This window comes from Athene noctua, chromosome 4, assembly GCF_965140245.1.
Source record: "Athene noctua chromosome 4, bAthNoc1.hap1.1, whole genome shotgun sequence".
Classification (NCBI taxonomy): Eukaryota; Metazoa; Chordata; class Aves; order Strigiformes; family Strigidae; genus Athene; species Athene noctua.
Window position 1 is genome coordinate 83,922,401 of NC_134040.1, and position 288,358 is coordinate 84,210,758.

General features: G+C 42.6%; 1 protein-coding gene across 4 annotated transcripts; it reads right to left on the reverse strand.

Moving 5' to 3' along the window:
* Positions 1-594: 594 nt before the first annotated feature.
* On the reverse strand, positions 595-220,775 carry NR3C2 (nuclear receptor subfamily 3 group C member 2). 4 transcript variants are annotated; one of them, XM_074905916.1, is made up of 9 exons: positions 220,664-220,775; positions 213,885-215,646; positions 99,408-99,547; positions 63,196-63,312; positions 41,774-42,112; positions 41,211-41,355; positions 20,087-20,217; positions 15,254-15,411; positions 595-4,399 (listed from the first exon to the last, which is right to left on the reverse strand). In XM_074905916.1, exons 2-9 carry the CDS (start codon positions 215,642-215,644, stop codon positions 4,244-4,246), a joined length of 2,946 nt encoding a protein of 981 aa, XP_074762017.1. In that variant the 5' UTR covers positions 215,645-215,646; positions 220,664-220,775; the 3' UTR covers positions 595-4,243. The 4 variants fall into 4 exon arrangements, with proteins under 4 accessions (XP_074762017.1, XP_074762016.1, XP_074762018.1 ...); XM_074905915.1 differs by lacking the exon at positions 220,664-220,775 and adding an exon at positions 218,980-219,029; XM_074905917.1 differs by lacking the exon at positions 220,664-220,775 and adding an exon at positions 218,021-218,026.
* Between the last annotated feature and the right edge of the window lie 67,583 nt (positions 220,776-288,358).

Sequence of the window (288,358 nt, forward strand, 5' to 3'; positions counted from 1 at the left end):
TGCACAGAACAAACCAGGATAACAAGAGTTTTATTTCCCCCTCTAACTATCTTACTAACTGGAAAAGACCTGACCCTGAGAAGGCGGTTTGGTTTAGTCACTGGGGGAAAACCTCATGTATGTAAAATAAAATAGTGACTCCCTCTTTCCCTGAGAGAAACTCTGACTTGGGTCAGTGGGTAGAGCGGCTCTAGGCTAACTGAAACGGGAAGCCAGGCTGGCTGGCTGTTGAAGGCTGCTGGGTTTGTTTCTTTTGAGTGGGATGTAGCTTGTGCACGTAACGGTGTCAGCAGGTCACTTGGCGGGCACGGTTACTCAGGTTAAGTGAACCCAGTTCCTCACGGTGGGGCATTCCTTGTTCTACAACACGAGTAGCTGCTCTCTGGCTGGAGCCATCCGATGCGCTGCCTCACCCGGATTAACACAGCGTGATGGAGCCAGATTTCGAGATGTACGAGGAGAGATGTTACATTACACCGTTAGTCGTTGTATGTTACTTAATGCCATTTCTAGGTGAGCAGAAGCTTGTCTCTAAAGGTAACACTGCACCAGCACCTATCTGAGATTAAAATGCAAGAAATACTTGCAATCAGACGAGTTTAATTCATGTATATTTGTACAATTTGTATAAAAAAAAAAAAAAAAGAAAAATAGGTACTTGCAGACATTAACATAAAGACCAAACAATATTTTCTATTTATTTAAAAAGCTTTAAACATACAGAAGCAAACCCCTAATTATAAATGCATCATTATGCATAGATTTTACTGTTTACACCATACTGCTGGCTGCTTTTATTTTTCATCCAGGAATCTATTTAAACTCCAAGAATTCTGAAACATTCCTCTGAGCTTCCTGGCCTCAGAACTGCTGTCTATCTTATCAAGTCATTGACCTCCAGCTGAAAACATTGCTCTAAAAAAAGAAAAAGTCAAATCTTTAATAAACAATTAAAAGTGCATTAACTGTAGAATTGTTTAATTTCATAAATGTTTAAACAAGTCAGTGAAAAACACGACCCTGTGAATTAGCTTTTTGCATTATTGATTGTAAAGTATCTTTTTAATAAGATTTTGATATTGCAAACTTTAGTCTTTTCTATTTTATTTTGCGCAACTGTTCAGTCGCACGACGTGTAGTATTCCTGAAATACCCACTGCAGTACATTAACACTATTTTACATTTTTTAACTGTGTATACAATGCTCTTGCTGTATATCCCCGTTCCTTCTTACAACAAAATAATTTAGCTCAATGAACAGAAGCCCACTTCTAAAAGGTGTTTTAGTTTGTCTTGTATTTTGCAGGAGACAAATGCCTATTTCATTCTAAACAAATTCAAAAGAACTTAACTTCCTGGTAGCTAAAAACTAGGGTTGTTTGTCTTTTTTTTTTTTTTTTTGTCTTTTTTTTTTTTTTCCTTTTTTTGCTGTACACAGGTTTAGATAAAAAAAGTGATGGCTATTCTGCTTAAGTGTCCTTGATAAGAGAATACTGCCTCTTACAACATCTATATCCAATTGTATCTATTACTTCAATGCTCTCTAGCAAAAAAATAATAATCAATGAATGGTTTCATAAACAACAGGTGATTAAAGTAAAGGATTTATTATAATCTGCTTACAGTTGTTTGCAAAGACAGACATACGTTTTTGCATAAAGATATAAATTGCTTTTTAAAACTAATTTAGTGTGTTTAATTATATGAAGTTTCTGTGAATTATGAATTGTACCAAACCAAGATTAAAAGTAATAAGGTACAAAAATAGGAGCAAACAGACAACAATTTGGACTGGGACAGGCATTTAACAGTGAAGTGTAGAATATGGCTTTGCTGTTTTAATCAAGCAAAGTTACTCTGAGACAGAAAAGGAGGCAGTAACTTTGTTAATATAAAAAGCTGCTGCAGACTGTATTCACCCAGAACCTGGCTTTGAAATTTTCTATTTTAGACTTTTTTAAAAAAAAAAAAAAAAAAAAAAGAAATGTAAATGAGAAGATGGATGTATGACTGTGTCTTTACTGTAAACAACCAGTCTGCATGCTGTGTATCTCACGTTGGAAGTTTGGCTTTCATATTGCTGTGCAGGTCAGTATTTAAAGATCTGCCTATGAATTAGACTTCCAAAATGCAAATAATATATGTATGTATATATTTATATATAAAAAAACCTCTCTGAATACAGTCTTTACAGATTTACCCATTGCATAAGGCAGGTGTCATTTAAAAAGACAAGTAGCACTGACTGTCTTCAGTGCACCAAACCGCACCTCAAAATTTGGACTCAGAAAGGGTGTAAGAATTCTAAATTCGACCACCATTTAAAAGAAATGCTACATTCTGACCGGCCAAGGGACAAACTAGAGCTCACAAATACCAGTGGCACCCAGAGAGAACACTATAGATTAGGACTCTGAAAAACTATTCTATCTGAACATGAGCATATGGTAGCAACAGTTGAGCCTCAGAAAAGTTCACCTGTCCTCTATTCTACTCCGAAATTTTGTATTTGCTTATAAATTGTGAAATAGTGAAAATCACCTCAAAAATTTTTCTTTGCAGTCTTATTCTAGAGAAAACATTTTTGAGACAAAATCAGACCAACTGAGTTGAACTTGTAGTGTGAACAGTTGTCTTCTCAGATGTATTCTGATTATTACAAAAATGTTTACAAAATGACACACGGTTTTAGTTTATCACTAGAAATTCTACTCAGCTAATCGGCCCTTATCAGTACCTTACCATCCCTCTCACCAGTACAAATCTGTTCAATATACTTACTGTAATGATCTGCATGTTCCCTTCATCATAACCAGAAATCGCTCTCCCCCATCTGAAATAATAACCTGACCTTTTAAGATGTTTTATGTATCCAGTATTCAAAGGAAAAACAAACAATCTGGGAAACCTTAATACAAAAAGAAAAATCATTCAACATCTTACTCACCCCTGTTCCCCTGAGAGAGAAAGGGAAGAGAGGGCAAGAACTCGCTCTATCGTTAAACTGGCAAAAGCTTTGGAGAGACCGTAATTTGTCTTGTTAAATGAAACCTTTGTAGAGTGGCAAACACAACAGAGTGTAGTTTCCTACAGAAAGATGAAGCGGGATCTCTAAGATGTGCTCGAGTCACATACGCTTGCAAGCGAGACAAAAAGGAGGAAAATATAGAGGAAAATAGAAAGGCTTAAATACAAATGAAAAGGTTAAGTGTGGTTATTTACAGTCGGTTCTGTAGTATGGTAAATTAGATATGATGCTAAAAAAGGCACAGCTTTCCCTTTCTTAAATACACTGTAAACGGTTCATTATGCATGCAGAACATTTCACTTTACAAAAAAATTACCTTGTTTGTTTAGACAAAGATAGTACTTAAATAGTCTCCAGCAAAATAGAGTTCTTTCAAAAATACTTTCCCATTCATCCTATTAACCATTAAAGATTTTTTTTTTGTCTCATTTACAAAAGTTCCTTACACCTTATTTCAGGTCCTTCACAATTTATACATACAGCAATGTACAGTACAGCAAAAGACTGCAAAAAATTATTTGTAAAGCCAGCACAATAGATACTATAAATTGATACCAGGGCATTTGTTTTCACGTCTTATCCTTTTTAATTAAATAGTAAATGGACACTTAACACAGTGTATATCCTCTATGATGGGATAACATGGGAGAACAAATGCCACAGGTGGGGATAACAGAGTATTCCACACCAAATGTTCTGTTATTACTTTACACGTTAGGGTTTGTGTGTGTGTGTATGTGTGTTTATATATATAGGTTTTGTTTGTTTTTTTTACAAGAAAAGAATATTAATGCCCCATATTGACTTTACGTTTTATGTGCAAACCAAGGGTAAGCTTTAAAAAGTTCTCATTAGTTCTCGAACCCTTTTAAAACAAGCAAACAATACCAGAAACTACATGGCATATTTAAAACTCCATCTGTTAAAATATCAAAATCAAAGAGTTATTGACTAGATATGGCTTTTCATCCAGAGGAACAGGAACATTTTCTAAGTGTTTTAGGGTTTATGGGGTAAATTTCCAAACATCTAGGTCTTGCCCAATCCGAGACAACTGCTTTCCATCCCCCAAACCCTTCATGTGATTTTAGACTATTCAGAGACTGCTGAACAAGTGTAAATAGCATGTTTAAAATATGGTTTCTTGGGTCCTTCATGGGTGTGGAATAACACAGGGAAACTTAAGGCAAAGTTCTTCCATTAAGACATTTTCTATCACTTCCTGTGAAAGTACAGGGGCTTGGCATTCCCAGATTCCACCTTTGGTAGCTGGTCACTGATGATTTCCACCAGCATGGCTGGAAACTCTACTTTCAGTGCCTGAGACTCTCGGAAGGTGTAGAAACAGAATTCCAATAAGTCACTAACAAGCTGGAAGAGAGAAAGAAACGCTTTTTAGGAAAAACACAGAGAATTTTGCAGGTAAAAACAACAACTTATTGATAATGGATTATTACCAAGAAATGGCATCTTACTCTGACTTGGCAGTCTAGTTGCAGGGGTTAAAAAGCAAACCGAAGACCTCAAATCCCAAAGTGCTACTTAACTCATTAAAAAATACACTAACTAAGAAAAACCGAGATACCCCAGGTCTGATTTTTTGAGCGTAACTGCACTTTGCTTTTCACTGACAGGCAACTGGCCACCACGAAACCTATAGGCACTCCACGTCTGTGAAAACAAAGCCTTCCGCCCAGAGGGAGAAGATCAGCCACAAATTCTTGTATCTCCAAACCTTGTCTGGATTCATGTTCGTTAAATCAGATTATTTGGTTAACTTCAGCGCAGTCTCCAGAGGCCACAACTCCCACTGCCAGAGCAGCTGATGGTTTTAGCTCAGCAACACGAACACTTGTAGCATTTCAGGTTTTACAGCGTCACAGTCCATACGAAACCGAACATTTCTATTTATCTATAAATGCATTTTCTTAATACACACATCCCAAGCTTTTTTTCCCGCTTACTACTAACTAAACTAGAGAGGCAATATTTACAGAGCTATTTCTTCTTGAAAAAAACCCCCAACCACCTGAAAGTTTTCTCTTTTTGTAGTGGTGGCTCACAGCACACTTTTGCTTTCTCTCAGTGGATTAAGCATTATCTAAACGAATCTCCTAAAGCCTTCCAGTATGTTGGACCCTTTGCAATCTTTAAAACACAACACAAGTCAGTCAAGAGGCAGAGGCACGTCAGCTTCTGAGGCATCTGTGAATGAAGTGGGTCTGGGTTTCAGTTAGCATATGGATTTCCATGGCAGTTCACCAAATCACTGTGTTGCAGGACTGAAGAAAAACTAGAGCCATTGCTGTTTGAGAATTCAGAAGTTATGCGCAGCTGATAATTCTGGTGCATTTTGACCTTGCATAGGACTGACTTACTTAAACTACACAAGCAAAAGTGGTTTATCAAACACAAGCGTGTTGTTTCAATTCTTAACATGTAGAGTTGCACTCCGCAGTAAAGCCCTTGTTAGAGTAAATAAAAGTGGACTTCTGGAAGGCAGAAAAGGAAATTAAAAAAAAAAAATAAATACAGGCAGCAACAGACTCCTGTCCTGTACAACCCTACCTTATTACTTATTTTCAGGGCTTTCACAGCTGTTCTTGCAAACATCTAAGCAATTTATGAATTGCTGAGGTCGCTCGGAACGCGTGACACTGCTGTTGAGCGCCACACGCATCTCTCTGCTGTTGCTTAGCTCATTCCCAACGGTCTGGCATGTCATGAAGCACTGCTAATTAAACAGATGCCTGCTAAATAAGTAGCATAGACATCATTTTGTTTTCAAGGGAAAAAAAATGCTGATGTTCAAAGGTTTAGCTTTACCCATTAGAAGGAGGTTCCTTCTGCATCTACCGTGCGCCAAAAATATTCCAAATGCAACACTGAACCAAACAAAGTGAAGAAAACTCTCTCTCTCTCAGTACAACTGCCACTACCTCCTCCCTGCCTGTGTCATCAAGTGGCAGCAAACGAAGCCCTGCTCTTCTTAAACTTCACCACAAGCAGTTTCACATCACTGACCGTAAGTGCAGGCATTGGGGTCATCTCTGCCACCCTGCCAGCCATCCCGGCAGTGCTGATGGCTCAGCTCCTGCCCAATGCCAGCCCATTCCCGCCTCATCGCCCTCCTGTGAAGCCTCTGAGTGCACCGAAACTATGAATTCTGCCTTTTTACCAAACTTTTAGTAGTATCAAGTACTTACGTGTGTCTGGCAAACGTGGACAAAAGGGGAGATGAAAAACAATGACAATTATTAACAGGGTCTATACATAATCTATACAAAAAATGAGTTGGCAGCGCAGTGGGGGAAAAGGGAGATGTGCTTGTGGATACTATTATAATGTAGCACATGAGGAGTCTCAGCACAGAGGAGAAAGGTCAAGTTCACACCGCAATTTAAAAGACAATCCCTAGAACCCACCATCACGTAATATCGGGTTTGGAGCCTTAAGGATAATATCTATTCTATGCCTATTTAATCTTTCTTAAGCAAAGTTACCAGCTTTAACATACTTGACAAAAATCAACCTCCTTAAGACAATGGGAGCGTTGGGAAGCACAATGCCTGCGTCACAAGGAGCAGGTCAGGAACCGCAACCTTAAAAACTTTGGGGCTTTGGGGGCCGGGGAAGTATTTCTACCTACTTTAAAAGAGGAACGAATGTGGGAGAACTGAAAGCCAACTCAGAGGTACTAAAAAGTAAACAATATGGTGAAGGTGAGCTAGAGAAGGCTGTGAGACCCAGACCCGAGCCACCAGCAGTGCTTTTCTCCTTTTTCCTGTTGTACCTTTTCAAAGGTGCCATCCGCCCCCCGCCAGCCCAGCAGCCTTGGTGTGCGGATGCACCGAAGGGATGAAAAATTCAGATTCCACCCGCAATTCTGACCTTGGAGTACCTGCCCCTGCATTCCAAGCAACGCCCGTCTGACACAGTTTGGATTTATAACAGGTAAATACTTTAGCGAGTCTTTTGTTTTGAAAGAGAAGTTCCCTCTTCGGTAAGGAAATGAAAAAGCTGCTTTTGCTTTCTTTTGTCACTGCAGTGGCAGTGCAGCTACACCACAGTTACAAGTGAGGTAACGTGAGCCATCCAGCGCCTCTACGTCTGGCTTATGAATTTTCCACATCAAAATACACTTCTGATTGTTCTTCAAAGGCTCGTAAACGCCCTGTGCTCTAAGAACTCCTGACTACGCTTTTACCCAACCGCTTCCACCCTCTGCTTTTGGGGGTTTATATCAGAAATGCTGACGCCTCCTCCAGCAGAGCCGCACGGAAGGCAGCTCTAAGCGGTGTGAACGAAAGCAAGGTTGTTTTCACAAGCAGCACAACAGTGACTAGAAATGTATTTACTTTTCCAATCTCCAATTATTCCGGCTCCTGAAGAGTCGCAGGTCAGCAGAGTGCTGTTAAGGCCACAACTAAAACAGTTCGTGTTTCCTCGGGATGCCACCAGGACACCGTTCTTGCCGCTTTAGTAGGCAGCTGTTGAACTCTTCGGAGCTGGGAGTGGCTCGGGACCTCCGACAGCACCACAAGCCTCTCCCTGCACGTGGGGGAACGGGGTCAGCGCCGGGGGACAGGAGCTCAGGTCCTGGGCACCTCCCAGAATGGGGACAAATACCACCACCGCAATTAATGTGAGCTGGGTTGTGGGGATGGTCGCGTCCCTGTCACCCAGATCGCTGTAAGACATGACAGCTCTTCTGCCGGCAAGTGGATCAGCTGTTAGGTACAACCCTTCACCACTCCAGTCATTAATGACAAAGCTTTCTCTCGTCGCGACCCTGCAGAGGGTGCGCTGCGTTTAAACCTTTTTCAAGGCTGCAGCAGTCTTAGTAATTCTGAGAATCAATCTTTGCATTTGTGCGTTATATGAAGCACCTCTGAGAAACCGGAGTATTAATCAAACATCCTTTTCTGTTATTACGGTGGGGTTTCCATAAAATGGACTTTTTCCACCCATACTGTTCTTCATAATTGAAAAAATGATTCCTTTAATGAAGTCCCTGAAGTTAATACGGTTACAGTGACCTTTGAGCACTTGCAGAATTTTTACAGCAAAAGAATTTATTGTCGTTTGGCAATCTCCTTGTATTTCCAGAAATGCTAAGAAGGGTCTGACGTGCAAGGGTGCACGTTTCTGTGCTCAGTTCGTTTTCCGACTTCAAAATCTCTCACCACCTCTGAGTGTGGTATGAAAGCCCACAGTCACTTCTCTATCAGGAGCATCTTTGTGATTAAGCCTACTGATACAGCAATTAAGACAGCAGTAGGGTAACAACACAGTGCTGAGTAATTTCTTCCTATTATTAGCTGCAGCTATTACTGTCAGAAACCTCAGTGTTCTCATGTAAAAATGACACTCCACAAACTCTGTCCCTTTCAGGAATGGCTCTCTGCCCATTTTCTAGCAGGTATGTGCTGGGAGGAGGCAACTTTGCAGCTCTACACAGTGCAACCGTGCAACCTACCCACACCACGCCAGGGTCCCTGAGAGGCCAGGCTGCTGCCCACCAGCTGAGCAGTGGTATTTTGCCTCTTGCTTTTAAAACCTACATGTTTCAAACCATGCAGGAGTCGGGAGCCTGCTGTCCTGCTCAGGTAAGAAGCAGCAGGCAAGGCCAGCCAGCTCCTTTCCCCGAGGCAGCGAAGAGTCCTGGGTGAATTCAAGACTATTGCAACCTCCAGCTTTTTCCCCTTCGTGAAGTGGATACAAAACTCCTGCTTCAAAACAGGTAAGGTTAGGTTAAACCACTGCCAGCCAGGTCTTGATTATTCCATCACGACAACATTCCCTTTTGCTCCTAGTCCTATGAAAGTCCCACGATGTGAATTAATTATTATTCCGAGGGCTCAGGAAGTAAATTATCCCCCCCGGGATGGCTCACGGGCTGATTCTCAGAGGTACGGATGTCCTTTGGTGCCAGGGTGGCTAATTCCTAGCTGCTTATGAAATCTTGAACTCTAACCCAAAGAGTAAAACCTCCCACAAGCACAGGGAAAACAGAGGAAGAGCAAGGGATGAAGCCTCTGATTACATGTATGTGCTGTATTTACCTCACGCTAGCAAGGAGTAAAAGGTGGGTAAAATGCTTATGGATTAGGCACTAACAGTATCTGACCAGAGCAAATGTGGCACCTGGTTCTGCCAGGCCAGGTGCATTTATCTGATTTAGGAACTGCACTCATTTCTTCGGGTTTTCTTCATAAACATCTACACAGCGAAAGCACAGCACCTGACACCTGGACATGACACAGAAGAACCTGAGTTGAACCCATTCCGTATGCTTGGAGGATGCACACAAACCTACACTATCACACACCAACGAAGCATCCTCAGCCCTCGGCCAGAGTAAATTTAGAACCAAGTCTCCCTTCTCTTCTGTCAAGAGCAGTGGGGTTCTGCTCTCCTCCAACAAACACCTATCAACGTGAAGCAGAAGAGACCCAGCTGTCACAGACGGAATCCCAGAACCATCTGGGTTGGGAAAGCCCTTGCAGCTCCTCCAGCCCCGCCGTGACCCTCCCCCTGACCGTTCCCAACTCCCCCAGATCCCTCAGCGCTGGCTCAGCCCGACTCTTCAACCCCCCCAGGGATCCCGGGGACTCCCCCCTGCCCTGGGCAGCCCATTCCAACGCCCAACAGCCCCTTCTGCACAGAAATCCTTCCTCAGAGCCAGCCTGACCCTGCCCTGGGCAGCTTGAGGCCATTCCCTCGGGGCCTGGCGCTGGGGCCTTGGCTCCAGAGACTCATCCCCCCTCTCTGCCCCCTCCTGGCAGGGAGTTGCAGAGGGCCAGGAGGTCTCCCCTCAGCCTCCTCTGCTCCAGACTGAACCCCCCCAGTTCCCTCAGCTGCTCCTCATAAGACAACCCTGTCTACAGACAGGCTGGGAATTAATTTCCCACTTGACAGACATGGATTAGCCGCTGCAGAACACACCCATGCACACACTCTTCCATCGCTGCTGCTTTTGCAGGGGTCACACCAGTAGCAGGGACTGGATCTAGCCTCTGAGTAAACAGAGAAAATGCCTACTCTGAGAATTCAGGCACTGGGACTAAAACAAGGCTCCAAACAGCTCATCAGCTGTGGGACACAACTCTGGCAGATTGGTAGCAGCAGTTAAGTGCACCCAAAGGTGTTGGCAACAGCTGAGGGGCTCATCTGTGGCTTCGTATTTGTGGGATCAAGCACCTGCAGAGGCACATTTGCATCCCCAGCAGCGTGCCCTGCCAACCCGCCCCTGGAGGAGCCGTGCCCTTCTTCCCACTGTCAGCTTTTTCAGCGAGTGTAATCCTGGCGCTCTCAGCCTATGGAAAGATCCACCTCAGCTATAAAGTATTCCCTTCAGGAACCATAAAAAATTAATTATTCAGCAGCATGAGCCTTAAAGAATTTATTTTTGTTTGGCAGAAAATATCAACAAGCAAATGACAGCGCAGTGCTCTGCCTTGCCAAGACAAGGGGAAGGTTCACATTAGGGTTTAATGTCATGGCATTGAAACAAAAGCCCTCTTAAAGTCTGTTTAGTATCAGCCAGATTGAAACCAAATTCAGCTTTTGTTCTGCAAACCGCCTAACCATACACTACACTCTCTGTATGAAACGAGGCTTGCCATGCAAGATACAACCCCCCCTGCCAAAGCCAACAGGAGACGTTGAGGAGGATCCAAATGAAGTTTCTGATACCATGTGTAGTACATCTGTTTCTAATGTTCCTGCATGCCGTTTGTCTGATCACATAACACAGTTCACCTACGTCCAAGCACTGCACATGCAGCTCTCCCCCTGAAACGCTTGTGGCCATTCACGGGCACAAAACTGAGACTTTTATGTCCTGGGTAGAGAGGTCAGTTGCCCTCGCTACACTCTGCTTCTCAACACTTAATACTACTTCGTGAAACGGTGCACGCAAGCCAGCCATGACAGCAGAAATAAAATCCCTACAAGAGGAGATATGTGGATTATCACAGAATCATCCGGGTTGGAAAAGACCTTGAGGATCCTCCAGCCCAACCATGACCCTCCCCCTGACCGTTCCCAACTCCCCCAGATCCCTCAGCGCTGGCTCAGCCCGACTCTTCAACCCCTCCAGGGATCCCGGGGACTCCCCCCTGCCCTGGGCAGCCCATTCCAACGCCCAACAGCCCCTTCTGCACAGAAATCCTTCCTCAGAGCCAGCCTGACCCTGCCCTGGGCAGCTTGAGGCCATTCCCTCGGGGCCTGGCGCTGGGGCCTTGGCTCCAGAGACTCATCCCCCCTCTCTGCCCCCTCCTGGCAGGGAGTTGCAGAGGGCCAGGAGGTCTCCCCTCAGCCTCCTCTGCTCCAGACTGAACCCCCCCAGTTCCCCCAGCCGCTCCCCAGCAGACCTGTGCTCCAGACCCTGCCCCAGCTCCGTTGCCCTTCTCTGGCCACGCTCGAGCCATTCAATGGCCTTTTATGTTGCTGCCCTCAGCACTCCCAGAAGATACCCACGCTGGGCTCCAGCCACACAAGCCGCAGCACAACAGCAAGTAAATGGCAAGACCCTACTCCCCGCTCCGTGGTCTGTGCCGTGGCAGAGAAGGGCCACGCTGCGTCCCCAGACCGACGCCGTGGGCCAGTGCTGCTCCATCAGCCGCCGGTGCTGCCGCGCAGCATCGCGCAGATAAGCGCCGTTTTGGTGCACGGCGGCAGCCACGGAAGGACAGGGCAGGCTGCAGGCAGGCTCCGAAGGCCTACGTGTGCCAAACCCTGTTTATCTTGTCTGCTCGGGATGGGTTTGGATCTCTTTATTTTTCGGTTGCGCTCTCGGTGCTTTGAGGGTTTATGGATCATTAAATAAAGTTGCTGATTTTTTCAAATACTTAAGTGCCTACCTGGCCTTCTTGAAAATTTATTTTTTCCTCGCCTCGGCACTTTTCTACCTGCACATATGTTCACTGTGTGGATGAATGATTTAGTATACTGAGCAATGTAAAACCACCTTGTTTGGGGTGTTTTTTTCTTCCTTCTATTATATAAGCCAAGCAGACTGCAATTGATATTCTCATGCGCTTTACTTCACATAGTCCTCAGAAAGACTACTTAAAAATGAGGTTGATGAAAGCAAGTGTAAAGGTGCAAAGGAGCAGTATTTTTTTACTGTTTCATCGCTACACTCAGGTAGAGCAAACTCCACGAATGGCAAGATGCTGCTCTGCTCTGATGGAAAAGCTGGAGGCAGCAGGAGGGCTGAGCACGCATCAATTCTGCACCAGCCCCTTCGGGCTTGCGGCTGCAAATGCTGTGGCAGGCAAACATGAGGCCTCAGCACCAGTTAGACCACCCAGCACCAAATACATTCTGATCCTCTAAAATTATAATGGAAGATGTTAAAAATACATAGGTGACAGGTGAAGAAGCGTTCCTTCCCTACTAAGGAATCAAGCAAAAAATTTGCATTTACATTGATAGAATGGAGAAATTCTGCACTAACAGGCAGTGTAGGGGGAGAAGAGTAATTCTCACTTCTCATTAACGTTATCACCTTCTGAATTTATTCTGGTAGACTCCAGAAACAACAAAAACAAAACAGTTTTAAAGAGAAAAATAAACAGTCTCCAATATTCTCTCTGAAAGGAAGCACCATTGTGCAGACAACCGGCCTTTTTAACGGAGAATGCTGACAATGGGATTTTCTTTAAAATGTCCTTTGCAAGAAAAGTGCTCTATTAAAACAAAAGTAATGTAAAAATAGCTTAATTAAAAATTAAATAAAATGCAAGAGCAGTCTGCTTCCTCTGGTTTGTTCAGCTCCCAGTGGTTAATGCTGTGTTTTGGAAAATGTCTGTAGGACACAGCAGCATTCTCAGTTAAGTGCGACTGTCATCCAGTCACCTTAACCACACACGCACCCGTTTAAATAACAAATGGTAGACGCTACCTGTTCTGAAGAGGATTAGAAAACTCCCCCAAAGCAGGGATTTGTTATGCTGCCCCGAGGTTCAGATGTGAGTATCTTGCAAATGATTTTATCACCCATCCCCTCTCTTTCCACTAAAACACTACAACTTCCTTTGCTGGCATCGAGCAAGTGAAACCCGATCTCTGAAGAATGAGCCATTACTGCAGTACTAATAATACTCTCCCCCTGCCTCCCACTAAGATTTGCAATGTTTTAATGAACAACAGAACAATATTTGAAAAATAATTCCATATGTACATTCTGTAAACAGACCTCGGGCTCTTATACAGATTTGACCTGAAGTGCATTGTACTGTACTGTCTACAAAAATGAAATTTAAGTCGAGTACAAAGCAGCACATTTATATGCAGGCTCTGAAAACAAGTGCTGTAGGTTCTTCATGCGGCAAAGTTACTTCCCTGCCCACCCAGGATGGAGTAGGACGGTTTTCTCCTTTGCTGCAGTTTACCAGCTTTTACTGAGAGGTGATCAGCCTGTGCTGCTGGGTTCCAGCCTCCGCTCACGGGACCCTTCCTCTTGCACCCAAACACGGTCACTTGCTGCGCCATGGCACAGTGGAAACGCCCTCAGCTTGAGGAGGCCGTTACAGCTGGGTAATGGCTTCCTCTGTGGGGACACCAGGCTCTTATAGAGAGCACACAGACATGCCCCCGCTGCTGCTCCAAGCGTCTGGAGAGGTAGATCTCCGCACTCCCCATTTTACTGGCTGGAACTGGGTTGCTCCCAACTCAGCAGCCCAACGTTACAGATACCCCCTTCTGAAATGGCAACTGGTTCCCCGTACGCTAGGCACCTACCACAACCCTTCAGAGTCACTCTGGGCTGAAGCACCAACAGCCTGGGTGTTCACAGAATCATCCGGGTTGGAAAAGCCCTTGCAGCTCCTCCAGCCCAAGCATGACCCTCCCCCTGACCGTTCCCAACTCCCCCAGATCCCTCAGCGCTGGCTCAGCCCGACTCTTCAACCCCCCCAGGGATCCCGGGGACTCCCCCCTGCCCTGGGCAGCCCATTCCAACGCCCAACAGCCCCTTCTGCACAGAAATCCTTCCTCAGAGCCAGCCTGACCCTGCCCTGGGCAGCTTGAGGCCATTCCCTCGGGGCCTGGCGCTGGGGCCTTGGCTCCAGAGACTCATCCCCCCTCTCTGCCCCCTCCTGGCAGGGAGTTGCAGAGGGCCAGGAGGTCTCCCCTCAGCCTCCTCTGCTCCAGACTGAACCCCCCCAGTTCCCCCAGCCGCTCCCCGTATGACCTGTGCTCCAGACCCTGCCCCAGCTCCGTTGCCCTTCTCTGGCCACGCTCGAGTCATTCAATGGCCTTTTTGGGGTGAGGGGCCCAAAACTGAACCCCCTCACCGAGGGGCGGCCTCCCCAGTGCCGAGCCCAGGGCTCAGATCCCTTCCCTGTCCCTGCTGGCCACGCCAGTGCTGACACAAGCCAGGATGCCATTGGCCTTCTTGGCCCCCTGGGCACACTGCTGGCTCCTGTTCAGCCGGCTGTCAATCACCCCCCAGGTCCCTCTCTGACCGGCAGCTCTCCAGCCACTCCTCCCCAGGCCTGTAGCCCTGCTGGGGGTTGTTGTGGCCCAAGGGCAGAACCTGAAGTGTTCTTGGACTGAACTTTTCGTTTTCCATGTCATTCATCACACCTCACACCTGATGCAAGTTAATAAAACACCTCACAGTGGAATGACATAGGGTGGTAGAAATAACATAACGATGCAGTGAATCTTATACTTGAAAACCTCAAGTAAAACTTCAAATACCCAAAGATGGCTCCACGGTCTTAATACATCTTTTGAAGTCATCATTATTACCATCCCAGCTGTAAAAGATCACCAAATGCATTCCACATTTATTAGCACGTCAGGCAGACGAGATGCGCGACACACTAACCCGGCGCCTTTCGCTGAGAAGCGACTCACAGGATACTCTGCGTGGTCACAGCTAACAGTGCCTAACTTTGGGTCACAACTAACATCACTTCCCTGCTGACGAGCCTCTGACCCCACTAAAAGGCCTTAAGAGAATCCCTGGAGGAACGCACTACCATTTAACATAGGAGAAGGCAGCAGGACCCAGCCCTTAAGGACTTGTATTTTCTTATTTTACTTGGTAGTTGTCCCTAAATTCATCTAACATCTTCTCTCAGATGTTCCTTCAAAAAGAATTTTTTTTTTTCCTCCCTGTAATTAATACAGTTCAAAACTACTGGTTTACCTTAATGGAGAGATTTTTGCTTAACTTGTCTGCACTCCCTGAGGAGTTATACTTACATCATGCATGGAGTCAAGAAGTTTAGTCAGTTGGTAGAATCTCTGCCAGCTTTGCCCAGAGTTACTTGGACATTTAGTTACCATCTTCTTTAGTTCTTTAATGTAATTTGCCCTCATTTCTTCAAATGCAGCTTGGCTTTTGAGACCATCCTTGGGAACTGTCATTGAAAAGACAGTCTTATATTAATATTAACTGTTATTGCTTATTCTTCTTATGTGCATACTTAAAAAGTTACACTAGTTAATGGATGAAATAATTAAACCTTTAAGCAAAGTCCCTAGTTTTACAGACATTGGTAAGGAATCAACAACATCATACAGATTTTCAAGTGATTCAAGCATTCTCTCTAGATCTGCGATTGCAGAAGCTGTGGCAGGGGATAAGATAACATCTCAGAAACATGACACATGCTAACCTCATGCTGAAACTGGTTTTAATACAACCCAACCACACACGCACACACACACAAAAAGCAGACGGATCGAGGATACTCTTTTAGAAGTTGAAAACGTGATTTATCATTCTTGCATGATTCCCCACACTTGGCAGAGGAGGGGAAGGTACAGAATTACAGCTGTTATGTGCAGAAATGCCAGACCAAGCGACACGTTTTTCTGCCATCAGGTAACATCTAAAATTTCTTTGAATGTTAGTAAGCATCTGCGTAACCCCTGGAACAAGCAGCCATTATTCTGCATGAAACGGAAGACTTTATTTTCCAAACGGGCATCCTGAGCCAGTGTTTGACCACGACGTACAGCTGCAGGCATTTCTCGTGTCCTATCAAAGTTCCCATCTGCCAGAGGGATCAAGTCACAAATGGGCTAAAAGTAGAGTTTTCTGATGCTTTTTACTGTGGCTGATATCAGCAAGGCTAATTACAAGAGCAAATAATCTGTTCTTTAGAGACTGCAAACACCCTTGCACTCCAGCAGGTTCTGCCCCAAACAGGAATGTCTTATAGGATCAGATCTCTAGGAAAACCCCAAAGACGTTATTAACAACATTACTCAAAATGTTCCGTTGTTTCAATACCTGGACTGGTTAAATACTGCTTAACCATCACATATTTTTCTACTTGGCATCTCTTAATGCTAGTCCACAGGAGGAAAATAAAATACTACACTCTACAGGAGTGGGTTTATTTTCTAAGCAAGCCAGAAAGCTCTGTCAGAGCAAGCTAAATAAGAAGTTACTTATTAAAAAAGGAATTTAAAAAAAAAATAGTGATCTTCCAATTTAGCTTACCCTGACTTAACATCATGAGAGAAATTGTCTTGTTCACCTGTTCCCTTTTCTTTGAACCCCTGTGAGTGAACTGCCTTCTATCCCGCTGCCACCACATCGTAAGCATGGAACAACTGCCCAAACAGCTCCAGAGTAGAAGCTTTCAGAAAAACCACCAGTATCTTCTATCATCAGTATCTACCAGAGCAATTTAGCAATGGAAAACAAGGAGGAGCTCTACCACCACATGAGCAGCAAGGACTTGCAAACCATCAAGTGCTGGAAGGGGGCACAGGAGGAATCTTTAGAAAAAGCCTAGGAGATAACACACCGACCTGCCTACCACCCGGTTAACATTAGGTATTTATGTTACATGAACATATAATGCCATTTTTAAATTCTAGATGCTGAATCTCTCAGTCAGTCAGCTGACAGAAGAAACTGTCTGGAACAGATGTGCAAATTCAGTTCAGGCTGAATGAATACAGAGACATCAATCAAGATGAGTAAAGCCCTCAGAGCATACTGTGGTCCTTACAGAAAATGCACGGGCTTTACAGTTCCGTTAACATTTACAGGCCTGTATTCCTACATGCTGCTTAAAGGCTGTTAGAGACGCTCTTTCTACTACTATATATTTTACTGTTCTGTCTGAAAATTATTATACCGTCACCCCAGTCGGATTATTAAGAAAGAAAGACCACAAATAAAGAGAACTCAAGCAAAACATGAAATTCTGGAGGTTTGCCCAGTGTTTCTTATTTTACTTATTAAATGCAGCAATGCTTTTGGCAAGCTCCCAAAATCTATGGTCTGTGGAAAGCAAGAAAACAATTGAGTTGTAATGTGTGGTTTCTTCCACATGTAAATGGAGTGAAACTTCCTTGATGTGGTCATCACGAAAGTTTCAGAATAACTTGTACTCCGCTTATCACACGATTCAATAAAAAAATTTAAATGAAAACAAACCTTTTCTGTCATAAGGTTGTATCAAGGTGCAATCATTCGAAACCAGGTTTGCTGCCCTTCACATGACACTTCCTGAGGTATATCACTGTCTTCATTTCCATTTTGCTCTCCTCTCTCTCTGACAGAAATATCCTGATTCTCCCAAAACAAACTATATTTAGTAGGTTTTCTAGCGACTCTGGCATGTGTTTCAAAGGGCTCCAGCTAGCCAAAGTTAATTGACCAGGCTGATCTCGCCTACTAGATTCTCACAATAACTCAAGTCATTAGTTAACACTCTCAAGAGGGCAGAATAATAAATACCTAGCTTAACGAATTTTTGCCACTTTTTAGAATGCCTTTAGGCTCTTTTTCTAAAGATTCTCCCCCTTTAGGGCTGATTAAAAAGTAGCAGAGCCAGATCTCCAATCCAGACACTTTTCAGAATCACAGAATCCTCTGGGTTGGAAAAGCCCTTGAAGCTCCTCCAGCCCAACCATGACCCTCCCCCTGACCGTTCCCAACCCCACCAGATCCCTCAGCGCTGGCTCAGCCCGACTCTTCAACCCCTCCAGGGATCCCGGGGACTCCCCCCTGCCCTGGGCAGCCCATTCCAACGCCCAACAGCCCCTTCTGCACAGAAATCCTTCCTCAGAGCCAGCCTGACCCTGCCCTGGGCAGCTTGAGGCCATTCCCTCGGGGCCTGGCGCTGGGGCCTTGGCTCCAGAGACTCATCCCCCCTCTCTGCCCCCTCCTGGCAGGGAGTTGCAGAGGGCCAGGAGGTCTCCTCACGAACATATTGGGAGCTAGACCCCCTCAAGCACATCTACTTTAAGCACCACTACTTGCTTCTAGAAAGATGGCAAGTGGCCAACTTCAAAAAAGCCCATTTACTCTCCAGAGCTATCCTGGAGTATATCAGCTCCCCACAGTCCCAGTTTCACCAGCAGACCTCAAACACTCAGTGGAGTGGGACCTGGGGGTCAGCCCCTGTGGACCAGGACACATGGTGCTCCCCAGCCAGCAGAATCCCAGAACCATCTGGGTTGGAAAAACCCTTGAGCTCCTCCAGTCCAACCATCAACCTCACTCTGACCGTTCCCAACTCCCCCAGATCCCTCAGCGCTGTGCATCATCTCTCCTGACCTCAGGCAGCTGGAACGGCTTCAATGGGAGGGAGGGAGGGAGACAGCCATACCCCAAAAACTTACAGCCCTAGGAGGTTTCTGTTAGTGGCTCCAAATCCCCTCCAGCCGGGATGGGAACTGCAGCTTGGCGTCCTTCAAAGACAAGCACTTTAACCACAGAGCTACCGGCTGGGTGGGATGGGCAAGGCCTCAACGAAAGGCACCGCAGACAGGGAGAAAGTGCCCGTCCCATCACCTCGCCTGAAGGAGCTGCCACTCAGCTTTGCTGGAAATCCCTCCGTAGGCACCTAACTCTGCCTGCAGCCAAGGCGCCCGTGACGTGGCTGGGGGCTCGGGAGGTCCCGGGGGCCTCAATCTGCCGCCGCGTCCGTTGCCCATTAGTTGTTTCGGCGATAAGCGCCTCTCCCAGTGTCGCGCAACTAACGGCTGTTGCTCGTTTCTTCTCCCATCACCCCATCTTCTGCCCCAGGAAGCTGAGAGAAGACAGCAAGATCTCCAAGGGCGCGCTGGGCTCCGCTCGCCACCCGACGGGGAGATGCTCCGTGCAGCACGAGCCCAGACAGCCCCCGGCCGCCTCAGGCGTGCGTCCTGCCGCCAACAGCTCGCGAGCCAGAGCCAAAATAAGCGCAGCCGCCCCTTTGATCTCCCGCTCCTCCTCTCCCCACGCAATGCCCCCAACATCCAGCCTCCTTCTGCTGGGGAAATTCTTGCCCGGTGAGCTCACTGAAGTGACATCACGAACGCCCACCAATCGAGCTGATGCGCTGTCTCACCGTGATGTCACTGAGTGGATCCCACAAAAAGGAGCACGATTATACAGAAGAAAAGTTTGTTTACAGCCAATTGGCTTTTTCAACAAGACTGATAGAAGAGTAATGAACATACTGCCTCTGCATTTATACAGTTGTGCTCGGATGGGAGGTTTTCAATCTTTTCAGTCAGATAAGATCAAGGGATCTGCTAATTACTACACAGTGCTGTAGCACACACCAAGATGTAATTTTGTATCTTAAGAAAAGTCAAAGCATGACACTCGAGAGAAAAATAAAGCATGCACTGTCATTTTTTAAAGTTTCAGAGCCCTGTAAAAAGGGCTTACAATTCTTAATTCACTTGGCATTGGAAAATCACTCATTTTGCAGCACAGGCAACGTACATCTTTTGATCTTGAAGCTGATGGCTTTGAGGGTTGAGTGGGGTTTTCTCCCCAATCCCCACAGCTGCTGCACTTCTCAGCACGCCTGGGTGATTCAAGCAGTTCCCAGACAGAGGGGGGGCAAAGCCCCTTGCCTGGCCACTCCTGTCCTTCCAACGCACACGACACATTCAAACTGCAAAGACACTTCCCATGCTAACAGAGAGCGAGATCTGCAGATAAACCTAAGACATAAAATCAGGTTTATTCCTGTGGCCCTGCTGGAAACAGTCTGGTTCTTTTGTTATGTCGATTAAAATTTGTGAATTGGAATGTTTTCAAGTATTCCCCATGTAACCATGAATCTAACTTACCTGTGCTTAACAGCAGCAAAACTTTCATTATAGTGTACTCCTCAAAGCTAAGCTGCAAGCGAACAAACTGCAGACTGATCTGGTGCATCCCCTGGCACAGTTCAAACATAGCGGACTGGCGCATCCGTTCCCTGCAAAGAGAAAAAAAAAAACAAAATCCAGAGGATAAATACGGGAGAGCACAAAACGTGCCTGGGGTAGCCCACGCCTGAGGAAAGAGAGGTGTGACCTGAAAACCAAGCACTGATCGTGCAGAGGTCAGTAAGACACACCGCAGCTGCAAAGTTCAGGTTAGGTGAGGGAGCTGGGGATGACTGAGACGAAGCTGGAGCCCTGCCAGCCCTGGAGGGCTGCCGGGTCCCCGTGCTCCCGGGCTGACAGAAAAACCCCCCTGCTTGTGAGCTTTTGGGAACCCGGGCATCACCCTGCTCAACTCCTGCCCCATCCACAACGGATGGCTGAGTTCACTTCATTACCCAGCAGACCACAGAGAGCATTAACATCCAACCCTCCCTAAAAAAAAAAAACACACAACAAAAAAACAGAAAGAAATGTAATCTGAATTTTATACACTGTGTTAATGAACTGGCAAAAGTGTTTTCAAATGTGTTTGAATTGTCAGCGTTAGCTCAGCTCTGCCCTGGCTGATGGAAATGAGCCTGCTGAAGGGGTCAGAACTGGTGCAAGAGGGGAACCTACCCCCACCGGATGCACGTTTTTAAATGGTACATCCCCCATCAGCTGATGTACAGGTGGAAACAGGTTTCAGAAATGTCCAGTGCAGAGATGAGCTGGGGGAAAGGATGGCCACGGACAACAGTAAAACCCATGGCCAAGGGCTCCGTCGGGTCCACGAGCTGACAGGGCTCTGGGATCAGGGATTCCCGCTGTGCCAGCTTGACCCTTCTCATCCCGAATGACACAATCCCATAAAAATACACCTGGCAGGTCTGGGAAACGGGGAAGTGTTTTAACAAAAATAAACCAAACCACGTGACTTCGCGTCACTGCCTTTACGCCTGCTGAGGAATTGGGATGACAACTGCCTCAGCCAGCAGCGCTTACACATCCTTCCCAAGTGACCTCCACTGCAAAATCTCTGATTACTGCTTTTCCAGAAAATGCAAGAGGTTGACCTCCAAGGATGAAAGTGTAGGAGCAAGAAGGAGAAAAGATTTCCCAGTCACTGAAGTTCTTGTTAATATCCTACACTGGACCTCTTATGGGGGCTTCTGCGGCAAACTGTTGCAGTGATCTCTTATTCAAACACTGAAATATTCAAAAATGTTTTTCCCCAAAATAATAATCTAAAATAGTCTGGAATAAGGGAGCATAATAAGACTATCTCATTCATTAATACAAATCTTTGCCTGTTAAATTGCAAAATAATAAGGATACATCCAGATTACTCCTTTTTTCTTTTTCTTTTTTTTTTTTTTCCTTTAAACTTACTCTGATACACATAGCTTCAGACCGTACCTCTCTTCTCCGAGGCAACCCCAGGCTAACCTATCCTGCACAAGTTTAGGGCAGAATTAGTTATGATTTTGCTATGCTTCTAAAGCTGCTATCCAAAACCACAACAGCTACAGCAAAGAGTCACTGAGAACTGCCTGTCTCATTTTGAAACTATGATATATATGTGGGTATTTAGACAAGGCGCTATAATTGTTTGGTGACCACTACTTTTTTTTTTTTTTTTCCTTCTCTAACTGCTCAACAACAATTGTCTATATTTCTTCAAACTTTTTTTCACATAATTGGGGAATTGGATGGAGTTCAGCTAATTATTTTAACCAAGCAACTGCCTTTTCGAATATACAAATTGGCTGGTGAAAGAGAAGAATCATACTGTGTGCAAACAAAGACTGATGTAATCTTCCTGGTGTTTTATTTCACTACTGCCAGAGCAGATTTTATTTTCCTCCTTAATACTAATAAAGCAGACTCCCCATTGTTATATGGGCTCTGCGCTTTTCCCCCGCTCCACCCTCTTCTGGAGACGAAGAACTTCCAGCTTCTTTTTTTTTTTTTTTTAAATTTAATAGTAGTAGTAATGCCACGTTTATTTATTTTTATGATGCATCATGGACTGCAGGGAAGAAAATGAATAGCAGAAAACAGTCTTTGAATGCTTTGGACAGTGACTGTAACACTGTTTGAGAAAAGCAGACTCTGCTGCTGGATGCACACGGGCACGATGCACAGATGCCACTTGCACACTCAATGCTGGCCACGTGCTACAAATGCACACAGAGTGACCCTGAGCAATGGGGACTGGGTGAAACAGAAGAGGATTTGCAGAATCAGAAGATGTCAGATGCACACAAACTGGCATTTCTGAAGCTGCTGTGCTGGGCGTCCCGCTCCAGGCCCAGGTCTGTCTGAGGCTGGTGGCTACTGCCCAAGGCTCGCGGCCAACCCAGCACGGCAGCACTCGGATCTCTCCGGTGTCTGGACATGCCCTTAGTCAGGAACGGGGGGGTCCTTCATGTTTGGCCATTGCAAGACTCAGCCTACCCCCCTTTGGACACATCACCCTAAACACCCAGCGGTGCTAAGGGCTGGAGAGCTGCCGGTCAGAGAGGGGCTGGGGGGGGTGAGAATGAGCCAGAGGGTGCCCAGGGGGCCAAGGAGGGCAACGGCATCCTGGCTTGTGTCAGCACTGGCGTGGCCAGCAGGGACAGGGAAGGGATCTGAGCCCTGGGCTCGGCACTGGTGAGGCCGCCCCTCGATTCCTGGGTTCAGTGTTGGGCCCCTCACCCCAAAAAGGCCATTGAATGACTCGAGCGTGGCCAGAGAAGGGCAACGGAGCTGGGGCAGGGTCTGGAGCACAGGTCGTACGGGGAGCGGCTGGGGGAACTGGGGGGGTTCAGTCTGGAGAAGAGGAGGCTGAGGGGAGACCTCCTGGCCCTCTGCAACTCCCTGCCAGGAGGGGGCAGAGAGGGGGGATGAGTCTCTGGAGCCAAGGCCCCAGCGCCAGGCCCCGAGGGAATGGCCTCAAGCTGCCCAGGGCAGGGTCAGGCTGGCTCTGAGGAAGGATTTCTGTGCAGAAGGGGCTGTTGGGCGTTGGAATGGGCTGCCCAGGGCAGGGGGGAGTCCCCGGGATCCCTGGGGGGGGTTGAAGAGTCGGGCTGAGCCAGCGCTGAGGGATCTGGGGGAGCTGGGAGCGGTCAGGGGGAGGGTCATGGTGGGGCTGGAGGAGCTGCAAGGGCTTTTCCAACCCAGATGATTCTGGGATTCTGAAACCAGCCCGAAGTTCTCTTGCCTGACATGTTGTTACCGTCCAGAGACCAAATGGCTGCAGCCACCCATGAGCTGACCCACAGACACTTAGAAAAAAGACCCCAGAGAGTGATCTCCCTCCCGCTGCTCCTGCTCCCCTACCTCTTCCCAAAATTATTAAATCTGTGTCTAGGACACGGTGGCTCCTAGCTGACCTCTCCCAGGAGACTCAGAGGGACACATACTGAATTTGAAAGGCAAATGATATATAATAATATTAAAAATAATAAGTAACATTTGTATTTTACAAAAATACATTTTAACATGTATCTCAGACTGCCAAAGACTGGAAGGATTCAAAATAAGAACAGGCGATTATATCCGTTATTCCTTTTGCAGGACACCACAGTTAGTTTCTGCAGCTGCCACCATCCCTGCCTGCATCTGACCTCCACAGGCACGAGAAATGCCAGACCTTTCATCCGATACCACAAGCCACACAGTAAACAAAACAAAACATTTTGAGGTTTTGTCTCAGGTTTCTTATGCTTTCACTAAACAGTGTGGCAAAACACTCTCTGTGATGGCTAACCTGAAGTATCCTGACTCAAAACCATTTTTTTTTTTTTTTAATACACTGCACTCCACTTTGTGACATTTTTTTCTACCTTACATTTTTCTTTGTATTTGTTTTGCTTTTATATCATTGCCTAAATAGAAGAATTTTTTTAAAAGTTGGGTGGGTTTTTTGTTGGGTTTTATTTTTTTTGTTTACCTTCAATCTTTTATCTAATAAATACTGACCTCTTGTTTACCCTCAACGAAAACCTGATGCTGTTGCTTGTAGTGTGATAAAATTATACACAGAACTTGTTACTAAGTGGTTTATTTAGCATACAGCAAACCTGTAATTTCAAATTAGCTTCCCTCCTCAAAAATCAATTCAGTTGATTTAATACTTATTTACAAACTATTGCTAACTACAAATTATGTTAATCCATAACTGTTTAATGTAAGATAAACATTTTGTGGAAGAATTTACAGTATTCAATTTTGCATTTGCTTTTTAACCCACACAGTGTAAAATAAGAGTCTACAGAGCTTTTGGAAAATTCAGATGCTGACATTGCAGATATCCCAATACCGTGAAAGTAACAACAGAATAAAAACAATAGAAATGGTTCATGTATTAAAGGAGATGGGACACACAGAAATTAGGGCATGTCAACATAACATGAACAAAGTTATTTCTTCCTTACCAAATGCCTCATCTAAGAATAAATACCATCAAGTCATCACAAATGCCATTAACACCATGGGGAAAATTAAAACAAACTTCTGTGTTGCCTCCCACTCCCACCCTTTTTTCTTTTTTTAAATGAAAAAAAAATAATTGAACTCCAACCAACCGAATCCAGTTCTACCTCTGACACAGCACCTAAACACACAAACTTCTCAACATGTAAAATGGAGGATGTGAAGATCTGGAATATAAGGGCATGTATCTTTATGGGGACATTTAAGAAGGTAAGTACATTTAACTAATAAAAGGCGTGGAGCCAAAGCTCTGAATCTGCTGCGCGGATACGCATTCAAAAGTGGTGTCATTAGCTCAAGTTTAGCTTAATCCTCCTTCATAATAATACGCTTTAAACTTTACACCTTAAGTTAATCCATCTTAAGTTCCCCGAGTGTCTCCTTACAGGCTTAATTTAATGCCCAGCTCACATTCTGCCTGACCTTTCCCGCAGCAGCGTGGGCAGGTGGAGCAGCCGCCACCAGCCCTTTCCCCCAGCTACTGCTCTTGCCCCACTTCTGTCTGCTCCTGCTGAGCCTCTCTGGCCACAGGCACCTCATGTGAACTGCTCACCGAGCTGCTCACCACATCCTCACTGGAACTGAGCTGCTGCTGCTTTTCCCTCCGTTCCCCCAAGGGGAAGAGAAGGTGGGCACCTCCACCAGCGAGGCCCTCCGAGGCACCTCAGCCGCCTCGATGGGGAGAGGGGTTTTATTCCTGCTCTTGGGTTTCTCTCAGCGAACCGCAGCGAACGTGTTCCTAGATGAGAAACTCTCCCTGCGTTCGTCTCCTCTTTCTGCTCACTTGATCTGGGATCTCCCCCAACCCCACTCAATCTCTATGGTCTTGCCTCGCTCATCTCTGCCACCCTTATTCCCAGACTGACTCGGGATCTTCCTTCCACGGGCAGGCTGCATGGAGACCAGCTCTGCGGTACCGGCCCAACACCTCAGCCTGCTTCACCCTCAGCACCTACCCACGGAGAGCTGAATACACGGGTGAGAAAGTGGCAAACCAGCCCAGCTCCTCCTGTTCCCCTGCTCCGTGGAAGCAGCTGTCCTTTCTTTTACACAGGGGCAAGCAACGAGGCAAACGGCTCGAGCATCCGACCAATGTCCCCAATCACCAGGGGATGAGCCACTCAGCTCCAACAGAACTGCAGGATTTGAGCAGTCACACTACAGGAGGAGGGACGGTTTAAGGAAGCTGTTTGAGACAAGGCACCCTAAATACCATACCAGCCATCTATCGCATCAATACCCTTACGTGACCTCCACAGAAACAACACAGCCACATCAAAAATTGTGAAACTACAGGCATGCTGGACAGAAACAACTTGTTATGAATAAGTAACTCATAATTTATGAAGTCGTCATAAAGTCTGGTATTGTAAAACCCCTTGTTGAGGATAGAAACTGCACCTCAGCTGACCGTAACCAAAAAGAGGAACCCACGCATCAAGGAATATGCACTCACAGGCGAAACTCAGCCCCAAACCAAACCCGATACCATGCTTTATTTACTTTCTCATGGATACTATTCAAAGCCACAGCACAAGGCATCTTCCTAAATTAGACAGGAAAGTGAAGAAAGGAAAATCTGTGGTGGGTGTTTTGAATTTTCATCAGTATTCAAGTGGCTTGATGATAATCCCAAGAAAAACTGGGCAAAGGCATCCCCTTTCACAGCACCTTAGAGGAACAAATGTTTAGGCTGGCTTAGTCCTTTGGCCTCTACAGCTCAGAAAAGACTTAGGAAAAGACCACGCAACACTTGGAGCAAAACTGTGATGTCGAAGATATTATTTGTATTTCCGGATCTTTTTCCCCTATAAGAGCTGCTTCCAATTTTATTTTCAAGAGCCTTTCCCTTGCTAGACTAAAACCTATATGCATTTGAAGACTATCGTTTAAAATTATTTCAGGGAAATTCCAAAAGCATATTACATTGTATCAAAACCAAAACAAATAAAGAAACAAACGCAACCCAACAAGAAAACCTGCCGAAGGCCTGAAGGTCAAAACCAGTTTGGAAGCCTCAGAAAGCAAGGTGTGCCTTCCACCATGCCAGAAAGGGTCAGTTTGAACTTGGCAGAGAGAGGAGTGAAACATGACCAGAGACCTTTAGTGCCAGGCAGGTAAGTTGTGGATCAAGGGGGCAAAAAGACCAGGGACATGGGATCAGAGAGTCCCTTGTTCAGCTGCTCAAACCATCTAATCAGAAAAGTCCTTGGCCTGAATTATCTTACCTGCCTTAGGAGGGGTTCACTTGTCTGGAAGAAATTTTGAGGTTCTTGAGGAAAGGAAAAAATAAACATATTATCATAACAACAATTTAACCTTTCTTGAGGGAGTATTCTACTTCAACAGCTCCATCAGGAAGAACAGTGAGAACAGAATGACACTACCTAGCACAAAACTGAACCTATTCTTCCATGTCACTGCCCTGCTCTGTGTGCGGCCGCACTGGGAGACACTGCGCCTCATTCTGCTCCACAGACTGTACCCAGACACCTGTCTCCCACCCTGAATCCATTATAAATGCAACCAAAGTCAGCAGTACTGGAGCAGCGTCATTAAGTTATTGCACTGATCAAAATCCAAGCCAAAATACATGCAGAATTCAGGCAAAATTCAATTACGACTTTTCATTCAGCACTTATTTCTTATTCAGCACTTTCTAATCTCTGCTCACTCTGCAAGCCACAGCAGAAAGACAAGAAACATACTCCCTTCAACATACTGCCTTCAACTCTTGAAGCTTTAGAGCCATCTCCTTCCAGGAAGGAAAAAATACCTGTTACCTTGCAGCAATGGCAAATGTGGGCACTCAATCCTGTCAAAATTAATGGCAGTTTTGTCATCAGTTTCTACTGGAGAGAAATTTGGATCATGCCCATTTTTCCTTGAACTTGTCAGTAAGCCAGCAGAAATAAATACCCCATCTTTGGCACCAGTAACGATCTCCTCCTCCTCCTCCTCCTGATAAGGGAGCAGATGCTCTCCCTGAGCAGTAAGGGATAGAGAATTCAACTATTACCCTGCAGTTGGTTAAACTGCCATGGATAAACATAGGCTGAGAATTAGGTGGTTTAGTGCTAGTCTAGAGGTAGCATAAAGGTGACAGCCACAGATGACCACCCTGCTGCCTACACAAGCGATGGTGGATCTCAGCCAGGTTACCCCATCACAGCCCCTGGCTGCCTGCTCTATCGTGCTGCTGGAAAACACTGTCTCCACACCAGGCCCAGGGAAAAAAGCAAACAAAACATAAAGTGCCGCTGCCTCGGCCCCGGTGACAGTCTGGGTTTTCAGCACAGCCCTACACTCCCAGGCCATTCAGGCCGACAGCGCAGAACTACCTGACATTGCCCACGTCCATGCTCCGTCACATGGAGGCAGGCAGGTACCAGCAGTCGTGTCTTAAAGCCAAGCTGCAAGACCTGCCACCAAATGTCACTCAGCTGCTCCTGCTGCCCTGTCCTACCTGACTTTGGCCACTACTGACAGTCAGCATGGCTTCTCTCTAACTAGAAGATGGGGAGAAAAAAAACCCCTGTGCTCTGTCGCAGCAGCAAGGCCTTGGCACTACCTTTTACTTTGAAATGAGGTTTTTATGGCAAGATCCTGGTGCAGGAGCAGGGAGTTGGCTTAAGAGTCCTAGAGATGCCTCCTGCTGCTGTCTTCCTGCAGGAATAGTATCAGCACTGGCGTGGCCAGCAGGGACAGGGAAGGGATCTGAGCCCTGGGCTCAGCACTGGGGAGGCCGCCCCTCGCTGGAGTGGGTTCAGTGTTGGGCCCCTCACCCCAAAAAGGCCATTGAATGACTCGAGCGTGGCCAGAGAAGGGCAACGGAGCTGGGGCAGGGTCTGGAGCACAGGTCTGCTGGGGAGCGGCTGGGGGAACTGGGGGGGTTCAGTCTGGAGCAGAGGAGGCTGAGGGGAGACCTCCTGGCCCTCTGCAACTCCCTGCCAGGAGGGGGCAGAGAGGGGGGATGAGTCTCTGGAGCCAAGGCCCCAGCGCCAGGCCCCGAGGGAATGGCCTCAAGCTGCCCAGGGCAGGGTCAGGCTGGCTCTGAGGAAGGATTTCTGTGCAGAAGGGGCTGTTGGGCGTTGGAATGGGCTGCCCAGGGCAGGGGGGAGTCCCCGGGATCCCTGGGGGGGTTGAAGAGTCGGGCTGAGCCAGCGCTGAGGGATCTGGGGGAGTTGGGAACGGTCAGGGGGAGGGTCATGGTGGGGCTGGAGGAGCTTCAAGGGCTGTTCCAACCCAGAAGATTCTGTGAAGTTCTGTGAATTTGACATGCAACAGGAGAAAGCTGCTCCCTGCAAGGAAGCACAAGTATGCAAAAAAGAGAAATTTCCTGCTATAAAAGTTGCTCAAAGAAGTCCTTCAGTAATGATCTCCCCCAAGCAACCCTGCCACAAGAAGTGTAAACCCACCATTACCAAAGTAGAACCTTTAGCCCCACCAGCTTCTCTCCAGATGACTGGGATGCTGCAGACTGAGGGGTGCATAGAGGGGAGCACATGACTTTGGCAGAAGCAGCTGCCGAACCCAGGCCAAAACAGGGATTAGACTGAGGACCTCCAATGCTGAACACTGGTAATCAGGCAAGGAAGGTCATTTCATATTAAAACAGATGTATAGACAGAGCTAGTATTTTGTGGCCTTTAGCGACCCAGGCATACTAACTTGGCAATTTTTATACTGAACTTAAGGGAGTCAGTTCTGAAAATTAGTTTTCTCCCAAGAAAGTCCTCCTGGTGATCCTAGAGAATAGAGTCTCAGGTAACTGATGCTAAGAAATTTAGAGCTGCTTTAAAGTTTCAGCAAAGAGTCCTCCTGTTATATGCCTATCAACAAAGGAACTGTCAACTGTTTGTGGATAATGATTGCTAAAGGAGAGTTTCAGGTCCCAATCAGTAACAGAGAACTTGTGCTGAAATCCAACTTAATAATCAGCCAGTTACGTAAACCTAAAATCCCAAGCACATCAACAGCAAAGAACCCCAAGTATCTGCTGGAATGAACAGTTAATTATGCAGTTAACAGAATGCTGATATCAAATACTCTCTTTTGGTTTGCATTTGCATTCCAAAAGAGACGAATCACAGTTTAAATGAGAAAATACATAATTATGCCTTTACCAAAATGCTTTTTCAATACCACATTCAATAATAAGCGATGATAATGTACACATGACAATAAATACTTTTTTAAAGTTCATCAGAGAAAGCTATCAGCCAGAAAAAGGCGCCCACTAGGTATCATTTTATACATCCATTACACCACAGCTCATTGTCATCTGGAGTGGTTCATCACCAAAACTGCTGCTATATTCTGCGTGCAGCAGCAGTTCTCCTCTTGTGTCAACAATGCCTCAGAAATCAAGACTTTGCTCATGCTGCCATGCAAAGCGTGGCATTTTCTGGAACTCAACTGAGGCGTGCCGCCTTCTCATACCAGTTTAGAGAAACTACTTCCTAATTTTTCTTCTAATCTGGAAGATTAATATTTAACTCTACAGGGGAAGCAGCGAAAGGCAGCACTGTGCATGGGAAAGGCATTTGCAGATGCCACCAAACAGCTCAGTGACGTGCAAGAAGATTAAAGCAGCACTATGTTCAGACATACACTTGAAAGGAACAGATCTCTCTCTACCCTAGCCCTTCCTGCCAAGGACCTCGAGAGAAGTGAACAGACACCCTCCCAAAAGGCCTGTGGATGTCTCAAAGTCATGCTGAGACAATACTAAGAGAGCACAATTATGCCAAGTTAAATGTAAAAATCACTGGGCAAGTCTTCATGCTAAAGTCATAAAAACTAACAGTCAAGCCCCTTCAAACACATCACAAGCTGGAAACCTGCCAGAACATCCAGTGGGCCAACAGATGATCAAGATGAAAAAGAAGTGTTTGAGAAAGATCAGGCCATAGCAGAGAAGTTAAATAAAATCTTTGCATCAGCGCTCTCTGTAAAGGAGTCCAGGAAGGCTCTGCACTGGAGTCTTCCTTTTCAGTAAGTGAGTGTGAGAACTAGTTTCAGATTAAAGTGCGAGTAGAAGAGGGTTTAGAAGGAAAAAAAAAAAAAACCCCACACAAAAGTAAAATGAATAGTAATAAATCACCAAGACCAGATGGCAGCCATCCATGAGCTGTAAAGCAACTTAAATACAGAATTGCTGAACTACTAACTGTGCTGTGCAGCTTATTGCTTAAATTGCCCTTATAAAAGGCATGGAAGGTGACAAACGTGACTGGTTTCTTAATATGGGTCTGGGACTGGGGAGGGAGCACTCGAGAGACCAGAGGCTAGCAAGTCTTGTTTCTGTATTGAGCAAAATGATTGAAAGAGGACCATTAATAGGTAAATAAATATCCCATAAAGGAAGAAAGTCAGTGCAGCTTTGGCAAAGAGAGGTCATGTCTCACGATGGAAGAGTGCTCTGACGATAGCACAAGGATGCTCTGGTCAATACAGGCAACGTCTGTATGATGGAAATGCTTTGCACATGCCAGGTCTAGCTGCATCCCACAGCCATATGGGGTGAGACCTAAGCAAACACCAACCCTCTCCTCCTCCTCTCCTCTGCCCTGGTTTCCACACAAAGGAAACTGGGGCATGCAGCTTGGGCATGGGCTGCAATACTGTCTGTCGGCGTGCCAGCATGGGTAATTACTGGTCTAGGACCTCCCGCACACTGTGCTTTGCATCAGGAGGTGTGTAAGGATGCAATCGCAGCAAAGCTGGATTTTAGAGCTATTAAAAAGATCTCCTGAAAGCTCTTACAGAGAGCTTGGGCTCTTCATGGATTATTAGCAGCTTAAAAATAGGAGACCAAGGGTAATAATAAATGGACATCTCTCACAAGTAATGGAGGTTACCAGGGAAGTCTCACAGAGCCCTGCACTGGTGCCTGGGCTGAAAACTGCTCTCGTACATCATCTGAAAAAAAAAAAATCAGTTCTGTGGAAGTGACAGGGCTTGCTGATGACTCCAGATGATGAAATCAAGAGCTGCCTGCAAAAAAAACTGCTGAGAAACCTTGCGAAACTGTGCGGCAGGCTGACAAAATGGAAGGTGAAAAAAATCACTAATTGCAAGACAGTGCAGACAGTATAAACATCTTCCACCACACATACAAATAACTATCTCTAAATTAACAAATATCGCCCAATAGAGACATAAGTGGAACAGGTTTTTGGGGCTTCTGTCTTTTGAAAACACTTGTTCAGTGCTTACTAACGGTCAAAAAAAGCAAAGGGTGAGAGAAGAAGGGTCGAGAGCAAGACAAAAATCGTAATTTTGAAACTGCATAAATCCACAGCACTCCGAACACAGCATGTCTGTCTGGTCTCCTCCCCAAATTAACACGATGGGCTAGCAAAAGCACCCAGGGAGGAGAGGAGGATGGCCAGGGTAGTGGATATACAAGGGGAGATTAAATTGACTGGCTGATTCGTCAGCTCACAGAAGAAACGATGGGACTTGATGGAGATCTCAAAGTGATAAATGGCATACACAGGACGAAGAGGAATATATCCACTATTACTACAAACAGAAGAATGAAGTGGCACTCCATTAAATTATCAGCTACCTGCTTTAGAAACATCTCCAACAAACAAATATGCATAATTAAACTGCAGAAGCAACTGCCACAGAACATTTTAGATGTCAAGTTTATAAATGTATTCAAAAAGGTATTAGGCAACTTCACAGAAGCTACAGAAGGGTTATTAAGCACAACTGTCCGAATGCAATCTCCCGTTCAGAAAGTACCTGAATCACTGACTGCTGCAACGGGCAAATGAAGCATCATTTCACCCTTGTCCCAGTATTACGCCTTCTTTGCAACTGGGCAATTTGAAGGATGAGAAACTGTGCTAGATGGATCTTTCTTCTGACAGTTTTTACATTCTTACAGATCTCCTTAGAACTACTTTATCTCCTGTTTTCCTTTACAGTTTTCACAGTCTTAACTAAAACGCCCTAGAAATTTTAATAAATGTTTAGAGATAAAGGCATTAAAAGGCTGCGCCTTTAGAAATTTATGCAAAGAAGATGAATCTATTACTTTGCCCAACCACTGACTTGTTTACAAAGAAAAAGCTCAGAAAATCTAGCTGAAGCATGTTCCATCTATTATGTACAGGTATGACAATCGTTCTTCAAAATTTCCGTCTGTGTCTGCGCTACTTTGGGGTGGGTATGTAACAAAATCCTTTCATATACTTCTCTGGATGGGAATTGAGCTGCACTTTATGAAAAAGTAAATAACAGCAACAACGTATATAAAAAATTCACTGATAAAGATATCCACTTCTCACTGCACTGACAGTTTGGACTGTATGAATGCAGTGCTCCTCTCCAAAATAATATATACAACAAAAATCATGCAGGGAGGAATATCACGGAGTGCTTGTTGATCTTTTAACAAGATCAATGATCACAGACACAACTTATTAGCAAAGAATTAACACTGACAACTCTTATCAACAACCGTTGCGGCAATAACTAATTAAAAATTAGGGATTTAGAGACTGTCAGATGGAAGAGATTATAAAAATGTACCTAAACTTAAACACTGCAGGATTAACAGATTGCAAATGAAGACAAAAGGGTTAACACCCATCATCCTGTAAAATGTAAACGGGGAAAAAGTAATCTTTTAAACAATAAAATAAGTTACTTACTGGCTTTATCACCAACTACAGATGATCTAAGCAATCATTCCCCTGCCCCCCACCCCGAGGTATATAAGGTTAAAAAAAAAAAATCTGCTGTTCTTAAATATTCAGCTTATTTTATTACGTTTATCTTCCTGCTGTTACCATAGAAATCAGAATATCAGGAAGACTTATAGGCTTCAGCACTGAAAGGGCACAGAGAGGCAGCTGCATCCTTGCACAGCCTTACGCAACGCCAAATCCTAATGGTCCCAGCTTCTACAAGTGTATTATGAGAGGATATTAGGAACATAATGAAAAGACAATGAACGTGCTATTTACTACTAAAACGCACATAATTAATAAACGCAGATTTTAAATAAAATCTTAGCTATTCAGCTGAGCTACATCTTAATTCTTAATTTAATTTTACGACTTTCCTCAGTGTTACAAAATCCTCTGCCCATTCACATCCCACGACGTGCACATTAGCACAGAAACTTCAGAGAAATCCCCATGTGCTGAAGCTGTTCTTCTGCCTCTCTCTACCTCATTTGCTGTACATCAGCTTTCTCATTTGAAAAATGTGTTCTCTATTTTTCATCTATTGCTAATGTCAACCTCTGCCTGCTTCTAAATTTTAAAATTTCACACTTTAGGCAATCACCAAAGACATAGCATGAAATATCCTTCCAATGCTACACTTTTATCTTACTGAAAGTTAAATCTTGCACTTTAAAGGGAAGGTTTATATTAATTTGTAGCAACCTCTGTTAGTTTGTTAAACTACATTATATACATAGTGTTATTGGGTTATTTAAAAATATCTGGAGTAGATGATTGAATTTTATAATGAAAAAGACATCCATATTGCTCTACAAACTAGAAAAGTAGCCAGTAGCATCACAGTTGCCCGAAATGGCAATAATGACAAGACAGCTACTTCTTAGTTCAAAATCCATAGCATGAAGCTTCACCTTATCACTCAAAAGCACCGACCAATACGTCACTCAGTATATTTTGCTCTTAATATTTTCTACATAATATTCAATAAACTGCAGCCTTTACTGAAACCTTTCTGCTGTAAGGACTGAGCTGCATATGATGTAATACAGTAACTACAGAGATGGAAAAAAAAGACATTGCTGATCCAAATGCCTGTGAAAACTGGCACCAGTTTTTAGACTCGTTTTTTCAAGTTCACTTCAATAATTTTGGGTACCACGTACAATGCCTAGAACTGTTTTTATCAGGCAAACCCTCAAGTCCTTGACTAGGGTAAAAATCTCTGTAAAAATCCAATGACAGTTAGAAGAAAGTACAAGGGCCAGGAAATTCAGAACCTGCACAGTTATGCACCTATGATTTATTCTTTATGCTGCAGATGACAAACCAAGAAAATAACCAAAGGAGCAAGAAAACACACAGCACATTAGTCATTCGGTGCATTTGCAAAATACTGTTCAAATACTGATGCTGTACTTTAATGTACTAAAGTGTCTCAACACGGTGTCTCAGCATTACTGAACTCTTTAAGTATCCCACATCACTGCTATTTTACAGCTAGGTAAGGCTGGAATGGTAAATAAGATAATTTGGGTAAGTTTTCTAAAAAGAGTAAATGACTTGGGAATTTAAGTCTCTTCTTCAAAAGCCCCTGAGGATTTGGAAGTCTACAAAGAGACGGTGTATAACCTAAAACCAAAAGAAAAATCGAGACCTACAAAGGAACTCCAGCGTGGGACTGGCCCTCTGGTTTTTTTGCATCAGCAGAAACCAACATGTGCCAAAGAGGTCTCATGGCTTGATTTTTAATATTTGTCAGCAGTGCCATCAGCTGGATTTTTGCCCTAGAGAGATATGAAAAGCCACCACCTCTCTTCCTTAGGGGAAAGGATGGATAAGCAGGGCAGCTTGCTCTGAGGGATGCAGTTTCTGGCCTCCAGCTGGGAGGGGGATATGTGCTGGGAATACAAAGCCATGGCCCTAAAGGCAGCTCATGTCCCACCACTCCCACTGGTTTCCCACGTCAGGGGAGTGAGGATCCTTGCTGCGCCACGTCTTGGCTCCTGCTGGGTTTCTGTTGGCAGTGCTGCACTCGTAAATGCTTTTTATCCCTTCCCGAGCCTCTGAAAGGTTGCCAGCTGATGCCCTGACAATGTATGGGTGGAAGCAGATACCTGGGAAGTTGCCACCACTAGCCGGAGGGACAGCCACTGCCCAAGCCACTCACAGAAACGTGAGCAAGAAGGAGCATCCCTTGCCACCTTCTGGGATTTAGGCATCTGACTTCTGCACTGCAAACACATAAACTCCTACTATTGGAATCACAGAATCATTCGGGTTGGGAAAGGCCCTTGGGATCATCGAGTCCAACCCTCAGCCCGATTCTACAAAGTTCTCCCCTACCCCACATCCCCCACAGCTCATCCCAACGGCCCTGAAACCCCCCCAGGGATGGGGACTCCCCCCTCCCTGGGCAGCCTGTTCCACTCTCTGACCACTCTTTCGGGGAAAAATATTTTCCTAATGTCCAGTCTGAACCTCCCCTGTTGCAGTTCAAAGTCGTTCCCTCTTGCAGTCACTTATATCAAGATATTCATATCATAATTTAGGTCAGAAGGGATTTTTACAGCTCTTTTGGTCCAGTTCCTGCTCAAAGCAAGGCTAACTTCAGAATTGCATGAGATTGTTCAGAAACTCGTAGAGGTGAGTTCTGATCATTTTAACCCTCCACCTACTAGGAATATAAGTTTTCCTTTAAACATGCACATGTATGTGTAGCCAACAGCTTAAAAGGGTATTACAGTTTCAAGTTATAAACAAATACTCACTTCACTGTGGCTTACAACCTTTTTAAACTCATCTAAGACACTGTCCCCATCAGAAGCAATGCCATCTTCCCTCTGTTCTTTTGCTGGCTACATGACACCTAAAGCCTCCTCCTCTAACAATCCATCAAGCCTTCGTTCTCTGGTTATCAGTTCACACGTGGACTAGCGAGCGCCACAAACAAACTTAGTTTTCAGTTGAATCTGCAAAACAACCCAAGCCACCCCTTCAGCTGCCCTGGTTTATACAAAAGGGATCGAAACACACAGCAGAGGAACCAGTCCTTCCTAGGTAATAGACTCGAGTTATTTTACCTGCTTATTAGTCATTGACTAGCCTTATAGATCTGTATTTTTCCAATTTCACTGGACTTTTTAGTTTCACAAACCCATCATCGCACCCATTTTTTCAAATGTAGTTACACAAAATTTACCATCTGAAGACTCTATAGCAGAACTCATCTAGTGTCCTCAAGAAACCTGCTATTGTCTGCACAACGGTTTCAGAGTACCAATTACTGCAGATCCAGGAGGAAGGCTTCCCAAAAGCAGGGAAAGACAAAGATGTGCACCACCAGATTTCTTCTGGGACCTAAACTGTCATGCCACCTCTTTTCAAAAACGCTGCGGCCTTTTCCTTCAAAAGGACACAGTCAGAGACAGAGTTGTTCCAGCTGTTAGTTCAATGATTAAATTCATCCAGCAAGGGAGAGACCAAGGGAATTTGAAACTAACTTCCCTACCTTCCAGGACCACGTCTTAAAAATCATGTTTTAGGCTGTTCCCTGTAGCAAACAATTCATTTTGCACAGCTTCAGACAGAATCCCTGAAAATAATCTAGCGTTAAAGAACATTGTATTTCGCTACATTCCTTGCTTTGTTCTCGCACCCATTCCAAGCAGCACCGCTCAGTTTCCTGCTTTCAATTGTGTATAATTCTATCAATTTAATGCCCTGGCCTTAAATTATCCATGCATACGCCTGCCTCAGGTTGAATTAGATTAGAAAATTTCAGCTAAAGTCTTTGGTTAAGTCTTAACAGAAAATTTCTCCTTCCCTCAAGTTAAATAAACAATAGATTTATTTTTTTTTCCCCCCCCTGTGGGATTTCTGTTACTTTGCAGTAGGAACCTGAAATACTTCAGAGCTTAGGTCTTGAATCAGGGTTAGTCTTTTGCCATGTCTTAAGAAAATCTACCCCATTAATGATCCCTCTGTTCTCCCAAATCCCTAGATCCATTCAAGGTAAGGCTTCCTCGCTGGCAACAAATGAAGCAAAAACCCAACAGTCTCTCACTACATAATCCTGTATCATCCCTACAAGTCATCCAACCTGATCAATACAAAAAGGAAGGAGTCACACGGGAAAAATATTTCGGGATAACATAACTTAAAGGTTTGGTTATGGATACAGTCTTCAAAGCACATACCCAAAGGGCTCAAACTGCAATTTCACAGACGACCTTAATTTTGGAATTTTCCGATGCCTCGGATTTGAGCTTTCAGCCTTAAGAACATTATTGTAACATCTTTTGAGTGTTATTACATATGCGACAGTCATAAGAGTTTATATGCAGCAGGAATTATGTGGTGTCACATATGTGATGGTCTTTTAAAGATTTACTGTGGATTATAACTAAAGCTACACATACATAATATTAGTTTTGGTTACAACTACTATGCTACAAAAGAAAACTGTCACTTACACCAACACAACATAAAATACACTGGTTTATTTTATGCCTCTCTTCAGTCTGTTCTCAGGCATTTCTGTAACCAGCTGAGTGGCCATGTTCTTATCCCTCGGTTCACATCTTCACGTTTACTTAAGCCCAATTAAAGCAAGGGAATATATGCATGATCCATAAAGACAAACACTACACTCAGATCTGTGACATGACTAAATGAAGGCAGGCAAATATTTCTTCCACAAGAAGAAATAACAGGAAATTAAACCCAGTATTAGTAGGGAGGCATTTTGCTCTGTATTTATACAATGGAAGGTACATTTAGCAGCTATTAACAACACAGATCCTCATTTGTTATTCGCCTTGTTTACAGGCCTTCAGAAGAAGGAAGAAAACAAGACCATATATCATGGCCTTCCAGAAACATTACAACTTCCTTTTATTCACAGCAGTTAAGAGTAAACGGAAAATTCATTTAATGTAAAACAAAGCAACATAATTCTGCTAATGCCAACCTCTACTTTCACTCTTTTTTAACTGTTCATTGAAGAAAATGCTGAATCCTCCGGGGCACTGAGTGCATGCTACTGGCCAGGGACCTTCCTTATTACTTCTTGCACAGAGATGGGAAACGACCTCTCCAGACACAATATGAAGAAATACCAAGAAAATCTTGGCCAGGTGGTAACAGGAGCGTAACTCTCTCAAGCCAGCAGAAGGAAAAGCCATTTTAAAGCATCTCTCGTTCATTCTGCATCAACTAACACATGTCCTAAAATGCCAAGGGCAGTAAACCACTCAAAAAGGTGCAAAAAGGAGTTTTGGGGGTTTTTTTTCTCCTCCTTAAGGAGGTCTGATAAGCCTTGTGGCACAGAAATGAAGACCCACATTTACAACTACACACCACATTTCCAAATTCAGGGTACTCAAAAAGTTAAAGGTAAGACCAATCTTCAGCAATTCCAGAGCAAAGCTCCAAAGCACTGTATTTTCACAAACAGGAGTATGCATTATGTTTTCCGCTGAGCTGAATGCTTTCTACGCTGCATTACTTTGACTTGTAGAACTGGGAAAAGCACTGCATCTCTTGAACTTGGAATCACAAAATAATTCAGCGTGGGAGGGACCTCTGGAGGTCTCAGGTCCAAGCCCTTGCTCACAGCAGGGCTAATGTCAAAGCTGGAGCAGGGTGCTCAGGGCTCTGCCCAGTCAAGGCTTGGACATCTTCAAAGACAGAGACTCCAGGGTCCCTTCAGGCACCTGCTCTGCTATTTCACCATCTCATTATGAAATTTCTTCTCCTGCTGCCCAGGAGGCAGCTCTCCCAGTCTTGCGATCGCAGCTTCTCATCCTTCCACTGGGCACCTCCACGAAGAGCCCGACTCCATCTTTTCTACAGCAACTCATCAAGAAGCTGATGTAATTAAATCCCCGCTGCACCTAGCACAATCTTCTCCTGGCTGCATGAGCCCAGCTCCCTTGCTGTTCCAGCCAGCCCCTGACCACCTTGGCCAACCTCCACGGGGTGCTCTGCAGTTTCTCAACAACCTTCCTGTGCCAGGGAGCCCAAAGCTCGGACTCCAAATGTAGCCTCACAACTACCACCTGTAGAGGCAATGTGATAAACCTGGAAAAAAATGCCTCCGGCAATTTCCACCGAGTATGAAACATGAGTGAAATGAGAAAAACCCTCTTGTTCCAGGCATGTGTCCATCGACCTTCTGGAGTAAGCACTGAACTCCTACCCTTTTACCTCTAAGGAGGTTTTGTGCCCTGATGAGCTACTTCAAAAGCCCCTACCCCACACCCCACAGGTCAACACAACTCCCTGCAATTTATGTTTCCTCTCTTTAGAAACACCTGCCTTTGGCAGCACCTTAATGGGCACATTGTTAAATACGTAGAAGACCAGACCACTATCTTACATATAAATCTGGGTTTGAATGTTTTTATTTTGCACCCCGTGACACTGCACTCCTTTTCCCAAGTGGATCCCAACCCCAACCTCAGTATAATTCTGCAGGCACCAACCTTCAAAAGGCTTGCAGCATAAAACCCACAACTGATCTCGACTTCTGGAAGCTGCTTCCAGAATTCAAGAATGCTAGCAATGTACATATACTTTTACTTGCAAGTGGGATTGATTTCCCTGTCCAATATTTTGACCCCCTGACTGACTTTCTTCAGATGAATGAGAGCTGCTTCTGTGTTCAAACTTTTAGTCTCCATTTCCCCAGGAGAACTAAACTCTTCGAAGCTGACATTTTCACTTAGCTTTAGCCACAGATACTTTTTCTGTGATGACTCTCTAATGCTCAAGTCACAGTGGAAATGCTTTCAACACTGAAAATGGCTGACACTACCTTTTCAACCACATGCAGTGAATCACCAGTTCCTCCTCTTAAAAGAACAAACAACCAACCAAACCAATCTTCTTTGATATTGCTCACTGCTTTGGGACCAATCTCATACGCATTAATTATTTAGGAATTCCTAAATCAAACAAAGACTATTAAGATGGACAGCAGCAAAGTATCTTCTCCAAGAAAAACATTTCAGAACATTTCAGGAGATTGAACAGTAAGTTATTTTTTCTTAATTCTTTTCCTGTTGTTGGTTTTTGGTTTTGTTTTTTTTTTCTTTTCTTCAAGAGCACACATATCCTATTGATTACGTATCATTTTTACATCCAGAAAAAAAATCCCAACCTTCTGGGATAAGCATATGACATGACCCCAGTTTGACTGCCTATGTATTCACTTAAATTTTGACTTTACTCTCTCGGAATAAACACTAGAAATTAAATTATACTCATCAAAAGCACAGCACTAAAACACAAACTTAAAATATGAAGGAATACACATGCTCAGAAGGAAGGGTTCCTTGGTTGATCCTTCTTTTTGTCTGAACGCATCATAAAAAGAAATTATGTCGCATTACTGAAAAAAACATTTTGGCTTTCTTCATGGTTGCAAAGAAGGGTAATTAAGACTGTCAAGAAAACACTGAACAGCTGTATATTGTTAACAAAAGCACCATTATATGACAGCTATGAAAAAAACCCGGCAATTCAAATATTCACATTTCCTAGAAGTTAGGTATTTTTCCAAGCTCCAGTAGATACCAAAAAATGTTTTTTTGCTATAAATCCTGGTCATATATCAGTCATATTTCAAGCCAGCAGGATGGTCCTAGTTTGAGAATGCATCCACACACATAAGGAGAAGTAGATGGCAGTATCAAAGCTTTGCCAACTGAAAACTCAGTCGCTGGCGGGGGGGGGGGGGGGGGGGGGAAGCTACTTTTTAAGCTGGAATTAGCTGAAATTTTATCAGACTAGAGATATGTCTGAAAACCAAATAAAGACAGAGTAATCCTCCCAGCCTGCACTGAAAAGGACCATTAAGGAATACTTACTCATCGAAGATCAGGTCTGGAGCAAAATAGAGGAACTGGCTGTTTGTATGTTTGTACGATCTCCAACTCAAGGCAAATGATGACAGACACATCCATGAATACTGAATTAAAGTAATTTGGTCCTCGAGAGGCAAGTTTCTAAATCCTAGAGATCAAACCAGAAAATATCCATCAACTACATTGTGCTCTACAAGGGTTGGCCAAACCAGCACTGGATACATGCTCATTATTTTTCTAGTATTAATGAACAAGAGCAACACTCCCACAAAGTGTACTTCTGAAAAAAAAACAAACCACTTAATTTTTCATTCCAGTGACAAAACATGCTTTATTCTTAAGAGGCTATTATTCAAAATGAAAGTTTTAAAAATATCAATCACAGACATATGAAACAAACATTACATAAATCAAGAAACCCAACAATCTTCACTCAGATGTTCATCTCACGCCCCCCTGTGAGGGTTTTCAACACAGCCCACAGATTAAAGATGCAATTTGTCACGCAAATAGTTCATTAAGCTAAAAGAAACAGAGAAATGTCACCAAATGTCTCGTGGTCCTACCTGGAAGTATCTTTGCCCACTTCACCACCTGAATCATCTGCTTGCCAGCCAGGCGGTTTAAGGTGGAAAGCAGGTACTCCGCTGTGTCTGGCTTCGAACTGTCGTATCCTGCGTACACGATCTCCGGTTCAATGCTTTCAAGGATCTTAACAGGAGAGGGAGTAAGTGCTGGTGAGATAGCAGACATGTGGGGGACAAGTGCCGTGTTTACAGAGGGCTCAGTCACAGGCGCGATGTACGTCGTCCCTTCCTCGGGGCTCTGGGGTGGTGGCTGCTGCCGCTGCTGTGGCTGCTCCTCGTGCATCCCTTTCAATTTCCCCAACTTTTTGGACTTCCGGGCTGTGAAGATGAGCAGCACAAGAACCAAGTCAGTACAGAAAGCCAGCATAACCTTGGTTTTATAGAAAACGGAAGGAGAAGTATCATCTCAAAGTCCTCAAGTGAATCAAGTGCAGGACCTTAAGAAATACCTCACTGCCTTGCAGCATCGTTACACTGGAAAAAAAAAAAGGACCAAAAGACACACATAAGCTCATTTTCATTGCTTTACCAGATGTTTTTAGAAGTGACAATGTCCAGTATCTCCACACAGACATTCATAAAACATTCTAGTTTACTCTGGTTGGTTTCAGAAGTTTTATTTGTTCTGTAGCTTACATGAATCACTTATCACCTGCAAGTCTGCAATTCATGTTCTCCACTGCATTTGGTTATTTAAAAGAATGTCCCTGGCAATGCCTAAAATTAGCAGAAATAGAGCCCTCCTAAGCTTCTGAATCCTAATGCCCACCCTGTCTGCACCTCAACTTGAAATGGAGTCAATCTATTTTGAACAGCCTAGGTTAGTCAAATCCCTTTGCTTTTGCTGCTTTGATACTTCCAGAAGAGCTTCATCACCTTCTCTTGAGCAGTTCTGAAATAATGCTAAAAATATTTACCCAGTTAAAGAAAAAGCATTGAGCCTCGCATAACCCCTTTCTCACTGCTATCAACATTTCTCTGATTCGCCTTCCCTTTTCTTTTTTTCTTTAATGCTACCCTCCCTACTATTCTTTACTAAGTATTCTTAGAAGACAGCAACGTCAGCGTGCTTCCAGTCTTTGCAGAGATGCGAGCCATTCTCTCGGGGTTGCCCCCCAACTTTGCCATGTGACAAGCCCTGCTTTCTGCCCCAACAAAATTATCTTGCAGCATGAGGAAAGAATGGAAGATAAAAAGCGAGACAATTAAGTTAAAAAAAAAAAAACAAAACACACATAATAAACCAAACGCCCATCACCCCGCTGCTCGCAATGGGAAAACGTAACTAAAATAGTCTTTAAAATCAATAAATAATGAACTAAATTTAAACGTTCACAGCTCTTTCGGAGTAACTACTCTCAAAAATAGTCTTTCTTACCTATCTTACACAGCTAAAACACTTGTCTGGACTTTAATCTTCCTGTCTCTTGATTATTGCAACATCCCCTTTACTGGCATCAGTAAATACAGGTCTATCTCACTCCTAGTTAGAAGACCAGTGCAAACACCCTTCTTGGACCATGCCCTGTCCCAAGTCTATCTCCTCGAGTGTCTTCCTGTCTTCAATTCCCTTCTCTGTCTCTCCTTAATTTCCTCATTATAGCACCTTTTCTGCAGTTTCAGGATCCTTTCTGGCCAACCTTCACCTCAGCCCTCCTCCACTATTGTAACGTTCACTTGCAGTCCAGCTCAGCGTGCCATGCTACTGCCTCCTGGGAAGTTTTCAAAGCTCGTTCTATGCACAAAACTCCCCATTACTCACAAACTACCTCATTACCCTTCTACAAACTCCCTAAAACCTACGTTTTAAGAAAATCCTCCTCAACAGTGGAGCTGCTGTTGCCCTGAGACCACTGCTGGCGACAGCAGGCCATTAGTGTTTTACGGTTTCCTTCAAACTGGGGCTGCCTGCCCAGAGGCAGCAGCCGTGGCTGAGCTCACAGTGCCTGCGAGGCAGGATACAGACACCCAGGGTCCAGGACAGTGCACACCCAAGTGCAACAATAGCCTGTTGTTTTCAACACTTCCTTCCTGGGACAGTATCTTGAACTCTGAGAAGCTGGCTGGCTCATCCCAAGATCCAAAAGAAAAGCTGATTTGTTAGAGTAAACACAGGACACTGCTATGGAAAACAACGTTGTTACCACTCATACACAAGATCTCGAAGGTGCCCAGTCAGGCCGTCCCTCCTTCACTACCATCTTCAGAACCTGAACACAATTCATTACTACTGCAGCACGTACTGCACTGAGCAGGAAACGCAAAATCTGAACATCAGTTTGGTGGTGTTGCCACCACACAACGAAAGAAGGGTCTTCCTGGCTAATTTCAGCATCAACGTCGCTCAGGAATTCTACAGAGAACTTCAGAGTTCTTTTTTCATCCCTTTTCCTTCAGAGAGCTGGACACCATTTCATTAATTCACCTACAGCATGTATGTCTGCTTTCAACAATTTATTTCTCTGCACCCGCAAACATCCAGACTAAGTGAGGCAGGTTGAATTTTTTAATAAGAGGATTAGATGTGCAAATAAAAATGTACCAGTCCTAATAAAATTTAGTTTAAAATTCTGTTGCTCAACAGAACTGGGTTGCCTACCCAGTAAAAAGCCCTTCCTAATCACCTGAAGCATTAGCACAGAATTACACAGGGAAACACAGGAACTGCTTTCATTTGAGGTTATAAGGAAGAGCGAGACAAGTATTTGTCAGGAAGGGTTTTGCTGCAGCTGATTCTGCCTTAAGAGACTGGGCAGACGAGAAGACCCTTATAAAAGTCCCTGCCAATCCTATTTCCCACTTTTCTATTACAAAACTCTTAAAAAAGCTCATTCAAACAACGAAGCACAACTGAAGGGTTTTTCATCCTCCGGTGCATCAAGTTACATGGATGCTGACATCCATTCTTTGAGATGCAATTTCCGTTCCTACTACCCAAAAAGCCATTTTACAAAGCAGCAGCTGATCAGACATTTTGTTAAACAAGCTTTTTCCCCACTCTGCAAAATAAAACGGAGGGAGTTACAGGCAAAGCAGACAACTCTGATAAATTTATTTCTGAAAAGTAAGTGAAAATGCTGTTGTTCTCCATTTGGTGCAGTTGCACCTATGTGACGACGTCCTGGTGAAATCACTGTGAGCATTAAATACAGTTTGCCTTTATATTAGAAAAGCAAAGCTGAACTTACACATTTCTCAACAAACTAAACCGCAGAAGCAAAGCAGGGATGGCCAAGTTCAGCAGAATATCTGATGATGAGTTAACAAAGCTACTGGCCACTGAAAAGAGAGTTTAAAAATAAGCCCAAAGGAGTGGATGAAGATTAGTGTTTGCTGTTATTATTCATTAAGTTTTATCAGGCACTATTTTTTTTTTTCCTGTTATCAGAAGAGGACTAAAAATAAAGAACTTCACAATATCTTTCATGTTTGCAGAAGAAAAAAAAAAAAAAAAAAAAGCAGCATTCTCACCGTAAGTACACCAGAATAAGAAATTTATCAGTTTACCAACTCCATCAAGTATCTAGCAACACAGATAACTGATTACATATTTATTAAGACATAATTTTGCATGTTCTATTCTCTAAGAGTTTTTCATTAAAAGAAATAACACTCTTCCATGTATAATACTGGCATAAAAACGTGTTTTAGTTTCATTTTCTTCCATTATAATGCCTTTAAAATGAAGCTGAGAAAAACATTACTGCTTGACAGTCATGTTTACAGTGAAGAAAACTGTATTTTTCATTTGGCTTCATGCCAGTGCTGTAGCTCAACTGGTTTGGTAACTCCCACAGAAACCAACAACTACGGATTAAATACAAACTCTGAGCAGTACGTACTCCGAGTCGGTCTTTTGAAGCTGTTTTCCACATTTGCTCTCTAACTGCAATAGCAACTCTAAAACCGACAAAGCCACCTCTGAATTGGTGGGGAAGAGCCATGCTCATCAGGACTGCTGTGCGGAAACGTTCCAGAAGTCACAGGCTCTCCACGCAGACCAGGGGATGGGGCAGGCACAGGGCATTTCACACGGCAAAGCTGAAGTCTGAAGCCTATCTGGTGTTAGGACAAGACTTCATCCAAATGGCTGCACAGCCAGTGACTGCGTATTATCTCTGATCGCAGAACTTCTTGCTCCTCCTTTTCAGCAATATTATAATTCTTGTATTTTTAAATCATCTGAAATAAAGTGATAGCTAAAGAAAACCAAACAACAGTGAAAGACACACTGCAGATATACCTGGGGTTGACACCTCAAATACCTGACGTGACTTTTGTTACTTTTAAGTATTTTAGAAGGTTGCAATAAAAATAAAAATAATGCAAGATAAGGTAAAACACCTGAAAAGTCACATAAAGTTGGACTTTAAAAAGGCACGTCCAACAGACCTCCTCTAACAATAAATTACAGTATAACAGAGGAAAAAATAAGCTACAAGCCTGACCACCAACAGCAGTCCCTGTTCCTCTGGAAGCAACAAGCAAAGTTTTACCTGGATTTAATACAAGCAGGCCTGTGTCCAACGTGTCCAAAGAAAAGCCTACAAATTCTGCAAACCCACACCTTGTTCCATGTGCTTGGAAGACCTCAATGAGAGCGAGCAGCCCGCAGCTTGCTTGCTTATCACCCTCAATGCCAGTCCCACCTGCCCAGCAAGGGACGATGGTACTGCTGCCCAGGCACTGAGGAAGGCTGAGATGCCACATTAAAACCAGTTCAACACAGCCTTAAGCACTGCTCAGACTATAAGGCGTATTAGTATTTATCCCCCCTTACTACAGCCTCAGCCTTATGATCTAAAAGATGGGACTTAAAGCATTTGAAAACAGCTACTGGCAGGAGACGGGGGTGAATCCAGATTTGCACAACTGCTTCCTTTGTACTGATCCCTCATCTGCAAGACTTCTGTCACAAATTGGCTGCACCTCGGTGAGGGGGTTCAGTTTTGGGCCCCTCACCCCAAAAAGGCCATTGAATGACTCGAGCGTGGCCAGAGAAGGGCAACGGAGCTGGGGCAGGGTCTGGAGCACAGGTCTGCTGGGGAGCGGCTGGGGGAACTGGGGGGGTTCAGTCTGGAGCAGAGGAGGCTGAGGGGAGACCTCCTGGCCCTCTGCAACTCCCTGCCAGGAGGGGGCAGAGAGGGGGGATGAGTCTCTGGAGCCAAGGCCCCAGCGCCAGGCCCCGAGGGAATGGCCTCAAGCTGCCCAGGGCAGGGTCAGGCTGGCTCTGAGGAAGGATTTCTGTGCAGAAGGGGCTGTTGGGCGTTGGAATGGGCTGCCCAGGGCAGGGGGGAGTCCCCGGGATCCCTGGAGGGGTTGAAGAGTCGGGCTGAGCCAGCGCTGAGGGACCTGGGGGAGTTGGGAACGGTCCGGGGGAGGGTCATGGCTGGGCTGGAGGAACTTCAAGGGCTGTTCCAACCCAGAGGATTCTGTGAAAGCAGAAACAGGGAGGCCTGTGATTCCAGGATGGGGAGTTTTTGTGCCATCTGTAAACACTGAACAGGCTTCTGGTCATCTGCAACAGTGAATGCTACTCCAGGTCAAATAACTGGGCATTAACTGGATGTGACCCTACTGTAAATTGTTTTCTGTATACAAATTAATGTGAACATCAGCTATAAATCTATGGCATTCCTGGTTTTTAAAGTTTGTGGGTTTAGGGTAGTTACAATACAGGTAAGCCACTATATGCTTTTCTTAAAAATACCATCATAAACTTACACATGCTGTACAATTTGGATCTAGAGGGAGCTAATCTATACTCTCTTTGTCCCCAGTAAATATACACAAATTAAGTTATGGACTCCACACATCTGATAACTATTTCTCATAAGCTCAAAATTAATAACTTTCATCAGCATTATTATTTAAAAAATGGGATCCAAAAACGCCAAAGAAAAAGTGCTATCAATAGTATATGTAAGAATGCATAAATATTATGATTTAACTCAGCAGTTTTACAACAGAGTAATATCTTGTTTGCAGAATTTTATCAGTGTTCAAATTTAGCAAATGAACAATCTAAAATGCTCTGCAAATTCATGTTGGCATCCAGTGCTCTGAAGCGAAGTCTGAAGTTTAGAAAATTATTCATACTTCTACATAGAGTGAATTACAAGACTCGCAGTGATAATCTCCTGGAAGCAGATTTTTTTTTTTATTTTTTACAAAAAAGATGATAGTCAGAGTTTGCCTTGCTGCCTATCAAAAACCAAGTCTTGTTTGTATATCTAAAGACATGATATAGAAGCCTAAGTGTTTTATTTATCATGTATGTAAAGCTCTGCCAAACTGATCCTGACCCAACAGACCTTTATTCTATCCATGCTGCAGAACACGTTTGGATCGGTAAGAGATATCAAAAGCACATAAGAACATACACTACCTCTAATGTAAAGCAGAGAACATCAGCAGAAGGAAAGGGGAAACCAAAATGGACCCAGCATAGAACACAGAAAGCGATGGAGGTTTAAAAACAGGTAAAGGGCAAGAGGAGAAAGCAGCAATTTGAGTAAATACACGTAAAAGAGAATGGGAAAAATGATGATAAGCACTTCAAACAAGGTATACTTGGGATTATTTCATAGTGTGTACTCTACTACCAGCGACCTAGGTGGTCTGAGGGTAGACAACATGCTGCAAACCAAACACCCTCGGAGCACCTTGAACTGTGCTGGCTCTGTACGCCACGCCAGCGTACATCTGCATGGCAAATCCTGGAGCTTCTCCATCCAGGTCCCAACCTCGCTGCTCGAGCTCTGCACTGAGCTGTAACCACGGCCTCCTTCCCAGCCCCAACAGCTGTAAGCCCACTCCCTCCCGCCCCACGGCAAACGCTCCAGGGCTTCCCCGCACACCCCTCCAGTGCCGCTTGACTCTGCTCTCCAGAAGCAACCTACGGCACCTCGCCGCACCAGAGTCACCGACGGAGCAAGCTGTCCATTCTCCCCTTGCAGCAGTCCTAAGAGCCTTTGGGTGGGCTCTCCTCTGAGCCCTCAGCAAGCATACGCACTTTGTCACTTGCTTCCACCTTTGGAGAGAGAAATGCTCCGTCAAAACGCCACTTTTTCCTCCTCTGAATCTTTTCATCATGTTTGCCTGGTGCCTTTGCCTCACTTACTTCAGTGAGCTGACATCTGTTCTCATTAGCTATTTTACTGCTACCACAAATAGTGTTTCCCTTCCCCCAAATCTGTTGTATCTTGACATATATGAAAATTTTGAGCTATCTTGGTACAGACATTTTTTCACTTAAGTGTCTAGCACAATGGGTATGAGATTTTGCTGAGAAACTTCTAGATAATAATACAGACATTTTATATATATACACACATACACACACATATGCACGCAAATGCACGGAATAAAGTGAAAAGCAGCAATGCAAACAAGATCTTACAGCATCATCCCATTCGCTCTACAAAGTGTGTTCAGCTATGCACCCTTTATTCTTCTGTAAATAAAGAAGGGAACAACCAAGACAGGACCCTAAAGCTTCCATAAATCAACTACCGCTTCTGGAAGCAAACCACTGCTTTTCTGGCAGAGCTGCAGTAGATTAAGAACCTCTAGATGTGACCCTGAGGCGTTGTCCCATGTGTAAGAGGAAGGGCCAGGTACTAATCTGGGAGAAACACAGACAAGTGGATGCGTCACTGGTTAGACTGGACAGGCCAAGGGGAGGAAGCAAATGAAAAGCAAGTACTGAAGCTGGGGACAACATGTACAGGGACTTAAAATGAGAGTACAAGACCATTTTATCATGTAAGACAAACCACGGAACGGACTTTGCTCTTGCAAAGCAGTGGCCTTTCAAGCACGATTTCTGCAGTGGCATTTGGGTGTGCTGAAGAGACCAAACGGTTTGTCTAAATATACAAAGAAAGGAAGATCGCAGGCTGGTGAGGAAGAAAATAAAGGTCCCGCCTTCACGTAGTGAAATAAAATCTGTTTCTGACAGCTGTGACCCAGAGGAGATAGAAAGTGATAGAAAATGGTATCACACTTGCCGTGAGCGTTTAATTAACAAAGCAATGAAAATTTCCTAATTTCTTATCCTCCACCAGCAGAAGCAAGCTTTTACTGAAGAATAAGCTCAAAAGCCAATGATTGAATTCAGCAGAATGAAACAGTAGGCATAACCGAAATAATGACATAGTTTGGCATTGCCAACATCATTCACAACTGCTTACTAATTAATAAGTAACACTTTAATCTGACAGCATTGGACAGCTTAAAGACAAGGAATAACCGTGCATGAAGCTTGATCTATGGGTATGTCACATTTTATTTGCCTTTGGTCAGACCCTGCAAAGATCCAGGCACATCCATAAACGTAATTCCTGTTCTTGATTCACATCCAGTATACCAAAAAGAGAGGTACCGCACAGATGAAAGAAAGAGCTTCTAATGCACATTTTAACCTGCATAATTGTACGCTATTTTCATTGTGTTCATTTATACATACTTTGGTTCTTTATTCTAGTTGGATTTAAACTGCTAATAAAGCTGACTGTAACTAGGTAAATGTTTCCTGCTCATTACCTAGCTTGGTTACGTGACAATTCCAGAAGTGTTTGCATTTTGTTTTGTTTGGAACAGATTCTAATATACAACGCAGCGCAATGCTGCTCCAGTACAGCACTGTAAAGCACAGAAACAATATACGTGAAGCAGTTTATCCTCTTGCTTTGAGCAGGATCAACTATACTTTGCTCAACCCAATATGTTATTAATCTCCAATAAAGGGAATTCCGCAATATCCCCCATCTTACCGCTCACTTTTTCTCCCAACATCTCCAATGTCGCATCGTTTTTTCTGCGGTAAAGTTGATTTCATCATTCCCCCAGTGGCTATAAAGAACAACTTATCATTCCTGTCCCCTCTTTTACACCGCTTCTTGTATTGAAAGGCTGGTATCATGGCCTTCTTAATATGTTTCTTTCTTCTACACTAAAATAAATTGAGTTTCTTCAACTCTTCTTTACAGATTTATGTTTTTTCCTAAGCTTCTTATTATCCTTGTTTTTTCTTGGGCGGTCTCTAGTCTGTGTACACCTTTCTCCAGGCACACGATACGGAATCTGAAGAAGGAAGATTCGGTTTAGATGTTAACGAAACCTTTCTAAATGTAAAGGCTTGTAAACGGGAATAGGTTATCGAGGGGCACAGCAGAGACTTCCACAGTGGAGAGACGAGACACCTGTCCATCAGGAAGGACACAGGTACCGCTAAACCCACCAAGCGCCACAGAAACGGAGGCGACGAATTTCAGAAGCTTGTCCCATCCCCACCACCCCGCCCAGCAGCGCTGAAAACCGGACACAATCACCAGGCCCACACTTGCCAGCTTGGACAAGAACAGAATAATGCCTTCGTACCAAAGGACACCTGCCTATTTTTGCAACAATTTTACACCTCTGACTCTAAATTTAACATACAATCATACAACATGCAGCTGTGCTTCTTTCTTCACTGCAGTCTCTGAAGAGCTGCTCTCAGGTATTTCATTCTTGAACACCTGCACTTCTCAACATAACCCTCTGCGCTTTACTGAAAATGCCATTGTGTTGGTTTCAGACAGTAGAGCTGAAGATGCTTCTGAATTCTGACTCTGGCCACAGAGGAGACTTTCCAAATCTGTAGATTTACCTATTTACCCTCTACTTTGTTATGCAAATAATTGGTAAAATTATAGACCCAGAACTGACCCTCAACAAGACCCTTCTTCAGATGCCCTTCCAGTGTGACAGCAAACCACTCACAGCTGGTTTTGGAGAATGCTATTTTAAGTAATTAATGAGAATTCTGCGTTTCCTTCTGTTTATACTTACAGCTAATGATACCGAGCAGTGAAATACACCTGGAGGGAGATGGCACCTCACACCAGCGCTTGCACACATCTCACAGAACAGCACAGCCTCTCTGCAGCATGCAGGATTCAGGACCGTGGACCCACAGCCACAGAGACCTGCTTGCAGGGACGGCCTCTGTAGCACGGGTAAAAGAAGCAGCCTTGCAAGGACGGCACAGAAGCCAGCACAGTTGCCTCAGAAAAACTAAAGTGAAAGCCCAGATCAAATCTTGCGTATTTTGAGGTCTGACTCAATGATGAAGCTCAGGTTACTGATTTGTCTGACAAGTGGGACAGTGATGTCCACAGCAATGAAGAAGGGAAGGCACTGGGGAGGATCTGGGTAAGAAACAGAGGAAATGAATCCCTTTTTCAGCCACGCCGAGCTTCAGGCTACATATCCGTGAAGAGAGAGCGGACAAAAGTGACAAAAGAAAGTTCGAGTTCCAAAGTGCATTTTACAGGAATATTTAGGTTGTCAGGGAAAATGTCTAACACATTTGCTTGTTTCTCAGCAATCCTCAAAGTGATAATTAATTGAAAAATAACAGTTTCATAGGGGTACTCCTCCCCGTGTGGGAACAACTTTTACCAAATGCCAATTAGTGGTTTCCTGTTAAAATCAAATCAAGCTGTTTTTGATAAAGCTTTTTAATGAGAAATGGCTAAAGTATGAAAATTTCCCCCACATATATTTCATACAAAATCCCAAACTGACATAATACAGTCTCACAGCTAACATTTTTGGTGTCTAAAATTCCCTCTTGTACTTCTTCATTAATTTCAAACAAAATGTATTTAGTAAATATTTAAAGCATCCAATAAACAAAGCCTTAAAAAAGCTTACAAAAGAAAATTATAATGTTGATGAAAGCCAATCTTAATCAGGCCTTTTCAGATGCTCCCGAAACTCATATTTTACTGATTATTTATTCATTCTTCAAATGTATGGCAAGTTCAATGATTTTTGAGCTAAGTGTTGTCTACTAAACACATCAGTAGCTTTGACTATTTATCAAACAGATTTAAAGACTAGCAGTAGAATACCAACAACGAATGCAAAGAGCAGGCCACTTACAATTCCAGTATTTGTCACCTACAGCTCAAAGACAGCTGCAGCAATGGAACAGCAGCAGCTTGAACTTCTAGCACTGGTAATAATTTGGATAAAAACAAAGTTAGGGAAACTTCTGAGAACAGATTTGAAATCTTCCACTCTACCAGACTGAATGCTCTTGGCTATGATCACTGGTTCCTGCCTTGTGCCAAGTGACAACCTTCCTCCCAAGACACCCATTCCCGTCCAACCTTCTGCAGGCGTTCCTCGTCCAAGTCTTCTCTCTTGCTTTTATTTGGGTTGATACCCAATGCTAAGTCTGTTCCGTGATTCACGCGCCCTCCATCCTGACCGTAACACTAAGCCGTATCAACTGCCCTTGATACAGTCCTGTAGACATTTACTGCATGTGGAATTCCCTCTTCAATATTTGCATTGGAGACACAGGTAGTCAACAAATTTTACAGAGTTTTTCAAAAGCATCAATAAGCAAACTCTGCTGCAGCACCTCTCATCCCGTATCTTGAGTGTTCATGCTTCCACTCCATGTGAAAGAGTGTGCCATGCTTTAAATACTTCCATTTTTGATCTTGCACTACTATGCTAGAACTCAGCTTGGTAAGTGCTGCACTTCCCTCTGTGTTTTTTCTTGTTACATCATAACACACCACTTGTGTTTTTCCAAACTAACAAAAATTTGGAGAAGCTTTGTATCCTCAGCTGTACAATTTTCATATCGCCAGTTTTTATCAACTCCGATTTCCCTCAAACGACCTTATTTCTTATAGATTCAATGCTGCTGGTCTGTCTCTCAACTTCTAGAAATTATCTACCTCGCTTCCTAGAACAGTAATGCTATCTGTGAAATGCAAACCGGGTGTTTATCTTCTGCAGTCATCTCAGCCATGGTTTGCACCATCCCGTTCATGATTAGTCATTGAAAAAAAGAAGAAAAATCACATTCATCTCCTGCTTTAATAAATCACCCTGAACATTAGTGAAACACCCTACATGGGATATTAAGCACATTTCCAGGGAAAATACATGTGGTTAATATTGCAGAGTAGCATGGTCTGAATCATGAAACCAAGTATCTCTCTGTGACTGCCACGCTGTCACATTCCTAAATCCTCCTGAAGTTGAAGTACTTGTGTATGAAATGCCAGCGACGACTAGAACTGACACATGCCTCTCTAAGAGGATGCTTAAACGACGTGCCTGAATGTGCTTGGTCCACGTGCGGACAGACCCAGAAGCCACACTCAAGTTCCCTCCAGCTCTTTCTTTCCAGTACGACAATGGCACGGTTGTGACGGCAGGAGAGTTGCGCACATCAGTGAATTCTCTACTCCCTACTGACAAACACCCTTACTGACCATTCAGGGCAGACTGGTCTTGTGAGCTCAGGTTCTACAGTCTTCCTCCTCTTGCACCTTCTGCAGGGATATTACTCAGGGAAGATGAGTTCCATTACCAAACTGTTACAGCATTGCAGGAAAATAGGAAAACTGATGGCAGAGAACCACCGGAGCACACAAATCACCAGCACCTATTTTCAGGAAGATCTGAGGTACTGGGTGGCTCAGGAACGCTCCAACCAGTGCCTTCACCTTGTCTTTCTCTTTGTTAAACACCACCTTCTTGCCTGTTGTGTATTTCTAAGGCTTAAAGGTGCTCAACGCTTCCTTGATAACCTGCTGTGGATTGTTCTTTCTACTAACATCGACCTCCAAAGTCTGCTTTTTGAGCCAGATATCCTCGTCACTTCTCACACTTATTTTAGCAAAACACAGACACCAAAGATGGAAAGGCACGCACTTGGGAATTGGTAGGGGGAAAAAAGCAGGAAACAAGAATCAGAACAAAATACAAGTTACTAAGGTAATTCTGAAGCAAAGTACATATGAGAGGACAAGGGGAAAGAACAACAGATTCACGTGCTAAGGCACAATCTGTCATTGAATAAATTTTCCTTGTGACATTACTGGAGTAAACCACAGCTCTGGAGTCAATTTAAAACCTGTGAAGTGTCAAAGTAGCAGACAATCAAAAAAGCAACACAATGTCAGAAGAAAGAGCACGACTTGCATAGTCTTAGCATCATTGCCTCTTCAAAACACACTGTCACACAGAGGGCAGAGATACAGAATAGCTCATTCAATGAAGATCAGCGATGTCAAAATCTAAGATGTCTTTTTGTACATGGAAATAACATTTTCACATTTTTTTGATTTGCACACAAATTACCTAGGCTTAACTCCACTTACTGAATATTAATCATAGTCTGGAAGAGACCTGGGACAGTCGCAGGATCCATCCTCTTGTTCAAACCAGAGCCAACTGTACCCTCATCACTTCTGACAAACGGTTGTCTTACCTGATCTTTAAGACACCCAAAGACACACTCCACATCTTCCCCAGACCAGCTATTTGAGTACATCCCTGACCTTATGGTAACAGATACTTTTCCATTTCCTCACTTGCATCTTCCTTGCTGCTTGTTACTTCTTGTCCTGCTTTTCACAGACATGGATAGCAGATCATCTCCCTTTTTTCTCTTTAGTAATGCCTGTTGCTAAAGTAACACTTGTTGCCTCTCTCTTCAACTTTCCCTCCAGCCTTTTTTTGGGCTAAACAATACCGAGTAATTCAATCTGTCCCCAGCAGTCAAGTTTCAAAGCCTGCTGATCACTGTTCATTCCTCTACTCCAGGCTCTTCCAAATTGGTCCACAGCACACTTGCAGGCAACTAATGAGAATTTTAACAAAACCCACTATTTAGTATAGTAAGCCCACTGTACTTTGGCCAAGGTTGTGTCAGGCATGGTAAGTTAAATCTTCCCTCCCTCTCACTCAGGTGGAAGCTCTCCAAAGCAATGGCTGGACAGAAGCTAAAAGGACAAGTTCCTCCTGCTCCTACAGCTTCTTGCAGCAATGCAGGTGTGAGTCATGGAAATGCACCACCACAGGCCACAGCGGGAGGTTTCAGAAGGGCTCTCGTGATAACCAGCAGCTTTGGAAAGAGGAACGGGACGTCACAGCCATGCTTTCATAGCAGGATCTATGCTTTTACCGGGGGGAAAAGGATATTGACTTAGAGCACTGTGGAAGGAAGCATAATAATTTTGTCACTCAGGAAAAAATAAAACATCACCAAGAGCTGTGTGTAACGAATTTTGGAAACACTGAAGCACTCTGGTCTGTTCCAGCATGATGAGACAAAGCAACGAACAGAGGCTTGCTTGTTACGGGCTTGCTTGCTTTTATGCATCTGTATGAGCAACAAAGATAAACAGCAATTCATTTCAGGACCCTCAGGAAAACTGGCCGTTAAATTAAAATGCCCTACAAGACACAGAAGTGGTGTACCAGGGCACAGGGGAAAAGGGGGTCAGCACTGGTCTGGGGGAGTCAAGAGGCCACAAACATCATCTACCCTGGGAGCATCCTGGAGGTGAAAGCTGGAGCCCTGACAACAGACAGAAAAGCTAAAAAGCTCACGGGCAGTGCACAGGGGATGCAGGCAGGCCAGCCAGCGAGTGCCTGGCAGAAGGCATCCCAGCAAGAGCCACTGCCGTGCTTCCGTCGTATCACCCAACAGCAGCACAACGGCGGGAGATCGTTCTGCACCTTTGCTGGGAGCACCCAAACCTCCTCCGGGGAAGCTGCGATCGCTCCTCTCCCTTTTGTGTTTTGGACACGTATAGAACACGAACGGCCCAGGAAAGAGCAAGCCCTGAGCCTGCCCAGCAAGTGCTGTACGCTGCTGAAATCAGACAAAGCCCCACGGAGCCTGCACACACGGTGCTGCCACGTGACACGAGGCAGGCTGGGACACGTACTCCCAGCAGGAGCCCAGAAAAGTTGCAGCTCCTTTGCGAGGCTGGCAACCAAGGGTGTTATGCCGTGAATGGTACGAGGGAGAGTCCAGCAGATAAAACAGCAAAGTCTGGAGTTCAGCAGACCTGTGCCAAAAGCCTGAAAGGCTGTTCCTGGAGGGAAGACAAACGTTGCTGGCAGCTGGGCGCTCGTCAGAAGGCAGAGCTGAAAACCAGCAAAACTTCAAAAAAACAAAGGAGGGCTGAGAACATGAACCTGATTAGGAGTTTGATCAAGGATTGCTGGATGCGAGCTGTGTGCTCTCCAACTACTGCAGTATGTCTCCTTCAGCTGCCTTCACGGATGAAAATAAAACCCATCAGCAAAACGTGAAGTACGGGGACATGCTTCCAATACCATTTCTCAAGTGATGCCTGAGAGACCACTCTGACATTAGCATCCCTCCTCAGAATTCCGCATTTCTAATAATCACTCCCAAATAATTTCTTAATAGTCGTGACAAGTGACTGTTCTGATAGTTACCTACAATATTCTTGAGGATGGCTCACATCGAGAGCCGGGCAAGAGCAGTATCTGTAACATGGAGGAAGATGGATGCAAAAGCAGTAGAAGTTCATTGCTGAACAAATTGGTTCCTACAAGATCTGAAAGAGCTGGACTGACTTTTTTTTCTTTCCTTTCTTTTAAAAAAAAAAAAAATATATTCACAAGCTGTGGGGTGGTGGTGCAGCAACAGCATCGCCTTAAGAATGACTGACCCTTACTCAGGCAGGAGGGATGTTCTCTTCTGACTCCACACAGCGACACGAATTTCCCTGCTGATCCCTCTTACGAGTACACCCAGGAGACAATTTGGAAGACCTAACAAAACCACAGCGTAAGGTAGCACGGTTGCAAAGCTACATCTTAAGGTTACGTTACTCGCTTGGGCTCGATACAGCGCACATGGAAATAAAAGTAGGCAAATCCCTGCTTCACTTCTCTGCTAAGAGAAAGCACAGATTTTAATGCAATCTCAGAACCTGATGGATTTCTAACACAAATGTTTTCTGAAATCACTATACCTAGAAAAATATTAATGTTTTCTGAAAAAATCCTAATGATAACCTAGACATTGGTAGGTACCACAACTCAGCTGTCCAGCTAAAAATGTGAAAAAATTGACAACATGAGGTTTTGCTTCACAAAACCCACAAATAACTTCAAAACACTGCTGTATATTGGTAAAAGTCTCTTGGAAGAAACAACATAAACCCAGCTGAATGTTCAAGTTACCAAAAAATTGACTAGATTCCCTCACAAGACCGTGTTACATAATAAACACAAACAAAAATGCAGTTAAAGTTAATGGGCACTTCAAAATACTTTGCAGTTAAAGTTTAGATGAAAAAATAAAAGTTAACCATACGTGTACCCAAAATTGCTTTATTTTCTTACACACAGGGCTTGGGTGTTGGTTTTTTTTTTTCCCTTTCAAGTTTATGAAGCCTTGGTTAGCAGAAAGTTGGTAGAAATTTTTAAAGAAAACCAGGAGTATACATTTTTGCTGCGTTTAGTTTTTTCTTAGTTTTCAGCTTTCTAATACTCATGGTTTTTTTCTCTTTTTTCTCCCTACTGCTTTTTCTCAAAAAGATAGGAACAATGATAATTTAAACCACATTAAACTGCAGTAACTGAAAATAATACCTCAGTTTTAAATTCCTACTAGTATGAGTTATTAAACAGAAAATGGAAAGCTGGGCAAAAAGGTGAAGTACTGTATCTTCTTACTGATTCTCTCATTTAATCTATTTTTCAGATTATTGAAATATTTTAATGTATAAAAAATAAGGCTATGTGAAGACTACCAATCGCACACAGCATCTTGCGGATGAAGTGTCTTACATATGTAAATGTATGCAAACCCAAGGCTCAAATTTCACAGGCAGTCTCTGCAGACAGAGCAACAAACTAGGTAATTTGCAAGGTGAAATCTATTTTATTTCCCTTTGATATCCAAAGGGAAGCTGCTTCTCATTGTTGTCCGGGAGCAGTGCTGGTAAGTCTCCGCAGTGTTTTATCTGGGAGTCGAGGCAGGAAAGGGTTGCAGTCCTACATGGCATAGACCTCTCAACACCTTTTTTGTGCCCGTAGCATGTATGGCACATCCCCTGGCAGAAGAGGGGTCTTCTCTGATCACGCAGCCAAAGAGGGAGGGATGCCTGGTCCCTAGGTGACATCAGAGGGGCAAGGACTAACCTGCCAACAAAAGCAGGGTGCGGTGGGCGGGGGTCCCCTCAAGTCACATCATATAAAACATTTCCCTTCTCCAGGCTTCAGCACAGAACAGGAGCGAAACCAGGAGGCTCTGCACCACCCTGGTTGCAACGCAGCATCCCAGGCTGCATTTCTTACCAACACGGTAAGAAACCATGCTGAGCACCAGTGTGGGACTGGGGGGGGTCTCACCGCAACCTCCCCCCTTCCCCCCGGTGCTGCTGTGGGGACAGACACGACGAAGAAACAGCAGCACGAGGTGGGAGTCAAACCACATCTCATATGGAAAATGTCTCATGTGGAAGCGAGAGACTCGACAAATCTGATCACAGCGTATGCTGGAAGAAGCTTCACAATCCGTGAAGCCATTCTGGTCCATAATTAACTGAAAATTAATTACAGAATCTTGAGAAGAGCACAAACCAAAAATGGGCCAGCATACCTTCACAGTGCAGTTGCTCACTCTGAATCTCTTCCAATAATTAAGTCTAACATATGTCAGCGGAGTTAAAAAAGAAACAAAACAAAACAAAAAAAAACCAAAACAACAAACAAACTATAGTTCCCAAAAAAGTTTTGGAGTCCGACTTGCCGAAGAGGTGTATCTGCCTGCAGAGCACACACATACTTTCTAGAAATGAGGAGGATGAATTAACATGGTATTTGGCAACTTCAGCTTTGCAGAAATTACAGGTTGCAGACGCTTCTTATAAAATCAAAACAAAAACTGAGAAAAGAACACAATTAGGTAAATTATTTGCTGACTTGATGAATAATTTTCTAAAGATTATTAGAGGATTTAAGTGCTTGGAAAATGCTCTGACTCTTCAACAAACAAAAGGACGGAGGTAAACAATAAAACCGCCAAATTAATTTGGTTGAGCATTCATGAAAAGGTGTATTTTGTATCACTGATCACACGTATTTCTTAAAATGGGCTTAAAGCATGCCACGCTGCCACGTATCAAATACTGTTTTTATAAAGAAAAAAAATGTTAGCCTGCTGGAAAGCAGAAGATACACCATCAAAACAAACCTGTAACACTCTGACACAGTAAACAAAAGAAAGTACATCTTAAAATATTGAGAAAGAACATAACCAAAAGAAAAAAAAAAACACAACCCAAAGAAAAAAGATCAGTAGATTAATCAGAGATTGAACAAAAATGTTCTGTGGGAAACATGGAAACTCTCTTTCTGATTTCCAGTTTTCCACTACAGAGATTAATATCTTAACAGTAGGAAGACAAACACAGACTTTCCAATTTCAAGATTTGCTTTATAAACCAAGTTATACTGCAGTAACCGAGAGGAGCTGGGTGGCTGCTGGGGGGGGTCTTTCCTATCTGTAGGTGGGGAGAGCTGCAAGGGAGAGTCAAGTTCTTTCGAGCCCGTGGGAGACAGGACTTTGTTCCCCAAGGCAACATTTCTTCAAGATCAACTGGAGGGTTTTTTCTCAATTTATTTTAAATAAGGGGATAAAACATTATGATTATGTACAAGTGGAAAAGAAATGTTCATGGCTTCGGCAACTTGCACACATTTCAGACCTGAGCTATGCTTATGACCCTTTCAAATATCATCTTACTCTATTTCTCACAAATCAAACACACAGATATCTCTGATACAGTTTGGTTTTTGTGTTTACCTTTGCTTCCATTTGGATGGTGAGAGCTTAAATTAGATCTAATGCACAAAGAGCACTGGACTGTGCAGTGACTCAGCTACACAGAGTACTATGCTGCACACAGGACTTAAACTAAATTGCAATTACATATTCATTTTCCTCCAGCTCCTTACTGTTCACACTGCCTAACAAAATACTTGCACATTCTGACTCTAAATCCAAATTAGAAAGAGTTAAAGGTCCGCTTCTATTCAAGTAATGTATATTCTTCCAAAACTAGGCTGACCACATGAAACTATAAGCTATGATGTATCTTCATAGCTGTATGAATATACTCAGTCTATTCAAGCTAATTATGAAAAAGTGTTATTTAATACCAAACCTTGGAAATTTATATGAAGAGAAAATTACTGTGTTCAAAGACACATTAATCTCTCTTCTTGACATTTCCACCTCCTGTATCGTGATGAACTGTACCATATCAGAAACCCCCTGCAACAGCACGCAGAGTTCTCAGAATTAAGTCTCGGCTGTCGCTCCTCTGCAGATGCCCAATGCAAAGCTCACCCCGGGGAAGAAGGATGGGCTAAGCAGCAAAGGGCCTTAAACTACCAACATTTCCTGGCAGACCTGGGCTGGCTCAGAGGCTGAAGGGTCCATTCCCACAATTCGACAGCCCTTGGGGCCCTCTAGAGAGTAACACTGTGCTGCAGGCCCTTCACCTCTCTCTGGGAGTCCTCCCCTCTGCCTGCAAGGCGGCCTTTCTCTCCCAGACCATGCAGAAGGCATCGCATTGTTGACATCCAGAGCCACTCCCCCACTATTTCACTCACAGCAGTGATGGAAGGACCCTTTTATAATATTTTAGCTCCTTCACATGGCATAAAGGGATCAAGTCAGGAAAGGAATTTCACCTTAGCTTCTCTGTGTGAAGAAAATCACCAAAACAGCTACACTGCAAAGCTCAACGTGCCAGCTGCACACTGCAGAGGCAGACCTGGCCTTCTAGGTCATTAAAGACAGATCTCCAACTACAATTTCCAGCAGGCTACCAAGCCCCAATACAAGGGAAGATTTTTCAATGCATTCCTCGTTTACAGCATTCCAGCCAATATTAAAACAAACCCAACCCCCCTGAACAAAGTTCACCCCCTCCCTTGATTTTTGCAGACGACTGTATGAAAACGTCCCTTGAAACACAGGAAGAAAGCGCAGTGATGAACTCATGACATCGCAGACAAAGCGTCACGTGTTGCTGTTTCAAAAAGGTTATTGAGTCGGATGGCGGCCCAGTATTTTGCTAGAGAACTTAAGCTCACACGCCGGCCTAGGAAGGCAGGCTTACAGGAGCTCTGCTGGCGCTGCACAGGGCACGGCAATGAAGGATGCTCTGCGGCAGCTGCTAGCGGGCTGCAGCAAAATTTCCAGCACTCCAGGGAGCTGTGCTTCCTGCTCTGCACACATTTTCAACACCTTTTTTTGGGAAGAAGGAGCTATTAATGTGGAGTTCCCATCTCATCACAGAAAAGTGCCGTTCTGCTTCACTTGCTAGATTCAGTAGCGCAGATCACAACCAAGGGAAAGCTGTCAGCCCTCAGCATGCTGCAGTCCAGCCCCGTTTTCCTCTGGGAAGCAGAAACAAGGGGCCAGGGGACAACGCAGCACCTCAGAATTAGGGAAGGGGTTGAAAGAGGTCTTAACAGGGCTATTTTCCCAAAAAAAAGTAAGGAGCGGCTTGCTTGAGAATTTCTGCCTGGAGACAAGACAGAAAAAGAAATCTGGGAGATAGAAAAAGGTACCAGGCAGCAGGCAGGAACCAGGATTTTGCATATAACCTATGAAACACAAGCAGCTAAATCTATCTGTAGATTTAAACTAAGCTACCAGGAGAACAGGTCCAGGAGGATAAAAAGGAAATTGCAAGATAGGAAATAATTTGGAGGAATTAATGTGACCATGTTATAATTTTCTGGAAGAGTGAAAACACTCTAAGGAAAGGGTCACTCTGTGCATCAGGGAAAGGACCTGCAGCAAGATCCAACCCCCTGTTCACAGGCAAGATAATAAACCTAAGAGTGGTGGGAAAAAGTGATTTGCAATACAATTTGCTCAGGTGATGACTTGAAACAAGGTGCCCACTGAAGCACAGCCAGAGTTGTGTACGCATTGCAACTGAAGAACTAAAACAATGGAAAAAACTATTATAAGTTTTGCTATCATACTGTTCTCAAAATACTTTTGATAATTATTAAGAAAAGGGTTTGCTTTTTTGTTGTCAGTATATGAACAAGAGAGTAACATCATCAAAATTATTGTATATCCAAACAGTTTCAGCAATAAATCAATGTAAGTGTTGAATAAGCATCAACAAAAAAAAAAAAAAAAGTTGAGAGGTTTCGGTATGTCTGAATTTGCCTATACGATGGTGTCCAGGTTTTTCTGTATGCGAGAGAATGCTCATCACTAAAAAAAAAAAAAGCAGGCAATACTTGAAAGCTTAACACTTTTAGCTATATGAGATTCCACTGAAATTACTGTCATCATAAACCACCCACTTTTCTTTTTTTTTTGAGCCATAAAATACATATCTCCAAAACCTGATTTAGAATGACAATAGAGTTTATTAGCTATTAAGCACTTCTTCGGGATAATTCCACCTTAAACTTTTGAGATTATGCAGCTGCTAGAACTATAAAAAGGCTGCACATTTCCACTGGTTTTGCCTAATCAAATTAAGAGACCAAACTATTAATATTCTGCTTACCTCCTAAATTCATTCCAGCTTGCAGACATTTCTGTAATCGACAGGCTGGGCAGTTCTTCCTCCGAATCTTATCAATTATGCAGTCGTTCCTTCCTGCACACAGGTAGTTGTGCTGTCCTGAATGAACCAAAACCAAAAGGCATTATTAGAGGATATATTTACCTAATTCCACTTTGTTCTTTGTTGTTTTGCAGTCATTTTGAGCTTCTTATTAATGCAGACATTCTCAATCTCATTCTTTAGCCTTCCCAATAATCTTGGCGACTTGTCACAGGCCTTACTATGAGCACCTCTTCTGTTTAATTTGAGAAGGAGCTTTGCTGTGTCACTCACAAGAGAGATCTCTCTACTGTTTTCTAAGCAGGACTGGAATTTTCGCTTTGTGAAAAAAAAACCCCAACAGTTGGTTTGAGCTTTTTCAAATCACCTTACACGTGTTGTATCACAGAGCGGCCTGACAACTTTGAGTTTTGGTACAAAACTGGGGGCCATTCTTGCACTGAAGAAGTTCACAATCTAACGCTGAAATGCAAAGTAGAGGTTAACCTTCCCAATATACTTCACTCTCTTCGACCAGTTTATTGAGTGCTTGATTTCCGATTTAATCGGTTACCTTCTATACAGCAGCAGCTTTCTGAGGGGTTTAACCGAAACAAGCTGAAATCACCACCTTATTATTTCAGTTCTGTGAAGCCCCACAGAAGCACTCCTGAGGAGACAGCAGATATTTAACACACAACATTTAGCAGAAGGGAAATACATGGCAACCAGGGAAATAGGCTGGCATTTAACAACTTGGAGACTCAAAAGACGTTTTGCTTCGTGGGAGGAATGTAGGTAGAGCAAACGGATGCAGTGTATCAGATAGGGGGCACTACCACGTGGACTTTTCAAAGTAAGGTGCTTGAATTTGATGTGGAAGAATAAAGGAAACCACGAGGGGTTGGCACAGCGTGACAGGAGAAGCGAGAGGAGAAGATTATTTTAGCTGCCTCGATCCAGAGGTGGCACACAAGGATCTGGGGTGGCCGGAAAAAATGGGCTGCGGCAGATGGGACAAAGAGCAACACAAAGAGCTTCCAGAGGAAAGATGAGAGGAGAGGACACAGCACACACAAGTACAACAGACTGTAAGGCGAGCTGCAAGATCTGCCAGCATGCAAAGTTTAAGAAAACACTCCTGTATAAAATACTGGAGCGTTGCAGGCTTACGCAGCGGGGTGCTGTAAGAACTACCAAGTGTCAGGGACAGGTATTTTAGGCGCAAGGTAAGAAACTCATCACTCTGTAAACTAAACACAAGTTCATAACAAAGATGCCTGAAATGCCAGGTAAGAGGGGAAAAAAAAAAAATTAAATCAGATTGCAAATGCAGTAACACCAACCATCAACTAAGCAGACTCCTAAGCAGGTCATGAACGAAGCAGGCGAGGTGTGCAGAAACCCAGGAGTTGTACAAATAACGTTAAAGTTGACGCCAGTGAGCGAAGCGAGCCCCAGCTATGGGTGGGGAGGGGAAGCCCAGGCAGGGCTCAGAAGCAGGCTCGATAAGGGGACAGAGCTGCTCTAGGACAAGAGGTATAAAATATGTTTGCCAAGATACTTTCCACAATACACACATGCTTCCTAGGGGAAAGACAGTCATAGGACACCGGAGACCTGGTTTCTGCTTTGGGCTCTTTCATGAATTTGCCTTAAAACTTCAGATAAGTCCTTTTCTATCTCTGCATCCAACTTCCTTTCACCCTTACCCAATGTTATCTATTTAGACAGTGAACTAAAGTTTGAACCGTTTCTTCAATCGCTTCACTGAGCATGTGACACAAAGAGAACCGATCTTACTTGAGTAAGCAAAGCGTTACCGTAATATCACAAAGGTATCATCATTTAGATAACACTTTAGATGTTTAAACAACAATCATATGGGCAAATAAGGGGTTTTATTAAGGGACAGTACCTAGCACTACGACACAGATGAAAACCAATAAAACTTAGGCAAAATAATTAATGAATATGGAGCTCATGACGTTCCGCCAGGCATAAAATCAAATTGTACAACGTAGTGATGGCACCAGTATCAAACAGTTTGTCCTTAAGTAAAACTTAAAGACAAACTGATAGATAAAACAGCTAACCAATAAAAAGATAAAATTCTCAGCTCATCACAAAATGAAAACTTGCTTATCAGACAGTTTATTTTATGATGTGATCTATACAAAACACAGATACAAAAGGGAAAAGTCAACTTAATTCCTATGCACATTTTTGCTCCATACTGACTTGAGCACATCTCCTAAAGAGATATCACACGGACAGCATGAAAGTAAAATGAAAGTAAAAACCAAAAGTGTTTAAAATAGTGATATACAGTATAAAGATGGTTTTTACACCCTTACAGATACTGGTATAGTATCCTTCTGTGGGGAGAGGGGAAAAATGGTTATTTTCTGCTAAGAATGCAAGTACGATTGCTCAGTGCTCATACAATGTCCTTTACACATCATAGAGTACTGCAATACCATTTTTAGGCTTCCACGGGCGGGTGCAGGCTATTAATATGACAAGTCAGTTCTAATGCTGCAAAATGAACCCCATTGCAGAATTACCCTGAAGGCAGTTTGCTCTGCGAAACTGTACACCTGTTAAGTCAACATTTTTCACTACTGCTTTCAAAAGCTAATGGGTTTAATAAAAAGAGGTTAACGTTTATGTACTCCAGGATAATTACTTGGGTCACATTCTTAAATATTGTGGAAATGCTTGTTTGATTCAATCACTGTCACACTGTGACTTCATAAGAAATATTCCCGCAACAGCAGAATACTTCTGTAAGTCACCCTTTAAAGTGATTTAGGTAGCCTGCAATTAGTACTTCCTGGACCAGCTACTCTAGAGCAAATAATTTCAGAAAACTTAGTAAAGGTTCATTAATTTTTGATTCATGCATCTCTGAACACTAACGTATGGCGCAAAAATCTGTAAGTAGTTTTTCTAGTAAGCAAAGCAGCAGTCTTTCCAAAAAGCAGATGTCTTCTTGTCAATTTTTTAAATTTCTAAAATAAGTTAAATAACCACAGTAATCTTAAAGCTCACATTAATGGAAGTAACTTAAAACCCTTAAAAACCAGAACGGAGCAGCACTCGGGCAAACCCTCTACGTAGAGTACAGCTATGAAATAATAATGAACAGTTTTTCAGTTAAAAAGTTTATCATCTATGATGAAAAAAAAAAAGGGCTTCAGATTTCCACGCAATCAAATAAGGCACATTTCATATAAAACCAATTTGGTAAAATAAGTTAGTGAAGCAAAGACACTCCTAATGAATCAGTATCTTCGATTTATGTAGCATGAGTCTCACTCTTGCCCCTCAACTTCAGAATCAAACCAAAAACCTGCACATCTGAAATTGGTGCAGTTCCCTCAAGACAGTCCTGCAAGGAGGCTGATGTTTTTGTGGTGCTACATCTCCAAATCCTTCAAGACACATATCTGCTTCTGTAGTTTGTGCTTAGCTTAATCCAGTTGTTCTTTTTATCCAGTTTAATCACCCAGAAGTGGGCTGGAAGGTGACAGAGTAGATATCGAATTCTCACCTCCCATGTGCTAAATGCATTAAGATGAAATTACTTTTTACATATGTCACCGTTAAGAGCACTTATTCCTGTTCCATCTAAAATACAGAGTTACAAAAGATGCCGGGAGAATTTCCTGTTCAAAATAAATAATTAATGGGTACTACACAGTTACACAAAGAAGAAATAGAGATCTGTCCTATTCATAGTAGAGCTAGAGGAATATTTGAGTTTGCATTTTCCAGGTTATTGTGTCACTACATACCACAGAATGACACATCCAGATGTACGTACAAAAATACTTAAATGCTTCCAACTCTCTCACCTGCAAAGAATCTTTAATTACCTGCTTTTACAGGCTTACAAAAGAAAACAACATTCAAGTATTCATGAAATCCAGTCTTCCCTCTTTTCTACATTTTCTTGAACAAGCAAAATTCAGCAGTAAAAGAGGGAAGAAAAAGAAGTTGTTCTTATTTGGCCTACGAATTACTGCCAAAATATGGCTGCAGCAGAAGTTGTGCCTTTCCCCATTTTAACATTCCATCACACTGATTGAGCCACTGGTCCCAAAAACTGACTTAGTAAGATGAGTTCCTGTACATGTGCAGAGCGCTGCCGCACTCTTCCAGGGGCCATGAAACTCCCAGACATGTTAAGGCTGCAATAGGAATGGGGTATAGACATTTCTTGCCAGTAATATTTCTGTTACTGCCTAAGGCAAAATTAGAAAATTACAGAAATTTCTGAAATATTCCACATGTTTTATCTTCCTTTTAAAAATCTCCCCCCCACCCCAGTTTTTTGAAGTCTAAGTCAGGAACTACAAAATCATTAATGAGTCTTCTACATTTCTGCTCTCTTGTTAAAATAGCAACTACTATGATCAAATGTTAAATTTTGTAAGAAAAAAGAAAAAAAAAGCGTAGTGCTGGAAGTGGATCCAAAGACTGTTTAATTCAAGCCCACTCATGGAAGCATGATAAGACTAGCTTAACAGTTCAGGCAGGGTTGGTATTTTTTTCTTTTCTCTAAATTTTTGTTAAAACCTTCTGAGGAAAAGGTATTCTGCAACTTCCCTACAAGCCATGTGATTAGGCTAGTGATTAGCTAGCCTTGAAGCCGTGTTTTTTCCCTTTGCATTTAACCCAAACAGGAATATTCCGCAACTCAAAAGAGATGTCAGCACTCTCCTTAAGACAAACAGATCGCCACCTTCTTACAGCAATCTCATGCCTACCGAAAGATTTATATTCCCCATTTCTTTGCTAGACTAAACAAATCCAGTTCTCTCAATCGTTCCTCACGGGTCATGTTTCCTACATCTGTCGTCATTTCTCTTACTCTCTGCCAGCTTCTTTCTGCCCCAAACCAGGTGCGTTTTTCTTGCTGCGTTTCACCATCAGTAAGCCCAATCAAACGGTTACTTCCTGCATCTTGCACACAACAGCCCTGCTAACGCAATCCCGGAGCAGACCTGGCTTTTGGCAACGGCAATTAGGTTGTTGACTCGCACTCGCCTGCGTGCCGCTAATGCCCAGCTCCTCTCCTGAGGCACCGCTGCCTTCCACACCTTCTTCCCTCTGTCACCCAGACAGCCAACTCCCTATTTTCCTCCGCTACACACCCACTGCAACACCCCCTAGGAAAGGTAAAGGAACAGTCCAAAAGCCACACAGGGTACAACGTCTGAAACCAGAGCGTGCTTTGGGTCCCAAGACAAAGACATGATTGAGGAAGCCTCGTGGAAGGACAGGAAAGTGAGAAAACAAAGTAGAAGTCTGAAAAAACCCCAACTTTTAAAATAGCGTCTCTCTGAAGGACGTCCAAACGCATGTAAAATGCCCAAACTTTCCTTCTTCCTCCACAATGAGAATTAATACTTTGACTCATAAAATTGCAGGCAAAGTTGTCTCCTCTCTGCAGGCTGCCAGAACAGCCAAGCCTTCCTCCAGGCTCTGAGGAGAGAGGAGCTGAAACCACCTCCAGCCCTGCCTTGCAGATCTGCACACTGGAGCTAGGATCCCTTTTGCTAGGCTGGAATAAGGGCTTCAATTTCTCTGTATTTTCCAAGTGGGAAGATTATCTCCGTGATAACAATGACATCTGTAAAAGCCTCACAGCTTGGAACACCTATCGGCACCTGCTTGAGCAGGCACATATAGGTGTTAAACCTATATATTACCTGGGCATCCTTAGTGCAGAGAGCTCCTCTAAAGATCCTCCAGCTGCTCTTATCAGTATTTACCAGCATAACCACGCATTTTACTAAAGTTACTCCTGATAACACTAGTGAATGAGGGGGAGAAAAAAAATCTGGATTGAATGGCTGTAATTCTCCACTAAATTTCCATCAATTCCACAGATGTACCAGCCTGTCAGATTGCACGAGCTCAGCCCTTGCAACGCTTCTGATCTGGGCTACAGACCTTTCCTGCTCAAGGAAAAACAAAGAAAACATGCTGCAGAAAATCATCAGGGTTTTCTAAGCGACGCCTCTCACCTCAAGAGTTATCTGGTCAGCAAACAGAACTTAACACCAGGTTTTTCTGCTTTCTAGTATAGCCCTAATGAAGGGCTTTGCCTCCTACAGGAAGAAATCACATAATCTGCACATCCTAACCTCTTGTTTGTGCTCACTGACCTATGTGATGTGTTCCTTTCGTCCAGCTCTGAAACCTTCACAGATTTTGTGAAACCGGTATGTTATCTCTGAAATTCATAGAAACTCTTTTAATTAATAAAAATAAACTATTTCTACTTTATAATGGACAGTATATTAATAAAATTACTGCTGAGACTTGTCACAACAATTTTTCCCCGTACAGAAAAGAATTTTCTGTTTGACAGGAGTTGTATCACACTATCGAGAAACAAACTGCATATACCTGAGGTTTTTATTTCACCATCTGCAGTAGGTAGGTACTCTCAAATAAATCAGCGTGATAAGTACAGTGATGAATCTTTTTCCAAATCTCACTTTTCACAGAGCCTCTATTTCTTCCAATTAAAAAAAAAAAAAAAAAAGGGAAAATGCCTGCTATTCAATGGAAATCAGAACTGCATTTTCATTTAAAAGGTCCATTTGTTACACAGTGGAGGGCTTTTTTTTTTTTTTTTTTTTTCCTTTTTTTTTTTTTTTCTCCTCGCAGTTGACAACTGCCCAGCAACAGCAGCCTATGTTTGCAGTCACTATTTTCGGCTACATCACATGTCAATTACATAACCTTGTTTTACTGCTCTTGAACTGGTTCGAACAACCTGGGAAACAGATTAGGGCAGTGCCTCCCAGCCGGCCATCCGCATGCAACAGCAGGACCCGGCCCCCGCTCCAGCTCCAAAGGCTGCAGCCCCGGCCAGTCCCCTCTCTCCATAACTAGTTACTTATTGCTAGACCCACCTGAGACATTTGATAATTAACTTCCTCAGCTCTGTTTAAACCGGTCTAGTCTGACCACGGTAAACTAATAAACTTGATTCCTCACGCTGAGATTTATGTGTAATGCAGAATAAGCTTATAAATGCCACAGACAAGGTACGGAGCTTAGATATGAATATTGCCCCTTCGTTTTATATAAGGAACGCTCAGCATTTTTATTTAGATATAGAATATCAGGGTGTTCCAAAATTCAGTCTGACTTCAGGATCTATCTCCCTTCTTACTCCACAGCTTCACTCATCTGACCGTATCATTCCCAGACAATATGCTTTTCGGCTGCAGACAAAGGCCGTATGTGCCAATCGCTCAAGATGACAATATCAATCTATTAACATCAGCACAGAGTGTGCTTATAACACAGGTATAATCTAAATCCTACTGTGAGGCAACAATTTCGAGCTTTCCCTCCTTTATGATGAATTAGAGACTTAATTAAAATTTGTTTTGATTTTGGCAAAATATTCACCACATCTGGGATACTTCCTGCTTGCTTCTCAATCGCAATTACCTTCGGCTACTTTTAGATCCCAAGATATCTTTCAGTTTCTTTAGCCTTTTATATTACTAGATTAATTTATCGACAGTTTTTATGTTTTTGTAGGTCTCCTTACTTTCTACTCTCTTCTTTTTATTTCCTTCAATAAAACTTACTTTCTAACCACCTTCTTTACCTGCTTTCATCTTCAGCCTTTTATCCCTCTCCTGTTCCACAACTCTTTCCTCAGTCTTCTCATTTACCTTCTAAAAATGTATTATTTCCTCCATTCAGCCAATAACTGGTGATTTCATAGGGCACATTTACACTGCAATCAAAGGTATGAATACAGCTCACTTCAAACACCCAAGCAAAGTATATTAAAACTGCCTGGGAGATGGATAAAAACATCGTCTCAGCAGCACCATTTTCTGCAGGGTCTATAAAACCCAGCTAGCGTGCTTTTAAAAACACAGGTGCATCAGTTGGTGCTCAAATCGTGAGGGTAGTCTATGAACTTCTGCGACACAGTATTTTTCTAAATTTTCTGTGTACTTAAGACCTTGTGTTTAACTGCTCCTTAATTCTAACATCATAATTAAGCAGTGTTGATAAAAACATGCTCAAATCCAGCATGTTGGCCTGTGAGCACCCTGCATAATCTGAAACACTCAGCACCCCAGAGAAAAAGCTGCAGGTTGTCCTTAGGTGGCGATTACCTTGGGAACAATGACTTACTGTGCTACGCATTCACCACCATGTTTGTGTCCTCCAGAAAGCTGAAATCTGAAAGCACGGATGAACTACCAAGCTCTTCTTCCAGCGGTGACTACAGATAGTGAGCTGATTCCCCTTTTTTTCTGGAAGCAGAGCAGGGAGGGCTGTGTCCCCTGATGCTTTATATGTGAAACTTTTCAAACTGCCGCAGCATTATGCATTCCCTATGCACATCTAAGAGCACAGACTCCAATGCTCTGCAATTTCAACATGAAAGGAGACTGCCTCCTGTTCCTTCACCTTCTGGGGAAACCTGCTTTGACACTGGGCTGAGACCGGGTTAACAAAAACAATTGGTATGGTCTGGTGATCCTGGCAAAGGAGACGAGAAGTTATAAAAATGGTTCTCACTCACTATTTTAAGCAGACTGAAAGGGCACCGATGAGAGGGATCAAGGAGAGAGAGGAAATTTGGCAAGGGAGCATGGGATGTAGCCCAAAAGAGACTACTATTTTCTGCAGGAGAAACCATCCAGCAGGGATGAAGCCTGTTAACAACAGCGAGACAAGCGAGCAAGAAAATATACGCAGAGATCTCATATTTGAGGTATATGCATGCATTTTTTTCTGCCATGTTTAAAAATATCCTGCCAAATTTTGAAATCCTCTCCAAACCCTTCCCTGGTGCTCCAGCTGTCCCGTTATCCAGAGGGACTGAGCCACCAACACAAGATATGCCCCAAACCGTACTGAAACCATCCCCAAGGATCCCACTGTCGTCTCTGCAGAAGAGGCAGAGTTTGTACCAAGCAGCCACATCAACAGTCAGTCACAGAGGACAGCTGGGGCCTCCTGAAATCCAGAGGAGATAAGAAAGTTTTTGGTTCAAGCATGCTGGAAGTATAAACATGACCACATGACTGGCTATGCGGTAATTCCCTTTTCATGTGGTCAGAGAAATGCTGAACGACACTAGATAGCACAGAAGAGGAACGGGAAAAGTATCTGATCTTTGCAAAGAATTTCCGATTCAGTGAAATCACACAGCGCTGCAAATCTGTTTAGGAGGCAAACCAAGGAAAAATATCTACCGACACCTAAATAATCCTGTTACCAAGCTAAATAATTTTGCTTCTGTTTTGAAATTAGTTCTCAGTTCAGTTGATTTTGATTTTAGATTATAATGGATATAGTAATAAAAAGAGTGAGAATTAGCGCTTTAGAGGATGTTGTTTTGACAAAATCACACATCTAATATTTTAGAGCATTTTCTTTCACAGCAAGTTTCCAATATTTTTTTTTTTTGCTTAATTTTTAAGGTTAAGTTTTAACCAAAGACTAATTTTGAAGTCTCTAGATGCTTTTATCTGCATAGTAGTACATATGATAGATTTACAAGAGATCATGTTGCATGCATGATGCCTACATCTGCTTTCCCATGCTAAAAATCTGATAAGGCATTCCTGACATACTACAAATTTCAATGTGCTTTAGTGGAAAATTTCAATGTACAAGAAATGGTCTGGAAGGACTGGAAAGACTTTTTCAATAAGCATCATGCAAAAATGTTAAACTGCAACCGTAATGCCCTTCCATTTTTGCTGACAGAAGTGGTCAACCACTCTGCTACATTTACGTACGTGATGCAGTACCCGACTCCACAATTAGCTCCCTGTTGTAACTGGATTTCGGGAAGTACACAGTGTGAAATAAGGTTTGTGTGAAATACCAAGTTCATTTAAGGGAATGTTTAGGGGAGTGTGGGGTGTGTATTCTGGAATACGGAGCACTAATTGGTAACGTAAGGACTTTCAGCTGACTGTATGGCTCCCTCAGTGAATACTGAAAATATTCACCCCCATGAAAATATTCATATTTTTTAAGTGTATATGGGGCTGCAGCCTGTTACACTCTATTCACTGCTCCAAACTGCTCACTCTGCCTTACTATTCTATTGATACACTCAGGCAGGTATTAAACTGACTTCGTAGTAATCAAATGGAGCAGGCAAGTTAAGAGAGAACTTCTATTCTCACAGGACAGGCAGAAAAATCAAGGTATAAAGCGTTAATTCTGTGCTTTGCAACCCATTTTATAATTTGCAATTCTGGGCCGACTCCTTCAATGAGAGGCATGCTATTTATATAAGATATTACTAGAAAAATAAGCAGTTTGTTTCACAAAGTAAAACTTTCCCCAACTCTTGATCTCAGTGAAACTGTCAACTTTTTTTTTTTTTAGAAGTAGCTACCCCTTGGTTTTTGAAAACATTTTGAAGTTCAAGTCTGCTGTGTTCTTGCATTTAGCATGCTCAGCAGATCATAAATTTTATTCTGTGTGAATGACACATTATCTTCAAAGCATATTTTTCTCTTGCATTTTTCATGGACAGTTTACTACAGCTCAGACTGGAAATATGCTAAATTCATAATAATGCATATTATTATGAATAATAGCAACAACTTAAAATATAGTCAGCACATACGTTGACAAATCTTTTCCTCTGGAACCCTGGTCAGTAATAATTTTCCTTTAAGGGCTGTAAGCAGTACCATCACAACAGAGCTTTTTAGCAGAATCTCGTGAGATCCCAAACACAGGAATGGTGACCAACATGCTCACCAAAGCGAACTTAAAAAAAGTTTTCTGCATTTGTTTTCTGGCTTTTTAAAAAGGAGTCTCTTTTACCCTACGAAACACGTACATGTCTGCCTATTTATTTTCTTCATTTTTCTTTCCATTTATTTTATTTTTATCAGGAATCTCAGCTCTTATTCCAGGTCAGTCTGAAGAAACAGTTGGAAGAAAGATGGCGAAGGGATAACAGCAGATTTGGCTATTATAATGAAATTTCACAGGATGTTTACTGTTAAAATACTATACCATCATAAAACAAAAAGTGTAAAGTAGCAGAAAGGGTATTACACCAATTACGATCGCTATTTTCATCTTTAAAGGGATGAGCAGTTCTTTCCAATCATCCCCCTGAAGCGAGTGTGGAATTTCCAGGCTGCAGTCACAGGTCCACAGCCCTCTCCACAGCCCAAATTCAGGTCAGGCTTGCCAGGTAGCTCTGTCCTTGTTTGCAAACCCATGAATGGGACAGAGCAACCCTCCCATGCCCCTGGAAACTGCTACTTCACCCTCTGCCTACTCATCCAACCTCAGGAGGCTGGGCAAAGTATCACACAGCAGCAAAATCACTGATGAATCGAAGTTTTGTCTGATTATCCCCAATTTTATTTGAGACCATCTCACAGGTGACACCGCCACGGCCCCCTTCAGCCAGGCATCCTGGACCCGACACCTCTGGCCACAGCACTGGCACCAGGATGACCTCAAAGGTCACTCAAATCACCCTAGGTCTTGAACAACGAAAGCCACGGATGACTTGATCTGCATCCGGTATTTTCAACACCTACAAAGTTACCACTGGGAGATTAAAAAAAAAAAAAAAAAAAAAAAGACATCTTTTAAAGCATACCAAATTTTTCAGACATGTAATTCATATGCCAGAGGAAGATCTTGAAGGGACCAGGTCTTCCCTTCATTATAAGGGAACGAATATGCAAAACAAATATGTCAAAGTTTCAGCCCAAATGACAGTGACCACTGAAAACAAAACTGGAAAAAGACAGAAAACAAACAAACAAAAGTAACTGGACAACAGGAAAACGTAATCTCAACAGCATGCAACAACACCACGGCATAAATCAAATTATTCAATTCTGCTTTCAAAGATCATTCTGCCTAATTGATGTAATTGCCGTCTCAAAATTTGTTTTGCTCAGTGAAGACTAAAGACCAATTACTATATGATTTATATCCAGAATTTACCCCTGGATTAGGGTAGCTGCCATTGTATGTATCTTTGCCCCTTGCATTCAGTTTAAGAAAAACAAAATAAAAAACTCCTCAGTCTATTAACTTCACAAGGAGCATGTTTGAACACAGATTATTTTTTTTTACAGTTCTAATTCAATTTTCCTAATCAAAATTCCAGCAGTGCTAAGGAGACTAAATTAATTTTAGTTTCCTGCAAGTAGCTATTTAATACAAACTCACGTGAACTGAAATGTCATTGCTTACAAGAAGCGTATGCACAGCACGAAAATCCTTTGGGTTAACCTTCATAAAATACAACAATTTTCTCATTGAAGTGACAGAAGTTAGCTGTTGCCAAAGCCCAACCTCTTCAGCGACAGCTATCAGATCTCAAACTTGCAGGAGAGGTCAGTGAAGCAAATGGATGGTTGAGGGTGGTGGTCATTTTAGTGTAAAGCCATCGTATGACCTTAACCTCAGTTTCACGTGGCTGACAATGTATTTCTGCATTCTGTAAATGGTGGGTTTCACTACTGGCATCAAAAGCAGTTGTTTTATCTTTGAAAAATGATAGCGACTGAATACAAAATTTCACTCGTCTGAAACGTGTTTTCTAATTAAATGTGATAAAATTCGAATGAAGAAAATGTAAATTTAAAAAAGGTCGCTAGCATCAAAAACCTGATCTGCCTTCTACTTTTGCCAGACTTCAGCGTGATGAAGTGCGCACCCAATTTATAATTATTAGAGAATAATCCAGTCCTATGCTCTTCCTAATACATCCCAGATTTCCTAGCTCTGTTTTGCCATCTTCAGAAGTAACTTTGAAACTGCCAGGCACCAGCATTAAAAGCCTCCCTGAAAAGGCATACCCATGTCTGAAAACATACAAAGCAAAGATCAAAATGAAAATTAAAAGCAGATGCACTTTATGTACTAAAAGGTTTTTCCACTTTGATAAGTGGATTATAATGAAGTGTGGCACCATGTTTCATACAATTTATTAATCCAGCCCCACTTATTTACACTCTGAAGCAGCATAATGATTTCAAAGTTGGAGCACAGCCAAAACTCACATGCAGAAATAATTAAGAAGTTATGTGGAAAGATCGGTCGTTGTCGGGTTTCGGGGGTTTTCCAAAGAGACAGACTGACTTTTAGTTAACCAGAAGACCAAAGTTAAAGTAGTTGCAACACAAGATGAAGTGCTGAAGTCAACTAATTTTTGAAAGGGAATAGATGCTACAAAAAGGTAACTGGAGCCTGACACGCTCTGCTGTTACAGCCCCTCCAAGCCCAGGGAAGCTGGTACAGAAAACCTCTCTGTGCTAGTGCTGACACAACCAGGGAAATTCTGGGTTTTTTTCCTGATGGCACCTATGCCCTGGTCTTGAGTTTACCCATCAGCTAAATAACTCAGCAAAAAAAAGGTAAGAGAATAAAACTCAAAATATTGTAGAAGCACAGAAGGCACGAGTTTCAGGAGGACAAAGGAAAGCTGGAAGGCAGAGCACGTCGGTCACGGTCGGGGGAGCGTGTAACCAGATGACACCTCCACAAAGGTTCTCTGGCTAATGGAAGAGGCACACCATCGTCCCCACGGGCTTGCTTGGGCTGCTCCAAGGACCACGCTTTCTCCTGCAGTAGTGCTTTTGGCAAGGCAAAGCTGAAACTAGTCGAAGAGTACAAATCCACTTATACCTGTACAGAGCAAACAGAAGACACTGTGGGCTAAGAATGACAGTGCTTTACCTCTGTTTTACCCAAGTTTAGATGTCCACACCAAGTAAAATGGGAAAACTGGGCCGTAAGTGTAAAAAATCCACTATCTCTCTGCAGAAAAAAAAACAGTGCTGGTTACAGTTCCGTCCTGGGCACAGCATACTCTTTCTGCCTCTAGGAACGTCCTTACCCCTCCTATTTCCAAGGTAATGGTCCCTGAAGATGTTGAGCCACCCAGCAGATCAGGAATACTTAAAGGGTGAAGCACACAGATATGGAAATACTGTTGGAGATGCACTCATGCAGGAAATGTATTTTATTTATTCACTGATGCACAATGCCCAGTTCATTTTATCCACTACATTTCTCATCGACTAACCTCTCTCTCCTCCTGTTCCTCACCTGAAAAAACTGTTTATACAGTAAGCAAGAAATCTAGAATCCAGTCCATTGTTATTATTTGGCAAGATTTACTTGATGAGAAGACCTTAATAGCACAATTGGTGTAAGAATTTCTACAGCTAATTCCTACTGAGGATAAGCCACTGCCAAATGCAGACAGTTTTTCACACTGGAAAGATATCCTGTAGAGTATCAGAGAGACTAACTGCTTATTTTGATCTTTTCATTGGAAGTAGGAAGAAAGGAGGAGGAATTACCAGCATAAGTATGGATAGAAAGATAATACAAAAGGGTGTAGAGAAATCAGAAGCAAAGATGGAAAACAAGCAATAAAATTGCAGTTGGAATAATGCTACTGCATGTAGCAAGGGAGCAATCTAAAATAAAGAGCAAAATTTGGAAAGCATCAACATGAAAGACACCTAGGAAGAAGAGGATAATCTGGATGTAAGAGGCAATGCGGCAGAGGAGAACTAAGCGCCAGCAACACCTCTGGCTCTGTCTGCAGGAGCTTTACACCGCGGAGCAGGTTGGCATGGCAGTGCTCTCTGTGCGTTTCTTTTGCAGCCACACCTGGAATATTGTATGCAGTTCAGGCACTTCATTACTGGAAGATATAAACAAACTGGAGGAAGTCCAGAGAAGTGGAACGGAAATGATTAGAAGCCGGAGGGAGTGATTTACCAAGAAAATTTAAAGTAGCCCTTCACCCGCCTGTAACTTCTCCGATAATTAGAGACGGGAAATGATAGCAGCCTAGTGCAAGTCCCCAGTCACGTGCCTTAAGACCTTTTGCCTTGGGCACTTAAACATGTGCCTAATTTTAAGTATAAAGAATACACAAAGATTTTTGACCCAATGGAGAGAATAAGATTAATAAGGAAAAAAAAATTTAGGCTACATACCAGTGGAATCCTCCCAGGAATGAATTACGACTAACCAAGGTACGATAAAAGATGGATATTTTAATGCTTGAAATCTCACATTTTATTGCTGATAATGAAGGACTTACATCTAAAATTTATTTTCTGTGAGACAACAGGACTATTCAAAATAAACAGTGTCACCCACATACACAAGTCTTTGCAGTCTCTTCCACAAACATACAGAACTAAGTTATCCTGCCCAGGTAAAGAGACCTGACTAACCAAACATTTTTACCCTGGACTGTGTAAGCCAGGTGGAACAGTTCTGAAAAATTATATCCCAGCAGGAAAGTAACTGGATTCTCCTAGCTCCTCATGCAGTGACATTGCTGGGATGTGATTTTTAGGAAGGCAGCATTTTATATAACTGCTGAGCTGACAGCAGGGCTCTACTGAAAGACACTTTAAAAGTCATGTAGACACTGCCAGAGTTTGATCTAGAGAATGGGTGATTGCCATTCACATGGGTTTTACATGCAGTCTGGGAAAAAAAAAACAAACAAACAAACAACAAACCCAACCAAAAACCAGAACAACAAAAAAAACCAACATCAGATTAAAAAAAAAAAAAAAAAAGCAAAGGCCAGCTGCGGGCAGCCTGCAAACAAGCCTGCTGGGATGCAGCTTGCTATATAATCCCCAAACAACATTCCAGGCCAATAGCCATGTTTGGGCACGTAGGATTCCTGAGCCCCTCTACCGATAGGCGAGGCCGCCCAGAAATGTTATCTTAGAGGTAACCATGTGCCTCCACCCCCCAACTCAACCCTCTTCACTTAGCTTGCGCTTAAAAATCGCTTCTTGATGCTCCAAACAAGCAAAGGTCATAGTTCCACTCTGGAGAAATAGCCTGAACAGATTTTTAGTTCATAAATGGAAAAGAGAAAAAAACAAACCTTACAGAAGGGGGAGACCTGGAACAAGACAGAAGTCTGCAGCATTTACTGGAAAGTCAGCATTTATTACTAAAAAATGTGTTGGATATGCACACCTGAACAGCATGCTAGCCTAAGCTTTTGTTTATGCAAGTAATGCAGGCTTTATGTTACAATTTCTGCAGTATTTTTATAGTTCAACATTTACCTGCAACCTACATTTAGATTTATGAGAATGAGATAAGAACTGGCACAAAGTCAACAGGTCTCAGCTTCAGTGCATCAGTGCCTTGATTTTATATTATGATTTTTTTATGGACTTTCTGCAGTACAGTTTTAAAGGTCTGGCAGAAGGTAAAATGACTGCATGGCTGATCACTGCTTTCACTGCTTACAAGGTGGTATCTGTAAGCCTGAGAGTCCTACTCCAGGGACCTTTTTTTCCTTTCTTTGTATAGTCTATGTCAAAATGTATCTGCAAATTGGATGAAATCTGTCAAAAACCAGATTATCATCAGTGGATCTTGTAGGACTACATATAGTTAAGGTTGCCTGACACTTCTCATTTCAAGACCTCACTTTCTATTGCTTATAACTTTACCACACATTAACAGTTAGGGCTGAAATTTTCCATGCTGAATGTCTGCCTCAGGCTGAATTTTATTTTGCGAATGTAAGAATGTATCAGCTAGAAGTACTATGCTTAGTGCAAAGTAAGTTTGTGAATAAGGGTAGGGAGAAACATGTTGGTTTCCCCCAGTGTTACATTTTTCGCAGACATATTTGAGAAGCTCAAGAGCCTTCACACTTTGAGACAGACCCTTTGAAGCATCACTGCTCTGATACCACAGATGTGCCTTTTGCCATCTCATACATTATCACTTAAAATTATAACGGATCACAGTATAAAACACTGAAAAGTTGCAGTTTGTACGTGATATGATTTGCAAAGGTTTTGGTGGAGGTTGGCTGCCAACCTCCAAAGTTGCCTTCCGCAAAGAGCATGGACCAGGGCAGAGGGTCTGAGCTGAGCCTGTGCTCCAGTTTCCACATGCCAGGAGATGCTTGGGCACGGGGAATCCACGCAGAAAATCTCCATCACAGTCTCAGGATGTGGCAAGGGAAGAGTTCGGAGGGAAAAGGAACAAGGCACAGGTTGCAAGAGCAAAAGGAACCACCAGGAGCTTAATGAGGAGAAAGAACAGGAGTTTGGGGAGGTAGGAGACTTGGAAGGAGAAAAACTCCCAGAAAAGCAGTGGAGGAAGGAAGGAGATGTAGGCAGTCGGATACTGGAGAAGCTGGGGAAGACAAAAAGGGGAAACTGTCAGGAGAGTCTGACAGCGTGGAAGCTGATGACTGAAGGACAAAAGGTCCAGAGGTGAGTGCTGGCCAGAAGCAGAAGGGTCAGGGGATGCAGATGGGTGGTAACTGGATTAACAGAAGCAGCTGAGAAGAAAAGTATTCAGCAGGGGCAGAAGGTCAAGAGAATATCTATCTCTACACCATTAGGGCTGAATACAGGAAATCTACGGTTTTACACCACTAGGGCTGAATGCACAACCATCTCTACATTACAGATTGGAAACTGAAGCCAAAAGAGCGTAAGGCCAAAAATATTAAAAGTGTCTACTAATGCGCTGAGCACGACCTGTCACTCCCACAAGTTGAGTTTTCTGAGTGTTTAGCATTTTTGAGAGAGATTGCTTTCCAAGGAGGCTGACAATCCCTGGCTGGGGTACTGGTCTCCATTTAAGTGAGGCAGCTGGAGCCGGGTGACGGTGTTCCCAGCATTACTGCACACAACTCCAGCTCTACCCACAAGCTTTCACGGCCCCTCAGACCTCATTTACTCAGCCTATCTCAGAGGGTGAGCCCAAACCAGGCCTGGTGCCACCTCTGCTGCTCTCTGGAGGCATGGGGAAAACAGCTGGTGCCAGCCACAGAAACTTATGGACGCAAGAACAACCCCAAGAAACACTGTTTGGCCCCCAGAATACTTCTACCAGACAGCTACACAGCCCAACAGTGGTTTGTCAGGCACTGCTGTAGCAGATGAGTGCTGCACCAAGGGATGGATGGCCCACACGCATCCTGTTTCACCTCTCCCCCTTTGGCCTGCGTGCTCCTGAGAAGAAGAGCAGAAGACATTACAGCAGCTCCACAGCACCTGATATGCTGTGCTGGTACAGGAGACTGCAAAATCTCCCTCATAACCTGGCGATCAGCTTCAGAAGTTCAATTAAATATTTACCTTAGAAAATTACAACACTGATTTTAATTTATGTTCTCTGCTTTTCTACAAGTTTGTAGGTAGAGGAAACGGAGCTTTAAGGTCCCAGCTACTGAGCAGAGCAGCTCTGGAGGAGCAGGCTCTATGCTCCCACCAGAGGTAAGCACACACTATAGACCCTACAGCTGATGGGAGGCAGGCAAATGCCAGCCGTCCCCCTGCAGCACACACTACCTGCCCATCCTGCTCAGGCAGGGGAGTAGCTTCTGCCCACCTTGGCATGGGTGCCCACTGGTCAGCAAGGCTACCCACCACAGCAGCTAGCATGATGTCCCATATACATGAAGCCTGCACAAACCAAAACCATCAGTAAAACTACAAACTTGAGGGAAAAAAAAAAAAAAAAGATTTGGAAGCATCCTTCAACATGAATTTGTGAACCACCATCATCAAAACCTGCAAATAAGGCCAAATACAGCAGTTCCTGTATCCACAGGTAGAAATTAAACTACAATGCTTGAAGGGGACATGGATTGCTGAACCGTCATAAAAATATTTGGGCTGCAGTGCCACATCCACACGTTACATTATGGCTGTAACTACACACTCCTCAATCAGACTTTGCTAAATCGAACAATGTTTTCCTGCGCATACGATTACATCGACTTTAATTAGGTAACTGGCTCAGTGGTTTTGATTGTTTCGATTGGGTAAAACATGTGACATGGACTGAGCTATAATTAAGATGAACTTTAAAGATAAGTGTTCATGTTTAAGTGGTGGAGCGGACACATTTGTCGCTGCCTCAGGACGAAGGAGTAAGAGCAGAAGTCGGAAGAGATCCTCTCTTTGCTCAGTCAGTGGTTGCTGACCTCTGTTTTTCATTATTACTAGGAAGTGGTCAGTTAACCCTCATCATTAAGCAATAAAGCATGACAGAGAGTGCTGATTAATGCGCTGCTCACAAATACGGTCAGGCATGAGGAGAAACCCACGGCGGGCTTCTGGCAGTTTTAAATGGCCATTAGTTACAGTTGTGCAAAATGAAATTAAGCCAGCTAATCAAGCACTGAGAAGCCACGGTTCTGCTCGAGAGTCAAGAGTTCCCAGGAAACAAAAAGTACACTATGCTTACATACCATGAAAAAAGAAAAAAAACCACCACCCCTGACAGGCTGGTTAATGAAAAGACATATGATAAATTTGACCAAATAGTGAATAAACGTAATACCTGCACAGCACATATTAAACTAAGTCCACATCATAAAGAAAGAAAGGGAAGCAACAGATTGACTTCAGCCATCACCAAGTTCATGAGCAGTCTGTTAAAACACACTACGGAATAGCTGCCATGCTGCTGCAGATGACCCTGCCCCCAAAATCCTCCCTCTTCTGCAGGCAGGTTTGCTATTTTACCCCTTGACAGACTCAGCCACACAGCCCTCTACGTCCCTGCGGTTGAATTTTGGCAGCACCTGGATTATCACACGTATTCTGCACGTTCTCACATGGGTTTGTGGTTTGTAAACTCTTCTCCAATCAGACCCAGAGAGGTGAGGAAGCATGCAGAGCAAACAGTAAAGCCACAGGAGAAAGACACAGGCTAAACATGCACAGAGGCACATGTCAGCTCATTCTGTGACAAAGAGGACGAGCCTGAGCACCAGGAGGTTTTGCTAAACAAGTATCTCTCTCGCACTTTAAATTTAACCATCCTTTATCAGCCCTGGCAAGCTCCACTTTAAGAGGTTACCTCCATGTCTGTAACGGGAGAAATGTTTTTATCACGGTCTGCCCTGTGGCCCTTTCTGGGTGCTACAGGCCCTTCTCCCCTCTCTTTCTAAACCTTTGTTTCCGATTTCAGCTGAAGCCATAATTTACCCCACAGCTGGATGGAAATAGTTTAATTCTAAGGATTTCCCTCAATTCTTCAGCTGACAAACTTTATTTTAAGTGAAGCCTCCGAGCAATCGACATGCATATGGATTTGGGGTTACAGACCGCATAATCCACATGAATATGGATTTTGGAGTACCCCCACCTGCATTATATGGTAACATGCTAGCTCTGTCTTTGCCTGCTGAATTTAAGCGGGCACCTTTGCTTGTAGAAGCACACATAGCATTTCCCACTTTCCTTCTTGGTACCCTACTGTTCTTGCACCGTGAGCTTGTTATTGAAGGCGTCGAGGGCAGAAAGAATGGCGACAGTAACAAGGACTTTCTCCTGATTTTAGTGGAATAGTAATAGAAATTATAGAAAGTGTGAGAATGGTAATAGGAAGAGCTGAAATTGAAGAAGATGATACTGTGCTTCAGTTCTCTATTTCTGGAACGCTTTCTAACTCTATGGAGAAAGGGATGCTCAAGTAAGCAAATTTATCCAAATATTGTTGAAAAAACCTCTGCTGTTCAACCCTGTTCTGTCTTATTACAGACCTCTTTGAGCATGTACTAATACCTATGTTTTGCTTGTGCTTTTGTCCCTCATTTTTTCATGAGCTTTCCATGAATAATCTTTTATTATTAAACAGTTAGTGAAAACCTCATCCTTGTCATATATTTCCTCTTCCTACTCTTAAATGAATAATTAACACGAATAATTGGTAGGTATTCCTTCTAAGCTTCTTACATGGAAGCGGATTGCTTCACAAAATAGAACTGAAACAAGAAAAGATGCGGTTCGGTGTGACCGCTGTATTCAAGTGCTTGCACTATTTTCCAACACCCTAATTTATTATATAAAGCTGTATGCAGTGCTGCTCTATTAAAACATACACACATCTACCGTACTTGACAGACTGCCTGCTGCCCTACATTCAGCACAAAGTACCTGCATGATGACACTGCAGAAGTATGAGGATATGAAATATCACTTATAGTTCTCAGGGCTCTATAAAACACTCAAATATCTAGAATTCAACTGCCGGGCTGCGTGCACCTTGCATACAAAGTCATTAACAACTGCCCTCCCCTCAAACAAATGAATGTACAACCTGATAGCTTCGTTCACGAATATGGTGCTGTCACTGTAGGAATACTGTCTTCCTGTTATTACTAAAAAGACTGCAAGTAAAGAAATATTTTTAAACAGGTTAGTGTCTTTCAATTCCTTTTTTAATTTTATGAATAATTTAGTATGCCAGTGCACACAACCTAAGAAGTACTTATTATTATTTTTTCCCGATAGTCCATCATTATCATTCTGTTGTATCAGAGAAAATTAGCACCTACCACTTACATAATTTCAATCAGTATTGTTAAGAGTGGAATTTGCATGCATGATATGGTGTATAGGCTAACACAAGTCCATTTGCTGAGTCCACGTGGTAAAATGGATGAATAAATAATTGAATGCTTAGCTCCAAATATATAATTATTCTTAGAAAAAAAATTAGAGCACAAGTCTGTGAAAATACATATAATAATACTCATCTACAGCTAAATACCCTAGACAAAAAAATGCATATTCAGAAACGGAATAATATAGTTAAGATTCCTAAAATGTTTATAGAAAACTTGCATAAATGCCCAAGTTTTCAAAGTACAGGACTATTGGACTTCTTCCCCACAGGCCTTAGCTTTAAATTTAAAACGTTGTCCCAGCCTAACGAAGTGTTAGCAGAGTGCTTGTGCAGAGCCTGCGAAAGGTTTGTAAACCTTCAAACTGCAGTTCAAATTGTACCTGTCAGAAGTTATAGCGCGGTTGCTCTGATCTGTTCCCACACACAGCATCATACAGTCTCCCCCTAAGAAAGCAGCATTACCTTTTTTAATATCATCCATCACCCTGCTCTGACGCTGCGAGAACTGTCTGCAGTATGTCCACTTCCAATACGCCAGTCACGTCGGTTATTTGTTACATGTAAAGAAATGAGGGAGGGGGCTTTACAACAAAACATCAAGTCCAGTCCTCTTCTGTATTAGAGCGCAACACAAACCAGTTTCCAGGTGAAGTATAATAAATCGATGGGTACAAATGAGAAAACTCATAGCTCTTATGCCTGGTAGTAGCCCTAATAAATGCAAATATGCCATGAGCACGGAACGAGTGGAGAAAAATCCACTGTTCTGGATAGAGCTTTCAGCAAGACTCAAGAAGAATTCAAGGCAAATGAGATAAGATGTAGCAATCTGATACAACTGCATTAATGCTGACAGTAACGACACCTCTTCTAGAAGAGGCGTGAAACATTAAATTACAAGAATCTAAAATATTCTGTTTATCAGAATGGTCAGTAACTTACAAATGACAATGCCTTTTGTTTGCATCTTGCAGGAACAGTACCAAAAGTTCCAATGGCACCCAATTTTCTTCTAAACCTACGTTATACTGTTTTTCTGTTTTATGGACATCACATTGTGTTTTAAAATAATGCATCTGTCTCTCTATTGCTGAGGCTATTTCCATTTTGGTATTTTTCTCACTCTGTGACTTGAAAGTCAGCCTACGTTCTAAATCTCTAGAATAAATTTCTAAAACATAACTTTTCCACATTTATTTTGAGGCATTTATTTAGTCCTTTTGAATGTCTTCAGATACTCTTTTCCAGGCAAGACTCACTGAGTAGCTTCAATAAGCATAAAAACCTACTGCCTAAAATGTAATTCCATTACAGCTTTGTGCTCTTATTACTGGTCACCTGGTCTACTGTGGGAAAAAAAAAAAATATCTGTAGACCTTTTTAATAATTTTTATTTAATAAATCAGAAAAAATAATCTGTTCGGAAGCATGGGAGTCAATCTTGGGAGGCAGTATTATGATTCAGACTTGACAGAGCTTTTAAGTCTGTCTTTCCCATTTGCAACCACATATTAACTAGCAGCGTGAGTCAGCAGGAGATCTTTGTTAAGTCCAGGCAGAAGCCTGAGCTCCTCTAGCAGTTAACCAGGCTCTGAGAGGGTAACTCTCGGCTGTTTTTCTCCTGCACTCACTTCCCTTTAGTGTGAGCTATTTACTTTCCAACTAATAGACTGCAAAGGCCATCAATACAAAGCAAAGCAATTTGATAGAGCGAAAAACATCAGGGACATCTTCTAGATGAGAATCAACTAAATCCAAAGCAGACTCTTCTGCTTTGAAAAGCAACAGTGGAGGGAAAGTCTGGAGCGAGGGAGACTTCCCCTGGGAGGAGGAGGATCAGCCTAGGGAGCATATAACAAACGGGTCATCACGGGCTGCCCCCAGGAGTGCTGAGAGCGCCGACTCATGTCGCCGAGAGACCACTCCTGACTGCCTTTGAAAGGTCATGGCAATCGAGTGAGGCTCCCGGGGACAAGAAGGGTGCAGGTGTCACTTTTGTCTTCAAGAAAAGCAAGAATACTTTTTTTTTTTTTAATGGTGAGGATGGCCAGACATGTTGCCCTGAGGGCGGAGTCTCTGCCCTGAGTATCCTTGAGAGATACTCCAAAGCCACCTGGATGCAACGCTGAGCAACCCGCTCTGAAGCAGGAGGGTTAGACTAGATAATCTTCAGAGGTCTCTTCCAACCTCAGCAATTCTGTGGTTATATGATAATGCTCTCCCATCTGGACAAAGTTAATCCACACAAAATGGTGCTCTTCTCACAAACCTGGGCACATTAGCACAGCCTTTGATAGTGCTAAAGGCACAAAGTGATTAAGGCCTGTCTTCCTGTACTGGGTCTGGCTGAGCTGGGATTGGTTTCCCCTACAGCAGCCCCATGGTGCTGTGGTTTATACTGGGAGCTGCAGGGTGTTGGCAGCACCCTGGTGTTGTGGCTACTGCTGAGCGGTGCTTACACAGCACCAAGGTTTTTTTCTGACATTTCCCCCCCCAAGTGGGACGGGGTGGGCAAGATCTTGGGAGGGGACACAGCCAGGACAGCTGCCCCCAGCTGACCCAAGGGATATCCCAGACCATGTGACGTCTGCTCAGCATAAAGCTGGGAGAGAGGAGGACGGGGTGGGGGGGAAGCACCCTTGGTCCTCCGAGGCAACCACTGCGCGTATGGGAGCCCCGCTTCCTGAGAAGGCCCAACATCGCCTCTCCACGGGAAGGAGAGAATAAATCTGTTTTCTTTTGCTTCCACGCACGGACCTTTGCTTCGCTTTGCTTATATTAAAACTGTTTTTGTTTTACCTACAAGGGTTGGTTTATCTTATTTTCTTTCCCCTCTTTGCCCTGTTGAGAAAACAAGGGGAAAGGCGGGGGAAGTGGTAGAGCGACTTGGTGGGTACCTGGCATTTAGCCGAAGTCAAACCATCACACTTCCACACTGTAGCCAGCATTAGATGAAGTTCTACACAAGGAAGCTTGATACAAAACTACAGAAAGAAATGTATAGCTTTTGAAAAGAAAAACTGTACTGCCAGGCCTTTGCAGCATATGCAGAAAAGACAGTAAATTAATCACATCATAATCATGTGTTTTGGTAGCCTGTGCAGAAAACTTAGACAGTCTAAAGGTTCAAACAGAAACATTAAACATGTTGGGATGTAGTGTGTGAACAAAGGCAAGGAAGGATGAATTTGAGGAACCATTTGAGGAACCAAACTCCCTCTAATGCAAGTATCAGTATGTACTAGAGAAGCTGGATTACAGTTTTCCCCAATTCACTTCGGTTGATTGGTTTAGGCACAGCTCCTAAGACCCTGAGGCACCTTGTTGCTATTTAGCTGCAAGTAGCTTTCCGAGGAAGCACCACCACCATCAATGTTCCTTGCACACAATGACCACCTAGAAACCTTGCTCTGGTTGCTGTCGCAGAACAGGTGAGGAGTCTCAGACTTCTCAACACCTCAAAACCTGAATTCTGATCCTCACAACAGATTAACAGGAATGTCTAACTACATGATGCCTTATTTATACACCCTCAGTCCCACCTTGTCAGAACTCCAGCTTATCCTAAGGACAATGTGGATGGTGATTTAGAATGGATTAGGACCACAAAGTCAAAAAGGCTCTTGTCCTTGGAGTCCACATTTGCCTGCTCCTGAAAACAAAGTACATAAAGGATTATAGAGATTTAAAGAAGACAGAGAAGAAGAGAGAAAGTCAATGCCTGAGGCAGATGAATGGTGCCCTGGAGAACTGGACTGCATCTTCTTTACCATGGACTTACTTCATAATAACAAGCGAGGAAAATCACTAATTATCCTCCTTGTTTCCTGAATATCCAACCTGAGGTCCACAGTATGATTTTGCAGTAGCTCCAGCAATCACAGCTGCAAATAAAATCAATAGGAACTGGACATATTAAGCGCTACAAAATGCCAAGTACTTCTGCCCCCTGAGGTCCCAAATATCATAATTCACGAACCCCAAATCAGTGGGTATCTATCTATCTATTAGTCTGTGTCTTAACTCCTTGACTGTAAAACAGGGGTAATAAACACTCATCAAGTATTGCAAGGATAAATTAAACAATGTTTGCGAAGCACTTAGATATTATAGCGACGAGCACCACAGAAAAGCTCTGTGAGAAATGAGTAATTATGTATTCTGAGCAAGGGCTGAATAGTAATCAGCAGCAAAGGCACAGGACCATACTTTGAGCAATGTGAAGAATACAAGATATTGAATAGCTGCTCATTAATTGAACGTTATCCAATCTGTTCAATGAACAAGGCAAGAGGTCTAATGGAAAAAGTTGTATGTAATTGTGTAATTAAGGCTGAATTAGAAATCATTACATGCAGTGCAGATGAACAAAACCCACGCAGACCACTAGCATTCATTATTTTCATATTTAGTTATGATTTCACATACTTGATCCCCCCCCCCCCCCAATGTATTTTTAAAACAGTAAACTGAAAAAAAACACAAGCAGCTCAAAAACCTTGTACCCACCATTGCAGCTAAGATAAGAACCCACACAGAGGAGCAGAAAGGGATGGGAGAGGACACGATAACCTCAGGCAGCCTTGCCACTCCGAACTGTGAAATGGGAGACGAAAGGGTCTGCAACGCTGCCCGCAAACAGGAGCGGGACACCAGCAAGTTTTACTGCGCAGGAACCACAGCACACACAAATCCCAAGCACGTGCTCTCATTTGCTGCGTGCGGGGCCTAAACACGGACCTTAGGCTTCAACTACACCTACTGCCACAACCGCAGGTGACGTACAGACTACAGAGAAAGCTCACGTGTACTGGCCACTCCAAGAGCTGCCCGAGCTGCTGCAGCAGTCCTGCAGCAGGTATGGAGCTCCCCACTGCAGCATCAGCAGCTTCTGGCACCCCTTCACCTGACACCTGAGGAGACTGAACAGAAGCCTGCTTGTTTCCACTTGCTCTTAGCATGGATGAGGTGCACACAAAAGCCCCACATCATCACCACTCTTGATATCGGTGAAAATGGACTGACCGGCCCACGTTCCCTTTCTTAGGGCCCTGGATTTGGCAGCTCAGCTGTGAGAGATGGCACCAAACAATTTTATGGGTTAAAACCAGGTAATAATTCTGTCTTACAGAATTTCCTCTCCTCAAACAATAAAGATCTGTGAGTTCAAAGTTGACCACGAGCCATTATTGTTTCTAAAAAACCTCAAACTGCCTCAGCCTAAGTCTAGACTTCAAACCTAACATAGGCACTCCCAACCTTCAACAACCTAAAACTGTGCTGCAAAAAAAGGCTGAAATTTTGGCTTCTTTTAAGGCAATGGGAGATTTGCCATTACCTTTTCCCACTCTATTTATATCCGAGATGCTAGCAGATGCCTTGTTCCCTCTGTCTATAACAGACAGATCTGTATGTACATTTTATCTCACTTTTTTTCGGCTGGAGACTGTTTTCCCACCCTCTTATTTAAAATGGGATTAGGAGATACAAAAAAAAAATGTTTTGTTTCTGGCTTTATATATTTATATATTTATTCTGAGGTTTTATCTAGTTTGAATTTCTCTCAGACATGACACTGCAGAATTCCTTATCTCTAACATTGTTTCGCTGAAGGCACCTTGCAGGATTATCCCCTTTTGGTTCTCAACTACTTAACCTGACACTGGAAGAGCCTTTTCAGGCTCTAAAAATCTCCTGAACCTTGAAGGTTGTAGAAGAGAAGTGCTATTTTGCTACTAAAAGTGAAAATTATAACATTGCTTCAATAGGCTGCCAACGCAGGTAGATAAACAGCATTTTATAAAGTGGTATCTCTCAAGAAGCAGTACCATAAGCGTAAGGAGCTAAAGCATCTGACTAAGGATGTTTTATGATATTGGATATGCTTTATGCTGTTTGATAAAGAAGGTCTTGTACACATATTTATGTCCAATTGCAAACCCCAATTTGAATGTTCGTGCATGCTTTAGTTATCCATTTACTGCTGTACGGTACTAGGCATCACAAAAAAAACCAGCAGCACAGCGTCCAAGGAACCAGACCAATTATACTTCAATGACAGAGGATTTCTCCACAGCCAGACCCTCACTTGAGGGGATGACCACCAAATGTAACCAAGCATGAGGTCACCTGATGGGGTCTGGGGGTACCTGCAGAGGCTTAGTTGGATCAGACGGAGTTATTTCTAGAGGACTTTACTCTCCTGAGCTTTTTTCTGAACTCAAAACAAGAAAAGTCATTGCAGACGACAGGCAACAAAGTAATTCTGCCTTCTGCAAGACCTGAGTACTTTACATCATTTTTTTTGGCAATTGGAATCCTGTATTCCTGTGAAGATCTGGGCATCCACGGCTACAAGTGGAATATCCTAAAAATGTATTAGTTAGCTCATCTTCTCTTTTACTACTCCTACTTCCTTCATTTTTTTGTGTCAGATGAACTCTCCAACCCTGCCAGAACACAATATTAGTCAAGAGACCTCTTCGATTTGCCCTTTACTATCACAGATAACCAAATCATATTATACATCAGCTATTTCTCTTACAATCCATTTCGAAGTAGGTACTTAAATCCTTCTGACTCCTTTCGGGAGAGCGCCCCTAGAAGTCCCTCTTTTTGGTGCTTTACAGCCTTCTCAAAATATCAAACTACCTAATGTAATTTTTATCCATTTGCTCTTATTGCAGTACAGTTCTTAGTTCAAAATAAATTCTCCTCCCTCTCAGTTGTCTATTCCTCAACTGTGAAATATTTATAGACAGCAATCATGTCCCAACTTAGACTCTTTTTGGGTAAGCTAAAAAAAGCTAAAAGCATTTAGTCACCTGACATAAGATAAATTTTTATTCCCCAGATCATTTCAGAAGCTCTCCTAATGTGTTTACTTGACTCTGAATCAAACTGTCTTTAACATGCTGGTGACCAGAAGCATACACAATACTCCATATAAGCACTCCCAGCATCATTTGTACCACGATGCTGTGAACACTTCCCCGTTTGCTTGAAATACTTGGCGTATCTGAAAATGAGGATTTTTTATAACTACATTACACAAGTGGCTCAGCCATCCTGGAACTACAACCTAGAAGATTAATTTCCCAGAAAGCACCCTGTCTACCTTCCCTATACAGCACATGGAAAAATTAATTCCTTTTCAAAGAAAAGGCCGTTGAAGTATTGAAGAAAACACTAAACTAAAGGCTGTGACATTTGAGCTTCTGTTAGCCAAAATATTTGTGGCCACCTTAAATCAGCATTCATTCACAGGACCATCCCACCTCTATGAAGACTGACCTACCAGAATGGTTATCCTGTGATGTGCTGAAAAAGAAAACAACTTAAAAAAAAAAAAAGAGATTACTGCAACTCAGTTCCCTGTCACATCATGAGAATGCCAAAATTCCCCCTCTTTTACAAGGGTGAAGAAGTTAAGGCCCTGAAAGCCTGTGTGATGCTTGAATTTGTGGCAATGGAAAGGCTGTTACCTAAGATAAACCAACCTTACCACTGCCTGTATGCTCTGTTTACTGCATATTGTGCTTGTGCTGGCTGGCTATCACCTACTCAATACATTATTTTATAGATGAAGCAGTCTAGAAATTAGTATTCATAAAACAAAGAACAAAAGACAATCAAAAGAGTGCAGGAGGAGAACAGTTGCACGCAGACCTCCTAGCATCGCGTGAGCATTTTTCAAGGCTAGACAGCAGCCTGTATTTAAATTCTCATCCCTGTACTCATCTATCCCTCTCTACAGCAACACCTGGTTACATGGTAAATAACAGTTAGAATGAAAAAAAATGGAAAGTGTTGGGGGAGGGAAGAAATTATTAATGCTTTTTGGAAAGGAATAAATGTGGTTATTTAGCTTCCTTGATATAAAATATTTTTTCAAATAATTTCCTAGGCCATTAACCAACTTGTGGTTCTTTGTGGCCCTGCAGCAGCTAAACTCATCCATTCTTTGCTTGTTTTGAAACCAAGACACTGTACCACCTAGATGGTTCCCAACCCCACCCCTTCCTTTCTGAAATGCTACCCTAACACATTTGCCCTGTTAGCACTGCACTCCACACTTGACACGCATCCAGCATTTAATCTTGAGCATCGGAGCTTCTCACGCAGGCCTTGGATTTCAAGAGCCACAAGGAAAGCTTTTGCCTCCCATTCCACACCGCGTGAGCTGTAAAATATTGTTATAATACATGCCCCATCCTTTATTATTCTTTCTTTTTGTGTCACACTCCTTGCTGGCTTTTTTTTTTTTTCCCTTCCTTTTTGGGGTCCCAGTCCAAACCTTCCTAGCTCGTTCCTCCTACCGGCCTCCCAGACTCCAAGCTACTAGTAACTAAAGCCAACTAGGAGCAGGAACAGAGACTCTATTTCACTGAGCAATAACCAGGAAAAGTCCTTTTTATATCGATGAAAGCATGGAAGGCTGGTGGCAGCTTCAAACCTACGATGACTTAATTATTTAAATTTTATTTTACACCTATTAACCATAGCATATCAAGTAAGAGTAGCAGCTGCTACATGAATTTGACCAGCTCACTTGCCCTCAGCAGATCACCCATCTGCTTGCTCTTCACCTAATATTTCTGTTTGATAGGTTGTAAAACAGATTCTTGCAACAGGTCAGGAACAGAGTGAACTTCAAATCCCACATAGAAATTTCTACGAAAACATATGGACATCTATACTGAGTGATGTCGAATTTAGAGAGGCCACTGACCTTATGAAAGTGGATAAAAGGAAAATTGCAGCCTGTGATGGAAAAACACTGACTCCATTACAGTGAATGAACAGAAGAGGGGAGAGTGAAGAACTGTATGTATAATTAATTCAGTAATACAGACCTACAAAATTCATGGGTGCACAAAATGTAAAATAGTGTGGAAAATGTCTTGTTATAATGTATCACTATCAGCTTCTACAGCATAAAAAAAATACTGCTTCTTTAAATGATCAATAAGGTAAACTTTCCTGTTCACCAGTAGTATTTTATAAAAATTGAAGTTATGCTAATTAAGCGAACTACTCAAGAGCTATGTATTCTGGTATTTAAATTCTCATACCTTGATATTTTTTTCCCACCTCAATTCAAATGAAAAAATTTAAGAGGCACAGGGAGAGGCTTTAGTTTATCTTCTACTGGTAGGTTTAGAGCCTTAGAAAGTTCTTTCACTTACACTGCATGGGAAAATGATAGGAAGACTACCTGTTTCTGAAAAAACATGTTATGCATGACATATCACTCTCCCTCTTGTGTGGCCTTCTGGAAGCAGAGACTACAGAGAGTACTTCCAAAAAAAAAAAAAGTATCCCTGGGATATTATGCATCTGGCCCATTGCTAAACAGTTGCACAGTGCCTTTGCTTGCCAAAGAACTGAATTTATGTACCACTGAATTTTCAGGCTGGCAATAGCTTGCAATCCTTCATGTGAAGATGAGTCTCTAGAAGGCTGTTGGATCCCTTTGGTTATGGCAAAAAGACGGGCCTTGGTGCCTGGCAAGGCAGACTGGAGTTACCCCAGATGACTGGTGGGTTGGCCCTTGATCTTGCAGCCCAGGTTGTTTTATTTCTGTGTTTTCAGAGCAGCCTGGCACAAAGGGAGACGAAGAATGGGACTTTTTTTTCCCCGTAACCCTATCTTGGAGGCAACCTCGGTTCCCACAGCTGTGCCAAGTCCCTGCAGATTGCTCCATAAGGAACTTCATCCCTTCCACCACTGAAGCAAAGTCTTGGATAACCTGCTGTTCAAACACACAGTAGAGGTAGGATTTCTTTGTTACCAGGCTGCTTGCTGAGGTGCACAGCACATTTACTATATCCAGGAGGCCATTTAAACAAGACGGCATCAGATTAGACTTTGAAAAGTTTCCTTCAGCCAAATTTCCCCCTACTTTAAATAGGCAAATAACAAATGTTCACGTGAAAAAGAAAGGCAACCCTAGAAACTTCTGTTGCTGTGACTGTGTTTCAAGTTCTGAGGTGAAAAAGAGATCTCTGTTTCTGACTTAAAATAGCAGCACTAGCTTTAAGGCAAACCTCCTGGAGCAGAAATCAACAGCAAAATCTGAAATTTATTGAACATCACATCTTTGTACTTTTAAAAAAAAAAAAAAAGGACAAGCTTCCCTATAACTAACACGATACAATTTGTTAATTCTTCCATTTTAAGGAGCCAAAAATCTCCCAGCAAATATGCAAAATAACTGGAAGATGGTCACTTTTGCTGTAGTCTTTAGCACCATTTGGAGATGAAAAAAATGCCTTCCTTTCTTCTTACCTTCAAGCCAAAGAAAGAATCAAAAGATTAACTTTAGCAACCTAAGAAGCGATATAAATTTTGATTTAGGACACATTACCTCATACTTGTCTGGAACTTGAACAAATGAAGACTAAAAATGCAAAGCATACGCAAGAACAGCTGTGATTTCTGACTTCAAGCCTGTTATTCTGATTAGAGAAAGCTGGTTCCATGGAAAAAAAGAGAAGACAAGACTGGCCAGGTGCTTTAGGTTTGCTCACAGTATAGCGTAATGTCAGCACATGACTCTATCAATGATCATAAATCAAAGTTTAAATAATGCCATCACTGGCCATATCTGTAATTTAGAAAACCACACAATATAGTGATCCTAGGTAAAAATGTATTATAAATAAACATGTCTTAACTTTTGCAGTGACACCATTTATCAACACTTTTGCGGTTAAAGGATTTTACTGTTTGCAAGGCAGATCAAATTTATATTAATGACACAATCACATTTTTTCATACCAGACTTGACTGTTCATCAAGTCAGTCAGCAAAAAGTTCATGCTTACTTGATATCAAAATTTTGCACTTCGATAACTTACATCCCTGTAATGAATTCCATCTGAAAATACTTTTGAAATCTTACTACTAAACCCATTTTAATACTTTTTTGGTCTACAGCTCTCCTTCTCAATAAAATTCATTAGACATTTTCTGCAAGTCCCCAAAATAAGATTCACTGGGAATACAATTACCAGATCTATAATTGGAAATGCAAGCTTTAGTCTCTTTGTTGGTACTTCCTTGGTTTTAAATTTCAATACAGTTGTTCTTTTCTGTTATAATCCCTCTGTTTTACAGTATTTCAGAGGAGCACAAAGGAACCGGCACTCCAAAGCTGTTCAAGGCGGGCTGACAGTGTTAGCAATCTAGCTGAGACCTCAAGAGCTGGGTGGTATACTGTGATCCCGCTCCAAAACCCTATGCTCTCCGTTGCTATGCTTGCTGACACAATTTGTCTCTTCTCATAGAATCATAGGATGGTCTGGGTCGGAAGGGACCTTTGAAGGTCCTGCAACGAGCAGGGACATCTTCAGCTAGGATCACTTGCTCTTGTCCTTCCACTTAAACACTAGCTGCTCTCTCCCATCTGATTTCCATCCCACCGTATCTTTTGAAGGACTATCGGTACGTAACTTTTTTAATTAAATTAAATTAAGCTTTCATTTAATCAGTAGAAACTAATGACCAAAAGCCTCTTTCCCTTCAAGAAGAACAGAAGATCCATTCCAAGAGGGCACAAGCTGAAACACAAGAGGGTCTGTCTGAACACCAGGCAGCACTTTTTTTTACTGTGAGGATGACCAGTCACTGGTACAGCTTGCCCTCAGAGCTTCTGGAGATATTCAAAAGCCAACTGGACATGGTCCCGGGCTACTGGCTCTCAGTGACCTTGCCTGAGTAGGGGGGGGTTAGACCAGATGACCTACAGAAGTTCCATCCAACCTCAGACATTCTGTGGTTCCGTGAAAATGGCCCCCGCTGTAGCTACTGTATTTAATAGCAAGGGGAAGAGGGGGCCGTTTCTGAAATAATATAATTTCTTCTGCCACTTTCTACTGAAGAACGTTTAGTGGATCAAGTAAGAAATACGCATGTGTGTGTGCACGCGTGGGCACATGCATAGTGTGTAAAATATAACTGGAAAAAATATTCATAAATCTTTAAAAAGTCTATACACATGACTTCAGGGAAACGGTGAATGAAACTTGAGTGATCCCCTCTATTCTTTTACTACAATCTTTTAGACAGAGAATAATTAATTTTTACTCAAATAAATTAGCCACTGTATTTATAAGTTTCCTAGTAAGTTGTTTCCATGTGCTCAGAGGGAGTTTTACTGTTTTCTTTGTAGTAAAGACAAGAATGCAAGCCCTTAAGTAAAGAACACAGCATTAGCTCAGAGCTGAGACAGATATGCCCAGGTTCTACATTTAAGGTAGTAGTTCCACTTTGATTTATTTTTTTATTTATACCATGCACTGAACTACCACAGTTTTAAAAACATCCTCATGAACACACAACACAGAGTAATTGCTACAAATATTTCATTTAAAATAGTAAACCTCAGGATGTGGTGGTTTATTGGTCATGTACCCAGCTGAAAAATTTATGACGAATCTACAAAAAAGTTTTGTTGCTACAGAACTATCAACACAAATAGATAGTTTCAGAACATTTGGAGCCAAAAATGTTTATGTTTTTGCTATGTCCTTTGTTGGCTAATACTCTACAATGCACTTTTACGCATATATATATGCACACACACAAACATATATATATGTAGGTATAAAAGCAGGAAAGTGCAAGCCAAATTTTCAGTGTTTGCACAGTAACAATGCTACTGGCAGCATCAAAAGCTCACAGTCACGTGCACACCCAGCAGAAGTCTCAACAGTGTTCACATACCACTGGTAGGAACATATACATTAATACAATAATTCTAAAAAAATATATTTGAAGATAATTTAAAACTCCTATCTTCAATTTTTAGGGATGACAGGGTTGTTTTGTCTTAACTCATAAACTTTCAGTAATTATTGATAAGTTTTAACTACAGTTAAAAATGTATTTCTATGCCTGATTATAGAGTAATCCTTTCCCAATAATTTTGGGTTCTGAGGCTTGGAAATGTAGTCTTGCTACTTTGTTGACTCCTAAAGGGAATCCTTGGTAATTTTTCATAAATTCCTGTAAAGTTGGATAGGGATATCCATCAGACTATGTCAGAGAGGACATCAAAAGAGAGGGGTGTGGTAAATGTAGATACACAGTAGCTTGAAATTACAGTGATTCAAGCCTGGGAAGGACGTTTTCCTGGAAGGCAGGAAAGGAGGAAGGAAAATAACAAAAAATGCTGTCACTTCACTAGTATATGTGCAGGTGTCTGCAAAACCTCACCACCACCACAACAAAAGAATATCCTTATGACTCGGAAGGCAGCTTAGACATGGGGTTCTATGTCATCCATGATGTGGCACATGGAGGAAATCACTCAGTGAAAACCAGGAGGGTTTTCCAGTTCATGTGCTACATTAAGCAACTAAAAACCCTCAAGGAAGAAGCTAGGGAATGAAGGCAGCAAGGTCAGCTATTGCACAACAAACAGTAAGAGAAAACGCTTTCAGAAGGAGGAAACCTTTTCCATGTCCTTAGTACTTTGGGGATTTCATTTCGACTAGATTGATACTTTTGATGATAGATAGACTGATAGAGAGATATTACATGAGGTCTTGACTTCAATGACGCACAAGCCCTCCAGGTCTATTTAACAGAGAGCTAAATCCTTATTGCCATCAACAGCAGATTTAATGATCACAGAAGGAATTAAACATACCCCAATACTGCCTCACTCTTTCAGTGCACGAGCTGGACACTGGTATTAAGAGCCCATTTTCTTCCTTCTCTGTTTTTCTTCATGAAAATAAACCAGTAAGTAGATATTGCTTGCTTCATCAGTGGTTGTAAGAACATCTACTCAACAGCAATGGCTTCAAAAAACCTGTATTTATGTTTTTTGCATGCTGTGAACTTTTATTCTTTACTGGGTATTAAAAACTTGATTTTTATCACTTGAAGAAGTTGCTTGCAAAGTCTGTAAGTCAAACATTTTCTTTTACCCTAACAAGCCAAGTCACAGAGAGGCAACACCTACCAGCAGACCTGCAGCACTCTGAGTGATCCTAACTTCTTCCTATTGGGATGCCCAGGGATACCATAATTAACATAAAATAGGGAGATGTCAGCAAAACATTCCTGTGATGATAAGGCTATCAAAATACAGTCTTCATAAAAGTTCGAGTCCTTAATGAGGAAAACAATCTCTAAGAAAAGCACCAGGATCAATTCCTGCTTCCTTGCCAATCTCCCACAGTACTGTAAAGCCAATTCTCTTTTGCTGAAAGATGAAGCAGATGCACTACTGAGTCGAAAGCCCTGGGAGGTACCCACAGGGAAGTAACTCACCTGAGTGAATTGTACTGTCACCTAGGGCTGCCAAAGCAGGATGAGAGAACCCTACTTATCCTCCAGTACGGGAGAAGCAGGAGTATGTCTACATCAATTGTATCTGTGTCCATTAAAAATTACAAAAATACACTTGGATGGGTGGAGAAGCAGCCTGATTCAGCAATGGTGTGAAGTAAAACAACACATCCTTTAGAAGGCGTACACTGCAAGACACCCTGGCATATTCTACATAAATTACACCACGTGTAATTGGACTTCATTCAACTTTTTCTTTTTTTCAGATTAACAACACAGAATTTTATGAATAGCAAAAAACACACAAGAACACATATATGCATGTGTACATACACTTCTATTAAAAAAAAAAAACAACAAATCCGCAGGTATTTTGCCTTTTCTTTTTTTTTGATGCTTTTTGTTTTGTGCTGTCTTACCTTCTACTGCTCTCTTGAAGAAAACTTTACAGCTGCCACATGTAACCACCCCATAATGACATCCAGATGCTTCATCTCCACACACCAAACACACTTTGGAAGGTCTTGAAGATCCAGTTGATACACTTCTCAATGAAGAGCTGGAGTCAAAAAAACAAAACAAAACAAAACAGCTATGAATATTTCAAATCACACTGGCCATAATGCAAAGTTCAATTAAGAATTTATAACAGGTATATCGCTCAAGGCACCTAACAATTAGGAAACCACAACTCTTCCTGGCAGTGTCTGGTTGAATACATGAATTGCTTTAATTAGTAAGTGCAATATTTTTATTGTCTGTTTTAAACCACCCATAATATATCAATGTTAATGTGAGAAGTTACCACAAGGGCAGGGGAATTTATTGGTAGCAGATGATTAAAACTTAAAATAAACAACAAACAAACAAACCATTCTGGCAGCAACCTGATAGCTATAAATTTTCTTTCTGTTTGTTTGTTTGTTTGAAGCCTTTACAGCTAAGGAATACTTGTAATGAAACCGCTAAGACCATTTTATGAAATAGAACAGCAAAGTGGTATGCACTCTCCTGTCCGCGTCCCTGCTTACCACTGCGGTGGTCCTTGAGCTTCCATCTAATATTTCTGTAATTTAACAGCTTACTTCAAAGTAGTTTTGAAGCCTTTTCACATTCTGCTAGTGCAGAAGACCCTTCCGTATGACTGTATGTGCAAGAAAAGCAGCACTGGAGGTTCAGAAACCATCCCTGCAGTTTTGCAGACTGATTCATCTTTCAAACCTAGCTTCAACCATCCACTGCCCTCTAAAAAGACGGGGCATTTCTGTTGCCGGCTTTTTTTAAACCGTGACTCTCCGAAGGTATCTTTAGGAAGTATTTTCCACTGGCAACTCTAAAAGGCAGCAATCTTCAAAACCAAGCCACATTTCATGATGCAGTGAGAGTCTCCTCCCTCCCTTCTTCCCCCAGGAACTGGAAATGCCACCCTAATGGAATCGGCACGCTCAGAGAAACGTGCCAGATACTGAAGGAGATGAAAGCTTTGGCTCCCTCCCACGCCTCCAGAGGGCTGGGGAGAGTCTGTCTTCCCACACAGGCTCTCTTCTTCAGGTAAACGTGACCTCTTGCATTTCTTCACACGTTATCTCTCTGAATGCTGCCAAACAACTACAAAAACAATCCTAAGAGACTTTACACCGGTGGTGAAATAATCTTATGGTTCAAATTGCAGGTCACAGGCTATTTGTCAGTCAGTCACTGGGAAACGAAGTTCAGGGGCAGTCTTAATTCAAACAAAAGATTACCAGCTTGCTTAAGAAAATTCAAGTATGCACCCTTTGCCTTTTTTCAATTTTCCGTCTTCCTTTAAAGAGGTATAGAGAGGCCAAGTGATTTGTCCAGGGGCACAGCACAAATGTCACTCCAGATCAAGGACTGCAACTCTCCCAGCCTGTAGCTCTACTGTAACATCAAGTCTAAATGTCTTTTTAAATGACAGCATTCAGATGCTAATCAAAATATTCCAAATAGTATTCCTGCTCCTGTCTGCTCGGTAGTCTGTTAGATTCACTAGTTTTAGTCCTCGTGCTATTTATACTTTCATTACATAACATCACACTACTTGATAATTGCTAGGTGATGTCATTAGCTCCTCTGTTAGAGACAAAGGAAAGCCGCACCACATCTATGTTAAAATAAGTTCTGTGTGCTCAAGTCACAGTCACAGCTATGCACACCGCGTTAATCTACCCCTAAGGAAAGGTACCTTCTCCGGGATATGCCAAGACTGTGCTGGTATTCAGCTCTGCATTTGGATTTGTTTAGGCAACGAATGGGCATTTCTCCCTCTAGCACATTTTATACCGTGTGAAAAACGTTAAGCCTCTCATTAAACAAAATTCCTCAAAAGGTGTCTACTTTCTAGAGAAAAGGTCAATAACCTGGAGAATTAACTCCTTGAAAATTCTAGTTTTTTGCCTTTTCATTTCAAACGGTGGTATTTTGTCTGAGGAGGAAAACATTTGAATTCTGACATACCACCAAAATGTCTTGGGGCATTTGTAATTTTGATGCTGCATGTTCCCATTTCTTCGTAAAACTAGCAAAAATTTTCCTGGTCTTTCAACCCTGAAAAAGGTCAGTGTATTTTTAATATCTGAAAAAGGTAATACTCTTACAGAGCTCTTCCTGTGGAGAAATGGAGGTTTCCAGGGTATCACAGCAGCATGCATGTTTTTTTATTTATAAATACATAACACACGTACAGACACATACACTCTCTCTATATATAGTATGTATATAAGTATGTATTATTTTTAGTTAAAAATAAATTGTCATGTAGGATTTGAGGAAGGTGGGAGAGTGGTTTTTTTAGATACAAGATACCCTACAAAATTTCACTTACACAGAATTATTGGGTAAAAAAAGCCAGTAAAGACACGTTGCGACACCAGCCAATCCGCAATTACTGAAGGCCTACCTGAGACATAACCTATAGCATATTTTACACAGTGCTTCTCTAAACCAAGGCCTTGAATATAGCTGAAAGTTGAAGGTACAGCTTGAATACAAAGCATGTATTCAACTACTCAGCCACAGCATCACAGGTGGAAACTTAACATTCTGAAACAAAATTCAATTAACTCCCATGCATCTTTTAAAAAGTGGAATAGGTTAAAACACAAGTGAGGTATTTTCATTCCTAACAGGAGTATCCAACATGGAGCAATTCTCAAACACTCTATTGCAAAGACACATTGGTATCAGCTGTTGGTACTTAAACCTCCTCCAACCTCTGCCAGTTCTAGCTACAATTGTCTTCTAATGAGCAATACTTGGCTCGTTCTAAAAATCTCTTATATTCTTTTACCCATGTTACACCAAAGTATCTGTCAATTCAAAATGCTGTTATAATGCCTCACAAAAAGGTAAAGCGGTGTTTCTTCATACCTGTAAATAATAAAAGGCCGAATCCAAAAAATATGCTCAGATCATATTGCTAAACCTCAGATTAAGTCATTCTCTCCATAGGAGGTTTCCTTTCTCAACAAGGCACGCATGGATGGTTACACCTTTTTCTCCTGAATCTATCTTACATTCAAGCTGTCATTCCTTTCTCAGCGACATACCCATGGTGAACAAGATCTGCATCAAGATCTGACTGGTGAGCAAACTACCTCTCTGCCCTCGTTTCAAGGCCAGATACCCAGTGTTTACGACATAGAAAAACACTTTATTCATTGCTCTTATTAAACCAATTATCTATATCCTATAATACGTAGAGGGAGAAACACTACACTAAAAAAACCCAACCCACTCTCAAAGTGCTTTTTTTCATGCACACTCCAAGTTAAATATTTCCCTTTTCATTAATTTTCCATGGAAACATCCCATAAATTTCTATCAAGTAATCCTAATGTGAAGTGGTATGTGGGAAAAGTTACAGGCAGGAAACACTTAATAGGTAAAAACTTAGTGTTAAATTCAGTTGACTATAACAGATACATCCATTAATTTAATTTTAGTTTTTGTTTTGGAGCTCAGTTTGGTTTTTTGCTCCAGATAAGAAATTCAGTTACAATAATCTAGATTATTTAGGTAATACATCATTCTCTCTTTTAAAAATACAAGAGTTAGTCCTAGTAAGAACTGATACCATAAAAAAAAGATCAGGAACTTTACAACTGGCTCCCTGGACAGCCTACTGCCAAGTATCTATTTGAATGACACAACAAATCTAATGACACCTGTAGGTCACATCAGGATTGACTTCAGATCAACTGAAAACACTGTGTTTACATATTTGTCCAAATCCAAATTAGAGCCTAAAAACTACTTCTCTGATATTTAACAGGTTTTCTTAAAACCTTCACACAACGGACTATTGTTGACCCAGAAGATTTCTTGTGGGCAGCAACCTACTCTCAACATAAGCTTCTAACTGAAAACACAAGAAATGTGAAATTGTGCCACAGTGCTCACCACTGTTTGCAGAAGCCAGTGGTTTCCATAGGCTGATTAGGCGTTATTACTTTCGTGTTTTTCTCATTTCCAATACAAAATTAAAAAAGCAAACACACGCTCCTGATACACACACACACTCCGCAGGATTCAAATACAGGCGACCTAACGAAGCATACATATTTTATCACAATTCTTCCGCAGCCAAGGGCAGCACGGAGCAGTTTAACAATGCCAAATGTATCTTCTAAATTATTTGTAAAATGGTTGCTTAGATGGCTCCACTAACATTTGTCACGTTGTAGGGTATGGGACTAGGAACAAGCCTGATTTATTATCCTCAACAGTGCAAATGCTGGCAGTTAAATGCTGACCTTGACTAGCCATTGCCATCAAGTTCGTTTGTGTGTCTGCAAGTTGGCTTTAGTAATAGTTATATGGAGAATTAATTAGAAATAACAGATTTTGTAAAGAAGAGTCAATAAACCCACAGATAATCCAGCATTTCAAAAGCTGATTATATAGGTTATTATGCTTTTCAAACCAGATGTCATACAGGAGCACAGTTTAAACAAATGATGCCTCTCTGATGATAAAATGAAGCGCTCCAAAGAGGCATAAGCTGCAATATGAATCCCAAAGTCATTTGTTCCAAGTGCTTTTATTATTATGAGATCTAGATGAGTCCTTTTTAATTCCACATCATTGACTTTTCTTTTTCATACAGAAATTTTCTGGTAGTGCAACAAACAGGAATAACCTGGGTACACCTCAATAAAGTTATGCGAAAACAAAGGTAAAAAGAAGTTGAGATCAGCATCACATCTTCACCAAAAGAAAAAAAAAATCTTTAGGGGGAAGAATAATCAGGAGACTCGAGATGCAGAGACTTCCTTCTACCCTCCCATCTAATTTCTGAAGGGGTGTAACCTCCAGAGAGAGTTATCTTCTACTGGGGACTGGCACATGAAAACATGATCCTTAACTCTGCACACACAGATACTGAAACTAGGTTTAGTTTCCTGTGGCCCGAAACAAGAACTCTGTATTTCAATGGTATTTCACAACCGTGATGTGGACGGTCTGGCTGGGCGTGGAGACCGGAGCTTGGCCAACCTTTCACAGCCAAGGAAGCTCAGATGGTCGGGAGGCGGCCAAGAGTTGACCAAGAGCAGCCCAAGAGCCCCGGCGCCAGTCGTACCACCGCAGCAGCACACCCACACGCTTGGCCCTCACCATCCCCAACGCAGCAGGCCAGCCCATGCCCCCAAGGGAGAGAAGAAACTCCCACGCTGAATGACAACACAACTCCTCGCAACCTGGCACTAAGATCAAGAGACTGATTACCAAATTTATGCTACCCTGGAAATATACTCCTTTCTCCCTCCAACCAGTTCCCTGAATTCTGCCTGGTTTCCACAGCTCATCTCCCAGCCCCAAATGCTTCCTTTGACCGGCCACTTCTCTAGCAGAGCTCTCCCCTTATCTTCCTCTTTCTAACTCACCATTCACTTAGCCATCACAGCAGACAGCATAACCATTTCCTCTTCACATTACCTCCATTATTTTTGTGCCTGTTTACACACCAACAATAATTTAACTGCCCGAGATAACTCTACTAGTTACTTAGTGTCCTGGTTCAGCTAGGGTAGGGTTAAGTTTCCCTAGCAGAGAAGGGGAAGGATCTCCAGCCGGGTTATTCATACCATGCTGACGTCAGGTCCGGGCACAGCAGCGCGGGAACTTTTTCCTTTGTGGCTTTGGTGGCGGGGAGCACGGGGCTGTTTGTAACCATTGCAGTATTTCTCTGTATAATTTTTGTCTTGTTCACTGTTATTACGGTTTACTGTTGTTATCATTGCTACTGTTGTTGTTCAGATTGCTTATTACACTCTTGTATTAGATTTCTTCTTCTCTCAACCTGGGGTTTGTGCCCTACTTGTGTCAGAGGGTGACGGAGGGACAACGGCAACGTGGTCTCCGGTCCCAGCAGGGCTTAAACCAACACACTTAGAAAATGTTATACTGGTCTAAAGTTGTCTAATAGATTATTTGGCCACTACACAATTATGTTGGTCAGGACCTTCACCAGCAGCATCTCCCAGATTCTGCTGCTAGTTTTAACTGTCAGTTAAGGTTTGACCACTATCAGTTTTGCCATGCATAGCCCACATTTTTTAAAAAGTTTCACTGCAGGAAGGCACCCTGGCTCTCTCTCGTAACTACTTGCATAAAGCAGATTAGCAGACTGGAAAATGGTATTTCTTAAATGTCAGACTATATAAACCAGTCTTCTTGTCAGCAGACCAAGATAGCATAGAGAAGTGAAAAGGTGCAGAGACGAAATGATCAGATTTTTGGGGAGAAGGCAGTCACATGGGACCTCATGAACGCAGAGCTAAGGAAGGACCTAAGCTGAAACCAAAACGCCCCCGAGCCTCAGCAGCAACACCCCTGCATGCAGATGGAGCAACATTTACCCTCTGACGTTTGGCTTTACAAACTGCTAAATAACCTAGCTGCAAATTCTGCTGGCTGAGTTTCTTGGGGCATTATCCTTCTCCTACAGAGATGAAGACAGACAGTTTCAGAAACAATTACATTTCCTTAAATAAAACAACAGGACTCTCATAGCCACTACCAACTCTTGTATCTGAAGCCTTATAAAAAGGCTAAAACTGTTGGGGTTTTATTAAGAAAAAACCTTTAAAAAAAAACCCAACAAACAAAAAGTTTAAGACTCAAATCTTGAACAAGGACTGAATATTTTAGGAAAGCTAACTGTGTACTTTAGTGCATATTATGGATGACACCAAGCATAACATCTGAAGCAGTGCACGCTTACTCTGACATCCGGAGTATTCTATCAGGCCATAAGTAATTTAAGTGGTTAGGGAAAGAATTATTTTTTTCTTTAATGTCTTCTCTCTACTAGAATAACAAAAACATCCATTGAAAATACAATTTCAATGTGAAGTATTCAGGGAATTCAATTAAGGAAGAAAAAGGACTTAGAAAATAGTGCCTTCCTGTGCTATCAATCAATTATTTTTGAAATGTCCCAAACTTCAGGATCCTGAAGCTGTTACTTTGCCATTTATTCAGTTGTTTGCTTTGTTTCAGCTGATGAGGAAGAACTCATGCAATCCACCATTACTGTAATGTAAAAAAAATGGACCAGTATCTCCCCAAAATAAACTTCTTTTACCACCTGCAACTTTGAAGGTATATTTTTAAGAAATTAAAAAACAAAACAAAACCAACCACATAAAATTCAGTTGCTGTGATACTACATTTAATTCAATGGTCAGTCTCTATTTTTTTTTTAAAGCACAGAGGTATTCTGTTTGAAGATGGAAAACTTTCAATTGTTTGAATTTCAAACACTACAACCCTAATACAAATATATAGTTTACAAAATTAATCCAGTATTTATACTTCTTTTTTTCTCTTCAGAAATGCTTAGTATGATGAAATATATAGGTATCGGAAGGGAAAGCACATTTAGTTAAGAGAAAGCAAACTGTGAAATCAGATGGTTTCTTTCCACAGCAGCTTTCACATTGAGTTGCTTTATTTAGCAATGCCTAAGGGTCATATATCACACTTCCATACCTGGATCTTAATTATGATCACAAACAAACTCCGACATGCACTGATAACAGAAAAGGCTCCACCCTTTCTCCCAAGCCCTCCAAAATCTAAAAAAATTCCCTTATGATTTTAATAAAGCATTGTTAATTCTGCAAATGGAAGCCGATGGGTTCTCCTGTGCTGTAATCACCAGTGAAGAGGTTCCTATATTTAGTTTAACCTTAAGGCATATGTTGATTTTACAAAATGAAGCAAGTGTTCTAAGGTACTTCAATTTCCATTTACCTTAGTGGATGCTGACATCCAGCTGTAAGGCTTGACTTTTCCTTGACCTTCTCTACTGAAATCCTTTGGTAGCAACCATAGTTGGCTATCCAAATTTTACCTCAAAAATAATCTATCGGCTACAGAAAAATATAAACTTAAGCGTAAACAAACGTGTGTTCTGGTGGACTCAAACTGAGGAGCACTTATCTCCTAGGAAAATAAATCTACTTTTTACTGGTTTAGTGATCACAGAAGCATAACGTCCTCCTGATATCCTTCTGCAATGCGCTTTTCTCCTCAAACCACTGTCACAATGTACCAAGATCCAACTGCCCCAGGGAAACAAAATTTACTTGCTCTGCAGGTTTTTTTTGTACATAAATATTTAGTACATAAATATATCTATTGAAATTGAATGGTTAACCTAGACGGGGAGTTTCCTATCAGGAAAAAAACCTCCAACTTTGGAAGCCAGAGAACAGGAAGCCTCGCAGTGCATTTGTTCTAACTTTTCAGACTCGGTCCCCTTATAGAATTAGTGCAGTTTAAATGCATGCAATGTTGGTATTTGTGCTACTGATTATAAATTGCTATGTATTGTATAGCAAGATAAGGCAGGAACAGTTTATCTGGAAAATGATCTAGTTAATTATTGAAAGTCTATGGGGGGGGTGGGGGGCAGGGAGTGAATTTAACTCTTTTGCTGCACCTGCCATGACTACAAGGAGACACAGCTTTGAAAATCCCATTTTTACATAGCACCATCTCAGCTTCTGCCACTGAAAAATAGGTAAACTAATGATGCATCCTGGTCAGTCTTGTATGAGGCCGTAGTGGTGCTTTATTAGGTGAGGCTCTGCTCCCTTCTGGGTCAACAATAATTTTAAAACTGCAGAAAATACAGTGATTCAAGTGAGGTTTACTTGCTTATGGGGGCACCAGTGGGAAATCATGACCATGACGAACTTCAGACAAGACAAGACTCTGTGACTACTTTTGCTTACTACTGAGGACTTCTAAGACAAAGAAAACTCTGAATAAGCAAGGAAGAAAGAAAAATATACACACAAGTCAAATGCATGGAGATGCTACCAGAAATAAGAATAACTATTTAGAAATAAGGCCTCCTCTTTTCAAACAAAGCTCACTGCTTTTTTTCAAGTTCTTCCCTCAGAGTCTAAACGATCAACTCCTAAAAATACCTGCCTTTGCTTGAAAGCTTTATTTAACGAAACCCTTATTGCAGCAACCTGAAATGACACTGATGACTGGAGTATTGACTATTCTGAACCTTAAGAAATGCCATTCCGTTGCAGAGCAAAAATCTACCTGGTATGTCTGGCAAGGGCTTGGCTGCGTAAGTCCTAAAGGAATACCTATATCAAAATACTAGTTTATAACTGAGCAGCTTGGTCCAGTTGTAAGTACTCGCCTCTTACAAACCATTTGCTTTACCTTCTGAGTGCACGATATGCTTACAGAGAAAGCCAGCACACCATTAATGCCCTAACCACACAACATAAAAAGTTTACAAGAGTTCCATAAATAAAAAGATAAAATTACAGTATTTCATGATAGCAAAAAGTAAACTGAAGTGCCATCCCCAGTCTACTGGGGATTAAAATACCACAATAGAAAAACCTCCAGAGCAACCATGAAACCATAGGGAAAAATGCACCAAAGCACAAAAAAAGGTTACCATGGGAACAAAGGCTATTTTCCAACTTGTCAAATAAAAGCCCCACTATGGCAGACCTTTACTCATAAGAGCAATCCCACAGGCTTCGGAAGGCAACATGTGTAATTATTGCTTGAGCTGAAAGAATCTAATGGGAGGAAAGAGGGGGAGTTTGCCCTTTCAACTCCCCCGTGCCCCCCACATCCAGCAAGACAAAATTAGTATGGATGTCGAAAGTGTATTAGCATCACGGTACCAGCGTATGCGATATTATAATTCCACACAGGAACGGAAAATAGAAGTAGGGAAGTCTGTACAGTAATCTAAACATAGACAAGGTGCTCATAAACAAGGTGCAGGGAAGAATGAAAGGCAACAGACAGCTCACAGTATTATTTAGTAAGAGTTACCAATGCAGAACTGAGTAATAAGGCTCAAGCCCATAACCGTATCAGAGAGAGAAATTCCTGACATGAACAGACTTAAATATCTTGCAACATGCAGCAAGTTCTGTGTGCATTTGTAAAAGGAAGGTTGAAAATAAGAAATAATCCGCCGCAGATGATCTTCCTAATCAAAAGGTAATAATCCTTAATAAGGTTAGGCAGAATGCTTTACATTTTACTGGAAGTTTCCAGCTTGGCACTTGTTTCAGATGATACAGTAAAAGCCCAACTCGAACTTTACCACCATCTCCAATTAATAGATATTTTTAAAGGCAAAAAGTCACATTATTTTGAAATATCTTCTGTGACTTCTAAAACCACTATTTGAAATAATGAAGGCTTCATTTTAACTAACATTTTTCCATTTTAAGAAATTTAAGCTGTTCTTGGTGTTTTAATGCGTACAATTATTACTTGATACAAGAAATAGGAAGACTCTTGCAGCTCTAGGTTGGGGAGCTACACAAATGTTGGGGTAGTTTGTAAATTCGTCTCACCCACCTTCCTGGTCCCACAGTCCCAATAAAACATCTTCCTAAAACTAGAAGGTGGAAAGGCCAGGGTGATTTCCACTTCTATCTCCTTTACTGTTCCCCTCTTGTCACCTTCACAGGCTTTTGCTACCTTTTGACAGAGTAACAAGAAATCAGTCGCGACGTTTCAGGAAGACGCAAGGGATACAGCGAGCAGAATGTGCCTGCGTTGAGTAGGCAGTACAGGGCAAATGGATGTGGGAATCACACCTGTCACCTTCTGGGAGAAGGAGAAAAAGCAGAGAAGGAAAAACAGGATAGGAACAGGTATTCAGGCAGACCTTCACGTGGCCTATTTCTAGTGGTGAAGCTGGTCCTCATGCAGCAATCCCTCATTTTTCTGACTGCGGCTCCTTTGCTTGGCCACAGCAAACATCATCTCGCCCAGGACTCACTTCCCAGTCTCTTTGACTCTCAGGATCCTTACCAACAGTTTGCAATTGGATTTCCACCAACACCATAGCAAGTTCTCTAGCCATCATTTCTTCAAATGATGTATCTGGTATAAAGGTGCCACTCTAAGCCTTGGGATGAAGAGTTGATGCTTTGGAAACCCAAAAGGAAATCCAAACTCATCACACACTAGCTTTAAGCTCTAGGTGTGCAATCCCACGTATAACCTGGTTTTCAAACATAACCCATATGCTATCTTTCTTTACCAGCACACTGTGAAGTTCCTCTGTTAAACTGCTGCCTTAAGGCCAGCTTTCCACAGATGATTCTCTTGCGTTTTCAAAGAGTATTCACCAACCAGGGTAAAGTAAGAAAAAAACTCCCATTTTCTCTTCAGTGCAAACAAGTAGCTATGCAACCCTCCTCCTGCCTTATCTTCAGGAGGCAAAAATCTACCCAGCACAGCTCTACCAAGTATGTGAGTAACTCAGTATAAAATGACTAGCTGCTTGTAAAGTGCTCTGTGGCACCTTCTCAGAAAACACAATGATAGAAAAATCAAAGTTTTAGAAGTATTCTGATCCCAGTCCAACTTGTGAATTTTGTCACAGGGGAAACAGCCTTCTCGGGCTTTGCACCTGCTTGTAAAAACCTGTTATTAGCAGGGAACATGGCAAGTAGCAGCTCAAGTTCAGACAGAGACATGACTTTCCACTTGTCCCACCTCTGCGATGCAAAGTGACAGTTCGCAGAGATCATTACTTTTGTGTTTGCACCAAGGTAAAGTACAGTCGCTCCCGTTGGTGGTGGTATTGTTGATTGCCACATTTATCTGTGCACTTTGAGTCTCTCTGTTTTCTCTTGCCCATAGTTTATGTGGAGGGTCAGGCAGGATGGGCCAAAAGTGAGATACACTGAGTATTCAAGAGCCCTATATCTCATCCTACTGCTGCAGAAGGAATGCAGATAGTCTTTCCATCCTTCTTCCTTAGAAAGTCAGGTAAGTTGAACGACTAGGGGGGTGGGGGGCAGAGGGGGGAGAAAAGAAAGATGTGAGCCACTCATCTTGTAGAGCCTTCCTCTCTCTTTTCTCTCTTGCAAAAGAGCTTGTTTTGAATTGGTCACATAGAAAAAGATGTTTTGAACTAACCACCATGAGTTAGAAAGACACTGCATACTTGCATCTGCAAGAACAACTAGGAAGTCAGTATTGCCAGAGCACCTGATCTCATACTCCAGCACACATATAACCTGCGTGTGTCCAAATCTACCCACTGCACTCACACCGTATAGCCTTACAGTGATTCGCAATTTTTAATTTAACATGCCCCTTGGATTTGGATAGAATTACACCTATTTCAGACACTGGGAGATCACGACAGAGGGAAATGTTTAGGTCATAAAACAAAATAACATCAGATCTGAAATGCAGTTGGTTCAGAGCCTGCCGCAAAGTGAAAACTTTCGAGCAGAAGTACGATTGAACCTTGGAAGATACAGGTTTTAGGAACTAAGCACAAAGTTGACATTCAAGAATCTCTATTAAAATCAACAATAATTACATAGCAGGAAATCTCTGCTCCCATTAACTAAATAAAAATTCTACTGATAGCCTGTAAAACCAGAAAGTAAAATCAACTGCATGTATATTTTAAAATATTCCAAACCCCAAGTCCTTTCAACTCCCCTTTCCCTATTTTCACAGCAAGTGCAATCACTGACATGTAATACAGTTATACTGTATTAAATAACTATAGATTTTAACTTTTAAATCAATTAAAATACCCCTCCATTATATGTCAGAGTGACAAGTAATAGCCTGCTGAGTGCCATGGAAAATTGTGGTCAAATAGCAGATGAGGGCTGCAATCACTGACTGATACCTAGAGCAAAGGCTTTTGGTAATTCTCCCACAAGCAATCACAATTGCTGACAAAGTTCAAATTTGTCTTGACAGGATTGTCAAGGCAAACTAGAAATGTTCACAATTGCAAGTCAAAGAATTCATTTTTATTCAGCTGAAATTCACTCTACTGCTCACATACTAATGATACACAGTATGGTACCTACCGCTCTCTCTGGCTAAATAGCTGAAACCCATCTAGCAAAGACTAAAAGAAAATGGGAATATTAAGCAAAACACAGACCAAGGAAGTTATGTTCTGCAACTAACACAGCCCCAGTTCCTCTCCTAAATCCTCTGCTACATACTGTCAAAACTCTCTTGCAATATATAGCAGGCCCTGATTTTGGAAGGCAGCTTGCATTTAACTTTAGTGGGAATAAGAGCTGGTACAATAATTAAAAATACCACCATCCTTCCCCCCATTTCAGGAAAAGAATGTTTAACTGTTTATGCACAAAAGCACACTACTGTAGAGGCAAACTGACAGTTGAATGTGAATAATTATGTGCTTAAGCATAAATTTACACAATTTACATAGTAATCAAGGTGTATAGCAGAGTGAGCAAACATTATTACTCGCTAAGTCATCACCCCCCAGATCTCATGTATGCAGACTTCCAATTTTCTATAGCAAGGACCACGATATTTACATTCATTGTTAGGCCACAATATCACTCAGTGACACAACAGGTCTCACAGAGTGCAATTAAAACCAAACAGAAAGAACCTGACAACACACATTCTTTGCTCCATTAAGCAATGTCACAGAATCACACAATGGCTTGGGTTGGAAGGGACCTTAAAGACCCTCCAGTCCCACCCCCCTGCCATGGGCAGGGACACCTTCCACTGGCCCAGGTTGCCCAAAGCCCCGTCCAACCTGGCTTTGAATTTTAAAACAATCTGCTCTTTCTTTTTTTACCCCTGTAACCCTGAAATTATTTCTGCTATAAACAGGTGTGCAATATGCAGAAGAAGCACTTGGGGAAGAAAGGAGACGACTCAACAAAGAGAAAGTTTTGAGGACCCACGGTTTCAAACATTGCAGCAATCACAGCGTAACTTTATTACATGGTCAGAGGATCCAAGAGGCCCCCTCTGTCCCCACTTGCACACCTTCAGGCTTCAAACCACTTCACTCCATGCAGCTTCTGGTGCAGGAGCCTACCACAGTCACAAAGCATTAAGAGACCTACAACTCCTTGTTTCCACATCTGCCTTCCAAATTCCCAATTAACATATAAAAAAATAAAGTAAGCGCTGAGCTCCAAAGTATATGAGAATAGATTTCCTTTTTTTTCTTTTTTTTTTAATTACTAGGTCGATCTTCAGGAGCAGCAATAATGAAACTTTGTTTCCTGAGGCTTCCTCCTTCCCATTTGCAATGCCGAGTAGGAGAAAAATGCAAACTATCACCTTTCCTCTACTAGGGGCACTAACTGGGTGCCTCTCTTTCATCCAGTCATTTATTTTAAAGGAACTGGTAAGAGATGACAGCAAAAACTGAAAGAGGTAATAGCTACCCATTGTCAAATTTAGTTGAAGTTGGCTGACATTCAAAACTTATTAGGTGGCAACACACAGACAGCTCAGTGACATAAAACTTCATTTCTTCAGGTTCTGTCTAGGGTTCTGCTGGACATGCTACTGTAACCAGTAACTTGACAGGAGAAAGTACTCAAAAAACTATCATCGCTTTAAAGCTTTGGACCCTCACATGTATTTGCATACTTAAAAACCACCATCTGCTTAATTAAAGCACGCAAACCCCTCAGAGGAGCCTGCCCTCCATCCCACTGAGCATCCAAACACAGCCCAGCCCGCGAGCCGACACAAACCCTTCTGACCCTCCTCGTTTGTCCAGGTTGCCACATCTCTCCCTTTGGTGGCCCACGGCCTCCGGTGCCCGCCTCGCTGGCACAGCGGCATCCCGGGGAGCGAGGTGCTGGGAGAGGAGCCTGCCGACGCTGAGGGGAGCCCGCTGCCACCGGCACAGCCCAGCCGCCCTCTCCCTCGTACCCTGCAGGCCTCTTCAGGGGCCTGGGGAGCCCCACTTTGTGGCAGGAGTGAATATATGATTTAGTTCATTCAAAACTAATTTAGCGCCAGTGAAACCAGCAATTACAAATCCTGTTGGCAGCGCCGGCCCCAGCTCATCTGAGTTAAGCTCATGAGTAGCTGCACTGGGGTACCACAGCCCCTAACTCCTCTCTTTGCCCCCACCATAAACCCTGCCCACAGAGGAAATGCTGCTCCTCAATTCAAGGCAAGCAGAAGACTTCGGCCCAAACGGACTGGATACTGCTTGCTTGCTTTTATTTTTTTTATTTTTTAATTCAAAATGACTGAAGCAAAGTATCCACCTCCTCTAAAAACGGCACACGCAAGATGGTGGCCCTGCCATGCTGCACGTTAGATACGGTGCTACCAATGCTACCTCACATCTCTGAAGTTCTTCTGCATGCTTCTGGAAGCAGAGTTTCCATTACAATGACAAATTAAAACTTACTATCCCACGCAGGAAGAGTTTGCTTTTTTATTTTTGAATTAAGTTTGCAAGAAATCAACCCATTTTTGCAGCACGTTGACAGCCACAGATACTCATCTGATTCACATATTTTTGTTTTGCTTGTTTGCCCCAAGTAGTATGGTCTAGTTTTGCATACACCCATAGCAGTCTAGTTACTGAATCTGCAAAAGCTTGACCACCGTGGATAGCATCATTGTCTTTTGTGTGGCTTTGGACTCCAAATGTGGACCCTCCTTGAACACATCCTTGCAATATTTCCTGGACTTGCTTCAGGGCTGATCTTATTTTAATGAGTCCATAGAAAGTGGCTTCAGGCAGCACATCATCCATCCTTCTCTTTGAAAAATCTGTATCTGTGCTCCTGTATCTATAAAAATAGTGTTTCTAAGCTGAGAATTTGAAAACACTTGCAAGAACTTGACACCTAAAAAACCTTTTCCAGGCCTTTTACACAGGCAAGGACTCAAAGACCGTCCAAGAGGAACTGGTTAATGCTTGGAAGAAACAAGGTTGCTATCCAAATTTCACAGTCATACAGGGGAATGTTAATAAAAGTAAATGCATACCAAGCACTTGTTTGAAGTTCAGCACTTCTTTCATTCCAGCAACACTGCTTTAATCTCGCAAATGCTGCTCTGCCTTTTGTTATCCTCTTTCGTGACTGCGTTGTCAAGCGCAGTGCTCAGGCAGCTTGCCGCAGAAGTAGCAGAAATTGCCCACAAATGTCAAGCCTGTGCTGCTAACGTGCACATTTTCTAGCAGAGCAAGGATGAAGCAGGACCTCAGTTTTCCTTGCGAAAGTTCTCAGGCCAAGATGTTTATCAGAATAATCTGGAGAGTCAGTCCCTCCTGGCTCTCAAGCATTTGGGAACCAGCTGCAGTCACTGGCAGAGAGTAGGCTGCAGGTTATCAGCTGTGTGACCTTGGATTTGATGTGGGACACACCCCACACCCCCCCACCCCCCAAAAAAAAAAAAACCCAAACAAAACAAACATCTCTGAAAGTTGAGAATTTCCCCAATCCTGTAACACAATATGCAATTTCCCCTATTGCAGTCTCCAAACACATCAAGAAGCAGCTCCGCCTACATGATACCAAGATCAGGGTGGAGATGAAGCCTTACTTCATGCCCTTCTGACAGCAAAAACCTGCAACGTTCTGCCTTGACCGAAAACATTCGCCAGAGTTGCCAATTCGAGAGCTTGCCTGAACAGCTGAATTTTGCTGAAGCCTGAAGAAACCCTTGAGATTAATGGTATCAGAGGCTTTGGTTTACTTGACAAAGACGATACACAGGCCTTTATTCTCAGCTTTTCTGAGATTTAATTGGCTGTGAAGTTGCATTAACTGTTCCTCAACCAAACCAAACCAAACCTCCAGACCTGCTGACCATTGTTACAGCAAAGGTAGATGTTTCTTTTTCCTGCAAGAAGTGAATGATTACCCCATTTCCAAAGCACGACCTTTATTCTTTTTGTAGGGTTGAATCTCTGCATCCTTGAACTTCTGAGGAATCATCATCTTGTCCTTGACGGGTGCAAACCTTTGTGCCTTCGTCAGGCCAGGTGGTGCCCTCTGACCAACTTCTCTAGCAGGATTATCAGGAGTGCCTGCTGGCCGCCTCTGCAGTATTTACAGGATAGACAAAAGAGTTTGTGCTATTTTACTGCCAGCTGCTCTTGGGTGGGTAGGCTGGAGAACTTCATTTAATGCTTCGTCAGAGATGCCAGATGGATATTTTAATAAACTGAAGCATTCATGTCACTGTTTTGGGATTTCCTTGTAGCCATCTCTCAGTGCTTGATCATCTTGACTATGGACCGATGCAACGCTACTGCCACAGACGAGTTTTAAGCAGCCACAGAAGTTCATGTAAGTTCTCATGCCTTTTCTGCCATTATAGTTATGGTTTAAACCAATGGCAACCCCCCCAAGGTTTTTGCAGGAACCGCTTGTGCAGCCACAACAAGTTCATGGTGGCCACAGTCAAAGCACAGCTGATAAGCTTTCACCAGGCAGCCGCAAACGCAGGCCCCAGGGGGCTGCCTGTGGTCACCGTGGCAGCTCCTAAAAAACACTGGTCCCAACTGGCAGCAGAAGGTATAACAACTAAATCAAAATACAGGAAAAGAATAAAAGTGGCTTTCATAAATACTGCAGATACTGGCTAAAGCCCCCCCAAATAAATAATGCAACTGGCTGTGCTACTTCAGGCATTTACAAGCTATCTTAAGGTTACTATGGTTGCATGAAAAGAAAAGAAACCAAGCCATGATACGAAGAGAGTCTAAGTCATCTATGAATGAATATTGATAAATTGCTGATTGTGATGTGCCATAACTATTCTTAGAGCATGAGGTCACAGTCCTAAATTATGAAAGTGCTGAAATAATATTTTTAAAGTTTCATCTTTCCCTTATGCATAAAAATCTCTGCTAAGCCTGCAAATTCTTGACCTCAAATTTAAGGACATTATGCTACTTTAATAAATTATATAGAAGGCTTGACTTGTGATCAAGAAAATATTAAGACTTGGGTTATTATATTTTGCATTATTTCTTTACTCATTAAACCCGAAGAGCTTTCATTAAAAATACAGTAATTCAATTCACTGCCACATTATTAACAAAACATGATATACATATTTAAATGCCAATGCTGTGAAAGAGAAGACAAGGATAAACTATAAACTGAGCAGCTGAAATACAGGCGATGTAAAAGAAACACACAAGCAACTTCAACATTTTAACTTAGTCCAAATGTATTTTGATGGGTATCATGTCCTAAAAAGAAGTTTACAGGAATAAAAATCTAGATGGCTTTGGATACTGTTGTCTCAAGCAAATACACTTCAGCTTTATATTTGATTAGAATTAGATGGGCAAGTTTGTTAGTGACTCCCATTCCTCTTCAAAATTTGACATATTGTTGCTGTTCCTGATAAGGCTGCAGTGTGCCTGTTTGCATGATTGAGAAGTTATCCACCAAGACTGTTACTCAAGTGCACAAGTACGGCTATCACTCCAATTAACTATTGATGAGCTGTTCCACTGCTCCAGAAAAACTGCACCGCCATCAGAAAAGAATTGCTCATTAGAAACCAGCCTGTTAAGGTATTTTTAAAATATAATAGTGCAATTTCGGTAGACACATGCGCATTATTTTCGAAGGAGAAAAGAGCAGGAACATTTTACTCTGGAGCTGAGTGGTTTAAAATTTTAATGAAGAAAGGATTTAAGACTGTATTGTAGGAAACAATGTCTCACTGACAGAAATGTAGTTAAGATAGTCCTGCAGATCTTTCCCATCTCTTATTTCTGTGCCCTTTTACCCTAGCCATGCATATGCTTCTGCTCTCTGGCTGCACAGAGCCAGGGTGGGTGCAGCCTGAAGACTGGCAGGGAGTCGGGGACTGGGTGCTGCTTCCAGGGGGCTCCTCCCGTAAGGGAGAATCTCTGCTAGAGCTTCCTTTTACCTCCACAATGCTGCTGGGAATAACTCCGCGCTCCAAATTATTTAAGTGAAGGCAGGGCAAAATTATTCTCTTCTGATTATACTAAGCAGGTGGGGGATGGCAAACCTGTCCTGGCCTGACTTCTATCAACCATTGAGTTGCTAAACCCTTGAAGAATCCTCTGAGATGCTCCGATTATTACTGATAGTACAGGAAGATTATATACATCACTTCTATATTACTGCAGCCCTCAAGTGTTTCAAGAAATTCACATATGTAAAACAACCACTACTACTCGAAGCTGTGCCCTTCATTCCCAGTTTTCTGCAATTTCCTTATTAAAAGTACCCAAGAAACCATCTCATCTGATGCTCTACCAGGCAGAGATATTTTGGACCCATTGCAAAAAAATTTCATAACTAAATTATCAGATTGATGAGCGACACTAAAGCACTACCTGTCAAATTGTTACTGAACTGCACCTTCTAAATTATTGTCTACCCAGTTGTTTCAAATGCATGTAGTTACGTTAGTCCAAATGAGCTTGTTGCTTAAAATACTGCTGCATCCCACACATTTGTTCCTGGAAGATAACATGATGGAGACCATCTGAAATACCGTCTGGCATGTTTACCTGTCTCAAGACCTCACTTTATTTTGCTGCATCCTCCTCTGCTGCGAGTTCATCAGAACAACATTTTCATGCAACAAAGCATGCGATCAATCATTACCTGAAAATGTCATAAATGCAGAACCCTGCTATAAATTGCTAATGCTCCGATGTTAACTTACTGCTCACACTTGAGCTTAACCTTTACCCACCCATACGTCCAGATCTGAGGATGACTCTAATGATCCAACTCTTCACCAGCTTACTTCTGCATATTAAGGTTCTTAGTCCAACAACATTTATTTTCCTCTCTGTCTCCCAACCCTCTTCTCTATGTCCTCATAAACAATGCCACCTAAAAATAAAACGGTATGCCAGAATAACAAAGGGCACTATTGAGATTTAGCCCAGCAACAGAGCCAAAGTATGACATTTTCAGCTGCTGTACGCTGCTAACTCCAATCCTGTTAGGGCCAAGACGACCCATTTCAAAACCATCTCAGATTAGATACTGAAATGTCATTCTGAGCTGCTCTGGAGTTTTGTTAGAGTTCGCTGTCAGCCTGCAGAGGGGAGCTAACAGAAGAGAGGACAATGACATGAGTAAAGAAGAATAATCCTCCACCACCACCCACCACAAACCTCCTTAATTGACTACAAGGAGCGTATATGAAATACAGAATAGGTCATACAGGTATCCACTAAAAGAAAAATCACTCTCTCCTTGTCTTCACAGTGAGGCAAAATTAGCATTGAGATGTGTGATCAACTCATTAATGTACTACCATATCATTTATATAGTTATTCTCTCCCTGTATTTTCCAATAACCTTCTAGGTTTTGCCTTTCAGCTGAAGGCAATCTCTTCATATCTTATGCATCATGAAACCAGAATGACTCTCAATGTTTAAACAACGATTCCCTGAAATCTCTTGGGAGAAGGGAAGGAAAAGAGGGAAGAAAGGAATTAAGGAGTATATTTACTCCTATCTCTTGTCATTTTACTGTAACATGGAGGGGAGGGGGGAAAGCAGAAAGTCTAATTTAGTGGTCTGAATGATATATTGGAAGCTCTGCGTTCTTTAAAGAAAGTTTTATGCATATGCAAGTCTGTTCATGGAAAGGTACCATATGCTTATAATCATTTATCCTTCATACAATGCATACGGCAAGAAATTTGTAGGGTCTTTTATTTTTCTTTTCTTTTTTCTTTTCCGCCCCCCCCCCCCCCCAACAGTGAGATTCACAGATCTGAAAGGATGTTAAATACTAAATCTGTAAAAGTTCATGACAGTCTACAGCAAAACTCCCATTCAGTTGGGATTAAATATATTTGGTGAAATTCCAAACAAGCCCATCAATACATGCACCAACGGGACTGCTGATTCCCCGGGAGAGAGAGGTATCACTTGTTTGCTCTATGAAGACCTCTGTGTATGAATCGACAAGGATGTTATCTTAATACTCTGCAAGTATTCGACTTCTGCAAATGCTAGAAGTCGAATGGGTCTGCTCGACTGAGAAAGAGACCGAACATCCCATGCAAAAGTTACAAGCACTAACTGTAGTGCTGTACAACTTTCGCTGTAAACTTATGTATGAATTGAAACACGTAAGAAAGCCATTCTCCTCACTGGATGTTTACTCCTATAATAGCTAATTTTCAAATTATCTGAGGAGACCTCACAGATGGCAAACAATTCTTTGCTCTCTTTCCATCTCCCTCTTAACAGCTAGGGACGAATACACAAAATCTTCTAAACTTTTTCCCTCCCCAGTCTTTGGTCAATATTTGCTAATTACTTTACATTGAACTATCCCTTCTGCGGTGTTAAACCATAATTCAAGCATTTAACTTCAGTATGTTAAGGAGACTAGAAGAGTTACAAACTTTTCACTTCAACAGTTCTTCTCTTCTGATTGCCTTAGTTTGTATTCCCTTCCTCTTTTCTCAAACCTTTCTCTTCAGATTCAGACATTTTCTTCCACCCTTCTGCATGCTAAACACATCTCTGAGTAGGATTTAAAGGGCTCAGATGTCAGGGAGGTAAATTATTTTTCCTTTAAGACTAGAATTGACACATTAGGCTATTCCAAAGAAAAGTGTGTTTGAGGCAGAAACTCGCCTTTGAGTTTTATTTGCGATCAGCAATGCCATCTTGATAGCCCTGGCTACGGTGAATTAAGAAATATGGTACTCACTGGATAAAAACATTTGTGCCATCACTAAGTTTGAATATACTGCACTATATGTTCATCTATTTTTCTATAATATTCCCCTGGTTTCTTCTAGATTTCTTCGTCAAAATACAAAACTTGGAGCTAGTTTTTCCTCTTCCCACCTCAGTCGGAAATCATACATGCAATGCCTGCAGTAAAACTACTGTCGTTGGCATTTGTGGTTATCTGCTGAAGCTTACTCCTGTGAATAACCCAAAGCATTTTATCCTGGACCTTTACTTAAACTAAAGTGACTGTATAATCATCCGTAATTCAGAAGCAGCACCTGTTGGGTTTATATTAACAACCTGACACTTGAGTAAACTCTCTGGAGCTGGAGCTGGCAAACCTATGCTGTACTAGGAAATCCTACAGTGACCAAACTGAGACTGATTTCAGTAAATTACACCAATATTTTCCCTTACAAAAAAAGGATAATGACTAGGACTTTCCCAGGCAAGATGTTCAAATGTTATAAGAAATTAAATATTAAAAGATAGGCTTAGAAAAGTTAAGATATCAGTTTTGTGCAGAAAGAAAGACAACTCCCACCCCGCAAACATTTTTTCCTCTTTCTAAACATCTCCTCCATGTGGAAAATTCCTCAAAAGTGCAGTACATCTAAAACTAATCTGGTCACTGCGATTGGCACTGCTTTAGAGGCAGCCACACGGAAAGAAGCTATATAATATTTCTATCAATATGCAATATTCAACATGGTGTCAGTTCTTCACAATTCACATTTTTAAATGATAAATGCAAATACACTACTTGCACCTATGAATGTGTATCTCAAAAATCTAGCTTGGACAGTCAGACACATTTTTTTGGGGAATGAAGACTGGCAGCTCAGTTTTCTGACACTAATCAAGGTCAAATTTCTGCACGCTCGCTTACTAGAAAGTAGTAATTGAAGATTTGGAAAGCTAGAAAAATCAGTTTTGATGCCATCACAACAACTTTGAAGTTAGCCATGCTAACATACAGCTTATTAGGTGCAGTGCTCTTAGACTACTCATAACGCAGTCAAGTCAGAACACACGGAAGAATGGTTAGCCAAATCTTCCAAGTGACTTCTACATACAATGAGGGAGGCAAGGTAGTTTATAACATAATCTCTTATCACAAATTAAAGCCACCTCAGGCCTGCTGTAATTTATAGTAACTTAAAAGGCCAGTCCACAAGTTAAGGAGCCCAGTTGGATGGAGGATCATCAAGTTGTCTTGGCACCAGTGGCCATATGGGCTTGTAAAATGGTTCTACATGAGCAAGCTGATTGGTCTTAGTGTCACAGGTTTGATGATCATGCCCAGACTTCATATATACATATAATTGAAGTTATCATTATAACAACAAATCCAATAAATACGTACATATATAAAACATACAGTACCAGACAGTTCTGGATTTTGTTGGTTTGTTTTGGGTTTTTTTCTGTACAGTACCATTTTTTCACTTCTAGGTCTCAACAGAATTAGGAAAATATAATGCCAAAAAAGTAATTATGGAGACAGGTGGGACACAGCAATATTTCCTTTCTAGTACTGGTTTACTTGAAGATTAACAGTGGACACAAGCACTTAAATCAACTTCATTCTACGCTATTTATAAATTTAACGCTGCCATTTTACTGTATAAATAATCATCAAATGAAGTAGCTCTGAAATATGGAGCCTCTTTTTTTTTTTTTTTTTTTAACGTCCATCTTGAGATAGACCACTAAAACATCAAATACAGAGATAACAATGAAATGTCACAGGGAACTTCTACTGACATGAAAACAACCATGCCCAGAAGAATCCATCTTCCCAAGGCAGGTGAAGCTACCAGATAACCTGACAGTGAGGTGCTCTCACCTCACCAGATATGAAATAAATAAAAAAATAAATCAACATTTAAATATACAGGAAAGGGTCCCATGATGGCCATTTAAAGGAAGATGGCATAACAAGAAAAATCAAGAGAGAATGCTGCAGAGATTTCCTGTTCAGGAGGAGGGACTGCAGTGTCAGTCCTCAACCGTCACGATTAAGCCAAATCAAAACCAAAAATAAATTCTGAAAAAACATACACTTATTCCTTCATCACTTACTATTCTGTGTCCATGACATGTATAAAACAAAAATTGCATTAAATGACAAATAGAGCCCAGATGCTGTAGAAAGCCATCTCATTTGCCACCCCCTACTGACACGTTTCTGGAGAGACAGAAAGTAAGACCAAAAAGCCAAATAAACTGTAGGTCAGGGAATGGTTTTTCCCTTATGAAGGGCTTGGGAATTCTGAGAGAACAATACTCTTCTGTGCCAAGTGGACATGATTTCTGTTATGGGCCCTGTGAGATGGGATAAGCCATTGGTTTAGTTAAGAATAGAAACAGAATCCCAAGTCATCCATTCTACAACCATATTAGAAGTTTTCTGTAAGGGTTCTTGCTTCCATTCAGCAGCTAAAGAAGTAGACAGAAGGGTCTCAAGCTCTTTTTATTAAAATCTCCAGGGACATTTCTATTTCTGGTTTATGGTGATGTGAATTTGCCCTACGTCTACTTAAGGTGCTCACCAGTTTTTGAGCCTCAGAATTAAAGAGTTATTGATTATAACCAGATTGAACATTCAATTTAAACATTCAGGATTTTACTTTGACATGGACTGCTAGCACAAGCAAATCAGGGCTCTGCCTCTGCAGCCACTCTCAGCTGTGGGATCAATCGCAAAGCAGTTCTGCCATGGCATCACAGAGGTGAGCAGTATAACCATTTCTGCAGAATCGCAGACATATAATCCGATAGTTGGATGAAGGAGGAAAATGTCTGAGGCCCAAGTTCCTATTAGTAGTCAAATACCCAAATCCCGACGATCACAAGAGGAAAACTTCTTCAGCAGAGTTATACTGCATCCAGCCAGAACACAAGACCAGTTTATCTACCATCAGCTGAAAGGAACAAGCAGTCAGGCAGGTTGAAAAGCAAAACAAAACACACAAGCACTTAAATTCAGAGGCTTACACAACAGCACTATATCCACTCAAATCCAGAGAGGGCACTTCTCAATCTATCAGAGAATTATGAAGTTGTATCACAAATTATGAAGTTAAGGGCATGAAAGCAAAAAAATTATACAAAAAAACCCTTCTGATATGAGAAGAAAAAAATACAACCTAAACATGAAGAACCAATTCCACTGAATTCAGCAAGCTGTGAGCACTTATTTAAAGTCTTGGTTTCACAGTTTTAAGAAAGATCTGAATCTTACCAAGATCCATGATGAAATTTCTACCAAATTTAACATGGTCCAGAAATTCACTTCATGATTGATGTGGTATGCCAGACCAGCTACTGAGCTGCGTTATAAAGAACTCCTTCCCTTAAACTAACCTACAGAAAGTTTTAGCCACAAAGCCAGAGCAGGAACTTGCGCAATGTTCAAGTAAGCAGCCAGGAGGCACACCTAATCTTGACAGAAATTTTATCCTCACAAAGACTTTTTTGCAATTAGAAAGACCAGTGAAATTATGCTTAAACATTAAGTACTTGCAAACTACACATACTTCTTCCCCCCAAAACACCTTCAAGATCAAGAGATTAGAAGAGACAATTACTGGATTTTTTGAAATGAAATTTCATTTATATTTCCTCTTGCATACAGCAATCAAAAAAACAAAAAAAACAAGCAACAACCAACCAACAAACCACCATACACAAAACCTGAAATTGCTTCAAGATACAGGTTTCTTTAAAACACACCGTTCAGTGTAACTCGAAGCTAGGGAATAGTTAAGCAGTGATTATAATTTAAGAGTATGCAGAGAGGAACTGTAATAACTGTACATCTGGGCAGTAGGATGAAGTGGCAGAGAATAAATAAAGGCCAGGGGATGTTTTATTCTTTCTCTTCCACGCTCCTCAAGGACATAGCAGCTTGGGTTAGAGGACAGCAAGCAAGGCAAGCACTCCCAGTGTGACAAAGCTTGCACGTGAACTGCATCTAAGCCTTTTTTGAAATGATATGTATGTATGTATATAAACACACACACGTATCTAGATATGTCACCGAATAAATTCTCTGCAGAGTTAATTCCTCCATCGAAGGCGCAGGCTGTCGTTGTTGGGAGCCAGAAGGTAAATGCCGTTAGGGCGTAGACTGATTGCAACTCGCCAAGACACAGGAGCTGCACGGGGGCCCTGCTGCATAGGAATTGTATGATCCTGGGACAGAACTCTCCCTAAGGTTATCACGTTACGGACTTACCCTTACTAAATCACGCTCACCCCTACGCAGTTGCCTGCCCTCCTGTGGATAGCATATGATATACTAGGGTCAGCTAAAAGAATCTGAAAGGAAAAAAAAAAAACAAAACAACCAACAAACCCACACCAAAACCACAAACCCTTATGAAAACTAACATCTGGTATGTGCTCAGGGCGATTACTGGTTCTACAGCTACAACTGCGAAATACCGTAAAAAGTTAAGGATAATATATTAACTACTCCTGCAATATGTTTTGTGTTTTTTTAGTTTTGTGGCAAAGTTAAGTAACACTGGTGGAACAGCAGACAGAATTAAAACTGCCAAACATTTTTCTTTCTATCCTCAAGTGAAGAGAAGTTTTTGTTTGTTTGTTTGTTTAAAACTAAGTATTAACATTTTCCAGCATGGGTGTGTTTCAGGCTGAAAGAATCTGTGTTTCAGGAGAAAAACCAGAGTGAGGGGAAAACACTGCTTTGACAGTTTTCAAATTTCCTACAACTGACCCTTTGAGAGCCAGTATTTCCATGTTTTAGCGTACAGACTTTGAACCGACGTTGGAGTCGGAGGTGGTGCTTTTTCCAGCTGGGGAGAAATCCAATCAAACCCACCCTCTAAAAGCAGTGTTTGCAGGCACTCGCTAGTGGTTTGCAGGATTTGGCAGCAGTATTCCCTCCACATTTTGTCTATGCCGAGCAAGCTGTAGATGAGAGCTGAACAAAAGTTCATCCTTCTCCCTTCCTCCCTCTGTTCAGATGCTCATTCTTGCTGCTATGAACTGCTGAACCAAGATGAAGGGCTGAAGGGCACTTAATCACACTTCATCTCAGCAAACGGATCGCTGCTGCACGGACTGGAAAGGAAGGGAAGGTCCCAGCCTGAAGACAAAGGGACCAGGACAGGCAACAATATTTACTCAAGGCTGCAGAGATGCAACAAGTGGATGTAAACACAGCGTTACAAGAAGGGCAAGGTGAGAATGTGCCAGTTGGGACAGAAGACAGCAGCAGCAGAAGTGAGGGGACAGGCTATTGGGAAGAGGGGCTAAAAACTCTGCAGCAACGTGAGTGGAAATACAGGGTTATTTAGATCAAAGTCTGGGGATTAGGCAGTGAACTGAAGACTCCAGGACATTATGAACAGCTTCTCCCTGCACATGTACTTACAGCCTCTTTCTACAGAGTCTGTTAGCAAAAGCAGTAAGGTCCACTTTTAAGGTTCAGCGAGCCTCATAGATGCCAACACTGTTCCATGCAATGGAATCTACTTCCATCAACTTTCTTCAAATGTCCCAGAACTACCTGTGACTGTGTAGCTTTGCAACTGTACGCAACCCTGTCTATAACTCTGCTTTGTGCACAGGACAGCAGATCTGGAGGAACAAATTCAAGTATCTTCTATAACTGAAAACCTTATCACCAGGAAGGAGACCATACCTTCTTCATTTCAGGAACCTGAACAAAGCTGGAAAGTTCTGATAGAAAAAGATCTAGGGTTAAGGAAGTACAATGTCACCATGAAGAACTGAACTTATCATAACTTCTCCAGATGCTAGATAATAGATACTTTTCATACGCATGCATGTTTTTGCCAGAGATTTCTCTCAATTTTATCTTTGAACTGTGAAAAGATTCCAAAAATCTAAGCTAGCCAACAGCCCACATTTCAGGTAATATGCAAACTGTGCTCCAAATTAATTTATACTGACAATTTAATGAACAATGTAGCCCTTGAATAGCCACACTGATTACAATTTTCTGCAATTAAACTCCATTTACATACTTTGAAAATGCTTACAGAGAACAGTATTTACACCTTCATGCATGTGGAGTAGTTGTGAATATACAGCATCCAGACGAATTTATGGCACGCTTTACGGCACCCCAAACTGTTTGGATTATTTTGGACTGGATTTTCTCCGTCTCTTACATGCATGTAAAAGGAGAGGCAAGAAGAGAGCAGGCCAGAACAAACACACCACCTACCACAAAGGCAGTGCTGGGAAGGGGAAGCGCACAGCTCCTGAACATCAGAGCGCACGAACAGTTCCCGCTGCGCATCCACGTGACCCACCGTCGGATGGTAACGATTACAGGGTCCTCGCTTCACTTCCACAGATGTGGCAACGCTCACGAGGAAGAAACGGAGGGGGAGGGCAATGGGAATTGGAGGAGAAAGACCGCTGACTCCTTCCAAAGAAAATTCAGCTTGCTCGCTTCCCCTCTTCTCCTGAAAGTTTGAAAAGGCTGCCTTGTCCTTACAAGGCACGATCTGTTAAATCCATCAATAAAGATCGTGGAAAAAAGATTCAAACCTGTTAATGCTCAGGTTTATATGTAGAATTTTAAATATCCTTTAAACATTTAGTAATACAAGACTCTCCACTGGACTTCTGTGTCTGTACTTAAAGTATCATGAAATATAAAATTAAGTTCACAATCTAGTATTTTTGTCATGGGAATGGTTCTCAAGTTCCTAGGCTTAGCAGATGGTCGATAACAGATTTCACTATTTCCTGTTTTTCCCCCATTTTCTTGGATTTCAGCAACAGAATAGATCTTTTCCTGAGCAATCTGTTCAGTTTGATTGCGTGTCTTTTCTGAATTATATCCAGTACTTATTTTTCTTTTGTAGTTTTTTCCCCCCATGTCTCTTCTCTGAACACTGAAAGTTTTCTCTGTGGTTTGTAGTTGCTGGACAAGAATAAAAGCAGATCTCAGATGAAGCAGACAAAATGCATGTTAACTTCTATGCTGCTTTCCTCAAGTTGTTTTTATTATGCAAATTATTTCCAATAAGTCACACACACACGTCCTAACCTGTAATTTTGTTCTTACAGAGTCATAATTCACTTCTCTCCATCTCGGCTCCACCACATTCTTCCAACTTTCAGGATTCCTCCACAGAGTTACTCCTAATTATCTCCATACGTACATTACAGATCAGTGCCCTGTTCCTATGCAATTAATTTCAAAATTCTCTAATTCAGAACAAATCTACCTACTGCCTTGAAACTACCTCCACCCACAGAGAGAGGACTGAGATGCTCTCCCTGTCTTTCAAGACGCATCCTCAACGTCAAGGTATGTCTCCACGCTGAGGTTCGCTTTGATGCAGAGGCTGTTCCTCGCTATGCAATCTAGACATGATGGAGAGGAACGTGTTCAGCAGATTTATAAAAAGTTTGAATTTCTCTTGAGAACAGAGTCATACGCTGGCCTCCCTGCTGCCATAAAGAGAAATGCTTACAGCAAAGAGACAAGAGAGGAAAATCCCAGGTTTGCTAGCTCTTTAAGCCAATGCAATAAATCAAGAGTTATATAACTTCTTTTTTTCCCCCTCCTAAAAATACATTCTTAGCTTGAAATATAATTATTAAGACTGAAAATTTAAAATGATGTTTCCATGGCTTTTACTAGCTCTTAGGCTAGAACATGTAAGCCTTCGCAACCAAGCTGCCCTCAGGAAGCAGGAAGGTAATGCAGACGGCAGCAAACCACCAGGACAGAGGAAGATGCACAGTACCAAGAGCTGACAACTGGGCAAACTGGTGCTCTGGCCTTTAACCAAAATGCCACGAGAACGGAAGTGAAACTACTGTTCACCTATGGTCTTGGGGACCTGCCTCCCTCACTGTGATGGTAGTGAACGTGAACAGGGGGCAGGAGCTGCGTCCCGAGGGATCTGGTGGAGTTGGGAACAGTTGGACTGGAGGAGCTTCAAGGGCTTTTCTAACCAAGATGATTCTGGGATTCTGAGGGAGGCACAGACTCCCTGGGGCAAGTGCTGAACCCACGGCAGACATGCCCAGGGCAGGGGGGGGAGTCCCCATCCCTGGAGGTGCTTAAAAGTCAGGCTGACCCAGCGCTGAAGGATCTGGTGGAGTTGGGAAAGGTCAGTGTGAGGTTAATGGTTGGACTAGATCATCTTCAAGGTCTTTTCCAACCTAGACGATTCTGATTCTGAAGAGATAAAACCTGTCCTCATTTGGTATGAAACTAAACCGCCCATCCTGGCCCTGCACACCTCGCACCACCCTGAGGGAGCTTGTGGGTCTTCACAGATACGTGCGAATGGCACACAAGGTCATCTCCAGCAACTCCTGCTCGCTGAGCACAGATGGAGGCACTCCAAGAGCAGACAACTATTTCTGGCCAGCTGGTTCGGGCTGCTGTTGCCTGTCCCAGCCGAGATGGGACACGGCCCTTAGCTGCCAACCCCGGGAACGGGTGCTGCTCCTACGGAGAACCAGCGTCAACCCCCGCTGCCAGCACCGAGGGGCTCTGTGCCCTGTTCCTGGCAAGGACAAACTCCAGCAGTGCAACACTAGACCTCCTTCATCCAGGGAAGATCAGAAACCTTGAGGGTCTGCTTCTTGGATCAGAGGAGTTGCAACCTTTTTATAACTAGTTAAATGATGTCATATGCTCATTAGCTTTCCAGACCCTATTTGGAAGGCAATTTTTTTTTTTTATTCTCTTGTTCTCTTTTTTTTTTTTCTTGACTGCTTAGTTTTTATTCAGCACGAGTCCTCTTCTCTGAAAATACTGCCAAAGGTTTTCCACATTCTCTGCACAGCCCTCTAACTGCATTGCAGAAAAATAAGGCTCATATATACACATTCAACCTTGCTCCTCAAATGTCTTTAAAAGTTTCCTCTTTATAATTCAAGTTCCTACTGGAAAAAAAATAAGTTGATAATCTACCCAGAAATACAATTCTGCATGTTCCTGCGCTGAGCCAAAACCACACAATTTACTGCCACAGAAAACACAGAAGTAAAATGAATGAAAAGAATCTACCATTTTTTTTTTGTCCAATCTCTGCTGGATCATTGCAGTAATCCAGGAAAAGAAATCTTCTGATATCAAAACTGAAGCACTGGATTCAGCTACACTGCTTCAATGTATAAAAAGTGCCTACTCACACACAGCCTTTGTCCAATGAAAAGCAATGATGAAATGATATAAAAATTACCTTGTTCACTCTGGGATTAAAAATATTCATTTTAGGGAGGGTGTTAGAAAAAAAAAAAAAAAAAAAAACCAACACAAAAACAAACCAATCACTAACTTACTTGGAAATTTGATTTAAATTCATCTGAGAGGGCTGTAGGGTTGTCCAGCATGACTGTCTGAACTGTTTCATTTTGTGGTTTGCAAGCTGTATTTAGACAAATTGGAATACAAACACACCCTAACATTTTTGACCATAAGTGAATTGTCCAAACTGTGCTAGAGTAGCTTTTTTCTAAGGCATTTTTTTTATAAGTTAAAACAGATATTCCTCTCACTGAATTGTGATGAATGACAAGTCTGAACTTCATCTCTTCCCTATCCGTACCAGAATGAAAGAAGCCAGCAGAGAGGTTATCCTTCTGTTATAGCACTGAAGTTCTTCCATGCTCAGCAGAACTGGTTATGAAACTGGATGAGACTCCACAGTTTAAGCAGTATTCCACCTTAAAAGGTAATCAATTTTGTAAACTCCCAAGCCCTATTTTAAAACTGATCAAAGATTTTGATTTTATTAGTCCCATTCAAAGACCTGTTCCTGAACGTTGCCTCTCCAACGACTAGAAGCCTTTTAGTCTTCAGATTAAATTCACACAACCCAAGCTGTACGCACTCATCCTTGTCCCAGCATTCCAGCAATTCACCTTAAAAAAATTTAAAAAAAAACAAAACAGAACTTTTCAGAACAGTACTTATTCCCTCTAAAAGGCTTATTTAAAAACAGAACAGGCACCCCCACTCCCCATAACCATACATTCTCTCGTTTTCCTTTCCCTCAGATAGGTATTACCTGCTTTACTAGTCTCAAGTCATAAGAGGGCTGCTCTTCTCCTGAGCTTGCAAGTAGGATGGGCTCTCTGGAGCACTGAGCACTGTTATTAAACATTGTACAACCCCTACCGCATGGATCATCTTATTTATTTTCAGATGTTACTTACATGTTGTCTAATGGTGTCTCAAGCCTGTCTTCTTCATATTTTCTTAAAAATAGTACTGCTCTACTAAAATGTGCTCCCTAAGCACAATGAGGATTATAATCACCACACAAAAGGATCAGAGTCACATATAGGCACCGAATACCTAATTATAGAAGTGGGACAAGTCTCAAACATAGGAAATGCAAGATCACGCTTTTAGTTGTTCTCGACTTCTAGTTGTTGCCATAAACTTGGGCAGAAGAAAATGACAGAAGACAAAGACCAGTTGTTACCTACTAATAAGTATTCTCTGGCACAACCGACTTGTGTCTCCCTGTGAGACAGTCTTAATCCAACACATCCTTTTGTGTTTGGTTGTTTTTTCTAAAAAAAATTCCTCTCTAGTTTAAAGTCATATATTTTCAGTTTGCAACTCTACCAAAGGCTCCATGAAAATTTAATCTTAGCCTGGTATGATTTCTTTTGACAAATATTTTGTTTCAATTACTCTGCATCTACCTACTTTTCTGACAAATGCTATTCCAGTGCTTTGCATTTGGAGGCTTGCAGTTTTGTGGATCGATGTATTCTGTTTCTCAAAGTTTAATATTTCATGGTAAAGGTTTCCTGTATTTGCTAATGAAATAAGCTTCTGGAGGAATTTGAAACCTCTGCCTCCAACCTGGGACTGAATTGAAAGAGAAGCGGGTCCACTGATTCTGGTGCAACCTGAAGGTCTCTGCTAGCAAAGATCCCTAAAACTTTGTCTAGACAGAAATGGAAGAGCAGTCCTAGGAATTACCACAGCAGTATTTTATTACTCCTTCAAAGAGAAATTTCATCCTATGAAACTTTTGCTTCCAAAGAAATTCTGTAATAAAGACCTTCTTTGGGGGTTACCTAAATGCAACAGTTTCACTTGCAACTCCACTGACCCGAGCAAGAAATATAACATTTGATTCTGTTCTCTAGTGAAAGAAGATGTGTGAATCACACAGGAATTACTTCCCCAGTTAGACATATACTTTTTATCTCTGTCTCCCCCCCATAGATACAAACATGTAATATAGCAGGGTCTGAAATCAGAATGAAAAACCACTGCAGGAAACAAGTTTTCAGACAGTGAATTCTGAACAGATGGTTTTCTAGTTCATACAAATAGCTGTGCTCATATGTCTTTTGAGGGATCTGCAGCAATATACATTATGCTCAGGAAAAGATGCAGTAAAAGATTCTACCACTTGACTGATTAAATTAACTCATGCCTGAGATTTGTTTACAAGCACTCTTAAACACTATTAACAATTGAAGTTTAACAATGGAAGTGCACGAGGTGCAGTGTATGAATGGTGTAATGACCATTTTTTCATTTCCCGTGCAGGATGGAAACCTGATCAGTGGAAACACCTTTTTGCTTCAAACGAAAGCATTCTCACTTCCTCTTTCACACAGGATTTTCTTCTTCATGAGATAAAATGTTTGTGTTAAAAATATACTTGAAATTAGATAAAACCATTGCAAAATTTAAACAGGAATACAACATCTGACTAGGAAGAAAGATACTGTTGAAGCACTAATATGCTGCAAAACCTCCCCAAAGCCATTAAATTTCTCTATCAAAACCAAGACAACTTGTCGATTCAGTGTGTATAAAAAGCTGCATTACCTCACTCAGAAGCAATGTAAGCAAAAATAAATTTGAGGGAAAGCAACTTTCTCAGCGTAGCAAACTTAGCGAACTTCAGCCTTGGATTTTCATCATTTGCTGCAAGGACAGAAACCAGGCAGGTCTGGCTGCACAACACGCAGACGACATGGCACAGGAGGATACAGACTGCTCGATCTTTATGGCTGGTTTTAAAGAAGTGACATTAAGGAAGTTCCTTTCTAAGCATGGGAAAGGACAATGGCTCATGGTGAATTTTAAGGCAAACAAAACACCCATACAGCAGAGACTGACTTTATACATATGTCCTCTGTACCTTGAAAGCCCTGGGGTTTCTGTTACAGCCAGACAGGCAGGAAAATGTTATGCCCCACTTTCTGCAGACGAGTAGCTACTTTCTGAACTACTCAAAGCAAATATTTATGTTTCCTTGGGAAAGTTTCTGCAATATTGAGGGAAGAAAAAAAAAAGCAGCAAATCAAAACTGAATTCATGAATACAAAACAATTCCTGGAGAGGCATGTTCCCCCTCCCCCAACTATTTTTTAAAACTGGATTTGTAATGGGGCCATTTGGCATTTTTTAGTATGAAGTATTATAATCAGCTCCTTCTCTCTGTCATACGCCACTGTCACCCTGATGTATTTTCCTCACAGAACCATCACTTTTGGGACTACTCTATCATAAGAGCCACCACATTACATTTGACAATCTGTACTAGATAAAATGAAGGGCATCCAAACAGGGACAAGGTCATTTAGACTTCTGAATCTTTATGGTGAGCATTATAAATTGTGCGTTAAGTATAAAAAACGTACTGAAAAATCAAGATTGCATGAAAAGTGCTTTAAGTCGGTATGATTTGGGATAAAATTAGCAAGAATAGTATCTCTGCCAAGTGCTATAAAATGATGATGCAATAATTTTACCCTTTCAAGTTAGCACATGTATGGAAGTGATTAAAATGTTTCCTTTTTAAAATTAAAAAAGAAAATTGCAACGGAGGATATTAAATAACTTCTTGAAGTTTAGGCATGGAAAGAGGCAGTACAAATGCAAGCACTCGTATTTTGCAGACTAAGGGAAGGAGTAAGGTCTGTTGTTTTTTTCTTGACTGAAATCCATAGCCAACTGTTTTGAACCAAAGTGAGTATGGCCTACATTTTCCAGCTGCATCTCCAGTACCACTAAATTCTCCAGCTGAGGATTGACTAGCCAGAAGGACACCATGCTGAAGGTAACAGCTATGGTACAATAAAACCACTGTTGTGACACACAAAGCAGCGCTGCCGAAAATATTAACATTCTCCCCACCCTTTCCCCAGTTGCTTATACACCAATGCCAGGAGTCTGGCTGAAAGGGAAAACTAAACAGAAATTCTTGCTTTGGAGAAGAAGTTTTGATACAACCAGCACTACTGAAAGAGCATGAGATAAGTCATACCCCCCAAATATTAAAGCTACGGGTTCTACTCTTCCTAAACTGGTTACAGAGACACATATGACATTTTACATGAAACCTTTTTCCGGTTTATGGATGTGGATGACTCAGTTGCTCTACTTGATCTTGCACTTGGACAGACCTGCATGCTAACTCCTTGCGGCACAGCAAGGAGTCTGTGATCAAGTGGTGCTAGAGAATGGGTGTCATTGACTAAGCAGCTATCAAATAAATGAAAAGAATTATGCTATAGCAACAGAAGTCTTCAGATTTGAAGATGCACGCTCCAGACCTCCCACAGCCCGTAACAAGTTGTCTGAGTTTCTAAATGCACGGGTTGTGTTCCAATGCAAAAACTAAGCAACTAAGCTACCGCACTAGTTACCACTGTCTACAGAGAATCACCACCTCTGTCTGGCCACACACGCACGAGACAACGCTCAGCTAAACTGCCATTTTCATTGGCGCCTGTTTTTAAAAAAAAAAAAAAAAATACTAAGGGCATAGTGAGCCCACTGGTGATTATTTCCCCCCAGCACGCACAAGCTGCTCAGTCCTCTCCATCATCCAAATCCAACTGGGACACCCAGATGCTTAGTGGAGGGCCACGTCCAACCTAGGAAACCTCTTCAGACTTGGCAAGACTTGTCCAGTGACCACATTGTCCTTGTTGTCAACGGGCACGCCATGAGAGATGGGGGACTGGCTCTGAATTAGCCAGACGGGGACTCCAAACCACAGCTCTGCTTTACAAAATCATGCCCTAGACTTTAAAGCCCATCCTAGTTTGGTAACAAATGAGAGGCCACATTGAAAAATGAAGAATACAGAGTAACAAATGACGGAACCAAAAGAGTATAGGAAATTCATTAGAAAAAATAAAGACATTGGCCAATTTTCCCCAAATGACATGGTTTATGAACAAAACTGACAACAAGAATAGAAAGCTCAGGAAATCCAAAAAGAACAGACCCATTACGAGGTAACTTTGTTAACGACTGCACACAGAGCACAGACTTGCTGAACAGAAAGCAGCAGATGACTTAGATCCAGAATGAGAGGCTTGCATCATGGGAGGGCAATTAATAATTTCCAGCCTATTGGTTGTCTAAGCATCCTCCTAATTTACGTCTATTAGGGATATGCATATTTAGATTATCAAGCCTGAGTAGGCTGTAACAAGCCTGTACTCAGGAGTTTAACTGAATAAGAGATCTGCCTCAAAGAATATAGTTTTTAAAGAAGTTTTGGGAAAAGCCAATAAAAAAAATAAAGAAATGCAATGAAAAGCTTTCAGGCTGTTGGAAGACAATCTTCAGAATGCACACACACAATCCATTACTGATGCAGGCTGAGTTTAACTGACAGAAGTTCATGTGTAAATATAGACTCAAGATCTCTGCAAAACGTATTCTCTTATTCTTCAAGATATTTAACTTAGATTTCAGTGTACAAACTGGAGAACTTGGGGAGGAGTGGCTGGAGAGCTGCTGGTCAGAGAAAGACCTGGGGGTGCTGACTGCCAGCCGGCTGAACAGGAGCCAGCAGTGTGCCCAGGGGGCCAAGGAGGGCAACGGCATCCTGGCTTGTGTCAGCACTGGCGTGGCCAGCAGGGACAGGGAAGGGATCTGAGCCCTGGGCTCGGCACTGGTGAGGCCGCCCCTCGATTCCTGGGTTCAGTTTTGGGCCCCTCACCCCAAAAAGGCCATTGAATGACTCGAGCGTGGCCAGAGAAGGGCAACGGAGCTGGGGCAGGGTCTGGAGCACAGGTCTGCTGGGGAGCGGCTGGGGGAACTGGGGGGGTTCAGTCTGGAGCAGAGGAGGCTGAGGGGAGACCTCCTGGCCCTCTGCAACTCCCTGCCAGGAGGGGGCAGAGAGGGGGGATGAGTCTCTGGAGCCAAGGCCCCAGCGCCAGGCCCCTAGGGAATGGCCTCAAGCTGCCCAGGGCAGGGTCAGGCTGGCTCTGAGGAAGGATTTCTGTGCAGAAGGGGCTGTTGGGCGTTGGAATGGGCTGCCCAGGGCAGGGGGGAGTCCCCGGGATCCCTGGAGGGGTTGAAGAGTCGGGCTGAGCCAGCGCTGAGGGATCTGGTGGGGTTGGGAACTCTTAATGTTGGGTTGATGGTTGGACTGGATGATCTTCATGGCCTTTTCCAACCTGGACTATTCTGTGATTCTGTGAAAGTACACATTATAAAACAGACTCATGTTAGGCTGCCATCTCCAGAAGCAGCTGCAGGTGAAGGAGCATCACTGCATGCTGCTGCATCTGGTTCTGCAGGACTCTGGTCTAGGTCTGGCACTGCACTGTACTTACTCTCAAAGCACTAATATTTTTCTGGCTATTTGATTAGCAATTAATTTAAAGACTGGCAGATGATACAGCATTAATATGGCAGTGCTCTGGACTGGTAAGCCCATTCAACACACCCTTTCTAAAGTTTGCTTTCTGATACCCATCTAGAAAGGAGTGCCACCCATGGGACAACCCCTATCTCTCTTTTTGCTGCTGTCTTTTTTTCTAGGGTGCCTAAAATGGGCCAGAACAACCCAACAGGAGCTCACCATGAACTGCTGGAGTAAACCAGACCATGGTAATCTTCAGAAGAATTTGTCTGGAGTACTCAGTTATAAAACGAGTGAAAGGAAACTCACATGCAATACACAAGTATCCTCAAACACTTTTGTGGGAGAGGTGCAGAAAAGAATCATTTGAGAACTAAAGATAAAGTTTAAAAATAGGTCACTTAAGAGAGACTGTGCACACTAAAAGGACTTTTAAAGAGCTTTTAAACAAGCGTCTGTGACTGAATCAGGAGAAAAGCTTTTAACAGGCAGGGTAATAAACCACAGAAACAAGCTGGGAAGGGCAGCTGTAGATCCTTCATTTTTTATTGTACTCTAAAAAAGACGTATGGTCTAATTTGGAAGATACCTCAGCTAAAGAAATTGTGATTTTGTGAAGCACGTGGTGTTGAGTTCAGTGCTGCACAGTGGTGGGGTCAGTGGACTGTAATTCAGCGTCTGGGATGGGAAACACCTACTGTCGGGCTCCCAAAAGCCTTCTGCCAGCAGCTTGAACTTTGAGTTCACCATCTCCCTTCAGAAGGTTGACTTCTCCTGGGCTCACAGCCTTGTCTAAGTGTTAGAATACCATCTCAGTTATTTCACCTTAATCTGCTAACATCACGGAGGATGCTGCTTTTTCTGGCTTAAGCTCTATGCATTGACTCATTTTATTAAAAAAAAAACCCTCAAAATTTATTATTTGCTTTGTTCCTATCCACAAAATGAATAAAGCCAAATGAATGCTATTTCCACAGTCCTCATGCTTCAAGAAAGCATATTACAGGATCATATTTAATGTTAATTTAATATTCATAAAACTTATTATATGTAAATTACAGAACATATTTATGCAGAGAGAAAAATTTTTGCTCAACTTCCATTATTACACAGTTTTTCAAAGACAGCATTAACAAACTTGTTAGAAATGAGCTTATTTCACAGTGCTAAAGAGAAATGGAAGCGTGTAACAAACCCTTTTCTGAGTATGGTGGAAGCCCCATTATGGGTAGCTTTGTGGTGAATCCTCCGTTCAAAACAACACAGTTTTTTTTATTACCAGCAGCAGAAACGGTTCTTGTAATCATCCATTTAAATGGACGTTATTAATTTTCTATCCAGCTAAGTAGAAAATTATGCCTGGCTATCTCAAGTATAATTTACAACAGAAAGGTCCTGTAAAAGCTTCAAGTTACATTTCCTCAGCGAAGACCATCTAGTTGGACTTGCAAACAACTAAGCAAAGTCTCACCATGTCTCCCCTAATATCTAAAATATGATCTATTTTAAATATCTATAATATTTTAAAACTTACACTGTACTACCTCCTTCTAATATTCTGCTGGTTCCCCAAGACGTTAGTGTCTCAGAGAAGTAAGGCAACCATCACAGAGAGGAAGTTGTTTCGACGAAAAATGCTTCATCTACGTGCTACAGCTCTTGATGCTGAACAACCGACATTTCACACAGCCTTGCTCAAAGCAATCATCAGTCACGTCTATCACACCCATATGCAGATCCTCGGTTTGTAAACATCTTTCCAGTAAATGGAATCAATAGACAAATATTAACCCATTAGTGACAGATCTCCAAGTAATTAGACTCCACAAGCTTTCACAAAAACGGATGTCCCACCAATTTCTTCCTTAGCCTGCCAGCAGCTCCTGCAAGCTACAGTGGGTTAAAATCCTCCACCACATGGCTGACATCAGTTAGCGTTAGAGCATCAGCAAGTAAAACTCACAGCCAGTGTGTATTTGCCGCTGTAGAAGGAATATTTAACTGCTAATCTTTAATTTAAAACTAACACTTCCTCAAAATAAAGCACATGTATATGCATTAAATAAGCACATATACATCAGCTGTACTACAGTCTCAAAAGTCTCATTTTGGAAAAAAAACCCAACCTTGAACCCAACAACTCGGCTTCCTCTAGGCATTCCTCACCAGCAGATAAAAAAAAAATAAAAATTAACCCAACAAACAGAATCACAGAATCATCTAGGTTGGAAAAGACCTTGAAGATCATCTTTGTCCAACCATGAACCTCCCACTGACCATTCTCAACTCCACCTGATCCCTCAGCACTGTATCAAGCATCTTATCTTTTATTCTTTCAGGCCAATGTCACTCTGGGCCAAATGAAGTTCTGCTCTTCACATCAAGAAACCTGTTAATCTGGTCCCAGATACCTGCTCAGACACATCTATACTGATTTCAACAGGGTTGCACAGTGGGTCTCAGTCAGCATAACTTGAAGACCAGAGGGCTGCCCAGATGTGATGTGGGAGAAGGCTCATCTAAAGAATTTGTATTCCTGATGAAGAACCACCAACTGCCGGAAGGAAAACTGACTTTCTGACCTCAGAATCAGACTGCAGCAAGATAAAATATCACCCAACCAACTGAAGCAAAGGAAGTCAAATGAAAGAAACATCTCATTGGGCTTATGGACATTTTAAAAGTGAAATTGTATTCAATTTTCACAGTATTTACATGTATTTATTAAGTAAGAGTGAGTCTGGAAAAAAGAAAAAAACCTTAAGTATTAAAGGTAGCCTAGAACCTAAGAACAAAGCATTTTGAGCACACAGTGTGATCTACAGCATGAGCCAAGGCCACCAAAAAGCACCTCGCCGTGGCGTTGCGGGTTGAGCAGGGAACCACCCTCACCTCCAGCTCGTGGCAGTGCAGGGAAGAACAGCCCCGTGAATCTAAAATGCAAAAACTCTGGTTTGAAAGAGCAAGAATCCTTGCTCTTCGTGTTAAATTACATCTTTCCTCCAAAATCTGCAAGTTGCATCCCTATTGAGCTCTGAGTCATGATGCTGACAGGTCACCTTAGGTGATGGCAGCAACAGAAAAAAAAAGTGTGGTTCCCCCCCCCCCCCCCCCCCTAAAATATATAAGCCTTTGCAAGAGGGTTTTAGTTTGGAGAATTCATTTGAAGATTGTATTCCATACAGTAAGCATTCCACCATTCAGCTTTTTATTTACTAAAAAAAAAATATTAAAGAAAAATTACAGATTGCATCTTTTCATTTGCTTTCTTCAGCCACTGAATTTGGGAATGGGGAGAAATATCTCACTTCTGTGTAATTCCAACAGCTTAAGGAGAACTTACTGTAGAAAAGATCATTAACAATGAGAAAGAGTCTCTCAATAAATGTAAGAGCATTTCAGGAGATGAAAGAAAATTATTATTTTGGAGTATACTATAAATAACTTAGTCTAATCCTCCTGTTGTGACCTAGACAAAACTTCCTACTGCCTCAACGTAAACTATTCCCTACCGTACAGTATGAGCAGCCTTGAGCATTTACTGTGGATGTTCATTTACATGTTTATGAGAAATACAATTGACAGATATTTTGCCTATTGACACCAGTCAGTCACACACAGAAAAACAAAGTAAGGGGTGAGCGGTGGCCACATGAGATATATTTCTACAAAAGCCTTGTCAAGCTGAGAAGGCACAGGACAGTGGCGATACTCTTCAGAGCTATAAAAATCTTCAAGCAGCACAAGTTTAAGTGTGGCTGTGCCAGCAAACATGCTTCAGAGAAGCGGGTTCAGCAGATCCAGGCATATCCCAAAACACTGCCCTGAAACTGCAGGGGTAACAGCTGCCCACTATGTATTTTCTGCACACACTTGGGCTTGGTAGGGTGGCTACATAGCTCCAATACCAGTCACAGGAAACAAATTCACACTCTCAACAATGTTAATTAATATTTTCTCTACCTCTTTAGTATACTTAAGATTAGAATAAACCAAAGTTGCAAGCATTTCGTAAGTATTGCAGCACCACTCACTCAGCTTTCCTCAGTACTCCAACGCCATCCCCAAAACACCTGGTCCTTCAAAAGCCCTTCAACTCCAATGGCAAAGCATCAACTACTGTCTTTTAAGCCAAGCAGGTATTTCATACGTAAAAACCCGCTCCAGATTTCAGAAGGGAGACCTTGCAAATAATGGATGACGAAGCAGGATGTTGTACAAAGGTCAGCTTTTGCTTTGCATCATCCTCTTAGGTTTCTGCCAGAATTGCAGCAGCTTGCAAGGGTTTGTCAAAATCTGAACCACGGTCTCACTCTGCTAAGAATGGTACCCAACACGTACAGGAAAAATGTTTCATACCTCTGAGGAATTAACTCCTCCATTAGGTAAACCTCATCAAAAAATAAAATTAAAATAAAAAAGTCAATACATTTTTGGTCTACTTCCAACATTTTTCTTTGCTTGTGGTATAAAACTTCTAATGTGTTGAGAGCTATATGGATTCTTTTAAGTGTCTCATTCCACACACCAATAAACAATGTCTGTAAAAGTATTTTCCATGGATTTACTGCTCATTATAAATAAAGAAAACTACCTGTAAGCTCACGAAAAAGACAAAAACACCAGAAATATTTTTTTCAATGGCAAAGGCATCCAAATACAGCCTGTAGAAAAAAGCAAGACAAAACAACCAGGAGCCCTTCCTGGCCAGGAGACCATCAGGCTGGGTCTGAATCCATCTTTCCTGCAGCATTGGCTCCTTGCTCTCAACACAAGGGCCTAATTCTCAACACAGAAAAGGGCACAGGGAAAACTGCTGGGAAGTCCTTACGTATTGTGAAGGATGGCACAACTGGAATGGCAAGGATTAACAGCTGTAGATTGCTTAGATGATGATGCACGGAAAAGCAGCAGGCAGTATGGGGCCTCTATAGGATTCCATTGCTTGATCTAAGCAACTGAGACAACCATCAGTTGTATCTGATGAAGGTCGCAAACACCCTCCACCCCCATCTTCTCCCAAATACACAACAGTCCACTGTTACCATCTCCTTCAGATCCAAGTTATTGTACCTTACGGAGAAAAGGCAAAGCTGCTGCTTTCACTTTTCACACAGTAACTCGCTAATTGGAATTTGAGTGCTACAAGCAATAGCAACTACTTGACATCCCTGTATATTTGGGCACCCATTTTCTAACCTAGTGAATATAACGCTCAAGATGTAGAAAGTTTATTGCAGGCTCCCATCCTGGTTAAGATACCAGTTCTCACAGTACAGTAATTAGTGGTCATGTATGAGCAGGCAAAATCAAGTCCCATCCTGTAATCCATACACATCTACTAGATGCAGTTTCATAAAACTCTGAACAATTCTGAGACAAAACTACTGAAGAAATAATTAGAGATGCAAATGGTAACTTGGAACTTTTAAGAATAATATACAATGCATTGCAAAATTAGCAAGAAAAACAGCTTAGTTAAGTATAGCAGGAAAAGCAGCTCCTAACTACGCTTCTCACCCCGGTACATATGTGAAAAAATGGAAGCCAAAGTAAAGTTTTATTAATTAGAAGTGTTAAAAGACATGAAAGGCAAAGCACAAATCATCATTACCACGAATAAAACAAAGAGGCTCATTTAACTTTACTGGAACAAGCAAAAAGAGATACCAACAGCCACATTAAAATTATGGCACTGCAACTAATAGCAGAAAAAAAAAAGGGGGGAAAAAAAAGCAGACATACAACAGATATTTTTGTTCTGTATCTGAACAACTAAACAACGTTAGACAAAGCTATTAACATTTAACTCCTTCAGATCAGTAGGCCCAAATAATACCCAAGTAACAAAAAACAGCTAAGAGATTTATCTGAGTTATTAACACTCCTCTTCAGAAAGTCCTAGAGCACCAGAGAAGTTCCAAAGCCCTGGAAGAAAACTAGGGTTGTTGCAATGCTTAAAATGAGTAATTGGGGAGATTAACTTTATGACAGCCTGTCATCTGGATACTGAGCCCATCCAAAACAATGAGAAGTTTGAGTTAGGATTTTATTAAAGACTTTAATTAATAAGCATCAAGTAATTAAAGGAATATCAAACAAGCTCATGGAAAGTAAATCCTGTAAAACTAATTAATTTCTTTTTGACAGAACTTCGGTTTTTTACTTGTTTTTAGCCGCAAAGACAAGCATTGATGAGATACGCTACTTCTGCACAGAACTTGACTCAGTTCCGCACAACATCTTGATGAAGACACTAGGAAGATTAAAAAAAAAGCATTAGCAAACACTAAAGCAGACTGTAAGGCAGACTGAGGTGATGGTCAAGCCTGAAAACGCAGCTGTAATAGAGACCAGCTCTGAGGTGGTCTGCTCCAACAAGGTCCCTACAGAGCTGGTTACTGATGCCACAGAGACACTCACAGAACCCAGAGCAGCTTCACCAGCCTCTAGGCACCTATGTGAGGAGCAAAAATTCGATTACAAAAATGTCTTTTTACAAGCGCAGTGAAAGTCCAGTGTCTGGAAGGTGGGGGGGGGGAAAAAAAAAAAGTAAACTTAGAGCTTTTTTTTTGCTTTTGCTTTCCTTCCACAAACCTACAAGAAGCTGCTTCTCATGCACAGATCGCAACACACTGGAGCGTGGCTTCAGCATCTTTCTCTTTGCTTTTGTGGGTTTTCTGTATATGTCCCTAGTATTTTCAGGCACTGTGCAGTAGCTAAGCATTTGTCTAGAAAACTCAATTTAAAAAAAAAAAAAACAAACAAACAAAACACCAACCTGAAAGGACAAGAACAATTCCCTTTTGCTTCTGCAACCACATGTAATTGCCACTCTCATTTTCACAATATCCTCTAAACATACCTCAAAAGAAAATATTGACTGAATTAAATATTAAATACCAAATCAACCCATCAGAATAAAAAAAAAAAAACCACCCAGCAGTTTCCATCTTTGTGCATCTCGTCTTGCACTGTTTACACATCTACTTAACTAAGAAGTTAAGTAACTTTCCTGAAAGATAAAGGTTGCTTACAGTTCAGTGTTTGAACAGTGACAGGCACCATCCTGAAGTCTTGCTTTTGCAATAATTTGCAAGACCTCCCTCCTTTACATACTTTGTTTGGAAGCAGAGACACAATTTCTTCATTTAGCTGCAAACCTTTCCTGCTCTCCTCCTCAATCAAAAAAAATCCCAAAACTAACTGGAAAAGCCTCAACTGGACTTCTGGATTCCAACTAACTTGTGATTTTCAAGTGGCAAAATGGTGACTTTTAAGGAAGAAGATTAAACACTCAAAACCAAAACTGACAGGAGAGAAGCCAAGACAAGCTGAAAAAATCGAACAGTCAGAAATAAGGCAGAAATTGCACTGCAAAATTGAAAAGAAGGTTGGGGAATGTGAATACCAAATTACTGCATGGGGGTTAAAACAAAGTAAATGAGACCCTCTGCAACTGCTTGAATATTCTGGTTTCCAACTCGATGCTTGTTACCTGGTGGATAAATATATGTCTGTCTTTCTCCTGCATTTTTTGAGTTCCAAAAGTGTGACTAAATACCAACATAAATAGTAGCAAATTATACATTGTCAGAGTGTCTAAGCAGTATAATAGAACCCCCGCTAAAATACAACCTCCTCAGACTTATTTTATTATGCTTCCTCATTACGCATATTTTTGAAGTTAAAGATCTCTGGAAATAACAGAGTTGTTCTTAATACATATAAAACATGCATTCTAGGTATACCAGTAACAGTTAAAGCAATATATTTTTCCAACACTAAAAGATATCTTGGAAAAGGAGTTCCAAGTACTCTTACGTCATCTTGAGAAGTACTGCCAGAGCTAAAAGGTATCATACAATGTTTTGGGTTGAAAGGGATCTTAAAGATCACCTAGTTCCACCCCCCCTGCCCCAGGCAGGGCCACCTTCCACCAGCCCAGGTTGCCCAAAGCCCCGTCCAACCTGGCCTTGAACCCTTCCAGGGAGGGGGCAGCCACAGCTGCTCTGGGCAGCCTGTGCCAGGGCCTCACCCCCCTCACAGGGAACAATTTCTGCCTCAGATCTCATCTAAATCTACCCTCTTTCAGTTCAAAACTGTTACCCCCTGTCCTATCCCTACACCCCTGATGACGAGTCCCTCCCTCCTTTCCCGCAGCCCCTTTCAGCCCTGGGAGGCCGCTCTAAGGTCTCCCCAGAGCCTTCTCTTCTCCAGCTGAACCCCCCAACTCTCTCAGCCTGTCCTCACAGGGGGGCTCCAGCCCCCCCAGCATCTCCGTGGCCTCCTCTGGACCCGCTCCAGCAGGTCCGTGTCCTTCTGCTGTTGGTGCCTCAGAGCCGGACCCAGCACTGCAGGCAGGGGGTCTCACGACAGTGGAGTAGAAGGAGAGAATCCCCTCCTCCCTTGACCTGCTGGCCATGCTTCTCTTCATGCAGCCCAGGATACAGTTGGCTTCTCTCTTCTGGAAGAGCACACTGCTGGGTCATGTTGAACTTCTCATCAGCCAACACCCTCAAGTCCATCTCTGCAGGACTGCTCTCAATTCACTCATGGCCCAGCCTGTGTTTGTGCTTGGGATTGCTCCAACCCATGTGCAGGACCTTGCACTTGGCCTTGTGGAACTTTATGAGATTCTCATGGGCCTGTCCAGGTCCCTCTGGATGGCACATCCCTTCCCTCCAGCATGTCGACTGCACCACACAGCTTGGTGTCAGCTCGGTATCAGCCTAATTATTTTTTTTTTCTACACAGTGAACAGTATGCAGCGAAGCCTACTCAACCTTTTCACAGCTTTATTTCAAGGTGGAAGTGAAACTAAATTAGAACACCAAAAATAATTACAATTTCACAGACTTTTGCCAAACACACAGGTGCCATAGAAACCTATTGACATTACTATTCGAACAAAACATTTTTCTGATATACTCAGAGAATAACTAAAACACCAAGGATGCATGTGGGAAATACCACATACCGGACAAGAAGAAGGGATTTTGGATCTACTCTGATTTCAAACTATATCAGTTGCTCTATCAAATAAGAAATTACCAACTCCTACAGAGCTTATATTAAAAAACAAAAAACACAACACACAATAACCAAACCTTTCTGTTTCTCAAAGTCTCAAAGCAACCAGAGAGAAAGAGTTCTGCAGTCAGACTGCTTGATGCCTATAATCTTGATCCAAATTACCAGTGTTGAAAAAAGTTCAAGTAATGTTTAGGCCCAGGTTTCAACAACAGCAAAAAAATCCACTTTTTTTTCAGTTCTAGAAAAAGGAAAAAAACAAATGATGGGATACTGTTGATCACCGTTATCAAAAAGATGCCATTCTAGTTGCAAAGTTAAATGCATAGCAACAGTAGATGGATCTAGAAGGACATGCATGCAAGAGTATTTCACAAAACCATCACGAAGACAGAACGAATAAGAACAAAATTCTTTAAACATGCAGCTCTAGCTACTCTGGACACACAAACTCTAGAAACTGTATCAGTTTTAAAAACAAATGAATAATTGCAACTCAAATATTATCCAAATTCACTGTATTGAGACCTTACAACATCCTCTGTAAGATTCTTTAGCCAGAAGCAAGGCTAGCAAACTAGCCTCTACAACTTAGCACGTTGACAAAATGAACAGACGCCTTATCTAGGCTGAGAAGGGAGACAAGAAGATACAATTAAATTCAAGCAATTGCAGCAACAGAATCCCTCCTTCTGACTAGATAACAGCTTCTAACGTGGAGTAGCCCATACAAAACAGAAAACCTCAACAAGCCAATCGTGTCCAAAGCCAGGTGTCTGCCACATCCCTCTTTTTATCACCATAATCCTGCTGGTCATATTGCCAGATAGCATTTCTTGATGTGGTCCTTTCTGATGAGCTGTTCTCAAAATGCAGCTGAAGACAGTATACACACAATAAAAACATCAGTGCTTTAAAGGTATTTTCATAATATTTGTACTGCCTATACCGTGTATTGCTATGCAATTTTCCAGATTCACTTGGGTCAGGGAGTAGTTTCCAAATGACTGTCATGAAAAACTGAGTGTTGGGTTTTGACCTTTTTTTTGTTCCCTCATGTTTTGCCTAGGCAATTATTTCTGAAAGAGAGTAAGTCAAGAAATTTACGGCAACCTGATGAAGACCACTTCTTACTACCTCTTAAAGGATCTTACAAACTCTGCTCTTCCATGGGCTGCTGGGCCTTTTAAGATCCCTTCATCTGTGCCTTCCATTAATTTGCAAAGTTAAACTGTCAAATGGACTGGGAGATGCAAATGCAAGACCCCAGAAATAGAATCAAACCGATTTAAAGAACATGGGCATCAAACTGGAAGAGAATAAATACAAGTCCAAAGAGTAAAACCTCTCTAAAGATTCAAAAATTAACAGTGATTAATTAATAAATGACCCAACACAGATTCAAGATAAGCTGTACAATAAATGTTTATAAAGATGACCTTTTCTTCCCCTTTTTTAATTTGGGATTAATAAGGAACTCTCCTCTCAGAAAAAAAAAACAAACCCACCCACCAAAAACTGAAAACCAAACCAAAATACCCCACCCAGCTGTCCCTTCAAGAACACAAACCTTACAGGTTTTTCCTTCAGCAGAAGGGAAGAAAAAGCAAGTCCAGAGCCACCTCTCTCCATAACCTCTTGCTGATAGTGCTCACCTCTACAGAAGCCAAACCCTTGAGAAAAGCGTTGCCCCAACTACTCGAGCGCACCCAAGCATGAAGAGGGACAGAGGGCTGCTTGCCAGGACTCCTTCCTGGCTGAGAGGCTGAAGAGCAAGTTCACCGTTTCAGTGGCGAGTTGCCAGACAAAGTGGTAGCCACATGGATACCGAGTTATTTTTATTTATTCTATTTTTACTTACTCTTATTTATTGTTACACTCCAAGAAGCTCACTTAGATTGCTTACGAAGTTAGTCATGCTCATTATATAGGTAACAAATACTGTTCTGAATAGAAACTGCTTTCTTATAAACTAATCTATTCCTCTAGCAAATCCTATTTTATAGCCTTCTATCCAACCAAACAAAGCTGGTATAAAATACCAACGCTTTCAGAGATGTCACAACAAAACAGCTTTCACTAGGGAAAGAAATGCAATTACATAATATTTTCTTTTATTTTTAATCCTCCTCTTTGTTTTGGCTTTGATGAAGATTGCTGAAGGCCTGTCAAGTTTAAAAAAAAAAAACTCAATGCTGAATTTTCAACTAAAAATCTCAATTTATGTGTTTTTAACTCCCTTGGTGATACTGAATAAATGCAGAAGTTACCAAACTCCAGCTGGCATTGGGTGCTAACCCATACCAGTGCTTGGCTGCCCTTCCAGCTGTGGGGCAGAGCCCAGCACAGCTCCTGCAGTGAGGAAGCCGTGCTCAGACTCATCCTCCTCAGGGACACCCCTCCTCCACGGCCCAAAAGCAAAATGCAATGCCTGGCTCTTGACCCAAGCACTACATAAATATCTCTATGCAACATATTGTGCATACAGGGTGTAGAGACAACATACTTTTATTACACAACTACAGTAACGTACCTTTGTCCCTTGTGCCAGATTTCCTGCCTATACTTCCACTGAAGTCCCCCTAAGGATGGTAGAGAGACACAGACAAGGACTTTGCATGTTACTCAACCTTTCACGTACCTTTTTTAAAACTAACGAACCGGGAACAGAATTAACTACCCTCAGTAGAAAGACAGGGTCTTTCAGAGATTTTAGTCACCCCATGCCAAGGGAACTGTAGTGCAGGGAAGCTACAGAAGAAAGAAAAAAGGGCTACAACCCCTGCAAAGTTTTCCTCTGGGAAACAAAACAGTGATGCAGCACAGGGCAGCTGCTCAGGATACCCTGAGAGCTCTCAGCTACAGGTCGGACTCAGCTTTCAGACCTGACAGGGCAGTTGAGAGACACATAAAACACTGGGTTCAGCATCTCCAAACCGAGGTGTACCTGCATGACTTTGCACAGGGATAGGCACTGGTATCCACTGACCCTCATCCCTCAGTCCTTTTGCAGCAGCCCCTGCTCCCCACTCTGCACCAGGTCCAGAGCAGCCCTGGATCCCCCTGCAGCCCCACACCAGCCCCTCTGAACAACGACCACCACCACCAAGCCTTCAGGCCCTGTCTTTGGCACTGTAACATCCACTTAAAGCAATGACCCAAATCCAAATTAAAAAAAAAAAAAAAAAGCCTTAGTACTGCAAATAAAATTTAACTTACTTTCACTGTAGCTGCTTTTCCCACTGTTCTTGAAGTTGTGTTGAAAACACCACGTATAAAACAGAAAGCAACCCAGAAGCTCCGAATTAGACATCCTGAACCGTTCAGAGATATTTCTTCAGACACGAACATGAAAGGCTCCTCTATTTTCCAAAAGAAAACGATAAAGGAGGCTTTTAATCCAGAAACACACACACACAAGAAAGCTGCTGGCCTCATCCCAGACAGTTTCCCAGCGTGAAGCGGGTTACGTCCTGCTCTCCCACCCCATCCATGGAAATGCAGCAGCTCAACGTCACAAGCAAGCATTCTGATGTCTAAGTGCCATTTCCAATAGTCCAAAAATAGATGCAGTAATCAAGTCTGGTTTAGCTGAAGTTTTCACTTTGTTTGCAGTGTTACAGACTTTTCAGCTAGAAATAATTTTGGTGGGACGGAGGCGGTGCCCAGCATGGTAGACACAGCTGCAACTCCCGGCCCAGGCCCCACGGGGAGGAAGCCATCCCTTGCTGCACTCAATTTGGGCCAAGTTTTCAAAGGCTTACAGGTGTCTACAGATTCAGAGCCTGTCATTTTAAAATACCACCACCTCTGCTGAAAGTTGGGAAAGACCAAAAAGCCCCAATAAAATACCATGTGATAACAAGTTGCCGTGAATCAACTGATGGACACAGTAATTGCACGTGCACGCTCTTTAACTCAAGTGACCCTGCTTTTCCCAGGGGCTGATAATGTACATACAATTACCATAAATACCCAATGAACTGTAACTTGTTTGTGCATCTGAAATGGTGGGCGTTTCTGGAAATCCTATCATATGCAGAATTACATACTCAGGAAACTTAATTACTTTTTCAAGGCTGTCTTGTAATAACCACTTGCTTATTCGCCACTCTTGGGCAGAGGAGATAAGGTCCTGTGACCTGTACTATTTCCACATGCTCCATCACTCTGAGAAAAGCCCAAAAGCACTACACCAAGGAGCTGCAGCAGACATGGCTTGCTCTCATCCTGCCATGCAAGCCAAGTGGTTCAAAACGGCACTTGTTCCAGGGAAGCTGCCCGAATGAGGGACAAACTTCTGGAAATAGAGGCTGAAGCAGTAAGATACAAGTTATAAATGCCAGTAGTCCCCAAAGTACTGTGCAATTACACATGATTTTTTTTTTTTCCACTACTAATTCTAAAAATACTGCAGCAAGAGAAAAAAAAACTTTTGCCATTTTAAGAACGGACCTCCAGGCAGGAGGACGGGACAGGACTAAAACACTCACCCAGACATAAGCCACGTCACGTGCGGTAACAGCGGCCCTAGCCAACTCGCCTTTAGACGTATTCGCAGTGATTTTAAACTCCGAATAGGTGTCATGCTTAAGCCCATTATACTAAACTGTGTCGAGAGGCACATGTTACTTTAGAATTCCAGCTCAAGACTGTCTACAGCAAGACTGGGCAGCAACCGTGTCGGCACATTGGCCTTCGCAAGATGGACTCGCAGAGAGCACTTGGACAGGCTGGCTCACCCGCTCTGCTGTCTGTTATAAGCCAGCCACAATTTATTGGATGGACCACAAGTTGTAGGGAAACAAACAGATCGTGAATTTACACCCATGAGAAACAGCACAACAATTCTTCAGGCAACCAAAAAAAGCACATTAGTTGCCTTCCCAACGCTGAGGTCTTTTACACTAGCAGTAGAGCAAGTTTACTGGCATATCATACACATGGAACCATTAACACGTAATATTCCAAACTGTGAGCATTATTAAGTGTAGTGATGAGCCAAAAAACTGCAGATGTTAATGGTTTGTTCATTTTTGGCTTCAGGAGGACTTTTCAGATCCTTTGCAACATAATATAAATCGTATTTACAAACCTAAAGACATGAGTAGTCTTGTACGTCAAGCCACAGTGATTTACAGACACTTAGATGTTCTTGCTTTACAGAGTGTGTCACCAGGTGCCTCAGCACTGAGTTAGATACAAAGAGAGGCAGGAAACATCCCAAAGAGCTTATTTCCATTTGCTTCCATTTTAAGTGCTGGACATACAGAATAGACATTCAGCTTCATTTTAGCAGCTTTTTCTGGGGTTTCAATCTCCCTTCTTTCAACATGTTAGGGTAAAGAAAAATAATTAACAGATATAAGTTACAGCTGCCTCGGTGACAGAAGCGATACTGTAGAAGAGATGCTAAACAGAGATGACGGAGTGAGCACTGTATTGAGATGCATTTCCATGTGCTTTTTGATTCACGTCGCCTTTGCAAAGAGCACATGAATCAAAAAAAACAGAAGATGCAATCGAACAGCATCTCCAAACTGGCATCACTGAAAAAAAGTGATGCTTCCCGAAGAAGGAAAGAGAAGGTTGTTTTTCAAACCAGCAACACAATAGTGGCTTCAGTAGAAACTGTGACTTGAAAAGGAATTTGCAGTCGCTAGAGGTATTGCCCTGAGGCTACCTGCACTCTCCAGGCAGCTCAGTTTGCAGCGACCTACTCTAAAGGAAACCAGGACTAGACTCTTTTTGCTTTAGCACCAGAGGCCTGCAGCAGATTCAGCCATGGCACAGGCAAGGCATACACAATAACTGAGCTGAATGCCAGGAGCACACGAAGTAGCCTAAGAAGATAAATTCAGAAAGAAAAACAGAGGTCCAGTTGATGAGTAGAGTCTGCTGTTTTGGCACCAATGGGTGTATTTAACCAAAATGCAAAAAAAAGCATCATCACAGGTGTGGGGAAGGAGGGCAGCAGCTTGTTGGTGGCAGTACACAGCTGCAAAGGAGTGAAAAGACAACAGAGACAGAACCACAGAGATAAGCAAGGAGAGTGATCAGATCTACACGAGGAGAAGTGGTCAAGGTTTATCTTGGTTTCAAAGAAGTGCCAAATCAACGCTCGCAGCATCTCTATGCAGCGAAGTGAGAGCTGGAACGGCTCTGCAGGATTGCTAGCAGTGGCAAGGATGCAGTGGCGAGGACACGTACCCCAACATCCTGGGGCATCTGCACCCTAGATGCCAGCCTGATACCCCCATGGCCCTGCATGTTTGCTACTTCTGTTAGCCGCAGCACCTGAACTGAGCTAGCACAGGGATGCACCTACGTGCTCTGAACCACACCGCCCTTTTGCTGCTTAAATACATGCCTTAAGGCAGCAGAAATAAAACGAGAGAGCAGAAAGCAACAATGGTACATCAGTTTACAAAGACTGTAACCGGGCATTAACTAAATCACTCACAGAATAGGCAACAAACCATCAACACGGTGCAGGGCACTCCACAGCGGGGGAGGAACATGGAGAACCGACCAGCTGAGCTGCAAACACCCAGGGGTGGGGGAAGGAGCATTTTCATGGACATCCAGTAGAGATCCCAGTGTAGCGATTAGGAAAAAAAAAAAACAAAAACAAACACCAAAAAACCACAACAAACAACCACCCACCAAAAACCAACCCGCTTCCTCTGTAAGGTCGGTAACAACGATCTCTCACAGTTCTCCCACAGGCCACAGCCCTTCACCTGACTTGCCGCCATTTTGCCTCTCGGCCCTCAGGCAAGTGGGAGGTGCAGTACCAGCCGGATTAAAACAGAATGGAATAAATTGACAAAGTAAAAAATAATAGCCTTCCCCATCAAAGGCAAGATGTAACTTCCGTAGTTGTGCTGGGTTATTTAATCAGAGTCAAAAAAAAAACCCAAACCCACCCTGAAGCGATTTGGGAAAGTTTTACACAGGACAGATGAAAGTACCTTTGTCACATGAGGAGCAGGCCCAGTGCAGATAATCGAGAGTGCTTATCTTTTATCAGTTTAAGTTTTCAGCAGGTTAACGGAAAACCTCTAAGCCAAAACCACCAGTTAAAAATTCTGTCAGTGGAAAGGCTGGTATAGAATAATCAAGTTTTTTGTCAGGCTACCAGAATACACTGACTTTCAAGTATTATTTGTAACAGAGCAGAGCCTGAGGCCCCCAGTGAACCCAGTGCTATATTATGTCACATTCGATTTTCTTTCTCTATCTAGGATTTTATAAGAAAAAAAAAAATCCCACACATTCTCTATCTTAAGCTTCCAACCAAAATACGATGTTCACATCAGAGGGAGTAGAGAATTGCAACGCGGCTCGGCGCGGCTGCACAGCAAGACCGGGAGCAATCCTCATACCATCATCCAGTGCTGCAGTCCCAGGTGTAATTTCTTATCACCTTTTGTTTAGCTTCCCAGCAGCATTCACCAAGTCGATCAATAGATCAATACACTCATTTTAATTGCTAAAAAACACCCAGCAATATAGCACTGAAGTTTCATCTGATCCTACCCACGAGGGACCTTCCTCCTTACGGGCAGGGGAACGGCCACAGCAGCCCAGCTGCCTGGGGGAGGCATGGCCCCCAGGCTGCTCTCCCGCCGAGAGACACACAGCGCTGCACTTACCGACCGTGCTGCCAGCTGATGAGAAACCCCACCGTCCTCCTGACTTTCTGCATCACTCCAGAGACGGAGGGGAGAGGTGGTGCGAACAGACCGTCGGAGCCGGGAAGCTCACAGGTAGCACACACTGACCACCCACAAGAGTTGCAAACACGTCTGCAGCCCCAGTTCAAAGAAAAGGGGTAACTCCCAAGCCCCCAAATTCGGCGGCAATGGTTTTAGAAGGTGGTTGCCTGAACTGCACCACTGTGCATTTACTTCACCGAATGAGTGCTCTATATACACCTGCCACAGCCCAGAGAGACCCCGTACACCGCTGAAAACCATTTCTAAGTCTTCCCACAGAGAGATTACTAACCTGGCCTCCTCAGCTCAGGCACACCACCAGCAACACCCCTGCTCCCAATTCCACAGCCTCCATGGGAAGGAGACTACAGGAAATCTCCCTTCCTCCTTGACGGTGGTCTGCGTTCCACAGCTGCTGTAACTGATCCCACTCACCCCCTTCCAATCTCCCGGCTCCCAGCTGGAGCGGGTCATCCAGCAGAGCCAGCCCACCCCTCGAGAGGGCACTTCACACCGGCACAAAGCAGCCTTGCAGCCGCCAAGGCTTTAGAAAACGGTCTGCAGTACCACCAGTTAAAAGTTTCTGAAAAAAAAATCATGCCACCTGCAGAGAGTAAGCAAAGCATAGGACACCTGTGAATTTGGTCCAGGGGAAAAAAAAAAAAAAAAAAAAAAAAGTGATTTGAAGGAGAATGCAGGCTATAATTACAAAATATTAGAGAGAAGTGATTTCATTACTTGCACAATTTTCTTTGTGGTTGAAAAAGTCAGTAACCTGGTAAGTGCCTAAACTAGGTTTAAATTCAATTATGAGTATGTTTTTACCACTTGAAAATTAAATTGGTAGATTTTTTCAACCAGCAGTAAGCTGCTATTTCAATACATTTTTTTCTCTAGCCAATAAATACAAGACAATGATTGTCCACGATTTGAAAGGCAATTTGTCCTAATAAACCCATCTAGGGATTTAAAACACATTCACGTCACAGAATCTGAGTAACAGGTTTTTAAAATGAATTAATGAACTTTGAGATAATGCATTTAAGTTAGCAGCTATGTTGAAAATACGTATGAAAACCTAAAAAAAAAAAACTAAAAAAAAAAACACCTACCAGCAAAAAACAATATCTTCAGTTCGATCTTTAAAAAAAGCTTGAAAATGTCTTCTGAAATTTTTCCAAATTACTCTAAATTTAAAACTTACTAAATAAATAGAGCTGAATTTATTTAATTCATTTGCAACCTGCTCCATTTACATCACCACTCACGCTTTTTTGTCATTTCCTGCCTCCATTCACACTATTTAACTTTTGTCCCTCAGTCCCTGTAACCTAAAAGCTGAAGGACTAAGGTTGCATCCTTCCAGACTAAAACAATATAACGGCTGTAACTATGTCACTGTGACACAGTTAATGTCTGAATCCTATTTATATTTAGCACCCTGTTTTTACAAAACCTATTCTTGGCCCGCCTGCACGCTGCCTCTCCTATCTGGTGTCCATCATCCCATCCCTGCCCACTCATGCATTCCTGTCCGGACCATCCTCATGACCACACAGCTGGGGTTGCCCTTCAGCGTGTGCTGCCTCATCCTTCTGGAATTCCCTTTCTCCAGCATGATTCCTCTTCTCAGTTCCCACCCTGATGCGTGTACATACGCATTCGTTTACAGTTGTCACTAAATCCCATGGGCCGTTTCTACCTCCAGGATGGCGGGTTTTATCCCACCCTCCCTGAGATCATCACAGCCAACAAAAATACTTGGGCCTTTCCAACTTGTGCATTTCACTTCTATTTTCTTTTATTCCATTCATAAAGTATTCCATTCCGTTTTTGCCTGCAAGGTAGCCGTCACACATCTCTTTGTAGCTTTACAGTTACATTCTACCTACATCCACATTCTGCCAGTATACATAAATGCGTGCCTACATTTTGCAAGGGTGTATGCTACACCAAATACAGTATATTTCAACCATATTCCCATAACACTGAGTCATACACTGACACTATCACACTACCAAGATAGGATACTAATATCTTTAATAATCCCACTGTATCGCTCCACTCTCCCTCTCATTCTTCTGCAGCTGAGCTGAGATCAGGAACGTACTGACTGTTGCCAAGTTTCTCCTTGCTACTTAAATACCTCTTTGCTTTTAAAGAAAATATCAAGGATTTGTAGAAATCACCTTCACGCTTTTTTTTTTTTTTTCCCCAAGCAGGAATACTTTCTGTAAAGTACTGAGATACCATGCTGAGCAGAAGGGGGCAGTTAGACATGAACCTGAATGAAGAAAAGCTCGTAGTTAGTCCCAGTGGCACAGACGACGAATTTTTTTTTATGCTAAATTTGCTTAGGATGTAATGTTTACAACCTCTTCCAGAGCGCTTCTTCTAAGAGGTTAACCTTCCCTGGCAACTCTTAAGCTTATTATGAATTATTTTTAAATATGGCTTGTTGGACAGCACGTACAAAAGAAGAAACAACTCTGGAAAACTTCGCATTTTAGCTGTTTTGTCTTCTGTTTCATAAAATCAAGCCTGATGCATATTAAGTGTCCTCTCTCTAGTACTGGCAGAATAAAGCTAGATTTGACATTTACCTTTTAAAAACCAAGCAGCTTTTCATCAGCATACATTCAACTGGCACTTTAGAGTACAAAATTTTAAAGTTTCACACTTATTTCTTCTATTCAGACATACCTCCTAAATCTTCAGCACACGAAGATGGCTATGTGCTTTTTTGGTCACTTTCCTCTCTTTTTATTCTAGGTGACTCATGTAGCTGTGAGCTTAATTGGCATCACTTAAAGTTGTCTGGGAAATTTCGTACTGCTGAAAGTGAATGTGTTACTACTGTATCTGACGGATCTAAATAAATTCCACATTTGGCCCAATGAAGTAAGACACACACGATTTCAACCTGTTCTTGGAGAGCATGAAAAACAGCATTCTAGATTTTAGTAAAGACGGATTCCCTTCCCTGTGACCCCTCGCTCTATCTCAAATAATACTGACAGAAGAGTAATTTTTGCCTAATTAGCTACCAGATAACTAAAGCCTGCTTCTCCATGGAATATTCTATTCATTAACAAGATGTTTAAGAGAAGCAGAATTATGTGGCATGCCAATATTAAAGTGGAAAAGCATGGCTGTGAATTAAAATCAGCAATATGTCTTTATAGTTTTTTTCATTAGCATTTTCCATCAGGGCAGCATTTGCCTTTGACAGGAACTCACAATGTAAAGAAAACAAAAGAAAAACATTCATTAATGGCCTCCCTCAAATGAAAACACTGCTACAGGGATATATGGGAAGTGTCTTCATGATTTCACAGACAACGTTCTTCCAAATATGCACTCCTGCAATCTGGGGCATGATCCTGGGAGTCTGTTGGGTGCTTCTTCATGCCCTGCATACTGCTTTGTCTGTACTAAAGTCAGGATGAGAGAAAGCATTTGGATCCTTCAAAAACCATCTGATACAATTTGGGGCAAATATACAAAACCATCAGTTTACAAGACACATTCAGGTACTGATGGCACACTTCACAAACCAGCACTTCCTCAGCGGGAGGACTATAAACTTGACAAAGAAAGCACGGAAAATAAATGACCAGCATCCATCTCTAAGGTGTAATCACTGTATTTTAATCAAACCGGTAACATTAACCTTTCAAGCACTGCATATCATTTTCATTACTTCATTATTACCAATGGCAAGGAAGCCACAAAATTATAGCATGAGCATCATGAATTTGAAACACTAAATAACGACCTTTTAAAAAGTGTGCGTCAAATACAAACACACTGTTTCCAGCAACAGATACATCTTAATACTAAAAGCAAATGTGTTTCATCCATCTAGAATGTCCTTAACTTTGTATTTGTTCCTTTTATTGTGAGAAATAACAGTGGCAGAAAACCCAGCCTGTCTATTTATCAGTTTCCCAAGAGTTCAAGCCAATCTCCATTTGTATTCATGATTTTTAACCTGTAACATGCAAGCAAATTAGAACCCGCCTAGGAATAACCTGATCTACATAATTTACATGGGCACTCTCTTTTGCCAGTGGAAAACTGTACAAAAGACCTTGATCGCTCTCATTTGCATTCAAGTAACTGGCCAAGTTTTGAACACATGCTTCTATATGTTTAAAGTTCTTGAATACGCACCAAGCTTGTTGCGGGAAGAACATAAACTGTAATGAGCAAGAGGAAAAAAATATGACCTAACACCTAGCAAAACAGTTTACATGGCTTGAATTCCTCTACTGCATAACAGCTAAACGAGTTAGCAGGAATGCTATTTTTCATGACGCTGTTGTGCTCTTTCTCCCTCTCTCAGTCACACATTCAGGATTACATCGAACGTGGTGCCTCCCGGAGTGACTGACTGGTCCAGTGCCGGGGGAGGGTGACAGGGTCTAGAGGAACAGGCAGGAGCTGGGAACACAGCCCTCCACTCCAGCCCCCCCTGCAACTGTGAGCGCATCACCCCTCCTTTCCAACTGCCTCGCTTCCTCCAGGGGTATCATTCCTTTACAATACACTCTAAAATACTCCCTTACCCTGACGCTAATTATTGTATTGCTTAGCCATCATTACTTTCATTAAGTTACCTCCTTTTCAGACGCATTCAGGTGGACTGGAGGCATCCACTCTGGTTTTGTGTACAGGTAGCCGCAGTGCCTAAGGGGAGTTCACAGGATCTCGTGAGGCTGTGTGGGTGCTTATAAGGATACAACTGGTCCAAAATGTTTAAATTTCTCCTATTAGCTATTATTAAAATTTGCACTTACTTTTCTCCAGCGTGAAGCTTAAACTGGGCTGCAGAGTTGTGGAAGCGTGATTAACCCACTAACCTAGCCCGTCCTCCTTAAATCATTTATTCAATACCCCTGATGTTTGCAATTCTGTATGTGTACTCGATCTCCAACAATTAGATGAGAAATGTTAGATTAGGGACACTACTAAGGAAAAGTCATTAAACAGGCCTTTGTTTTAAGACAGAGAAGGTAAAAGCATTCCTTGGTGCAATAAAAAGTGAGTATTTACATACTATGCCCTAATAAAGATTTTTTTTCTGTAATTCTACCGGCTGTCCTGGAGGAGCCATAAACATTTAGTAAAATAATCTCAATTTATACTGCTTGTTCTATGCCTTCAAGTACCGTACATGGCTGTACTCCAGATCAAGTAGTTGTCCTCAAATGCCTTCCAACGAGCCCTGCCAGATTCTGTGGTTCAGAAGTAATTTAAAGGCAGAAAGCTGTAGCAAATGAGACCTAATGGAAAACAGGGAATGCTTTAGTTCATCCTAACTGTTTGCAGAAGAGAAATGGAAAACCACAAGGAAAGAAAGGAAAAAGAAAAGGAAGTGCCAGAATGTTGTATTTCTCTCTGCAGATGAAGCTAATGATTCACCAACATCATTACATAGTGTGTGCAAGTGCCTTTTAACGATTTGAGAAATTTATGATAAAAAAATTGAAATAGAAAAGTACTGTCCTTGTGGAACTGTAACTTTGTTTTTAAACAGCTTTTTTTCCACTTTTCTTTTTCCCTTCCTTAACTCTGGCATGTTATTTTTCACTTTCAATCACCTGCGTTGAATAAACTAATTCCTCTTGGTTTGAGCAGAGACCATCAACCACTGGCTATTAAATGCAGCCAACTGTTCATAACTCCAGCAGATGGTTCTCTTCTGCTGGCCAACAGAAACTTTATGGTCCTTTTCCTAATTTCTCTCAAGAGATACAGAAATTCTTTATTTAGAAAGCAATCACTCCTGCAATATAGTGTCTCCCCTATGCAGCCTATTTTCAGTTAGCCACACTTCTTCCCCATGCCCCCCCCCCCCTTTCTCAAAGTACACTGAAAGCATCAAACAGAAATAGACTGAGAGCAGACCTGATCTAAAGCCATCAGATGTCACCAGAAGATCTTCCATCCATGTATTTATCATGGGCTTTTCTGCTTGAGCTTAATTAACACCATTTTCCTAGGCTGTCTGGTATTCATGGCACTGACGGGGCGCAGCAGTGCCCAGGGGTGCTGTGCAGGGCATCAGCTTTCACAGGAACCTTCAGGGGCGAGGTGCATGAATCCTGTGGAAATTAATGTCACTTTTCCTGGCTACAAAGGGTCTTAAAGGAGGGTTTTTAAAATACGTCCAAGAAAAACTGAAAACAAGGAAAAAAAATTAAGAAACCCAACGGTGGTTCAGAAAGCTACAGGTTTAATTATTCATAACCAACAGACTACTATTAGATTTTCCTTGGGTTCTTTAAGGTTTTTTTCTACATCCTTCTACAGCAGCACACAAAAAAGAAATCCCTGTGGTGAGAGAGTCTCTCCTCACAACTCTCAACCCAAAAGAAGGTGGGTAAAATTCATCTGAAGTCCATGCTAAGCAAAATGCTATTCCCAGTCCTGGTCTGTTAAAAGGACTGTAAATCAAGATTGCTGTGGTGAGGGATTACCCTACAACAGCACCCAGGGAGCTTCCCTTAGCTGTAATGAAGCTCTGCCACACGCATGGCTCTGCTTCATCCCTTGTCCTCCCGCCCCAGGAGGGACACAGACTGTTCTTTTTTTTCCCTTGAAACCTTCAATTACAACCATTAAGAACTCAAATTCTTTTTTTTCACAGAATGCTTAAACGCATTTTTCTCAACCTTCCCAAAATAATTCCTTTATTGGGATGAATGCAAGCATAACAGTTTTCAAACTGAAAAGAAATACTCTGGCAAAGTACAGAGAAAACCAGTTACGTGGCTATTAAAAATACAGTTGAACTACAGCATATGCTACAAACACACAGGCATACACATGCATTTTAGTAACAACTTCGAAACAAATTTTAATGTAGCTCAGCTCTTTCTGCTTGCTAAATGAAACTTTTGTAGGACACTTTTTTACGACTTCTTATGACACAGTTTTTGAGGACAGCTGTGAATGACTGACTGTTCAAAGTTCTGGTGTAACGTGCCCAATTTGGGAGAATGCACTGTTTTTAATAGAAAACAGTTTTACATACTGCCATTTAAATTAGAGACATAAACTCTTCAAATCAGTAACCTTACGCTCAAATAAAACAGGTGCGCCAAAGTGTAATGTTTCCATTTATTCATTTCGCTGTTGAATTTTTGGTAGTTTATTAAACCTTCTATTAAAGCTTTTAAGCAATTAAGTATCTGTTATATTGTTTGTATCTGCTCGACCATGGAAAAAGCACGCAATCTCCCTGAAGAGAGTAATCGAATGCTCACAGAATAATTTTCTACAGTACAACAAAGACGGTGGATCTTGAGGATAATGATTTTAAAAGATACCAGTAGGCAAGACCAGTAGGCTGATGAACTCCTACAGCTCAAAATTCTGGGACACAAACTAATTTTCGAACTTGGTACCGGCTACTTCAGTAATTCTCAATACTGAACTCAGAGCAGGATTTAATTACGCTGCTCCTTCACATACGTGAAGGGTTCTGTCCAGAAGCAAGGTATGCCCTACCTTCAAGACGCTCAGTCTTCTAGATAACTACCACTGCTATACAGTCAAAAACAGACCTGAGAGAAGTCAAGAGGTTAAAAAAAAAAAAAAAAAAAGGGAAGGAAAACAAAAGTTCAGATTATGGAGCTCCTCCTCAACCTTGTGAGGCCAGTTCTCAGACCTGCTGGGGTGAGAAAAGGCTCTTCTGTCTCAGCTTCTGCCTGAAAGATTCTTATGAGTATGGGAAGCAAAAACATTTGCACAACAGTCAATTATTCAGTAGCCTGAATAAACAAGGGGGAAGGAGGAAGGACCCACAGCTTTATTAGGTTGAAAAGGAGGATGTGAGAGCAGTAAGTTACAGAGATGTTCGACAGTGCAGAAAAAGAGAAAAACTAAAATACCTACAAACACATCTCAAACTTCCCTAGGAATTACACAATCACGTATTTCCAAAAGTAAGCGCCAAAGAAGCATTTTACTTAACTATGATTCTTTTTGGTATTATCATATGAAAGCAATGTGTACTTCAAAACGACGTGATGGAGGTCATAATTTAACAACAGGACACCACAGGAAACACAGTGTAGACAGCAAACATGATTACTCTGTAGATATTCTCACCAAGACCAAACTCCACTGGTAGGACATTTTATTTCTGTATTCCAAGGTGATGCAGACAGCCCTCTCACAACGCCACAGTGAAGACTTCCGAGAAAAGGCACACACGTCTGCTCATCCTTACAAAAAAATATGCACAAATACATTCATTTCTCCATTAAAAAATAAAATAAAGTAAAACCAAAAACCAGTCCTATTGCAAAACCTACAACATTTCTTGGCTGGATAGCTCTTGTTAGAATACATCTGTGAAAGGGAGGAGTCAGCTGAAGCCAGAAGGCTGAGCTTATATGACAGTACAAATCTTTAGTGTTTTAATCTTGCCGTGGTCATTTTCTCTTTAAAGGGCTTATTTTAGAAATACTTATCAATTGCCAGACTTTTAGTCATATTAAAAAAAATAAAATAAAATGCAGAAACACCGCTGTAACTGTTAGAACTGTTCATGAAATCCATCTAGATTTTGGGTCACTTGCTGTTGTGTTATAGGCAATTATTTCTGGCCAGCCACAGCTTTACTGGCAGGGAGACTGATGGGGGGGTGAGTGGGGTGTTGCAGTTCCCCTTGTCTTACCAGATCCACGTCCTGGGGTCCCCTCACCCTGGCCAGCAATTCCAGCGTATGTGGAGGTCTCCAGGATTTTGGTAAATGTAACCTTTTGAAAGAGATACCCTTCTCTACATAAAGCATAAGTAGCATAAATTAGCATTTTCTCCACTAGCCGGATACTTCTGCTTTATTTAAAAATGTCAGGAAGGTAGGGCTTTGAGGCAGTCAAAAGAGGTGGAGAAAGACAGGCAAATATTTGGTTTCAATGGAAAGAACAGTTCTGACAGTTTTTACAATTAATTTTATTCGGTTAAGCCTGTTTAATGCATTGCAAATGTTGTGAACCCAACGTCGTATCTACAAAACAATAGTCTTGAAACTCAGCCTTCTACCCAGCATGTATGATTTTCAGTACCGTGTAATTTCTAAAGAGACTCGAGGATTGTATACACTTGGCATTAAAACACACACGTACACTTGAAATGTTCACAAAGTTAATCACTTCAAGCCTAACTAGCTTGGTCAGGTAACACTGCTGACGAGAAGCCTCACAACAACATGTAAACAACCTCTATTAAATATGACAGTAGAGTTGTATTTGCATGCTACAGTTACACACAGACAACAGCCACCTTATTCATCAGCTAGCATGAACACAAAAATACCAACCCCGAAAAAACCAACAACAACAAAAAAAGGCTGTTTCTTTATACTGTGGCTTATCAAACAAAAAGCAAATAGAGCAAGTATTGTTTCTGCGTAGTGAGATCTTGCACACTGCCACCATGTGTAGGGAAATCCACTAAAACAGCTTCCAAGAAGCTCCCTGATACATCAGAAAAACTATCAGCAGCAAAGATACAGCCTTTATAGTTGTCAACAGCAAATTTATGGAGCTGGTTGAAATGGAGGAAGGTCATGATCAGCTGATTAATTGATAATGTACTCTTCCTTGCTCTTTACCATATGATGATCACTTAATAAATGCAGAAGCTCCAGCTAAACAACACAGCGATATTTATCTGGAATATTATCTTAATCATAATAATTAGTACTAGTATCATCTTCTCACATTTATTTTACTCTTATGAATAGCTTAACCGCCCAATTCCCTACATTCTAAAACTTATCAAATTCATTTACACAAATGTAAACAATACTTGTCTCAAGGGCCCCTAATGTAGTAAGTCTTCCAATCACTCAGTACAGATGTTAACAATAAAATTTGAATGGATTAGCACATCGATACAAAACTCTACAAGGCTTCTCACAAACACTGTTTATCCTTTTACTTTCATTGTCTGATTGATAAAACATTGCTATCTGTACAGCACATCTCCACTGAAATCCAACAAAAATAACTACAGCTTTTTTTAAGCTACTTTTGAAGTTCACTCAGATTAATAATATTAAAAGTTAACACCGCATGTTTGTATTTCTATGCTGCCAGGGAAGTGCATTTAAATATTGCCTCAGAAAAAGTTTACAATATGCAGTGTCTACTGCAAACCAAATTCATTTGGAGAACGTTGATGTGGCAGACTTGAAACCACAAAACCACATTTGTTATTACTCATCAGTGCTGTTCTCCTAACCCTTTGTATAAATGAATAGGTAAAAGTCTTCAGAAAAGCTTCAACAAACTGGCATTTATTTTTCTATGTAGCAGAAATATTTACTGATTCTAAGATGTTACCATAGGCTAACATTTCTATTAAGATCAGGGATGAACTCTGGCATTCTGTGAAGCACAGTCTTTAAATTAAGGTCCTAATCCCATAGACTGTTTCAAGCAGGCAAAATCACGCAAATGTGCTGAGACCCTTTAATTTAATTAGAACTATTCATATGCTTAAAGTTATAAATGTGTTTAATTACATGGCGAATTAAGCCCAGAATGGGGTAAGCTATGCCTCAAATCCAACAGTGACTTGTGCCTTCCCAAGTAAATTCATGTCAATATTAAAACATCCATTTCATACAGAGAGGGATTAATCTAGACCATCTCCCAAAACACGGTCAAATAGTTTGGGAGGTACAAAGACTGATGCTGGTCCTTATGGAAAATTAAGTATGTAACAAACAACCGGTTAGAAAGTTTAACGTGCTTCTATGGGGGCTCTAGGGCTGGATTTTCAGGTTTTTTCAACACCTCAAAATCTATGTATAGGGAATGACAAAGTCTAAGTGGGCCGCATGCCCAACCACTAATGAGCCCATCTACTGCACTTATATACTTTAAATTTTTGACCAGGAGACTGTTGTCATTGGCAGGTGCCTGGTTACATTGAAAACCCAGATCCTACGGATCCACCCTTGGATACAACGGTGATGAAGACTGCTGAGGAATCAACACATTCACCTGCCTGAGGTGGGCAGATCCAGAACAACGTAATCCTAAAATCGTTCAGCAACTTGGGATAGTGTTAAGTTCCTTCTTTTTTTTTTTTTTTTATTAATACTGATAGAGACTTATATGAAGAATGATTTGTTTAATCACATGTTAATAGAAATATTTTTAGTACGGGCCCAGGAAACTTAATTTTCTGAGGGATACTTGAAATGTATCTAATTGATACTTTCTAATACTTGGTATCCAAGATGAACTCATCAGACAGGCCCAGTAAAACAAATCTGTGAACACAACTAATCTTCCACATCTTCTTGCATCTTGGGCTCTTGGCACAGGAACATGCTGGGACAAGAAGACCCTTCTCGTTTGTAGGCAGAGCACCTCTGGTTTTGCTTCTTAGAATTAGGAATGGAGTAGCTACTAATTCCCTCTTCCTGGTGCCAAAGAGCTGCTCCATCCACAAGTTGTGCGACCAATATATACTAGGGGATTCATTAATTTCTCGCTTTTGTACAACACTCTGTATTTTATTATGTATGTGTTACATTTGCTGGCCCCAGAAAAAGTCAGGGAAGAATTCTGACTCTCAGGTGAGGCAGATCACAACATCTTGGGGGGCTCCTCCTCCAGTACGGCACCTTCCTGCTGGCTGCTGCCAGACCCAAACTCTAGCTCTTCATTACAAAGTCAGGGGGCTCCTACAGAATGCAGCATGGCAGCTGCTTACACATTAAATGCAGGAAACCTCCACCTTTTGGTGGCTTTTCATTTTGTGTTCCCTACAGCTGCTATGCTAGAGACACAGAATGGAATGGATTACGATGTCCAGAAATTCAATACGAAGAAATAAAGAAAAAAGAATGCTTGTTTCAGTATATAATAGTATCAGGGCTTCAAGAGTACTACTCTGAATGTACATATTCCAGTATTTGTAATGATGCTACCTTTTAGTCTAAATAGAAAAAAACTAATCTGAAAGTCAACGACCTACTGCAACAAGTCCTCCTTCTTGTCATTATTAAACTAATATATTACTTTGCAATTCAGAATTAAGATATTTCAAACAATCTTTTATATAATTACTTTATTAATCAACCATTTGTTCTGTTATCTCCCTTAAGCACTGAAAATAAATTTATGAATATGATTTTCATATTCAAACCCAGGTTTTTATCCCCGAGGTCTGCGCTTTACAGACTCACTAGAAATTTTTTTGTGCGTCCTCCCATATCTGCTATTAAAGGCAGTGATATTATGTTCTGCCACTAAACCACGAATGTAATTATGAGGTGGAATTTCTTCTGTGGCCCAGTTCCAACATTTAAACACATAGTTAACAATGCCTAAGGAAATGCAACTAACCCCCACCTACCCCCTCCAAGCCTACAAAAACAAACAAACTTTACTAGCAGTTCTACATCGCATCCCATGGGATCAGACAGAGGAAACAGCATGGAAAATGAAAATACTCCAAGAGTGTTTAAATTACATTTTGAAAAGCAAATTAGAAATATTAGCCAGAAAAACAGCAGTATCTGTATGCCTGACATACATATGGGGACCGAATAATGTGAAAATGTTACGCTGGTTGGTATTTTATCCCCGTGATTTTCTCTGCAAGTCAAGTATTTAATACAGTCATAAAACAAAACATGCTAAGTATCCTTCTGTATCTTTCTATTGCTGTGTAAGTTTTAAGAGCAGATCCTAAGAAGCCAATCCTTCCAAAAATGCATGCCTACTTCAAAAGATTAAAAGACGAGTAAGTAACAAGCTAACATATGGGTTCTTCATATTTTGATGACCGACCTCCATTTTTTTTCCTCCGATGAGTTTAAATTCAACTTAACAGCTGGGACTCAGACTTCGGCCAAAGACTGCTATTATTCTGCCAGCAAGTTCTCATGTGGAAGCATATTGAACTTTTATGGCTTTCATCACAGTAAGAGAGAACATGATTCAGAAGAGACAAGACTCAACTAAACCTGAACTACAAATAAACCGATGTCCCCTGAAATAACTCATATATAACCCAAGAATGGTGGTTAGTCCTGTATTTTTCCAAGTATTTATTTCAACTTTAGCTTTTGCCATGAAAAACGAATCAGGCTCCAATAACCTAAGCTCCCTCTGCTATGTGACAGGAAGAAAAAAAAAAAAAAAGATTCTCTTAAAAAGCTTTTACTGAAGTAGTAAGGAGCAAAGCTGTATTTTTTCTCAGCTGAAGTTCAAGATCAGCTTTTAGGGTTTTTTTCCTCATATCAAAGGGTATCTGAGATCATATTATATAAGGAGCACTATGAACTAACATTGTATCTATAATCTCACGAACCATTATGTGATGTTCATTTTCTTGGGAAAAACTTTAAAAGTTCCTACGTTCACTAACATGCATTTTAATTAAAAAATGTTAAATTAGCAACTAAAGTGGAATGACTCAGATAATATGTTTTTATCTTTTTTGGTAAATAGGTGATGGCCGGCAACTGGAGAATGCAAATATCTTCTTACTTTACTAAGAACACCAATATTTCCTACCATTTTGATTGTGCACTGCATTTATGCATTTGGGTTTTGTACTTTGAAATACGTAATAGTGGGATAAAGAATGGATGTTACAAAACACACAAACGCATTTCATTATCAAGATCAATGTTTTAGTAAATACTATGGACTTTTCCTTTTAAAACTCATTTGACCTTAGACTGAAATCAAAATAGTGCAAATACTGCTTAAAAGTTTTAAGATATCTTTTGCATACGTAGCACAATCACTTCATATATCCCTCCCTTTACTTGATGAACACAGACTGTATTCATTACTGTTAAATGCATTACTATCTTGTATCTTTTGAAATGTGCATTTTTATGTTTTATTGCAGAAATTATCCAAATTACTACAAAATAAGTATGAATATATAAGGATACACATAATAGAAAAAAAAAAGTGCCACCTAGAGTACTCTATATATATATATTTATTTTTTTTTTAATTTCAGGCAAAATTCATCTCCTAACTGGTCCCATAAATGACATGAAAAATGAATGTGTGAAGAACAACAGGCTAGTGAATAAGGTCAAAGCCCCTTAAGGTCAGTAACAAAACTTCCATTTGTGGAGAATATCACTATTATAGTGGAAGCAACATTTTTCCCACTGAGATTTACATCTGAATGAGGTATAGCAAACCTAATAATAATGAACTTTCAAAGTTCACCACATCTCTCACTGACCTATAGAGGAGGATAAAATCCAGGAGCAAATGCAAATGCTTGGAAAATAAATAAGACAGAAAAATACATTTTAAAAGCTCCAAACTCTTAATATTGTAAAATTAAGCTTTATTTGTACTGGCTATTACCTGGTGCAGATTTCTTTAGCACTTCAGTGCTCCTTCTTTGCATTGGCAAGTCTTTCTCAACTAGGTATTTACTGTGACTGTGAGTTACTAACAAACATAGGCAGACTGTTTGGGTAACTGAATGAAAAATAGCCTATATATAAGTTTGGAAATTTTTTTTTTCCCCATCAAATCATGAAAATCATTTTACTTATCTCAAATGTACATTAATATAGAACAGATAGGGAATTGTGGAAAAACTTCCATTTTTCCCCCCAAAGCAAAGCATTCCTCTCATGGGCTCCCCCCAATTTTATGACTCCCTGCTGACAATACGAACCTCCTTCACACAGACACGTCACCTTTCCCCTCTAACCAGAACTGTAAAACATAAGACTGGGTGGGATCCTTCAGGTAATCAAGCCAGGCTCTCTCCTACTAGAGGTAACCCTGTCCTGTCATCCCTTTTATAAAAACTGATCAAACTTCATCTTCAAAACTATAAAGCTTTCTGCCCCTCTGCCTATCAAAGGGCTGCATTAAAACATCATCAGTTACAAGTCAACAAACAAATTTTTTGCACTTCTGTTACACAATCATCATTCCCATCCCTGGCATTGAGATCTCAGAAGTCCTCTGAGAAGCCACCGTTCTCCATCCAACAGCTGAATAATCTGCCTTATGGCAGGTGCCTTTGTCCAATGGACTGGAGAGAGAGAGAGAGAGAGAGAGAGATCGATCCCCCTCTTACTGTCTCACTTTCATAAAATTATAAATAATTACAGAAACTTAGATAGAAACCTGGGTATCAAGGTTATTTGCTATCATAAATAACCCAGGCAGCAGGAGAGCATTACTCCACACCCTCATTTCTCAATTTAGTGAAAGTATGTCTAGGTAACAGGTGACTACAAAGGGTAGACTAAGTTCACCTGCTAATTTAGCTAAACCAAACATAAATAGTGTATGTGTAAGGAGCAAAAAAGGGGCAATATGCTTTATCCAAAAAGATCAGCACTAGATTTCCAGTGAAGTACTGAAGCAGCATTGATGATGCAGCCCCTGAAATGGATCTTCACCTGCCCAACTCTCAAAAACCTTCCTATGCTCTGTAGCCCAACTCTTCTAACAACTCATCCAAAACACCGACCTTAAACCATGTCATCCCCTCCACAGCTAGTTCTAAAAGCACCACAGACTGCCACTGGACTTACCACTTGACAACAGTAAGGCTATTTGCAGGCTCCTTTAATGTGTCTTCAGCATTCATTTTTAGGAAGAGCAGCAAAATTCCATGAGTCCAGTCACAATACAAATGTCCTATGGCCAGGTTAGTAAAGCACACTGCAAAGCAATCTGTAACGTACAATTAACAGAGACGCTGCTCTGGAAAATTACTATTTCTGAACTAATAGAAGTGCAAGATCACTTGGAAGTTAACATCTCTCTTTACATTGGCATCTTTCTGAAGTCTGCATTTTATTAGGGTGTGAAGTTCCCAAGTGCCATATGCCACTGAGAGTATTTACTGGCCACCCTATTGCTCTTATAAACCTCTGCATGGAGGAAGATTACATAGCCAGAAAGTAGTTCACAACAAAATCTTTCCATCAGTAGCCAGAAAGCAGCAAAAGACAAACTTTACAAAGCGTATATGCTAGCACATCTGAATATACTTCACATCTTGAGTGAAGGAGCTTTGTGTGGAAACAAATTTGGCACTTAGTTTTCAAGGAGCAACAGCAGAATTCAAGACTCAGTTCATTAGTACATGACAGGGATGCAAAAATGAAGCTCTGCTGGTTGTAGATACAAAACAGAGCGAGATGCCAACCTGACAGTCGCACTATCAAAGCTCTAACAAGAAAAAAAAAACAACAGTATGAGAACAGCATCCTACACAGACTAGGCTGTGACTGAGCAAACCTCTCCGGAGGTAGGATGCCAAACCCCACTGCTGAAAAGATGACAGTACTTGAGAATTAAAAAGGAAGGGAAGGGATTTGCTCTCCTCTTCATTATCTATGCATTGAAAACAGAAACAAAGGCACCTGCAAATTACCCTCTGGCAGTACCTCTCTGCTTCTACAGATCGTAGATAGAGACTACAGCAGTTGCACTTGGATCCCTCAGTTTAGTCCAAAAATCCACCCGTGGGATGAATGCAGACCTTTAATATACCTACCAAAACATCTTTACGTTAGATACAGAGTTAAATCAATTCAACTGAGTCAACTCGGGAAAATAAACAAGAACAAACACCACCCCACCACCACCACCCTTCCCCAAGTACCTGAAAACTCTGAGTTTATAAACATTCATTCCACAAATCTGTGTGCTGTGGCTCATGCCCAAAGAGAAACATCACTGTTTCTCAGCAATGATGAAAAGCAATGTCACACATGATCCGCCTTCACTAAAATAATTACTTTTATGAAACATGCCATACAACAGTTTTAGTGCACCGAGAGGCTCTGCATAATCAGATGTAAACTCTGCTTATAAACAGACTTTTTTTTCTTCATCAAATGCTACGCCTGATCTTCACTGCTCAAAAATTCTCTGAAGTTATGAAGTGAACAAGGGAGATATCAGCACAGTAAAAATTAGAGAATTCATTTATCTTACAAAGGTACAAGCAAATTCTTCCAAATAACAGAAAGTCTCGTTTGATTCATTATTAAACTCACCCCATGTTTGATATGAAAAATTCTGAAGTAGCAAGAAATATTCTAGGTAAGTGAGTATTCGTTTATGAGCAGTGATTAGCTAAAAATTTCAGACAGGCTGGTGGGCTGAAAGATGAGATCCTCAACTTGAGTCCTTCAGCTCATTACCTTAGCCACTATCCAAACCATTAAATCACAACTGGAAATATATACCATTCATATTATAAAGGAGTCACACTTGAGATTACTTGAAAATGACATAAAAGAGAAAAAGAATGGCTCTATGGACCATTTACTCACTGCTGAGTTATGAATATGGGACAACTTTAAAAAAAATAATCCCACGGCGATTTGAATATCCCAGCCACAATAGAAACACATACAGTAATATCAATATATTAAGACAGAAGAGGGTAGCCCAGAGATGGTCAAAATCGTTCGAAGCCCAGGACTCTTGCGTGCTTTGGCTTCATTTAATGTCTGATTTTTTTCACGAGCAATAATGACTTCTGCACAGCATGACAGCCAGCACCAACCAGATCACGTCAAGGCCCTTACGGCCGCAGACTCATTTTGCTTTCCTAATGAAACGTACAAGCAATTAACCATCAACACTGATACGGTGCAGAAATTACCAATACTTATGAACTAAACAAAAATTAAAACGTTCAATTAGTCTCTGCGGCTTCAAATAGCTGTGCAGATCTGCAAGCACTCCCCGAAGGCCCAGCACTCCTGTGGCCAAGGCTGGTGAGTAGGTTCATGCCCACTGTGCAAATACCCTCCTCGCAAGAGACCCCCAGTCTGCGACCTCCAACTTCAGGTTCTCAAACTTGTGTCCAGTCCTGACAAACTCTAGAGGTTTTTCTGGTGAACCCTAGTTCTCGCCTGCTTGCATCCCTGAACTTCAAGATGTCAGCGCTGAAGCCAGTCTTCCGCTCCGCCACACTCCCCAGCCCTAGACTTGTCACAAGTCTCTCCATGTTCAGGTTCTTGTGCCCTGTTACCTGTGTCAGTGGAGAGCAATACAACTCAAATTTCCATCACGCAGGTTCCCGATAAGCCTCCCCTAACGGAGCTAACTGAAAACAAAACCAAAAACGCGCTTCAAACCCATTTATTTTCTCTCCCTTTTTTTGCTCATGCCTATTGCTTTAACATACAGGGCACGTTAAAGGGTTTCATAGACTGCTTTGCTGTAGTAGTGTATGATCTCTGATTTAGCAATACAGTTTGAAATTAACTGATGCGTAACACGGCAACTCATTTTACCCGGTCCCCTTGATAAACAGAGATTCACGCAGGTTATCTCTGCGAGTCACATGCTGTCTCCCTGCAGACAGCCTCAGCCTCTCTCAGGACATGCCCACACCCTTGCCTGCCAGGGGGTTCACAGTATTCCCCCTTTTTCCAACCTCCAGGCCTCCTCCTTGGAGAGTCATCGATGATCCAAACACCTTTTAATTCTTCTCTTGACTCTCCACTGCTTACAGAGAGGTCTCTTACCAAGAATCTCCGCAAAGTTACTAATATTGTGGAAAATAAAAACAACTATGTTAACCTCAGGATAGGACTCAGAAACCCTGCATTCATTTCCCAGCTCTGTAAGCTTCGCACACAAAATAGTCCAAACCACCTAAACTTCTTGAGCCTGCATTTTTTACTTAAAAATTGAATTTACACACACATGCAATTCCCAGGAACACTGTCAGGAAAAAAAAATAATAAATCACGTTTTGCCAGTTGCTCAGCTATTAATGTAGGTCACAAAGTACGTAAATAAGAATTGATGATGAAAAGCAGGAAGTGAAAACAGTCCATATGTAGCTAATATTGCTACCGAAACCTAAACTTCTGCATTTCCTGCCATTGTAACTTTAATTATGAAATCCTAATGTTGCACCAAGATAACTGCCATGTTTAGTTTCCTAGCTGTCTTTAAAGGAAATATTAAAGAGAATTTAAAAAAAAAAACCAACAAAAAAACCCAACACAAAAACCCCCACACCAAAACCCCACCCAAACACAACCACCCCAAACCCCCCAATCAAAACAAGCAACAATAAACAACAAAAAATCCCCACACAACTCAAGAAGTTGTTCAAGTTCCTCCAACTCATCAGTGCATTCTCAAAGGAGGTTCACTCACAGACCTCACTTTGAGCTCTGCTCTGGTCCCCTCTTGCTGCCTGGGGTTAGAAGGAACAGAAAGCTGATGGACTGTCCCAAAGGAGCAAAGTCTATCCATTCTGTCTCTGGATAATCTCATCTATCTCTGTCTGAAAATGAAACCCTGGCATGGATCTCTGTAAGACTTTTTACAGAGCAGAAAAGGCTGAAGCAGAAACAGAACTAAACCAAACCAGAAAAACCCAAACAAAACTAAATGATTATTTTTTTTTTTTCCTTCCATGCTTACCATGGAAGAGGTTAGGTATGATACCCTGACTGGAATCTTTTTTTTTTTTTCTTTTGATGGGTGGAGAACCAGTCTGAAATTCAAGCGTCAGTGATAAAGGTCAGAGGAGAAATATGGGCAAAACGAATGGTAACAGATCACAAGCGTGAGATGGTGTTCCCTCAACTTCTGCAGGAACTCACGTACGCATAGCTGAGCTATTACTGCTCACGTTAATCTTATTTAAACCCATCTCTGGAGCAGAAAAATGTGAGGTAGCAAACACAGTGCCAATCTCCTAATAGGGCTCTCAAGGGGATCCGGAAAACTACAAAACAATTAATTTGATGTACATATTGAGCAAATTGATAGGAACTGTTACAAAGGGCAGAAATCTTTGATACAGCATGCTGGGGAAGAGTCAACACGGCATTTGCACAATTGCCTCATAAATCTATCAACATTGCTAGAGAATCAATGTATGTGAGGACAAACGCGATCAGATCAATCAGCTAGTTTGATCTCCAAGCAAATAACTTGTTAAAAGATGGGAAGTAAAAGATGGTATTATTCAGTCTCTCTGTGAAAAGAGGTCAGTATCAGTGTTCCAACAGGAGTTCGGTCGGACAGAACTGAATAAACGGGTTGGAAAAGGGGGAAGAATGGTGCGTGGAAAGAGCACCCTACTGACACTAAGTCACTCACAGCAATACAAATGAAGGCTCACTGAGAGAATTGCAAAGAATCTCACATAGTGAAGGACCAAATAGCAAAAAGGAAGACAAAACTCAGTGTTGACAGGTACAAAGAATTGCAGGGAGTAGTGATGAGGATGGGTGGGGAGGAAAACAACCCCAACTCTGTGTATACAATATGAGCTCCCGAGTGAGCTGTCACCACTACAGAGAAAGATCTTGCACTCATTAGGGACTGACTTAAGAAAATGCTGCTTTAGTTTCAGCAGCAGTCAAAAAAATAAAATACTGTTAAGAACGATCAGGAATGTAGACCACCACAGAACACACCATTAAACCTGCATTTAAACAGCAGACACTGCACACTGAATGTGTTATCAAGCTTGCATACAGTCCTCCAGTCTCAAAAAATATGTAACAGAACTAGGAAAGGCAGAGAGAAGAAAAAGGATGATCAAACGTGTGCAATGGGTTCTGTTCAAGGAACTAAATAGACGTGGATTTTCCAGCCTGGAAGACAAACAATCAAGGTGGTATCAAAGAGATCTGTGATAAATGGAGCAGCATAAAGGCAGTGGATAAGGAATCATTTGTCTCTTACAGGATAAGAACAAAGAAGCATCAAATGAAATCATCAGGTAGCAAATTCAAAACAAACAAAAGAAGGTACTTCTTAACACATACATTGTTCTACCGTAGAACTCACTGCACAGGATATTGCAGATGATAAAAATGCACATGGTTTTAAAACAACCAGACAAACTAATGGAAGAAAAATCTATCAAGGGCTATTAAACCCAAGATACCATCTCTGTTTCAGGAAGTTTGTGAGATGCAGATTGCTGAAAGCTGGGAAAATATACTGGGAAAGCACTACTACGTGCTTGCCTTTTACCGTCTTCCCTAGGCATCTGCTATCAGTCACTGGCCCAGACAGGCCAGGCCATGACAAGAGACAGCAGTGCAGCTCCGCAGGAGGCGATGTGGAGGGCAAAACCCTCGGTAGGATACCGAGGACCCAGAGTCCCCACTTCATCTGGAGGGTTTCACTTTCGGCTAGAGCCAGCCTGGTCCCACTGACTGAATGGGTATTACCAAGTCAAAAATACCTTTTGCTTTAGCAGCACCCAAAAAAGAAACCCGTCTGCGTGCTCAGAGCCCGTTGGGCAACGCCTGCACGTCTGCAGGAAGCGGGGACAATGAGCGGACTTGCTTCAGAACCTGCAGGCAGATACACCTGTCCCCAGCAAAACAAATGCCTGCTTCGAGAGCCTGACTGCTCTCCTGCATCAGGAGATGCCCTCCAGAACGCTGACCCCAGGCTGACCCCAGCCTTGCTACAGGATCGATCCTGAAGCATCTTCCCGGTGACGTCCCACTCTGCTTCATGCTCTCTGGGTACAACTGTAGAATAAGTTGTCCCTAAGCATAAAGCTACAGACGTGAGGAAACTTTCCACTGCGTATTTTTTTTAAGCAGTTTTTAAACTTTAATATCTTTAATGCAGCAAACAGCTACTTTCCACCTCATATATATATATATATGCTGATCTGTAATGACTAACATACTGATACCAGCTTTTAACCATCTATACACTAAAAAATTCAATTGGTACCTTTCCTATAATGAGAAATTTATAATTCTATTTATAATTTGAAAATTATTAAAGACATCCATGCCTCCTTCCAAGAAGACAACAAGTATATAATTTCAAGTGACGCATCTCGAAGAAGGTTATAGACTTGCAAAATACATTTTTACATTAGAAACCTTACTGGAATTTTCTCATCACAACAGCTTGACTCTTAACAGAGTAGTTAAATATAGCATTATATTGCATTTCTCTTCATGGCAAACATTATTTTAATGATATTATATTGCCTTTCATATGAAGGAACCTTTCAAATAAGATGACAAGACAATTTTGCTGTTCACTGCCAGACCTGATATTTACCCGAAACACAGTCTCCTAAAAAGAACAATACACTTGAAAAATAAAAACCTTCAAAATGCATCTGATCCTGATTTCTGTTCCTTAATTGTGCAGTTGTCTAATCACGCAATGTGGAAAAACTCAGCTGAGTATTACATGGAACTTCTTAATGTGTATAAAAAGCCTTTTGATTTACCTTGAATTCCTGATTCTACCAACTTAATCTTTTGTGTCTCTTCCAAAGCAGACTACTGCTTCCTTAAACAAAAGGTTATGTCTTCATTTTTGAAGAACAGTAATACTTTTGACCTTGATGGAGAATATACAATTGATGGGAAAAGTCACTGCAGAAACTTCCAATAGATTAATGTGACAGAGATGAACCTCTGCTTTATCTGCAACCTAATTAAAAAGAAAGGTCCCCACCCCAAAAAGCCTCATGCAAGGTGCCTGTCATGAAGTATTATGAAGTTCTGCATAAGGGGGCCCAAGGGCATTCAAAATTATTGCAAGAAACTCTATTTTCTTCTCCACAAGTAACTAACAATACAGCACCAGAATCTTCTCTTCAGAAAGAGAAATAAAAACTGTTAAAGTGTTTTAAAAATCTGTAAGTACATATCAGTCTTGTTTCATTTACACTGAGTTTGGGAAAGCAAGAGAGAGAGATACTTTTTTTTTTTTTCTTTTCTTATCTTGGTCTGTCTTGTACAAGCTAAAATAAAATCAATTGCCCTGTGGAAAAGCCTTGCAAAGAAAACTCATAAATTCTATTTATTTATCTATTTTTTCATCTTGCTAGAGCAACACAAGATAGGATATTTCTGTCGCAGTGCCAGATGGTAAAGGAACCATAACAATCACTGTTCTTCAACCCCAGGGATCATATTCAATGTACTAAAGATGAAATGATACCTATCAATTCACAAAATTATTCTGCCCTTTGATTATCGTAATTAAACTCTATCAATGATCATCCATAGCCCAAAGTTATCTTATTCTTCCTAAGCAACATACAAGGAGAACGAAAACTTCAGAGTAAGAAGTCCCAAAATTATCACGCTAAGTGGTAAGCTTTTTACATTTGCTAGCAGAAAAACATGCTGGGAACGGGTCTTAAATCCTTCCCGTATCTGGCAATGAAACTTCATCTTAGCAGCACATCCTTCCACTTAGGGCCCACATTTTATCCTGAAATGCTAATGCATGTCAAGTCTATGAAAGGTCTTTGGAATAGGAGCTGGAATGCGTGAGTCACCTTCCTCATCGTGTGGCCAGAGCAAGTCTCCATCCCTGCCTGAGATAAATGAAAATTTATGGGGTCAAAAGCAATTATTTTCAGTCAGGTGGCGTGAGCAAGCACTTGCTCTGCGATTAGACTCTAGGTCCCAGATGCTCACCTGTGAAAAAATGTTTCAACACCCTAAAGTAAAGGCAGTAACTGGTCCTCAGACCCCAAAGACTAGGCAGCAGGTCTTACGGCGGTGTATCCATCTAACAGAGACACTGATATCCCTTCTTTTGATGATTTTTCCAAAGGAATGAGAACCCTTTCCTGTACATTTGTATGGAATACAATCCTCTGGGCACGATGACTGAGCAATTCTCAGAAAAAAAGACTCTGACGTTCCAGAGGAAACAGGGATTTATACACCAAAAGACCCAGACCAAATCATTTCTAGTTGTCTGGAATCTGGCAGGATGCTAACCTGCTGGTTCAGATCCCATTTTTGTACTTGTGCAGTCCAATTCTATCTGTATTCCACCTAAAAATCCTGGTTTGTTTACTTTTGTTCCAAGCTAGACTCGGACCCTTCAATCTTTTTCCAGTGACATTTCAGCAGAGCCCCGTTTAGGATCTGAAAGGATGGTAGAACCTTTTCACTACGAGCACACCCCATCTGAAGGCGGCTCACGTACAACAGGTACATGTGCTCGAGCAGCGTCAGCGTGCCACAGAGGAGGTATTTTTGCAGATGTTTAAACAAGGCCACACCTGTAATAAAGATAATAATTAACTAACATCCCTGTCACCAAAGTGTCACAAGGCAAGCTTCACATCAAAGAAAAGAGCCTGTAAGTTATTTAAAGATTTCAAGGTGTTCTAACTAGATGCTGCTCGTTCGTGTAGGGAAAGAATTTGTTAACTGGCTTGCACTGTAGACAAACATCAGCAAAAAACAACTCTGATAGATTTCTTTTATCCGTGTACCTGGCAACAATTTTAATTCTTTTTTTCCTTTTTTTTTTAAAAAATAGATTTTGTGGTTTTCCTCCAAAAGCTGAAATGTTACTTTGCACTGAGTACACCAAAACACCTTTTATGAGCATTATTACCACAAACGTAATATTTCTGTTTCTGTGCAGAAGTTTGTTAGAAAAGATTTCACCACCATACAATTTAAGGAAACTCAATTAATTGTATTTTTTAAACTTCCCATTGCCAGACAGGATGCTACTCTAGACTGGCACAATGATTCAAATACCACCAGTAGGACCAGCCACCCAGAATTAAGAAGGTGGCACTGTGGGTAGAGAAAACAGTTTTCCCCCAAGATAGCTCTAATACTTCAAGACAAATTTGCTCAAACCAAAACAAATCCTTCACGGCCACGAAAGGATTTGCTGAGGCACCGGGTCACAGGAGGCTAATGGCACCGTGACACACCTACTAAATCTTCTCTCACAAGCTTAATGCAATAAAGAAAATCCCTTTGTGGCTGATACCACCACGGGTGCCGCGGTGGAGAGGAGGGGGCCGGGGAGGCGGGGGGAGCCCCGGGGCTGTGAGCATCACGCTGCCCGACAGCCCCCAGCTCTGGGAAGGGAGTAAGGAGCTGACCGGGAGTGTGGTTTGTCTAAGCTCTGTTCAAGGGGAGAAAACCAGACACGACCTGGCGAAGGAAGGGCAAGAGTGAATGCAGCGAGTGGTCTATGGCCTCGCCGGGGGCGGATAAAACAGAGAGCAGCTTACGCCATGACCTGGTGAGAGAGACAATCAGCAGGACATCTCTCCGCCGGTTTAAGGAGCTGGGGAACAAAAGTGGATGACACGCCGGTGAGGTCAAACACAAACTTACTGAAGGGAAGGAGGAAGACATGCTTCTTCCTCCTCCTCCAACTTATTTTCTTGGTTTTACTTGGACAAATCAGCAATGACCCTTGTTAGGACGAAAGACAGAGTGAGATGCAAGCGGCTCATTTTTGTCCCAGAGGGGCAGACATTTAAATTACCAGCCTTGCAACTGATTTTGGACACTAGCCATGGCTGGGGATTTTACCTGTAATTCTCGCTGACATTAATTCACAGGCTGGCTCCCTGACCAGAAAAGGTCTTGCTTTGGCCTGACCCATAACAAGGAACCTGGGGTGGATGGTTCATCTGACTCCTGATAATTGCCTTACGGGTGTATCGGATAAAAGCCGGTTTCTGAGGTATCAGGTCTATGTTCAGACACAGGATCTGCAATCTCCTGGCACACGCTGCAACAGCCAAGGAAAATTGTTACTGTAAGAACTGAGGATGTCAGTAGGAAGCAAGTGATAAAACCATTTTCTGTTTCTTCAAAATATATAGCTAAAGGAGCACAAAAACCGAGCTTTTGAGATCCCCAGGATAACCACCTGAACATGTTAAGAGTCCTTCTGAAATGCTACTGCAATACACTGTTCTTCATTAAAGTCGCTGTAGTATTTATATCAGGCACCTAATTCCTGCATTTTAAAAATATACACTGAAATCTGCTAGCTATTCAGGATAATCTGCCCACAGCATCAAAGGAGAAATACATATTAGTAGACTCCTCTCAAGTCACAGGGCCACGCTGTAACTCAAACTCCGTGCAGATATTTCTTTATTTTCCCCTAATGTGGGTGATAAAATCGGGGTGAAACTAATGTCACTTACACTTAAAATAAACAACCACATTTACCAAAAATAAAGACCGTAAACCAGCAGTGAAAACAGAGTTTTTACCTACTTATTTCTACCTTTAACATCAGGGATCCTTGAATAATGAATTTGAGTTTTCCCTGCGGCGTGCTACACTGAAAAGGCAGCAAAACCGAAACTGCATTCAAGATAATTATGCATCTTATCCAACACCCTTAAAATGGTAGCAAGTTTGTGATAGTTCTACCTATCATTTTTCAAGGAATCTTCCCTACGTATCTTGAATGAGCTTGAGGTACAGTTTCAAGACAAAAGAAAAGGGAGAATCAGGGGAAGATTTCTGACAGCTATCATTGAGAGCAGGGATATTTTCTGATCCATGCTTTTTCAGGAGAGGGTTTTTTTTAAAATTACTACTTCGAAAAGCTGCTCTCAATTCTTTGGATCATCTCTCAAATTTAATTGTCTTGAAATAGTTTATTTACTCATTAATTTTTGTTGCAAGTCACCTGCATAAAATTCCTTTTACGTTTGAAAATACAAAACCGGTCAAAGACCAGCACAGTCTGAAAAAAAACTAAAAATCTTTCTAACTAAAGGAAGGAAGGAACCAAAGGAAGGAAACTTGTAAACTACTAAATTTCCTGCATAAATATTTCTTGTGTCCCTCATCTGGGCATTGCAGATTGGAAACTAAGCCTCAGACATTCTCTGCTTCTGGAAGAACATACTCCAAACTTTCAAGTTAATGCAGTTTTTCAATCATTCTTTAACATGAATCATTAATGTGAATACTTATGTTGAACCCATTAAAAACTACTGCACTGTCCCACAAACATTTGTGAATTTATCTATACCATACTGCTGTCTGGTAAGGGAATGGGATTATCTCCATTTTACAGATGAAGAACTCGGGGAGGGTAGTGGGGGGGGAAACCAAACACACACAGAGAGAAAAAAAAAAACAACAACCAACCAATGACTTGACCGAGTTATTTCAAGAAATCTGGCAGATCAAATCCAGATTTCTTCAGTTACAGTCCACTGCTTTAAAACCAAAAACATTCCTTATCGTTTCCAGAAACCTTAACTTCCAATTAGCCAAGAAATATAAAAGAAACAAAACATGAATCTATGTTTTCTTTCAGCAATGCCTTTAATAGAGCTGTACATACATGACCTATATGTAGGTTCATCAAGTCAGCCACAGATACACATTGATATTACTAAATGTTTAATATGTTTTAAGTAAGACAGACAGACCTCTGAATGAACCACAATACTCTTTGGGATTTAAAACAATCTGTTGTGGGCTAATTTTTCACATTAAGTCTGTACTTAACAGCAACAGTAATTTTTAAATTTAATTTGACCTCCTGTATCGTTCATGTAGAAATGTATTTCTCTCCACATAAATCATTAAAATGTGCACGATATCAATATCAACTTCATTATTTTCCTTGGGGATGATTTTGCCAATAATTTAGCCATACAATCATCAGAAAAGCAATAACACCGATTCCCTTTCTAGCGTGAAAGCAAAGTAGCTTGCAAGGCATGCCTTGGATTTGAGAAGCAGCAGAAGGAACTCCACACCCCTCTACCACTTTTATATATAACAGCAAAACAAAAAAGTCAGCAGCTATTTCAGGAAGCTTAGTTGTACAAATAAGAAAATACTTACAAGCAGAGGCTGGGGGTACACTTTACAAAAAAGTCTTTTCTAGAGACAGAGTACTCATTATTAACCCAAGTTTGGAAGAAAATTGGGAGGAAGTACATCTAAGGATCAATCAGAAGCAGTCTTGCAGATTATTTTAAACTATGCATGATGGATGCATTCTGCTCTGTCCTCATTTCAAACTCTGCACAGACTTTTCCCTGAGATAATCTATTCCAGATGAAGCAACTGATATTTCCAGTTTCAACCAAAAAGAAATGGAAAAAAGGGGAAAACCCCCCCAACCAATAACTCTTTGCTATTCACTGATTAATCAGTATGAAACCTTCACTCAACATTTAACTTTCTCTTATTTACTGAGCTCTTTAATACAGAAGGGAAAGTAAATAAAAGGAAGAATGGCAATTCTTGATTTCTTGCCAGTTTACAGTATTAAAAAAAGAATCTGCGCCACGGGTTGGCAGGCAGCCACACTTACAGTAAGCTATCTACTGTTTCACCCCGCAGGAAGGACAAAGGATTCAGTGTGGGGCCGCTGGGTTTCTCTCTGTCAAATGTACCCTTCAAAACAGATCCCAGGAATATTAAAAACTGCGTGCAATTAAGAGCGTGTTTTTCGTGATCTTTCCTTCTTCTGGGAGATGTTTTTAAAAACCCTGGAGTACCGCCGTAGAGAAAGCAGGGAAAGGAAATGGAAGTGTTAGAGTCACAGCACTGACATTTTAACTTATTAAATCAAGTTACTCCAGCAGAAATATAAGGTGCTGGGTTAAGTAGCTTCGTTCCTATTTCTATTTCCCCATGATACGAGGGCACATGCGCTCTAGAGCTGCCAGAGCTGCCGGCACCCGCTTCTACAGGAGGGCTCCAAGAGGACTGTGCCACAGGGAACCCCATCTTCTGAGGGCTCCGGAATGACTACTGACTTCTGAGGATACATTTCCCAGTGCACTGCTCCATTCCAAAAGATCCCCACTTCTTGGTCACGCAAAACCATCTCACCCATTGGTAGGAGGCAGAAGGGATGGAGGAACAGGAAGATGGGAGGAATTAAGGGCAGGGAGAAAAGGAAAGACAAGGTGAAAAGCAGCAACCAGAGGGAATTAGAATAGGTTAGAGTTAATAGAAAGAGCCAAAAGGAAGTGAATAAAAGCATGACTGAAGAGGAAACAAGTCGTTAAAGGACAAAGAAAATAGCTATGCTGCAGTACAAGAGAGAAGCATGTGTAAATACAGATAATATGGCCAAGAGTTAAGGATCAACCATTATAAGTAAGTACAGCCTGAGTGCTCCTTCCATCACTACAACAAAAATAAAAGGAATGCTGATCCCACCTACATGAAGTGAACATCCACGGGATGTGCCTTTCTTTTATTATTGTAGCCTGTGCAACTTCCTGTGTATTTCTGACTACTTCACTGCTACCCTGCCCGTTTCATTTCTGGAGACATTCTAAATGTCTCCAGAAGCTCCATGACAAAAATCCTACTTTCGGAAAAGGGTTATTTTATTCTATTCTATCCAAACTGCAGCATCTTTCTCGGATTCTTTGACTTCTGCGATCAATTTCCAAAAATTAAATGCTTTTTTAAACTCTGTACTTAATAATATTCAACCTTTAAACTTTGAAATCTTGCAGTCTCTCTCTAGTCTAAAAATGAATTTTCAGCTTACATAGAAGAGAATGGAGAGAATCCTAGCTTTCCAGCAAGCAGACGGATTTTGTTTCCAGCCCCCTGGAAGGGCTGGAAAAACTGATTTTTCAAGCTCTTGACAGCCACCACCCCACCCTCCGACCCCCCCTCCCTGCCCCTCGCCAAGGAAGTAAAACTGCCTAGAGTAACTACTGCAAGTCAGCAACAACCTTGTTTAAATGACCTTTGCATCTTACTAAACGTCTCATGTTAGATCCCAATGTTGAAAGATACCACTAAAGGTTGTAAAGAAAAAAAAAAAAAAAATCCCTGTTTGACACGCATCTTGCTTTACCAAGTATTTGATTTTGGCAAGTCTAACATACGGGGTAAGTACACTTTCTTTTCACACCAAAAATGTAAAATGCTGACAGTAAAACTGGTTTGATACAGAGCATAAATTCTGCACATCATGTGGCCAATTCCCTCCCAGACCGCACAAGTGGACAACAAAAATACAGAAATACTCCAGAACAAACAATCCCTAACGGGGATAAAGAAGTCTGAGCACCACTTTGCCCCAAAAAATGAATTTCTGAACAGATGACCAAAGGCATTTGCTCCCCAGAGGCCTGGCTGCTGTGCAGCCTCCTGGGACAGGCCCGGATCAGGGTGGGATACACTCCCGGGGCACGAAGGCTCAGCTGGCAGGTACCCGCCGGTCCCGGGGAGCAGCGCGGCCGACGGGCACAGCACGGGGCCAGGCGGTAGCTTACGCAGGGCTGAGAATTTACTTTCTACCCCCAACCTGCAGGTCAACCCTGGATGGTTTTAGAAAAAACCCTTCTCCACGTTTCCATGTCTGTCTTCACAGAACTGAGAAGACTTTTGTTCAAGAAAATTTTTTAAGCAGACATGACAGGGCTTTAGGGATGACTGTTTTGCTTCTAGGGCTGATACTGGTTTTGTAGTCACAGTATTGACTACACGTACATCATAACTGCTGCAACTGCTCAGTAGCGAGGGAAGAGACAAGCACCACATACAGTGTCAAGCAACGTGCAAATTTGATTAGCATGAAAAAATTCAACCAGCTTCCCTCACAGCTAAAATATTTGCTCTTGTACCAAATTCAGGGAAACATTTTTTGCTGGAAGTAGCATGCAAAGTATTTTGGGCATATTTTTCAGAAGTTCCATAATGGTCATGAAGCACAACTTCCACAGAAGATCAGTTTTTAACTTTCTAATCTTCACTTATGCCATAACCTGCAGCACAAGTTTTGATGTGTCTACCCACTCTTCTTATAAGAGTTTAGGAAAGTTACTGGCATTAAAGAATGATTTATTTTCCCAGATGAAGTTATTGACATCAAAACATCAGCTTCACATATTCAGAATTCTAGTTTAAAGGCGGTAATCGGCAAAAAAAGCATTTTCACTAAAACTACTGGCCTTAACTTCAGGTACAAAACACGGTGCATGCTGGTGAGTCTTGTAACAACACACTTCAGTTAAAAAAAAAAAATTCTGTTTTCAATCTATGCATGAAAAACAGTCACTGATTTACTGCTTTTAAGCTTCATGGAAATGTTCTTATATTTTATTTTTAAATGAGATAATGGAGAGTAGGAGAGAAAGAGAAGTCAAGAAAAAAAATGATACCTTCAAGATTAACACTTCCTACTTTGAAAAATATTATAGATATAAATGAAAGCTTTGATTCAAAGTTTTAATTATTCCTTAAAAAAAACAAAACCCACAAACTTGCTTACATAAAGCTGAGAATTTGCAAATACTAGCTCCAATTCTACAAAACCCTAAAACTCCCACCAGCTTCAAGGAATGCAGACTCATAGTCACTATTTGCAAAAATGTATTAACTTCAGCATTGGAAATACTTATCCTCCCTAATCTGATTCCCATCCCCAACAATTATAAAGCAATTACATGAGATAAGAACACATTTCCAGGCACCATTTTTACATATTTTGATAACTGTGTCCAATTACATATCTCCCTCGCTGCTTAAATAAAAATAAAATAATCCTTGTAAAGACTTTTTTTTTTTTTTAACTATTCTGACACAGTGCTGAAGTGTCTCCTACAAGGAAGAAAGGAATTCACGGGCGCTCTGATCCAAAATAGAAGATAACAGCCTACTTCCAGTTAACTTCAGCGCGCCTCCCATCAGGCTGCCAGAGAACTGACCTGGGTAGTTCAGAGAAAGGGACTGTACCTTAATCCATGGGCACGCATGAAATCAAGGATTTGTTTACTCTCGTTGGTCTTTTCAAGGTTTAAGATTCTTTATAATGCCATCAGCTATAGCCACATTCTTGTTTATGCAAATGACCTACAAAATACATACTTCATCTTGCCAGCACGCAATTTTCATTACCCTGCACCAGGTTAAGTATCTCTATTTTCCCTGAGTCTTTGGCCAGTTAAATAAGAGTAAAACATTAGTTTAAATTACAAAACACCAGAACGGTTTTGTTCCATCAGATTTCAAGTACTCAGTGTCCCTTATGAGAGCAGGCATTTGCTTCTTAAAAAATTTCCACTTATACTGTGTCTGGAGCATGAAATATTTTATTTGTACTCGTTTGTATTTGCAAAACTTTATGGAGGGAAAAAAAAAAAAAAAAAAAAAGTTGTTCTAATCTGGTAATCTTTGTTTGAAGAATTCCATAATGGTAGAAATGCTAGTCAGCTTTTAAAAAAAGGAGAAAGAAAAACTTAAATAATGATGCGGCTTGCACATTATCATATTACACAATTACGCTATTATACAATACATACTATACAATTATATGTATTCTGCTATTATACAACAGTATTATTCTATATACATTACTATAAAACAATGAGAATAGATTTTAAAAACACTGAAGCTTCTAACTACACTACTAATTATTTCAGTTCATTAGATATTTTATGAAATGCCATTGATTTCACCCCAAGCAATGAGCTCCTATAAGTAAAAACATCCACATTTTTAGTTAAATATACTCTCTAGGTTCCCTACCTCGTTTGGTCTACCATGTGCACAACTATGTTGCAACTATCCCAATGTATTTAAAAACTCATTTAAAATCAGTAAGTCTTCAACATTTTAATGCAATAGCTGATTAATACCCTGATTGACCCACGTCTTTTTGCCATTAAAACCATAAATTAAATTGTCTGTCCCTTTACAACTGAAAGGTGAGACTCCTGTAGTAATTAAGGGCTGGATGCTCATGCCCCTGACAGAAAGTAGTGAGTACAGAAGCAAACAGCTGCAAGAACCTCTGGATTTGTTGTAGACCAGGACCCTCCCCTGTGTTCCCAGGCACCCCAGCCCGCTGCAATCCTTCTCTCTCCAGGAAGGATGGGTCAAGCAGCAATCGTTCTGCAACGCTTCTCTGCTCACACCTGAAGCTCGCCCCCTGCCAGCATCCATATGCAGAATTAGAAAATAGAAAGAGAAAAAAGGGGGGGAGAAAAATGGTGGGGAGAAAAATGGTGGGGAGAGGAAAAAGGAAGAAAGGAAGAAAGGAAGAAAGGAAGAAAGGAAGAAAGGAAGAAAGGAAGAAAGGAAGAAAGGAAGAAAGGAAGAAAGGAAGAAAGGAAGAAAGGAAGAAAGGAAGAAAGGAAGAAAGGAAGAAAGGAAGAAAGGAAGAAAGGAAGAAAGGAAGAAAGGAAGAAAGGAAGAAAGGAAGAAAGAAAGAAAGGAAGAAAGAAAGAAAGAAAGAAAGAAAGAAAGAAAGAAAGAAAGATCAAGAAAGAAAGATCAAGAAAGAAAGATCAAGAAAGAAAGAAAGATCAAGAAAGAAAAGAAAAAAGGAAAAAAGAAAAGAAAATTTAAAAAAGAAAAAAAAGAAAGCAGCAGTGGAAGCATCATCTTCCAGCAAGATTTCTACAGCTTGGAGAGGAAGGAGGCCAAGCACACAAGCCAGACACAGCACTCCTTCTTGGGGGAGAAAAAAATATCATAGAAGAATGTTCGCAGCCACTTACTGACACTAATCCTTGCTTCTTTCTGCCTCATCAAAATTTTCAGAGACGCATCTTCCCGGGCCCGACGCGGCTCTCCACAGCTGCACGGCTGACAGGGGCTGCACGGCTCCCCTGGGCCCGCAGCCATATGCTGCATTTCTCTGGAAAGGCCCCTAAGAAAATCCTGACCCAAACCATATTCCTCACTGATTGTCTCTAGCACAGAAAGCAAAACATGTTAAAAACGCATTCCTGCCCGAGTAGAGCCGACACTCGTCCCAAGGAGGGGTGAGACGCTCCGACAGCTGCTCCCTGTCACTGACACCAGAACACCCGGGCACAGGCCTCGGCGGTGCCCAACGGGGCCGCGGGGGAACTTCTCCTCCGGGACCACAACTCCAGCGGGCAGCGCTTCCAGCCAGCACGCCAGCAAAGGTGGGGAGCAACGGCAGGTTTTGCTTCTGGCCTTGGCTGGCGTGAGGCTTCCCCGGGCCGAGCCTTGGCCGGCTCCTCCCGGGCTGCGCGGACCATCTCCCAGCCGAAGGACAGAGAGGACATCAAAGGCGGCAGGAGCACCGCTCACCCCGCGCACCTCCTCTTCTCCTGCCCTCGCCCCAGGAGGGACACACGAGGGCCTGGCACCTGAGCCAGACCTGCCCGCTGCCTGACAAAGGAGGTCAGCCGAGGCAGGGATGAGCCTAACGGATTAAAAAAATAAGTTATCCAGTATCACAGGGCTGTCTCAAGCACCCCTGCTGCCAAGAGAGATGTATTTCATCCTGGCTTTAAGCCAGCCTTAAGACATCCCCTTTCAGTTCTTGATACTTTGGGCATTTGCTCGCCCTACACCTACTTTACAGATATAAACACAGGCAGGAAAAAAAAAAAAAAAAAAAAGGAAAAAAAAAAAAAGCGCATTCATCTTGTGCAAACACCCAAGCTTCAAACTAAAGGGACTGCAAGAAATTCAGCTGGGAACTGGGGACATTGAAAAGACTCTGCTGTACTGTGATGCTGAAGGAATTCAAGCACATATATGAGGCACTCCAAAGAGTCTGGGGTTCCCTCTCTTGTCATGCAGCATTTTGTCTGTGATTTATTAGAAGAAAGAGCTATTGGATTACACAAACAGGGAACAAATACATGTAATTCTAACTATTGAAAAAAATTCTAAATGCTACAGTACATATATATGCATATGTACAGCTAAATATACATGTTATATATACACATATATACACATATATACACACACACATACATATATAAACAGAGACACTGGATATAGAGATGTATGTATGTATGCATGTAAGGAAACACTAGGGTACTTCACTTTATGAGCACAAATAATAAACTCTCTGCAAAAACTGGTTAAAGGGGATCGTTATTACATCCTCTACCACATTTCTAGTCTCTCATTAGCTACAAATTAAGTTGGTCCATCATGAAAAGAGCATGGGGGACAGGAAGGCACCAAGGTCACGCGACAAATACAAGTGGTAACGCTCCTACACCGCCTCAGGCAGAGGAAGTTGTATTTAGTAAAGCAGATACTGCTCAACAGGCCCCGTAAATACGTAATTGCCAAATTTCTTTCCTTTATATGAATACCGTAATGCAAATTAATTGCAGTGTGCTAAATGACAGTTGATTTAGCAACGTTCTTTGCAGTGTTTGAGAAATAAATGAGAAAAGACTAAGGAACGCCACTGGGATAACCGAATAATTTTGCAAGCGAAGGGGTTATTTTACATGTCAATGGGACACTTTCACAACTGCTGACTGTTTTCTGAAGGTGTCTCAGATCTCATATGTCATTTATGGTATTTTGGGTTTGATTTCTTTTAAGTGCTTTTTAGTTTCACCTCTGGATAAATTCTGCATCCACGTGTCATTTCATAGCTATGAGGTGTGCTTCAATTTAAGCAACACACCGAAGCATCTAAATTCTCTAGCACGTAAGAATCTATAACAAATTACTGTTGTTACGCTTCTGAGTGTTTGCAGTAGTTTATTTCCTGCAAGTAAGAAAAGATAACATCTGCCAGGGTTTTTGAATTCCCTGTTCTAATACAAGTTGATTAACAGTGCTTCCTCTTAAGGAGTTAATACTATTTTTAATCCAACGATAGCTTTGATAATAATTATTACTTCTAATCCACTTTTTTTTTAAGGGTGTATAACATGGTTAGACGATGCTTAGTTTTGCTCATGCTCCGAGACTCCTTTGGTACATCGCCATTATGCATGCTGCACCATGCTGTACCTTTCCTAGCTGACTTTGAGAAAAGTTTGTTTCCAGAACAAGTCATTCAAATACTTGATTAATTTGGGTTCAAAATCACAAGTTTCTTTACAGTCAGCATCTGGCTTCTTTTCAGGTGAATGTTCCGAAACAAACATTTTCTGCTGGACTCGGACATCCTTGTTGAAATTTCACGATACGCATCACATTTAGATCATGAATGCAGACCTGCTGAAGACAAACACCACCACCACCCCCCTTGGACAAGTTACTAGGACAAGTAACGTACACAGACAAACAGCAGTGTAAGTACTGAGTTGGAGTCTGTTACTTCCCAGTTCTTACTCTTCTCTGCTGTAGCCACTTGCCAAGTCAAAACTGCACGAGGGCGGACGGATGGTCTGCTGAACAACCTGCAGCCCCAAGCCAAAGCCAGCTATTAACACTATTTCACCACCGCTTTGCACCTCTGCTTTTTCACTGCTTCTATGGTGCTGATGGTGCTAGAAAAGCTGTACAGCCACCGTACACTGTAGATGCACCGAGCAGCCAGTAGACCCTAACGCAACCCTTTGGGTTGGTTTCCTCTCCAACCAACCTAGAGGAAGAGGGTCTGGACTCCAGAGGCAGCTCCCCCACCCAGCTTCTCCCACCTCCAGCTCCTGGGGAGATGGGACATCTTTAAAGGAGAAAGGGGACTGAATGGCCTCCACTGGCCTCCACTTTACAAAACGTTATTTCCATGACTAAACCGCCTTCTTTTTTTCTCCACAGATACAACATACTGATATTGTTGCAAGTGTTAATCCCGCCTTCACCAAAGAGCTCTGTAATTAACTGGGCTAGTTTTGATCAGCACTACCTCCTCTTCTAATGCTGTCAGAAATGTTGACAATCCTACAGATTCTAGTCTTTCTTCTGATCATAAAGAAGTTAGATAAATATCTACTGAACCTTTCTGAGATACAGGTAAGTGGGAAATCACTGAAAGTAAGCTGAAAGTAACTGAACAACACAATTTACATGTTCAACTTCCTTCACCGCTGTACAGCTCTGAGCACTGGAGAGTGCTCTACCTTCATTTCATGTGCTTCACATCCTCTACACCCACCAGCACACCCTTCACTCTGAGGATATGAAAAAAACGGCAGGACCAGGAGTTGCTCCTTCAAACCTCAAGTGAGCAAAGAGGTTCCCCACTGCTGAGGAAATCACCGGCCAGTTTCGGTGCTTCACTCGTGTTCACGGTACTCACTGCAAGTTATATATATTAGTGCATGTCACTGCCACACCGATAAGTGGCCCAGCTTGCCCCAGAGACCACCACACCATCGTAGCTCCATCACTCCCTAAGCCACCTCAGATGCTTTGGTTAGCTCATTATCTTTGGAATAATAAGGCTAAAACATATTTGATGGTTACCATCACAAGGCTTCCGCTTCCACTTACATTAACAGGAATATTCTCCTGAACTGCTGTTTGGGGAAAAACATTCCAACCTTACTGATTTGGGAACAGGGAGCTCCCCACAGAGCGTGGGGCTTACTCACAAGCATGAGTGACAGATCTGATTCTGGTACCTCTTTGCAAGAAGACAGAAAATGACATGCTGGATTTTCAATCATAAAAGAGTAGACGAAAAATATTTTAGTGTGAAAATTATCAGGTCTGCAGATTAGCAAAATGAATATAATTCACGGCAATATTTTTTAATCTACAGGATGCAGCAGATTTAAAAAACTCAAAGCATTTCCACAAAACAGCTATTCATGCAGCTCAATAAGGTGGCACACCAGAAAAAAACACTAGAAATTTGGATGAGCTAGGCCAGTCCAGTGTGCTTGCTTGATGGGGTTCCTCCCTGATTTACAACAGCCCAAAGTCTAATGCAGGCTCAGGAAAAGGTCCACCAATCTTAACGACCTCAAAACACCGCAGTGCATTTTCTGCAGGAAGACCCGAGGACGTGACGCCCAAGGTCGTAATAACGTGGCGCTGAAAATGGACGATGCTCAGCCTCCACCCGAGCACACACCTGACACCCCTCTTCCCCCCGTTTCTGACGGCGAGGAAAGCCGAGTCGCTGCACCACCCTCTTCCTGGGGAGCCCCCGGCACAGGGAGGGCGCGGGGATGGGGATGGGGGGCAGCAGGCCCCATTTCTGCCATTTGTCCCTCTTTCTGCTCCAGCGGCTCAGGCCAACCCCACTCCCCTTGATGGGGAGCTCCCTGTTAGGCCAGGCTGGGCCCAGCACCAGCTTAGACCCTGGCCCTTCCTCCCCTCCTTCCTCCTCCTCCTTAGGATCAGACAAGCCAGACCCGAGCATCATTTCCGCAGGCTGCTGGCAGCTGGGTGACCTGCAGCTCTTTGCCCCAACCCCATGCTTCAGGGTGGGCAGGCTTTTCTCCTTAGACTAGAAGCAGTAGCAAGGTGAATTTTACCCTAAGAATTATTTATAGGCTTCCTGCGAGTGACTGCCCATGGCATAGATGAGCACAAGACAGTAGCTCTGTTCATCTTCCATCAGCAACCATGCGAGCAATAAACATTCCTGTCAAACGTTTAAGCAAACAACTGATTCAGTTTGTTCCAAGCATCTTCGGCTAGAAAAAGAAATAATAATGGCAATAGAAAAGAAAAGAAAAGAAAAGAAAAGAAAAGAAAAGAAAAGAAAAGAAAAGAAAAGAAAAGAAAAGAAAAGAAAAGAAAAGAAAAGAAAAGAAAAGAAAAGAAAAGAAAAGAAAAGAAGTTATACGCTGACTTCCTCCTCCCCACTACCATTTCTCTCTGAGCAGGCATCTCTACTGTCTGACCAAAAAAAAAAAAAAAAAAAAAAAAAAAAGGAATACTAAAAACATTTACTTGTAGAGAATTTCAACTAAGATTTGTAAACATAAATACTGACAGCATTTGGTGTTTACCCAATATGTATTTTTAGTGCCTACCTATGCAAACACTAAAATAGTAAAAGAAGAGTTACAGTATAAAACTAGCAAAATTTAGTAACACTTAATTCCTTGCATACAGGTCCTGGAGCCTCAGATGCCACAGAGGTTTCCTTCAGCGTGAGGAAAACCTGCAGACTCCTATGTACGTGCTTTCATGAGCTCAGCAAAAGAGAAAAGTCGTTATTTGTTCTTGGTATACACAAATATTATTAGGAGCCAAAAAATCCTGCCAAGACTTTATAGTAATTCCTTTTTATTTCAATTCAAAACCTGTAACAAAAATCTCACAGCAGAAACTGCTGACGTTTGCTACTGTACTACCTACAACCACTGTCCTGCAGGATTACAGCAGAATTGCTCTTTTAAGATATGATCCGAGAAATAACTAAATATGGAGAACAAATTCCTAAGAAAACAAACCCTTACCACATCAGCATTCTATAATATTAGGAAACTATTTGCATCATGGGGCTTGTGCTAAAATACTTAATGATCTCATCTTTACCATAACAAATTATCTGCCAGAAAAAGACCTTGAAGGTCAACACTGGCAACAATTAAAAAGTAATGAAAAACATTCATCCCTTCGGCAGAGTTACAATTTCTAAGTTTGAAGCAATGTGCTGTATATTTTATTAGCTATCACTTGTTTAATTATTCATTGGAGCTCCTCTTATGCTCCATAGAGCAACCTCACATTGCTAACATTTCCATTTGAATGCTATTACCAACTCAAGGACAAATTTCGTTTAAACTTTAGCTTTTGTTTCTATTTTCCGAAACATAAATTATGTTCACAAACTCATGGGTCTGTCATACTTCAACATGTTTTCAATTCTGTTCACGCTAGCTTCAACCTGGGACCCTACACACCATCTCTCCAATGACGATATTTGAGTGTCCGCATTCATCTGCTCCAGTATTCCTACAAAACCACACAAGTTTTCAACCAACTGCATCCTTTCCCTGGCCAGCCGGAGTAATTTTTATTCCTGTCTCATTTGCAGTAGCAGCTCACTCGAGCACAGTATTTTCTTAAAGGAACTCACCGAGTTCAAACAAGGCAATAGCGCCGTGAAATAACCTCTGTGCTTTAATTGCCATTTAATTACATTTCCTGAATTTCCTAGCAAGTAAATAAAATCTTTCTCAAGGTTTACTGGAGAAATAAGGAGCTGTAAGAACAGGGCAGGCTTAGATTGGTATTATCTGCAGTTCTTAATTTATCCTTCAGTGTGGTCATACGCATTTATGCCCTGCTGGGGATTCACAACAAACACAAGGGAAATTAGCTAGAACAGTTTGTTTGAGGTAAGGGAGGAAAAGCCTGTTTACTGTTTTGTGGTCAACAACTTGAGCTAGGTTCCACATTCAAAATTTCATTAGTGGAAATACATGTGTGTGTATTGTACCGAAATGGTGAAAGAGGAAAGAAAAGAACAACAGATGTGAAATGGTTTAATATGTGCTTATAGAAAATTAATTTTGGTATAAGAAAAAAAAATGAAAAACATCATGAAAATTTATGTTAAACTCTTTTTTTTTTTTTTTCCCCCTTTCTCCTTCTTGCAAAAATACACCCACTTCCCGAACTTCACTTCTAAATGAAAATGTGTCATCTATGATGCCAAGGTCTATAACAATTGGAAAAGGGCTGCCTTTATGGGGGCAAAAGAGCAGTAAGACAATAAAGAAAAGGCTGTGTATTAAAAATACGCATTAATCTCAAGGATGGAGTTTTCATGACACATAAGGTAACCTGAAGAAAAATCAAAATGAGCATGTATTTCCATATAATGAATAGCCAAATGCTCTCAAGAAGTATTGATTTGGTTTAATTAAACCCAGCAGCTCCTAAAAAGACAACACTGCTCTCCAATACTCCTTGGTAAGAGTGAAAACATACTCTGAGCAGCAAGAAGAATGGAAATTTATCATGCGAGAGAAACCTTCTTCAACTTCTTAGGCTTGGCTTCCTGACACTGCCAGCACCACCAGGAAAGTGCATCGTTTACATAACAAGGAAAATATTTACAAGCATTACTACATTAGCTTTATATAAATAAAGGTAGCAGCAAGCCAGCCTTAACCCATTCTAAGTGAAAACTCATTCCCAAGATCAGATGAATTTTATGGTCCCACAGAATTTGTTTTAGGTGGAAAACAGAAGTTGTATAGCAGCTGCCTTCAAACTTCATTGCTGGGCTCGGAAAAGTGGCAGAAAGGGGGTGGACTGCCCAGCAGCTCTTGTGCAGAACGAGGCACAGAGGACTTGCACCCCCATCCCATCCCTGCCAAGAAGGCAGGTAGGAGTATCTTTCAAATACAGACACATACCTCAACGTAGAATCTCTTTTTTGAACAATCACGTTTTTGTATACAAAATTTCCCGTTGACTCTCAGGACAGAGAAACTTCAGATCTAAGACTAGTGGGAGACTTCTGTGCACGTGCTTTGCTTTGCTGGTGGGGAACACACTTCTGCAGGGGGCTTCAGACCCAGCACATGTGGAAATTACTGAGAGCTAGATCATGCCAAAACTACTTCGTCGCTTCTCACCCTCCCTTCTGAAGGCTGACAGTAGATAGGACACCTTGGGAAAGGCAGAGGAGACTGAAGATCCAGCAAATGACCAGAGGAAACCGTACAGATGGATCAGTGTGCTCTGTCCTTGCTGCTGCTCGGAGGAGTAAGTGCACATACGCTTGCTCTTGCTGCAGAGTCCTTTAAAGCCTTCCTGACGAGACCAGAAAATCTGGACAGACCTGTTCCTTGTTGCTCTAATTAAAAGGCCATCAGGACATTGTTCCAGTAGTGAAACCTGAAGGAACAGGGGGGAACATACACAGCCTTAACCGAGTCTGACAATAAAGGGACACCGCTGACAAAGGTCTTATCTGGCCGAGAGTCCCCATCACATGGTGGAGGATATAGACTCCTCCTGACGGCAACTCTCAGCCACCAGTGAATGGGGAGAGGGAGAAAGAGTGAAACCCATACACACAGACAGGAACCAGAGGGAAGTTTCTGGGATACATATCACAGAATAAACACAGACTCCATTTCGGCACCCTTTACCCTGAGTTACCTGCAGTCTCTAACAACCTGCTATACCTGGTTTGCCCACTTCAGTGAAAACACGCTCGAGTTCACCATCAACAAGAAACATGAGGCTTTTGTCCAGATGGAAACGACATCTTGCCTGCCAAAACTGTGTCCCACCTCCCAGACATGCTCTTTGTCTCCAAAACATCTGTCACCCCTGAAAGGGAGCACCGAGAACACCTCCAGCCTTTCAGGAAGTTTCTAAGCAGCTCCGAAGGATGAAGCCGGCCCCTTCCAGAAGTCAGTAGTGCCCGACAGCACAATCTGCTCCGCTAACCCAAACCCATCAGCAGGGCTCATGTCCTCACAGACGCAGACAACGAGGAGGGCGGGTCACCACTGCTGCACAAATATCTTCAGCACGTCACTGGGAATGCCCCGCACAAACTTTCAAGTACGGAAAAAAAATCACCTCCAGATTTTCCTGCAACGGTTTTACACAGCAGCCAGATGATGATGGAGGCAGAAAACTACCATCCATTACAACACTTCTTCAAGACATCTGCCCACTTTCTCCAAACAGACCCATCTCCAAACAGACCCATTGTTTTGAAGTAAACCTTAATCCTTCCAATAGTCAGTCTTAACACCATCTCTTAGAACCCCTTCTGCAACCCCTTTTGTCCCAAACCATGTGTAAGTGGTATATTAGCTCTCTGGGACACATGCTAAGGATGCTAGTCCAAGCTCCTGGGATAAACCATCACCTGACAGAAACACAGACTTCCTTTTTTAACCCAATCTGCCAGACTTTTCTAACATCTCTATGTGAGCCATTTAGGACTCCAAGGTTGGTCATCAAAACCAGGAAAATACTTACTTAGGTACACAGGAATGTCAAGAAGGCTGCTGACACTGAACATATTTGTGTTATTAAACACCTACAACCAATATACTTTTAACTTCTTGTCAGGCTTAGCTGCTGAAGACTTAGATACGTGAGACCAATTCCTTCAATATTTGCATCCCAGGCAACGGGATTCTGTGAGAAACATACACGTTCCGTGTATCTGTACATTAAATAAATTAGACATTTTTAAATTAATAAGCTCTGAAAAATGACAAGACTAGATATGTAAAACATACCCATCTTAAAACTGGTTTAAAACTTATCATGGGGATTTCACAAAACTGTATGAATACAGACAAAAACTGCTGTTACCTACCTAAGCCAGCAGTAAGAGCTTTTCATAATAGGAGTTCCACGAATGAAGTGAGGAGCTGATTTTATCTGGTACATCACAGCAATTTGCTGTGCAGCTTCATGAAACTGCTACAAATAGCATTACAGCCAAAACGCAATTGTTGCCGAAATGCATTCAGTAAAATGAAAAATACAGAGAAATAAACCACAGTAATTGTGTCTCCACGCGCATTATATACTGCGTTTCTAAATTATATAGTATTATATTTTCTAGTTTTTAATATAGTTCCCCATTGGGGAATTGATAACACAAAGGGCATTCTTTGACCTCTTCCCTCTGAATATCCAAATAATATACTACACAGGTTTACAAACCAAGTAACTCTCTAGCCTTTTATTAGATCCCAAGGGATAAAATCTGCTTTAAAAAACCACCACATGCAGCAACACATTAAAAAAAAAAAGCTAACGCAAAGTGCTTTCCTTGCCATGCTATTTCTCACCTGCATCACAATTTTCTCCCATATAGCTACAATTGTAGTTTATGAGTTTACACGTCTCTGAAAGACAAAAATTGGAATTCTAACACTTGAAAACCTGCACTGAACACCCTGATACAATAACTGACAATACAAACCATGATCCTGCACACCCACTGGTTTGTACATAACGGATCCAACACTCAGAGCTGCTGTCTCTTAAAAGGCTTGACCCAAGCAACGGACGAAATAACTTATCAAGCTTTTCTATTCCCCAGATATTGCATAAAGTATTTCATGGACTGCTTCCAAATTTAGCAGGATGTTAAAAACCACACAGCCACCAGATAAGTAATTTGTGGGGCAGCTAAATCAAAAAGCTAGGCAGCTCCTTTAAAAGAGGCCTTTCGGGGATTTTGATTTGATAATGTTTGTATCTCTACAATTAATCACAAAATAATGAAGGATTGAAGCCACCGCAGTCAGGGATTGGGAGTGTGAAAAGATGCATGCTGTGCATGACAGGAATCAAAGTGCCAGAACAACTCCGGAAAAAAAGCATAATATAAAACAGTTGATGTCAGTTAGAATCACTGGAAACTTTCAACCTGCAGCAGCTTAAGCAAAGCCTTTTGTATAAGGCCAGTCCTACTGATTTTAATGGGACCACTAGTGCAAATAAAAAGCTCCACGCAGGAGCCTTGCTGCCAGACCATGCATCAAGCAACGTGTCAGGAGAAGCCGTCAGGACTCTAACTGATGGGAGATCAAATCCTCTGTCTAAAGACACAATTCTGTCTGCTTCTAAAATCTGGAACAGATGCTACTTCAGAAAACGGGCCTTAAAAACCACCATGAAATCCAGAGTTAATTTGGGTTTTTTGGGGGGTTGGGGCTTGGTTTTGGGGTTTTTTGTCTGGGTATGTGACATACTGTACTGCTCTGTAAAGAAGCAAAACATCCGCTGTCATCAGACCTATTTACAAGCATCATTTTAGGACTCCAGCCCAATCTCATTCAAGATCAGTTTATCACATCGGTTTGCATAATCCAAATTAACAAGTGGCACAATGAACAGTTAACATGAATTTTGAGCTGCTTCCTCAAACAAGGCCGATATTATTAAGTCAAGTTTCGAAATACATGACAGAAACTTATCTGAAAAAGAAATAAAATATTAATAAGTTGTTTATATTCTGTTTCCAGTTTCTCAGTTTTTGACAAATGGAACTGTAAACTGAAATATTCCTGGAGCCTTTCCAACACAGATAGCTGATATTGCTAAGTTTTTTCAAACTTAGTGAATTATTCCAAGTTAAATCTACCTTGGCCATACATAGGTTGATTTTTCCCCTCCTCCCTCCACTGTTCCTCAGCATTTCTTCAAGGCAATCCACACGGTCACCATGAATTAAGAGTTTTTATTCCCTCAGCTGTCCTCTGGTGAAACGCTGAGTGAAACACTAGCCCTGTGGAAAGCGAGTGGGAACCATCATTGATTCTCACAAGGGCAGATCTCAGCCCCCTGACAGATTTTTCTTCCTCGTTAATCCAAATGTTAACATGTTGCTTTTTTCTTTTTTTTCCAGGAGCTGTTTTCCCACATCTCAATGGCACGAAGTAGTAGTTCTTTACCATTTTACCCCATTTTCTTCAAGAATCGTCAATAACAAAGTTCTGTCCCTCAAAAACAGAATATTTACCTTTTCCTGAGCATCTGCAGAAAATTTTACCTACACTTGCCCATTTTGAAATCACTCAAGAACGTATAAAATGGTTCCACTGTTATTAATATTTAAACATTCAAAAAAGCTTAATAAGACAGCTGAGGAAATCAGTTAGTACAAGATTTTATTCCAACTAACACAGAGAAAGTGAAGTAGCTACCGATGCAGTAGAGTTAAAAATGCTAAAAATGTTAAATTAAATTAAAATTAAATTAAAAATGTTTAAAATGTTAAAAATTAAGTGTCATGGTTTATTACAAAACCAAAAATGAATAAAAGAGTAAATTTATTTTAAAAACAAAACACCACTAAACCAAAAAACTCCCAAAATTAAACACTGGTGTGACCATATTTAACGTTTATGGAAACTGAGAAGCAGCAATTAAGCATCTTATTGGTACATGACATCGACAGGCATCAAAAGGCAGCACTGACACGGCTCTATCCCTTCTCCTGCCATAAACTTTCCATACAACCACTTTTCACAGTATCTGAAACATGACAAATGAAAAAAACAAGTTGCCAGCAAAGCCTGAGCAGCGAACCAGTTGTCATGAACACTTTTTATTTTCAACGTGAGCACAGATTTTTCTGGGATTAGTTCAGCACTGAAAAAGCTCATTTACTGTTCAGAAAATTTCAGCTTCTGTGAACTCTGACATGTGAAACAATGCTCATCGGCGTGGTCTGGTTCAGCTTACATGCACAAAGCTAGTCATTTGACCAAAGCTACTTTTTTCCACTTAGAGTATGAAGGATCATCCTTCTGTGGTTACACGGGGGCGAGGGAGTTTTGCTGAAAGGTTATCTTTTACCATTACTATAGAACCTTCTAAAAATACTGTAATTTTTAAACTTACTAGCTATTTATACTCTAGTTGTACAATGTGTTTAAATATCAATTCAGAATATCCTTCAAGTATATCATTTATATTTCCTAGAAAGCATCTTAACTGTTTGCAAAGCTCATGACTCCCTTAAATGTCTATTTCTGGTACCATAACATACTTCAACTAGCTTGCACATTAAATCATCGGCAAGACCTTTCTCTTTTTATTAAAAAAAAAAAGTCTCATCTTACACAATAATTTAATTTTATTAGCTCAAAATTCAACTTTTTAGTTTCATTTCTCTTTTTATAATGCATCTAACCCAGAGAGAGGGCAGGCTGTCCAGGCTAGCCACTGCGGCATGAAATGAGGGTAACATGCTGCTTCCTTCTACTTCCATACTTGACATCAAGCTTTAGTCCTGGCTTCTGAACTATGAACCCTGCCAGGTGCTGCGTGTGGACCTGCCCCCTGCGCCCTGTTAACTTGGAAGCCCGTGCCAGGCTACAGAGAGAGTCGCCCTGCAGAATATCCAGCACTGACACAGGCTGCAGAAAAACAAACCAAAGCCCAAATACAGGATCTTCCAATTTCTTGATTTCACTGGTGTCAGTTGGTAGATTTTCAATAGGCCTCCTATCGTACTTTTTTTTTTTTTTTTTTTTTTCCCTTCCCCTCCTCATTCTGGGAGCACAGCCAATCCCCAGCACAGCAGCTGACTTTCCCCAGAACTAACTAGAAATATTCTGATAGACTCTATTTATAGACTCAAAAACTTAGGACTGGAAGCAGCCAACCAAATTTTTCCATTCCTTGCTCCCCTCCGCTATCTATCTATCTGTCCTGGGCTAACCTAAATTCCAGCCTTCGATGTTTCTCGAGGGGGAACTATCCTACCCAGAATAGGTAAACCATAGGCACACACACCTCTTACACATCCACAGCACCTGGGGAGACCCTTGCATGCAATTTAGAGGCTAAAAGAACATGAATCCTCTATTTTCATGTCGCTGTAGAAAGTATTCATGCTGATCTTCTCTCCCGTCACCACAAATCAAAGTTGAAGAAAAAAAATCGTGATTTCTGTGAGAGATTCTACCACCTGTATCTCAGACCTCTGTCGAGACCAGTTTCGACATGAACATAATTTCTTTGTTTATTTGGACAAAGCCAACAATAAATAAGAACTTTTTTTAGCAGGCCTAAACAGTGGAAGATACCGGCTTTATTTTTGTTGGGGTTTTTTGTACATGCATACACACACACACACATATAGCTAATAGTTGCAGAAGTTTAGTCCCCATTGGTTTCTGCACAGCACAAACACACAGCAACTAAAAAGTGCGTCCCAGAGTAAGAATATTATTTCAGCTGACTTGTCCTTGGACATATGACTCTCTAAAATTATTTATTTACAATACTATCAGATTCTGTGGAGCATTTCATACTGCAGATAATGTATTAGATGCATAAATTTTGAAATAACAAGACCAGTATGCTCTGGAAGCAATACCTGGCAAATCTGATTTTTACTTAACCTTACAAATGTTGCTAGGAAACCCTACTCAATATTTACTTCAAGCCTTTAAAGAAACAGACTAATTCATACTAAGCTACTGGTGGGAGCATTGAGGACTTGGCGGAGAAGCCCCAACCTAAATTTACTCTTGACATCTCACTTTCCTAATCCACCAGACCTGACATAATATAAAAATATAATTAAAAGTTGGATATGTAGTTACCTTGTATTTGGGGAGGGGGGACACACACGGGGACAGGACTTGTAACAACACCGGTATTTTAGACCTTGCAGGCAGGTCAGACAAAGTAACAGAGATGAACGAGAAGTTCTGCTCTTTTGTCTGGTTTTGTGTATACTTAATTAAAAAAAAAAAAAAAAAAAGCCACAAAATTAATGCAAAGTCTTCTACCAATGGCAGATTATTTTTACATTTCAGCCCTCTGAACAGTGGGTAATTTAAAATATTCCATCATCAACTCTCATGCCTAGTACAGAGGTACCCTGATTTTCCCATGTGAAACTTCAAAGACTCAATTGTGCCAGAAAGAGTAAATGGGAAACGGTTGTGTATTTGCTGTTGTCTTTCAAACTGATTACATGAAGCACATTCACAAAAATCAAAGATACTTCTTGTAAACCTAACTGACAAGATGTTGAATATTCTCAATTTTTAGTCATGTCAGACAAAACCACAAGTTTTCCTAGGATCTGGTGCACTATATTAAGCTACATCCTCTTGTGCCAGTACCTGCTATTTTCCTTGCTCCTACAGCCCTTCCCTTCTTTTTCATTAAATCGTATTTCTTATTCTTCTGCGTTCCTGATCTCAAGCTATTCCTATCTGGTCCTGAATATTTCTTCCGCTCAGCATGAAAATCCCATTCATTTCTATCGATTTACCGATTTAAGTCATGCCAACGCCAGTATTGCCTCTGAGTTTGGGGTACGCCGCATGATGGAAAAAAGCCAATATATATCCCAGTCAGCAATAACTCTTCCTACGGAGCTAGACCCAGCGCAAAATCAAAGCCTCAGGTACCTCGAGCAGCAGTCCCTCCGCAGGAACACCTACTGACCCCCACTGCTACTGCCCAAGCTCGTGGCTGGGGCTGCCATCTCCTCACACTCTCAAGCATGCAAGATTTGAACATGAGTTTGGCAGACGGAGGACCCGGCTTCTGTGCTGCTCCAGCCTCGGCTTCACGGACCTCGCTGCAATCTTTGTGCTTATTAAAAAAAAAAAATCTTACTATACTGGGTGTTCGTGCTGAAGCAAGCAGAACCTGCAGCGTCTGGAGATCATAGAAGATGTTAATACAGGTAGAAGGACATGAACAACGGTGGAGGACATGGAGTAGCTTGCTTATCACAGTATGGAGGGTATAAAAAAAAAAAAACACAAACAAACAAAAAGATGAAGTTCCTCTTAAGAAGTTAGTGAACGAGCTCAAAACTAATCTGGATCCTGGTCTTACAGTGCTGATTCTTTAGAAATTAAGATAGGTTCCTAACTCTTATTTTTCCTGCCTCTATCTTATAAATAGACTTAATGTCTGTAAGTCATTTACAAGCCACTAATACATCACCTATTCAACTCAGCCTCATATTAAAATTAATTTATCAGACATCCGCCATACATAATTAGCTGCAAATCAATAGGTTTACTTTACAAAAATTTATTGATCCACAAAGTAGGGTTTTTTCCTGAAACGACCATTCTAATATGTTAAATTAGTTTGCTTAAGTTACAGCTTCTTGTAAATTCTTAAGCACAGCTGCCTGCAAGCAAAACAATTCCGTTTTCCTTTAGAGATTAGTTTTATAATAAATACGAGACTATCTGCAAACCGTATCTAGATCTTTCAACTAGTTGAAAAGAAGTGAAATTCACTTGTGAAAAAAACAGGATACAGCCTATTTGTCACTTCAGTTTCATTTCCTACTTCCAGGATTTAATTCAGTTGTTTTTAAGATTTCTAGAGTGCTGTGAAGGAAGAGTAAGTAAGCACTCTGCTCATTCTGGACACACCTTATGAACAAACACATACACTGAAAACAGCCCCTCCAATTTTTCTGCGGAATAATTTCCTCTGCCCGTAACCTGGAGTCTTTTTTCAATTACAGATGCTTGGGTCAACAGGCGAAAATGCAATTCGCACCCAGGCAGCACCTACGTTACAGGCAGCGTGGTGCAGCAGAAGGCGCTCCACCGAGCAGCGCGGTTGGTCCTGAGGATCCACCACCCACTTTAGAGCTGTCACAAGGGTTATGCTTCAGGTCAGCTCCAGCGGGGTCCCATGGACCCCTTTAGGGGCTGGCGTGTCCTAGGTGGGTCCTGGAGCATTTTTTTCTTCGCTGCTGGCTAAGAAGCGTCTGGTTTTTCACTTAGCTGCCCCATGATGTGAACTGCAGCACAGAGGACGGTAGCAACTGGAAGATTCACTTCAAAAGCACATTTCTGGTCCAAATAAGAACGCTAACACAAACCTCCCAAGTTTGTCAGCAGCCGTCTGCACACAGTTAACTCTTGGTTACGTTAGGAAAGAAATGCAGGATCATTTGCAGACCCACAATGGTTGCAGTTTTGGTCCCAGGGGGGAAAAAAAAAAAAAAAAAAGGCAGCAAATCAGCAACTCACTCGTTTTAACTTCTATGTCTATATAAATTAGCTCCTCTGATTTTTTTTTCCTTTTTAAAATAACATGTTCATCCAAAACACTCGTCCTCCTTGCTTCTTCCACCAAATGGGTTTAATATGAAGTGAGTAACAGTCCTTTATCTCATTATCTGCATATGCAGTTTGAAGTTGTCATTACCGCATATTTAATCAGTCGAAATTTTCAATGCCTAATCTCCTTTTTACTGTCAAATCTTCAAAAACATAAATTCCAAGCAGCCTCAAGAATCCGAAAGGTTAGTTGGGAAACAAGTGCAAATCAAGTGCATTGTTCCATTGCAACATTATCTTATGTCATTAGTTGGCAGCAGCCATAAAGCTCTGGACCACTTCCAATATTTACTTCCATACACTGAGTAGAAGCTGACACGTCTAAACCCCCCCCCCCCCCCCTTTTTGTTCATCTTCCAGCTAGTTTACACAGATTCAGATTAAAATAAGGATTTAAAAATCCTAATCGAATCAATTGAGATTATTCTGTTTTGCCACTGTGTATCTGAAGGAAGAGTATGGTAAAGTCATACAGGGTTTGTAGAGCTAATCCTGCACCAAGGTGGTTTTTACTCCATGCATTTTATAGTGGGGCAGCCAGTGATAAAGGTTCAGTGAGGAATTCTGACAAGCCAGTCACGTTCAGTTAGTTTTTCTAGTCCTTAAGGAATATTTATCGGCCAATATTTGGTTTTTATTACTAACTTAAGAAAGCCTTAGTGCTCACAAACGAACAAATATAAAAGGAAAATAACAAAGCAGACCGTGGTGCACCCTAAACCCAAGCAAACCGTCTTCCAGCTGGGGGGCAATCCCCAAGGCACGGGGGAAGGGGTCCTCCGCTGCAGCATCCCACCAGGGCATCCCCTCCTCTCCCTGCTGGGCTCAGGGTGCCCGGAGAGCGGGCGGAACCCCGCGCCGTACACAGCTTCAGCGAGCAGGCTTACTGCCCAAACGGACGGACACGCACGTGACACAGGACTGTGCCCAACTCTGGGCCAAGCCCTCTTGCCACTTGTGGCAAGTGACACCCACAATGGTCCCGAAGCGTGCATCCCCCGACCAACGGGCCAGAACTGATGACATGTGTTTGTTCTCTACTAAACAATAAAACAAAACCTGACCTTGATCCTCAGACATGCCCAACATCATACTACATTGTCTTCAGATGACACTCCTCAATTTTTCCATAGAGTTTTCACATAACCCAGGATCAACACCCGTGCATGGTTTTTGTTGGTTTCGGGTTTTTTTAATTTATCCAAATGAGTTTGGAAGTTAACAAAGTCAGATCTAGGAAAGTAGATCTGAAGCTACCATTAGAGGAAGAGCTCCCTGACTGCTCTAACATACTGCACTCTCTAGCACAAATTTAATTTAGTTTAAAATAATGAAGCTGACAGCTCAGATAGTCTGCCTGGAAACAGTGCAAATTTCCCACCCACCTTCATTTGCAAGGTCTCTGGCACTCCAGTCTTCAAAAACGCTGAAGTGCATGACAGGTTTCTAGAGACAAGCCTTCAGCAATGCTAAAAGTGAGATCTCCGACCTTTTGGAGCGGCTCATATTTGAACTCCAGCCTCCTGAGGGAAAACAAAGGTTACTGTCTTGATGCCCTGACCTTAAGTCGTGCTTCCAGAAGCAGTCCCTTTCCTGCTCCTAGTCTGAGGGCAGTGACACGAAGCCTGACTAGGACACACCAGGTCCCACCTCCAGCCTTGCTTCGGGCAGACAACAGCCTGCGTTTGGACACGGAATATGGCCAAACCACCCGCAAAAAAGGCGCCCCCTCCCCGCTCTCTGACCTGCAGCAGTACTAAGAAAAAGCTAAAGACACAAACACAATCGATTTTGCAAGGTGAGACGTTGCCAGAGTAAACCGGGTCTGGCCAGTTGTGAAACCAAAGGGCTGGGAGAGCACAGGTCTGGGTAAGGACACGGCGGGTGACGCAGTCCCAGGGGTCCCTGGAGGCGGGTGCCTTGCGCAAGCTCGCGGGGACGCACGGCTGTGGGCAGCTGCCTGCCATGGGCCAGGGGCTTCAGCCCCTTCCCATCTCTGCGAAACCCTGCGCCTGCTCCTTTCCCTCTACGGCCTCAATCTGCCACCGAGAAGCAAAGCACGACCTAAAAATTAATTGAGCAGAGCACTGCTTTGGCTAGAGAACTGCTCCAATCTCCTTGAGGGACCCCCAAGCCAAAACCTGGAGTTTCCCTGTACCCTCCATCCCGACCTTTGAAGGCAAGTACAGAAGAAGAGCTGGCAAGCAAAAAAAAGAAAAAAAGATTAAAAAATAATAAATAAATAAAAATTACTGTCGGGACAGGTTTCCCAGGGCTGCGCTACTGTCTTAGCGCACCACAGTATTCAGAAAGCCACTGCCAAAAACGCTAGCAAGTCCCTATAGTTTGGCAGCTGGGACAGACAAAACCCCAGTCAGGACAAACGTAGCTCCTTACTTCCCAGTTCTGACCTGTGATTAAAAACTCTGAGACCACTGACAGCTTGCACTGCCCAAAATAAACCTCTAAAATACATGTTTATTTTGTAGACTTAAGTCTGAATACAAACTCAAAATGGGCATATGCATACACAAAAATTGAAGTAAGATTATCTCCCGGATCCAAGAGATTCAGAAAACATCATTAAAGATGGCAGATTTTTTTTAAACTGCTTTTCCACAAACCTAACTTGCGAGGGAAGCGGTTTATAAAGCCACCACTTTTAGAAACTTGGGATAGCACCTCTCAAAAGCAGACAAGGAAAGAAAAGCAAAATAGAAAAGATTCACGTGTCAAATTTCAGCCTGAAAGCCCATTCAGAAAGTTATTTCACTTCCAGAGGCAAGTCCAAAGTATTGTTTATAAGAGAGAATGGAAATGAGTGGAGCGATATAAAAATTGTCAGAAACATTCAGCAATTAGTCTGAAATTTGCTTTTTAACCTCAGGGCTGTAACTCTTTGATCTATTATTAATTATCACTAACCACAATCAGCAGCATACCCATGCATTTTAGGAGAGCATACAAATTCCTGTAAGCCCTTTTACGTATTATCCACAAATACTGGATTCCGTTTCTGCTCATACGTTCCCACCAATGTCTGCTTTCTTTCTTTTTCAAGAAATACCTTCGTATATTAACCCCAAGTTACCCCACCTCCAAATATGAAATTTAAGATATCAATTTGTTCATGAGGCAAATATGCAGCTTACAGAATCATGCAGATTTATAGAAATTTGATTTAGCAACCAGCTAAGAACACATTCTAATGTAACTGAAGGAGCTTAATTCACAGTTTAAGAGAAAGAAATAAAATTCAAGTTATTTTCTTGTGACCTCCCACCAATGTGGGAACTTTTGCTACAATACAACTCAGTAAAGAAACAGTGCCTTGCAAAAATATTTTGTTCGCATACTGAATAGATACAACCAGCGTTCCTTATCCTTTTGAGAATCCAGAATCATCAACAGCGTGGTTGGGGGTTTCTGCAGCTTTTTGTTTGTTTGTTTCTGGGGGTTGATGGTGGGGGGGGTGTGTGTTTTAAATCCTCCAGCACTGATTTCAGTAAAGCAGAGAAAGACGACCACCTAGCTCGCATCCTCCCAGAAAACACACTGCTAAGCTCTGGTAAACCATGTGAATAAACTTCAGTTACAAAAAAAAAAAAAAACACAAACAAAACACACACACAAAAAAACCACCAAACAACCAAAAAACCAAACAAGGTCTAAGCTTTCCATTTAAAGAGCACTTTATTTGAAAACTTTGTCCTGAAAGTAAATGAGCTCTCAAAGTTTTGTAAAGCTCCAGGGTTCCTGAGGATGCGTATTACCAAGGATGCGCACGCAGGCTGCTTGCAGGCGTGAGAAGGGAGTGAGTGCCTCCTCCCTGACCCACCATCCCTTCCCCTGTAGCGTAAATCAAAAAAGTATGCCCTCTTCCAAGGTCAGCCCGTCTCCTCCGACAGCAAAACCAACGCGGCTCTGGCAGGAGAGGGTTTTCCTGAGGACCCAACAGACGGTGACCTTCCACTGCAGCTTGCACTAGTGGGGCAGCAAGCAGCCAAATCATGCCATGGTCTATTTAGGGTGCATTCAAACGTGCCCAATAATGCTGCAAGGACTTGGACAATTGCACACAATGGAAATGCTCTTCGTTTGGTTTTTTTGGCTGGTTGGTTTTTGGTTTTTTGTTTTTTTTTTTCCTCCACAGATCTCTCACTCGGAGGAGACTGCGTCTGAAGTAATTCATATGCTGAGCACCAAGCACTGTGTAGCAACCAGCTGCATGCAAAAACTGATAAAAAGTACTAAACTTAGACATTTAATACCTGTTTTTCACACACTGTTTTTAGTTTCCTCATCGGACCATTTTTATCACTCTTACACAGCCATATTGTAAAACACATTTGCCAGAGAACAAGCTGTGGTTCTATATTCATCCTAAACTGTGGGATTTTCTGACCTCTGAGACCTTAAATCTGAAATCATAGCACTCCACTGTTCTCCACGAAGTTCTGGTTGAAATCAGTCCATCATTAATTCCAGCTCCTACCACTCTGCTCGAGTTAAAAATCAGAACCTGCCTTTTAAAAACAAGACCAGTTTTGCCCTGAAAAATACAAGTGCCAAGATTACGGCTCAACAAGGCATTATCTTTTAGCAGAAATGTGCACTTCGGGTATTTCATAGGTTCTTTTCCCTTTCCATCCCTTTCGTTTGTTCTCATGGCCACGTCACATCAGGCCGCTCACCAAGTTGCACCGACCTGTTGGTTTTAGAACTTCAGAGTGAACTGGACGGGGAGCCTGACCCGGCTCTCACATACAACCACCCAAAAGGCAAAATCAGAGTCAGACCAGACAAGGCACCGCCCAACCGTGTATTTCACCGCTGCAAACACTGTGTGTCAGCTACAGACAACACCCAACAGCAACCCCGACTCAACCCTGGGTTCAGAAAATGTCAAAATATCTCCGGGAATCTGATTCAGCTGGACAGAGCGCTTCGCAGCAGGTTTAAGTTCCATTTATGCTTAAGTGTTGCTTGAGTCAGGACAGGTTTTTGAATCGCAACTTCACATTTTGCTCCCTCTGCAGTCGAGTACTTCAGGAGCACTGATACCTCCACAGCAATCCCTACGCACGCTTACCTGCAGAATTGCAACACACAGCCCATAGAACAGGACGGGAACATTTTTCTACATCACGTATTTCAGACATCGGTGTCTTCCCGTCCTCACGAAAAACGGACTGATCCATACTCTAAGAGTAAGGATAATCAAAATTTCTTCTGCTTGCTAAGATCTGTGCACAAATTGTGATGCCACCTTCCCCTTCCTCAGAAAACTGACAAAGGAAGATACCATAGCGAGATTCCGTACCACCAGAAGGAATATAAAAGCTAGGAAACAATTATTAACTATTATCAGAATAAACTGGCAAACTGACTTCCAACAGTCAAGTATTGCAAAGTTCAGTGGTATCAACGGGCGACAGAAATATTTTAGTAATACACAACATTACTTACCTGCCCCCCCCCCACCCCTCAAGAAGCAAACAAACCCTAGATAATGTCACGCAGATTGACAGCAGAGCTCTTATTTCCCCAGATTTGGAAGATCCACCCATTTATGGAACACAATTTTCCAGCAACGTGGACTTCTCCCTGCCACAGCACAGGAGTCAGTTAATGTGTAGAATTTTCAGGGAAAATAAGGCGTCATTACCAGTCACATTTTCAAGAGATACTTTATAGAGATTTTGAACTCCTCAATAAAAAGAGCAAAACAAAACCAGAGCAACCTCAACAAAGTAAGAACAAAGCGAGCTGTAGGAAGGACAAGGCTGTTAAACGCATGCTGGTACAGAAAGGAAAACCTTTAGACCTCCTGGACTGACACATTAATACAGACTCCTAACTTCTTTAGTGAGAAGTAAAACCATACACATGTAGAGGTCCCTACTGTATCAAGCTTATACCCAGAGCTGTTAAAAATTACACAAAATGATACAAGAAGCTACCAAAAAAAAAAAAAAAAGTAACTTTTCAAATTGAAAAAAAGAAAAAAAGTACAGATCTAAGGCTACGGTCTGCAATCTGAAAGGATCCTTGGCAAAAAAAAGTTTGCAGAGTGAATCTGTGGGAAGCTGAAGGGGAAAACAGCCCTGCCAAGCATGGAGAATATTTTAACTGCGCAGCCTTTTTCCCCATAAAGTCCGTCAGCAAATAAACAGAGGTCAAGGCCATTCATAAATTATAAAAATACTATTTACCAGACCTTTATCTCTCTGGCAGGTATAATTCTGATAAGTGACTATTCTAGATAATATTTAACATAAAAGTTTATTTACCAAAAATACTTGCAATAGCCTGAAATCAGATTTTAACCAGAATCGCCCATTGAAGTCAGTGAAGGTTACACATAAACGAAGATCAAGTTGCTGGGTTGTGGTTTCGGTTTAGGTTGGGTGGAGTTTTTGGGGGGCTGCTACAAGTAGGGTCTAGGAAAAAAATGCTGATCCATGTGAATGGCTCAGGAACAGACAGGTATAAGAAGTCCCTAAAATACTGCCAATGTTTGATCAAAGATTTGACCATAAACCCTAAGACGTCAATGACAGTCTTTCTATTCCTTTTAACAGACTTGAGACTCTAAAATATCATGAAACACTACTTTGAAGAGAAATCTCCTCGCCCGAATGACCACAGTTGAAATATAATTATTGATAAACATGTGCAGTTTATGTTAAAATGGCAAACTTTTTTAGTAATAACACATCAAACTTAGTGAATTTGTTCCACACTGGATTACGCCAGCGGAACTGCCAGAAAGAAGCTACAGTAGGAGTATCAGCCCTTTGTTTCCACCACAACTGCTGAGAAAAGCGAGTATGTATGTGGACATACATGGGTTAATATGAAAATTAGAGGGGAAAGGCTCAGCAGAAGCTTTAGGTAAGAAGAGCTAACGCAGCAGAAAGGTCAGCCTCCTCAATTTTTACTGTTGTTTCAAGCAACCATGACATTTTCCTAGGCCATTTGGAAAACTGCATAACTGGCACGATCATGAGACTGGTACCCTGATTCAGATGAGCCATCACCTTAAAGTGAAATCTTATCTGGATTCTCAGTGTAGGCTTTCATCAGCGACATCACACAATCATAGCCAGGATCTTTTTCAAGACCACTTTGCTATTATTTATTTAGAAAACATTTCTTACAAATGTCATTCATGGAGGGCAGGATTTATGCACACAGACAGACAGGTATGATTCACCCTCTATTAAAAATTAAACATGTAAAAATCTTTCATAAACAAAGACGTGTTCTGCATGCATATTAGCAGAAGAAAAGCACTGAAAATGGAATAAGGGAACTTGGTTTTGCTTAGGAAGCTCTAGCTCCCCAAACACCACAAGTTGCAGTGTTAGAAAGCAAGCTACCACCAACTAACCAAAAAAGAACCATAACTGTGGACACCTAATAAAAGTAACTGAAGGAGAAAGGGAGAAATGTTCTAGCTGACAGTGGGTACCTGGCACAGTCAGTAAGGCAGCAAGGCATCTGAAATGCCTGAACGATGTTTATTAGACACTATCGGCGAGTATAACTGTGGCAAGACAGGTGATATTCCAATAGGGAAAACAGTAATTTTTTACAGTAGTATTCTAAAGATTCATTCCCAGTGTGAAAAAGTCTTCCTCATTCCTGGTCACCCACTCCTTTTCACTGCGTAAGCTGCAAGTCAAAAGCAGTCTAAGAAAAGGGTACGATGTCGAGATTCAAAAAAATAATGCTGCCAAAACAAGATATATTCAATGCTGGTCATCTGTTGGCTTTATAGAACCATGTGGCCTATTGGCTCCCTTCACCTTAGTCTTTACTTCTGGCAATTTACACTGCAGGGTTTAAGTGATGCCTGAAAAAAAGATGAAGACTTAGAATACTAGAAACTTTAAAATATTGCCGACTTTGAAGGGTAGAAGTTTGCATAACGTATGATGCCCGATAGAGCTGACACAGCAAGAAAAACACCCGACTGGAAGGAACAAGGATCTGGTTTGGATGTCGACTGCAGACTGTTGGGACGACCCGAAGGAAGAGAGCCCTTGCAATCCCCACGCCATGCTGACATGGGACGGCTGAAAACGCGCCTCGGGATGGTGGGTCTGACGGGGTTTTAAGCTACGTGTGCTTTATCACAACACACAAACAAACTCGCACGGGATTTCCTCTGATTTAGCTGGAAGGAGGCACGGGAATGAAGAGAAAAGTAAAGATCAGTTGGAGGTTCGTTAGCAGGAATGAGCTTTTACATGTGTGACATGCTGTACTGGGTCTTTATGACCTGACAAATATCTAAGCAGGCACCTAAGCATTCAAATCTGCACTGCTAAAATGACTTCTACATGAATTCACCCTGAAACTCCTAAGGGCTTTGCACATGTCCCCGGCTGCACCTGTCAGCATAAAGCCATTGCCAAGCAGATTAAGAGCAACATGTAGTTAAATAATGGGGCTGAATTAAAAGATTTGAAATAATGACACAAGTCCTAATCTGAACTAGAGATCGGGATGCCTGAAGTGTCGCAGCCCTGCAGATCTCCATCACCGGAGAGAATTCCACACGTTCAGTAATAGCTGTGAGCACTAAAAATTTCGGGATTTCAATCCTGCCAAGCTACACGCACCTGGAGAGCTGACCGAGTTTAGAGAACAAAGATGGAAAAGTGTATCGAGCCTGATGACACAGATTATCCACTTACTGGTCTAGAGGTAAACAGATGAGAAGAGCTACCGTGGACTAACGTCAGGTCAGAAGACTCCTTCAAAAGCCTCATGAGAAACCACCATTCCAAACACAACTATTGATGACCACCACGCTCCTACCAGCATCTCCCTCTTTGTTGTGCCTGTCCCTGCAACAGGCGACAGCCCTGACTCAGAGCAAGCAGCACTTCTTCACACAAGAGCCCTCACGGCTGGCAGGAGCTCCTTGCCCAAGTAACAGTCCTCAACCATCAAGGCAGTAAAATACTGGGTCTTTATTTTCAGGCATCCCATCAGTCTTCTGGTGAACTTTTCTCGCCATATAAATAATGCAATTTATGAACATCTCATCGGGTAAAATAACTAGAAAAGAGTTAACTTCATCTTCCTTGATCCAAGAAAGCACATTTAAGCCAAGCCTGGATGATAACAGATATCCAGCTACATGCAAAGTTCAGCATGAAGGTAGGATACAGCCCTTTCAAGTTGAGAAAGATGTATTAAAACCGCACTCTTTATAGACCATATTTGAAATGGCAAAAGGAAAAGTAAAGCATGGCTTGCAAAACCATGAGATTGCAGGGGTACTGGACAGATCTGAGAATAAAATGGTAAAATTTAAAGTCTTTTTTTTTCTAACCTCCCCAAAAAAACAGATAGGCTGTTTTCCCTCCTCAAAAGCACCATTATTTTGGGTATTACGTTTTTCACCGCAACACTATTTTTTTCCAGAATATTTAGCACCATACAAATATGGAAAACACTACGCACCCTCTTCACTCCAAGAATAAGGCAGATGTTACATTCACGGAGGGCAGCTACCTATCTCACGAGAAAGAAAAAAAAAAAAAAAAAAAGACTTGAGAATGGTAAATGCAAATTCTGTTACTGGCCATTTTGCTGAGCTTCAGCACAACCCTTTGGAGAAGCTGTCTGACACATGAAGAGGCTATGCAACTATTCTCAGTCATGCTGTCAGATGTGCTTAATACCTTGTCATATTGACTACGAAACCAGCTAGTTTATGAACGTGTCCTTTACGAGACACACGAACACCTGTTTGCTGAAGTAGTGGTGCTTCCACGAATCAGGCGAGAAACACAAATTCAAACGACACTGACACATTTCTCTTCCACCAAAAGTGAGGAGATCAGTTTATCCATTTATCCCTTTCAAATGCGTCAAGTTTTAACAGCCCTCCTCCTTCTGGAGGCATTTTTCTATATATACAAACCAAATGTTCCTACAGTTAAAATACAGAAATAATATGTTGCCACAGGCTTGTAAAGTTTAGTTTTTAAACTTAACCAGTTAAAGTCTGGTGCATACTTATAACCATGCATCTCAGAAAAACGGATTCCCGACACTGTTGTTTCCTTATCCTCGTCCCAACATTCCCTCTGAGGTACAACATTCAAGTACCAGCTAAGAAAGAATAACCATTATAGGACACATGAGAGCAATTTTACTAAACTCTCATTATGGGAAAAACAACATTTATAGTAGTAAGAGCTCATAAACATACTAAAGCTACACTTTCAAATCTAATAACAATAGAATATAATATGTTCTTTTTAAATATTAAAGCCAGCACTTTGTTTGTATTAAAGGCAGAGCAAAATGCAGCAAGAAACCAGCAAATCTCATGACAAGGATTGAAATGCAAACAAGGAGTTATGCATCAGCTTGAGAAATACCACCGTGGTCCCCATTTTAATTTACAACTTGTTAGTTTAATGCAGGGGAAGAAGAAAAGGGGGAAAAAAAAAAAAAATAGAAATTTGCCCGCTCACCTTGACACGTTTTCTGGAATGTACTCTAGAACTGGATACCCATCACTTCTTCTGGATGCCAACTCTGAATGCGACTTCCAGGTCTCCACTAGCGTGCTGACGGGAGGGAAGGAGCTCAAGTGCTGAAACGCCTGCTCTCGAGCAACCGGCCGCGACAAAGATATCGTGCCTTGGGCGCCGATCCGGTAGTGAAATGACTGTCCACCTGAATTTACACCCACAATGGCAGAAGATGGTATACTGTTTTCTTGGTAATAGCTGCCATCGTCAGGTTCCTGCTTAATTCCCACACGTAGGCCTGGATTTGGAAAACTGCTACCTTCACAACTTCCATCAAATGAAGAAACAGGTGGTCCTAAAATCCCAGAAAGAGAGTAATAGTCTTTGTCATCCATAAAAGAAAAATACGAGCCATCTGTAAATGGGAAGGGATTTACGGTTTGATTCCCTTTAAAAGAGGCACCAGAACAAGGATGCTTGGCCGACTCTTGCTTCACTGGTACCGAAAAAGGGGAATCGGAGTTTATTTTGCTGCTGTCGCCAATGCACGCGCTGCCGAACGAACCGTCTGGCTCGGGCTTGATGAACTGCACAAGGTTCATCTGGCTGCTGTTGGAGATGGCATTCTCCATTTCCTCCATCTTAGGAAACGTGAGTTCTTGAGCACCCTTGTCTTTTGTTTCTGGACTGGGAACAGCGTCTTGGCTTCTGCCAGGTCCCGCCGGCGTGCTGGAAGCCGGGAACCCCAGGGAGTTGTTTACAGGGCTACAGATGGACGATCCCACAGTGCTGACCGCTGGGCTGGAACGAGTGGACCTGTTGTTGGCATTGGAAGGGCTGGCAATGGAACTCCTCGAGGTCAGGTTCGCAGGGCTGGACACAGAAGACCGCATCGTGATATTGTTGGGACTCGAGACGGGAGATTTCACACTGCAATGACTGGGAGGACTAGAAATTGGTGATTTCATGCTACTTATGGGGCTAGAAAGCGGAGAGCCGACATTGCTAACGTGCGCGGGACTGTGCAACATGGAGCCCCGGTTCTCAACGTTCGGCGAGCGTGACAAGGGGGTTCCCTGGCCCATGGGGCTGTGCACGGCAAAGTTCCCAAAGTTAGCAGTAGTTGAGGACACGGAGTTAACCCCCGCGGGACTACACACCGAGGAAGCCATGTTCTGAGGGCTGCAGCCCGAGGGGCTTTTCTCTTGACACATGATTGGGCTTTTGACAATAGCGTGCATGGCACCACCGTTCACAGCGCTCCCAGAGTCCGACATCAGAGACCTCAGGGGCCTGCTGGCGCTGTGCAGGGGAGAAGAGCAGTGGCCGTTCTCCTTGTAGAGCTTCACCAGCTGCTCCATGTTCTGGTAGATCTTCCCCGGGCTCCCTTGGTTCTGCTGATCGTAGGGGTAATCGGCATCTCGTATCGAATCCATGTATAAACCCATGGATTCAGCCACCGTTGCCGACAGCTCCTTCGACTCTGTCTCGGTTTTGATGTCAGAGGGCAAAAGACTGGGCTGACCGCTGTCTTGCTGCAGGCAGGAGAGTAGCTCGGGTTTTTCTTTGTTGCTGCCTTGAGCGCTGCTGTTTGCGAAAGCACCGGCAGCGCAGCTTACGTTCACAATCTCCATGTAGTTACTGTCATCAGTCTGCTCTCCAGCACCTATAGAAGAATACTCCACAGACTGAGAAACTTGACCCCACCGTCTCTCCATATCTAAGCCTTCTGGGTAGCTGTGGTATCCTTTTGTCTCCATAACTAGCAAAGACATATACAAAAAAGCAAAATTAATAAGTGACAGGATAGTGTGACTTCCTAAGGAAATTTCCTTATTTCCTAAGGAAACAAGGCGTATCCGCTCACTCTGTCTATCCTCCTCTCCGCCTGCCTGCCAGTCCCATTTCCCTGCCTCATCCATCATCCCTCGACCATTTGTCCAATTTCAATCAAACCGAGGGAAAAGGTCTCATGGATGTGACAGCCCGAGGGGTTCCAACAGATAAACCATTCAGCAATTAGGAAAGACCCAAATTATTGCTCCCTGCCCTGCCCCAAAAGGAACGGCTCGGCAACATCAGCACAACAACCGCCCACCCTCGCCAGCCACAGCCCTGCGGGTGCCCATCACCCAGCGACCTGGGAGCTAAAAAGTGGGGGGGGGGTAGAAAGGAAGGAGTGGAACCAGAGAGGTCCTGAGAGGAGGACACGCTGGGGGTAGGCAGGGCAGAAACCCCATGGGAATTGCTCTTCCAAGGACAGCTCTTCGCCTCCAGGCACCTTCCACTGCCACGCTACAGGGAGAGCAGAGCAAGGGACGCGGGTGTGCTGAGGGGGCTTCTCTTCATGGTCCAGCCCCACACAGGGTGCTTCAGAAGGAAGCAGCAGTTCTGAGGGGTCAGGTTCTGACTCGCCCCTCCACAGCTATACAAACTGTTTGCAGAGCCACCCGAGGAGACGCCAAGGCTGGGCTGAGAGGGGAGAGAAGCAGCGCAGAAGTCATACGGGGAACGTTTCTGCCACGGAGGAAGGGGATCAGATTAGGTGGGGATGCCTGGCTGTGAAATGGATCTGTAATCCTGAAAACCTCCCAGGGCAGCCAGCGAGGGGAATACATAAAGAAAAGTAAACCTTGTTCTAAACCAGACCCTAAACCCCCCCCTCCCATCCCACATGCCACTCCCTCAAGGAGCAAAACGCATGACCTAGCCACCATCGTTCTGAAAATCACATATAAGTAACAACAGGATTGTGGGGTTTTTCTTAAGGAATCGGCTCATAGTATCGTTAGAACTGTAGATCCTCAAGTGCCAGCAGTTACGGTATCAATATTACGTAAATATTTTTTCCTTTTAGAATGCATTAATTCTCCAATACTTAATTTACTGTTTAATCCCTTTGCTTGACACCACTGAAAAACACTATTTTAAGCGGAATTATAAAAACAAAACAAAAAGAACTTAAAATGAATAACTCAAATACTTTTTTTGCCTTCCTTAGAACTATGGCCCTATGCCTACATTCCCCTGAAGCACAAACTTTATCAGAACATCATTCTGTGCATCAAATCGCATTCCTATGGCCTAAAATTTTCAGCAGAAGTGCCTACTTTCACATGAAGTCACCTGAAGATAATCACCTACCCCTGATTTAAGTGCTGAGCAAGCCTAATTCCTAGAGAAATCAATTGCAGCTGCGAGTGACCAGAATTTCTGAAAACCAGGAAACTTAGTTAAGGCTTAAAATTAGGATGTAAGTGAATTTTAACCCTCAGAATCTCTTGCAGAACCACCAGGAAATCTCAGTTACAGGCCTGACGTTAACACTGGTGTGTGAGCTTCGTAGCGACCTCTCCCACAGCAGCGAATATCAAACTTCATACATAATCAATAGGCAAGCATGCTTTAAAACTTAAGCAAATAAAAATCTGGGTCACACAAAGGAAAAAAAAAAAAAAAAGAAAAAGAAAATGCCCTCCTGGTCCTGTGCTTCCAGAGAGAGAGAGAGAGGCAGTGTCTGGTAAATATATCCGAGAGGATCAAAAAACTGCAGAGAGATTATTTGTGGCCTGACACAAGTTCGGTTTAAAATGACAGGTATTAATTAGTGAGAATGCAGCAGCAAGGAGATTTTGGTGGGGGGAGCGTTGGTTTCTGTCCCCTCCGAGCGCCTTGGTGGGTCATAAAACCGAATAATCATCTCGCAGGCTGCCGATAGCGTAAGGCTTTGGTTTTGTTCTTCTGAGCAGAACTTATTACAACTTGACTAGCATGTTTATCCACGGTATCCACACTTCACCTACTGCACAGACATGCCTTTTTACTAACTTTCACTCGGTGAATTTGACTGCGGGCTAAATCATCTACGGACCACAACAGAAGCCGAGTCGCGTTTCGTATCAGCACCGAGACCATCTACACCTGATTTCTTCAAGAAGGAAGCTTATATTAGAAGCACAGCAGTTTCTCCAGACACACACCCGCCCCCCCTCCCCTCAAGAAGCACTTGCACACCGCCAGTTGTGTTTTTCACCCCCGAACATATCAACAAACACAGCCTCTGCAGTACGAGTCTCCGATCAATCAAGCATGAAACCAGTTTCACGGCAACAGTCAAATAAAAAATCAAATGGTACCTGGTATCCCTGCAACCAAAAGGTCACCTAGATACGGGAAAATCTGAAGTAAATCCAGTTTCATGAAAACTAAACCGATGGCTCAAGCGACCACCCCCTCCTTATTTCTCGGTGTCTGTAAATGAAAGTTTCCCTGCCAGCTTCGCTGATAGAACACTGCCCAAAGGGCCCGAGTTTCATCGGGAAGGATGCGCTGGGGTTTTCCCTCTTTCTCCAGGGCAGGGCAGCGCGGGTGGGCTAGCAGCGGGGACGCGTGGGCTACCGGCTGTGCCCCCCCAGCACCGCCACCCGCGGACCCCCAGCGGAGCCGGACGCGGGTCCCCTCGGCGGGGGGGGGGGGGGGCTGGTCCCTCCGTCCTGACACACACGCGTGTTAACAGCCGCGCAGGCAGCGCTCACGCTGCTTCCCCTCTCTGCCCGCCGCCGGATGGAGCATCACCGCATCTCCCGGGCAGAAAGCACCGCTCTGCACCCCCGACACCCCCCCGCGCTCCCTCCGCTTTCCCGCAGGTACAATCCGGATCGTCGCGCGTGGGGAAACGCAGCAGAAAACGAGCCAGCTCCTTCTCTCCCTCGCAGGCGTCCGCCGGGGGAGGGATCCCGAGAGCCCAAACCACGGCCCTCCTCCCCTGCTCTCCCCCCCCCCGCGCCGCCCGGACCTCCAAGAGATGAAAAAAAAAAAAAAAAAAAAAAGCTTTTTTTTTTTTTCCTCCGCGCAAACGCCACTCCCCCCCCCCCCTCCTCCCACGGCGGAGAGGGTCTGGATTATCACCGTGACACCCCCCCACGCCGAGCACTGCGGTGGGGGGGTGCGTGTCAGGGGGTGCCGAGCTCCCCAAGTGTCTCTCTGTGTGCGTGTCGTGTGTGCGCCTGTCCCCCCCCCGCCGCCACACCCGGCCAGCCCCACCTCCCGGTGCGGGTCGGGCACGGCGAGCGTCAGCCCCTCTGCCCCGCGGTACCTGTTGCGGCGGGGCGCGGAGCGGCGCGGAGGGCGGCGCGGCGGGTCTCAGCAGCCCCCCCGCACCCCCCTTCTCCCTCTTCCTCCCCCCGCCCGCCCGCCCGAGGCGCGCTGCGCCGCGCCGCCCGGTGACACGGCGCGGCACCCGGGAGGGGACGGGAAAAGGTGCCAAGTCCTTTAAAAACATGTCACATGCCCACATAAAGTTCAAGTTTACGTCCCGCACGCCGAGAGCCCTCATTGGCTGGCGGGACGCGGGGCGCCGCGCGGCCGGGGCCAGGCCGCCGCCCCATTGGCTGGGCCGCGCCGTCAGTCACCCGCCGGGCGACATGACTGAGACAAAGTTGCTGCGACACAGGCTGGGAAACGCATCTCCTTAAAGCCGCAGGGGCCTCCGCGCCCGCGCAGCCCCCGGCCCGCGGACCCCGCGCGGGGACGGGGACACCCCCACACACACGCACCTCGCGGCCGCGGGGAAGGGCGGCGGCGGCGGCGGGTCGGGTCTCCGGTCCGTCCCCGTCCCCCCCACGCCCCTCCGCGGGCAGGTGAGGTGCGCGGGGCGCGGCCGCCCCCGCCCGGTGTCCGCGCCGAGCCGGCGGTAGGGCCGGGCATCGCCGCTCCGGGATTTCCGCCTTTCAGCGGCGTAGGAATATGCGCGGTACCGACTGCGGCGGTGATTTAAGCGAAAAATTGCAAAATTAAAAAAAAAAAAAAAAAAAAGCGGGGCGGGAAGGGGGGGGGGGGGGGAGAAGAGCGGAGCGGCGGAGCGCAGGGAGGGTTCAAGGACTCGTCCTCCGCGCTCCGCCGGGGCTGGCTCCGCTCCGCGGCAGCCGCGCATCCCGCAGGGCGCCGCCGCCCGCTGCCTCCCAGGGGCAGCGAGAAGGGCCCCCCCGGCTCCGGGGTGCTGCCGCCCCCAGCGCGTTCCCACCCACCCCCCTCGGGCGCCCTCGTCCAGGCTGCAGGAATACCCTTTTCCCAGGAAAAAATAAAAAAATAAAAAAAAATAAAAAACCAGACACCGAGCAAACTTTCAGGCGATGCGCTCCCAACTCGCTCCGTAAATAACGCCCCCAGCCCCCGGCGGCCGCTGACACACGGTCCCCACCGCCCCCCCTTACCCCCCAGGCCCCCCCCCCCGAGCCCCCGGTGCGTCCCGGGCCCGGCGGGGACCGTTCCGCGGCCGCGCGGGGTGACCGAGGTGCCCCTGTGCGCGGGGGGGGTGCTGAGCCCGGCGGGGAGCGGTGCGGCGCGCTGGGGGGACGGGGGGGGGCACCGCGCATCTTCGCCCGAAATCGCCGCCCCCCTTCCTCCGGCTCGCTCTGCGCGCACAAACGGCCCGATCCGCGTATGCTCCGCGGAGCGGGGCGTGCGGTCACTAGTCCCAGCCAGAGCGGCGAATAGCCCCCGGGGTTGGGGGAGTCACGTGCCCCCCTCTTATTTTCCCCTATTTTGCCAAATATCGACCCGCACTCGCGGCCCCCGAAGCGGCGGCGGCAGCTCCTTCCCAGCGCCCGCGGAGCGACCCCGCGGAGCTGACGCGGGCGAGCAACGGCCGCGTCCTTCCCGCGAAGTTTTCACTGCTGGGGACGGGACTGGCCGTGACCTGGATACGCCGGTCGGTGTGGCGGACACCCGCCCGCCCCGCGCCGCTCCGCGCCCCGCGCAACCCTCCGCGCTGCACTCACCTCCCCTACGACATGGTGGCGCGGCGGGAGGCGGCACGGCCCCCGGTTAGTGCCAGCAAACCATCCGAGAGCCCGCACCGCCACCGAAAAAAAAAAAATAAAAAAAAAAAAGTACGCGGAGGAAAGGCCGGGCACAGCGGGCAGAGGGCGGCGGGAGGGGGCTGCGGCAGGCGGCGGCGGGGTGCCCGCGGCTCTGCGCGGCTCTGCGCGGCTCTGCGCGGCGGGGCGGACAGCTCCCACCATGGACGCCTAGGTGGGTGGGTGTTCCCGCGGGTCACACCCTCGCCCGCCGGCGGAGGGGAGCGGGGGGTGGATCCAGCACCGGCGGGAGGGGGAATTTGGGGAAGGGGGGTGGGGGAGAGAAGGGAGGGCGGGGGAGGGAGAGAGAGAGACACCCTCCCCCCCCCAAAAAAAAAAAAAAAATAAAACCCACAAAAAACCAACAAACCCGGAAAAAAAAAAAAAAAAAAAAAAAACTTATGTCATTCCAGGTAAAACTCCCATCTGCGCCACCAAGGAAGAGGAGGGAGGAGAGTGGTGAGGGTGTAAACTTTTTCCTCCCCCCCTCCCCTCTCTCCCCTGCCCGGTGCCGCCCGGCCCCTCGCAGCGCCCCCGCCGCCCCCTCCCGCCCCGGCGGCTCCCGGCGGCGCCGCGGGGTTTCTCACGCACGGAGCCCGCCGCCGCCGCGGTTCCTGGTTCGCGGAGCCGCCGGAGGAAGGGAAGGAGGGCGGGGAGGGAGGGAGGAGGGCGGGCGGCGGGGGAGGAGTGTCTCCCCGCGCCCTTCCCCAGGCGGAGCGTCTCTCCCGGCCCCGGTGGCGGCGGCGGCGGCGCCCCCCCCCCCCCCCCCCGCGCTTCTCCCCCGGGGAACGCGGCGGCGGCCCTGGACGGGATTTCGGGAGGAGGCTGCGCCCCTCAACTCCCCTCCCTCCGCTGGGTCGGCGCCTTCCTTCGCCCCCCTCCCTCCCTGCCGCCCTCCCCGCTCCTGCCAGACGGGGGGAGCCGGGCCCCGCTCTGCCCTCGCCGTCCCGGGGTAACGGCGGGGAGGGGGCGCGTCCCCGCGGAGCAAACCCACCCGCTGTTAAAAAATATATATTAAAAAAAAAATAAAAATCGGCGCTGACATCGATGCCGGTTTAAAATTAAGAGTTCACTTGTAGCTAAATACCTTTTAAAATGTATTATTGTTAAGTTCAGGGCATTAAATGTCTCTTCGTTTGAAGGTCTCGAGGGGAAAAAAAAAAAAAAAAAAAAAAGAGGCGTTGGAGGGTTGGAGGGGGGAAAAAGTTGACCCTCTTTTAATACCCTCAGTGAGGTCTTGAAACATGTAAAAAGGACTGTTCCCCCGGGATTTTACCTGTGCGGAAGCCTCCGTCGGATCGGGGCCCTGGCAAAGGCAAATATTTTATCAGCTGCTGTTTGCATCCGTCAAAGTTTGTGGGTAACTTGATAAATGTTAAAGAGGGAAGCTTGAAGTGCTCGTAAGGCCAGACTTGGAGATAACAGCGCGTTCAATAGCTTAATTTCACAATTAGTTTGCTATATTATTGGAAGCAAATCACATTTCACTGTGCCTACACCAACGCTCTATTTTTAGCCATAATGTAGCTAAAAAGGAGGAACCCACTGAGATGTATTATAACACCGAATGCGAACAATTCTGTTCTCTTTCTTTTTTACTCATTTCGTATCATACATCTGGTTTGGAATACAGCTCATTTATTAATTGAGCAAAACCACCGCCAGCGGGTCGGAGGCTGCAGTCCCAAGGCAGAGGAAAGTTCCCGGCAACTCTGCGAGTAACCCGGCAAATCACAGTCATGCAAAAAGCACCCGAGCACGTTGGCCGGTCTATCGGTAACTGCAGTACCCGACACAACTCTTTTCTGTTAATTTATAGTAGCGGTGGATTTGGCCGATCGGTTGCACTTCTTTTGTCTTACTCTTCCTGCTTTTCTTTTTTTTTTTTTTTTGTCAGGGCAAAGGTGTAAATGAAATAAAAAAGCATCTGAAATGCCTGGAGGTAGCCTCAGTCTTTGTGTTGCACCATTTATTTTATTTTAATTTTTTTTTTTTTTAATGAACAAAAAGGAGAGAGAAATAAAATCGAGAGAATAGATTTATCTTCTGTCTTAATACCAAATGTCTGATCCACCACCCCACTGTGTTACATACAGAGACGGCTGCTGGAAGAATAAAGCACCTTTCCCAGTACATGCAAGATGCTCACAGATTTTCCACAAATTCAGTAGAAACCTCGTTTGTTTTCTGCTTGCGGTTCGCAGGAGCACTTAGCTTTTTAGTGGCTGACACTACATCTATTTTTAGCAGCATTTTAACAGCTGTCACTAACAACTACGATCTCATCTTGAACGGGGAAGGGAGATTATCTGTTTTATTTAAAAAAATCAAACTACATAATTGTCAGATTATAAAACGCAATTTGGATCTTTATCTGCGAAGAGAAGAGGCTATCTTTTCTCATTATGCCAATTCCATGGGAAAAAAAAAAAAAAAAAACAAAAAAAAAAACCACCAACCAACCAAACCAGGACTTACAGTGAGCTTGATAAAATAACCAATGGGCTTTGCAAGGTTTGGAAATAATGCTACTCGAAGGCATTAAAAAAAAAAATAAATAAATGTATGTAGAGCACATTTCAAATTCCATTAAAAGTGGTCCAGTTACTGCCTTCTGCAGCTGTGTCACGATGGGAGAAACCGCAAAGAGTCGAGTCGTAGTTTTCCAAGTAGGTCAAGAGGAGCAGCGCAGGCACCTCCGATGAGCAATTCTCTTCCCTCGCATTAGATTTTATAAGAGGTTAACTCATGTCAGATACATGACACTGAAAGCAGCAGACAGACAAGTGTAAGCCACTCTGTAGCAGATGTCATCTCTGTTCCTAAAGATAGTGATAAATTCGCTACGGATAATGCATTTACAAAACAAGATAACGCTGAAACTCGGCAAGTGTCAAATTTTACCTCCTCCCATGCTCGATAAAGCGAGCAAATTGGTATTAGGGGCTGCAGGAGCGGCGACGTAGTGTAAAAGCAGCCTACTGTACTGTCTTACTTAGAGGTCATGTGCCCTATTTTGAGAACTGAACCAAAGCGGATGAAGTTTTGAGTCGGTTCCAACTAAGGCAGCTGGGCATTTCCCACTTCTCTCCAGCTCCAGCCCAGGAAAGCGGGCGATCACGTGGTCAGACATATTATTCTTGCACCCAATATTATTCACTGTAAGTTTAATTTTCACGTCGCTCGGCTCGTGGGTTTGGTTATCTGAGATTTATAGCTGATCAGGAGGAGTTGGGTTTCGGGAAGACACTGGAAAACCGTTGGGGATGACGGATGAGTGTTTACTTTCCCTGTCCAACAGGTGCGGGTCTTCTGAGAGAGGAGTCTGCAGTCTTCTCCGACTCACCAGTTAATTGTGTTACAGCTAATTTCCTAAGCCATGCTGAAAGTCTTTAGAATTCTTTACAAGCCCCAGGGAAATGTAAGTAAGCATGTTTTCTATATGGTATGCTTCTGCTCTCTGAGATATCAATATTTTATCTAGTTAGCCTGATTCTGAGCAATTTTGTTTTCTAATTATAGATAAATCTTTTAGCTGAGCAACAAAACATGTTCCCTTTTAACCTGGATTCTTTCTCACATCTGTCATTTTTGGGGTTTTTTTCTCTTTTTTTTTTTTTTTAATGCTCCTTAATGGCCCATGTTATCACAGTGGTTGAACCACATCTAAGTATAGTGCGATTGCGTTTCTAATGCACATTGGCATTAGCGAACTGGCTTGTGTAAAGGGCCAAGACGTGCATTTGAAAACACAGATTTCCAATACGTTTAAAATCACAGTTTTTATTGACGACTAGCACCGAGAGTTTCATCAGGTTCAAAATGAAAACGTCTCACAAAGAACTACGTGTTGTGAGCTATAGGTTTCGTTGACAATGGTGGGGCAAATGAAACACAAGGAGTAACACGAAGGCAGTACTTTGTATTTTTCTGTAGCTTTAATATTGCTGTATTTATTTACGTTGCTTATAGTCAACTTCTCCCTTGTTTACTCCTTGCGCTCTTACTTGTTACAAAATGTAACATGCAAAAACCCGGAACATTAAAAAAATTGTCATCGCCACCGAGTGCAGACTTATCTCAATATTACTGAATTCCAAACAGTAAAAGGTAGTGGCAGCTAATTGTATCTTAATATTTATCTACTACCTACTGGCATTTTTACAGTACCAAATGGTAACTCCTACCGTAATCTGATTAAAATTTTGTAGTAACCATAATAGTGCTGCACCTATGCCAAAAATCCAGACATAGCGTTTAACAGCAGTAAAAAGCAAGCAAAGAACACCCTCCAGCACTTAATAAACATATCAAATGCAAATCAGAGGAAATTATTTAATCACTCTACAGGCTAGTTAATTTTGACGATTATTCACAGTTCTAGTAGCAATACTCAGTGTGGAACAAGTTAGTAACAAAACTGTCATGACACCAAGGTCGTAAGTAGAGTTTGAAACTTGCTGTAGAGAGGAAATCACCTTCCTGACTGAATGAAGGTGCAGCTTTGAGGCTCCTACAGGAAAAGGAGAATTCTTACACAACTTTCCAGATTCTTCTAGTATCCTGAAATTACCTGATTTCAGATATAATGCAATGAGAGACGGTTTGGTACAAACCTGCATGACCGTATTCATTTTGAGACTTGAAAGTCCTTTGTTTTCTAAAGTTTTAAAAAATCTTTATTTTCCTGGAAAAGAGAGATTTCGAATGGGCTCTCCTCAAAGCTCACGCTGAAGAAGAAACTGAAGAGAGCGATGCTGTGAAGCTGAGTTAAGAGACTGCTTCGAGGAAAGTGTTAATTTAACACGTGCCAAGACAGAAAAGGGAAAAAATTCTATCGATTTTGATAGACAGTTGATTCTTTTTCATATATTAAATACCCGCTTCCTGTGTAGGCTATGGTCCAGCTCGAGGAGCTCATTCGATATGCCACCTGGGCCCAAGATGGTTGGTTGATCTTGCACGACACAGAGAGTTGGTCCTTGTCAGATGCATGTGGATTTACACAGATTTGGTTAAGAAAGGAATATATTTGCCACAAGAAACCATAAATCGGTGTTCTGAGAAAGTGTCCCGGCTTTGAAGATGAAGGTCACACCGGAATTTTTCTGGCCTAGACTATCTGGTAACCAAAGGTCACGTGTTCCAAAATTTTCCCGCTGTGCTCACCAATGCTTGGCCAGGATTGACAGAAATTCTGACACATTGGATGGGTTTGTCCCTAATGGCCCCAAACATATGCAAATAAACAGAGTGATTCAGAGGTGAGAGTAGATCTCCTTACCAACCCAGTTGCCTGGCTATGGTTTATCCTCTTCTGCTGTGAGCGTAAGCGACAGTCTCTCGTCTCGGTTTCCAGAAACGATGCTGTCAGCGGATCAGTGCTTGCACAATCCTGGAGCCTGCAGCATCCAAGTACCACGCAGACCTATTTCTTCTGAGCTCTGGAAAGAAGAGAAGCATTATCGCCATTTTATAGACAGGCAGTGGAGGAACAAAGGGATTGCAGGATTTGTTTCAGGTCCCGTAAGGAGGCTGTGACAAAGCTCGGTACTTCCCAAATCCCAGCTCGCTGCCTTTCATCACAGGGCCAGATTTCCTTTTCAGCCGTTGCCTTCCCAAGATTGTTGCGTGAGCATGGATGACGTGTAGTTAAGACACATTTGATTGTTGTCTGGGGAAGGAAAACGCGACGTGGTCTGTTTGAATGTATTCATTATTGAAATTAATTTAGAAAACACGCATTGTTGGGGCTTTTTACTGTACGGAATAGCAGCAGCCGCTAAAGATTGACATTACCTTGCCTGCTCGAGCCTGGTCAGAAGAGTCACATTCCATGAATGTGCAAGAATTTCTGGCATGAATTCTTGTACATGCACATTTGCATTTTGGCTTCTGTGCATGCTGTTCATGCGCTCACCACTTTGAACTCTGCTTTTCATGAGTAATTCCGACAACAAAATTCATTCCTTCATATATACATGGAAAGCAAACACAAAAGAGGCAGGAACGTGGCCAAATGAAAGTAATTTCAAGTGGTTTGTATTTATTTATTTATTTTGCATTCCATTCTCAGCTCTGGCTAGCCAGTCATAGAGTAGAAATTATGTACCCCTCTCAAGATTTCTAAAGGAAGATCAGCCAGGACTCAAAGGAAAACTTGTTTGTTTAAGAGTCAGAGTTGGTCCAGGGCAGGAATGATAGAGGGTTTAGCAAACAAGAATTTCTCCTAACGTGGTTCAGTTCAGTCCCCTATGCATGACTTAAAACTGAAAAAATGAGCCTGTGAGAAATCTTTTGTGTTCAACAGCTGCACAGAAGACACGGCTAACTCCTAAATGTAAGGTGAGGCACCAGTCTTTTGAATCTGATGCCTTTGGCTCTGTTCTAGGGAAAAGACACCCGTCCCCGCTATGCTAGTCCTGCAGATGAGCTTCCCTTTTCAAGTCCTGAGCGTTACTCTTTTCCGTAAGAGGAGTGCATAAGAATAGTGAAAGGAAGCACAGGATTGTTTAAGGCACTAGAGATGCTGAGCTGGATTTGCAGTACTTATACTACTTCTATATAATTGTAACAATAGTGATCGTGACGTGATTTACACTATCAGGAGAGAAAGAATTGGACCGTCTTTTACTGTGAAACGTAAACAAATGAATAAATAAACTAAGGAGTACACTCTGGGTGTGTGTGTGCGTTTTTATTTCTGAGCTTATACCGAAGGGTGTCGAGTTCTAAGCAGGGGCTTCCATTGTGAGGAGCAAATCAGTCCCAGGGACTGTCGCTCCCTGTTGATAGTCAGTGGGCGTAGATGCAGTAGATGTAAAGGTCTATGACTCACTGAGCCTGCTAAGGTGAAACCAGAAGAGAGTAGATAATTGCACCATTATAAAAAGAATTATAATAGTTTGATTACAGAAAAAAAAAAAAATCTTCTAATGGTGCCGTGACTCTTGGGAACTAAAATAGGGGATGGGACCAGAAGTGAGGAGTTTATGTCAAGGAATGACAAAGTGTCCCCTTTAATTGATCCATTTTAATCAAATGTGCCAAAAAAGATGATTTCTAGGACTGAAGGTATAATGGGTCAAAACAGCCTAAGGTACTTCCCCATGCCAGTTCTGATTAAAATAAAAAAGAAGACTAATCAAAGAGACAAATTGACACAGGCAAGAAATTTTTGAATCTAGACATTACTGGAATACTTCATAAAAGAGATGATGCAACCTCCCACCTTAGGTACAGAAAAGATACTGAGTTCAAAATTGCCCCGTCTAGTTTGATAATCTGCAAATTGAAGAGTGAGAGGAAGAGATTGCAGGTAATCCAGGTTGATATGAGACCTTCAAACACTCAGGGTGGTGTGAAGGCGGCATTTCCTTTTGATGGGCGGTGAAGAATAATTTAGTGTCACATAACTCAGAAAACATGTATATAAAATGCAGAAAGTATCTGGGCAATTAAGAACAAAAAGCAAATGTGGTATAATTTAATGGGTGTCTATGACCTTTCTAGAGCACATGCAAGTTGGCAGGATGGTTTTCATACCGGCAATGACTTTACAAGGTGACTACAATTTAGGCCGCAAAGGCAAAATGAAGAAGGCAATGGCTGTGGGTGTGGAGGACAGTGGTGCCTCCTCGCTAATGGTGCTGCGGCACAGAGGGAGGCTCATCCATCCAACCATGGAAGATTCGAAGCACAATGACAAAAACCCGTCATTTTCTCTTTCTGTTTGGGTCTTTGTGGAGGTTTTGATAGTGGCATCTACTAAGGCGGGAGCAATACTTGGGGAGGTAACACAAGTCTTTGGGAAATCTGACCGGCGGAATGGGGGGCTTGGAGCACTCCTTCAGGAGGGGAGAGACATTTTTACATTTTTACAGGGCACTGACCTGAAAGAGAGCCAGTGGCAGCGTCGATATGGGGTGCTCAGCATCCTGGCTGAGAGAGCAGGGGGATCGCCGCAGTCTCGAGCTGGGCCATCTCCCTACGGGACCCCTCCACCTGGAGCAGGTAGAGGTACAGCTCTAAGTACAGGGTGGGTGAGATTTCTGTAGCATGTGACCCCGGAGCACTGCCCTGGGGAGGCGGAGAGTCGAGAACAGTAGTGGTCAAAGTAGGATAGAAGTGGAACTGGAGAACGGAGACAGCAGAAATGTCCTTCATGCGAAGCATCCCTTCGATAATTTCCTGTTAGCTCAGCCTGACTCCGGGGCCAGTGGGAACAGACTGGCAGGAGCTTTGGAATCCCACCTTAGGGATTGTAGCAGAGGGGCAATCATTCACAGCTCTCATATCAAAAGTTTCTTTCCGGGAAGGTGAGAAAGGATTGGCGGAGATAAATCGATCCTCAGGTGGAAATGTAACGTTGTATGGTTCATGTGAAGTGAGAAAGGTGTTTCGTATAAGGTGACTTCACAGCCAACATCTCGGGCTCTCCAACACTCTGTCCCAGTAACCTTGGTAAGACACGGCGCTCCGCTCTTGTTACGGACCAGTTGGGAGAGCAGTTCAAAGAAACCTTAGCCGGAGGTGAAAGATAAAAGTCTGTCAAAACCAGAGAAATGTGTCTCCCTCATAGAATCCCAGAACCATCTGGGTTGGAAAAGCCCTTGAAGCTCCTCCAGCCCAACCATGACCCTCCCCCTGACCGTTCCCAACTCCCCCAGATCCCTCAGCGCTGGGTCAACCCGAAACTCTATGTCAACCCTCATCCTCCTTTGCCTCTGCTTCCTCAGCTCTCTGCACCTCTGCAACAGCTAAAAGGAAGAGGGAGACTGCAGACTTACAAGTCACAAATCTTACGCAAAGAGCATCTGTAAAGGACAGCGTGTGCCGTCAAGTGTGTTCAGTGGTTATTCCTTGTTTGATGCAGCAGTGGCCACACAATTATGTCACTTTGGGGCTTGCTAGAATGTAATATTAAGTATGAAGCCGTGCATCCCTGGTTTTTTTACTTGTTGGATTTAAAGTTAATGACATAGCCCCCGTTTGGGTGAATGGACAATGGGTTTTCCATAAAAAAAACCAGGAGATTTGTCCCACAGCTAATGCCTACAGGTTGGAATGAGCTCTGTTCAAAATGTGGCTCATCACCGCGAAAGCTTGCTATGATGAAGGCATTGATAAAAGCAATCAAAGGCACAGCAGAAGTTAGGCAACAACGCATACTCCCAGAGCCACAAAATTTGTGCATTGATCCAATTAGGGTGCCTTCGGCTTTCAGTGGAAAAGAGAAGCTTCGCTTTATTAGGATGATGAAAAAAAGAAAGGAACGTTTTGGGTGTGTGATATTGAGCAGACTGATAGGGTTTCGGTTAGACTGGAAGTTTTAAGGTAAATCCCACCCCTCTGGTGGAATAAATTTGGAGGTACGTCATGGGGACAGGCAGTGACCGGACAAACGGGTGGCCCAGAGAATTAGGAAGCACCTCTTGTCTGGGTTTTCCCCTCAGGATCGATGTCAGTTGGCTGCGTCTCCTGGTGTTGTTAATACTCAGCTTTGATCTAGGGGTGATGTGTTTCAGGGTCTCTCACTCTTTACCTGCGGACACCAACAAGTGGTTTACTGGTCAGGAGTGTAACTGGTAAGTCCCATCAGCTAGAGGTGTCCAGCCAAAAGCTGTAGCCCTAGGGAGGGGGGCTACAGTGGTTTTAGCCTTTCCCCAAGTACCGTGGAGTAAGATGGAGCCTCCGGCACGACGTGCAGAGGTTTCGCTCACCCCTTCAAGTTGCCAACAGCTCTGGGTGTTTTGTTGCAGACTGGCAGGGTTTCCTGAGCGGTGCAGGGGAGTTCTGGTTAGGAAAATCTTTGACTGCTGATGTGTTTGGGAATGTCCCCTCGTGGAAGCTTCTCAAGCCTGCGAGGCCACAACTCTTACCCTGTCTCAGTGCTTGTCTGGCTTCCTTTGTGGTTTTCTGCCTTGTCTTTAACAACGTGGTCAACTGAAATGGTGTGGCCCTTGGAAGCCATGTGCAAATATATATTTGTGCACAGCTGGACTATAGCCACTATAAAAGCAAGTAAACCAAGTTAGAGTACATACATTACAGAAACACCTATCGATTTATTTTACAGGGTACGTTAACTCAGGAGGTACTATAGTTTTGGTCCCTCACCTGGTTTCTGGAGACAGGTTAGCTGTCTCTGCACTTCTCTTTATGATGCAATTGCACACATGCAAATTTTGTTATCTTTCTTGTAAAGATAGTCTGTTAAGAGCAAGGAGAGAAAAAAAAAACAAAAAACAAAAAACCCACAATTTGTAAGGCTGCTATTGTTTGCAGTGTAGGGAAGGGAATGTTTTTAAGTCAACCAGTAACACAGATGGAATAGCCGACCTGAGACTGGGTAACTGAAAATTGTTTCTAAAATAAAGCCCAGATTTCCCCCAAAGAAGCCAAAGAGCTATGCAGAAATCACCTGGGTTTTCCCACAGCTCTAAGTCTTGAAGCTGAATAGGGGAAATCAGTTGGTTTAGGTGATCAGTAATGACGTTAAGAGCTTCAGATTGCAAGAAAGAGGAATCTCACCAAATTCAGACCTCAGGATCCCGTGGGTATATATTAACTGAAAGACACGGACCCTTATTTTCCTACCAGTTACATGTCTGATCAGTAAGCACACAACCATGCATATATTGCTAAGCAGAAGGTACACATGCAGATGTGGCTAGGTGCTTACTCTACTGCATATATGTATGAATTCATGATATGTTTATGTAATACCATGCAGACAGGCAACAAAACATGTGGAGATAAATGTGGGGACAGAAAATCAGACCCGGTGTATGTGTTTTAGATAAACAAAATTTATTACTGTGGGTTCAGTCTGCCATCAGTTGTGGTGGTGCTTTGGCGTGTCATAGCACGGATTAGCAGTGGAAAAAATAGTTATTTTGATTATGATGAGAATTTTGCCTTTCTGCTACTCACTTTTAGCTTTTATTTTGTTGCGCATCATTCCATATTTGGTAAAGGCTTAATATATCTGTATAAATACAATGCTAAATATTATTTTTTAATAGTTTGGGCAATATATTTCCTCAATCTACACTCTTTAAAAGAAGTATTTGTTTCTTTGAGAGACAGTTTCAATAACACGTGGCAGATTGCTTTAATAAAACAAAGTGAGATCAGTATCATGAAAGCAGGATTAAGTATCTTTAAGAAGATGCTCGCATCCCAACACTTTGTATGTGATTTTATATTGTGAAGTGGAGAGATAAATAAATGAGAATCACAGAACATGATTCCCTGATTCACTTGTATTCAGGAAGGTAAAGATTGCTTGAAATATGTATGATGAAGCTGGATTCTTCGTAAGACAAGGTAGAAGAGATTACACAGTGAGCCCAAGAAAGCAGTCTTTCTAAAGGAGGCAACCAAGAGGCTGCAGGTGATGTAAACAGATTATATTTCTTGGGGATTAAAGCGAGCTTTTTGACATTTGAGAGACCCTATTAAAAATTGGCCGGTGCTCACGATCACCTGTGGACAGTATTGATTGCTGAGCTGTTTACTTGTGAAAGGAATTCTTTCTGGTTAAATGATGCAGTTTTAGGAAAGGGAATGACCTCTGCAGGAGGAGGGGGTGTACAATTATAAATCATACCAAATGTGATTGTAACTCTCCCACAGGCAAGAAAGAAAATCAAATTAAAGCAAATATTGTATTAAAGGAGTTTCAGTGGATGCCTTGGAGAGCTCTGATTTTTATGTAAATGCTCATTTAGACCGAGGTTTACTGCCTTCTCAGAATAATGGAGAAGAAAAGAAAAGCATATTTAATTGGAAAGGGAGAGAATGCCAAGGAAATAGATGAATAGCAATTCACTTTCTAGATTTTTGCCTCCAGATCTAGTGGCTATGATAGCTCACTGTCTTAAATTGTACAAAGGAAGGCAGTAATTGAACTTCAGTCCATTTAATTTGGGAAAACTTGCTTTTTTTTTTTTTTTTTTTTTTGTTATCACGTCTTCTAGATTATTGCAGCTTTAGATAATTTCCCCGTCAGGTCCTTTTGCGTGTCCTTGTGGGAATTGCCTCGTGATTGACAGCTTTGATCTGGAAATCGTTGCAGCTAAACTGCTACAATTCATATGGAGAGAACTGCCAAATAATTTGACAGATAGACGCCAAGAAATGACGTATGCGGATCCGTCAGACAAACTTTTTTAGAGGAACCATCCTTTGAGTTTTGCTACGTGGGCACGGCGAATACTGGGCACGGCTTGTTTCACGAGCCCGCTCCTGCGGGGCTGCGAAGAGCTGATGGCACCTGCGCTCTGAACGCGGGGTGCTGGGGCGGGCGACGGTTGCTGGCAGTAAACCCCAACAGGATGATCATCGGAAAGCAGAAATTAAGGGTTTTGCAATCACGGCACCAGCTCACAGGCAAATAGTTTCGTGCCTCAAAGGCTGTGAAATCAATGTAAAATGTTTCACGAAACGAGATTCTTAATAAGAAACCCAAGAGGAAATAAGATCATTTTAACTGAGCTCAGAATGAACCTGAGAGAATGCAAACATATTGTACTTCTGCATCTTTTCTTCCTTTTTTTTCTTCTTGCATTTGCAAAAAAAAACCCCAAAAAACAAAAAACAAAGAGATAGTATTAAGATTTAACCTGACAGGAAGAATGAACACAATTCTAAGAGTCATGGTATCGTGTAGGCTATCAGGCAACGGAGGCAACACGTGTTCAAACTGAACTGAGTAAACATGTTTTATTTGCATTCAAGCTAAAGCCTCGAAACTGGAGTTAACCTCCCAGTGCTAAAATCAGGGCAGGTGCAAGGCCGTTTCCCTAATCTAACAAATTGAGATGCCAACTGTGTAGCCTGAACTATTTCATTCTTAAACCTCTTGTTGCATTTGTCTGCGTATGTGGAGATTTAATGCAGCGGGGTATTGAAAATCCCATCAAGTTCAACAGAATAAACCTTAAAAAGAGCTTTCATCATTAAATGTTTTCGTACTCCATAATGTGCAAAGTTACGTGACCGTTTTCTCAGGAGGCTCTAGGTAGGAGAAAGTGTCCTGATGCCTAAAGCTGGCAATGTGCTACTTAAGATACACCGAAGGAAAGTTAAGTGGGTAACTTGAAGGAGGGAGGGAAGGAAGGACGCCACCCCATGCAGAAATATGTGACGCTTCAGCCACTGAGCCCAATCCCTGGGGAGGAGGAATGCGTAAACAGGAAGAGGCAGTAAAGAAGTCATTTAATTGTGGGCTAGAGAAGAAAAACACCCCCCTAGGAGATTTATTCTGGACAGGCGAATGTCTGTGCTTAGGGCAGCAGGGAAGATGTCACTTAGAGCTCCCTGAGTCACCCCTGTCCTGGGGTAAGTTAGAGGCACCAGTCAGCCCAAATGGTGAGATGACATAGCAGCAGGGGAAACGAAGAATATCCATCAACGTTTTAATAATATATCCTGCCTTCACATAACGTTGTCCTTCACATTAACATTTGTCCTTCACATAACGTTTAAAATTATCCTTCTGTTGTGACAAATTCCTTCTTCTAGACCAGCCTGTGACAGACTTTTCTAGGATGTCCAACTGAAAGTGAAGACATACTAGGGAGTCTGGAGCACGGGTAGCTTCGTCTCAGCGTTGCACTGCGGGAGCTGGTTCTTATTCTGGCTTTGCTGAAGATTGCCATTAGTATGTTGGTTAGTTGCTGAAACCAATTTTTTTTCACAGGTTGTTGTCAATTCAGTGTTCCTTATTTTATGGGCACTTGACCATGGCTTCTGGTTTTCAGGCGTGAGCAGCTACATCACTAATGAACTCTGAATGCGTGAACCACTGTGCGGTGGTAAATGCTGTGGGAAAAACAAATATATGACTCAGAACAGACACCAGGAGTAGTAGAAACTTTGGATCTCATCTCCCCAGGTTTTCGATTGCCGTTCTGAAGTGTTGTTAGTAGTGTGGCCTCAGTTCACAGTGTGCTATGAAAATGAAATCATTGATGTTTGCAAAGGACTCGGGCCTGGTAGTGATGAGCACCGTGTAGAAGCTTATGAGCAAATTACTCTGCTTTCCTTTGTCTTTTCCAACTCGTTTCTGTCTTTGTGCTCCCTCTCTCAGGGTTGGCTGGTCCAATGCTTGATACCAAGGGCCCAGTCCCTGCCATTCCTATTGCTCAGTGCCTCCTCTCTTCCCTCTCCCACCTCCCTGTCCATGCCCTTGTTCTTTCAGCAGCGGTCCTCCGGGCTCCTCTCCCAGACTCCATCTTTACTATGCCTCAGCCACTTTCCATCCCTGGCACATGGCATCATCCTGCACTTGGTGTTCGTGTCCTGCAGCAGACACGGTGCACGTGACAGCAACAGCCCAGCTGCTCCTTGTCACCAGAATTTCGTCCCCTGGGCAGCAGGGGCTGGTGGGAAGGTTGGCATGTGCCTTGCTGATGCCCGAGTCCTGCTCTGGCACAAGGTGGAGTCTGCTCTCCAAAAGAGTGGAGAGAGGTTCAGACATGCTCCGTGGGACTGGCACCCTCACAGACAGTATCTGTTAAAGGCTTGCAAGTCCACGCTGAGTGAATTCAATCACAATTTTTGTAAGGCTCGTCCTTTAACCAAACGTGGGTGCGCCTGCACAGAAACTGCACAGAGAAGCTGTTCTTTGGCGCAGCTTCTTGTCCTTGCTCCAGAGTTACGGGAGGGCACTAGGTTTCTCAGCAGAAAACTTGTTCCCGAGTCTGCTCCTTAGAAACACCTGAGCTAATTCAGCTGCCATCTGTATTTTAAAATAAAAGCAAAGAAAAGAATTCACTCAGTATGGAAAGGTTTTGTAGTGTTTGGCAATGTTACGCACAGCTGGAAGTGGGCACTTCAAGGCAGTTGGCAGCCTCACTAACATGTAAAACCTCTGCCTGTGCTGATACTAACAGTGCAGGTAGGAGTTACGTATCTAAATGGACCCAAACTGCCGGTGTTCTGGATGTAAGCTGAACAAAAGAGCTGCATCTTGTTATTTAGAGCTTTGGAAAGTTGGGGAAGTAAGCAAAATCTGCTTACGTGAGATTTTGAGGTGCTTGACAAAACTTGAATTTAGTCCTGCCCTGAGAAGGAAGTTGGGCTAGATCAGCTCCCAGAGTCTCTTCCAAACTAAATTTTTTCTATCATTTATATTTTCATCATATAAACTTCCAAATGTTTTATACTCTAGTTTTCAGGACTGTTATATTTCCTAATGATGGACAGCTACTGTCTATTTAGAAAGTTGCTTTTGAAGACCAACCGTGACACACGTTTTTGATCGATTGACCTTGGCTGAGAGGGTTGAGAAACTTCAAGAAAGAAAAACATTCTCCTGTCACCGGTAAAACTGTACTACACGTAAGTTATGGTTATTTGTGGACTACGTCTGTCACCAAATTGTTTAACTGTGCTGTGAATTGTTCCCATGATTTAAACTGCTCTGCATGAAGAGTGAATACCATCATGATTGTAGCGAGAAGAGCAATCACAGTAGTAATATTCTGCTGTTTCTAAGAACTACAGAGAGAACCCTAATAAATAACAGGCTTGGTCTCGAAGCAGTAAACATGCCAGGGTATGAAAATCATCTTTTTTCACAGATATAAAAGTAAAGTGTGATTTAGTGTTTCAGAGCTTCGTTGTATCAGTAGCATCCTACCAGCAATCATCCACAATGAACTATTACATTATTTCAAACCACAGATAATATTTAGTGTTGAGGAAGCAATGTGTTTGAGAATAGTCAGGCTGAAAATCTGCTCACGACAAAGATTTTTCAAGTATCTCTATTCCTTATATATATATATATATATATATATATGTATCTGTTTCACATTTAGAATCACTTAGCTGCTAAAGAAGTCAAGTACTAACACGCCCTCAGCTCTGCCAGCAAAATACTAACAAAACAGAGGCTATAGGTGCTTTGTGACTCCCGCGTAAGGAGTAGGGGATAAAAGTAGGAGAATGCAGACTGTAACTGCCTGCTGCAAATCTCTGAATACACCTTGAAAAACCAAAGCATGCGAGAAATGTCTGGTTGCTAGTACAACTGGTTGCACAACGTTGACTCCCCTTTGGTCTCACAGACCTCAGATCTGTTGACCTGGACAATTTCTTTTAGGCTGAGTGGAGAAGTTACGAAAAGTACTTCCCAGTAAAAGCCTGAGAATAAGGAGAGATTTGATTAGCACACTTCTTTATGATTTGATAAACAAGTGTCTGCACCTTCAGAAAATCCTGCCAAAAAAAAAAATAGAAAAAAAAAATTATGCCAAATAGTCTCTTGGGAACATAGGACTACCTGAGCAGTGTCTTGTCCACAGCATTCAGAGCTGATCCCCAGCGTCTGAACCCAAACCAGCCAGGTGTTACAAGCTTTCCTGATTTGCCCAGTGACAAACATATTCCCTTTCTTCCCCGTTGCTCCTGCACACTTCAGGCAGGGGGAGACGGTGCGAAAGACGTTGTACCACGGAATTAACACTTCCAGAGCAGAACCAGTGACAACAAAATGTACGTGGTATTTCCTAACTACCTTCCTAGTCAAGCCGTAATGAGGCTTCTCGGTGAGCAGCAATTAGGTCTGATTGTGTTGGGAATCAGAGCAGATAAATTATTAGCAAAACAGTTATATTAAGAGAACCTTTTTTTTTTCTTTTTTTTTTTTTTTTTTTTTCAATCGCAATACTCTGTTTTCCTGGGCTGGATTCTTTCTTTCTCTTCATAGGCAGTAGATAAAGAAGCAACATGGTTTCCTGCGTGCTCATAAAGATATACTATGGGGTAATAAACCTGAAAAATATTCATTTCCATTTGTTATAATGATTGTAATAAATCTACAAGGCATGGATGAAAGCAGTTGTACTAGCCTTACATCTTGCAGAAGATAAAAAAGCTTCTAAAAAGGACAGAATGGAGTGTTTATTATGCCTTCTTAATTTTAAGTACATTTAAAAGAATTGCCATTTCCTTCTGTTGCCTCATTTACAAGCACCAAGTTAGGTGGTAATTATAAGATAATTCAGTAACACTCTAAAATAATGATTCAGCTAATTAATGCTGAATTACAGAGGCAGTCCTACACAGATACTTATAACACCCCCATTAACACTGACAGAGTTCATCATGATTATTCCAGCAAGCACTGAAGGAACTGGAATGTGATTAGACCATTTCTTGAAAACGTTTACTTTTTTTTTTTTTTTTAAATTTTATTTTTGTATAAAACTGTGGCCTTTTGTAGAGTTGTCTGTAGTGCAGGTGTCTTAGGGAGGAAATGGAGCATGGGAACCTTCCTCCTACATGAAGCAGTCACCATGCATGATTTTCTCGAGGTCTCTGGAGCCTAAATTGAGAATCTGCGCTGGCCACTGAAGTCATGACCACAGAAGGGTGTAGTCTCTCAGTTATGAGCTGTGGACAAGGGGCATGTTACCATCTGTGGTATCTGAATTTGGCTGATGCTGATGTAGGGCAGAGGACAGGCAGGGCTTCTCACTCAAGGTCGGCAGAGAAGTTTTGTTACTTCTTGCTCATTGTCAGCAGAGAGGTTTTGTTGTCTCAGCATCCCAGAGCTTGGCATCCTTCTGTTTTATTTCTCCTATTTGCTCTGGAGAGTCAAAATTGTTCTGGATTGCAGTGTTGTGTTTGCTGAAGCTTTCTATTTTGTAAATTCTGTCGCATTTATTTATGCTGCATTTGTGCTTCATTGTGGAAAATGGAAAGGGGGCTTCATATGAAGGCTCTTAAAATAGACTCAACTTTTTTTTTTTTAATTTGAAAATGGGCAAGAAAATGATTAAAAAAAAAAAAAAGTAGGTTTAGTAACTTTATTTACATGGAGAGAAGCACAGGTCAGGGTAACACAACATATCATAAGGATTTCAAGACAGCGTGTTCAGATGTCCCAAGGAAACTTTGGCTGATGTCACCCTTTCGGATGAAGTGTAACTCACTGCTGACAGAGATGACTCTGGCAGTGACATGAATCTACCCATTTATGCCAGCTGCTTGGACCTCACCATCCTGTATGCTCTCTTACACGGGCAGTATTTACAAGACCTATAAAATCACAGCACTTTTCTTCCATAAGGATCTGCACACCCAAATGTTAAATATGTGCTTGAGAGGAAAGAAGTTAGAGATTGTATATAAATACATAGCCACTGGGAAACGGAACACGAACTCATCCAATTAAGGGGTCTTGGCAAACACTTTTTGCCCCAAACTTGTGATTTTTATTTCCAAGTGGGAGTTCTGCAGAGGCTAATGTGTGAAAATTCCCACGGTGAAGCACACGGGGCCCCGTGCATCACTGCCGCCTCAGCCCCGGCTTCCGCTCCCGGCGGTGGAGAGCAGGCTCTCGGCGGAGGCAGGCCAGAAGCAGCACAGCATGAGGCGGCAGAAGAGCTGCTTCAGCCTCATGGTTCTGGCTGCAAGATGGGAAGAGTCTGGCGATGGTTCTTGCATCCCCGCGGGGGGCAATGGGTGGTGGATCTGCATGCTGGCACGGCGTCTGCAGCCCAATGATCTCCAGCTGTCGTAGATGGCAGCCGGCTGTGTTATAGCCAGTTTGGAGCTGGGCTTTATGGTTTCTTTGGGTTACCAAAACCCTTTTCGTTCTGGCCAGAAGAACTTAAAAAATACAATGCAATGGATACAGAGGCAAAATTCACACTTGGCAAAACAAGAGTTGCTTTCACTTATGTAATGAATCTGCCTCCCGGTGTTTTAGTGGCCAGTTACTTCCCCTCTTTTCAGTGTAAAAGTATTGCTTCTGCTGTCCCAGGCAGCTAGAGGTACAGCTAAAGCACATTCATCCAGCCCGTCAGAATCAGTAGGAGCTGGAATGGGTTCAGGTGGAAAATTACGGGATTACAGTCAGGGAACCAAACTTGAGGGACTCTGCTTGAGACTGCGCTGCAGACGGCGAAGAAATAACCCGATTTTTCCACTCTCTCGCTTGTCTATCTGTAAAAAAGGGATGGTAATCTTTTATTCATCTATCTTACCTATTCAGAGTAGAATAGATACTGAAATGTAAGCAATGATAACAGAACATTAAGCAAATGGGCCTGGGAATATAGAAGTGACAGAGGTGGATAGACAGAAAACAAATATCATGAGAAAGAGAGTAGAAATCACAAATGTAGTTGGCTCAGGGAAGATTCCTGCTTAGAAACACAGCTGAGGGCAGGTTTTGCGTAGCTCTTTTTTTCCCCTTGCCTGCCAAAGAGGGGGGGAGTAGGGAGGAGCTGATTCCTCTCCAAGAGCTGGAGGTACAGTGCTTTTGTGGGCTGTTGGTGGGAGATGCTTTGCTAAAAGGAGGAAAGTCTGGGTGCGTGTAGCGTGGCATCCATGTGACACCTGGAAATCTAAGGTGGCGGGGGTCTTAGAAATGCCTTTGGAAGTTCACTGAGTGCTTACTAATTGCCTAGCAAAGGGATAAATTTATTCCCTGATGAATGAACTGTGGTCAGCCAAGGAAGAATTTTGGAGATCATATATCTGTTGTAGAGACTAGTGAAAGAGTGGAAGAAATGGGCCAATCTGGCCCATGGAAAGATAAACAGTGATTAGAGAAAGGAAACAATCCAAGGAACAAGCTGAATTTGGCAAGAATACGTCAACACTATGTTTTCCAACCCTGCAAGTGTACAGCCCCTAGGCAAGACCAACTCCAGTGGAAAGCTTCAGCCAGCAAACTGCAAACACTTTAAAAAAATGATGATAGTCTCTTTGGGAGCCTCTCTGGGAGGAAGATTCTTGTCTGGCAAAGTGACTTGCATACTTCTGGCACTAAACAAACCATGTCTAACTATGGTGCTTCTGCGGTCACCCATTGCCACACTGTTTTCGTGCCTCTCTGCCTTAACCCGCGCAACGCGCACGGTCCCCGCGGCAGAGGAGGCAGCTCTCCCCAGCTTGCCGACAGAAGGCAGAGGCTTAAATTTGGACTTGAGGAAGGACTCTTGATGAAATCCAGAGTCACAAACCAAAGCCGTCTCTTGGCATTAGTCATACAAGTCAGGACTGCCCAACATCGCTGCTGCGGCAAGGGCCGAGCACCATTTCGGGAGACCAGGGGCAGTGCACGCCACGGAAGGAGCACCCCATCTCCCCTGTGCCCCCAGACTCAGCAGCCACTCTTTTCCCCGCTCACACTGTCTGTTCACGCCGAGCGCCGCGGGCAGCAGCCACCCTTGCTTGTCTCGAAGCACACCTTTGCCACCAGCCATGCTGGCCAAGCAGACACCCCCAGCAGCCTTTGCCACCCGGTGTTGTGCAGGCAGAAGTCCTAACTCCTGCTACCCACCCGGAGGTCAGCTCTTTCCTTTCGGCTGATGGAGAAAGCCCGTCTGGGTGTCCCTCCTCCTTAACGAGGGAGGCTCAGAGCATCCTGCGCTTTATGGGTCTGGGATCTCCAGCCTTGGATGGCCAGCCAGCTGTGGGGCTGCAGCAGGCTCCGGGGGAGGTTGTATTCCCCACGGCCTTTGCTGAAGCAACACAAGGAAGAGACAAAGATGTCCAGCGTTAGTGAAGTTGGCGCTGAAGCCTGTTTATGGCATCCCTGGGTGGGAAAGAAATCCTCATTCGCTTGATCTCTCTTCTCAGAAAACTTCCTAAATGTGAAATCTATCTATTTGGACTGTCATGGGAGCTGAGGAGAAGCTTGTGGGAAGTTTAGGAGTGATGTATCAGCACTACCGAAAAAGTCTGGGATTGTGCAGGAATAGCACTTAAGGAAGGGTGAGGCAGGATTTCGGGATACAGACATGGGAGGCAGTCCTGCTCCATGGCCCAGTGGGGCAGGGGACAGACTTCCCTGAGCTCTCACAGGCAGTCTGTGATTGCTAAGGGAACTTGCCAGGTTTGCGGCTGCCCCACTGGTGCCTCCCAGATGATAATACTTGTGCCATGGTGTCAGCCATACACTGTTTACGTTTGCCGTGAACATAACGTGATTTCTACCTTCGGATATACACGTCCGACAAAATCCATCAGTCCTCCTCCCGGTGCAGGAAGGCGTTGTGACCTCCCAGGGACTGCAGGTGCCAGCACAGGGAGACGGAGGCAGGGGAAGCATGGTGTATGCCACCATCTCTACAAAATGAGACCTCTTCTTTGAGCAGCTCTGTATCTTCCCGTTGTGGAGTAAAGTAGGTTTTTTTCCCCTTCTGTTTTAGATTCCCATCTCTTTTTTTTTTTTTTTTTTTTTTTTTTTTTTTTTTTTTTTCTGAACAGCTCATGCTTCTGTGGAGCCAGGGCTGGGCCCTCACCGTGTGCATTTTGAAAATCATTAAATGTGTGACCATCTTATCAAATTGACCCTTGTATGGATCCTGGCCACCTCCTTAGACCAACACAAAGGCCTGACTAGCACTGCCTGCTTTTGTCATGTTTAAAGATTTTGTGCCTCTACACTGTTACACGCTTTTTATAGATTTGTTGGAAACTCTAAAGCGGGGACTTGTAGCTCGGTGTGATTTACCCTGTTGTTTTCTGCTGTGCAAAACTGTTTGTCAGTGGAGCTGCGATTTCAGGAGGATGTTTGCACAGAAATATAATGAGGCTTGGCTGGTCCTCGGGAGCGGGAGCGATTTTGAATGGCTACTGACCTCGCGGGGAATCTGGGCTGCACTCAGGCAGAAACCACTGAGCTGGAAACAAAAACCTGGAGAAACTAAAGCAGGCTCTCCATCTTCTGCTCTGAGTTAGTAAAGAGGTAGTTTAGCCAAAAGCCTGTGGCAAACATCAGAAGATGCATTCATAGCTTTCTTTAAAAAATATTTTTAACAGTAATACAACTTTTTTTAATGGGTCTGTGCTTTTTGGTGTGTTTATGTAAACTGTTCACTTGCAAATGAGCTGGCCCTCTCTTTGGTTCGGCGCTGATGAGTTGCCTTGAGCTCGCTCTTTCTCCTGGGTGTGGGGTCTGTGGGTTAGGCCCCTGCACAGGCTCTGCGAAGCAGAGGGATGCTTTTACACTCCAGAAACTACAACGAGGAAGATTTCTTTGTTTTGTAGTCAGGCTTATTATCTCCCATTCCGTAAACAGCTGTATAGGGGTTACTTTCTGATTTCCACCATTGCACAATACATACAATTGCAGGAAAAATATATGCAAGAGTTGTGTTTGAATAAGAAGCGGGACAAAGCCAGTATTTTTGTCCAGTAGCACTTTTTCTGTCCTTTTTCAGCAATTGGCTATGTTATGGTAGCAAATTACATTTCGCACTGTGAGGATGTAAAGGCTCAAGCCAAAACACTATGGGTTACAGAATTGTTCCTCACAGAGCTGCTGTGCCCTCTTTCCAACATCTTTCCTCCTCTTCAAAATAGAGGGTTTGCTTATACTTAAAAGAAAAAAAAAAAAAAAAGAAAAAAGAAGAGTTGCCTTTGGCCAGAGATCAATCATGGAAAATTTCAGCCCCATCAGAGAATGTTTTGGAAACACACGAGGCCGTAAGCAGATGATCTGATCCTTATCCCACTTAGCTCACAGCTGTTTTACTCCTGCCGTAGTGGCGCGGGGACTGCCGTGGATTTACCCGTGATTTGCCACCGTAAGCTGAGATCAGGATCAGGCTGCGGGTTATAATGGCATCTGCTCAGGGGCCTCGGCGCTAGCGGTTGCTAATAGTGAAAGAGACAGTGAAAGATGCTGTCGCAGTCCTTGCTCTCCGGAGTAGTGGTGGTGAAAGGGACTATTCATATGCTTAAGGCTGCAAGGCCAGAACCCACCTAGCTGTGCTATAAATAGTGAGAGGCAAACCTCCAATGGTGAAGTGCTTTAATTCACACGGAAATCCTAACTTTCAGGTGCTTATCTTGACCAGGTGCATATGGCCTGCCACATGCACTTTGTTTTGGTATTTTAGCACTTCAGGCACGGGGTTGAATCTCCACAAAGTGTAAATATCAACTAAAATAATATTAAGCGGCTCTGCCTAAATCATCTGTCCCTTCTTATAAGCATAAGATTTTGATAAAGGTTGAAGGCTCTTGCAGAAGTTAGTGTTTGGAGTACGCTGGCCGCTGGGACGAACGTGTTCAGCTTCGCAATGCTCCCAAGACTGCCTTTGGTTTGAGCTGCCCTGTGGCTTTGTGTGGTTGTGCCCGCCGCTGGCACCGTGGGTAGCAGCACCTCGCACCTCTCTGCTGGTGCGTGCAGTTTTCTGTCCACCCCAAAATAGCTCAGAGAGCCGCTTGTGCGAGGAGAGAGATGCGTTTGCCTATCTCTTGCAGGAGAGACCACACCACCATGAACTTGCCCTCTGGAGATGAAGAGAATAAGATAAATGGTTTGGTGAAGCTGATTTTTTTTTAGTAATCACCTATCCTCTTCAACCTCTAACACTACAGCTGTACTTATTTCAAATTACTTGGATTACAGCATTGAAAATGACATCTCTGCCTGTATATCTACTTCTCGTGAATGTTTCTGAGGAAAAAAGTGTCCTTAAACTTGTGCTCCAGCACTATGAAGTACAGAATCTCGGAAGCTGGTCTAGTAAGCCAAGCTATCATGTCTTTATACGTGAGCTGTTGCTTGTCTTACTCTTCCCTGGGCGTTTGCTAGAGCAGCTGTTGTAGACAGGACGTCGGGTGAGGCTTAGCTTTGGTCTCACCTGCTAAAACTGCATGCCTGAATTTTTACAGGTGCAGCACCTAGCACAGATATCCGACATAATCTGTTCCTCTTCTTAGCCACCCACTGCTGTACCGTACTTTCATGGTATTTGAGCTAAAAAAAATAGATTCTAGTCTGATATTTTCTATACTCCGAAAAGAACTCCCTGTCAATAGCTCTGGTGTACTTGTGCTTCAATTTGGACAGATACTGGCTCCACCTATTGTTGCATTTCTCCCATTAGTTATCCAGATGCAAGCAGTCTTTGAGGCACCTCCTTCTGTTATAAATAAAACCTGAAATGAAAGACTGTTGTGTAACTGTAGAACATATTTAATTTATACCACTCCGTGTCTCGGGGAGCCGAATTGGACAGCTTCACGGGTGACTTCCAATCTGTCCAAGATGTTACCTTTATCATGTAATTTGGTGTGGTTGAAAAAACATGGCAAAAATAGTTGCTAATAACTAAGGAACCAGAACTGCTTACCTATTGTCCCTAGTCATAAGTTATACCTGATGGGAGACATTTATTTATTTAATTTATTATTAATTTTGTCAATGCGTTACTCAAAGCGGGTTTCCAATCTGATTTTTGGTCATTAAAATAAACACCAAAGTCAACAGAAAAATGCAGGCCATGGTGGAAATAAAAAAATAGAAATTAATTCTTAAGGTTTTGTAGCTGATAAATGTTGTCTAAAAGTATTAATCGTCTTAAATTTTTAATTCACTAGTAATGAAGCCCCTAGGTCTAGCAGAGGTGTCGGTGTTCTACTGGTTGTGAAAAACTGCACGTCACTAATTGTGAGTTAAATCTTCACCGTTGCTGTACAGATGTCATATGTAACAAACATTTAGGGACATGCCACTTTTTTTTTTTTTTTTCTTCTTCCCCTATAAAATCCCTTCTAAGAGTCACCCCTGCATCTTGCAGCTTGTTCATCCTGGGAAGTCCCAGGGGATGACTGCATTTTTGGGCCAGGTCTGGAGCATGTGCAGGTCCCCGCAGATTCATTGGAGTCAAGGAGTAGCACTTCTTTTCAATGACATCCTGGGTCCAGGACTTCCATACATTAATTATGTGAAAGAGGACCTCCTTTAGTCAAAGCTGCCAATTTTTAATGTAATTGAATGTCACCTTAACCTCATATGACTAGGGAAGAAAAGCAGAAGCTCTTGCTCAACATCCATTTGTTTTATGCCCTTACATATTTTTGTGTCACTCGGGGCTTTGTGTGTCTGATAGAAGAAGGGAAAAGCCGTATTTACCAGAATTTGAGCCAGAGGTACCAGGAACAAAATTTGTCTTCTGCTTTTTTGGCTGATGGAAAACCTCAAAGTGAATGGTTGCAACTGGTTGTCCCTCAGGTAAAGGACGGGGCCTCACGTGTAAGGAGGTGCTGTGGCTCTCCGGGGTCTGGCTGCCGGTGATCATCCAGCAAGAGACCTGTTGTTCTTCACCATCGTACAGCTTTTTCTGTGCTGGTCAGACTTATCCCCACAAATCAGTGTCTCGGGGCCATCCTTGTTAATAATATTCAGTGTATAACTTTTCTACTGCGAGGATTTAAAAAAAAACTTTCTAAAAAGAAGAAAACACGCTCTGATAAATCTTTCTGTTGTTGTGTGATGTTTGAAGCATTTTTTTTCTTCTTTCCTTTGGGAAATAAAATGAGGGAAAATAAATATTAAGAATTAAGCAAAATAAGCTTACATTTGTAAGTAAACATGAAGTAAACATATGTTGCTTTAGGCCAGTTTTATGAAGCTGAATCTGAGTTTCAATTCAGTAAATATTGATAAGCAGACAGAAAACCCCTTCTTTCAAAGTCTGGCCACTGAATCCAGGTGTTACGTTGGTAGCTGGCCAATTAAACGTATCTCAGCATAATCTCACAGAGGAAGCTGAGTACAAATAGGATGAGTAAAACTCATCAAGTTGCCTTATGAGTTCTACTTTTTTGTTTTTAGAATAACTCTGTCTTACAAGATGATGAACTGACAGTCGCATAGGCAAAAAAAAAAATCAGACAGACACTTCTTTTCTGGATAGATTAAACTCTCTAGAGGCTGGTAAAAACGAAGCAAATCAAGTACATCATTTTTCATATTCACATCAACCCATCTATTGTGGAAAACATCAGAAGTCAGCGTGTTCTCATTCAGCTGAAATATTATTTCTATGCTATTTCTAGACTGAAGAGACAAATATTGGAGGAGAGAACACATTTAATAATCACCCAAAGAGAAGAGAAAAACAGCAAAAAAGTCAGAGCGAAAGTTGCACTGTATCTCAGCCAAAGCTGCTGTGTTAGAGAGGGCCGCCGGGAAGAGCAAATGCCGATTCCTGGGAGTCAGAGAGCTAGGATGTTTCACCGGTGGCTGTCTCCTTGTCTCTACCTCTCAAGTATTTTTGTTCATTTGTTTGGGTTTTCTTCTTCCTGAGAACAGGGCTGTGGAGAAGGACTAGGCAGAGGACTCCAGGAGCGGGGTGCAAGGAGGTGAACTGTGCCGTTTAATGAAAGGCAGACAGACCACCAGATAAACACAGGTGACAGAGGGGGTGAGTGACAGCTGGCCTGTGCTGACAGGCAGGTGTGTGATTCTGTGGCCTGAAGGCTTTCCCAGAACCGACTTTTCTTTGGGGAGGCTACAAGCCCTTTTCCGCAGTTGGGAGCTAGCAGACTAGAGCACGCTCTGTGACAAGAGCACCTGTACAGAGCAGCGAGGTGCAAAATGACTTTGCGTATTTGTTAGATCTTTCAGTCCCCAGGGATGATTTAACGGCTCCTTGGTAAACACTTCAAAGAATGTTTGTGCTAATTTGACTTTGGGAATGAGAAGACGGGTAAGACGCATGACCTCTGCTGAGGCATCTTTTGATGTCCTACATTAATACTAGGTTTGATGATTGTTCGTTTTTCTGTCTCAAAGGGAATCCGCAGTAATGTCTTAATCTGCCTACCTGTGGGCTCAGTGTCTCACCCGGACTGGTGATTGCGAAGCGGCATACAGTAGAGAGCAAAGCTGAGCCACTTTTTGTAACGCCATGAAGGGGACAGGGTAAGATGCAGAAGAGAAATCAGTTGTGTACTCCAGGGTGCCAGATGTGCTTGAGATGCGAGCATATCTTTCAAGAAGTTAAAGCTAATATTCCTAAGGAGACCACCCTCCTACATCTCTTCGTTACAGATCTACATTTATTGGTAGTATAGTGGTGTATGTGCCCATAGTGCCAAGTGCCTATATATAAGGATCCACGAGTCTCAGACTTGATGGTCCTCTGTAGCCATCAATGGTGATATCTCAATAAGCTTTGTAGACTCTTATGTCATTAGCATATATGCATTAGGAATTAGCATTAAGGAATATATACTGCCTGGAAAGTATGCAAAGATTTTTCTTTGTGGCATGACAGCTGGTTACGAGGCACAGCACGGCCACTGCGCTGCACCCATCTCATCCATATACGGTGAATCATTGTCTATTTTTCCTGTTAACGACAAGGTAATTCAGAAGTGGGAGTGACCACTTGTTGTGCTTTTGATCTGCCAAATGGCACCTGGCACAAGCCATTCTTGTGCAACATGATTGACTGAAGTGGGCTTGCTGATGTCAGGAAGTCAGAGATGCCCTGGGGTGGCCCAGGGACGTGTCTCGTCAGCGTGGCCGCCGATGGGGTGTTGCTATTCCCATACTGATGGGAGCGTGATGCGGACTTACGACAAAGAGGACTGCAAACCTAGTGATTATATTCTGCTGCAAGAGCCTGTGCAGGTGGTCTGTTGCATCTGTTGTGTTCATTTGACACCTTTTAGTGACCATTTTCCTGTACGAAGCAAAGAACTCTGTAGGCTGTGCCGGTCATCCTGCTTGACATAGCTTGCTGCAGAAAACACTGAGGTGTCACAAGAAAGGGGGATGTGTTTTTCTCATCAGAACTGGTCATCCTTCAGCTTTCCAGCTTCTGCAACTGCCTGGCTGAATAAGCGGCTCTTCTTCCTGTGCAGGCTCTGTCCCTTTTTCTACTGAAGGTAAATGGCTGTGTAAGGTGTTGATTGATCATTTAATGCTCTCTCAGCCAGAATTAAGTGGGCAGATCTTTGTGCAGCACTGTGCACTGAGACCTGCATTTCCAAGAACACCTCAACTTGTCATCTATTCACATTCACGCACTTGCTTAATCATGCCTATCCTCACACTGACTCGTCGGCAGCTGGTAAAGAATATGTTTTTTTTATATATACTTTTGTACTGAAGCTTGATCCCTGCTGCAAATCAAGCAGCTCGGATCCATCAAAAAATGGTCAGGAAGTTTATTGCTTGGGTGGCTGTGCCCATGTTAAATAAATGGTAAGCGCGTTATATACAAGCATGTGAAATAAAATGTTATTTATCGTGCTTACAGCTGTAACAATCTCTGGTGGTGTAGCTTTGATCAGGCGTAGTGGTATATACACCCATATATAGATGACAGTAGCTTATAAATATTGTTTTCATTCTGGAGTTTCAAAATGCAGATTAGCCTACTGTTACCCATGGAAAATATTTCTAAAGAAAGGAGTAGCCAGGTAAGCAAAACCAGAGAGCGTGTTGAAGGTGCGTGTCAGAACAGAAAAAGGATTTTAGAAATGGAAAATCTTTCATTAGATCTATTATTGATACAATACCACTAAACTTTGCATTAAAGACATTAAAGAGGTAACTCTACAAATCAAAACCGAGGAAAGCTGTCGGTAAACATGGCCTATATAAAGTACTTTGTGTTCTGATAAGAGGATGTCTAATTTTATTATTTAGCCAGTAAAGGTCATAGTTCACATCTCAGCACTCCCATGCTTGGGAATCCACCGCAAGATTTCAATGATCTGGATTCTGTGAAGTATTTCCATTCTTTGTTTTGCTTGAGACATCCTACCTGGCCTCAGGGGAGTCATTTAGCTTCTCTGGACCTCAGTTCCTCTTCTATAAAACGGAGATAGCATTTCTACTCTTCACCAGGGCATTTTAAAAACCCCAGCACCCCAAAGCCTGAGATATGCAGACAGCCCAGCGGTAGGCCCTCAGATAAAGTGCATTGTTTGCTTGAATCTTATTCTGCATTATAAAAATCTGTAGAAAACTTGCAAAGATGTAAAAAGTATGCTCACAGAAAAAAAAAAAAAAAAAAAGGTCAGTTTTAGAAATAAGAGCCGGTCACACTGGCATGATTATAATGGTGATTATGATGATTCAGAGCATTATACTAACACCAGCACTGCCTAAGAGGGATCAGAAGAAAGCCCCAGTCTCTGTGCAAAGAGCTCACAGAGTGAAAAGTCAAGACAGACAAACCATAACAGAGTAGAGAATATGCAAGCTAAATATGAAGGTGTTAGCGCATATATGTCTTCTAATTTGTTCCTCCCTCCCTTCCTCCCTTTCCTGAGTGCACCTTGCCACGTTTCCCACCTCTCTCCCTGCAGCGGAGCGATACCCTTCCCTCTCCCCCATGCCCCCCACAGCTTCCCTGCCGCTGCTCTGCGGGGCCACGGTGCCTGCCGGAGAGCGGCTGCCCGCTGCCCTGCCACGGCTCTTCGGTGGAGAACCTGCACTACAAGTTTCAGCTCAAAACAAACATTCATGGCTGAGTTATGAACCCCCAGAGGGATAGATGGTGAAGTGGATTAAAGAGCTAACTCTTTGCCTTTGGCTCAAAGCCACGTTAGGACAAAAGTTAGAGTGAGTTTCAGAGTTCTTTTATTTGTCGGTATGGCTTGGGTTTGGACATAGCAAAAAAAACCAAACCCAAAACCCAACCCAAACCAACCCTGGAATGAAAGGATTGAGATACATTGGTGAGGTTTCAGGAGGAGACTATGTAGTGCTCCAGCCAGTCTGACCTATTTAGCGATGCCAAGTTTTGACAGTATTTCAGGAAACGTTTCCATTTTGAAAGTAAAAGGCAGCACCCCTGGACAGCCCTGTGGGATGAGGAGACACCCAGCATGGCGCTGCCGGGGGGCCTGCCCAGCTTGGGGAAGGCTCTCCCAGGGAGATGCTTGCAGTCCTCCCACACCACACCAGGTCTAGCGGTGACACAAGGATGTCTGGGGACAACCAGTGCCTTTGCAGTGGCTGGTCCGTGTCCTTCACGAGTGGCTTTTTGCTGTCCCATGTCTGCAGGATTCTGTCTCCTTGGGGTTCTTGGTACCTCCGTGTGCTGCTCTGCAGTCATCCTCTGGTGCTGAGCTAGCTCTCTCATAGCTCATGGAGCCTATGGGAAAAGTCTAGAAAAATCTGTGTTATGTTAAGTTTTTTTAGGCTTTGCACCTGTGTGCTTGAGTCACAGAGGATGAACAAACCCTTAACTGTGGGTCTAGGGCTGCATGGAAGGCGTCTGCTCTCCTCGTGTTCCCCCTAGGGAAGAACGAGCAGTGCATCGCTCAGAAACTTTAGTTTAAATCATCAAGACTTACTAAGGCTGAGTTTTTTGGTACAATAAGAGGCATATCCTTAAGAAGTGTGCATGTACAAGCCAGTGTTTGCTCTTCATCTCCCACATTGATTGATTGAGAGTTTAATTCTGTTTGCTGTTTGTAAAGTGGGAAACAGAGGAATAAAAGCATTAAGGAAGGCTTACTGGAATAATAACAAAGATTTTCCTTGGGATAAAGAAAACTGTTTTCAGTGTATGGGACCCACCACATTGGAGAATATTGCATAGCCCTTCGCTCATGCGAGGAGCCCCAGTGGGGGCTCTTGGGATGCCAGGGCCAGCCCAGGACCCACGCTTGGGGCCGAGGTGCTCTCCTAGCTGGCATCCAGGCAGCCCTCACCTGCTTCGAGCCCTTGGCTTGGGGTGTGGGAGGACACGGGAAGGGATGTGTCCGGGCAGGGAGGAGGAGTGGCTGTGAATGGGGTGAGGCAGCAATCTGGAGAGAGACCCAGGGAGGGAGGCTCTCTCTTAATAACAGCTTATCTACAGAGATGTTTTATTTTTCGAATATTATAAGCCACAGGACAGGGTGCACAGGTATGCGTGGTGGATGGGAGGGAGGCGGGGGTGCTGTCACCGTCCTGCACCGGGCTGATGTTGGCTGTCCTTTGGCAATCGTCACGCAGCACCCCGGGTCCTGCAGGCTCAGTGTGGGGCTGAAACGCTCCTGCTCAGGAACCAACGTGGGACAAGCTTTCGGTACCACTTTCTGGAGCCTAAGTAGCTGCTTCTTTCGCTGTATAAAAAGATGCTGCACCTTTGAAGGAAGCCATTCGAATGGAGGCTTGTCATATCAAAACACTTAGAACGGATTTTTTTCCCCTCTGATCAGGAATACTCTCAAATGCAGGTTGTGAAGGAAATAAGAGGATAGTGGTTGTTTTCACTGATCTCCTCTGACAGAGCATTGAGGCTCCTGATGGATAAACAGCCGGTCGATAACTTGAAGAGTTTTTAAATAAAGCACCATGACCTCCTTCTTGATTCTTAAACTGAAAAGAAAGCCAGTGGGGAGGGAAAGGAGCTGGGATCGAAACCATTTTCCATCCATTTCCTTCCTCCTACACCTGCAGAGGCTGCACTCGGGTGTCTTCTGTACTTCGAATTTCTTCCTTCTCTCTTCTTCCAGTCCTTCCTTTGCTCCTTTAGGCCGACGCTATGGGCACTGTTTTTCACTGGTGGTGTATTGCAATATTTGATCTACCAGAGAGGAGAAAACAGAAAAGAAAGGACGCGACACTTTTTTAGTTAATTGCAAGTAGCCAGATTATTTCGACTAGCTCAGCTTCTGGAAACATCTAACCGATGCTAAGTAGAGGCTAAGATAAATCTTACATTTATACCGACTCTTGCATGTTAACTAGTATGTTAACTAGTCCGACATGTTAACTAGTCTTGCAGGCATATTTGGAATTGCAAAAAATGTTCTGCCAGATGCCACTAAGTAAAAAAAAAAAAAGCTAACCTTAATCCTACCTACACTCAGAGTCATGCATACATGCCCTGAGAGACTAGTACTGGTAGGCATTTCTACGGGATGAATTTCTACCTGAACTGAACACCTGAAAACGTGCCAGTCACCCAAATTAATATGCAAATTGGATAAAAACTATTCACAGTGGTTATAGATACCAAGTGAGCGGAGCAAGTATGTTGTAGTACATACATGTTGCGAGTAGAAGGATAAAGAGAAGTGAACCAAAAAAATTATCATTTAAATTTTGCTTATATAGGCTCACTTGGTTTTTGAGAACAGGCAAAACCCCAGACTGTGTAGTAGATCGGTATAATAAACTGTTGCTATATGCCTCAGGATCACTGAAAGGAAAGGTAGTGAGCTGCGTTGCGCTTGGGCTTTAAGCTCTTAAAATGCATCATGAATAAACGTGTCTGCAGGTTCATGTGGTATCCTCTGCAGAAAATTGAGACTGTAGAAAAAAAAGAGGAAAACCAGTTCGTAAACACCAAGAAATTAATTGTTTCCTAATGTGGTTAAAAACCAACTTGTGGAAGCCTGTGATTTTACATCAGAAACAAGTTTGGCTCCATCAGTGAGTAAAACTTAATAATGGTAGATTGTACCGTGTGAAAGACAGAGCCACTTTTTAATTGTCACTACATTATTTTGTGGCAGGGATGTGTTTTGCAGTAATAGCTCACACGCTTGCTTTTCAAACGTGGTAGAAGAAGAAGGAACATCTGATCCTGCACGGCTGGGCATGCACAGGTAAAAAGCAGTTGCCTGACACGCCACCGACGTTAAAGACACATTTGTCACAAGCCTCGCAACCTGTATTGCTTTGTTGTAGAAAACAACCTCTGGAAGGAAGTGGCTGTGACTCCTGATTACAGCCGGCTGGGAATTTTGCAAGAAAATATCTTCCCACTGGAAATAGCGGGTCAAAGCAGAGATGTTCTGGGAAGCAGAGAGGTTAACCCCATGTTGGACCCTTGGTTGAGCTCCAGCTGTGCCGGCCCTGCTGCCCCATGTCCTGCCAAGGACTGGCTCCCCCCGCGCATCCCTGTCCCCCCACGGGGCTGGGAGTCTTGGCACATCATCGGTGGCTGGCCGGGAGGCTCTGCTCCAGGACAGCCCTGGCACCCCCGGTACCCGTGGCACACCTGCCCACCAGAGAGGCTCCGCATGTTTCTTGCTCTGGAGGCGGAGTTGATGGCTGATTTCTTTCACTTCCCAAACTATCTGGTTTTCACTGAATAATTCACTCCTTGACACACCCTGGGGATTTTCGTTTTAAAGCCATCATCTTCAGAATATGTATTTTTCCTACTGTTGGGATAAAACATCTCTGCCAAACTGCCCCAAATTTCTCCATTCCTTGTGTGTATTCCATGTGTTTCACAGCTATACGTCCACGTTACAATACAAAAAAAAAAAAAAAAAAACCCACCCAAAACCCACCAAAACCTGTTGTGAAAATCTTCTCTATCTCAGGTACAAATATAAAATTATTTACATAGAGAAGTGATGTACACACTTTCATTTAGTAAAATAACTCAGAAAGTGATTTATTTCCAGAAACTGACAGCTCTGTGCGCTCTTATTTATGTACACATACATTCACAGCCCGCTAATCACCCTATCACCAATGACTTTCTAACAAATTAGGACCGTTTGTAGTAGCAGAACACTGACCATGTCTTTCTGTAATATTAAAATTATTTCACATGCCACAGCAACACACTGAGCCATGATTCTTTCTGCATAAAATAATGTAGTAAAAGCTGTGACTATCTCAGTGTTTAGAATGCTTAAGAGCAAGCATCACTCAGAGAAAAACAGCATGGATTTAATAATTCTGAGATTTTTTTGCATTGTATATTGAATATCTATTTTCAACTGGATATATTTTGAGCACTCAAAATGCCTAACTTCTTTTTCTGTTACCATGTCTCTGTGTTTGTTACCTTATAGGATGCTGTGTTTGAAGTGCCTGTAGGTCCCTGTCTGGCACACTTAGAATAAATTTTTGCGCTTGGGTATTTTTTTCTCTGATATAATCCCTCAAACTTGTTCTTTCACAGTCTTTCTCAAGATGTGTTATTCTTTTTTTTTTTTTTTTTTTTTTTTTAAATGGGTTGCACAGTGATACCTGTATAATTCTGCAAACAGCTGCTTCGTAATAGAAAGAGCTATTCACACCAAACTTTTTTTATTGTAGGTGTTTCTAGGGAATCACCTAGTCTGTAATCCAGTAAACATTTAAATGTGCTGTACGAACACGTTTCTCACAGCTTTATTATATTTGGCTCTTTGCACTCAGCATTGTTTCTTTCTGAAGTTGCTTAAATGATGCTGTTATTAAGAGGATATTTAGAGAAAAATAAAACACCAGCTAAATCCACCTGTTGAACATCCTTTTATTTTTGGCACATAGCCAGTCTGAAAAAAACCCCTCGGTGTGCCAAATGCTGTGCTGACGTTTTGTGTGTGAGTACCAGCGTTCGTACATTAACAGAGAAGTCTTGCACAACACAACTCTTCCCCATCACTAAATAAACCCAATAAATAGCCGTGTGCCATGTTCGGAGTGAGAAATTGTTTCAGGACGCAGCTGGAAAGTAGGAGGTTAGCAGCAGCAGAGGTGGCAAAGGAAACTAGAAGAACAAGAACATGCTTGTATGAGCATACAAAAGAGTGTCAGTTCATGCACAACTCGAAATATCCCTAGAAAGGCATAGTTGCAAAGGTTAAGATTCTCATATGGTTGAAATAATTCCCATTTATGTGTTACTTGCTGACAAAAGCTGTTGACTTCTTTTCTACCGCTTATTCCAAGATTTTAGAATTTGCCTCTGTCAAAACCCTGAAACGAAACATTCTGCAGACATTTAATGTTCAGCTCTTAAAAAACAGTTTGATTTGAATAGATTGTTTTGATTTGTTCTCTCTCCTCTTTTCACTTTCTATTTTCTCATCTGTGGAGTTCAACGGTTAGAAATTTTGAAGATAGTATGAGGGCTTAAAAAAATCAAGATATGGGTGGGTTTTTTTTGCCTCGGATGCAGGGGGATATGATAAAGCCAGTTATTACTGAGTGATATGAACTAGGGATTTTAATTAAAACTACAAGAAGGTCTTTATAGTACCATTACTTTACTGTTTAATTCCTTCTGTCCTGGGAAACATTTCTCAACATTTTCTCTTCAGTTATTGCATGTTTCTAGGTGTTGCTTTTGATTTTCTCGTTTGATCTGTGATCTGGTGTTGACATGCACAGAGTAAGATCTACTAATAGGCAGGCAAAGAAAGCATCGTCTTTTGATTTTTTGTTTTATTGAAACAAACATTTCTTAAGAAAATGATGAAGACGACTCTCACTTTTCCATTTCCATTCCCCTGCACTGTGTTATACAGCTAGTTACAGTCACAACAGTAACTGGCTGAAAAGAGGACTGAACCTCTTTTTATTTTGTGTAGCTTTTCTCTTCATACCTCCAGTGCTGGAGGGTGTCTGGCGATATTGATAGCCTTTCGCTTCGCTTGTTCTTTTTTGTAGGGACATTAAAACTGATCTTCTGCATCTTGGCATGTGAAGACTCGAAAGTGTGTTACATGCCCTATTGCCCAAAAATGTGCAGTCACAGAGCAAAGGTTCCAGTGACAGAGACTTTTATGGTACCAGGAGGCCTGAGCTGCTGAACTGGAGTAGCAGAGAGAGACAGGCTTATTTATGGCGCTACTGAAGAATTAGCCTGTCTTTGAACCAGCTGCCCAGATACTCTGATTTAAAAATCCGGTTTCCTGACAGGAGGGGAGGCAAGGGTAGGAAGGAGAAGCAAACTTTCAAGACACACCCAGTGATAAAGTGAAAAAGGCATCGTGCCTTACAGTAGCACCTTGCCACGGGGGCTGCTGGAGACATATTTACGGCTCTGAGGTAATAAAGGTGCAAATTAATGTTGGAAATGGGATTGTTAAGAGAAAGCATGCAAGGAGAAGTTCAGAAGTAATGCATCACCAGAAACTGAAAGAAGAATTCTGAGCATGAAGCAGCCAAACTACTGCCACAGCTTCCTTTTCTAATAAAGGTCCCGTAGGTCACTCTAGACATAAGCGTCTAGAGAAAGCATAACTTAAGGCAAGAGAAGGCTGGATGGAACAGGCAATATTGGAAAAGACGAAGACGAAGATTATACAGTAGACACAATCTGTCATGACTGCCTGAAAGAAAAAATCCTCTCATCCTACCTAGAAAAAGTCTTTGGGGTCCCAACAACAAGATGACTCTTCTGGTCATAGTTAATCTGCCAGTGAATTTAAACTGTTCTGTTTTTCTTTAGAGGGATGGAGAACATGTCCAGTCACCTGGGGACTGAGGCAGCCAGGGCAATGTTTTGGGTACAGCTTTGGGCTTATTGCAGCAGCAGATGACTGTACTTTTTATTTCTTAGAAATAAAGACCTGGAGAGAGAGTCTGTCCATACTGAAATCAATGGCATGGTTCTAGTTAACATCATAAAATCCAGGTTTGGGTGTTTGTTAGATTTATGGATTAGGCTTTATTTTGTGTTAATAATGAGCTTTATCCAGAATAGACCGAGTGTGATACTATATTTGATCAATGCAAGAATGTGTTTTGGCACTCCTCTTGTTCCATTTTAGGGCAGTAGGAAAACCAATGCCTGATTAAGTTAGAAGGTAATGGGAAACATTTTCTTGAGCAAAAGGTGATTTAGATAAGGTCTTTAATGAGCAGTTACTAGAGTTAATAGGAACAGTGAAGGGGAGGGGAAGGGAAGGGAAGGGAAGGGAAGGGAAGGGAAGGGAAGGGAAGGGAAGGGAAGGGAAGGGAAGGGAAGGGAAGGGAAGGGAAGGGAAGGGAAGGGAAGGGAAGGGAAGGGAAGGGAAGGGAAGATCCTTCTGATACTTGTCTCAAAAAAAAGGCACAACTAGAAGAGAAACAGAGAATAACATTGATCAAAAGAAAGCGTGATATATGTCCTGTAAGAAATAACTCTGTAGAGTAAGACCTAAAGAAAAATATGGTAGATATATGTGAAATTAATAGTGTCAATGGAGAAAGTGAATCAGTAATAATTGTTCTGCATAGGACAAGAAGGTAGGCCAGATGAGATTGTCATCTAGAAAATTCAACAGAAACAAGAGGAAGTACTTTGTCATGTGAAATACAGCTGGAATATGTTTGTCGCAGGGTGCTGCTGATGCTAAAGGTTTCAGTGTGCTCAAGAAGTGATGTTACAGATTCATGGAAGAAAAGACCTACTATGTGCAGGAACTTTATATATGGCTTGCATGGGAAGGTACCATCATAGGCTCACTCTGCTCCTCTGCTCTTATCTGTTTTCCTTACATCTCCTGTCAGCAGTATTGGAAACACAGGACCTTTGGTCCAGCACAGCCAAAGTGTTATGGTGTTAAAACAACATTCAATTTCTCTCTCAGCCTCACTCAATCCAGACCAATTTTCCTTGGACACAATTGGGATATAATCAAGAGCAGCCAGGCTTCTGGGGAGGAGGAGGTGGTGGTAGGAATGGCTATTACAAATCAATTCGTAGAGGATCTGTTTCTAACATATGTGACAAAGCGCACAGATTTGGAGGTCTAGTTAGATTTTTCAGTTAAATAGATATGGTACCAAAGATATTTATTTCTGCCCTTGCCTATAGCTAGAGAAACAACATTTTACACAGACTCAGTTAACCATTCAGTGGTTGCACCATCTGAGCAACAGACCTGGCTAAACACAGAAATGACAGAAGGATTTTTTGTTATAAGTGAGGAGGCTTAATGCAGATGAAGTGGCCATATGGAGTGAAAAAACATAACCATTAAGAAGATGGAAAGATACTATTAGAACAAGGATTCCCGAAGTTTGTTTATGGAAAGCTGGTGCAACAAGCAGGGCATCAAGCAGAAGGACCTGAAGTAATTAACCTGTGGTTCACAGGCCGTCTCCCTTCTCAGCCCCCCAAAACGTTTGGTGTCCCCTTTCCTACCACTCCTGAAAGCAGAAGGATGAGCCAGTTTCTTGCTGCCTTTCAGGGTAAATGGGGCTGCTGAAGAGTGCCGTTAGGGTCTGACACATCCAGCTGTCCCGGTCCTTGGGGTCCCCAAACACTCGGCAAACACTTTGCATATGTGGAGGGGACTCTGCAGCTGCAGCAGGGTCAAACACCACCTGAATTCATTGAATGTCACCCTGTGCGTGTTACCCAAAGGTGTCTCAGGCTGCCCTTTGGGAACTTTGCAACAGAAGAGGTGTATGGCAAAAGGCATCCAGGCAAATCTTGGTGTGGGAACATAACGTCCAGAAGTAAAAAAAATGGCTGAAACTCTGATTCAGAGTAATCATAACGTCCAGAAGTAAAAAAAATGGCTGAAACTAGATAAAGAAGGGCTGGCTAACAGAACAAGAATGATTCCTTAAAAAAATCCCCTAGGATATAAAAGAACTTACATGAGCAATTTAGGACTTAATTCACAGTGTAGGGAATTGACTGGTAAGACTCCTCCACTGAAGTTGTTGTATAACTCCTAAAGGAGGTATGCTTTTATGCAAAATATATTCCTAGACTGATAAGAGACTTTTTTTCTTTCATGAATGACAGCAATAATCACAACAGATACAGCATCGCAGGCCATTAAAATGGACCTATCAGTAGCTGTCAAAAATATTTTCTGGGACCAAAAAAGAGAGAAGCTTGAATGGCACCTGCAAACTATTCATAGGCACTCCAGTAACTGTGTGGACAAACAGTCGTACCCTCACAGCATGGACAACAGTTCTCAGAGCCAGAAGCTCAGAAACAAATGAACCTTTTGGCATGAGCTTGTAATATGAAATCACTTTAAATAAAAACACAAAAAACCCCATTAAGCCTTCTGGTCATTTATTTTGCCCTGCGCATTGGTACTGTCTCTGCACCCTACAGGGGATTAACACAAAATACCACTAACTCTCTACCTGTTACAGTGAAAAGCCTTAAAAATCCTCTTAATTACGTGTCTGTGCCAGAAAATGCCGTCAAGTTTTTCTACAATTTTAATCAGTGTTGTTACTGTTGAGTCTTCTCTTTTTAGTTTTCATCATTTAAATATAAAGATTTTGTTGGAAAAAAATGGTCTTTGATACAAATAATTTATAGTAAAGAATGGGTGCCAGCAAGGCTAAGTTAATTATTTTGTCTGAATGCTTGGCAGATGAAAATGATGATAGACCTGGGACATGTCTACACTGGGCAGGAAGGTGTGGTGCAGAAATCCCCAGATGAACACTGAACGATCTAGCTCCAGACCTTGAATCAGAACAGCCACGTTTGCTTAGAGCTACTGACAGGCAGCTTCACTAAGCTTGGGACCAGCCCTGGGAAAGTTCTGCTGGATCATCATCTTCCCAGCTGGCCGCTGTGCAATGCTGTGCTGGCTGGGTCGTGCTGGGACTCAAGGCTCCAGGTCAGCCTGAGTCTAACTTGAAGCACAGATCAAATGAAGTCAAGCCATGGAGAAGGTGCTCCTCCCCTAGTGGTAGCTGACTCTGGTTCTACATCAAAAACTGGTTGACTGGTTTGCTTCCTTAATTTTTTCCCCCTCTTTTTTCATATTTTCAGTCTACGTGAGGAAGAAGATCAAAGCATGGCTGAGTCTCTTTAATGACCATTACACATCCTTGCTATTCCACAGCAAAAGGCATGGGAAAGCTGGTTGGACTTCATTCCTTGAATCAAATGTCAGAAATGTTGTTAAATGGAAGGTTAGTTAATCATTTCAGATTCCATTTATCTTATCACATACATTTACATAAAGGTAATTATTTATATGGTACACTAATTTGTTTATATTCCCTATGGGAAAAATCCTACTTTAATGGGAAGGAAACCAGCAGTCACCTCAAAGGTGTAAAAATACTCCAGTGCCACCTTGCGCTAAAGCCTCCAGTAGGATGTGAAGATCCCCCAGAGCAGCCCCTGCCTCCCAGGATCAGTCAGATTGACAGGGGACAGATGAGGAAAAAAAGAGATTGAGGGAGAGAGAGGGCATTCACAAACATCCTCCGTGTAGACCTAAACGTGGAGTTCAACCTTTTCATAAATTCTTTGCTGCAGAGACCACAACTGAGTTGCATTCTGTTTTTTCCATTTTTGATGTAAGATCTCATTCATATAAGTTGTGTCACAAACCGACCTGTCCAGCTGGAGAAGAACCAACTGAGCTTTTCATTAGTAGGTTATTAGTAATTTAAAACAAACAAACAAGGATCAACCATGAAGTTCCTTGAGTCCATGCGGCAGAGATATAAGTCTTTATTGGACAGGCGGGTCAGGTGAACAGCTGTCACGGCAGAGCAAACCTGCCAAGGGTGTGATTGCTAAGTGAGCTCTCAGTCCAATGGAATCAGATCGTGCTCTCATGGGTGTGGCGAGGAGACTTTTATAGCTTGATAAACACTTGAACTATTGTTATTAGTAGCTATTTATATAACAATATAGTCTGCAAGGCACCAGTAGTGATTTGGTTACCACTGTTTTAGGTCGCGCGTACAATGGAGAGACAGCCCCTGCCTGCCTCTCCGAAGGGCATCCCTGCTGCGCCTCTGATGAGGAGCCACGGGCAGGTGCAACCAACACGTCTAGGAAGCATCAAGGATATGATTAATCTTATCAATTTAGGCGTCTAAGGCTGCTTAGTCATCCATATGTTTGGCAGGAATTTATCTTCATGACTTCTCTCGCTCCCATAGTCACCACAGGCCCTAGGCTGAATGTCTGCCTTGAGCTTACACCCGCAGAAGAGCAGCACCCCGATAGTCAAACACGCAGAGAGAGCCCAAGTCTCTCTCTCACACATGTGTCAAACAGCCGAGGCTGCTTAATTCCCTAAGCAGCAGCCAGGTCCTAGGGCAAACTACCTCCTTGTTTGCAATCCACTCGTACTTAATGCGTGTGAGGTCAGGGTGAGATCAGCTGGGCTTCTCTGGGATGGGGCTCTGGAGGTGTTCCTCCGCGGCAGTGGCGGTGAGCATCTGCAGTGGTGGTGGCTGTAAAATTGTCTTTCCTTTATTTTTTTTTTTCGCGGCCAGACCATGTGGATTTTGTGTTTCGGGGAGGATTTGAGGGATGCCTGTGCCTGCCTGCAGCGCGGGAGGTGATGAGCATGGGCCCATGAGCCAGCTTGGAGCCGGGATTGTAGCCACCTGAGCAGATGTTCAGGTGTTTGACTTGGTTTCAGCTGTAGCTTCCTGACATGCTGTGCTGTGAGGCCAAATGCTGCAGCAGGCTCTCTTTTCACTCAGCCTCTGAGCACATTTCCCTAGAGATCAGACAGAAACAGGGTCCTTCCTAAAGAACACCCCTATTGAAAGGAGTTTACTACATCTTGGACCTGACGGCCAAGATTGCCCTGTCTTAAATCTCCTGATGTTTTATAAGCATTACCACACAACTTTTATCATGGTCCTCTGGTCAAATCCAAAATACTGAGAAAGACCCAGAGCTTTGCAACTTATGATGGTTAGCATCCAGCCCTCCATGGTGCCCTGGTGCCTCCTGCCTCCTTGGCAGAGCAGCTTTGAGAGGAGAACGTGGTGACTACACCTGGTCAGGCCAGTATAGGGCAGCAAGATCACCACTTATTGCACCAAACATGTCCCATGTAACCTGTGCAACAGGGTCATTTGGCTTTGAAAACATTTTTCAGCCTGCAAGTATTCCCTCTGAGGTAGTACTCTATCAGCCAAAGCGGTAGCCAAAGTGTCCTGAGGTACTTCAGAGCCATCGCTGATGCTGCCACACGGTGCCTGTGGAAAGCAGGTCAAGGTAAGGCTTACTTACTGCTGAACTTTCCTTTAATCTTAACCAAATCACATACACTGTAGGAATGCCTGAGAATGTCAGCCAAGGTTGCTCCTGGTAGGAGGCAGGACAGCAAAGTGGAAACCCAATTCCGTTCGCTCCTGATAACTTCTTTCCAACAGAGGAGCAAATCCCAACTTGCCTCTGCCACCTGGAACTCCTTAGACCAGTCTTGCTACACTGCTGGAAAGCTGGTTCCAATCCTGGGGATGTGTCCTCCTTCCTACGGGCTCCACTGGGCACGTGACAGCTGAGAGGAGCCCGTGCCAGCCTGGAGGAGCACTCGCACGGAGTGGGTGTGAAACTGGGCCCAAAGGAGTTGTCAGCTCAGAAGAGTCTCTGGCTCCTGTTCAGAGCCGAAGAACAGTTGTCGGGTGGGAAGGATGGGTCCAAAGTCCTCCTGGCTCTGACAGTGTGAAGAAGGAAAGGCAGGCCATGCCTTCGTGCTGGGGTGAGGAGGCCCTCGTCATGGAAAGTTTGCAATGTGGCGAACAACCCTGCCGGGGAACAGACTGGTGTGAGCAAGAGACAGCCAAAGCGTGAGGGCAAGGGCAGAGCTCATCCACCCTGACTCAGGTGAGAAGCGATGCAGATACAGAAGTCTCTCCTCCAAGGTCTTTTTCTTGATGTGCCGTTGTCAGGACAGGTGTAAGCACGTGTGCCTACACAGCCAAATGCAACCAGGAACCTCTGTTAAGACAAATATTAAATATCTGCTGCACGTTTCCAGGAGCGCTCAGGTGGAAACGCAACTCGGCTGCTGGAGAGCATCAAGAAGAGCCTCACAACTTGCTCAGAAGTCAAGCGAGAGTGCTGGCCCCCTTTACCAAACCTCTGTGAGAACGGCTCGGAATACAGCTCAGGTGGGGAAGCAGAGGTAGTTTTAGCACCCGTGTGGTTCCTGCCCCCAGCCTCTCCTCCTCCCCGCTCCCTGGTGCTGCAGAAGCAGGCTGTCAGCTAACTGGGGACAGACTTGTATACAGCCTCTGCAGGCAGAGTAACGTACGGCTTTTAACGAGGTACTTTGATCTTACCCCTCCCTGTTTTATTTGTTTTACAGTCCTTTGCCTCACTTTCATCCGCGGCAGACAGTCAGCCGTCGAACTTTGCAGATCCTCCCTTCTCAAACAAGTTTACAAGGAAGGAACCTGTGAAATCAGGCTGCATTTCAGGGGACTTAAACCTGTGTAACAAAACACATGTGAAACATTAGATATGAACTAACAGTTCACAGGGTTCCTGGGAAGCCATTCAGTCATGAACGTGCTGCGGGTAGTATTAAAACAACCCCAAAAAACTAAAGAAAAAAAAAAAAGTGGGTTTTTACCTGTTTTTTTTTTTCAAGTTAACTGAAGTATATAATCATAATTGTATGTAGTCAACAGTTTCCAATTTCAGGGGAAGTTTTACCACGCCCTAAGAACTGAATATAGTCCATTACCTTCTCTATGTATCACCGAAGATATTGATACTCAATACTAATATCATGAAGAGCTTGACTGCCCTTCAGCCATTTCTATTAAAATAAATGTCTCTCATGAGAGACGTAGACAAATCGCACATGCTGGAAATCGATGTATCTTCTGTACACATACATATATATATGTACTTATTTATACCTTTATGCTCAGAAGATCATTTTATGAGCAGGACTAAGACATCTTCTTGGATATCAGCAAGTCTCCAATAGGAGCATTTGCACTCGCCATATTGCTGGAACAGATTCTATATCTTCAGAAATTGTAAAAAAAAAAAAAAAAAAAAACCAAACCACAAAAAAAAACCCTAAATAAATAATTAAATAAAAGCCAGATCTTGTGAAAAAGACCTCATCAGCTACTTAACAGCTCTAGCAGATGCAAAGGCATTGGGCAGTTGCCTATAGCAATTTCATACACTTAGAAGTTTGGGAAAATTAAAATGAGACAGAAATGTTAACTTATCGACTTATCAGGAGGGGGGGGGACTGTGACTCTGAGTATCACTTCTCTTCCCAGACATCTCAAAATCACGGTTATATAAAAGATGCAATTTAATGCCCATGTGCCTTCCTCTAAATATTGATGATGCGTACAGGTGTCTGACACCAGCACCAATAAACGCCCACTTATCTGTCAGCACCGGGGCACACGTGCGTGCCATCTACATGATTCTGGGTTTGTCTTTTAGTCATACCTAACTGAGCAGCCACATGAAAGCCGTGGCCCATGAGTCACTGTCAGACATCAGATATCACATGTGGGAGAATCGCAAAGTATGACAGATCCTGTTACCATTATGTAAACTTCCTGTCATAATCGTTCTTGGATGTTCATATTCATCAGTTACCCTCTGCACGCTTCCAGCCGGAGGTTTGCTTTCCATGGACGCACAGCCAAATGCAGTTGTTCCTGATGATGAGACAGACCCTGTTTTGTTCTATTGTTTGGAGTCTCAGCTTGGTTTTTTACCAAGCCAGGAACACTCTACACGCTTTGTTATTGCTTTATGTTAAGTTTCTAGTGCTAGGATTGTCAAAAGGCCCCGTTATTAATTGGCACCTGCTAATATGGAGACTGCATATGCGGATCACATATCCAAACTTAAAATCAGTTTGACAAGTAAATAGTTGAGGGGGGGAATTGTCCTTAATTTCCTGGTATTTGTCTGATTTCATCATATTGCGCAATTAGGGTTTTTTTTTCCCCCTAATGAATGAACAGATCTATAATGCCCCTTGGCACTACTATTTTCTCACATTAATAAGGAGAGCATCTGTGTGTCTCAATTCGGAAGATAATCTGTACACATACAGCCTGGTAAACAGAAAAGGAGTGAGAAACCTGTGTTTATCCGAAAGGATGTGTTTTATAAGCAATGTACACTCAGAGCCTGAAACGATGTATTGGGGCGGCTGATGGTTGAGCTGTGCCGTGTGCTGAAGGGGCACGGGGTGAGGGTAAAACGTCCTCCCGGGATGACTGTCCACCCTCAGCAGGCGTTTACCCAGCCTATGGACACACACGCATTACACACCGACCTCAACATTCAGAGCAGGTAACTTGGAGCGAGTTTTACAGCCTGGCAGCTGATGGCTTCACCATCTCCTCAAAGGCTTCTGCATTTAATTTTTGTAAAATTAAAGCGAAAGGTGTTAGCCAATGCCTTGCGATGGCACAGAGAATGGCCAAAGGAGCTTTGTTCCCGCAGGCTGTCTGAACAATGTGTTAAGCTTTACCTTGGGGGATCACCTCTAGAAAACAGAGGAGGGTTCCAACCTCTCTGTCAGTGTGAGCCAGTTTTCCTGCTGCTGCCACCAAAACAAGGTGCCAAGTGACGGCAGACTAAGTGTAGTTTTGTGATGGATAGGTTTGAGCAAACCTTGGCTTTGTGAGCCTCCGCAAAGTGGAAAAAAAAGCTCGAGTGAAGGTGGAAGAAAAATGCATATGGGAAAGGGATTATTAGTTTTATCATCAAGCACCTCCTAAAGGACGGTGTCCCCATGCAGCTACACCCGAGCTGATGGCGCAGAAGGGGACGGCACAGTCTCGGCTCTCCAACAGCACTCGTTTTGGGTGGCAGGCAAGCCAGAGCTGCCTTGGAAAGCTCACCAGAGGTGGGGAAGCTGGGGTTTGCAAGGCTGAGGAGGGTAGACTCTTTGCCCAAGAGGAATGTTAGTGGGTTAGGTATCACCTTCACTGTTTTTCTACATCCAGGAACTCATCACACTGCCCACACTCCTCTCAAGAAATGTGGAAACCTGGACTGCTGAAGTGTTCTCTCAGTTTTGTTCAAAAGTTCATTTCCCTGAGGAGGTTGTTGGAGGAGAATGGTCTTTTTTTTACATCTGAATGTTTTGCAACAGAAAAAAAAATCTTTTTGAAATGTTTCTGTCCCATTTAAATATAAGTGTTAAAGAGTCTGCTGTTAATTATCCATCCAGGATGATGGCATCTGTTATTTCTTTTTAAATGCTCCATTTACTTTAACTTTATAATGAAGTGCAGTAAATGTATTTGCAGTGGTTGTTAACTCTTTGAATTACTGTTTCTTTCTCTTTTTTTTTCTTTTTTTTTTTAATACAGAGGGGTTTTTTAGGCTTTTGCCACAAATCATCCTGTTGAAGGACTGGAGGAAGCTAATATATAACATTTCACTGAGGTTTAATTCTGACCTGTTACAAAATCTCTCCTGAAGCTTCATAAAAAATAAGAACTTTAGAAATTTTGAAGGAAACAAACTATGTCACTCCTCTCAACATTTTATTTTTTGAATTGCCAACATTTCATACAAATTTGCACTCCCAAATCTTTCTGTTGGAAGCTATTTACATCAGAAAGGAAGAATTGTGAAGCTGGGGGCTGAAAAACAGAATTTACACTTTTCCCCGTAGCATTTCACATATATTTAATGTTTCTTTTTTTTTTTTTTTTTTCCCAGGTCTTTGTAACACACTGTGTTCCAGATCTCAAGCTGGATAGATTAAGTGGCATGTACTCTATTTGACATGTCAAATTTCTGTTACTGCTGCCTGCAATACATGGGAGCAAATGTCGCTTGTATTTTTTGAACATATGCAACAAATTTCAACCTAGAAGTCAGCTCATGGGCGTCTGTTTTGGGGTGGTGTTTTTTTTTTTTTTTTTCCCTTTCTTTTTTTCTTCATTTTAGTAATGCCAAAAGGCCTTAGAGCCAAACTAAATGTAGCTGACATCAGCTCTGTGGTTCCTTACCCAGACTACTTGCAGGGGGGACTTCAGTAAAAATGAGAATTTTTCCCCTCTAGGATGATTCTCCCAGGATCTGCAGCCCTGCAGAGCTAAGAAGCTTGGAGCACTCCATCTTTTCTCAGTTTTGTTTGAAGCAGACACACAAAGATTGAAAAATCTTACCCTTCGTCCTAAGAACGCGCGTTAGGTTGCAGCTCTGCAAACCAGGCAAAATCTGGCAAAGCCGGTGGAAGAAGCCGGACTGCCTCTGCCCTCGCCCATAGCCCTCACCCCCGCCCCGACGTGTGGGGCTATGCAGTGAGGAGTGGCTTTGGGGGGCGTTAATCCACCACGACTCCCTCCCTGGAGGCAGAGCAAGGCTGCGCCAATACTTGCACTGGTGCCAGCTCAATGTGGTCACAAAACCATCAATTTACAGTAAATGCTGGATGACCCCTCTTTAAGTATACGCCTTGATCACTCCTCTTGACCTAAATTTTTTAGTTCCTTTCCTGAAATAGCTTAAGTTTCATTTTAATTTAACAGGGTTATTCTAAAAAAAAAAAAAAAAAAAAAAAAAATTCTCCAAAATACGATTCCTATTGCAAAATCTTGCCATCTCTTTAAATTCCTACCATAAGTTATTTCCTCTCAAAGCCTGTTGTTATATGTAAACTGCAGTTAATCAAGGAAATGGGTTATCCTTTCTAATTCCAAACTGGTTTAAAAATCCTTCTCATGATTTTGAAAAAAAGATATTACATAAAATGTCGGTGTATTATAAAATGCAACAGTGCGGCAATTTTTCTACTTCTGACTGTGACACCGATAACATTGTGATGGTCTCTAGTTCAGAACATACAGAAGTGAAAAGATATTCTATACAGGAAGGAAACAAACCCCAAATAATATTTCAGCGAATTTTTCATTAAAATAAATTGACAGTAAATAATGTGTTGAAATGCAAAAACCAACTGACATCTATTACAAAATGCAGCATTTCTGAATTTGGAAAAAAAAAATAAAAGAAAAAAAGTCGATCCACACCGAAGATGATTTTGTGTAAGTCAAAACAATATTTATATATGGTTTCATAAATACTCTGGAGACTGCTTTTTCACTGTGAACAAGTATACTCTCTGGAAAGACTTAGTAGACTAGAGATACTTATGAATGTCTTCTCCAAGAAAAAACTGAGCTTACATTTATCACAGCTGATTAACCAGTTCCTCTGAAATTTCCTCCAGGGCTGTGGAAGACCTTTGAGACGTTCTCCCAGTTTTGCAGCTTAGCTTCCACATCTGGTGGAGGATGGAGGCTTCATTATGATGAGTTTTCTCCTCCCCAGACTCCCGTCACCCAAAAACTGCAAAGCCATAGAGATTATTTATTTAAATATTAAAGCTAATCCTACTCAAAGTGGAATTAACTCCTGTGAAAACCCCTGATTAGCAGCCTGGAGTCTGTGCAAGGACAGGAAAATCTTTGATAATTAAAAAAAAAAATAAATAAATATTTCCAAAAGTCTGTCTCTCTTAGTTTAAAGTAATAGGATGTCTGTCTTCTAGCATGTTGAACTATCCTTTAAAGCTTTCCCTTTTTAATTCTGTCTCTCTTCCACCCCTCCCTAGACCAAAAAAAAAAAAAAAAAAAAAAAAGGGGGAGAGAAAAAAAAAAAAGGTTACTTTAGCAGATATAAAAATTGCATTGCATATAATTTTAACCACGCTTTTCAGCTGAGGAACTCTTACCTCCTCAGCCCCCCTTGTGAGCTGCCTGCCCGTGCTCCTACTACCCTTGGCTTTCTGCCTAAAGTTAAAGTACATGTTTAGTATCTCTTTTTAATATTTCATTTGTCTCCCATCTGGTGGACTGTGTTCTAGTGTCACAGAAAATGGACTTAATGATCTGAAGTTAGGTGGCCATTTCTCACTACATATGGGTATTATAAACAGGTCTGATAATATGCTGAGGGATTATTCATTAATAACTACCTGGCTCTTTTCTTTTTCAGGGTACTGCAAGATCACTCCACTCAATGCTACAACCCACGTTTGGATTATTTTTCTAACAATCATTATTCTATATTTATCTGCACTGAAGTATATTTTTAGCCCGTATCTTTCATCGGCTAGAAGATCTATGTCCCTTTAGACCTATTTCATTCTTCCCTGCCATTTGCCATATTTAGGTAACTGGCATCTTCATGCTACTACTTATTCTTTCAGGGATTGTTATGCTAGTGCTAAGGTTTTGCTGATGAACTATGGCATACATTTTCTTGCCCGTTAATTAATACCAAGCATTATATTTTACGGCCAGTTCAGGATGAAATAGGATTTCCACTTCCTACAAGATACGTCAAGGATATATGGATTTTAGAAATTAGAGACAGGCATGCATGCACTCCGCATAAAAAATATATTCCCAGGAACCAATTTCCTGGTGGCAAATTATTGGCTGAATATATCAGTACAGATGGCTGTCTAAAATGCAATAATGCTAGGCATGTGTCACCACGATGTGGGAACTCATTCAGAAATGGAATACTGCAGCATTGGAATAAATAGATATGTAGCTGAAATTACAGATTGTGGAATACAGGATGGGCGCAGGCTGCTGCTGCTGCTTGGTACTGAGGCTGTAAGTTTCCTTCCTAAGAAGCATAGCTCTCCGTAGGCATTTTGTCATGTACTTGGTGCAATTTCAGCTCTTAATTGCCTATTACAGAATGGAGAGGAAAAAAAAAAAAAAAAGAAAAAAAAAAAATCAGAGTTGGGCATAGCCAGGAGCTAATGCTTGAGGTCCATCATCATCATTACAAGCAATAAGGAACCAAGCCAGATGGCTTCGTCTGCCTGCGGTCAGAAGCTAAACTTGTGCCGGGGTGTAGCGTAATGCCTGGCTTGGTGCTGGCGGCTGGCGGCACGTGTCGAGCACCCGCTGGCTGCAGCAGGCAGAGTCACCAGTGAAGGCATGCCCTGGGATCTGACAGAAACTGCCCCTCTGCCCCGGTGCGGGGGCACCCATCTAGCGGGAGGCAGTAGGAGTTACTGTCAGCGGCGTTTTCTCCTGTGGAACAGAGAGGTCTTGAGACAGATTCAGTCTGAACACCCCAAATACTGAGGTGCAGTGGGGATGGGGTGGTAGGTGGTTATACAGGAGTAAAGAATTGCAAAAACATCCTGAAAAATTCTCAAGATGGAGTGTGCAGATGCACTTGCCCAAGTTGTAAAGTAAGGGAAAGTATCAGGTGGAGAGAAGCTATTCAGAAATATTACCTACTCCATAAACCGGGTCTGGAACAGGCACTCTTTGAGTGATCTCTCTGTCTGTGCAATATCTCTTTTTTTGTGTAAGCCAGATTTAAAATTCAAACTAGACCAATTGGTCTGTTGAGGCATATGAGGAGTGTTAATGCAGGTCAACGTCTTCCCAAGCAATCAGAATTCGCTATGAAGTCTGCTTTGGTAACTCTCTTCTTTTTCTCTTGCATCTTTCACTTCAGAGGATAATAAACTGCAAAGTATTGTGGATATCCCAGATTTTGAAGACACAAAATCACTGAAGCGCTTTAAATGGAAGAGGGAAAGTAATTCCTTTCTCAAACTCCATATGTTTCTATTTTGAACACTGGTTTTAGTTTTATGTTGGTAGCCAAAGAGATCCAGTTTTCACTTTGTATTTTTGTTTCTTAACACAGCACTTTAGGCATCTATAAATGCTGTGAACCCCACAGACACAGAAATAACTCATGGTTCTGAAGGTCAGCAGCGAAGCAACCGTTTGAAATCTTGAAAGGCCTGCTTTAAGGGCCATATGACAAATTTTGAGTTTACAAGAAGCCCTCTTAGATTTTCAGTAAAAATGAATAATGGGGCACTTACAGCTTTTAGACTTTATTGCACTTCGTGCTCTTCAGTGACACCACACGATTGGTCATGATTTGCTATAAGAAATGTAATGATTTTACTTTAATTCCTTTCTATTGAATTTTTGTACTCTTCCTGTGCTACAATAAAATTAGAAAAAGGAAGAGAGATCAGACCTTGACAGCTATGCCATTCTAGTGCCTGCATAAAATTTCTTAACTTTTTCACCCTTTCAGGATGTGTAAAAGCCCATTGGTGTAAAAAGGGGTAACAATTCCAATGAACAGTCATTATTTTTCTAATTGCCTTTATCACGTGTCCTAAAAGCGCAAAGCAAAAGGAGCGAGGAAGGCACACGGGATGTGCCTTGCCATGATGATGGCACATGGTGAAGGACCTAGCTTGTCTACAAAACAGTTAGCAAAGCCTAAAAAAAAAGCCGTAAGGACTATGGATTTGCTTCGATTTCATTGGAATACTGATCAGAGGAAATCAACAGTGTTTCCTTTGTATAATATATGTATAAAACACTCTAATATCCTTATGCCAAGTTGTCTCTCTTAATACTGTTTAAATACACAATCTCCCTAGGGTACAAAGATCAGATTTTTCTCTCTGTCGCAGACTAGTTAGATATATTATCTGTAGCCCTGTCAATAGACACTGAAAACACAGATATCTGGCATAAAATTCAACTTCCAGTGACAGATTCACGCAATTTGTGGGCATCTAAAGTGTTGCACTGAGAGCAGAATTTTGCCATCCAACTTTGCCTAGAATAAAATTTGCTTTTTGGATTAATCTAATTTTTTGGAAAGATCACAAAAGGATTGCAGTTCACTAAAGATGTTTTAATTTTTATTTTTTTTTTTTTAACATTTAACCAAGCAAAAGTCCTGCCAGAAGCTGAAACTTCTCTTATCTTCCCCCCCCTCCCGCCAAGACCTGTGAAGGTTTGTTCTTGGAATGTAAAAGCATAATATGAAAATCTGAGAATTCATGGTATATTTGGGGAATAGCAATTATAATTGCTTTTCTCACTCTCTCTTCTTGTATGGGCATACTTGTACATGCATCTGCTAAATATGGTACATATATTTCACTCAGATTAGAAACCAGGCTGACCTTCATAACCATGTGTACTTATGTTCTGCCTAAGGATAAATACATTTTCACTAGCACTCTTGGAAGAGTCTTCTGTTTAGTTAGGCAAGGACTATTCATGCTGTAAGAACCACGCAATTTTGTTTTCATTTGGAGGCCTTTTTCATGAGAAAAGGAGGGACATTAATCAGTTCAATAAATCTACCGTTACTCTTTCACCTGAAAGACAGGAGTTACTCTGTCCAGATTTTTTTTCCTCCATTTTTCAAATTAATAATACTTTTAACTGTTGAACAATAGAAGATGAAACACCACTCTCATATCCTATGTCAAAGAAAAGATATTATGTTAGATTTTATTTTCTAATTCAGTTTTTCGCTCTAAGAGTAAGATTTATATTGAGTTGATAAATGCTTTAATAAATTGTAAATGAGGCATTTACTACTACTACTAAACCACCACTACTCCTCCTCCTCATCTAAATATGTTCCTGATTTATAAGAGCTGTCCCCAGAACAATTTCTTAGTTGGTCTCCTAGTTGGATTAGATCTTGTTAGATGACTGATAATGTATTAACTGAGAAGCGGTCAAGTCTTTTTAAACGTTATTTTCAAAACTCTCAAATGTCTCTCGAAAAGGGTAGGACTTCTAAAGAGAGCTCTACAAGAACTTACACTATAAACAGTGGCTTGAACCGAGAAACTGCTAAAAATAAACAAATGGAGAAAACTAGAAATCTGTGTTTGCACATGCATTTTTCTCCTCAGGATGCGCACATGCCCACCCACAAGCACAAGCTGCAGGCTGCAGCCTCACCTGCTATGATCTCACACCGTTTTCAAAGCTGCTAGCGCTGCGTTGATACATCCTATGATGGCAGTTTGATAAAGCTTAACATCCTCTCCATACAACAGCGTAAGACGTACTGAAAGAAGAGAGAAAGGAATTTAAAGCTGCAGCATCTGGTCCAAAGCAGAATTCCTCTGCTTTAATTCCAGAACCAGAAGGTTATCACTCAGATGCAAGCCTGTATTTCCATTAGAAGCGGCCATTTCAAATTAAGAACTGTGTGATTCCACAGAAAGACAAATCTGTAGGAAGAAGGAAATATATTTTTAGGAAGGAAACAAGCATTATTCTGAGCTTGGCTGAGATCTTTTAAAATTTATTTAAAAAGCAAACTGCCTTTCCCTCCTTATACTAAAGGGCTCTGTGCTTTCTCCTCGGCTTTCACATGCATTTTGCCCAACTGCAGGATAGGGCTTTGAGGTATTTAGTGCAGAATGAAGGCTAATTAAATTGTGGCGTGTTGATATACTATTGACTCCAGTCTAAAACCATTCTGAAATGTTTACTACATTACTGATTTACTTTCCTCGTGGGCACAACTCTAACCGCTTTGGAAGCTCATAGCTGTACTGAGTGAGTGGTGACCGTGTCTGTAGTGTTTATGCTGCATTCTGCTGTATTCTTCCCCACTGTTCTGGTGACTTTACTGCAAGGCAGGATCTACCACATCCATTCTTAGCTTTGACAAATTATTTCAGCCACTCAGGTTGGTGGGTTCTCCTAAAATTGTTTGGCTGGCACATTTTTGGAGAAATAATAAAAAAAAAAAATAAAAAAAAATCCTTAGTTTGTATGTTATTGGTGCCTCCAAAGCTCATGACCCAGGAACCAAAACATCCGAACTATTCATGGCAGAAAGAATTTCCTTGTCCCAAAGCATGTCATCTAAAAATGATAATAAGCATCCAAGATAAACCTTTTTGTGCTCATTTGATAACAAATACATGTTTTACACTACAGCCTATCCACGACATTTATTGTCATAGGTGAAGACAGTGTGTACCTATCATGTCTCAGTAATTTTGCAGTGATTATGTAGGAACGTTAATGCCACACACCAGTGACTACTCCAACCACTTGTCTGCAATAATATTCGTAGGTATTTCAGGCAGGAGGCACAATTACTCGACAGTGCCTTTTTTTGACACAACTTTGCAGACCCTTCATCCTCAGGGAATTTTTTTTCTGACCTTATTTTATGCCCTAAAGTGCAGGGATTGACACTTGTCATTTCAATGTAACAGGTATAAGTGAATAAAACTTTTAATTCATGCCACAGTGCAACTTTTTTTTTTTTTTTCTGTTTGGTTATCCAGTGCAGTAGGAAAACCTTTCTTAGATTTATACTTTTTTGCCTTTTAATCTCTACGCTTTTCAAAAACTGTGGGACACAGTTGGGTCAGATCAGTCTGACCGGTCCCCAGTTTAGCTCAGGCTCTGATTTGGCCAGCTGACCTCAGTACTCCTTGGATTGTGCTTCAGAGATGGTGTCCCACGTGCAGAAGCGGAGAGGCTGGGTACGAATGCCATGAGAATCTATCCCTCTGAAATCCAGCATGAGCTGCTCCTTGCTTGTAAGGACCACTGGAGGAGGAAAAAGCCACCTTACATCTTTCCTATAATATGGGTATGGTCCTCTGCTCAGGGCCAGCAAATGGGAGACCACAGTTTAACCTGTTTTCAGTCCCCAGGTGTTTAAACGTGTGCCTCCCATCTCTAAACAGACTACCTCAAGCAGTAAGTAGCGAGTCAAGAAGTACGGGTCTCTCCACATTACTTCTTGAAATCCTTCAGTGATGGTGAAGAGTGCAAGATCCACCGATTGGTCCTGGCTACGGGTCCCAGATATATTTAATACGTGTTAGATTTACAGATGTCATTGTAGCTGGTTCTATGTATTTGATTTATGAGAGATCATCTATATATCTTTGGAGAAGACGAGGTTACCATGAAATTTTGGGGGCATTGCATTAACACGAACGGGCCAGAAATCCAGAGGAGAGGGACTGTGGCCCAGGATGCCAATCCAATTTAATGGGCAAGAGAAGAGTTAAAATGATTGAACAGACCTGACATGAATTTCCAAAATACCTATTAGCCAGTGGTGTATTGCTGTAGCAGCATAACAATAGTCACAATGTTTTCCAAAATGTGAAAAAAAAAATCAGCATTTCTTTCAGAAGACAGAAATAGCTAGCGCGAAACAGAAATCTGGATGACGTAAATCCCTGAAATTGAGGTGTACCTGACAGTGCAAGACTTGTTGAGGCCCAATCTGAATCAGAAACCGCAATTTGCCAATTCATACTCTCTCAGAGAACGAGTCTGTTGTACGAGCTAGCATGCCAGCAGCGTTTTGGCTCCTGACTCCCTGTTGCCAGCGGGCGCTGCAGTGTGAGATGCGGGACCTTCCCAGTGCTGGAATGTGCTTCTGGCCTTGGTTTGTGTCGTGATCAACCTTGCACTGCTGTGTCTACCAGCGTGTGTGGCTGCGGGAACGCAGGCTGGCTGAAGAGAAGAGAAGGAGAGGAGAGGAGAGGAGAGGAGAGGAGAGGAGAGGAGAGGAGAGGAGAGGAGAGGAGAGGAGAGGAGAGGAGAGGAGAGGAGAGGGGAGGGGAGGGGAGGGGAGGGGAGGGGAGGGGAGGGGAGGGGAGGCGAAGCGAAGCGAAGCGAAGCGAAGCGAAGCGAAGCGAAGCGAAGCGAAGAGAAGAGAAGAGAAGAGAAGAGAAGAGAAGAGAAGAGAAGAGAAGAGAAGAGAAGAGAAGAGAAGAGAAGAGAAGAATATTTCAGTTGGTAGAGACCTACAATGATCATGTAGTCCAACTGCCTGACCACTTCAGGGCTGATCAGAAATTAAAGCATGTTATATCAAAAGTGCTTTTGGGGGGAAGTTTGGGCAAGGACAGTCTAAGCTCTCTGATGTGGGAAGCAAATAAGACTGTTGGCAAAGGCAATGCATGTGAAGTTCCCTCTCTAGGCTTTACGGAGGCTTTTAGCACAGTGCTACATACATGTTTAGTTTCAGAGTTGCTGGATGATATACAGAGATGAGGCAGGTGTACAGCATTTATTTTTAGATAACATCTTAGAGAAGAAGATGCATGCAAGCAAAATTTTACTCTGGCAGCACCACGTAAAAATAATTTGCTTTCTGTATGCAAACAAATGTAAGTCCTTATTTTGCAGTATTAAAAACAATGTAAAATGAACAGTTAGCACAAATAAGTCTCCTTATTGCACAGTGGACTCTCAGCTACATGTGATAAAGAATGTAGATGCCCATATGTTTAGATGCTGCAAAGTGAATATTTAGTCAACTGGAGCCCAGAATAGAAGTGAAAATCTGAAGTTAAGCGCTTGGGCCCTCTGAGCAGCACGCAGGCTCATCGAAAGGTCTTGTTAAAAACCTCCTCACAGCTGAGCAGAGACCTGCCTAGAGCTAGCTAGCTGGAATCCCTAAGCGCAGGGCATGACTTTACATTTGTCCATCTCAGGACTCAGCACCCATGGAGTCCTGTTCCCCCGGGGTCTGAAGCCAGGCTTGTCCCACTGCTGAGCCAGAGGGCGGTGAGAGGGGGCTGAGGTGAACGGCAGGCACCGCTGCCAGCCCTGCAACGGGAGGAGAGAGCGATGCTCTTGCTGCATGAGGAGTGAGTCACAATTTCAGCGCTGACATGTTGCAGCACAAGTGAAAGCAAAAATCTTCCATGGGAAAATGTGCTCCGTGCTGCTGGGAGGTGCAGGAGGAGAAAACTGACTGCTTTGGCCACGCGAGCAATCCTTCCCAGGGATCCGGCACCTCCAGCCTTCCAGCACGTTGGTCTTCTGCTGATTTATTGCCTTGAGGCTTCCTCTGCTCTTCACGCTTCTGGGTGCTGCGTGAGATGCCGTAGTGCTCCACTGGTGTCTGCTGGCAATCGCAGAAGGACGGATGCAGCCATAGCAGCAATTCATTAATGCCATTCTCCTGTGGTCACAGCTTGCTAAAATACTCCTCCGTCTCATGGGAGTGGTGGTAGTCAGATTTGGAAAGGAAGTCCGTGTGGTTTTGCAGGAACTTGCACCTAATAAAATGATAATAAGGAAACCAAGAGAGAAAGATGACTATGAAACTGCCTGATGACTAATCTGATCAAGCGGTAAATTAGACATGATTTGTGGATTAAGATCAGTGGTAATCTCTGGTTAGGATAACTGAAAAATAAAGTGAAACTGACTGGATTTTCAGAATGAGAAGGAAGAAACTTTGATGGTGGCATTCAAGAGTCACAGAATATTCCTATAGCATAAAAGTATATTATAACATGCTGGCTGTCCCGCGACTGCCAGCTTCAGGTGATGCACACGTGGCTGTTGGAGAGGGAAGTGTTTGAGCCCCAGATCTTAACACAGTTGCTGTGAACCCCAGAGAACAGATATTTACCATGCAGACAACAACAGCAGCATGCATACCTATTCCATAGCTTGACTTCCATAATTATTCTCAACAATGATCACTTGACTTGCTGAATTACCCATTTCTGGCAAACATGGAACAAACTGTGTCTGGAATCAAAATATGATTAAACAGTCAGTTCTATGAGTTCAAAATATGATTCTTTCAGTGCAAAACTGGAATATTTTCTTTTTACTGAAAGAAGTCCTTGGAACACTAAGATATCTATGAGAAGCCAAGCTGGTCTCAAGAAATCTCCAAGATATAATCAATTTATATTGAGCTCCCAAGATGTATCAGGCATTGCACTGCTTACTTCCAATTGAAGATTATTCTAGAGAGTGTAGAGGTTGGATTTTTGAAGTTTCTTAGATGTCTACTTCCCACCAATTTCATAAGAAACATCTGTAAGTCTTGATTTCAAAGGGAGATCAGCAACTACCTGCTTCAATCAGTGTGGTTCTAAAAATCCTGCACATAAAAGCTGGCAGGATCGAAAACCAAACCCAAACTCCAACCGCTCTGCAAAATCCTTTTGAAACATTCATTTTAGGTCTTTTAATAAATAATTACAGAGAAGTAGCATGCTGGAACCCGATAACCTGCAGATGTGATGGTATCAGAAGCAACCTCCTGAATCTCCGGGGTTTTGCCACATATTTGAATAACACAAGCCCCTCAAATTGCTATTTATTGTCCTGTAATTCATGTTACATTTTCCTCAAATTGAGAAGGAGAAGGTTTCGTAACATAAATTATTTTATTGCAATTGTGAACAAATAGTGAGGATTTCATGGCATGACTGTAGTTTTTATGAAGGTACAATGTATCTTCTGGCAACCCATCTGTTAATGGTTATTGGATTATGCAATGAAAAGAACAAAGGCCAGACTTTTGGTGTGAATTTGAAGTGAAAATGTCTGGTAACCTTCTACATTCATTCTTCTGATGAGGCAAGTGTTGTTAAACTTAATTTCTGTTTCTCCCTTAAGTTAGACTAGTTTGTAGTACTAGGGAAGTTCAACTGATTTCAATCGAATGTAGATAAGCAATTTGCATCACGTATGTCCACGCATTGGGAAGAAAATCTTTAGCTACTGCATATTCAAGACTTTGTAAGCCGAGATAAGTTAGGGCGAGAAAGAAATTTGCAGGAATCACAAAACTATTCCAGGCACTCGGTAATTAGATTTATACTCTCAGACACGGGAGGAACGATAAGCTCTAGGCATTTTGAAGTCATTCTGTAGGGGTCAACATCCTACTACTTAGATGCATATGCATGCATGAAGCAGACTAGCAATACGGTGACACACCAAAGAAAAATGTTAGGCTAGATCTTTTCTTTTTAATTACATACAGAAAAATAGTTACGTGAGCCTCTGCAGGGATTTTTTTTTTTTTTTTGTAAAATATTGAGAAATCAGTTTGTTTAAACGTTAAGCTGTTCATAGGAATGTAAGACCCTGGAGGTTAGTGAAAGTGTTGTCACTCAAATCTGTTCTCCCAAAGAGCAATTACTGTAGTCATTAATGTGCCTTGCTCCAAAATCTAGTCTGACATTAAATACTGCTTGAAATGTTCGGAAGACTGTTAAAAGGTAGGGATGGAACCTTTTCTCATGTAACATGTGCTGAAAAGCTTCCCTGTGCATTCAATCATCTGGCTTCACAAATCCTAGTGGTACTCTTCTGAAGCTGTTATGGAACATATTGGTTGCATATTTCATTTGTTTCTGGCAAGGATAATTAGATGAATGTTTAATTAGGAGTGATTTTCTTTCATGAATCATGGCCAGCTGACTGAAGGGTTGATGACAGTCCATAATAACCAATAATACATATATCAGAATAACTCTGACTTGCTAGTATAACAAAATTATACATACTCTAGAAATACCTCAGCAGAAGGATAAATCCCCAGTCAGTATAACTCAAAGATTCACCAAAGCTGACAGGACTCTTTTATTTAAAATCTCTTAAGAATCTGGGCAAATTTATTGAAATATACTACTAAAAGCTTTCTGCTTCATCGTGCTCTCCAGCTTGGATTCAAACCTGTGTAAGGCAAAATACATCATTCTCCCTCAGGCCTCTCCCTGCACCCAACTTGCTTTGTCCACCCCTTGCTGTTCTCTCAGCCCTGCTCATCTCTCCCACCCTGGGACGCCTTTCCTACCTCCACCTGGGGTGAGGTGTATCAGGGCCCCACAGGTCAGGGAGGAAACACCAGCTCCTCTCTCCCCTGTAGCTGAATATGGCTCTGGGGCAGCACGGCCAGGACAAACTCACCCTCTCTACTCCCACTGTACACTTACTATCACCTCGGAACAGCATCCTGTGGCTGGTGGGATGCCGATGAGCCCCCCATGAAAAGACACAGAAGATCTTCAGAAGAAGGGCCCTGAAGCTGCCTGTGATGGGGGCAAGTGGGATCTGCAGGCAACTGAGCCTCTCCAGTCCCCGTACAGGTGTGCTCACACACTTTGCGTTACACTTGCATGCTGAAAATGGCTGACACCTTGTCAAAACTGGCTTTGTCTGCGTTTGATGCATTCCTCTGTTGTCTCATAGGTTATGCGTCTATGTCATCTGGGGATCTTTCGTACTGTGTTTTCTATATAAACACCAAGTAAAACATGTATATGTTTCCTGTAAGCTGGAGGATCCGTGTTCTTTTGTGAAGAAAATTCAGTTATTTCACAGGCCACCCTTTTTCAGTTTTTCCAATCAACCTTATTAGTTAGTCGGACCAATACGTACATGTTCGTTCCCAGTCCTTACCAATTACTTTGGGCCATGGAACATTTGCTTGCTCTGGGGTACCAGCAAGGAAACAGTAATTAACTCAGATAGTTGCTGCTTTCCCTTGAAAGCTAAAGAATAGGATTATGCTCTTTTGATAAACTAATAGGCTTAAATCAATTTAATGTACTTAATAGGAAACCTTGATAACAGGAAGACACCTCAAACCTTCACTGTGAACTTTTCCTGTTACTTCAAAACTGCAGACAATGAAGATAAGTGAAATTGCAATTCAACAGTTGTAACAGAAAGGGTAGAGGATTAAATCTGCCAAGAATCAAAGACTAAGTTGAATGATCATTTTCCAAGGAATGATCATTATAATTCTTCTGGCACCTGCAGAACCCTTTCCAAACTTCAGCTCTCCCGTGAGTTAGGCACATGGTATTATCCCCAATTTACAAACCTTGGGTAGAACCCACATTAAACTTGAACCTGCTCTTTGCCTCGGTGGCTCTTTGTCTCTTTCCATCCAACATGTTTGATATCAGATCTAATGAAAGCGGTGAGGGTGGCAAGGGCAAAGCATTGCTCTGCTTTGCAGAACCTCTTAAGGAAACGGAGCCGTAGCTGGTTGTTGATGCAACTTCATGGGCTTTTGCAGGCTTGAAGCAGTGACACGTTTGGGTCAATAAGGTCAGTTGTCAGAGATGTGCCTTGACCAAACGTTTGGCGCCTGCAGCAATATTTAAGTAGATTGTGAATCCTTTCGTAAAAAAAAAAAAAAAAAAAAAATCTTTTTTCAATGTTCACCTGGAATTTGGTGCTTTCTCGAGGAGTGTCTCAAGTGCTGAAGTGATGGCACCTCACAAAGAAACTAACTGTAGCCACTGTGTTTTAAATTGCTGCTGGTGCTCGCTCTATCCTCTTTGAACTGTCACCCAGCTAGTGAGACCCGTGCATCCAGCCCCTTCCAGCAGCAGCCCATGCTTCAGCCTGTCTCAAGCAGGCAGGACCACAGGAGATTTTGGGTGACTCACTGGCACATCCCCTCTTGTAAAACAATCATTTCCAGTGCAATCCAGCTGTATAACACAAAGGCAGACCAGGAATCGGTGCTACATAAAGCATCAGTGATGAAGATGTGAGATCTAATCCATGGTTTAAAAATCCTATATAGTCCTTCAAACAACGTGAAGTGTAGAAAAAAGATACCTATAGGTACCAGAGCCCACATGTCCACCCCTCTGTGGAGTTCAGGTGAATGGAACTGATTCATAAAGCCTCACCTGAGGTGAACGAAACCTTGGGAAAGAGTGGCCCTCCTCTCACATCTCAGTTTCTTTTCTGTCACTACCCAAAGTGGCACCTGTTCTGGATCCTACTCAGAGCATCTCAAGGGCCCAAGCCTTTAATTCAGGTCTGCATTTCACTTAGTCACTTCTTTTTGCATTTATTTGTTAACTGTGAACCTGTTACAGGACCTTTAGTCTCCTGCATGAGCCTGAAGTTGAACTCACACCTCTAACATCCAGGATGGGGAGCCTGACACTCAGGAATACTGGCTGTTCATTTTACTCTGCAATTCTCTACGTAATTGCTCTAGTTGATTTGTACGTCTCTTTATTACCATGTCCACTTTTACAGAAACAATTTTCCCCTCCTTCCTTTGATTTGCCTGCTCGCTGTTTCTGTTTCCATCTTTCTAAGTGTTGGCCAAATACTGTCTGCATGGACAAAGTCCTTTTATTCATTACCCAGTTCTGGCAGAATCAGGCAATTTACCCAATATTCTATAACACTGAATACACTGCCTTGTTCCTCGTATGGTAAATTGGACTAGGAACATTTTTCTACTTCACAGAAGTTTTGTGAAGGTTAATCAATAAATCTCCTGAAAACTCAAAGTTAATAGGATAATACTAAATAAGAAACACCAAAATGGATAAAAACCTAATACGCCAGTCTGAAGGCTGGAACAAATCCAGGTGGAGGAGCACTGTGACAAGGCTTCAGCTCAGAGCAGAAGGGTGACAGGGAGGAGAATACAGAGCCGTATTTAAACATTTTTGGAAGGGTATCGCATCCCATGAATTGACAAAACTGCTGTCGTGTGAAAATGGGCAGGAAGTATATTTACTAGGTTTTGCTTCTTGTCAGTTGCAAAAGGGATGAGTTAGGTAAGCTCCGCACAGTGATTTACATCTTCTGCTTAATTTTGGGTTTTGTAGGGAGGTTTTCCTGAGGAGGGAAGAGGGAGCGCTGAAAGGGAGGGCAGTGATCTAAAATACAAACAGCCAGAACAATTACATAGCTTTATGAGGTTAACCTAGTTTTGCTTTCAGACAGGAGGGAGGCAAAATAACTTATTTATTGCCTTAGATCGCCTCTGTCTACAAATCTCAAGAACACTTAACTCCACCCTGTCTTCTGGGCAAAAAGTAACCAGGATGAAGTTCATAAATTTGAAGTTAAGTAATTCTTATGTTAAGGTAAGCCGAGAAACCACTCACTGGCGGGGGCTAATTACTACTGTGCATTATACGGAAGAAGGCTTGGTCCTGTAAAACCATAAGATCTTGCTTTTTGTGGGTTTGGGGGAGGGTTTTTGTTTTTTCCTTTTTACAGTAAGTACATTTTTCACACTAACCTGAGAAGAAACATGTCTAAATAATGAGCTTAAGCTGGTACACCTGCCATGCCAACAAAAAAAAGACACTGATGTTTCTTCAAGCTGCTGATGAAATATTGTTTTAAATTCTCCGAAAGAAGATGCTTTAGCTTGCCGTGTCCAAGTAAATCAATATTTTTATGGCCACCTTTCCCCCATGCCAGTAGAAATACAAATATATATAAATAAAGCTGACTTGAGTCGAAAGGCATGGTTGCTAGGTAGCCACTGTCATGATAGTGAAGGTACCAGCGAAGCACAGAGAGGTGAGTCCCTCATAATTGCAGAGATCCATTTTTCATTCTCCTTGAAAATGAGTCTTTTTTTTTTTTTTTTTTTTTTTCTATACAGATGACAAGATCACCAGCTCAGCAGGAAAAAGTCTGCAGAAAAACATAAGCATGAGGCTTCATTGTGTCTTCCTGTAGAGACACAAAGATTTTCAGATGCTTCCTAGAAGTGGGTGGGGAAATGGGGGAAGGAGCCCCTGCACTTTAATTATGGGAGGATGGTTAGATGTAATAACAACGGGTGGCAAACAAGTGCTGCTTCTAACTGTCAGTGCTGCACGATTACCAGTATTAACTGATAGAGCGAGGATAAAAAAAACACTGAAGCACAAATCAGACTGCTTTTGTTTCAAGAGCTATGGGAGCAGCTGTGGTCTGTGGCCCTCACGTAAATCCTTGTTTCTGAGGTTCTCCTTTGCTCCTCTGGACGGTACCTGGCTGTGACAAGAAATGCTGCTAACCAAGTCACACTTTAACTTAGGCGCTTTCTGGGCTCTTTAGTGTAAATGGGTGTCACACCACAGGTCGGCTGGAAATCCTTCGCCTCTTTAAAGATCATGTTAAGCCCACGGCACTGGGAATATGTGAAATCACCACAAGCTATTTACTCTGGTCCTGCTAAATCCTCCTTGAGGCAGGGGGTAAGAATGCTGGGGGTCTGTTGAGCTACAGAATTCATCCTCTGCATGGGGAAGTACTCCGCTGGTTGCACTCAAATGAGATACAGCACAGACTAATTGGTTTGCTCAGAGATGGGCAGAAAGTTTGCAACTAAACCAGGAACTGAAACCAACCCCGGACTGGATCTTCTAGTACAAGCAATTATTTCCATTTATTTACAGTTTGTGTGTATGTGACATTTTATGGTATGTTCCTAAGACGGTTGCTTTTTATAAACATTTACCACCTGAAACAATAAACCGTAATTGCTCTGGTAAGGAACTCCTTACTTTGCAATGTGCTTCAAAAAAATCCTGCCTTGTCTTCTGGGGTGTGAAAGATTCAGTCAGATTTCATCCACAGGAAAGATAAAAGCAATATATGGATAGCAAGTACGCGGAGTCAGGGATCCCTTTGCAGCGTGTGTTTTGCAGAGGCATGCTGCAAATGTTGTGATGTAGTCTGAGGGCAAGATGTTGATTACTCAACAGGACGGAGTTATCAAGTATTTTATCTTTGCAACTGATGACTTACTACAGATCCAAGCTGTTAAGATATATACAAGGTGGTTTTTCAGGCTCTTAAGTCTGAGGGGGGAAAAGGAGTGCCATGTTTTAAGCAGCAGAAGTTGGATACCGTAGGTTTGGGGCCCTGTGTGGAACTCTGGATGAGCAGTCCAAGAAACTGAAACTTGCTATTCATCATCCTCCAAAATTTATCAGGTTACACAGCAAAGACTGGAGGTTTTGCAGGAGGGAGCCTTGAATCTTGGGATTCAACAGGACTTTCAAAACTTACCCCTGTAGTACTTTTTTTTTTTTAAATGTTATCCTGGCAGCATGCATCAGTCCTGACCTGAAAAGACAATTCTGGTGGCAGAGAAGCTGTTATGTCCACTCAGCCCATGGTTTTCTGAGAAGAGAGCAAACAAGCCTGACAGTTACATCTGGGTCATCTCTAAGACTGTAAATCACCCAGTCCCAAAGGTTTAGTTGAACTGGGCAGCTGGTGGGTCGGCGGGAGAGGAGGGGTGCGGGCAGGGTTGGGCAGGGCACTGGGAGGTAACAAAACCAGCTCTGCGGGGAGCTGCTGAGGGAAAGGTGACACTGGAGGTAGGCTGAAAGCCAGCTGTAGGATATGCAGAAGCAGAGCTGGATTTGGGTCTTGAAAGCAACTGAGTTCTGACAGGGGTCTTGCAGGCTCTTTAGGCAGCAGTGTCTCCATCCCACCAGAGTTACAGCAAGCAGGCTACTGGGTGAAGCATCTGGAGGGGAGGAAAAACAAAAGTGCCATGTTTTTACTTTGGGCACCTGTACTGGGTCTGGCTGAGCTGGGATTTGTTTTCCCCTACAGCAGCCCCATGGTGCTGTGGTTTATGCTGGGAGCTGCAGGGTGTTGATAGCACCTTGGTGTGGTGGCTGCTGCTGAGCGGCGCTTACACAGCACCAAGGCTCTTTCTGACATTTCCCCCAGTGGGACAGGGTGGGCAAGATCTTGGGAGGGGACACAGCCAGGACAGCTGACCCAAACCGACCCAAGGGATATCCCAGACCCTGTGACGTCTGCTCAGCATAAAGCTGGGAGAATGGAGGAAGGGGGGGGGTGTCACCCTTGGTCCTCCGAGGCAGCCACTCCGTGTATGGGAGCCCTGTGTCCTGAAAAGGCCCAACATCGCCTCTCCATGGGAAGTAGAGAATAAATCTGTTTTCTTTTTTTTTTTGCTTCCACGCGCGGACCTTTGCTTCACTTTGCTTATATTAAAACTGCTTTTGTTTTACCCACAAGGGTTGGTTTATCTTACTTTCTTTCCCCTCTTTGCCCTGTTGAGAAAACAAGGGGAAAGGGGGGGGAAGTGATAGAGCGACTTGGTGGGTACCTGGCACCCAGCCAAGGTCAAACCACCACAGCACCGCAGCAGAATCTCAAGGATTTGCACAACTCCGCTGGGCAGGGATAACCGTGTCCTCTCCGCTGTGGCGCTCCATCCATGTTGTGATTGATCTGTGTTTTTCTTGCTGTAAAGGAGAAAAGAGGAGACAAGCGAGATAAGAAAGTGCATTCGCGTGGACCAGAGGCCGGGGGTTTTTCTGAAGGCCAAGGCGTCTGGGGAGCCTGAAGGGACACATGCAGTCATGGGGAAGGTTTGGCTGCAGACGCTTACAAAGCTGGTTGAAACAGGCCAGTGTAAGGCGTTAAAGCTGGCACGGTGTGCACACTAACAGTGGGAGATTTACTCAGTGAACCCTCAGGCACAGCTGGAGAGGCCTGCAGTGCATTGCAGGGGGCCTTGGTCAGATTGTAAAACTCCCCATCTGATCGGCACATAGGGGGTTAATGAAGTTCCCACTCAGCCTATGGCTCTATCAGCTTCCTGTCAATCTTTAGCAAAGACAATGGTTAACTGCTTATCTCACTAGAAGGGTGAGGTGTGGCCTCACAAGCAGTTATTTTCACGGGAAAGTGTGTCTAGAGCAAATGCATTAATTATGCAGCTCCAGCAGATGATTCAGCAAATATGGGTAAGCCTCTTGCCCTGGTGATGGCATGAAGGAGAGGAGAGCTCACAGCTCTCCAAGTTCCGTGCTGAGTGGTGTGCTGGTCAAATGTATGACTTCATGACAAGGCAACCGGGTTTATCAGTGTCGTTGATCTCTAGCACAGCATTAAAACGGTAATTCAGAGCGTTACTAAAACACTTTAGTTTCCAGAGCACCGTAACACACTCATAAAATAATGCTCACAACATGACTAAGAGCCTAAATAGGCCCCATCCATTTTATGGCTGGTGAACATAAGCAGGAGAGGAAGCCAGACACACAGTGCAACATCCTGGGGGACAACGCTGGGACCAGGAAAGAGGAGGTCTCCAGTCCCACTGACCTCAGTGCTCACCATCTCAGGATGGCTCTGCCAGCACAGCACTGCCCTCTGCTATTTGCCTCTTGGTGGTGGGTCTCAGATAAAAGAAATAAGATAAAAATGGCACCAACAGTGTCAGTGCCCCTTGGGGTTGTGACCCCCCAGCTTGGGTGCCAGGCTGTCTGCTCTTCTCTCTGAACCAAGGGTGCTGCCTTCATCCTGGGGCGTGCTTCTAACATGGTGGTACCCCCGTATCCTGACAGGGGCACATGTGGAAATTCATACTTCTGACGTTGCAAAAGCTGCCTGAAACATGTCTCAGCAGGAGCCCAGGTTTTTCCCTCCTTCTGACATTCACATTCCCAGCAGAATAATTCCCAGAGCCCTGTGAAGTATAATATCAGCACCCGAGGAAATGCAGGCAGATGCTGATAACTGAAGGTTGTGCATCTGGTGACTCTGTGGTCTTCTCATGGGTAGGAAAAGACGTGATTTCCTATGGGATCACCTCCTGCACATCAGTGCTGAGCACTTCCAGACAGAGATGCCCCAGCTGCAGGCGCCGTCATCCGCGCCCTGCCAGAGCTGCTGGTTGTCTCACGTACCACCCCAACGGGAAGCAAATGTGACATCTGGTAAGCTCTCTCCACCTAAACGCCTGCTTTGAAGAAAGTATCTTTCTGATCAAACAGTGCCTCCTCAGATTACTGTCGATCCAAATGAATTTTCTCTGAATGAGCCTGATACTGCCTGACACAAGAACGATCAAATTTGTCTGAAACTGCTTGAGCAAAGTGGAAAAGCATCGTGCAATCTGACAGCAGCCTCGGTGACAAACAGCACATTTTGTGTTAACCGCACGGAGTGTCTGCTAGTAGATTCACAAGTGACCGATGCTTGTCAGGCTCCCAGCACAGTTGTTTTACCTGAGCTATAGAGATTTCTGCTTAAGAAACAATATATATTACAGGTATTTTGCATGTTTAATCTTCAGAAACAATTATAAAATGTAACAGCAACATTTGTCTGGGCTTCCTAATGGATGCCTAAACAAAGTTGAATAAATTCTGTGAGTCTGGAAAGGAAAGACTCTAAGAAAAAAGTGTTGCTAGATAAGATAAAAAACTAGTCCACAGTCATCAAGATATTAATGATTACTAAGGTTAAAACCCGAAATCAATGCACAGACTCTTGTAGGAGTGTCTCTAGCTCCTTGAAATATTTATTATTTACCTGCTTCCATCACAACCTTTCACAATGAGGGAAATGCACTAACACAGCAAAACTTTCCACCAAAATAGGAGGTCTGTGAATGCCAGGAACGGACTTTTCTCAGTGGCTAGATGCAGCAACTTGCCTCACAGCAGGTAACAGTGATTATTCTCAGTGCACTTAGAACTGATAAACACATCTTCTTGCTTTGATTTAGCTTTTGATAGAAATAGTTGTTCGCATGCAAAACCGAGTGGCGAAAGACAGCTAGTAATTACTACCACAAGAAATGTTTGTATTTGGTTAGGAAAAGAGGAAAAGATTCTCACTGATATTTGTATATAATTCTGGGAATTAGACACTGTGTCACTAATTATCTGCCTATATAAGATTTTAGAATAATTCTCTAATCTCTCCCCCATTCCACATTTTAGCTCCTACTTCCCTGTCATTGATTTCAAGTGTAAGAATCAACTTAAGCTAGGAAAGCCAAATTTCAGACTTCTTCCTCCAGTGGCTTGCCATAAAGACCTGTAATAATGTCACTTTTCCCTGTATTTATTGACATTATGCAGATGTTAGCCATCAGGTACTAGACATCTCTTCACACTGCCAAGTATCTTGCCGCTAGTTCCAGGCAACATTTATAAAATACATTTTCTTCTGCTATCACAGCATAATAAAGGGTTATGAGTGCAGACTTTCAAAACGAAATCCTTCCAACATGAAGCTTCCTGATAGACAATCCTGGGTGCTAAAAATTCATGAAATTTGAGATTAACAAACCT

Excerpts from the sequence above, each read along its gene's own strand:
- NR3C2 (XM_074905914.1), bottom strand. The coding sequence starts at position 215,659 with ATGTCTTTGCTAGTTATGGAGACAAAAGGATACCACAGCTACCCAGAA. Across the intron at positions 63,313-99,407 it reads CTTCAAGAGAGCAGTAGAAG|GACAGCACAACTACCTGTGT; the intron begins GTAAGACAGCAC and ends TGGTTCATTCAG. Across the intron at positions 15,412-20,086 it reads TTTGCTGCTGTTAAGCACAG|TTCCCAAGGATGGTCTCAAA; the intron begins GTAAGTTAGATT and ends TTTCAATGACAG.